Here is a 261,009-nt window from a genome sequence, read left to right on the forward strand (position 1 = left end):
TTTGGCTATGTGATAATGAAGACTTTCTTGCCCACAAACATATCTCTTGTGATTGTAAAATATTCAGGCAGACTTATCAGTCTAAGGGAGTGAGTCATGGTCTACTTGCCTTGTACCTTGTATACCACACAACCTCAGACCCAAGAAAGTTTTTTTTTAATTTATAGTTCTGAGTTAGCTGTTGTAAAACAGATATTTGTTGATTAGGGAATTGCTTAAACAAATTATAGTACATGAATGTACTATTAGCTTACAATGTAACAAGATAAGACAACTATGAAGAATTTAGAGGGGCAGCTAGGTGGCACAGTGGATAGAACACTGACCCTGAAGTCAGGAGTACCTGAGTTCAAGTTGGACCTCATATACTTAACAATTACCTAGCTGTGTGGCCTTGGGCAAGCCACTTAATCCCATTGCCTTAAAAATTAAAATTAAAAATTAAAAATTAAAGAATTTAGAGAACCTTGGGAGGAATATATCTGAATTGATGGGGAGTAATGGTAGTAGAATCAGGAAAAAATATACACAATGATTACAATAATGCCATACCAAAGTAAGCCAAAAATGCAAAGTTTGCAAAAATTAGTTATAATGACCAAGTAGAGATGAGAAAACATACTTCTTTTCCTTCTTTGCAAAGATGTGGAACTCTGGGTGAGAAATGCTGCATATAATCAGATTTTGCTAAACTTCACTTCTTTCCTTGAAAAGAAAATTTTTTTACAAGGGAAGCTCCCTGTGTAGGGGACAAATATGCTCCAAAATGAAAATGATATGAAAACAAAAGATATCAATAATGTTTTAGAAGAAAATAGTTCAAGAGTAGGAAAAATCAATTAAAACCAATCCTTTCATTTGAGAACTCTATAATTTTTTTGTTTCTGTTTTTTAAAGACAATACTGAGTATTCAGTATCTGATCCTAATGACTCCTAACTTAGCCCAACTGAAATGGTTTTCTGCTGTTACAAGATATAGTATTCTTTAATAAGGTTAAAAATGTGTTTGGTAGTGCAAAATCAGGGTCATTTCAGAAAGCAGACTAAACATTCAAAGCCATAGCTTCAGAAGAAAATTACCTGGACTTCTATGGGGATCATTTATGCTAGAAAGACCCCCTAGGACAAAAAACAGCTTCAAAATAATACCTACCAACATAGCAGTCTTATAACTTTTTTAATATTTTATTTTCTTCCAATTGCAAGTGATTTTAACATTCTTTTACCTAATTTTGAGTTTCAAATTCTCTCCTTCCCTCCTACATGTGTATTTGATTCATTCAGTGGTCTTATAAATTAACAATAGAGAACATTAATCCATAACATCTATTCAGCACCTTGCCCCATCAGCCTCCATGTCCTTATAAGAGGTCTAAACCTACCCAAAGGAGTTGGGACTTCAGATACTTTCCACCTGGTACAGAGCCTCTGCTGGCATATATCACCTTTGCCCTTCCCCCATTGTCCCAGTGCAGGAAGAAGTAGAAAATTGACTGTCTGTCATCTAAGGAAAAGGATGTAGAGAAGGGAGGAGTTGGGTTTTCTGTACCCAGGAAGGCCACTTGTGAAAAAGTCATTCCAGTTAGAGAAGTAAAGAATGGAGAGAACAACATTCATGATGGCACTGGTCAAAAGGAAATGGAATTGGAATCTACCTGAGTCCAAGCTTGTCCTCTCTATATTTACTTAAATCCTGGACCAAGGCTGGATAAAAAGTATATTCTGCAATGTAGAAGGCAACAAGATAGCACTGATGTCTGATCCTAAGGGTAAGCTCTGCATCCAATAAGGAGAAGGGAAAGAGAAAGGAAGCACTATAGGAGTGCATGAAGAAAAAAAGGCAAAAATATTTTCAGAGGTTTAAACAATTTCAAGAAGAAGAAAATTCAATTTAAAATGTAGAACAGATGCAAATAAGTCAATTTAAAGAATACTGAAGTTAGAAAGGTGGCTATGTATGTCAAAATTCTGCATAAAATTGGCATAATACCTGAAAGAGACATGCGGATACTATTCAACATCACTGAATCTAGTATAAATACTGATACTAAGTTTAATATGAGAAATCTGGGGTGGGGGTGGGGTGTCACTTGGTGGTGCAGTGAATACAGCACAGCCCTGGAGTCAGGAGGACCTGAGTTCAAATTTGGTCTCAAACACTTGATACTTACTAGTTGTGTGTGACCTTGGGCATGTTACTTAATTCCACTGCCTCACAAAAACCAAAAAAAGAAAAAGGAAAAGAATCACTGGATTGCTTATATTTAAATAGAGCTAAAGACTTGCCTTTTGTGAAAGTAAAATTCATTACAGTTTTGTAGGATGAGAATGCCTATGTCTAAATCTACATTTCTGATGGTGAGTTTGGCTTGCTCTCTGGATGTGGGATTTCCAGTGTTCTCTGGGTTAAGGAGGCTAGAGGAAATTGTTTGGGTCCCCATGGAGAGCATTAATCCTAGAAGGACCCCTAAAAATTCTGGTAGGCACTCTGTAGAGACACTTTTTGTTTTGGTGTACACACCTCAGTTGGATAGCCTTATTTGCTAAAGGAATCATTGGAAGACAGAAAAATTGGGTGCCAAGTTGCTCCTGAAGAGTTCCATGTAGTTTGGAAAGTTCATTATGGACTATGTTTCTGTTCAAGAAAGCTTCTGTCATACAACTCATAAACCCCAAGAGGAAGCATGGTAGTTATGCTCTAAGGACTCAGTCCACCAGTTTGAAGGAGAGTTAGAAAAGTAATTCCTGCTCTGAACAAGGGCTACATTGAAATCACCTAAATGGGATACAAATGTATACAACAACAGGAGCTGTGTTAGGGACTGTTGTGTATGGGAACATTGTAAACTATCATCACCTGGTGTCCTTGAGCACCAGAGTCTTATTTTACTAAGTGCCATGGGAGTGGGAGTGGATTAGAGACTGGGGGAATATTTAAGCACAAGTATTTGGTTCAATAAAGGGAACACTTGGAAATCTTGATGGAGTACTTGTCTGCCTTATCATCCTTGTCTCCTTCCCATTCAATGCTCGCCTGGGGAAGATTGAGGGAGTCCAGAAGCAGGACTCAACATATTGGCATCCAAACTAGGACAATAAAGGTGGAGTTATCTGAGTAAAGTCCAGAATAAGGACATAGCAGATACAAGCAAGAGAACCAGGTGACATCCCAGAGCAGAGAATTCTGGAGAAAGTAACAGGTTGGGGCGGCTAGGTGGCATAGTGGATAGAGCACGGGCCCTGGAGTCAGGAGGACCTGGTTCAAATCCGGTCTCAGACACTTAATAATTACCTAGCTGTGTGGCCTTGGGCAAGCCACTTAACCCCATTTGCCTTGCAAAAACCTAAAAAAAAAGTAATAGGTTGATTTGTTATTAGGGGCTGATTTTAAACAAAGAGGTGTAAAGTGAAAGTGAAAAGACAAATAAGCATTCAGAACTAAGGAACCAGTGAAAGTATGAAGACAAGTAGTATTTAGCATTGAGGAATCAGAGGGACTTAGAGCCTCTGAAGCAGTGCTTCAGGGATGGAGTTTCTTCCTCAGCAGGAGTCCAAACCAGCACTATGAATGGAAAGAGAACCTGCTTGCTATTCCTTTTGGCCACTGCTGCTGGCTTGATTGAGCTATGCATGTTAAGTGAGATCCAAACCCCTAAACCTAGGGCAACTTTAGAGACTTCTCATCCTTGCTGAAGACCCTGATACAGACCCTAATGTTGAGGCAGACTTTGATACAGACCCTGATCCTGACAGCTAGTTTCACTTTTCAGCCTACAGCTGGGGCATCAAGACTGATGCTATAGCAGCAGAGGCCTCTGAATTGCTTACTTCCTGTGTTGAGAGAGAAAGTGTCACATGCTTTTGGACAATTTGTTATGGTGATGGTTTCTGTTCACAAGGTATGGCAACTCCAGTTTGTACTAGCCTTAAACACTTAGGTGATTTCAAATGCTCTCTCTCATTCTGTGCCATTCCCACCCTCTGCAGAGGGAGGAGAGAGAGAGAGAGAGAGAGAGATCTTCCTTTTTGGAACTTTGAAACTCAAGCTTTATCTCAGATGGAATGCAGGCTTTGCTGCAAGGACAAGATCACTCCAAAAACTTATTCTAGAAATAAAGGGACCCCCATTCCTGGTTTGGGGAGGAGAGGGGGTGGGGATTGTGCAATGACTCTGTTTTCAATAGGTTATTGATTGGGAAGCTTTGTGGTTCAATTAGTTAAAGAGAGAAGGGAAGGAAGATTTTTTTCTGGGATTAGGAAATTTGGATTTTGTCTTTCAAATGAAGTCTGTGCCTATGGCTAATATTTTGGTGTATTATATGTGTATGTGTGTATTTGAACATCTATAAGGCATTTTACATCTCTCTACAGACCTGGAGAGGTGGGAAAACGTTTCTATATTCTGAGATCTGGTACTGGCCAGGTTATCAGTCTCAGCTTGTTAAATGTGATACAAGAGAGTTATTTCTGTGTTTGTGTTAATGTCTAAACTCCTGTGTGTATGTAATTCATATCTGAAATAGTTAAATGTTACCTGAGTTAAAAGTTACTTCTTTTAGTTTGAATGTTGAATTTGATTGCTTTGAAAGGTTTTTTGTTGGCAAAAGAAAAAATTTTTAATCTTTGTAAGTTGGGGATAAAATATATTTCAAGGAATTTAGGAATATTGGTTTTTACCATTGACATGTTCATTTTTGAACTTTTGTTTACAATTTATGTGGCATTCATTATGTAACAATTTTGTTTCAAGAAAAAAACAAGAAGGGGGATATGTTAGGGACTGTTGTGTATGGGAGCATTATAAACTATCATCACTAGAGTCTTGTTTTACTAAGTTACCGGAGAGTGGGAGTGGATTAGAGACTGGGGTGATATTTAAGCACTGGTATTTGGTTTAATAAAAGGAGCACTTGGAGATCCTTGTCTCCCTTGTCATCCTTGTCTCCAGCCCTTTCAATGCTCACCTGGGGAAGATTGAGGGAATTCCAGAAAGGGACCCAACAGAGCTGGGAATTAGTCCTACAGACCTTGTGGTGGGCTTTCCCCAAAGGCGATAAAGGATGAACTGTCAATAAGCGTTTCTATCCAAAACACAAACTGTATTCTATTTTTCTTGAACTTCAGTATTAGTTTACTCAAGGCAAAGGAATTTCCTTTTGCAATTAGTTGAGTGAATGAATATAAGATTACAGATAACCATCTGATTTGATTAGGTGTTAAGGAGAAGTCTAAATCAAATCAAAATAAAACCAAGAATGTCATTTAAAAATGGGGGGGGGGGGGCGCAACTAGATGGTGCAGTGGATAGAGCACTGGCCCTGGAGTCAGGACTACCTGAGTTCAAATCCGGCCTCAGACACTTCCTAATTACCTAGCTGTGTGGCTTTGGGCAAGCCACTTAACCCTATTGCCTTGCAAAAACAAAAGAATTATGGAGAAGTTTATTGTAGAGGATCCAGGAATTGCCCCTTGAATTTCTGGTACTGGGTAAAATTCAATCTGTGTCTTTTGATTTTTTCTTCTGGTATCTAGCCAGACCATTTTCTCACCCATAAAGATATTTCCTGTGATTCTAACTCATAACAATGTTCAGGCTTATTGCTCAGAAGACCAAGAAATAATGTTCTAACAACTCTATTCCAAAATTTCTAATTTCCCCTCCACATCTGTTCTCTATCCCTTGGTTATGAAAAGCCAGCTGATCCAATTTTTTCATCTGAGAACCCTGAAATTTCTTTGGGGTGCTATTAATTCCAGCCCATTCCCTGGCTGTTATATCTTTTCACTTGGAAATTTGAGATTCTTGTCCTGCTGTTTGAGGTATTAGAGGAGTCAGGCGTGAATATGGCAACTAGGAAAGAGATTTCTTGTCTAAGGTGTTGAATGTGGGTAGCAGGACAGATATATCAATAACATTCCATTTTCAATGACAAAGATGGAAAGGAGAAAAATAAAAAAAAACCCCTAAAATAATAGGAGCATATAACATATTAATAATTACAAAACTTGGGAATTTCTGGAGCTACATTCCTCATTTCTGACCTGGCTCTTGGGAATTCTTGGGAATTATCCTATTCTTGGATATGAGTTTTAAACAAGGACTTCAGAACCTATGCCTTGGCACTCGTGAGGTTTTAGTTTTGCAGGAACTCCAACAGTCCCAGTATAACTGCTAAAATATTCATAAATGAATATCCAATCTAAAGAATGTCACAAATTTGCTGATTTGCGGGAAATCTCACTTATCTGGAGATTACTGGAATTAGAAGAGGAAAAATTGACTTTACCTAATTTTAATAGAAATTGATAAGCAAGTTGGCGATCAATTAGAGGATTTTCTCTAAGATTCAATATCTTGGGTCGGCTAGGTGGTGTAGTGGATAAAGCACCGGCCCTGAAGTCAGGAGTACCTGGGTTCAAATCCGGTCTCAGACACTTAATAATTACCTAGCTGTGTGGCCTTGGGCAAGCCACTTAACCCTGTTTGCCTTGTAAAAATCTAAAAAAAAAAAAAAAGATTCAATATCTTTTCAGAAGGTTAGAATGTTAATAACAGATTTTAGGGAAAAAACATCCCATCCAGTATAGTTGCCATCCTAAAAGTCTTAGTTATAACATTTGGAATAAGGGCCCTCCTAGGTATGAATTTTTAATAGATTATTTCTTGATAACAGCTAATTTGTTGACCAATCTCTGCAGTTCTTTTCATTTCAGTTAAAATCCATTTCAACAGGAGCCTCCCAATTTTGTTACTATTCTAGTCAATAGCTCATTGAAATGGTTTTTGGGAGGAGGGATAGGCAGCTAAGTAGTACCATAACAGAGTTCCTGACTCATCTCCCCGAGTTCAAATAAGACCTCCGATACTATCAGATCCTGGATAAGTCATTTAACCCTAATTTACTCAGCTTCCTCATCTATAAAATAAACTTGAGAAGGAAATGGCAAAGCATTCCAGTGTCTTTGCCAAGAAAACTCAAATAGGGTCACAAAGAGTTGTTTGCAACTCAACAATATCTGTGTTTGTGTGTGTGTGTATGTGTTGTATAGCACATAAATAGCACATAACTTCTCTTTCCCCTGGCCCTCTTCAGCCAAGAAATTATCCAATTTTCAATATTCGCATTTTAGTTCAGGAAAAAGAATTTAGACAATATCCAAAGGTATACTTCTTGCTATAGTGGATAGAGCACTTTTCTTCCAAATTCTTTCAAATATACTACCATCTCCCCCATATAAAACTTCCACTTAGGCCCCAAAGAACTATCAATATCTCTCCCTCCTCTAAATACAGAAAAGCTGAAAGTCTAAAATGGGTGAGAACTGCCTACCCATTCTTAGATTCATAATTCCAATACAAATTCAGTAGATAATGGGGTTCAGCTGTGCTTTGATTTTTCTCTAAGTCCTAGAGATAGGGAACAAGGTTTTATTCGCCCCCCCCCCAAGGAACTCTGAGAATCAGCTAGCTGTCCTATCTAGCTTTCCTAACTTGGTCCTAGTGGTTCAAGATGAAAGTAAATGAATAGTGTGTAAGAGTAAAAGAAGCTTATGAGTCCATGGAAAGAGTACAAACTCTTCCCTAACTTGTATCATCAGTACTCATGTTGTGGATGAGTTTGGGGCTGCTAAATAGAGATTAAGAATTAGTGAAATGTGAATGAATTCACATACTTCTCTGGGATTTTAAAACTGCTCAGTATTTATTATAGAACGCTTACAAAGTATACAGATTAAAACCTCCTAGAAAAGCAATAAGCACTTTGAGGACAGGCTAGGAGAGAGAGAGCCTTGCAATGGTAATGTAGAATCAAGAAGAGGGTGGGAGGCCAGTGCATTTCTTCCTGACTTAAATGCACTTCTATAGTAGGTTCGACAAAGGGTGGCACTTGGAGTGGCCTAGCACCTAGCTCAGGTATTATCCAATAGGTGCATGACTCAGAAGTACAACATGTCATTTCCTGTCATGCCAATGTAAGCTTGACTCATCATTGGGTAAAGTCAGGTAGCTGGAAAACTGGGGGAAGGGGAAAACTGGATGAAAGGTGAACATCCCAAGATCACTCCCATCCTAGAATGGAGTCACTTTGAACAACAGAATTCCCCATATAGGTACAAATAATACTTTTCCTTCCACAAAATGTTTCCAATCACAACATCCCCGACATCCATAATTTCCTGCATCACTCCTAGGCCCCAATATCCTGGAAACTAACAACTGTATAAATCAGGTTACCTCTTCTGGTATATAAGAATCTCCATGTTTTCTACATAATCAGAGTTGATTCAGTATAGCAAAAAAGAGCCAGGAATGCATGATAGAGCAATATCTAGATAGCGAAAGGTATAATTGTATAATGGAAAATTGAGACCAGATCTTGGACCATTTAGAAATCTCAGATCTATGAGGCACAACTATTGTCAGAAAGTGCCTTAAGGTCTTTCATGCCCACCACCATAAGTATCCCTATCATACACTAAGTCTTGGTCACTTATCTTGCACTCAATAAGAACTCTAGGTAATGCCTAGAGAGAAAATATACCACTTATGTTCTGCCATAAAGAAAGAGTCCAAACCTAGGTCTACCTAAAAGAGGATTTTTTTTTAGGTTTTTTCAAGGCGAATGGGGTTAAATGGCTTGCCCAAGGCCACACAGCTAGGTAATTATTAAGTGTCTGAAATTATTTGAACCCAGGTACTCCTGACTCCAAGGCTGGCACTTTATCCACTATGCCATCTAGCTACCCCAAAAAGGAGTTTTCTAATGCTACAGGCATTGATGTAGACCTCTCCTGTTGTCTTCTGCAATACCACCCTGATAACACTCAAATAGCATAAAAGTCAGTAAATCAACTGGAACTGAGAAAGGTTTCTTCTCTCTCTCTCTCTCTCTCTCTCTCTCTCTCTCTCTCTCTCTCTCTCTCTCTCTCTCTCTCTGTATTTCTCCTTTAGTTTGACTAGCCTTTCTTTGTAGCTAGCTGAGTGATGAAACTAAAAATTATACAGTATTATCAGATTTGATGAAATGTTTAGGAAGGATTTGTGAAATGGAAATGAATACCAAGGAACCTTCATAATCTGTAAAGATGTGAATTATGGAGCACTCTAGCCAAGACCACCTAAATTCCTGAAACAAATGGAACTACAATTCCAAATTTAGCCTTTGGATTTTCTTTCTCTTCATCTGATGATTCCATTTTTGTAAAACACAGAGATCTTTCCTATGATTTTGACTGAAATCAATGGACAATCTTATGAACCCAAGAACCTGGAAGTCATATTCTAATCATCTTTGAAAGGAACGTCCAACAGCCCCACTACTTCAGTGAGACACTGAATAGAAACAAGGCACAGGCAGGTGGGCAAAGCAAGAGAGAAATCAATCCATTTATTGTCCGAAGACGATACCACAAGTATTTAAGCAAAAATGCAAGCTTGTGAGAACTGTACCCTTTGATCTGGTCACAGACCTTTGTGCACTATTTCCCCACATCCTGTGTACAGGATTTGTTTTGTCTAAGTCAGTACTGGTCTTTGCACCTGCATAACTGTGAATAATATTTTTGGGCACATTTTCTTCCGAAGTTGGAAAGTACCTCTGTTCTCAGGGTCCTTATCTAGCATTGCATTGTGGGTATACAGGCTATTCTAGCAGCCATGACACAAATCATTCCCAAGTAAACCGCCACCTGGACAGTCTCAGGAGCTGGCAAGCCGCCCTTGGAGATAAAGGTGTGCTGAGTCCTTGGGAGTTGGACATCCCACCCCATTGACCAAGGGCACTAAACACAGCTGTGCCTTATCATCTCCTCCCTAACATACCCCCCTATCCTGTAATGCAAGATGCTGCACGTACATAACAGTTGCACCTCCATTCCCTCATTATTCTTTGTTCTACTCTGGAAGACCTAACAGTATATATGTAATAGCTAAGCAGTAATAAAATTGAGCTGGAGGCATAAGGCAGTAGTGGCTTGACTCCTTATTCTCAGCTCCCCTCTGGGAGGGAGGTTGCTGCTGTGGGCCCCAAGGAAGCAAGCCACAACATTGCATAAACCTTCAGGGTTCATGGAGAACTGTAATGGAGCAATCTTTGAGCATGCTTCCCACCAAAAACAGGTACTAGCTAAGGTATGGCCTGGATCATGAATTCATACTCTGCTCTACTCCTCTGAAATTTTGTTCCAAAATATCTATTTTCACTCCAACTTTGCTTTTAGTTCTCAAAAAAAAATCTGTGATGAATTTATGATCATGAACATATTGTTTAAAATCTCAGAACCCTGAAAGTTCTATAGGTGCCATGGGTTCTAGGTCAACCACTGTATCTCTTCACATATCACAGCTCTGATTTTTTTCATGGATTGTTAGATATGGTAGATGCCAACTTCAAATAAGGAAACAGATTTCCTGACTAAGCTGTGAAATATGGGTAGTAGGACAAATATATCTTGGTTATTTCAATCAAGTTCTATTTTCAAAGGCAAAGATGAAAAGCAAACAAAACAACAATAACAATAGTAATAATCACTCCAAAATACAAGGATTTCTGGGAATATATCATCCTCCCCATCCCCCTTGGCATTTGGAGAGTTCACTGTTACTATATTTGAATTTATTCTAGACCCACAGAGTCTATGTCTAGGCTGGTACCAGAGGTCCTAGCTTTTTCAGGAGCTCCTGTGATCATAAAGCAGTTGCTCATGTGGAATGTTTTGACTTAAATTTGAGAGGTGGAAGTTGGTGAAAGGTAGGAAAAAAATTGGATGATTGGTAGGAAATATCACTGACTTGGAGATTACTGGAATTGTCAGAGGTAAACTGACTAATCTCAAGTGGTACAAATTTTAATATACTGTTAAATGGTTCCAGAGACCTTTTAGTGGACTTTGTCTAAGGCTCGCCATCTAATCAGAAGAATGAACTATCAACAATGGCCTTAAGATTAAGGGAAATTGATCCAGATGCCACCTTAGAATCTGCAGGTGCCACATTTGGAGGGACATGTTCCTTAGAGATGACTTTTGAAAGACCATTTCCAGTAAGAAAATTATTAATTCATTGAACAATCCATAGTCTCATCAATACAAATACCATCCTATTCCAACAGTAGTTTATAACAAAGCTATTTTTTCTATTCTGTTTGATGGCTCATTGTAAGGTTTCCCTATAAATAATGGTTTTTCTTTTTCCTGCTCCTCCTCCACAAAAAAAAAAAAATGCCCAGTTTTGTAGGAGTTGCAATTTAGTCTAAGACAAAGAGAGAATAAGACAAGTACACTTTTGACATCTTGGCTGTGTGATACAGGGTAAGATACTTAAACTTACAGTGCTCTAGGCACTTGTAGAATCTAAGTTGCAGAGAAGGGGGCAACCTGCATTGATAGAGGATATTTCCTTACCTTGAAGTTCTCTATGCAAAGAAATCTCAGACCCAATCCCTATATCTATCATCCTACCTCCCTACCCTAGTAGCTATTCAGTAGTGATAATCTCTCAAATCTCTTGATATCTGCAAGAAAACTTACAATCAGTTCCCAAAGAATTCCCAATATGACCCTCCCAATACAAGTGTAGCAATCCTGAAGTAGGTGACAATTGCTTAAAGTCATCTTTCAAACTTTCCATCCTATTAAGAATTCCTATCCTACTTGAGCAGAGGAAAACTGGGTTCATCTGTTGTGCTGAAACAGATGCAAGACTGAGACCAACAGAGTTTTAGGGTGGAATTTATTGCCGGCAACTGCATGGGGCTAAAGCAACCCAAATCGTGCAGCAGTGAACAAAGCAAGAATGGAATTTATAAAGGCTAAAACCACAGAGGGGAGGGGGGCTCTATAGCTTAGCAGGAGTTACAGAAGCAAGAAATACAGCAAAGGTTAGGTTACTCAGTATCTGGTGAAACAAAAGGTCTATGGTACATCTAGTGACTTCAGGGTCAGTTATTTTGAGTTAAGACATGCCTTCCTGTCAGGATGTTCCCCAGACTTAGGGGAAGATGGTACAAAACCACCAGGAAATTTTATTTTCATAATGATAATCTTCTGGGGACCCAGAAGTTTCAAGGACCCCCCCTTTTGCCACATTTACACAGGGATTATACAAAGTTCAGCACTTCATTCCCCACTTCTTTTTGGACTAATCAAATCCTTGATTCTAAATTTTCACAGGATGATGTGGTCTTCAGGGGGCCATAGTGGAGGAGGAGGAGTGTCCCAGAATTGATGTGGGATTGCACAAGGTGTACTAATTAGAAGAGTAGACATGGGCCTACAGCCAGGGCAAAGATTAGGAGTAAGAGAGGGCTGGCAAGAGTAGAGATCATAGTAGTTAGCCAGGGAGATGTTTGGAACAGGCTCTGGTACCAGTTTTCAGAGTTTTCCCTTTTCCTCTGCCTAGCTTCTAGGTTCTTTCTGAATAGGGAAAGGCTCTCCTTTATCACCCTGGAGTTGTTAGCAAAAAAGCAACAGGCTTCCCCAGCACACAAACCTCCCTGCTTGAGAAAGAGGAAATCCAGACCTCTTCAATTCTGGAGGACCATTTCTGCCAGAGAGTTAACCTGTCTCTCCTAGTGGGACACAGACTTTTCTAGGTGGCTAATATCCAAGTATACTTGTGCACTCAACTCCTGGTAGCTCAACTCACTATGGATAAGGCCAGAAGTTCCAACCACTGTGGAGCCTACCAGGTCCAGCCCCTGCTCGTTTGCAGAGACCTGACCAGTGGGAGGAAAAGAAGTACTCCCACCCATCAGTTTCAGGTAGCAGCTAGACCTGAGGGAGGACAGACACTAGGATGCAGTGGAGCTTATCTAGAGATAAGAAGACTTTGGTCGACATGCATTTGGTAAGGCCATCTAGACAGGAAAATCAGGTTCCTCCAGGAGCAATATAGTAATAGAGACTTTGTTCAGGAGTTGTGACTATTATAGAGGAGCTGCAGCTAGATGGGTATGAGCAGGATTCAGGAGTGGAGGTTGTCACTGAACATCCCCTAACATCAGCTGGGATTGTTCCCAAGAGCAAGTAGCAGCATCTGAAGTACTAGTAACCTGGTCAGATACAGCTAGGCCTATATGGTAGGGCGGCTGAGCCTCCGTGCATAACCAGCAACCTTTTCCTAGTTCAGGTCGAGACACATTAATAGCTTGATGGACTGCTGACAGCAAACTAAGGAGCAGTAGCCCTGGAGATCCAGGAGGGCTAGTTGTTTTATTGGAGGTACAAGAGGGAGTGAGGAACTCAATGGTGTGACATGGAAGGGCGAAGAACAGGAGACTTAGGTATACTAAGTGAATGTACTGGTGCCAGAATGGCTAAAACTCCCAAGGGCCCCATGGGGTGATAAGTTCTTTGTAATAGTGAGGATAAATCTGGAGTCTGGCCATAAGCTTCCCCCATTATCCGGACACATACCCCAGGTCTGTGGACCATGCCAAAAGGGGCTGGTGGGCTGAAGAATGGAGAGGAACATGATAGTGGAATGAGGCTCATAAGGTTTTCTGTATGGAGATGTGAGGATCTGACCCGGCTCGGTCCCCTGGACTCCTGCATGCTGCCACACATGTGCAGATTTGGGATAGAAATTTGATTATTTGATGGAAACCCTGGTCACATTCATACACCATAGTACCCAGGCCATGGTGAGTCATAACAAGGCAATGAACTTCCAATTGAGTGGGGAAAGATGGTACGCAAATCTAGTCTAAAAAACTGTCCATCACTGAGGCCTTGAGCCTTTGTCAAGAGTACTCCTCAGCCCAGAAGGTCCATAACACTTGGTCATCCTTCTTAATAGTCCATATGTTCCTTCTCTGGGGGTGTGGGGGTTAGAAAAGATGGTGGTACACCAGAACAACAGGAGGATGGCCGAGTGCATCGGTGTCAGGTTCCACCTCCCATTGGCTGATGTGTTTGGTTTCACCCAAGTGTGATGCAACCACATTGGAACAGAGTCTACCTTTACAGTGGTTGGGATGGTCAGGATGACACTGTAGGGTCCCTTCCAAGTAGGTTCAAGACCAGATGACATGAATTTCTTTTTTTTTTTTTTTTAGGTTTTTGCAAGGCAAACGGGGTTAAGTGGCTTGCCCAAGGCCACACAGCTAGGTAATTATTAAGTGTCTGAGACCAGATTTGAACCCAGGTACTCCTGACTCCAAGGCCGGTGCTTTATCCACTATGCACCTAGCCCCCCCCTGACATGAATTTCTTAACCAGGACTGAATCCCCTGGCTGAAAGGGATGTACGGGCTCAGGTGAAGATACAGGTAAAGCAGATCTCTGTAGCTCAGTCTGCATCTCCTGAGGCCCTGGCAAGGACTTAATTAAGGATGAATTAATAGCCTTAGCCCTCAATTCTTCTTGAAGGACAGGGAGGACAGGAGGTGGTCTCCCATACATGATTTTGAATGGGGAGAGTCTGATACGATTTAGAGTACATCTGATTCTTAAGAGGGTCAGCGGAAGGAGTGTGACCTAATTCTCTTTGGTTTCCATCACTAATTTGGTCAAATATTCCTTCAAGGTTCTATTAGTTCATTTAACCTAGTGAGAGTTCTGGGCCTATGTAATTTCCATTCACATCCCAGGGCCCTAGCTGTTCAATGAGAAATTTTGACTGTAAAAGCTGGACCATTGTCTGATCCAATTCCTACTAGGAGGCCAAACCAAGGAAGAAGTTCATTTTTAACCACTACCATGGCTGTTTCTTGTTTTGTTGGGAAATCTCCAACCTATCCTGAGAAAATGTCAATAAAACCAAGAGTTATCTGAACCCTGCTGCTGGTGGTTTTACTTCAGTGAAATCTACCTCCCATCTCTCCCCAGGTTGTTTTTCCCCTGAGTCTTATTCCCAGTGGAGCTGGCTTTCCCTATTTATCATTTACTTGGGCACATGTTACACACCTTGTAACCATGCTTGATAGGATGTTATCTAATTGTGGAATAAGGTATCTGTCCTTCAAAAGCAGGATCATCTTTTTTGTTTTCTAGATGGGTGGTTTGATATAGGTGTTTTATTATTTCTCTTCCTAATGCTTCTGGAATGAGGATTCTTCTATCTGGAAATGTCCACTACCCTCCCTGTACCTGTGTCCCCCCTTTTGATCTAGTGAAGGAATCTTCGGGGGGGAATAGACAGGATCTGGTAGCAGGAGTGGTGGGATGGGATTTGGGAATATAGGGGCTTAGCAGTCAGGGGTTGCTGCTGCCCTGGCCATAGCATCCACAGCACAGTTGCCAAGAGCCTCAGGGGAATTACCAGATTGATGCCCAAGACAGTATAAATGATAGCTAACTGAGAGGGGTGAAGATAGAATTAAGAAGAGCCAGGATTCCCTCCTTATTCTTTTTTTTTTTTTTTAGGTTTTTGCAAGGCAAATGGGGTTAAGTGGCTTGCCCAAGGCCACACAGCTAGGTAATTATTAAGTGTCTGAGACCAGATTTGAACCCAGGTCCTCCTGACTCCAGGGCTGGTGCTTTATCCACTATGCCACCTAGCTGCCCCCCCTTATTCTCAATATCTTTTCCAGCACAGGTAAGCAAGCCATGTTCTTGATAAAGCACAATGTGAACATGAGCAGTAGCAAAAGCATAGTGACTATCAGTAAAAATATTAGTAGGACAGTCTTTTGAAAGGCAAAGGGCCTGAGTCAGGGCCACTAGTTCAGCCTTATGAGCAGAGGACGCAGGGTGAAGAGTAGAGGACCAAAGAATCGAGAGGAAAGGAGATTCCATGACTGTCTCTCCTTCCCTGCAGACTCTATTCTCAACAAAACTACTGCCATCAGTGAAAAGGGTAACATCGGGATCAAGGAGTGGGTAGGCAGAGAGGTCAGGGTGGGTAGTTTGAATTTCATCCAAGAGTTGTAGGCAGTCATGAGCAGGAGAATTCATGGGGTCAGAGTCAGGGAGTAGAGTAGCAGGATTGAGAGAAGTAGTCTTGAAAAAGGTTAAGCAGGATTGATCCAGCAGGAAAGTCTGGTAGTGGGTAAGGTGAGAGTTAGACAATCAGTGATCAGGAGTGCTTCAGAGGAGCACTTCAACAGAGTGTGGGGCAGTAATAAAGAGAGATTGTCCAAGCGATAGTTTATCAGCTTTGGGGACAAGGAGAGCTGTAGCCACCACTGCCTGGAAGCAAGGGGGCCAGCCAGAAGCAATAGGGGCAAGTTGTTTAGACAGATAAGCTAAGAGATGGCATGGTGCCAGAGGCCCAGCGACTGAAGGGCTTAGTGATGTCTGGGTAAGGCTAGGGCCAGGGCAGAGACTAAGGGAGGCTTGAGTCATTCAAAAGCTTCTTGCTTGACAGAGGTCCAGAGCAATGGACCTGACCCAGCAGTAGCTGAATAAAGGGCTTTGGTGATTTCTGCCAAACTCAGAATCCATAATCTATAGTAGCCCACCATGCCCAGGAATTTCCGGACTTGTTTTTTCAGTGGCTGGGGCTGGGATAGCCAAGATTGCCTCAATCTGAGCAGGGGATAGAGAGCATTTTCCTTTATCCAAGAGACACCCCAGGTAAGTGACTTGTGGTTGCAAAGTTGAGCTTTCTTCCCAGAGACCTGACAGCCCAGAGACTGCAAGGGATGGGGGTGGGGGAAGTAGCCTTTAAGCAGAGGGGTGTTCTCAGCAACTAGCAAAAGATCATCCACATATTGGACAAAGGAACAAGTCTAGATTTGAGGCACAGAATGGTTGGAGATCTTTATGGAGTGCTTCATCAAAGAAGTTGGGAAAATTCCTAAAACCCTGAGGGAGATGGGTCTAGGTTAACTGGCTAGAGAAGCCATCCTCAGGGTCAACCCATTCAAAAGCTAACAGAGGTTGACTGGCAGGTGCCAAGGGAATGGAAAAGAAGGCATCTTTTAAATCTAACATGGTATAGACAGTATGACTAGAAGGGAGCAGGCTGAGGAGGGTGTAAGAATTAGGGACAGTGGGATGGATGGTGTCTACATGCTTTTTAACCTCACGGAGGTCCTAAACTGGACTATAGTCTGAGATGCCAGACTTGTGGACAGGGAGAAGGGGGAGTGTGCTCCAAGGGAAATGGCAGGAAATTAGAATACTAGCTTGGTGGTGACAGTGGACGTGGACCACCATCCCTTTTGGGGCCTTATCGGGCAAAAGATATTGGTGGACTGATGGGGGAAGCAGTAGCAAGAAGCTGGATGACTATTAGAGGATGGTGAGAAGCTAAACGAGGGGTGTTAGATTCAGCCTAGACTAAGGGAAAATCAGATAGAATTCAGGTAGGAGGGGCGATTCACAGAGAGCTGGGGAATTCTTTAAGTATTCAGAGGCAATATAATCAGAACTCCAGCAGGACCTGCTGTTGGGAAGGAGAGGGAGGCTCCCTCCCCATCGAAGGTGATAGTAGCCTGAAGCTTGAGGAGATTTCTTCCTAGCAGAGGATAGGGATAGTCTGGCATAACCAAGAAGGAGTGGATGATTGTCCCATGCCCAAGATTAACAGTTCTTTGAGAAGTCCAGGGGCAGGAAACAATCTGGCCTGTGGCCTCCTGTATAAGGGTGGTCTTAGAGGACAGGGTGCCAAGACGCTGAGTAAGAACAGAGTGAGTAGCACCAGTATCGACCAGAAATTCCATGGGTTGACCCTCTATCTTCATTTGTATACTTGATTCCTGGGGGTTGAGGGGAAACCAGGGCCACATCAGCCTTCCAAGGATAGGACCTTGGGAGTTGTCCTCCTTCGGTCTTTTTTGTTTGGGCACTCATTCTTCCAGTGCCCTGTTTCCTTGAAATAAGCACACTGGTCTTTGCCTAAAGGGGGGACATAACCTATGCAGTCCTTTCAGAGGGGCAGAGGAAGGGAAATCTTTGAGGACAGCCACTAAAACTTTGGCCAAACACTTTTCAGTCTATCAGTGGGGTTGTCACGGGTATTGAAGATCTTTTGGGCAGTTTCAACCAATTGGGACATATTCATGCCTTCAAAGCCCTCCTGCTTCTGGAGCTTCTTGTAGATATCAGGGGCAGATTGGGCTACAAAAGCAACATTCAAAGCTCTGGAGTTTTCAGGGGCCTCCGGATCAATAGGAGTGTATGTGAGGTATGCCTCATAAAGGTGTTCAAGAAATGCCCCAGGGGATTCTTGGGGACCCTGAAGAACTTCCAAGACTTTGGACAAGCTGGTGGGTTTATAGGCAGCAGCCTTCAGGCCCAGAAGGTGGTAACAGTGGTAAGTATCTGAAGCTGTTTGCCCCTGGTGGGAGTTAGGGTCCCACTGAGGGCAGGTAGGGGGGAACAAACTCTCAACCTGATTTCTATGGGCTTCCACTGAGCTTCCCCTGGACCAAGGACTGCCTTTTGTGCTTCCTGACGAATCCTGTCCCACTCCTCAGTTATGAAAAGAGTAGTGAGGAGTTTCTGGCAGTCATCCCATGTTGGACAGTGGGTATGGAAAACAGATTCAAGGAGGCTAATAAGTGCCTGAGGTTTTTCGGAAAAGGGTAGATTCTGGGTCTTCCAGTTATATATGTTACTGGTGGAGAATGGGACATAAGCTAGAAATGGGGTACCCTCCAGGTTGACTGTTTCTCATAGGGGCAGGATGGAAGAGGGTTCAGGTGGGGGAAGAGACTGCCAATGAAGTTGAGGGACCTGCCTGATATTCCACACCTCCCCCAGTCTATGAGGGGGACAAAGGAGTAGGAAAGGGCAGGAGACCAGAGGAGTCAGGAGACACAGGAGGGGGTAGTTCAGATGTTGGGCAGGAAGTGCTGCAGCTGATCCTGGAAGGTTGGGAGGTAGGCAATCATTCTCCTCAGGGGAAACCTGAAGGACTGGGAGCTTTTTAGCCAGGAGTTTATTCCCTACATTCTGGTTTTGTTTTGAACAACCAGGACATGAATGCCTTTTTGCAATGAGCAAGACTTCAACCATGGTGGAAGGTGTGTGACTAGGTTCAACCAAATATCTTTGTAAGGGAATTGGTCCTGATGACCCAGGTCTCCAGTCTTAACCCTCCATATCATGTTAATTTTCTTGTCAAAAGTTTCCTCCTTCAGCCATCCTACCCCAAAGATGGGCCATTCATTGGAACAAAAGAAGATCAGTTTATATTTCTTCAATCTGATCCCATAATCAGGACCATCTAGGAATGCCTTATGGAAATGAGAAGTAAGGCCTTTCAAGGGAGTGGTATTTGAGGTCTCATTTCCCATATCAAAGGAGGGCTGAGAGTCAGAAACTAGATCAGAAAGCTATACTGAAAAATGGTGTCAGGAGAAAACCCGTAGAAGCCCCTGGGAGCATCATCTCTGAAAGATCCACCCAGGAACTTCTCTGGGGTGGTGAAATACAGGTTTTTCTATTATCAGGAGGATAATAAGCTTTTGACAGAATCTCTCAAAAAAAAAGGAGTTCTTCTAAGACACCAGTCTCCAGTTTGATTGTACAAAATAACTCAGAAGTACAGACACAGAGGCAATTCACTGATGTCCCAGAAGTGCCTTTAAGAAGTATTTATTACTGCATCCAGTAGTCTTTTCCTCCCAGAAACAGGGATAGGAACAGAGGAACCAAAAGATTCCTTGCCTCCGGAGGTTTCTTCACCAAAGCTGAATAGGGATTGATCAGGGGCAAGTTGATAGTAAGACTAGTCTCCCTAATCCCTGGGGCTCTGGAACTTCCCAAGGGCTGGCTCCCCAGGAGGTAGGGAGAGCCAGTCTTTTGGATCCACATCTAAGGCTGGTCAGGTCTCAGCGACAACACAGATTGCTACATTCTTGCTGGGGCCTCCAAAATGTTGCACCGAAACAGATGCAAGACTGAGACCAACAGAGTTTTAGGGTGGAGTTTGTTGCTGGCAACTGCACAGGGCTGGAACAACACAAATCATGTAGCAGTGAACAAAAGGAGAGTGGAGTTTATAAAGGCTAAAACCACAGAGGGGAGGGGGCTCTATAGCATAAGTGGGAGTTACAGAAGCAGGAAATACAGCAAAGGTTAGGTTACTCAACATCTGGTGACACAAAAGATCTTTGGTCAGTTATTTTGAATAAGACATTCCTTCCCTGTCAGATGTTCCCTAGACTTAGGGAAGATGGTGCAAAACCACAGGAAGTTATATTTTTATAATGAGAAGTTTCTAGAACCCCCTTCTGCCACATTGCACAGGGGTTATACAAAGTTCAGCATTTCACATCTGGGTCCTGCTGTCCCATCTTCAGCCTCAGGTGAGGAGCCTAATGGTTCTCTCACACTATATCTTCTATCTCCTGCTAGGCAAAGCATTTCCACTAATGAAAGCAGCAATGGATCCAGTGGAGGCCTTCTTTTTGCCCCCAAACAATGACTTTCATTTGAGCCACCACAATGTTACTCCTGCATCCTTTTGCCAACCTGATCTCCCAACTAGGATGTGGAGAACTATGGTACAAAGAGGAATACCCTTCCCTTTGCCCTTAGGTCCTTCCATCTCTTGCTGGGCTTGTTCCTCAAGGGAAGAAGAGAAAAGTTAGTAGGGAACAGGACATTTTTCTCCTGCTCCACCTCCTTCTGTGTCCTTTCCTGTCTAATATTAACCATAATTTTCTTTTTCTAAAAATGAAATAAAGTAAATTTATAAAAAGTTTTATTTTCCAGGATCTTATCAAAAACAGATGAGTGGAAGGTATCCTTAGAAATGCCAACAGAGAAGTAAATAAGTAATCACTATTTATAGAATGTAAACAAAGAACCATAAAAATTTTGGCAGCTAACCAAGCAGGTTATATATCTTACATAGAGGTGTCACAAATGTTAACTTATAACTTCTGTATCCTATTTTACAAGACTGTTCCATTGTAGAAAACTGATAAGAATTAGGGCAGAGGGGGGCGGCTAGGTGGCGCAGTGGATAAAGCACTGGCCTTGCAGCCAGAAGTACCTGGGTTCAAATCCAGTCTCAGACACTTAATAATTACCTAGTCATGTGGCCTTGGGCAAGCCATTCAACCCCATTTGCCTTGCAAAAACCTAAAAAAAAAAAGAATTAGGACAGAAGGAAGAGGTGTCGAAGTGGATAAAGCACTGGCCCTAGAATCAGGAGGACCTAAATTCAAATCTGACCTCAAATCTGACCTCACTTAATAATTGCCTAGTTGTGTGACCTTAGGCAAGTCACTTAACCACCCCCCCATTACTTTGCAAAAACTAAATAAGAAAAAAAAGGGAAAAAAGGATAGAAGGGAGACTAGTTCTGGGAAAACAGTTCATATTTAGCATATTTAACATATCAAACTTAGCATATTTTTAGCTCATTGTCTTTCCACAGCAGTGACAACTCAAATTTACAAGTTTACTCATTAATCAGAGGAAATAGGTTGATGAGACAGAGAGGTAGTGTCCACCTTTAGGTCCCTATTGATAAGGACACAGTTCCTGTCAAGGGCAAAGGTCAGACCTACATTCTAGATTTACAGGAACTTATAGGGACTTATAGACCAATTTTTATCAGAAATATTAATTCCAAATTAAAGAATATCAAATTTTGACTCTAATTTCCGACCTTCAAAGGGACAAGGAGTGAAGCATAGCCTCCTATTTGATGCTATACCACCCATTTCATACTTCACTTGCCTCCAACTCATTATCTAAACTCTTTTGGGAAGAGTGGTGCCCTTTACTCAATGATGGACATTCGCATTCTGTGGCTAATTGTTTGATTATCTGCCTGTGAAGAATCACAATTGAGACCAGAAATGCAGGTGTGGAAAGAAAATAGTGATTTTATTAAAAGAAGTTACAATGCAAAAGAAAATAATAGGAAAGTTAAGTAGAAATTAAAGAAAAAGTCACCTGGCTGGAAAGCTAAGAGAGTGAACTCCTTCCCCAAATCTCCTTAAATTCTCTCTCAGGGTCCTTGGGAGGGGTGATGACCTGGGAATAACCCAAGACCCTCCCTCATTGGAGATTTTGCCTTTGGGGGAGGGGTCTCTTATAGGTGGTTTTAGCTTTTCCAATGCCTGCACACCCTAGCTCCTGGACCATAAAAGAATGCAATCCAAATCAGATTAAAGGTCAGGTCCTCAGGCCAGGGCCTGAATTAGAGATAAAGGAAGAAGGATGATTCCCTTAACAATGCAAACAAAGATTTACAAAATTTGTCTCCAACTGATCTCAACAATCCCTATGCCCATGGTTCCCTGCATCAATACCTTGTAATAGCCTTCAAATCCCTATAGGTCAGCATCCAAACCCTATTCACCACCTTTCACTACTGAATTCCTTATTTCCATCCCTCTCAATCTTCCCACCTCAAAGTTTCAAATACCATCCATCCCTTCCCCCATACTTTGTAGAATGACTGTTCCATAAGTACTAAACTTCCCTTCATCCTAAATCTTTTTTTTCAAATCTTCCTCCTACTAGTTATTACTGAAACCTAGTTTTCACTAGATAACACAGCTTATGTGGTCATGCTTTACATTTACTCATTCTCCTTGACTTTCTTTCATACATACACATCCTCTATTATTTAATCTCTTGCTAAGGCCTGTTGATTTCATCTTGTAACCCCTCTTGAACATACTCCCTTCTCTCCTCTAATACTGCTGCCACTCTGGTGCAAGTCTTCCTCATCTCATGCTTAATTTATTGTAACAGCCTATTGGTCAATCTGCCTGTCTCTTTCCACTCCAATCTTTCTTCCATTCAACCATTTTTTTAAATGTGTTGGCTTATTTTATATTTCTTTTAAAGTATTCTGAGTTTTACAATTTTCCCCCTATATTAATTATAAATTCCTTGAGGTCAAGGATAGTCTTTGCCTCTTTTTGTATCCTCAGTACTTAACACAATGCCTTATTATATGCTTAGTGACTAATTTATTGAGAATAAGGTTTTGACCCCAAAACCAGGGACCCTGAGGAAAGCAAAATGCAGGTCTTGAATACAAATGTTGGGACAGCAAAGTAAAAATGAATTAGGTATACATACTACAACAAGATCAGGGCAGTGAAAAGAATAGCCATATGATCAGGGCCCAAAGGAAGATTTTTGTCCCATTCAATAGAAGCTTTAGGCAAATATCTGGACCAGTGTCCTTTGGGAAATCCCAACAGTTCCCTCCTCCCCCAATAGCAGCATTATTACAATTAGCCAGTCTGCTAAGGAAGAACCCCTGGAAGGGTCCAAAAAAAAGAGAAAACATCCTTCCAGGACATCTCAGGAGGAGTAGAAGAGAGGGTGACCACTCTGCTGAACAGATTGTGAATCATCATAACCCAGAAATCCCAATAATTCTCCCCCTTGTATAAGGCAGATTTAAGAGAGATGGAGGTTTCCTATTTTTACTTTCTTTGGTGTGCAACAAGCGCCGTCTTCTGGAATATCACAGTTGGGAAAGAAGAGTAAAAATGAGTCAGGTGTACATACTACACCAAGGTCATTGCAATGTATAGAGTAGCTAACTAGCTACTGGAGTCCAAGGTAAAAATCCCATTACCTAGGACACTTATCAGTCCTGGGAGAAGCCCAAAAAAGAGAAAACATCCATCCAGGTGAAGGAGCAGAAGATAAAGGAAGCGACCCCCATCCACTTAACTGAGAGGATTCTGGACCCTCATTAATTACTTAGTATCCCTGTAACAGTTTGGTTCTATTCTACCCCGTGTAGAAGGAAAATCTGAGAGAAAAAGGAGAATTACTATTCTAACTCTCTTGAGGTGCAGTAAGACCCATTTTCTATCATACAAAGTTGTAAGAGTTGAAATAAGTCAGGTGTGCACATTGCAGGAAGGTCAGGGTAGTGTAAGGAATCACTAAGGGAATTCATAGTGAAATTTTGTCCCATTTAGGAGGTTTTGGACTGAAACCTATGGGGCAGACTTTTCAGGAGTATATATAGGTATCTACATATAAGGAAGATTTGAAAGGGTTCATTTTTGGTTTGTCCTTTGACGTTGTTGACTTCTACAAAGGTCACTGGGTTTGCTGACATCCTGGAAGGAAAATGCACATTTGTGGAGTTCCTGGAGAAACTGATAAGGCTCAGAAATCCAGGATTTGGAAGGATCTTTCCTTTTGGGAGGAGGCATCCTTCTTGGCATGTCCTCCTGGACAAGTTTCCTAGTGGGTGTGTCTGATATTCAGCCCCAGTCCTAGGCTGAATGCCACCCCTTCCTTTTAGTGACAAACTAGAGTTAGCTTTATAGATCCAGTCTTCTGATAGGAGAAGTTCTCTCCAGGAGCTGGAGGGAGGTGGGCGAAGGGAGTCAGACTCCCCCATGCTGTAAACTTCAAGAAATATTAATAAATGAACATGTTGACCAATTCTGATTTGTCGATTCTTACGAATTAAGTTTGTCACTTATTTGGACAAACTCAGGGTTGACACATATTTAAAGTAAATATCTATTTGTAAAGGCAAAACTCGGTGAATCTCCGATTTCCTATGTAACGAGATTTCCTCCCTTAGTTTCTGGAATACTAAAGTTTGGAATGAGGAGTAAAAATGAGTCATATGTAGATATTAGAGCAAGGTCAAGGCAAGGTAGGGAGCAGCTAACTCAATAAAGTCCAAAGCAAAGTGATATTCCATTCAAGGGAAGCTTCAGGCAGGGGGCAAAGCCTAGCAAGTGTGTTTCCCCCCAGGCAGCATCACTAACAGGAGCCGGGATGTGGAGGCTCAGTCTGCGGATGAGGCGGGAGGCAAGTCCGGCCCATCCCGGGATGGAGCCCGGCCCGTCACCCTCGGAGATGCCAATAACAGTCTGGTCCGCCTCCTCTCGGACGGGCAGGGTCGGCGCCCCCATCTTCTGTCCGGCGTGCGAGGCCGGGCCCAGCGGCGGTCGGCCTCTTCCTCCGGGCGGGGAGCCAGGATGCCGGCGGATTGGGGGCGCAAACACCGGCCTCGAGGAGCAGTAACCCCGGGGCGTCACCGAGGGCAGCGGCGGCGTGGCTGGGGGAGGGGAGCAGTCTCTAAGGAGCCGGGCCCTGGGACAGGAAGCGGAAGCGGCAGGCCCGGAAGAGGAAGTGGGAGAGTCTCCTCTCTGTAGGCCCCGCCCCCTTTCCCCTCAGACTGGGCCGCGCCCGAGGCGGGGAGGAGGGCTCCTGGGCGGGCGGGCGGAGCGGGGCCTGGAAGGGAAGGAAAGGCCGAGGGGGAGGGAGGCGGGAGCAGTCAGGGCCGGAGGGGCCGCGCCGGGCCGTCGGAGACCCCAGTGACCAGCGGGGCCGAGACGTTGGGGCGGCCGCGTGCCCAACGTTGACCCCAGCCCGGCCCACACAGGACCCGGGACCTGGGAGGCTCAGAAGCATGGCGGCTGGCCCCGCCCAGCCCCCCGGGCTGCTTTTGTTGGGGACTCAAGAACGGCAGTTCTGTGTTTTTCCAGGGAATCTTTGGGGCACTATATAGACTTTTGGCGGTTGGAAATTCCTCACGCCTATGAGGTTGGGACTCTCTAAAAGGGGGGTGAGAAGCAGCGAGACGGGGAAAGTAGGGAGTTATTTATCCCAACTGGGACCACAAACTAATAGTCTGGGACCCCTGTGGAAGGAAGTGGCACGATAAAGAAAGTGAGGAATGGAGATGGACTTTTTTAGTTGGGGGAGGCTAATTTCAGTATAAAAGAGTATGAGTAAAGTTATCCCACATTCTCCAGTAATCTACTATGCAGCAGAGTGAAAGGACACGAGAATCTTTAGGAGTCAGTTCTAGTAGAAACCCTATTATGGTAAAGCATAGGCAAGGTCACATATGGATGCAGTTAACCAATGAACACAGTGGTAGACACTACACTAAACTCTGGGCATACAAGAAAAAGACAGCCCTGTCCAGAAGGAACTTGGGCTATTGGGGGAGGACAACACGCAAACAAATAACAAGCTATATATAAAATAGGAAATAGTTAATAGAAGGAAAGTATGGAATTAATAGGGGTTGGAAAAATTTTACTCTATAGGAGGTGGGTTTTAAATGGGACTTAAAGGAAGCTGGGGAGGGCAGTAGGGGGAATTGAGGATAGAGAGCATGGGGAGAATTAGGTAAAGAATTCAGGAGCTGAGAGTTGGACTGTGATGTTCCAGAAACAGCCAGAAAGTATCTATGATCCTATGATGTAATTTTTTTTCTCTTCATTTAATTTTAACAGTCACTTTGAAAAACCTTGATTTCCAATTTCTCTCCCTCCCACAATAAATTCCCCTTTCTGAGAAAGCTATTTGAAACTTATTTGATATGTTAAAACTGTGGAATCAGAAAAACACTACCACAATATTCATGTAAAAGGAAATATAACCTCAAGAAAAATAAAGTTTAAAAAAAAAGTATCTGTATTCAGACACCATCAACTCTGTCTTTGGGATTTATCATAAGTCCTTCAGAGTTCTCTTGGATCACAGCACTGCTGAGAAAAGAAGACATTCACAGTAGATCATTCTACAACATCACTGTTCCTTTGCATATGGTACATTTCCCATTACATCTGTTGGTGAAAGTTTTCTTTTTTTAATTGAGAGTATCCTGTTCATCATTTCTTATAAGAGAATAGCACTTCATCTTAATCACATACCACAATTTGTTCAACCATTCCCCAACTGATGGGCATTCCCTCATTTTCCTATTTTTTTTTTAATCACCACAAAAGAGCTGCTATGAATATCCTTATACATATAGGTCCTTTTCTTTACTGTTTTTCAACTTCTCTGAAGGACCTAGCTAATGGCATTGCTAGGTCAAAGGGTAGGCATGGTTTTTATAGCCCTTTGAGCATAGTTCCAAATTGCTCTACAGAATTGTTGAATCCTTTCAAAACTCCTCCAACATTGCATTAATGTCTCATTTTTCCTAGATCCCCTTGAACATTTGTCATTTTCTTTCAATCCTATCAATTCAATAGGTATAAGGTAATACCTCAGAATTGTTTCAAACCACATTTCTCCTGTCAATGGAGAGTTAGGACTTTTTATAAAAAATGATTTAAATAGAAGAAAACCAAATTGCTAGTATTATAAATGAAAAAGGTGAACTCACCACCAATGAGGAGGAAATTAAAGTAATAATTTGAAATTATTTTGCCCAACTCTATGCCAATAAATTTGATAATCTAAGTGAAATGGATGAATATTTACAAAAATATAAGTTGCCCAGGTTAAATGAAGAAGAGATTAAATACCTAAACAACCCTATCTCAGAAAAAAGAAATTCAACAAGCCATTATTGAACTCTCTAAAAAAAAAATCTCCAGGGCCTGATGGATTCACAAGTGAATTCTACCAAACATTTAAGGAACAATTGGTTCCAATCCTCTATAAACGCTTTGGAAAAATATGGAAAGATGGAACTCTGCCTAACTCTTTCTATGAAACCAATATGGTGCTGTTACCTAAACCAGGAAGAGTTAAAACAGAGAAAGAAAATTATAGACCTATTTCCCTGATGAATATAGATGCAAAAATCCTAGATAAAATCTTAGAAAAATGACTGTAACAAGTCATCACAAGGATAATACATTATGATCAAGTAGGATTTATTCCAGGAATGCAGGGTTGGATCAATATTAGGAAAATTGTTAGTATACTCAATTATATCAACAACAAACCTATCAGAAATATGATCATATCAATAGATGCTGAAAAAGCTTTTGACAAAATACAGCATCCATTCCTATTAAAAACACTAGAGAGTGTAGGAATAAATGGACTGTTCCTTAAAATAATTAGCAGTATCTATCTGAAACCATCAATAAGCATTATATTCAATGGGGAGAGGCTAGAGGCATTCCCAATAAGATCGGGGTGAAACAAGGGTGCCTATTATCACCACTACTATTCCATATTGTATTAGAAATCTTAGCATCAGCAATTAGAGAAGAAAAAGAAATTGAAGGAATTAGAATTGGGAAGGAAGAGACAAAACACTCTTTGCAGATGACATGATGGTCTACCAAGAGAATCCCAAGAAATCATCCAAAAAACTACTGGAAACAATTAGCAATTGTAGCAAAGTTGCAGGTTATAAAATCCTCATAAATCCTCAACTTTTCTATATATGTCTAGCAAGATACAGCAGGAAGAGCTAGAAAGAGAAATCCCATTCAAAAGTAACCTCAGACAGTGTAAAATATTTGGGAGTCTTATTTGCCAAGACAGACTCACAATCTTTTTGAAAACAATTATACAACACTTCTCACACAAATTAAATCAGATTTAAATAACTGGGCAAATATCAACTGCTTATGGATAGGTAGAGCTAATATAATAAAAATGACAATTCTACCAAAACTAAACTATCTGTTTAATGCCCTACCAATCAAAATTCCAAAAAAATTACTTTAATGAGTTAGAAAAAAATGTAAGTAAATTCATATGGAGAAATAAAAAGTCAAGCCAGGAGCTTAATTAAAAAAAGTGCAAACGAAGGTGGCTTAGCACTACCCGATCTAAAATTATATTATAAAGCATCAGTCATCAAAACTGTTTGGTATTGGCTAAGAAATAGAGTGGTGGACCAGTGGAATAGACTAGGTGTAAAAGCAGGAGTGGATTATAGTAATCTGCTGTTTGATAAACTCAAAGAGTCCAGCCATTGGGATAAAAACTCTTTCTTTGATAAAAACTGCTGGGATAATTGGAAGTTAGTATGGAAGAAAGTTAGATTAGACTAACACCTCACACCCTTTACCAAGATAAGATCCAAATGGTTACAGGACATAGACATAAAAAACAATACTATAAGCAAATTAGAAGATCAAGGACTAGTCTACCTGTCAGATCTATGGAAAAGGGAACAGTTTATGACTATAAGGAAGAGTTGGAGAACATCACCAAAAACCAAGTAGATGATTTCGATTACATCAAATTAAAAAGCTTTTGCACAGATAAAACCAATGTAATCAAGATCAAAAGAAATGTAGTAAATTGGGAAACAATCTTTACAATTAATGATTCTGACAAAGGAGTCATTTCTAAAATATACAGAGAACTGAGTCATATTTTTAAAAAAAAAGCCATTCCCCAATTGACAAATGGTCAAAGGATATGCAAAGGCAATTTACAGATGAGGAGATCAAAGCAATCCATAGCCATATGAAAAAATGCTCTAAATCATTAATTATTGAGAAATGCAAATTAAAGCTTCTCTGCGGTACGACCTCACACCTCTCAGACTGGCCAGTATGACCATGAAGGATAATGATCATTGTTTGAAGGGATGTGGGAAATCTGGGACACTATTACACTATTGGTGGAGTTGTGAACTCATCCAACCCTTCTGGAGAGCTATTGAACTATGCCCAAAGGGCAACAAAAATGTGCATACCCTTTGACCCAGCAATACCACTACTGGGTTGGTACCCTGAAGAGATGAGGAAAAAGGGTAAAAACATTACTTGTACAAAAATATTTATAGCAGCCCTGTTTGTGGTGACAAAGAATTGGAAATCCAGTAAATGTCCTTCAGTTGGGGAATGGCTTAGCAAACTGTGCTATATGTATGTCATGGAACACTATTGTTCTATTAGAAACCAGGAGGGACAGGATTTCAGGGAAACCTGGAGGGATTTGCATGAACTGATGCTGAGTGAGATGAGCAGAACCAGAAAAACACTGTGAACCCTAACAGCAACATGGGAGTGATGTTCAACTTTGAAGGAGTTGTTCATTCCATCAGTGCAACAATTGGGAACAATTTTGGGCTGTCTGCAAAGGAGAGTACCATCTGTATTCAGATAAGGAGCTGTGGAGTTTGAACGAAGCACAAGGACTATTCCCTTTAATTTAGAAAAAAAAACAAATATCTTATTGTCTGATCTTGTTACCTCTGAGAATGCTGTTCTATTTAAGTATATGTTTTCTGTCTCATCACACCCAATTTGGATCAAGGTACAACATGGAAACAAAGTAAAGACTGACAGAGTGCTATCTGTGGGGTGGGGGTGGGGGGAGGGAAGCAAGATGGGGGAAAATTGTAAAACTCAAATAATATCTTTAATAAAAATAAATTAACATATAAAAAAGAGGAAAGAATGTCCATAGATAATATAGAATCATTCCTTTTAGATCTGGATTATATATGTTTCTTTGCTATGCTTTTCATTTAATTAAAATGACTGCCAATGTTGAGAATTTTAATGAAGATATCAATTGGTCAGCAATATAGTCATATAAACAGATCATTAAAATTTCTTTTTAAAATAAAAAAAATGATTTAAATCTATAGCATTGATAACCTCATCTAAAAACTGTTCATATCTTTTGATCATGTCAATTGGGAATGGGTCTTTTTTTTATAAATTTGATTCAGTTCTCTATGTTGAAGAAATGAGGTCTATCAGAGAAACGTGTTTCAATATTTCACCCCCCACAGTTCCTACTGCTAACTGTATTTCCCTCCATCCTATTCCCTCCACCCCATTTATCCTATTCACTCTATAATTTCACTCATCCCCTCCTCAAAGGTGTTCCTTATCTGACTACCCCCACTTATAATCTTCCCTCCCTTCTATTATCTACCCCTCACTCCTTTTCTCTCATTCCTTTCTTTTTCCACTTAAGAGTTAGAACTCTATACCCAATTGAGTGAATATATTATTCCCTCTCTGAGTCAATTCTAATGAGAGGTAAGAGTCATTCACTCCCCTTTATTTCTACCCCTTCTATTCCACTGAAAAAGCTTTTTCTTGCCTCTTTTATGTGGAAATAATTTACCCATTCTACTTCCCCCTTTCCCTTTCTCCCAGTACATTCTTCTCTCACCCATTAACTCCATCTTTTTAATATATTATCCTTTAAAATTCAACCCACACCTGTATCTTGTCTATATATGCTTCTTCTAACTGCCCTAATAAATGAAAAAGTTCATTTAAGTTATTAAAAGCTCATTTAAGTTATTGGTATCATCTTTTCCCATGCAGGAATATAAACAGTTCAGCATCATTAATTTTCTTATGATTTGCCTTTCCTGGTTTTATGCTTCAGCTGAGTCCTGTATTTGAAGATGAAATTTTCTGCTCAGCTCTGGTCATTTCATCAGGAAAGTGTGAAAGTTCTTTATTTCAATGAATGTCCATCTTTTTCCCTGAAAGAATATGTTCAGTTTTGCAGGATGCTTGATTCTTGGTTGTAATCCAAACTCTTTTGCCTTCTGGAATATCATATTCAAGCCCCTCAATCCCATAATGTAGAAGTTGCTAAATCTTGTGTTAGTCTGACTGTAGCTCCATGATCTTTGAATTATTGTTTCTTTCTGACTGCTTGCAATATTTTTCTCCTTGACTTGAGAGCTCTGAAATTTGGCTATGATCTTGGAAGTTTCCATTTTGGGATCTCTTTCAGGAGGTGATTGGTAGAGTCTTTCAATTTCTATTTTATCCTCTGCTTCTAGAATATTGGAACAGTTTTCTTTGATAATTTCTTAGAAAATTATGCCTAGACCCTTTTTTCAGATAGTCCCAATAATTTTAAAATTATTTCTTCTGGATCTGTTTTCTAGATCAGTTGTTTTCCAATGAGATCTCATATTTTCTTCTAGTTTTTCATTCTTTTGTATTTGTTTTATTGTTTCTTGATTTCTCACAAAGTCATCAACTTCCCTTTACTCCATATTATATTTTAAGGAATTATTTTCTTCAGTGAACTTTTGTATCTCCTTTTTCATTTGGCCATTTCTGAATTTTTATTTATTCATTGGTTTTTGCAAGGCAATGGGGTTCAGTGACTTACTCAGGGTCACACAGCTAGATAATTATTATGTGTCTGAGGCCAGATTTGAACTCAGGAACTCCTGACTCCAGGGCTGGTGCTCTATCCACTGCGCAACCTAGCCACCCCCATTTCTGCTTTTTAAGGCATTCTTTTCCTTTTTGACTTTTTGGACCACTTTTTCCATTGGCCTAGACTGATTTTGAGGATGTTATTTTATTCAGTATTTTTTTTTATTTCTCTTCACCAAGCCTTGACTTGGTTTTCCTGATTTCCCTGCATCCCTCTCTCTTCCAAACATTTCGTCTACTTTCTTTACTTGATTTTCAAAATCCTTTTTAAGCTCTTCCATAGCCTGAGCCCAATTCATATTTTCTTGAAGGCTTTGAATGTAGAAGCTTTGACCTTGTTATCTTCTTCTGGGTGTATTTTGGTCTATCATATAGTCATAGTAGTTGTCTATATAGTTGGATTTTTTTTCTTTTTGTTGCTTGCTCATTTCCCCAGCCTATGACTTTATTTTACTTCTATGGTTAAGGTGAAGCTCTGCTTCCAGGGTGGAGGACACACTGTTCCAAGTTTTTGAAGCTGTTTTCAAAGATACTTCTAGGGACCTACAACTTTTCAATTCTTCCATGGTCATATGATCTAAGGAGAGATTATGACTGCTCTCCTGGCCAGTGCTCTGGTCTGTGGGTGACCATAAGCACTCATTTCTTCCCTGGAACTATGAGAAGGGTCCCTGCTCTGCTGGAGGCAGTAAGTTCTGTTGTGCTTCTGCTCCTCTTCCAGGGACTGGGGCATGAGACAGTGATCCATAGCTGAGGATGAGCAAAGCAACAGACTATTGCCTCAATGACAGCAAAGAAATCCCCATAATCTCTTTCCAACCCCCATACTGTCCTGGACTGAGAGCTCTGAAGTAGCTATCACTGCTATTTCAGGCTCCCAAGCCCTGTTCCTGATATGTTGAGGTTGGTCTGAGCTCCTGTGGCCTACACTGGACTGCCCTCCACTTCCACCCCTGTGCAGCAGACCTTTCCTGCTGATATCTTCCAAGTTGTCCTTGGCAATCTCTGGGCTGAGAAGTCTGATAAATGCCACATCTGCCACCAACCCAGTCACCCCACAGACTGTTCCTGGATGGCTGGGGTCAATTTGCTCTGGCATGGGGTCAATTTGATCTGGTGTAGCCACACAGCTCTGTGTTCCTTGCTGTCCTAGAGCAGGACACCCTTCTGAAAAACTGTTTCACTGTCTTTTTGTGGATTCTGCCACTTTAGAATTTATTTAGTCATTATTTAAAAGTACTTGGAATGGTTTAGGGGAGAACTCTGGTGAGTCCTTACCTTTACTCTACCATCTTGGTTCCACTTCCTTTTGATGTAATTTTTATTTGTAATTTGTGGGACTCACAAAGGGAGAAACATGTTTTGTAACTGACAAAGTTATCTTGACCCTCACGAAGAAGTCTATATTTTATCACAGAAGGCAACATCTTCTTCTTACATCTACCCACAATATGGCTTCTCATGGTTTCCTAATTTTTTTTTCCCATTTTTGCCTTTATAAGTGCTTGGAAAATGCTTGGAAATCTTCAGTGTCATGAGTTTCTTCAACCTCTTTCCTACAGTAATGCACTTAGGCAGTTTTCTTCCCCATCTTAATTTTTTTTCTTTATGCCACTGAGTCTTCCTCCAGGTTCAGAGTCTTTGTAATTTTTTTTAATCAACTCTCATTTATACTTATTGACCTTAATCAACCTATACTCCAGATAATCAGGCATGTTCACAGGAATAGTTCCCATTGGAAGGTGACTTCTGTGCTGAGGCAATTAGAGGGTATTTACAAGTTCTGCATTTCAGAGGTAATTTTCCTATATTCAGATACCTGTCTGTGACAGTAGCTTTCATTTTATGAGTCCTCTATAGAACCAGACAAAGAAATAAGTGTAGTGATGAATCCTAAAGTCTCATTCCCCTCTCTCTTCTGTCTCACTGAGGCAGAAGAATCTAACTGTGTAGAAAGAAAACCTATTCTAAAGGACCCAGATAGTCAAGACAAACCAAACTTTAAAATAAGGGCAGAGTGATGTCTTTATTGTTTTCAAGCCTTCTTTAAAGTGAGGGGGATCATTCTCTTTTCACTCGGGTTATGATCACCAGGATTAGGGCCTGCACCCAACTGGAGACAAAAGGTTATACCAGGGGAAGGGCAAAACCACAACTACAATACAAAATCAAGGCCTTGCCATACCAAAGACTATGACCCTTTCCAGTTTGAATCAATATTGAAGTTCTTCTAAGGGAAGAGGATGGGATTGCTAAGAAGAAAGTAGGGCCTATAGAACAGGTTTTGTGTCTTTTATTATAATATAATGTAATATAGTATAATACAAAAAATTTATAATACAAATGTTATAATAAAATGTAAACTTTGAACTTTAAATGCTATCCACTATGAGAATTGAGCAGAAACACAATAGTTCCTGAAAGTGCAGAGGTCACAAGAAGGGTCAGCAATCTCCTCAAAAAGTATTGTGGTTTGGGGATGGTGAGTGGCAGGTACTAGTCAAGAATATTTATCCCACATTTGACCAGAGCACTCTTTCAAAGAGAAATTAAAGATCTACATTCTGGATAAAAAATAAACAAAGGAAAGTCTGATTACTTTGTCTTAAATGAGTGTCTAGGAAGCAAGAGAATAGATGTTTTAGGAGAGGCTACTCTGGAAATGGTCATGAGATGTCACAGTAGGAATACCCATATAGTTCATGGCCTCTCCATAGGGACATGTTGTTTTTGTTCAGTTGTGTTCAATTTTTCGTGACCATACTTGGAGTATTCTTGACAGGATACTGGAATGGTTTGCCATTTCTAGCTTTAACTCATTTTACAGATGAGGAAACTGAGGCAAACAGAGTGAATTGTCCATGGTGCTAACTTTAATTAATTTTAGGCTACAAATGAAAAAACGTGAAATTTTCTTTAAGATCTTACTGAGAACTCCATGAGTAGATGACACCTTTAAAGATATCAATGCTGATACAAAGCTTTGAGGGCATATTTATACAGAGAGGACAAAAAGGTCATAAAACCAAGTTATGCAACCAATGAGATTTCATATAGTCAACATGGTTCTAATTATGATTCTCTCATAAATTATAATATTTGCTTCAAATTCATATTGATAAGAATCCCACTTAAAGCTGGAGAGGGAATGTATATAAACACAAGATTTCTCTCTCCTCATCCAAGATGTCTCTTATCTTGGTGATTTATTGAGCTATGTAAGGGAATTTATTGGTATTATTACAAAGTAAACAGGTAGTACTGAAAGACCATAGACCAAGTTAACACTGAAATGGAGAAGAGTAAGCCTTGACATGGCAGATTGACATTTTTACACACATACACAACATTCATATTTATAAACCTTAATTAAAGACCAGTTTCTGATCAGAAATATAAATTTTTAAGATAATTAATTTTCATAAGGGTCACCACAGGGATGCATAGGAAGAAAAATTCAAGTTGCCCTAATATCTTGTTGGCAGTTCACAAATATGTGATGGGAATCCTAGTTGGGCAAGTCACTTAACTCCATCGCCTTGCAAAAACCAAAATATACATATATTTTATATAAATATATACATATATATGGTAAAGGAATTAATAAAATTTCAAATGCTTTTTGACAGTCTTTGACTCCATGAGTAATTAGTGATGTCAGGGGTATATTTCTGGAAGCAGAATGAAAAAAATATTCAGTGACTTGAATAGATTGGATGTTATCACCATCCTTTCCCTCTGTACTGCTGGGAAATATAATGAGTAGAAGTTTGATGAAATAAACTGGCTGGAATAGGACATAAATAAATATGAATTAAACACTTCAAAATAAAGCAAGTATCTACTGTGGCATTTTTTCTTTGAAAAATCATATGATATTTTTTCCTCATCAATTCTTTTGTTGTTTTTCTTTTGTCAGTATATATATATATATATATATATATATATATATGAAAACCAGCAACATTTTCAAATTAGATGTTTATGGTGAATTTTCTTAAAAACTTATACTTTTTTTAAAAGAACATAAATTTGTTCAAATAGACCACTAAGGATTAAGCATAGGCAACTGTTTGATAGAAAGCAGTTTGCATTTTTTAATTGTACCATTTGTGAATTTTAAGTTAATGAAAGTACAATTGACTTTCCAAGGGCAGCTGTATATATTAATAAGCTTGATTCCATTTTGAATAATGTTTTAAAACAAGAAACACATTAAATCAAGGGATCACTGCCTTGATTATGTGATTATACTAGAAAAATTCATGTCCTTTGAAAACTAAATGTACTTCATAGGGAAAAAACTAGAACTTTTTAAAAATTTATTTTCTCCTTTTTAAATATAGACTTGAGTTTTTGTTTCCTACTTCCCTTATCTTGTCATTCCCCTAAGATATCTATATCTATCCATACAGAAAGAGAAAGAGGTTGAGGTACTTTGTCTGCCTTTAAGAGTTTAGGATTTCTTTCAGTGTGAAACATTCTGACAAAAATATATGCTACATAATTTATTAGGAATAACCCTTTGATTTTATACATAGTTCATTTTAATTTCTTTTTATTTTTAATCCTAGTGCTTATTAATTGGTCATTATTAATGCTGGAGACAAAATAGAGGAGAAAAAATCCTGCAGTGTCCATAATGTTTCTTTTAAAAAAATTTTATTAAAATTTTTTATTAAAATTTTTTATTAAAATTTATTAAAATTAAAATTAAAATTTTTTATTAAAATTTTACTAAATTTGTTTTCATCCATATGCACATGTATAGTTTCCTTCCACCCTCCCTTCCCACTCCCCTCCCCTCAGCAATGAATAGTCAGATTAGCATTGTACATACATATTTTGATAAACATATTTACAGATTAATAATTTTTAGTATGAAGAATTAGGTTTAAAGGAAAGAGATATATAAGAGATAATTTTTATAAAATGTTTGTCAGATTCTGAAGGGTTGGTTCGTGTGTGTGTGTGTGTGTGTGTGTGTGTGTGTGTGTGTGTTTTGTTTTGTTTTTGTTTTGTTTTTCTTCCTCTGGATGGGGATAACATTGTTCATAGCCAGTCTAAAATGGTTGTCCTAGCTCTTTGAACTGCTGAGAGGAGCTGCTTCCATCAAGGTTGTTAATTTAACAATGTTGTTGTGAACATTGTTCTCTTGGTCCTACTCCCTTTGCTGAGCATCAAATTCCATAAGTCATTCCATGCTTCTTTGGAGTCTATTTATGGTTTCTTATAGAACAATAGTATTCTATAGTATTCATGTACCATAACTTGTTTAGCCATTCCCCAACTGATGGGCATCCCCTCAATTACCAATTCTTTGCCACTACAAAAAAGAACTGCTTTGGAACATGTAGGACTTTTTACTTTCTTTTATAATTTCTTCTGGACAGAGCTAGAATTGGAATTGCTGGGTCAAAGGGTATAAACAGTTTTTATTGCTCTTTGGGCATAATTCCATATTGCTTTCCAGAAACGCTGGATTTGTTCACAACTCTACAAGCAATGTATCAATTCCCAATCCTCCCACAACCTCTCCAGCATCGATCATTTTTCCTTTTTCTCATCTTGGTCAGTCTGATAGGTGTGAGATGATACCTTGCTGTTGTTTTAATTTGTATGTCTCTAATCGATAATGACTGGGAACATTTTTTCATATGATTATATATAGCTTTAATTTCTTTATTTGAAAACTGTTCATATTCTTTGATCATTTATCAATTGGGAAATAACTTGTGACCTTATACATTTGATGCAATTCTCTATGTATTTTAGAAGTTAGACCTTTATCAGAATTCCTAGATGTGAAGATTGTTTTCCAGCTTTCTGCTTTCCTTCTAATTTTGGCAGCATTGATTTTATTAGTGCAAAAACTTTTTAATTTAATATAGTCAAAATCATTCATTTTGCAGTTTATGATGTGTTCTAATTCTTTTTGATTTTAAATTTATGCCCTTTCCATAAATCTGATAGAGAATTTCTTGGTCTGTTTATCCATGGTGTCACTCTGTGTCTAAATCCTGTACCCTTTTTGACCTTATTTTGGTATAGGGTGTGAGTTGTGGATCTATGCCTAATTTTTGCCATACTATTTTCCAGTTTTCCCACCAATTTTTATGGTCAAATAGTGAGTTCTTATCCCAGAAGCTTATGTCTTTGTGTTTGTCAAATAGTAGATTGCTGTAATCATTTATTACAACTTCTCTTAAACCTAACCTAATCAATTGATCCATTACTCTATTTCTTAACCAGTACCAGGCAATTTTGACGATTGTCGCTTTATAGTATAGGTTTAGATCTGGTAAAGCTAGGCCACCTTCTTTATATTTTTTTCAACAGTTACCTTGCTATTTTTGCCCTTTTGTTGCTCCAGATGAACATAATGTTTCAAGAAATAAAAAAAAATCAGTAATTGGAAAGGGAATGGTTATTAGGGGAATAAATTCACTGTTTTCAAGTTTCAAAGAGTTGTTTTCTGCATCTTTCACATCTAACCTCCTTCATAGGTAAAGACTAAACCCTCTGCTCCAAATTCCCTAGTAGAATAAGTGGAAAGAACACTTGGTTAGGAGTTAAAAGGTGATGGTTTAGGTAGAAATTCTATTAATTAACCACAGTGAGACTTAGGGAGAACCACTTAACAATGGAGTTTCAATTTCCTTATCTGTATAATACTAACTTTACTAAGTTATTGTCAGTGCCAGTGAGGTAATATATGTTCAAGTGCTTTAAAAACCATCAAACACTAAAAATATAGGTACTACAGTTAAAGAAATTATTTGGAGACCTTTCTCTAGCTGTTGGCTTGATGCCCAGACTGTGCCTTTCATAGTAGCCATACATTTAATAGAATCACCTCAGGTCAAGGTCTAGTCGTCAAATTCAAATCTAGGTCAGACACTAGATAATATCAGTCACCTCCAAGACGTTCATCCTCTGGAGATATGATTTACACTAAACAAACCCAGAGAAGTCTGACTGATAGCTCATATATTTTATTAATTTATAATTAGTGAATTATCCTGCAAAAGAGATGTTATCAGCAGTTTACACCTAGTACTTCTAGGATGTAAAAGTCTGCTGAGGACCTTAGATTACAATGAATCAGAATAGTCCAGGATGACTTTTCAATTAGAACAAAGGGAAGAGAATTTTCTCCATAAATACCAGTTTGGATAGAGAGCTACTCTTTCTTTTTAAAGAACTTGTCCTAGATGGTTCAATTCTAGAAAAAGCACCAAGAAATGCTTACTCTTTGGACATTCTGATGAAAATTTTATGCAAATCACTACCTTCCTGTGTAGTAGATCTTTTTCTAATACAAATGAATGGAACACATCTTTTTATATAATTATATTTCAGATTAGCACCTTCCTGATGGAATTTTATAAGTATATAGCCAGGGTTTGGCTGTACATAAGAAATCAATGCCTAAAGGTTTTGTCCCACACACCCATCACACCCACACCCATACCCCATCCAACATACACTCACACACATTCCTCCCCACACTCTTTAAAATTTTGTGGATTCTTTCTAGTCCATATTTGGAAATGACTCTACCTCTATAGAGAGAAGAAGGAGAGACTTGAATGAGGACTTGTGAGCAAAAAGACCCAGCCCTGTCCTAGATAGAAAAAAAAATCTGATTCATTTTAGTCTAGGGTAAAAAGGATAAAAGAAAAGGCAATCCAGATCCAATTTAACCCCGCCTTTTAGAGAGTTTGTAAAAATATCATGTCAAAATCACTGAGATATTTTCTATTTTGCTCAGTCTCCGTTAGGAAAAATCTTTTTTTAGTTTCGATAATTCCCATATAGTCACTACCTTCTTTCACTGAAATTCCTCTACATACTAAGAACATGTACAAATCAAAATAAGTTTATATAGCTCATTTTCTCAGGACTGAGTTAGCTTCAAAAAGCACTACTTAGGGGGCAGAGCCAAGATGGCTGCATGCAGGCAACATTTCCTGGGTACTTCTTTCCCCCAAATGGCAAAAAAACAAAGGATGACTCTAGCCAAAGTTTAGAGGGGCAGAACCCACAGAAAGACTGAGTGATACATTTTTCCCAGTCCAAGATAACTGAGAAGTTCCGCAGAAAAGGTGTGCTCCACCAGGACCAGGGGCTGGGAAAAAAGCTAGGCCACAGTCCAGTCCAGTCCAGTCCAGTCCAGCCCAGCCCAGCCCAGCCCAGCCCAGAGATCACTCTGGCAACAGCTTTCAGGGGTGGGGAGAGAACTCTGCTGCACCTGGGTGTATGTGGAGTGAGGAGCACCTGCAGCAGAACCTGAAGCAAGGGAGAAAGCAGCCTGCACCCCCATAGATGGTAAGGGGAGTCTGCAGAGATTTCTCTGCTCTCCCTGGGGTAGGATTCTGCTGTTTGCCTACACTCACATATTGCAGTTTGGATTTCCATACTAAGATAGAAATAGCCCTAGGGCAGAAGTACCTACAGGGTTCCCACTACATATCAAAGCATAGGCAAGAAAGCATGAGACCTTGGAGGAATAAAGGTCCCAGTGGGGTGTCCCAAAAAGAACCCCAAAGCCTTGGAAGTGCTATAAATTAGTCTTGGGCTGAGGAAATGAGTAAACAATGGAAAAAGAAGAATCTGACCATAGAGAATGACTTTAGTCCCATGGAAGATCAAAACACATACTCTGATGATGACAAAATTGAAGCTTCCATATCCAAAACCTCCAAGAGAAATAGAAAATGGGCTCAGACATGGGTGAGCTAAAAAAATACTTTGAAAAGCAATTAAGGGAAGTGAAGGAAAAATTGGGAGGAGAAATTAAGAGCGAGGCAGAAAAATCATGAAAACCAAATCTGCAGCTTGGTGAAAGATATGCAAAAAAATACTGAAGAAAATATGTTAAAAACCAGTTTAGGCCTAATGGAAAAAAAAGCAAAACAAAAGGTAAATGAGGAGAAGAATGCCTTAAAAAGCAGAATTGGCCAGCTGGAAAAGGAGATAAAAAAAGCTTTCTGAAAAAAGTAACTCCTTCAAATGCAGAATGGAATTAAAGGAAGCAGATGACTTTGCAAGAAATCAGGAAGAAATAAAACTCTTCTAAAAAAGACAAAAATTAGAAGAAAATGTGAAATATTCCATTGGAAAAACAACTGACCTCGAAAACTGATCCAGAAGAAATAATTTAAAAATAATTGGGCTATCTGAAAGCCATGACCAGGAGAAGAGCCTAGACTTCATTTTTCAAGAAAATAATACAGCAAAACTGCCCTGAGATCCTAGAAGCAGAGGGTAAGATGAAATCAATAAAATTTACTGGTCACCTCCTGAAAGAGATCCCAAAAGAAAAACTTCCAGGAATACTATAGCCAAATTCCAAAACTCCCAAATCAAAGAGAAAATTCTAAAGGCTGCCAGAAATAAACAGTGCAACTACCAAGGCTCCATAGTCAGGATTACATAGGATCTGGCAGCATCTACATTAAGGGCTCATAGAGATTGGAATATGATATTCCAGAAGGCAAAAGATCTTGGTTTACAACCAAGAATCAACTACCCAGACAAAATGAGCATCCTCTTTCAGGGTAAAAGATGGACTTTCAATGAGACAGGGGACTTTCAAACTTTCCTATTGAAACAACCAGAGCTGCACAGAAAGTTTGATCTCCAAGTACATGACTCTAGTGAACCATAAAGGGGGTGGAAGAGGACTAACTATGAGGAACTTAATGATATTGAACTCTTTGTTTTCCTGCATGTGAAGAAGATATTGATAACTCATATGAACTTTCTCATTCATGAGAGCTGTTAGAAGGAGCATATATAGACAGGACATAGGAAGGAATAGAATATAATGGTATAATATGGTAAAAATTATGGAGTCAATGGGTAATAAAGGAAAGTACTAGAAGGAAGGAAAAGGAGATAAGAAGCTAAGAAATTTCATGAGTCAAGAAAAAGCTTTTACAATAGAGTGGAAAGAGGGAAGGCAAGGTGGAATGAGGGAGCCTTCATTCTCATCAGAAATGGCTCAGAGAGGAAATAACATAAACACTTAATAGGGTGAGGAAATCTATCTTATCCTAGAGAAAATTGAGAAAAAAAGGGAGGGGATAAGGGGGAATGGGGGGAGGGAATAGGTGATAGAGAGGGAAAATTGGGGAGAGGGTACTCAGATTCAACACACTTTTGGACAGGAACAGGATGAAAGGAGAGAGAATAGAATAAATGAGAGTGGGGAGAAATAGAGTGGAGGTACAGCTAGTAATAGCAACTGTGGGGAAAATATTGAAGCAACTTTTCTTGTGGACTTATGATAAACAACTCATCTTAGAGACAGAGTCACTGGAATCTGAACACAGACTGAAATACAATTTTTTTTCCTCTCTATTCTTGAGGTTTCTCATAGGGGGGTAGGGTGATTATGTTTACTCTTATAACATTCAATTTATGTCAGTGTATGGAATGGAAACAATGTAGAGATTATCAGACAGTCTTCTGTTGGGGGGAAGGGAGGGGGTAAAAATTGAAGAATTCAGAACCTCGCAAAAAATGATGAATACATATTACTATTGTATATAATTGGAAAATAAAATGTTAAAATGTTTTTTAAAAAAGCACTACTTAAATCAACTTAGGTAAACAACTTTAAGGAACAAAAATATTCTGTATTATAAATCAATTCTGTCAGCAAGTGAAAAGGAAGCAATGACTTTTTCAAGCTACCTGTACTTAGCCAGAGGAAATTTCACTAATTATCAGACACTTCTACTGTGGCCTCTACTGTTCCTTTACGAGGTGCATAATGACCCCAGTGCTCCTACTGCTTCATAGAACCTCTCTCCATAGTGTCTGTGCTACGGATACTTGTTCCTGAAGCAAATGGAGCTAAGTAACTCGCAGGGTCACACGGCTGGTAAATGTCTGAGGCTAGATTTGAACTCAGGAAGAGAGTCTTCTTGATTCCAAGGTGAGTCTATCCATTGAACTACCTTGGCTCACACACTGGCTTGCAGTTTGATTACACCTTGACTTAACAGTTCCCATAAATCCATGCAGCCACACTGTGGAGTCTGGCTACATTTGACACCTATGAGGGGTATCAACAACCCATTTATAACTAACTATTATTTCATAAGGACCTTTCCCCCCAACATAGTTAATTTTAGCCATTTTATTCTTATTAGCTCAGTGACACACACGTGTTTGTGTGTGTGTGTGTGTGTACTGGAGATGTACCTATTACAGAGTTTATAGTTCCATTTTAATTGACTTCATCAGAAAATGTTGATAGAAATTATAATGTCATTATGATAATTTTCTCCAAGTCCTCTTTTATACCAGAAAAAGGGGCTGGACCATATTGTGTGAATGAAGCCACTCCTAAGAACAGTGTCTTTAAAATTTTATCTATTTCTGTAGGTATCCTGGATATCTTTTTGCTTCTAAGAGATTTTCAAATGCAAGAGAAAAGAAGAGTTGTGAGATAAGAAAAAGCAATTCTAAGATGGGATAGGAAATCTAGTATTACATTACAGCATAAGAATAGACAATGTGGCAAATGTGGCAGATAGGTTTCTGGTGCTCTCTTTCTACAACTCTACACCCTATGTGGCTTGACCTTTCTCCCTTTTTATCCATTCCTTTGTTTTATCCTTTCCATTTTTCTTCCTTTTCTTTCTCCAAATCTGTCTTCTCTGCCTCTACTCTTATATTGCCATAGCATCTTTATTGTATTCAGGGTTCATGAGATTGTTGATTTCTGATATAAAAAGTGACACGAAAAGACAGTGAGTAAAAAATAAGAATCAGGAATAAGACCAAGGCATTTTCTACACCAAAGGCAGCAGATTCTAAACTGAATTTCTTAGATTGATAATCTATTTTCCTTGTTATACTTTCCAGCATCAGAGAGCACCTCCCTAGCATTTAAGTCTGCATGTAGCCTTTTATAAAGAAATGAAGAGAAAAATAAGCAAAATGCAAGTGCAATAAAAAGGGCTTAAAACATCTCAAGAGAAATAATATAAACAGAAGGTCTAAAAGGGGCCTGGCAATACAGATCTCAAAGTATATTATAAAACTGTATTAACAATAATTAACAGTATTTGGTACTAAGTTAAAAGAAAAGTCAGTCAGTTCAACAGATCAGAAAAGCAAGATATAAGTAACTTGTATTTCATAAAGCCAATAACATGAACTACTGGGAGAAGGATTCCTTATTCAATAAGGACTTCTGGTAGAACTTGAAATCAGTTTGACAGAAATTAGATTTAGGTTAGCATCTTATGCTATATACATAGTAAACTGAAAAAGATATACAATCTAAGGCAAAAGAAAGGGGAATTCACACAAAAATAGTAAAGGAAAATAGGACAAGCTACTTTTCATAATTTTTGCTACTGGGGAAGAAGGAAGGGATTCTTACCCAAACAAGGGATAGAGGAATAATAAAAAACAATAACCAGTTGTTTAATTTGTATAAAACAGCTCTGATATATAATTATATATATATATAATTTATGCACATATTTTCATAACTCAATAAGTTTTCTTCTTTTTCTATATACATTGATATCATTTATTAAAAGCATTTTAATTGTAATTTTTTAAAAGACTGGCAATTCACTTTTTATTATTCCCTCTATCATTTGTTTGGATGAGAATTCCTCCTTCCTATGCTAAACCCTGGAAGTACCTCCCCCCCAAAAAAAGACTCCTCCTTCCCTTAAGAAGCTTACAATCTAGTGGATTGCTGGGCAAGTGTTAAAAGTCCAAAAGATTTGAGTAGAAACATTTTATTACAGGAGAAAGCAGACACATTCATTCTGGGTCCCTCTAATACAGAGGAGGACAATGATTATTTAAGGGTTACAACTGAAAGGGGAGATTTCATGGTTGAAGAGAGACCAAATAGGAGTGACATGGGAGGAATAGCCAGTAAAGGAAGGGAGAGCCCCACGTTTTCCTCCTCAGGAAGTATCCTGAAAGGGTCCCAGGTGCACAATTTATCAGCCTAGACCAGACTGGTTGGATCCAGGTTTGTAGCTGCCTCAATTTCAGGGCACGCTGAGAGTTTGATAGGATTCAACTGCAAGATAATCACTTAGATGTTAGCTTTGGAGGGTTTCATCCCTAGAAAATAGGGCAACTCATGAAAACAAAATTCAGGGGGCCCACTGTCCTTCACATGAAGGAAGACAACTTGCAAAAGAAGGCTAAAAGTAGTGGGTAGGGAAGAAGGTATAGGGGCAGGATGGAGAAGTCCAAAAGGGGAGAGCCATATTGGAAATGAAAAAATAGGGACTTTGTAAAATAAGACTTACCAAGGGCTATTCCTAGTTTCAAAAGGTAATACTGAAAAAAAATGTAAAAATAAAATTCATAAATTTTAAAATGTAATATTTAAATGTAATAAATTGATAAGATTAATAAATTTTAATAAAAATTTCAAAAATGAATAAAAAATTAAGAAAATTTAATATATGACTAAATGCTACAAGTTCCAAATAATTAGAGAAAGGAAAATCAAAGCTATTTTGAGGCTTTACCTCAGATCTATGAAAGTAGCAAAGATGATAAATGACAAGTCAATTGAATACACAAAGTCATTGAATATACAAAGAATTCAAAGGACTATGGGAAGACAGGCACACTAATACACTTCTGGAGGAACTGTAAATTGCTCTTGCCATTTTGGAAAATAATTTGGAAATAAAAGAGAAAAATCCCTAAACTATTAATACCTTTGAGTGATCCTACATATAATTATATCATATCAAATATAGAAAGAGAAACCCATATATTATAGTATTCATAGCAGCACTTTTTGAGGTAGTCATTTGTTCAATAAATGGAAAATCCTTAATTCACAACAATGAAAGACAGAGATTAAAGGCTCCTTCAGGTGTTAAACTGAACCAATGGAAGAAGGCCATTGTTTAAAAATGCCTTGCTCTCTTCAGACATTGAAAACAAAGATATCAGGGTACCAGGGTGAAAGTTGTGACTATGTTATGAGATCTAAACTCAGAATCTAAACTCAATTAGAAAGCTTTGAAAGCAATAATTTCCACATAATGCTAGTGTTAATTTATGCTTTTAGAACTGTAAAAACGTATCATAACTAATTTGGAAAGTAGCCTAACACAAACCTGTTCAATATTAATGAAATGTAAGATACATCAACTTAAGGCAAATATGGAAAAATTTACATTTCCTGACCAAAAAGGAAGAAGCAGATTGAAAAGTTTTCTCAGAATATATGTGCTAAATAGTTTAAAAAAATCCTACAGAAATTTTTTTTTTGGTAAAGCAGGCATTTAACCAATAAAAAGTTACATTACATGCCAGTGGAAATATTTTAATGTAACCAAAACATCTAGGTTATCTCCATATGGAACCTGTGAAATATCCGAGTTTCAAGAGAGGAATTTAAAGGCCCTTCCTGGGTGATACCTACATAAACTCAACAACATGCCGTGATTGAGATTTGTTTATCGATATGGAAGAATTTATGATGGTAATTTGGGACCAGGTCATCACTACTACCCAAATTATAGAATGGAGTTTTACTAAGAAAGATTATATAATGAAATGATTAGAAAATATGCAATGTATACCTGCAGGTTGCAAAGATTTAGCACCTACTAAATACTTAGCAAAACATGATCTGATGATTAGAATTATACATCCAAGTAACAATCCTTTTAAGGACTAATAGAAGAAAATAAGCCACACCACAAATACAGGCCTGCATGCATTTAACTATTATAACTGGGACATTTTTCACAGACCAAATTTTTACTCATAATCTCCTAGACATGGCATGTTCCATAAAAACTTAAGATCAACATTTCAATAACATGTCTCCATAACAAATATACTCATCATCTCCAACTGACATGAAACCAAATCTTGAGAGAGAGAGAGAGAGAGAGAGAGAGAGAGAGAGAGAGAGAGAGAGAGAGATCTAGCAGAAGAAAACAAAATTATGTGGGAACAAGATGTAGTATAGCATATTATCTGCCTCATTTTGTCTACTATTCAAGTTGCAGCATAGATTCTTTCATTGAGAATAAAGACAATAAGTTTCCATCCTAATACTTTTTTTCAACTACAAAAAGGAGTTATCTTATCCACCTGTGCAATAGTCCACAGATCATTAAATATAAAGGAATAACAGCAGGATAATGACTTGTCCCAGGATTGTCTCTATCTGAACTCCACTGAACAAGAGGATGGTTTTTCTACAATGATGATAGCAGGCACTTAGATGGGACTTTCAGATTTATAAATTATCTTGTTAGAGCCTTACAACTACTCTAGGGGTTATTACTATTCTGTTCCTTTTACAAATAAGGAAATGGGTTCAGAGAAGTTAAAGCCATTGCTGTAGTCACAAAGCTACTAAATATAATTCTAATGTGTTATCTTTTTGGATGTTTTTCGCCTATAACCAATGACCATCAATATTAGCCTGAAAATTAAAAAATATTCTAGCATATGATTAATGCATCAATTACTAAGACCCTGTGCCTTCTCCAGGAGCTTTGTCTGCTCTTTACACAGTATGCCAGGAGTCACTTCAGGTTGATGAAAAAGATTGAGTATTCAGAGTGGGAGTCCTGAGTGGACTATGCGTCCTCCATCCATTTCTGGGTACTTCTGATTGAATGTCAAACCTGTGAATTGACCTTCCTATTTATACTTCCTCATCTCTACAAATACCATTGAATTGCATGTTGAAATCCTACCATACTCCTCTCTTACTAGATAGAACCGTCTCTCTTCTCCTCCCCCTCTTCTTCCTCCCCTAACACTTTGCTTTCCTCTCCTCTCTCACTCTCCAATTTAAGAATTCCAAGGGAAAGAAGGAAAAATAATCCTATTCTACATATATTTCTTCAGCTAAACACAGTATCCCTTCATAAGTTTCTAAAAACAATGACTTTAATTAGGTATTTTACCCATTCTAAGGCTTTTCTTCAAGAAAGGCAACTTTTATGGATTTGCCACATTTTCTTTAAAAGTTTCATTTCTTTAAAGATTCATTATAAACTTAATATTTAACATAAATTAAATTAATTAAACTTGCTAAATAGCTATATTTTAGTAAATTTGATGCATATAATTCTCATTCACTTTATTAAGATTTTTTGTTTATTCATTCTAAATTTTTTTTCCAATTATGTTTCTGATTGGTGTTTTCCTTCTGCTTTTTTAATCTTCAGAAAATTTCATAAGATTTATTCCATATTTCTTCATATTTATTAATGCCTGACAGTCTTTACTATATTATTGTATTCCATTACACAATATATTGTACCAAAATTTATTTAACTTTTCCCTTTCTGTTGGATAATTAGGTTGCTTACAGGTGGTTTTTAAAAATATTTGACAGCTCTTTATTTTTGTTGCTTTATAATAGTTTTAGTATATATTCCCAACAATGAAATTACTGATTGAAAAATATGATTATATCTGTAAGCTTTCCTGATGACTGATGAATTTAAGAACACAATCATTCCCTAAAAAATGAGGACTCTTTCCACATCAGACCCTGAAATGGAAAATAGTAGAAACTCTTGATATTAAAATGTTCCTAAACTGAAATTAACCTCCAATCATGTTTTGTGTTTTTGTCTGTTTTTTAAGATAGACTTGGTTGAGAGCATCTATATTATTCTGAACAATTGGTCATCTACCCTCTGATTGAAAATATTTCCCCCTTCCTTCAAAAGTAGCTCATTCATTCCACTTTGGACAGCTAATGTTAGGAAGCTTTTTTTTTGTATCCAGTTCAATCTTTCCTTCTAGACTCCCACCTCAATCCATAGTTCTGCTGCACCCAAGCTATACAAATCAGTCAACAAACACTCCTACCTACCATGTACTCATTTTTTTTTTAGGTTTTTGCAAGGTAAATGGGGTTAAGTGGCTTGCCCAAGACCACACCGCTAGGTAATTATTAAGTGTCTGAGACCAGATTTGAACCCAGGTACTCCTGACTCCAAGGCTGGTGCTTTATCCACTACGCCACCTAGCCTCCCTGCCATGTGCTCATTCTAATCCCTCTTCCATAGCAACAAACTGTCAAATACATGAAAGCCACATCAAGTCCCCTAAATTTTGTCTTCTTTGGACTGACTATTCCCAGTTTCTTTTCTCTGGTACTTTTCCCCATTCCCACAATTTTCCTCTGTATGTGCTCCAGATTCTCAAGTTATATCCAAAATATGGCAAAAAAAAAGATCTCAGATCAAGTCTGACAAGGGCAGAATTCCAAATGAGATCTTCAAAGGAAATTCAGCCTTGTCAGTTCTTAAAAGTTGGGACATTTGCTTTGTTTTGCAAATAAAAATGTAAGTCAAATGAATCCTGTCAAAACTTCTATGACTATGCCAAATGTATGTCCTTATCTAATTGAGGGGCAGGATGTTTCATACAAATCCCATCATTGTTGCTTTCTGGGTACTTACTGAGGAGGCTTTGGAGAGCTATATATGCTTTTTTATTGTACAGCCTTGGCAGTGGAAGGCAGCAGGGTCAAGTCCACACATTTATTTCAATAGTGATAGCCCGTTTGCTTATCAAATTCCTAAATTCCTAGTCTACTTCTCCTACTGTCCACTTGCTGTCTACCACTGCCCACTGCACTCTGCTCATCTCTGTTACTGTTTCTCCATTGCTTCAAACTCCTGTCTGCTATCCTCTAGCAGAATGACTGCTCCCAACACTTTGAGGGACCCAGAACAAAGCTGGCATCATGTCAAGTCTAAGACATGAGTATCATTGAGGACAACGGAGGTATTTAACTACTTCCATGCCGATAACCATAATCTCCTAATAGGGGTCTTTTCTGGTCAAGCTGGACCACTGGAATTAAGGGAGATTCATATCTAATTATAGCCAATTGGTTTACCTTACATGCTTATTTACAGTCCTGGGGTTATCTCTAGTGTTAGTGGACAGTTCTCAAAGATTACTAATAGTGACTTAATCAGGACTTTGCTGCCCTGGGTGAAGCACATCTGGGTCTGGTAACAAGAATTCACTGAAAACAGTTGGGTGCTTTCCATCTATCTGGGCTGGAAAGATAAGTACGTATCCAAAAAGCATTTATTAAGCTCTTATGTGCCAGGAATAGAAAAGGAAACAATCCCTGCTCTCACTTCTATTTCCTTATGTTCCAGGGAGTTATTGGTAGAAAAGGGAGTATCTGGGGAACCAAGGCAGAACCTGTACTACTCAACTCAGAAGAGTGTCCTTTCTTTCTACATTGTTGGCCCCTCTTCCTTCTTGATTTTTCAAGGTTTCTTTTTTCTCTTTCCTCCAAGTCTACTAGAATCACTTTAGCAATCTCTTGAAAAATGGGGTCAATATTCCCTCTTCCTGCAAGAATTTTTACAGGAATTAACCCTTTTCTATCTAGTTCCTTCCCTCTGTTAATTCATTCCTATTTTTATTGTTTGGTTGTTTCATGCCTCATATCTCACTCCCTGGAATTTTTTGGGCAAAGATATTGGAATAGTTTGTCATTTCCTTTCCCAGTTCATTTTATAGATGAGGAAACTGGGACAGTTCAGTGACTTGTCCAGGGTCACACAACTACTGTCTGAGGCCACATTTGAAACTCAGGAAGATGAGTTTCCTACGTCCTATCTCAGCACTTGGCCATCTAACAAGATAAATGGATATAGACAGACCTTGTGGCCCCCATTGGGAGTTTTCTTGGCAGAGACACTAATGGTTCATCATTTCCTTCTCCATTGGATTAAGGCAAACAGGGATTAAGTGATTTGCTCAGTCACACAGCTAGTGACAGTGTCTGAGGTCAAATCTAAATTCAGGTCCGGTGCTTTATCCACCAAGTCACCTAGCTGTCCTTTTTTATATATTTGCTCACTTTCCTCCCCCAGTAGACTGTAAACTCCTCGAGGACAGGGCTGGGCTGTCTTTTATCTCCTTTTCTACCCCAGCGGTGCTCAGCACATAGTAGGCATTTAATAAAAGTTAACTAACTGATGGATTGGGCAGGCCCGAGAGCAGTAAAAAGGGATTGTTCTGCTTTTGTTCTGATCCAGCTGTGGAAGCGCAGTGGACTTCCTTCCTCCTCAGCTGCCCCACGGTGCCATCCCAGGTGCCATCCCTCTCCCTCCACCTCCTCATTGGCTCCCTCTGCAGGCGCCCTGCCCGCTGCCCGCCAGGGGGCTCCTCCGCAGCTCCAGGGCAGGGGGCAAGGGCAGGCCAGTGGGAGGAGGCGGGCATAGGGGCGGGGTCTAGAGGGAAGTGGGTACTTCCTCTTCCGGGTCCGCGGGCCCTCTTGCTGTTTCCGCTTCCTGTCCCAGGGCTCACAGGTTCCCCACTTCTCAGAGAGAGTGTTGGAGACTCGTCCCCTCCCCGGGGGCAGATGGCCCGAAGGGCGCGGGGGATCAGAGGCTCCGGGCCCCCCAATCCGCTGGCCGCCCCGGGGTCCGGCCTGGCCGGACAGAAGGTGGGGGCGCTGACCCTGCCCATCCGAGAGGAGGGGGACCAGACTGTTATTGGGATCTCTGAGGATGATGGTCCAGGCTCCATCCCGGAATGGACCGGACTTGCCTCCTGCTTCTTCTGAGAAGGGCCAGGAAGGGTGTTTTCTCCTTCTCCTTCTGGCTGGAGTTGGCTTCACCCGACCTCTTCTGTAGTAGCACTACTGCTGTGGAACTTTCTCCTGTAAGCTCTGCCCCAGACACCTGCCTGAACCGATATGGATGGGGCAGAATCTCACTTTGAACTCACTAAATAAGCATCCCTTTACTTCCCCGTCCTTGCTGTAGTAGGTACAGCTGACTCATTTTTACTCTTCCAGTTTTGGTATTCCAGGGGCTGGTGGGCTTGCTGCTCATCAAGAGAGGACAAATAGCCTCCATCTCCCAAATCTGCCTCATACAAAAAGGAGGGAGGGACTAGACTGATCCAGAATCCATTCAATAATGGGGGCTCGCTTACTTTGTCTCCTGCTCCTTCTGAGAAGTGCTGGGAGAATGTTTTCCTACTTTAGGGGCTCCTTCCTCATAGGGACTCTTCAGTGGTCTGTGTCCCAGCTCACGTTAGTGATGCTGCTTCTGGAGAAAGAGACTTGATGTACTTTTCTCCTGATTGCTTTGCCCATGCACCTGCCTGAGGTTTCTCTTGAGTGGAAAACGACTTTGTTTCAGTCTTCATTTAGCTACCTACTCCCTACCTTGCCCTGACCTTGCTGTAGTGCATACACTTGACTCTTTTTTTTTTTCATTTTCAACTTTGGTATTCCAGAAGATAGGGAGGGACCTTGTTGCATACCAAAGGAGAATCAGAAAAAGAAAGGTCCCATCCTTTCTTAAAACTGTCTTCTCTAAGAGAGAGGCTGGGACTAGACTTTTATTGGGATCTCTGGTTAACAGTGATCCAAAATCCACTTAGTTAATGGGGGGGTGGCACTCTTTGTCATCTATACCTTCTGAGGGTCTTGGATGTATGTATTCTTTTTGACTCCTCCCAGGGCTCTTTCTGGTCATGATCCTGCATTTGGAGAAAGGGAGATTTTTCTCCTGAAAGCTCAGGAAATCACTTGGAACCTTCCTAAGTGGCTACACCTTACACTGCTCTGACTTTGGTGTAGTATGTACTGCTGACTCATTTTTACTCTTATAGCTTTGTTTTAAATGAAACAGAGTCATTTTGCACATCAAAAGAGTTAAGACAGGATGTCTCCACCTCTCACAGATCTACCTTCTACTAGGGGGAGAATAGAACCTAAGTGACTGGGATTTCTGAGTAATAATGGTCCAAAGTCTACTTGATTAAATAGGAAAGGGCGGAGCACCCTTAATTTGTCTTCTCCTTCTGAGAGTTCTGGATAGATGTTTTCTCTTTTGGGGGTTTCTCCCAGGGATCTTCCTCAGTAAACTGTCAAGTGTCTTAGTTAATGGTAGTGATACTACTGCTGGGAAAGGAGGAATTGGGTGAGATTTTCCCCTGAAAGCTTTGTCCAAAGACCTGCCTGAGGCAGCTGTACTCCATAGAGCTAACTACTCCCTCTACTGTCCTGACCTTGGTGTAGTACCTGACTCATTTTTACTTTTTTTTTTCCAACTGTGATATTTCAGAATAGAGGGGGCTTTTTGCACATCAAAAGAGAATTAAAACAAAAAACCACCATCTCCCAAATCTGCCTCAAACAAAAAGGAGAGGACTACTCTGTTTTGGGGGGTCTGTGGGTAAAAATAGTCTAGAAACCTCATTGTAATGGGTGCATAGTCTTGATTTGAATTTCTGCTCCTCCTGGGATATCCTAAGGGAATGTTTTCTTCTCTTTGATATACATTTTAAAAAAAAATGTGCTTCATTTAGGATTGAGGGAGATGCCAGATTTTTATTGGGATCTCTGGGTAAAGATGATTCAGACTCCACTCGGTAATGGGTATACACCTTTACTTTGCCTTTTTATGCCTGCTGGGATGTCATGGGGGAATGTTTTCTCCTCTTTCTCCTCCTAAGGTTCTTCAGCACTTTGGATGGTAATGCCTGACTTGTGTTGCTGAAGAGGAAGAGATACCTGATGAGAATTCATATGAAATCTCTGCCTAATAGAAAGCCTGAGATTTTGCCTGAATCAGCCAGGATTCCCCCCCCCTCCTGTCTCGTTATGATACATTTCTCTTATGCTAAGGCAATCTTTTTTTATTGAAGGAGTCTAAAAGAGGAAATCTCCTCATCCCAGCTCTACCAAATCTAGAAGTAAGTGAGGAGTCTTGACTTATTAAGCCAGATTTAGTTGAATCTCTTCCTAAGCCCCTGGTGAAGAATGAATGGACAACTGGAGTGACATGGCTGAATAGCGGTCAAGAAATCTTAGCTGCTCTTCTCTTTTATCCTATAACTTTTCTTCTTCATGTCAAATTCTAGTCCTCCAAGTTTGGGACTGTACTCCCTTGGTCCAACCAGAAGCTACAACCTCCTTTTCCCCTTATCCTTCTGTCTGAACTTCATGCCCTTTGAACAAGTCAGAACTTGACCACCTCTACAACCTGAAACTCAAAATGTCAAAGAGTTTCTAATAACAAACTTGCAAAACATATGTTTCATAAGGGCCCTCATATTGAAGAAAGCAGAAAGCCACACAGAAACAAATTGATGTATCATAAACATTCATTGACTGAAGAATATCCTTAATCCCTCTGATAGGGATGTTTTCTTTTTGGGCTCCTCACTGGGTTCTTGTTTAGAAGATTTGATAATGTTCTACCTCACAGTAGTTAAACTGCTGTGGGAGTGGAGGCCAGGGAAATGAGTTAGGAAGAAGGATTTGATTTGATTTGATTTTCCTCTAGAACCTCCTCCCCATAGAATTCCTAAATGAGCCAGGATCTTGTCTTATAAAGCTCTACTCTTTCCCTCTAATGATATAGTATGTATACCTAGTATAATTTTCTTTAACTAAGTCAGACTTTTCAATGCAAGAGACAGATGGCTTCTGGTACATCAAATAAGGAAGACTAGCAACAGAATGCTTCTATCCTTTCTCATCTCTTGGTTGAGTGAAGATAAGTGATGGACCAGATTGTTGTTGGGTTTTCTAAATAATGGTAGTCTAGATTGTTATTATGTTTTGTATTGTGGATGAATCTCCTTTGTTTCTAAGCTCTCTGGGACCCAAAGAAATGAATGGTCATCTGAGGTCAAAGAGAAATTTAGCAGCCATTTAGTAGCAACTTCCCTTCCTTCTCTACCTACTGGCCTAAATTTGTTCATGATGACCTAAAAACTAGTGATGCCTATCAAGAAATATATGTTACACAAAAACCTACTGGGAGGGGGAAAGCAAGCCAAGAAGCAGAAACCAATGCCCTGTCTGAGGCTTCTCCTGAATGTAAAAAACTTACCAAGAACTCAGAGTAATCATTAGTGAAGTAAAGAGGATCCTTTACTGTATCTTTTTTTTTATTTTTCAAGTCAATGGAATTAAGTGACTTGCCCAAGTTCTCAGGTAATTAAATGCCTTAGGTTGAATTTGAACTTGGGTCCTCCTGGCTCCAGGGCTAGTGTTCTAGCTGCCCCTATTGTATCATTCTTAAGAATGGGTGAACCCAAAGTGGGCACACCAACTTTGAGGAGCAAACTTTTTATCCCTATCTCTGGTGGCAAGGTCCTTCCCCCTTTTCCCATTGGATTGGTACTAAGGGATGTATAACTTCCAGACACACCTATTGTATGCTTCCCCCAGCTCTATCCTAGGGTGTGTTAGTTAATATTCATAACTCATTAATAAGTATGTGTGTTTACTTATTTACAGCTGTGTCTACTTCAGAACTTTATGTCTACTTCAGAACTGATCTTCACCATTTCTTATCAGTCTGCTAGACTCTTTCTTGACAGCAGTTTCTTTGGATTTATTCTTATCTCTTTTTATCTTTTTATTGACCTCCTCCAGGGTCATCACTCAAATTCTACTTATTATTTTGTGGAAATTAAAATCAACTTTCTCACACTGAATGTGTCAGAATTTTCTTTGACTCCCATTAAAGGTCTACTCCCTTTACTGCCCAGACCTTGGTATATGCCTGATTAATTATTTGCTCAACTGATTCAACATTTGCTTTATAAAAAGGGTTTGTTGTATATCAAAGGAGGAGAGTCAGACTAGAAAGCTTCAATCCCAGTTCTGCCTCATTTAGTAGGGATGGAGATGCCAGATTGTTGTCTGATCAAAGATTATGACCATGACCAATTCTCCTTCATTGCTAAGGAATTGTGGGGGCCAATAAAGTGAATAAAATTCTGATTTTTCACAGCAATTCACTGATTGAAAGACCTGAGCTTTACCTCTCTTGCCATAACTTTGTTTCTGCCTGACAAATTCAGAGCCTCTTTTGCTAAGGGTGTTCCTTCTGTTCAGTCAAAGTATGTAGTTTCTTATTGGCCAGGCCTGAACCTAACCATGCCCTTGATATGAAACCTGGAATATTTTGAAAGAGAATATTCCTCAAGGGCACTCAGGAGGAGGAAGACAGAAAGCCAGGCAGCAGAAACAGATGTCTTTTGTTACTATTCAGTAACAGGTGGTCACCCTTAGTTTCTCTCTCTGCTCCTTCTGGGATTTGTTCTCCATCCTGTGATAGTTTGCCTCTCTCTGCTTTGACATAATTTAGGAAACATGGAACCATATCATATAGTTGAGAGAAGGTGGCTGGGAGCATTGATGGTACATTGACTATGACTATTGAGCCACCTTCAATTCTAACATTTGCCATAGTTACATTCATGAATTTCATTTTGTAAGTGCCTTAGACCTCTTTTGGTGCTAGGAGCACAATGTTTGTATAATCTGCCACATCTGGTTCCAAAGGCTGTGCCATATCATCTGCAAACACTCTCTTTTCTAAGTAATTTAGGAGTTTGTTTCAGGTCAACATGGTTGTGTAAGCTCAAGCAGCCATCTAAGGATTTCTTCAACTGAGTTACTTGATTGTTGACAGATATGAAACAAGTCTTGGTCTGTGGCCCCAAATACTTTTAAGTGCTTCTCTGTCATCATAAGGCATGAGTTTCCACTTAAGCAGTGCCTTTGATACAACCTTGTCAACATCAGCTTTGGAAATCTTTGACAGGGTTTTCTTGGATCATTGGTAGTCTGGTTTCCATTGATAGGCATTAATGACTTCACAGAGGTTTGGGAATGTAGTGGGAGCCATTTTGTTGCTTTCTACTAGACGGAAGAACTTTTAGCTATGAAATTATTTTTCTGTGTTTTTCAAGAAGGTCCTTGCTCAAATGTATTTCCTTTCTAATATCTGGGAGTATCATGGCATGAGATAGCCCATATCAATAAATGATATTATTATCACATAGGGCATCATTTTGGAGAAAGTTGCAATCTGTTTGAATTGTGAGATAAACACATTTCCTTTTAAGCCTATGAATTTTTTTTTTTTTTTGTCATTGAGATCAAACATGGCCTGTATGATGGGTAAATCCAGGTTTGGGGGATGCTAGCAAACATCCAGTATCTTTAAAATTGATAACTGGATCCAAGTTTATATTAGGAGTATGAATGTTTATAAGCTGCTCCAGGTGTAGAACCTCTTTGTAATCTGAACTTGGGGGTTCCCACTAGGTTTCCTAATCATATAGTAAACCAATGCAAGAGCAGATTTAATAACTTTTTCTTTGAAATCTGCTGATAGTATCTTATTAATATTTTGGGATACTGTTTCTCGATGTGGTTTAATACAGTTTTTGAGCATCAGACTTGCAGAAATACTACCAATAATGTTGGTGATAACATTTGGAATTGAGCCAACTGGTGTTTTCATGTTTGTCACAGTAATATTAGCAGGGAAACCCTCAGCCTCCTTGGCAGACAGGAGTACAATGGCGATTTGTCTTGCAACATCCAATTTCTAAGGTGTGCAAATGTTCTCTTGATGAAAGGGGAAGATATGGGGGAGGGAGAAGGGGATATGAGGAAAGGGGGATCTCAAACAAATCAAGGCATCTATTTTCACACTCCTTTGACCCAGCCTTTGCATTATAGAAGACACAAAAGCTTCCTGTACAACAAAGACCGACCAGAATAGGAAACCTCCATTTCTCTCTGCTCTTCCTTATACAGAAGTGAGGGAGGGACCAGATCGTAATTTTCATCCCTAAGGACTTATAGTCCAAATTGTGGTTTGGTTTCTTCTATTAAGCACCCTAGGGTCCAGAGATAAATTCCACAAATGCCCCTGCAGGGAAGAAATCAATGTTGTGATTATGAAGTAATAGGTGGCCACTTTTAGTCTATCTTCCTACTCATTCTGGGAGGTCCTAGAGGAATACTTTTGTTTTCTTTGGGTTCTGCACAGGGCTCTTTCTTAGCAGATTAAATGTTATTGCCTTGGCTCATGTTTTAGGCGGAGGGGAATTTTTTACCTAAAAGTTTGGCCCATCCTCCAGAAGCTTATTCTGAGTAAGCCAAGATTTTGCTTTAGACTTCTATGGTTACTACTACTTTCACTTTCCAGACTTTGATGCAGTATGTACATCTGACTCATTTATGCCTACTGACCCTACCTGTGTTATGATCCTGGGATCTGGGGATGTTGGTGGTAAACCCAACAGTTGCAGACTCTGTCTCATGCTATGGAGTCCCCTATCTGAACCAAGGTAATTGAATTCCTGACATGGGGAAACAGTCCCAAATTTGGGGAAATAGGTTTAGTCCTAAATATGAGGAGTAGGAACCTAATAAGGAAATAGCATGATTATACATACTTTACTAAAAAACAGTTAAAATGGTTTAAAGCAGGGGTCAATAGGCAATTCAGCTGTAAGAGGTGGAATGGCAAAACCAAGAGGGAGAGAAGAGATAATAAAACTGCCAAGTGCTTATCTCCCTGATACAAGAGAGTCTTTTCTGAATAGGAGTTTCAGTTCTTCCATCCGTTCACAGCTATAGTTGGAGTTAACTGGAGGAGAGGCTGGGGAGAGACCAGGTTTAATCCTAGAGACATGTGTCCATTTAGAGAGACCCTCTAATTTCAGCTGAGGTAGTAAGAATAACCTTATATGGGCCCTTCCGTTTCATATCTAATTGGTCCCCTTTTTTGTTCTATCAGGATTTCAAGTACACAAAATCTCTTGGAACAGCAGGGGACTCAGTGTCTGGGTCCTCAGATGATTTGGGGAATTGTTGGTTGATATATTGTTGAGAGCCTTGTGAGTTTAGTCTAGTTGGAAAGCAAGTTGAGTAATCAAGTGGATCTCTGTATCTGTAAAATGGTCAGATGTTAGAAAGGGCTTCCCATACAGGAATTCAAAGGGTTTAAGTTTAATGTTACTCTGTGGGGTGATGTGCATATGTAATAGCCTTTTGGGGAGGAGTTTGATCCAATCTGTAATGTCAGAGTTTTGTAAAGATTAATTTGAGGGTGTGATTCATTTTCTCAGTCTTTCTGGATGATTGAGGATGTCAGGCTGAGTGTAAGTGGTACTTGCTAATAAGGATAGCAACATTCTGGGTAATTTGAGAGGTAGATGCCAGCCCAATATCACTCTGTAGAGAGTTAGGAAAGCCAAGCAGAGTATTATTTTCTTGAGGCTACTTTTTTGAGCTTTTTTTGGATCTGCATGGGAAGACCTCAATGTAAGCCTCTGCAAGGTGGCATATGAGTAAAATCTAGTTGCCAGTCCTCCCCAGGGTAGCTATCTCTCCACTGAAAATTTTTAAGGAGGGGTGGAGTAGGTGCCACCCCTTAAGGATTGGTTTGAACACAGATGGGGCAAGACCTGCATACCTGTTGGGGGTGTCAACCAATTTGTGTCTTTCAGACAGATTTTATGAGGCTAAGAAGGGCATTTTTGCCTATGTAGGTGGCTTGATGGAGGTCAGAGAAAAATAGTCACTGAATTTTTTAGGTCTAAATGTTGGTCACTGAGACTTTTGTAACACCCAGAGAATGTTCAAGAGTATAGCTTTGTTCTTAGGCAGTTGAGACTCAAGAGTCTATATAGTTAGGAGTCAGTGAGTCAAGAGAATGGGGTAGTAATGCCATGTTGGAAGCTTCAGCAACCAGCCAGTGGGCGACTGATTTTGCTGCTTGATTTGCTAGGGAATTCCTTCTAGATCGGGGGGAATCCATCATATTGGTACCCTTTATATTATATGACAGAGACCTCTAGGGTTTTTTGTATCCATTGAAGGAATAGTACAATTTCTTTGTTGTGTTTCTTGGGGTTATTACCAACTGTCAGGTATTCTCTGTCCTTCCAAATAGCTCCATGAGCATGTAAAATATAGAAGGCACATTTGGAGTCAGTGTAAATGTTGAGGTGTTTACCCTTTCCTATGTGTGGGATGTGTTTACCTGCTTAAATAAAACTCAGAGATTTCTCAAGGTATGAAGAGAAAAGTTTTCTTCAATTCTTGAGAATTGGATCCCCTTGATCCATCTTAAACATGGAGAGAGAGAGAGAGAGAGAGAGAGAGAGAGAGAGAGAGAGAGAGAGAGAGAGAGAGAGAAAAGGGGTAAAGAGCAGGAAATCCAAGGTCCATTTATCCTAGCAGGATTTCCCCACTGCCACCACTGACCCATCCTCGTTAGTGAGGAATGTGGTCTTCACAATCTATAGGCATAAATTACTCTAAAGAATAAGCATATAGGGACAGCTAGGTGGCATAATAGATAAAGCACTGGCCCTGGAGTCAGGAGTACCTGGGTTCAAATCCGGTCTCAGACACTTAATAATTACCTAGCTGTGTGGCCTTGGGCAAGCCACTTAACCCTGTTTGCCTTGAAAAAAGAAACCCTAAAAAAAAGAATAAGCATATAATTCAAACAGAGACAGGTTCTTCCCCTCCAGGACAAGGAATGTAGAACCATCTGGACTTCAGTCCAGAAAAGACAGGGTCAGTTTACTCTTTACATTCTGGTCAAGGTAAAATAAAATTGCTTGTCGGGGAGGAGGGATAGAAGAGACATATACACCGCTCAACTATTTCTAATCTATAGTATTCTACTGAAGAATTCTCAGACTTTATCCCATTCAATCCCTCCTCTTTATTTTGGTGAGATTTCTACATACTTCTGTAATATAGACTCACATTGCTGGTCCATCTGATTATCATCCTCATTTTCCTTGCAAGTCCACATTAACTCGTAGTCATCATTTCCCTTAACAAGTCCCCCCCCCCTTTTGTGTATTTTTACAAGGCATCCAGGTACCATCATTAATCTCATATGAGTCTGAGGTCACCTATCTCTAAGTTGTACAGTCCAGAATATATGTACCCTGCTTCTGAACATATCTAGATATTTGCTAGTCCCCAGCCAAATATCCTGACCAGTCAGTTAACAATAGTCATCCTGAACTGACTTAGCCACATGCCACTGGTGTTTCTCTTCTCTGGCTCAGAATTGGTTTTCTAAGTGAATTCTTTTGCTCAACCCCTTAAAACCTTTAGCAGGCCACATTTTCCAGAGTCAGGGGGAAGTTACAGATAAACAATGTGCTGATGAGCTGGTTCAGTGTCTCTCCTCTCTTCTCTCCTGGAAACATTCAATGTCCTTCTGCGTCTTCTGAATCTGTTCCGAAAAGTCCTCTCTAGCTCAGTGACTTGTTGAGACTTTGTCTTCTGGTAAAGGAACTGCTTAACATTTTACTCAGAACAAACATGTTTTCTTCACAAGACTATGAGATTTTGGAGCTTATTGCAATTTACATTTTGCCTTATTGCCATATTGATGCACATACTTCACTTTAACACAATAAACTTTCATTAGTGTTTTACTGTATGAGCAAACTCCCAATGAGAATGATCATACTGACTTAAGCTTGTAACATACTTTCAACAATCATCTTAGTTCAGAGTACCCAGCATATGGTTTAAAAATAAAACAATCTTAGCCTTTGCTCTTATTACAATAATGGCTCAAATGTCCTTAACCAAAATGAAATTTTTCAAAATATTCCCAAATATATCATTGATTTTCCTTTTCCTGATATACTTATCACATTCCTTTCCTTAAGCTAGGTCTTAAAACTTTAATTATCCTAAGAATTTCCCTTTCTTCTTCCCTAAATATACCTTCTAAATAAAATTAAAGAAACTTAATTCCTAGCTTAACATGTAGCTGTTAGCAGGTGTCAGAGCCACACACCTAATACACCTAACCTATCTATGAATCTCCAATTCACCTAAAATTTCTTTTTCTGTTTTGCTTAATAGTCATAAAGATCCAGGACATCAAAGGGAAATTCCCTTATAGGTACTGAATATCAGTGTCCAGGCAGAGGTCATGTGGGTAGTCAAATGTCTTAGGCCAGATTTATTCTTCCAGGTGAGACATTATCCAAATGTCATTTTTGGGAAATCAAGTCAAAGGGGTCCAACCTCAGTCATACTGAGAAGTCGCCCCTTTGGCTGCCCATCCCAGTCACCTGACATCTTGGCTTCCTTGTCAGCAAGAACATGACATTTACCCAGTAACATTTCCTTTTGCTGAACCTCCTGGTATCTGACATAAAAAAAAAATTGATTAAAAGTCCTGTGATCTAAAATAGTTGTTTTTAATCTAATTAGATCTCCAAGTGAATCCACTTCACAATTTAGATGGGGGGGGGTTACAATCAGCTCCCTTCCTTAAACATATATCACAAATATATACTCTGAGTGTCTCTGTCATCAGAATACATTAAATAGGTTTACTTTCTAAACATTCAAAAAGCAGTCAAGTTCTCCTGGAGTATTCCTTGAGAGATTTTACCTGGAAAGGCAGGGCCATTGTCTGACCTGATTCCTAACAGGAGGTCAAATCTGGAAGGGGCTCATTTATAATTTTTAAACTACTTCCAAGGCTGTTTTGTTAGTTTCTACCTATTCTGAAAATGTGTCAACAAAAACCAAGACATAATCAAAACCTGCTGCAGGCGTTTTTACTGTCTCTTCTATTGTTTTTGAGATGAGAATTTTTCTGCCAGTTCCTCATCATCCTCCTGCTACCTTCTTCTCCCCCTTTTTATTCAGTGAAAATATCTTCTAAGGGGGAACAGACAGCACCTGGTGACAGGGGTTGGGGATGGAGTTTGGGATTTCAGGGGCTGAGGTCTCTAAATTTAACAAAACAGTAATGTGTAACACATTAAGAACTAAATTTCACAAAATAATCTTTCCATTATTACATTTATACCTGGACCTATGGATCTAGAGCAAGGTCCAACACATCATTTAAAATTTCAGGGAACCCAGAGGGTCATGCTTTGATAATTTCCTTCATTAACAATCATTAATTCCAACTTTGATATCATTACAGGCAAATAGTTTATATTTCCAAAAGCAGATCACATGTTTGATAACACCCTTCGGTCTTATTTAAAATAAGTCAGCTAATTAGGGAAACAGAATTTTTAATTTCTGAATCATTTTCCAAAGCCCCTCAGGTTTATTCAATATCATTGGAAAGGGTATCTTGTAGTTGAGATAATGTAAACATTAAATTCTTAACCTACATGAAACATAACATGCTGACATCTCATTCTCTTAAAGCAACCTAAAACAACAGGTTCTCTTAAAGTTAACCTTATAATTAAGTATCTTTTACACACAAACTTCTTTTTAAATTTTTGCTTCACAACTTATTTTATCTCTTCTTCCAAATACACTTCTATTTTCAAAGAAAATAAGATCCTCTATCAATGTTAGTTTTATACAATAATTTCAAAAGTCCAATGTACACTTATTACCCATGACAGTGTTACAGTTATATATATAATTTCCTCTATTTAACAGATAATAAATAAGCTGCATTGATCTCACATAGCAATATTCCCTTTCATAAACATGAGGTGAAAGAAAAACAAAGCTTTTTAGAAATTTTCTGGGCCAAAAAGATGTTGAGAACCATAACCCATTGGCAAGGTATTCTCTAGTTTGTTTTTTTTAATAACAAAATCTTTACAAATGTGATAGATGAAACTTCAATTCATTCATAATTTATTACAAAACAATTTTGAAATCTCAAAAAGCATAGCTTAAATTGTTCTTATACTAAATTTACTAATTTTACACAGCATATTTCAATTACATGTATGTTTTCTTTACTCCCTAAAACTTTTAAATACAAAGAATTAAGACCAATTGTTGCTAAAAACAATCCCTTCTTATGACTACAAAATTTTCTTCATACTTCTCTTAAATTCCAAAAGTCATATTCAAATTAGCTTTAAATCATTTTCTTTTCAAAGCCTAACAAGTTTTCAAATTCTTATCTTTATCAGTACAATTCTAACTTCTCATTGCTCTCACTTATAATAGCTTTCTATCCTCACTGACCAACATTTCTTCATATTAGAACATTCTACGTTCTGGAATTGGAGATTCCCCACAATTTGAGATATCAAAGTAATATGTACTAATTCTTTACCTTTACTGTTTATCATTACTCACTCACTCTAGATTTTCCCCAAATACACGAACTACATTCCAATCAGTGCAAATATTACCTTCCCCTTGCTTAGTTATCCTAAAGCTAATTCACAAATCTGTCCTGACTCCCATGACCCTGGAGGGGCCATAAAACCTCAGAATCCAAACTCAAACAATTTTTTTTTACAAATCCCTTAATTCAGTTTCATGTATCTTTGGATTAGCACATTATAGAATCAATAATAACATAATAAAATTAACATTTACCTAGCAATTGTTTTCATATCAAACTTTTCACTTTGTGGGGTTTATTACTTCTCCAATCAATTCACTGCCAAAGTTGCAAAAAGTACCAGTTTAAATGCAATTTTTAAATCACCACAACCTCATCTAAACACACATCTCCCTATAGACTTATATAGTTCTATACTTTCTTCTTTTCTTACAATGATTTGTAAACCATTTTCCAAAGTTGATTCAACTTTTCACAATATATTTTCCATTCCAAGGTTGTAATATTTAACATTTCTTGATTATAACTGCTAAAATCCTGGAGAAGGCAAACAGTCATTCAAAAATCCCTTAACCTAATTAGAATATTCCCTGTCCCCCCCCCTTCTTCAAATACAGTAAACTGAATAACTTTTATAGAGAGACTGTCCTAGATTCTTTGGGGGGGGGGGGGTTGATCTTCTTCAATCCTTACATGTCCCATAATTTTCTGTATTAAGTAACAGTATCTGAATCTATATTGATAAACTCTTGAAACTCTAATGATGCCATATCTTTCTGGAAAAAGATTAACTATTTAGTTTCCCCTATACTGGCATATCTTGGTAACCACATTATATGTTTTAGGATTAACTTGACTCTCTTGTCATTCTGAATTTTATTTTCACCTAACTTTTTCAAATTAAAATAGCATTCCTTTCTATGATTTCTTTGTTTACATTTTTGTTAAATACTCTCTCTCTTTTCTGTTTCTTTAACTTCAAAATAATGTCCCATTTAACACTTATCTTACTAATTCTTCCTGAATTCTTCCCCCTGAAAGGAGGAGGGAGGGGGAAACACTCTGGCAGCACAGAATCAAGGAGAAAGGTAAAGAGAAGGGAACATAAACAAGGAATGGGGGGGGGGGGCTTCTCATAATAGTAAAATAACAGGGTGAGTAGTTTGACCTCAGTCAATTTAACACCAAAATCCATTCCTTTTTAAATAAAAATTTAAAAAATTCCTCTTGGAAGTGCTCAGGAGACAAGGCAGGGATAAGGAGGGAGGGATCATATTACCCATTGTAACACAGGCAGAGAGCAGGCTCAAGGGGAGAGCCAGTGAGGGCATTAGAAGAATACTACCTGAAAATAAAGAGCAGCAATTTAAATGAGGCAACTCAAGGAAATTTTTAGGGGAACTCACTGACTCCCCCTTTTCCCTCCTTTTAACAAATCAATGGAGGAACCAAACACACACGTAAATAGACCATCTAAACACATAAAGACAGACAAGGCACAAGCACAGGTCACACAAACACAACAGAATTTTTCAAACTGACAATTTCAACACATATCAACAAACACAGGCCAATGACAAATTCCTGACATCTCAGGAATGCTATGAGGGGATATTTTAGTGTCACATCCAACAGTCTCTCCCTCCCAAAGGCCCACCAAATGTGTTCCATCTCCTATATCCTTATTTTTCCATACAAGACAATACTTAATAATTTTCTTCTTACTTTTCCCTTTATATTTTGGTAAGTTATCCCAATCACTTAATCTTCTCCCTAATGGACTATTCACAGGTACCTCAATGTCCTTATCCCTATTTTCCTTATTTTCTGTGGGGGAAGGCCTGCACTGAACTCTTCCCATTTTAAATGTTGACAGAGACTTTTCAGGATCAAGTTCCCCTAGATCCAAGTCTCTTACACCCAATGCGGTGGGGTCACTCCCAACCCTCAGTCACCCTCAGTCCTGACCCTCCAGGAATCTAGCAGATTCCAAGGTCTTACCTTCAGGCTTGTGCACACAGTTACTGGCTGCTGCTGTCCCCACTGATCAATCAGGTTTGGTGGCGGATCTGCTTTTCTCTTCCTACCGAGTTTCTTCTCTTCGGGTCACTTGCACAAAGGGGAAACCAAGACTCTCAGAAAATGACAAACTGCCAAATCTGGTCAGTGGCGCCTTTTTGCCAAGTTCTGAGACAGCAATGGTCCGCAATGGGCATATAATCCTGAAACGAGCCCCCAGCTGTGTGGGATGTTTACCCACTTAAATAAAACTTGGAGTTTTCTTAAGGTATGAAGAGAGAAGTTTTATTCAGTTCTCGAGACTTGGACCCCATTGCTCCATCTTAAACATGGAGAGAGAGAAAAGGGGTAAAGAGCAGGAAATCCAAGATCCATTTATCCTAGTGGGATTCCCCCACCACCACCACTGACCCATCCTTGTTAGTGAGGAATGTGGTCTTCACAATCTATAGGCATAAATTACTCTAAAGAATAAGCATATAACAGAGACAGGTTCTCCCCTTCCAGGACAAGGAATGTAGAACCATCTGGACTTCAGTCCAGATAAGACAGGGTCAGTTTACTCTTTACATTCTGGTCAAGGTAACATAAAATTGCTTGTCAGGGGAGGAGGGATAGAAAAGACATATACACAACTCAACTATTTCTAATCTATAATATTCTACTGAAGAGATCTCAGACTTTATCCCATTCACCCACTTCTAGAGCAATTAGTTTAGTCTTCTGAACAGAGTTGTTGGAGGGAATGGGGTCTTGTCTCTATGACTCTATGGGAGAAATTATTGCTTAACCTGACTTCCTGACCCCATTATCAATGAAATGAGGAATTTCCTCAGCAGTGTTGTCTAGAGGGAATCTTTTAAGTCAATACTGCTGGAATGCACAGAGTCAGTGGTCTTGTTATAGATATGATCAGCCTCTCCAGTAGTAGAAGTAGAGTTGCTGGGTGAATGGTATGGCAAACTTGAGGGATAGCTAAGGGAAGCTAAGAGCAGGGCTTAGAATGTAGTGAGTTGGGCATTAGAAAGCCAGTGGTAGCCTTTGGACTCACGAATGCCCTGTAGACAATGAGGGATAAAAAGACTATCAATGGTTGATTTAGGGTCAGCTTAGAAGATTCTTTAATGTAGTGTTCATAATGGTCCTAAGGCAGAGAGGCCAGCTGGAGGCAATTGGGATCAAGTATCTTGGATAAGTAAGCAATGGGGGTAGGGGCAGAGGCAGGACCCTGAGGGCCTGCCCACAACCCTCATCAACATCTAGTGTGAAAGGCTTGTCCAGGTTAAAGAGAGCAACTTTGATCAACCTATAGACCTTTTCTTAGTCAGATTCCTATTCTAGAGGTAGGGAGTCTGGGTTTTAGGTGGAGTCACATTGGGAGGATGCTGAAGTTGGGAATCCAAAAGTGGCAAAAACCTGCCATTCCAAGGAAAGTTCATTTGTTTCTTTGTGATGGGATGGGTTGAAGAAGTGGGAATCAATAGATGGTCTAAATATTTGACAGACTGATAGGATAATTGGAACTTGGAGGTCTTTGGACCTTGGAGAATTTAACCCCACTCACCTAAAAAGTTGAGGGTCTGTTCAAAGGATGATTTTTGATGGGGACCACAATCAGAATAACATACATATTGGATCAAGGTGGCATTAAATTGAATTAAATCACATAAATCCTTACTGAAGACTTGACCAAAAGGTGGGGCTGTCCCTAAAGCCCTGTGAGAGAACTAAGTGAACAAAGAGGGGAGATCATTCAAATGCAAAAATAGACTGAATGTCAGGATGGAGGGGGATGCAAAAGAAAGCATTTTTCAGGACTACAACAAAGCATCATTAGTTTCTCCAGGGATTTGGACCACATTGGTAGAAGGATTGGGCATAACTGAGCTGAACTGTGGACCATACACCAATTACCTTCAGGCTTTCTCACAGGGAGAATAGGAAGATTGGCATGGAATTCTCTGTGCTCCAAGAACTTGTCAATAAGGGGTTGGAGACCAGAATGGACTTCAGGCTTAATCAAATATTGGCAGTGGTGGTGGGGGAAATCTTTGTAATATTTTTTCCCGAAAGTTTTTATTAAGTATTGATATCAGAGGATCCCAGGGATAGATGATTTAACTTTATCACATCAGGACTGGCATTCCAAGTAGATGCTCTGGCAGATGCAGCATGATTATGATGTTGAAGTCTAGATGCAGTAAATCTAATAGGGGTGATGTGTTTGGTCAGTTCTGTGGCTGCTCATCTTGGAAAGATATAGCTTCTAAGGGGGCCTGAGCCAATAATAAGATTTGACCTCAAATTTTTCAGTGAATATATGTTGACTGGCTTCAGGTGTAAAATGGATCTTTCCTTGGTGAAGATGCAATCCCAGTATAACTATGTTGGCTTTAGGGCTGAGTATGCTGCTTTACTAAACTTATAAAAATAATTCAGAGTAAGCATATAGGTGGACTCCAGGTCTATTGTAAGAAATGCAGTTTACTCAATTTATAAAATAATTCAGACTAAGCATGGATATGGGCTTGAGGTCTATTGTAAGAGATGCAGGAAGAAAAGGAAACCTGAATGACACAATTGTGCTTGCTAAGGCAAACTTCACAAACTACTTTTGAGTGGCAGAATTAAGGAGGAGTAGCTTGGCACAAGCGCCTTTTCAAGTCAACCTGGGGAGTTTTTGTATGGCATGAATTGAGGAGAAGTAGCCTGGCACAAGTACCTTTTCAAGTTATCCTGGGGAGTTTTTGTCTAACATGATGAGTCCAAACTTTGGCATCTATAAAGTGGACCTTGGCAGATCTGGCATGAGTACTACAATCAGGCCCAATGCCCCAAACTATGGGGTTGACACAAGCTTATAATGCTCAGGAGAATATTGATTGGGAGGGGTGTATAGTATAGCTGGTATAAAGGGTGTAAGGGTAAAACTAAAGTCTAATTTAAAATGAGGTCACACTCTAGCAGAGGAAGGGAAAAGAAAGGGAAGATGAGGAACTGATGGGTGAATAAATTGTCCTTATATTGGAAGGATAGGAGATATATCTCCCTACCTATTCTGGTATTGCTATCAAGGCCCTATAATGGCTCTTTGGAGGGTTGAATAGGACTGGAGTGCTGGACAAGGACAGAGTATCAGGATCAATAAGGAAATTAACAGGTTTATCTGCCATGTCAAAAGTCACCCTTGGTTTGACCAGGAAGATGGTGAAGGAAGCAGCCAGGCTATTCCCAGAGCCCTGTCACTCTGAACCTAGGGAACAGTGGAGGGCAAGATATTGGAAAAAAGGGCAGTCACATTTCCAATGACCATCCTGGTGACTACTGTAACAGGGATTCAGAGGCTTCTGCCTCTAGTTATTCCTCATGGGGCATTCCCAAGACCAGTGTCCACAGGTTTCTTCTACTTGAAGAAAAAACCCTTCTGGGGGCTACAATGGCACCTGCTAACATCTGAACCTTAGTCCAAGTCCTGTGATCTTTCTTTTCCACTTCTGTGTGATCTATGTTATTGAAAACCTTAAAGGTAGTTTTAAACTAGGCCATGAAGTGGGATTTGATAACCTTGTACTAGCTTTTGGATATTCATATGTTAGGGACTGACTGACTGATAAAGTGAATGCCTAGGATGGCAGCTCTGTCTGGGTCCAGGTCAGTGAATTTCCTTATTGTTTCTACTAAGCAATTATGAAAAAATGGTGGAATTTTCCTCTGCCCTTTACATAAATTCAGTAAGTTTGTTATAGTTGACTTATTTCTTCAGTATTCTTTTTTATGCTTTCCATTATGCAATTTAACATAGAGTTCTTATGTTCCTGTCCTTTTCTCTATGAAAGTCCCAATCAGAATCTGAAACAGGGACAGCTATTTGGACCGGGGTAATAGGAGAGGGGGATTCTGGGCAGTGGTGGATCTGGGACCAAATAATTCCCAAATTCTTGAGCTAAATCCCAGATCAAACTTTTCTCCATGATGGCGAAACAGAATGAGAGGATTATTCTAATATCTCCCTATGCTAGGTCAAATTGGAAGGGAATTTTTCTGGAACTCCTCTAGAAATTTGGTGGGGTCTTCTGAGTAATTTCCTAGTTGCTTTTGAAATTTGGAGATACTGAACATGGAGAAGGGGACATGGACCCTAGAGAGGCATTTAAGAGATTGAGGCTCTTCATGAAGGAGGTCTCAGATGGCCTGATGAGACCTGGGCTTAGATAGGCCTTATTTAAAGAGGGGATCATCTAGGATGTTGAATTTCTTGAGACCCTGAGAAGCTTTTTAGTTTGTGGAGGATCGGGGCAAAGAATGACTGTCAGGAGCATTTTACATGTTTCTTGGAGGTTTGGGTCCTGAGAGAGAGTGCCATAAGACCTTCATATATATATAGTACCTCAGTTCATTTCCCTGCTCTCGGACAATAAAACTCTCATTGTAAAATAGTATTGTAATTTAGTGATCAATTAACTGGTCATGTTTGTATTATGGCTGTATTATTGCAAAAGAAGACCACACTTTTTCTCTTTAATCTTCTTATCCAAATTTAGCTCACTTCTTTAAGAGACAACCCAAAGAGGAGTCTTTGGGGATAGAGGGTGCCTGACCCATGGTTAAGGGCTCTTTTTGGCCACTCACTCACCATACTGCATCAAGTTAGGACAGAAGGAAAGAGTGTTGCTCCACTGAGAGGCGTTCCTCACAGCAAGAGAAAACAGTCCCAGTTAGTTACCCAGAAGTTTACGGACCTGCAGTACCAGTACCCTTTGGGAAATCTGGGTTCCCAAAGGGACTCAGAGAAGTTAGGGATTTCCTTGGCTGGGAGAAAATCTGGTCTCCAGATGAAAATGTTGAAGCTCTGAGGAACCTGTGAAAGAATTCATAATACAAACTGACTTCCAGTCAAGGAATTGAAGTCCAGTGAACTAGGCTGGGAGGGGCACTAGCACTAAGGGGTTGTGAATGGGATAAAGTCTGATATTTCTTCAGTAGAATATTATAGATTAGAAATAGTTAAAGCTGTATGTTATGTCACTTCTTCCCCTCCTCCCCTGACAAGCAATTTTATGTTACCTTGACCAGAATGTAAAGAGTAAACTGACCCTGTCTTATCTGTTTTTTTTTTTTTAGTTTTTGCAAGACAATGGGGTTAAGTGGCTTGCCCAAGGTCACACAGCTAGGTAATTATTAAGTGTCTGAGGCCGGATTTGAACTCAAGAACTCCTGACTCCGGGGCCGGTGCTGTATCCACTGCACCACCTAGCCACCCCAACCCTGTCTTATCTGGACTGAAGTCCAGATAGTTTCTACATTCCTTGTCCTGGAAGGGGAGAACCTGTCTCTGTTTGAATTATATGCTTATTCTTTAGAGTAATTTATGCCTATAGATTGTGAAGACCACATTCCTCACTAACGAGGATGGGTCAGTGATGGTGGTGGGGGAATCCTGCTAGGATAAATGGATCTTGGATTTCCTGCTCTTTACCCCTTTTCTCTCTCCATGTTTAAGTTGGAGCACGGGGGTCCAATTCTTGTTGAATAAAACTTTTCTCTTCATACCTTGAGAAATCTCAGAGTTTTATTTAAGCAGGTAAACTCATTCCACACAGTTGGGATGGACTTTATAGAGAATAAAGCACAAAATGTTCTTAGCAGATAGGTGATCAGGGACAGTTGAACTCTGGATGCCAGAGGGGACCTCAGGCAGGATGGAAAGCATGTTTTCACAGAAAAAGTAGAACTTGTAAACACATTTTTCATAACTAAAGTTCTGGGTTCAACAAGGGGTCTCAGCAGAGACGGTTGTGGTCTCATCATTATTATGATGGTTCTTTATTGGTTGTTAATCATCTTTCTTCCTAAAACCTCTAGATCTCAGAGAGGTGTATATACATCTGAAATAGTCCAGTTATTTAATGGCTGGGGGACCTGGCCTTGCTTCATTTCTAATAAATATGATTCTATTTCTTCTGTTTGCTATTTTGGAACTTTGGGTTCATAGTTATCCTCGCTCCCTCTAAGCTGATGAAGCTACTTCTCCCTTGTTGACCTCTTTCTAGCATGTGAATTTGAAGCCTCTTTGCCTTGCTCTGCCATTTGTCCCAGTCTTGCTTTAGCTTCAGTAGGTATAGAGATACTTGGTGTTTAGGATATGGTCTTGAATTGAGTTGACAAGACTGGGTGTACACTGTCACTGAAGGGAACTTTTGTCACCTATTGCTCCTACTTGTTCTTTGGAAGAGTCAGACCATGGCAGTGTGATTTCTGATATTCTCTTACCTCTGAATTTGAATTTGAATTTGACAAAAGACTTCCAAGTTTAGACTGCTAGGTCCATCAGCAGAAGACCAGCCTGAGGACCTCAAGGCTATAACTGACAGTATTGGACCTGAGCTGAACTTTAAGCCAGTACTTGATGATTCTGGGCTTTCTACTCCTTTTCCTGGTGGTGTACCATATTCCACTTATATTCTTCAAATTTTCATCATCTGAAACTAGTGTTTTCAGTCAGATTCTCCAGAATCAGGAAAACACAGCAGCAAGCAATGCAGTTAGAGTCATCTCTTATTTGTTGAAGCTTGATAAAATCAGTCATTTCCTTTTTAGCCAAACTTTTTAAAGCCAAACTAATTTCAGTGATTCTTCATTTTCCTTAGGGCATATCCCAAGGGCAATTTTTCTCCTTTTGGGGCTGTACATAGAGGGCTTACTTAGTAAGATTAGCATGTCCATATCATGATGTGTGGTAGGATGTTGATATTGGTGAGTAGGATACAACAGATTGTACTTTTCCTTTATGGTCATGCTTCATAACACTGAGATTTCTAAAGTGGATTAAGATCTGCTATTACACTCTGCTATTTACTCATATACATTGACTGGAGTAGTTCATACTTCTAACCCATTTTTGCTATTCAACTTTGGCAGTTAGAAGATATAGGAATTCTTGTAAATAACATGAAGAAAACCTGAGGAGGAAGCTTCCATTTCCTTGGTCTCTGATTCATATTGCAGTATGAAAGTTGCCAGGATAATTAGGATGTTTCTGGTATAGGTTGAGCATAGAGACTTGCTCTTCCTGCTCATGTCAAAAGTCAAAACTAAACCAGAGAAGGTAGGGTAGCAGTGGGAACCATGGTTTTCAGAATTCCTGGCTTGCAACCAAAAGCTTATTCTTAGTGCATAAGACCTGGAAGTAGCTGAGCCTTATTTCTTTATAATCAGTATGGGAATTCTGAATCTAGGATGGGAAGGATAGAAGGACACTAATGTTGAGCAGCTTTCAAACATTTCAAGCTTGTAATTCCTGAATTGTAGAAGGCATGCCATATTGAGAAATATTTGAGGACTGATGGGGTTCTTGGAGATCTAAGGAGTTCTGAATGGTAATCATTACTTAAAGGCTAATGGAGAGGTGGGGACAAAGACTAGGAATGGACTTGTTATTTTATTAATATAGAGATCTCCAAGGGGAGACAGTGCCCTCTACTGAGAGAGACTGGCACTTTTTTGGTAATTTAGACTTAGCACTGAGAATTTAAATATTTTTCCCAGTATCAACCAGAATGTGTCATATATGGCTTTCAACTCATGTTTCAATTCTCTCTTTGTCCTGGACTGAGATATAAATGCTGCAGAAGAAGGTGGGAAAAGAGAAATCATTAGTTGTTAAGAAGCACTAGAATGAGCTATTGAATAGAATTAAAAAAAACTTTATTATATGCTCCTTTTGAAATAGGATCATGCTAATATTATGTAACAAGGGTTTGCTAACAAATTTGCTCTCATCTTGGGGAATAATCCATTGAAAACATCTAGCGATAGGGCTTCTGTCAAATAATGGAACCTGAGACTTAAATTTTTTCTCCTCTAAAGGCTTTTATTGCCATTTTGTCCTGGAATAATGGTGGATCTAGGAGACAGCTCACTGAAAATGTCTCTAAAGTCTTTTTGTAGCTTCAGTCAACATAGTAACTCTATGCCATTTGAGAAGTTGATTTTTTTTGCTGACAATTCCAGTAATTGTCAGATCAGTCAGATTTCCCATAAATCAGCAAATCTCTTCTTTCCCCCACCTTCCTTGGATCCACACAGTTACTATGGATATTTAAGCCACAACATCCTGAGGCAACAGCTAAGCTATGATCACTGGCCTTGCCCCAGTGTTCAGGACCTCTTCAGTGCAGAGCACAGTTTCTGAGAGTCAAGCAAACTCAAATATAGCAACAGTGGAATTCCTAAAAGCCAAGTGGGGAAAGGGATGTATAGTGAGAAAACCTAAAGCTGTAGAATGATTGATTTTGGGTTGCTTTTTTTATTGGTGTGATTAGAATTGAGTGTGATTAAAATAACCTGGATGCATTTGTCCTACTTCTACCTTCTACTCCACCATTTTTCTGCAGTGAATTTTCAACCCAGACAGCTAGAAACAGCAGGTATGTTTTTGGTTCCTGAAGCATCTAGCATTTATTTCATCAGTTTCATGGTATATCCTCTGAAGGAAGACTTTGGGTCAATTCAAACATTGCAATAATGGAATTCCAAATGAAACGTCAGGGAGGGGCCATGTACCTCCAAAGAGCTGAAGCCATGGAACTATTATTTTGAGCTCTTTTTGTTCTTTCTGGACACGATAGGTGCTCGGTAAATGTTTGATGATTGTTTGATTCCTAATATCATTTGGAGAGAAAATAATAAACTTATTAACTGTAGTGTTAAATAAATAAAGCAAATTACTTAAAAAATTACCTATGTTATAAAAGTGGATGAGAAAACTAGAAAGCAGTTTGACAAATATATATATATGACTATCTAACACCATATTTTATAATAAATTGAATATGATATGTGGCCTTAACATTAAAGATTATATCGTTGAAAATCAGATCATATATCATTTATAAGTGAGCGTAGGAAATAAGTTCTTAAGTAAATAAGCGAAAAAGGCAAAGGAAAGGTAAATTCTCATAACATGAACATTTCACTTCATGAAATTGAAAAACCCTTGCAGAAACAAAATTAAGGCATCTTGTATAAGAATGGAAATTATTAACTTAAAAAACTCATTGCATAATATTCTTTAAGCAAAGATTTGTCATTCAGGAGATAGATAACTAAAAGAATATATAAGCTCAAACTAGCAGAAAACCAAATACAGATCTTAAATAATTCAATCTCAAAAAAAAGAAGTAGAACTACTTGTTAAAGAAAAATAAAAGGGGAAAAAAAGACTGATCCTGATAGATACCCCAGGAAAATAATATCAAAAATTTTGAAAAATAATACTACACAAATTATTCTCAAATATTGAGAAAGAAAGCACTCTTATCTGTCTCCTTTTATGAGACAAATACAATCCTAATACCTCAACAAGGGAAGGATAAAACAGAACTACAGATTATTAATGAATAGTTATTCAAAAAATTTAAAAATAAAATCCTATCAGACTATAGTTATTTTAGAAAGAAATCATTTATTATGACCATGTTATATTTAATCCAAAGATCCAAGGATGGCTCAACATGGGAGAGGAGGAGAGAATCAGCATATTATTTAAATCAAAAGCATGTAAAACCACAAGTTGCAAAAATAGATGCTCAATGTATACATAAAAACCTTTAACAAAACAATACTAATTTATATTTTAAAAATTACAATTATAATCATAACTTAAAAAAGTATCTAGAATCAAAAACAAGAAAAATGCACTAGAAGCTTTCTGAATAAGTACTAAAATAAAATAATGATGCCTACTTTCCCCACTTTTTCTTCATATAATTCTAGAAAATGCTAATAACAATTAGACAAGAGAAAGAAATTAAAGGCATGAAGATAGGTGAAGGGGAGATAAGACTTATTTGTTGATGACATGGTTTATTCTGAAAACCATAAATAGTAAAAATATTGAGACACTAGCTTTCGCAAAGTTTTAGGCTATGAAATAAACCCTCTAAAACCAATAGTATTTCTTTATGGGAATAGCGAAATCCTAAGAGCAAATAATAGAAAAAACAAATTCTATTCCAAACAAAAACAAAATGTATAAAATATTGGCATCAAATTTACAAAAGCACACAAAATACTTGTATAGAATCAATTATAAAGTAATCTTTAAAGAAAGAACAACAAATAGTTGTAAGTATAGTCATTGCTGATCAACTGATGAAAAATGTAGGGAGGGAGCAGAACCAAAACAATTTATACAATAATATTAAGACAATACTTTGAAACTTTGAAAGACTTAAGCAGTCTGAATAACATTATGACCTATCACAATTCCAGAGGACTCATGTTGAAAGTGCTATCCACTTCCAAATACAGAGTTGAAGGACTTGGAGTACAGTTAGAGGGAGGGTGAATGCCCAGTGCATAAATTTGTTTTGTTTTATTATCTTGTTCAATCAGTCAGTGGTCAACTCTTTGTGACCCTGTGGATCATACTGTTGATGAATTTGTGTGGTCTGGGTTTTTTTGTTTTTGTTTTGGTAAAAATACTGGAGTATTCTGCAATGGTTATTCTCCAGTGGATTAAGGCAAACAAAGGTTAAGGGATTTGCCTCAGGTCACATAGCTAGAAAGCTTCTGGAATCTGGATTTGAACTCAGGTCTTCCTGACTAAAGAACTAGTGCTCTGTCCCTTAGCCACCTAGCTGCCTTTTGTTTGTCATGTAAAACCATGTGTTCATGATGTTTTCCCCTTGCTTTTTCAATGGTGGGGGAGGGGCAATGAGAAGAGAGATAAAGAATTGAAAAGAAATCAAAATTGAATTTTTAAAAAGAAGAAAAAACTGAATAATCTTAATGGGGAGGGGGAAATAAATAGTGCAATAAAGGACTTCTAAATATTTCTGTTGAAAAAACTAGAACTAAATAGAAACTTTGAAACTATGAGTCAAGAGAAAAACAGGTAAATGGAAGTGAGCAAGTGTAAGAGATTATTTTATAGAATTAGAAAAAAATGATATTCATCTGGTAGAACAAGATGGGAAGCTTTCCAAAGGAAATAATAAAAAAAGAAGGAAGAAAAGAGGCCTAGCAATACCCAATCTCAGACTATATATATATATATATATATATGTATATATATATGTATATATATAAACTATATGTTTATATAACATATATAAAAGCAATAATTATCAAAACTCATTAAGAAATAGATTGATTAATGAGATGGATTAGGCACACAATATACAGAAGAAAAAAGATATTTGTCTCTTACAAAGATTCTGATTACTAGGGTAAGAATTCACTATTCAACCCAAGTTTTTAGGAAAACTAAAAAGCTGTTTTGTAGAAATTAGGTCAAGAACATCTCACACCATATGCCGAAATAAGCTCCAAATTTATAAATGACTTAGTCATAAACAAATTAGAGGAACAAGACTGAGATTACTTTCTATATCTATAGAGGAAGAATTCATGACCAGATAAGGTGAAGATAAAATGAACCATTTTGGTTATATAAAAATAAAAGTTTTTGCATAAAACCAATATAGCTAAAATTAGAAGGGAAACAGATAAGGGAAATGAGGAATATTTGCAGCAAGTCTCTCTGATATTGTACCATTCGCAAGATATATGGGAAATGGATTAAAATAAAAGTCATTTTTTTCTCTTGAGAAATGGTCAAAGAATTTAAACAGGTAGCTCTTTAAGGAAGAAATTCATGTTATAGGTAGTCATATGAAAACATGCTTTAGATATCTAATTAGAGAAATTAAAATTAAAGAAACTTTGGAGTTCCACCTCATATCTATCATTACATTGGTAAAGATGACAAAAGAGGGAAATGATAAATGTTAAAGCGACTGCAGGAAAACAGGCACATCATTACATCATTAGTAGAACTGTGAACTGTTTCAGCTCTTCTATATACTAATTTGGAACTGGGTCCCAAAAGTTATTAAACTGTACACACCTTTTCCAAAAATTCCATCAGAAGACCTATATCCCAAAGAGATCAAAGAAAGAAAAACGACCCATTTACAAAATAAAAATTAAGCATCTTTTTGTACTGTCAAGTAGAAAATATGAATGATATTTTCATTAAATTTGTAATTATTGGTTTAATTTTAATCCCACTGCTTAGCACAATCCTTGTGCATGGTAAATACTCTATGAATGTATACTAATTATTATTGTCTGATAAAATTATATAGTACACAATTTAATATGGTCTTACCTGTGTAAAAACTAAAATATCATTAACATGATAAATACAAAGAACATGAAAAATCTGAGAACATTTATATGAAGTAGTACTTAATGAAAAAAAATCAGAACCAGAACTGTACATGCATTGTGTCACTACATAAAGGGAAAAGCATACACAAATAGAGATGAATGAACAAATATAGCATGGAAAAAGACACAGATGGAGTAAATAACAAGCTGTTATGGGCATATTGCATTCATTTTAAAGTGTAAATATATATTACATAGTTTTCATTTATTTAAAAGTTTTATTTTTTCCTTGATTACATATAAAACTATTTTCTAACATTCAGGTATTAAAAAAAAAGTTTGAGTTCCAAATTTTTTTTCTCTCCCTTCTCCTTCGATGGTAAGCAATCTAATATAGGCTATGTATATGTAATCCCATTAAACATTTCCATAGTATGCTTCAGTCTATATTCAGTTCTTTCTCTTGAGGCAAATAGCATTTTACTTCATGAATTGTTTAGGATTACCTGTTATTATTGTAATATTGAGAATTGCTAAGCATTCACAGTTCTTCATCTTAAAATATTGCTGTTGCTGTGAACATGTTCTCCTTGTTCTACTCACTTCATTTTGCCTTAGTTCATGTAAGTCTTTCCAGGTTTTTCTGAAATTATACAGCTTGTTATTTCTTATAACACAATAATATTCCATTACAATTATATACCAAAACTTGTTCAGTCATTCCCCAGTTGGTGGGAAATTTCCCATCTTAGGCAGCACAAAAAGAGACCTACCAGTGGTATTGCTGGATCAAAGGGTTTTTACAATTTCATTGCCCTTTAGGCATAGTTCCAAATTGCTCTCTAGAATTGTTGAATCAATGCATTAATATCCCAATTTTCCTGCATTTGAATTTCTCTTTCTGTCTCTTATTTCTGAATTTTGTTGGTAATACATAGAAATCTGATGATTTATGTAGGTATATTTTGTATCTTGTAACTTTGCTAAAGTTGTTATTTCAAGAAGCTTTTTAGCTGATTCTCTAGAATTTTCTAAGTATACCATCACCTGCAGTGATAGCTTTGTTTCCTCATTGCCGAGTCTAATTTCTTCAAATTCTTTTTTATTCTCTTATTGTTATAGTTAGTATTTCTAGTACAATATTGACTAATAGTAGGGATAGTAGGTACCCTTGCTTCACTTCTGATTTTATTGGGAAGTCTTCTAACTTATTCCTATTACAGATAATGCTTGCTTATGGTTTTTAGCTAAATATTATCATTTTAAGATAAGCTCCATTTATCCCTATCTTATTTAGTGTTTTTTAATAGGAATGGGCATTGTATTTTGTCAGACTTTCTGCATCTATTGAAATGATCATATGATTTCTATTGGTTTTGTGATTGATATTGTTAGTTATGCTAAATAGCTTTCCTATTATTGAACTAGTCCTACAAGCCTACTATTGAACTAGTCCTACCTCATATTAATGTAGGATACTTGTGACATATTACTGTAATCTTCCTGCTAGTGTTTTATTTAATTATTTTGCATCAGTGTTTGCTCTTCCTGGCTCAGGTATCAGCACCACATTTGTGTTACAAAATGAATTTGGCAGGACTCCAACAATTTTTCCTAATTAGTTTAAATAATATTGGGATTCATAGTTTTCTTAATATTTGGTTGAATTCACTTGTGAATACATCTTACCCTGTTTTTTTTTTTTTTGTTTTGGAGTTCACTGATGGTTTGTACAATTTCTTTTTCTAATACTTAAGTGTTCTATTTCTTCTTTTGCTAATGTGGGCAATTCATATTTTAATAGATATTAATCCATTTCATCCATACTGTCAGATTTATTAGCATATAAGTGGGCAAAAAAGCTCCTAATAATAGATTTAATTTCCTCTCCATTGATAGTGAATTCACCCTTTTCATTTTTGATAATAGTAATTTGATTTTCTTCTTTTTTTAAAACTCAAGTTAATTAGTGATTTATTATATTGGTTCCCCCCCACACACACAAAGTCAGTTTATTTATTAGTTCAATGGTACTCTTATTTTTCAGTTTTATTAATTTCTCCTTTGATTTCCTAGATTTCCAATTTGATGCTTGTTTTTCTAAGTTTTTTTTAAGATACCTGCCCAAATCATTGAGCTGTTCTTTCCCTTTTATTGATATGAGCATTTAGAGATATGAAATTTCCCCCTAAGTACTATTTTGATTGTATCCCCTAAATTTTAATGTTTTCTCATTTTTGTTATTCTCTTTAATGAAATTATTGATTACTTCTATGATTTATTATTTGACCCACTTTTTAGGATTAGATTTGTTTTCAATTAATTTTTAATTTCTTTCCTCTGCTCTTTATTGAATGTAATCTTCATTACATCACAGTTTTAAAAGTATGCATATTTTTTGCTTTTCTGCTTTTGATAGTGAGGTTTTTATGCCCTAATATGTGGTCATTTTATTTATGTAGGTGCCATGCACTGATGAAAAAAAAAGATAAATTTCTTTCTGTTTCTATTCAGTTTTCTCCACAGATCTAGCATATCTGATTCTTTTTAGAATTCTACTTACCTTTTCTAACTTACTTATTTTATGGTTAGATTTGTGTAGTTCTGAGAGGGAAAAGTTGAGGACCCCCCCCCACTAGTATCATTGTATTATCTATTTCCTCCTGTAACTCATTTTAATTCCCCTTTAAAATGTTAGATGCTATGCCATTTAGTGCATATGGATTTAATATTGTTATTACTCCATTGTCTATGGTATCTTTATAGCAAAATATAATTTCCTTCCTCATCTTTTTTAATTAGATGTTTTACTTTTGCTTTGTCTGAGATCCTGATTGCTATCACTACTTTTTTCTGTATCAGTTGAAGCATAATAGATTTTACTCCAGACCCTTACCTTTACTTTCTGTGTATTTCTATGCTTCAAATGTGTTTCTTATAAACAATATATTTTAGGATTCTGGTTTTTATCCCTTCCCATTGTTTTCTTCTGTTTTATGATTGAGTTCATCCCATTTATATTCACAATTCTGTTTCCTTCCATCCTATTTTTCACTTGTTTATACTTCTACCACAGCTTTCACCTTGTCCTTCCTCACAAGCGCTGTACTTCTAACCATTGCCTCCCCCAATCCACCCTCCCTTCTATTCAAGTTCCTTTACCCCCTTCTCTTATCCATCCCTTTTTATTTCCTATAGAATAAGATAGATTTCCTTATCCAGCTGAGTGTGCATGTTACACCCTTTTTGAGCCAATTTTTTTAATAAGGCAACAAAGTTAAGTGACTTGCCCAAGGTCAAACAGCTAGGTAATTAAGTGTTTGAGGTTGAATTTGAACTCCTGACTCCAGGGCCAGTGCTCTAACCACTACACCACCTAGTTGCCTCTTGAGCCAATTCTTATAAAAGAAATGTTCAGGTGTTGTTTATCATCCCACCCAATCTGTCCCTCTGATATAATAGCTTTTTCATGCCTCTTTTGTGTGAGATAACTTATCCCATTCTATCTCCCCCTTCTCTTAGTGCAACCTTCATGCTAAAGTTCTTAAGATTTACAAATATTATCTTGCCATGTAGGAATATAAATTTTAACTTTATTGAATATTTTATATTTTCTCTTATTTCTTTTTTAACCTTTTAATGTTTCACTGAAGTCTTGTAATTGAAAATAAAAGTTTTTCTTCAGCTCTAGGTTTTTAATTAAGAATGCTTGAAAGTCCTTTATTTCCTTAAATGTCCATTTTCCCCCTTGAAGAATTATGCTCAGTTTTTCTGGGTAGATAATTCTTGGTTGTAATCTTAACTCCTTTTGTCTTTTGGAATATTCTATTTCAAGCCCTCTGTTTCTTTAATGTAGAAGTTGCTAAATCCTATGTAATCCTAACTGTAGGTCCATGATTTAATTTTTCTTTCTGTCTGCTGCAGTATTTTCTCCTTGACCTGGGAGCTCTGGATTTTTACTATTATATTCCTGGAAATTTCCATTTTGAGATCTCTTCCAGGTGGTGATTGGTAGATTATTTCCATTTCTATTTTGCCCTCTGGTTTTAGGGTGTCAGAAAAATTTCCTTGATAATTTCTTGATGTTCAGGCTCTTTTTTTAATTCTGGCTTTTAATATTTTTATTTTCATATTTTTAAATTACATAATTTCCTTCCACCCTCCCTTCCTACCCCTTCTCCTTAACAGCAAACAGTCAGGTGAATATTATACATATATATTTGTGTTAAACATGTTTACACATTAGTCATTTTGGTATGAGAAATTAAGATTAAGGGAAAAGAAAGAAAACCATGATTTAGAAAAGAAATACATAAGAGTAATTTTTAAATAGTAAAAGTAGTGTTATGAAGGATTTTTTTTGGTTTTGTTTTGTTTTTGTTCCTGGGGTAGGGGGTGGAGAACGAAGATAGGATTGTCTACAGCTGGTCTCCTAGCATTGTCCTAGCTCTCTAAACTGCTGAGAGAAGCTGCATCCCAAGGCTGATCAACTCACAGTGTTGTTGTTAATATGTACATTGTTCTCTTGGTTCTGCTACTTTCCCTCAGCATCAGTTTCTTGTAATTCATTCCATGCTTCTCTAGAGTCTAACCATTCATGGTTTCTAATAGAACAATGGTACTCCATAAGAAACATAAACCATTGGTTTGTTCAACCATTCCCCAATTGATGAGATCCCTTCAATTTCCAATTTTTTGAAACTACAAAAAGAGCTGCTATGAATATTTTGAAACATAAGGGACTTTCCCCATTTTTATGATTATGTCTAGATATAGGCCTAGTATTGGCATTTCTGGGTCAAATGGTATGATCAGTTTTATTGCTCTTTGGGTATAGTTCCATATTGTTTTCCAGAATGGTTGGATTAGTTCACAACTCCACCAACAATGAATTAATGTCCCAATCCTCCCACAGCCTTTCCAACCCGGTTTTCTCTTTTTGTCATCTTAGTCAACTTCCTGGTTTAGGTATCAGCACCATATTGGTGTCACAAAAGGGACTTGACAGAAGTCCTATTTTTTAAAATAGTTTCTATAGAATACAAATTGATTATTCCTTAAATGCTTGGTAGAATTTCCTTGTAAATCCATCTGGACTTGGAGATTTTTTTGGGGGAAGTTCATTGATAGTTTCTTCAATTTTTTTTCTGAAATGGGTTGTGTATTTTATTTCCTCTTCTGTTAATATTGGCAGTTTGTATTTTTGTAAATATTTATCCATTTCACCCAGGTTATCAAATTTATTGGCATAAAGTCCAGCAAAATAGCTCTGAATTATCTCTTTAATTTCCTACTCATTGGTGGTTAGTTCACCCTTTTCATTTTTGATACTGGTAATTTGGTTATCTTCTTGCTTTTTTTAAAAAAAAGATTAACCAAAGATTTATCATTTATTGCTTTTTTTCATAAAACCAATTCTTAATTTTATTTATTAGATCAATGGTTTTCTTCCTTTCAATTTTATTAATTTCTTCCTTGATTTTCAGAATTTTTAATTTGGTATTTAATTGGGGAATCTTTAATTTGTTCTTTTTCTATCTTTTTAGTTGCATACCCAATTCATTGATCTACTCTTTTTCTATTTTATTCATATAAACATTTAGAGATATAAAATTTCCCCTAAAAACTGACTTGGCTGCATCCCATAAATTTTGATATACTATCTCATTGTTATCATTTTCTTGGATGTAATTACTGATTATTTCTATGATTTGCTCTTTGATCCACTCATTATTTAAAATTCAGTTATTTGTTTCCCAGTAATTTTTGGTTTATCTTTTCATGACCCTTTATTACATGTGAGTTTTTTTGCATCATGATCTAAAAAGTGTACATTTCTTATTTTTACCTTTCTGCATTTGATTATAAGGTTTTTGTGCCCTAGTACATGGTCAATTTTAGTACAGGTGCCATGTATTGCAGAGAAAAAGGTATATTCTTTTCTATTCACCTTCTTAACTTCCTTCTTGTTTATTTTGTGGTTATGTAGTTCTGAGAGAGAGAGACCCCCCATCGTTAAAGTTTTGCTGTTGTATGTTGCCTTGTAATTCACTCAACTTTTCCTCTAGGAATTTGAATTATTTGCTACTAGGTGCATACATGTTTAATAATGATATAGATTCATATATATATATATATATATATATATATGTAATGTATATCTGATTTTTTTTACTTCAACTGAAGCATAATGTATTTTTACTCCAGCCTTTTACTTTTTACCCTGTGTATATATCTCTGCTTCAAATGTGTTTCTTATAAACAATATATTTCAGGATTATGGTTTTTAATCTATTCTGCTATCTACTTCCATTTTTATGGGAAAGTTCATCCCAATTACCTCTACAGTTAAGATGACTAATTCTGTATTTCCCTCCATGCTATCTTTCCACATTTACATTTTTCTCTTTTATTTCCTCTTATTCCTCTTCACCAAAATTTTACTCTCTCTCTCTCTCCCCTTTAACTTTTCTTTTAAAATTTAACTTTCAATTTATTTTCACATATACCTTCACCTTCCCTTTTATCAGTCCCTTATTCCTTTTCTCCCCCCCCCCCCCAATTCTCTGTAGAGTAAGACTATCACCCTCAACAAATCTGGTTTGGTGTATGCATCTGAACATTGACAAGAGCTGAGTTGAAGGGATGCGACACAAACAAACAAATGTCATGAAGACTATCTCTTAACTTTATTGCTGAATATCCAGACTCATAACAAAACTTACCTTAGACATGAAAAATCAGATGAAACCCAGCTGCATAGTTTCCTTGTTAAATATATGATATTTATCCTTTGAACTCTGTGGACTTCCTTATCAGAAAGTCTCCCATATACTTCTAGCTCCGCAGATGTTTAGATCAGGGTTCATTGGTGAGCCAACCAATCTTTTTAATGAGCAAGAATCCAAGCTTATCCTGGTAACCTTCATCTCCAGAAAATACCTGTGTAATCACCCCTACAGGAGCTGGCCCTCTACGTAGGACAGAGTTTTTTAAATGGGAATGTATATTATTCCCTCTCTGGGCCAAATGTATTGAAAGAATTTCCTCAGTGTTCACACCTTCTCTTCTTTCCTCTAATATGATAGATGTTTGTGCCTCTTCCCTTATTGTTATTTATCAATAGAAGTACTATCAATCAACTACTATCAATTAAGTACTGTCAATCAAAGCTTGATTAATTGATTGATTGATAAGCTCAAAGCCTATCAAAGTATAACAACAGATTGATTGATTGATTATTTTATAAGCAACATTGCCTCAGAGTTACTAAGTACCCTCCCCTCTTCTATCTCATTAGAAATACATTTCTCAAGTCATGAATCACATCAAAATTTAACATTCTATACCTTAACTCATACTCTTTTCAAGTACCCTCCAACGATATTCAATCTTCTTGAGCCAAAGTATCATCCAAAGCCAAATCATTTCATGAATCATTGTACCACCCCCTCACCTCCACCCCAAGCATACTCTTTCCAAACCCCCCTTTTAGTTCCTTGGCCAGGGTACTTAAATGCTTGTAAATGAAGTATGGATTAAGTCTAACCCCTCTAAATAGGTTCCCACCCTCTGCCACTAAAGTCATTTCAGATTTAATTAACTGTAGAGACTCTAAGTGCTCTAAGTACTGGTACACGTTGAAGTTCTCTCTTAGGAACTTTACACTTGATTGTAAGTTGTGGGAGACACTGACTCCAGACCACCCAATATAGGATGCTCCCATCAGAGAAAGTACTAAGTTTTATGAGCAAAACAGAATTAATAATGATATAGATTTATATATATATATATATGTAATATATATCTGAGGAAACCCAGATAAGTTTAGAGTAAACACCCCTTTCATCTGGGGTTTTGTCTCAAACATAAGGATGTCATCTTGGTCCTTTCCAATAAAAAGACAAGAAGCAACCATACCCATATCCTCTAAATCCAATCTCTTAAATTCACACAGCTAAGTAATCATTAAGTATGAGGCCGGATTTGAATTGAGGTCCTCCTGATTCCAGGGCTGGTGCTTTATCCACTGCACCACCTAGCTGTCCTGGAATTCTGTATATTTTTCAATGGCTATTTTGTCTTCTTGGTCTAGCAGAACTGGACAGTTTCCCCCTGATAATTTCCTGTAAGATGTTTTCAGGGTACTTTTTTTTGATTTAGGATTTCTAGTAGTCTAATAATTCATAAATTATCTCTTCTGGATGTATTTTCCAGGTTTTTTTTCTCTAAAATGTACTTGACATTTTCTTCAATTTTTTCAGCCTTTTTACCTTTGTTTGATGGAATCTTATAGTATCATAGATTAATTCGTTTCTAATTGTCCAATTGTAAGTTTTAGGGTTTTATTTTCTTTAGTTAACTTTTTTGTTTCCTTTTCCAGTTGGTTAATTTTGCTCTTCACTGAGTTTTTTTCTTTTCCAATTAGTCTATTTTATTTTTTTGAAGAGTTACATTCTTTTTCCAGTTGGTTATTTTTACTTTTAAAGGAGTTGATTATTTTTGGTCAATTTTTTCATAATTTTCCTATATGATTCTCATTTCCTTTTCCCATTTTTCTTCTCTCTTCTTTGGTTTTTAAATTCTTTTTTAAAGCTCTTCTGTAAGCTTTTGGATTTGAGCAAAAATCATAGACTCTTTCTGAGATTTCCCCTGTGAATAATTTTTCACTGTTTTTATCTTCCAAGGTGGCATTGCTATCATGTTTATCTGCATGGCAGCTTTCTATAGTGAGCACTCCTTTAGCATTTTTGCTCATCTTGAAATGTCTGAGCTCTATCCTGGGGTATAGGGAGTATAGAAGCAAGCTTATTATGCTGGGGCTGGGATCTGATCCCTGGCTGGTTGTTGGTTAAGATGTTACCTGTGCAAATTTTGGGATATCTGTTATGGAGAATACCATCTATATCCAGAGAAAGAGTTGTAGAATTTGAACAAAGACTAAAGACTGTTACCCTTAATTTAAAAAAAAAAAATTTATCTTGTTATGTAATTTTGCTATCTCTTATACTTAATTTGCTAAATAATTCTCATTAAGAATATGATTTCTCTTCAAATCCAGCCTCAGACACTTAATAATTGCCTAGCTGTGTGGCCTTTGGCAAGCCACTTAACTCCATTGCCTTGCAAAAAAAAAACCCTAAAAAAAAAAAGAATATGATTTCTCTCTTACCACATTCAACTTAGATCAATGTATACCATGGAAACAATGTAAAGACTAACAGACTGCCTTCTGTGGGGGGCAAGATTAGGGGAAAAATCATAAAATTCAAAATAAATTAATTAAAATTAAAAAAGGTATTACCTGTGCAGTCCAGGCCTTGCTTTTGCAGAGGCTTGTTTTCTACTTTATGTCCAGGTTCTGCCTATGCAGTGGTTTGTTCCCAACTTAGTCCTGTCTTTTGTCCCAGTGTTCCCAAGGTTCAGTCTTTGTTTGGAAATGGACCCTCTCTTGGGCTTGCTATCTAGCTGCCCAGATCTTTGCTGTCAGTACAGGACTGCACTGTGGCTAAGAGCCTCCTGGCTTTCCCACTCTCCTGCCTCCTGGGCTTTACTCCCCCCCCACCAAAGAGACAGCTCTTCACTAAAGATCCTCCAGGATGTCTGCCTCTGAAAACTTCTTTGGATCTTATCTTTTTTTTTTTTTGGTGGAATCTGGAGCCTGAATGTCTGTGCAGGGCAAAGCTCTGGGGGGAGCATGCTAGCTTCAGGCTGCCATCTTGGCTCTACCCCAGATCTAATAATCAGCCATTTTTCTCAATAGAAAAGATTAGAACCTGCTTTCTTGTCATCAGCTGGAAGGGAAGAGAATGAGAAAAAGTGAAGGGGTCTGGAGGATTTGTCTAATGCCATGCCTGCAATTTTTTGTCAAACTAGGTCCTGTGATTCTAGTTACATGTAAGAATGATTATCAGTTCACTTGGGAGACAACTACCCTAGATGCCCAATGAGTTATTAAGCTATCTGTACCCCTTGACCCTGCAATACTACTACTTGACCTATTTTCAAAGATGATTAGGGGAAATAGAAAAGAATTTATATATTCTAAAATGTTTATAGCAGCTTTCTTTGTAGTGGCAAAGAACTGGAAATTGCAGATATATTTATCCATTGAGAAATGGCTGAACAAATTGTGGTAGATGATTTTCGTGGAATACTATTGTGGAATAAGAAATTACAAAGTCAATGATTTTAGAAAAAGATGAAAAGACTTGCATGAGATAATGAAGAGTTAAATGAGTAGAACCCAGAGAACATTTTTATATAACAACAATATTGTTTTAAGAATGACTTTAAGCATATAAATTATTTTGTGTATTGTAAATACCCAAATTAGCTCTAAAATATATATGAAGAAAAACTATCTGCATCCAGAGAAAGAACTGATAGAGGTGTGTATAGAATAATGTTTTATATGCCTACACACACACACACACACACACACACACACACACACACACACATATACACACCTATTTTTGTCTAATGGCAGTCATCTCTTGGATGGGGGGCAAGGAAGGAAAGAAAAAAAGAAATTTACATGACAATAGTTGTATATTTGAAATGAATAGCAAGTCACATATAGTAATTTGCAGTTTCATGTATAATCATCTTTTTTATTGTACTGTGTTATGTATTGTTTTATTCCATAAATAAAAAATAAAAAATAAACAAGTGATTGTTATCTTCACTGTATCCAGTTTCATCGTCAACTAAAAATCTGAGCTAAAATACTGCTATGACTTTTTTATAAAGATACAAAATCCTTATCCTAGGCCAAGCAGGAATCTTAGTTCTTGGGTCTGTCATCTTCTAAACAGGATCCTTGTTCCAGAAGCCAAACTCTAGAGTCTTCTTGCCAGTTGAATTGATTTGACTCCATTGAACATTGCTATGTGCTTTTACTTTAAGAAGACATTATTGTATTTTTATTTCATTTGCAAAATAATTCTCATTAACATTTTTATCTGATTCTGGCTGTATTCAGGCTTGGTAGAAGCCTGATAAATATTTCATATGGGGTGGGGGCTCAGAGCTACTGATTAATTAATGAGAAAGATTGTGCTTTTCTATTGATTTACATAGAAATATCAGAATATGTGTTCTAATTGCCTTAGAAACCAGGAAGAGATTTAATAAGAAAAATGAGCCAGTGGAGATTAAAGAGAGCATTGGCTTCTCACATAGCCTTTGCCCAAGTCCTCAAAACCTGATATGCAGATTAAATGGATTGACTGTTTTTGAGGAAGAAGAATATGGAAATCTGAATGACCTGAATTGACTGCTACTTTGATATGCAAATATACACATGTAATTTCTATACATAATATATGTATGAGTATGTATATTATATATGTTTAAGTATTATCTATTAATGCAGATTTGTTATTGTTTAATCATTTATAGTCTTTGAGAGTTCCTAGAAAACTGGGGGGTTAAGTCCTTGGTCTCAGCCAGGATTTCAGTGGGAATATTTGAACAGGTCTTCCTAACCCCACAGGTCAACTGATATACACATACATACACATATTAATACACACACACACACATACAGAGATATAGAGCTATAGATATAAAATCACAGCAGAAATCATACTCTTTTTTTTTTTTTTTCCTGGAAAGTGTTTTACTGCCAGTAGTACTATTCTGGGTCACAGACCTCAGGTATTTATGTAATCATCAAGTTAAATTCTACTTAAATTGAGTTCATGTAGGGGGTAGAGCCAAGATGGTGACTAGAGAGGATCCTCTCTTAGGTGCTCTCTCATAAAACTTCTAAACTAAGGACTCTAAATTTTCGAGAGACAGAATCCACAGAGGGACCCAGTGAGACAGTTCTCCTACTCCAGGTAACCTGGAAAAGAGCAGAAAGGTTCTGCTTCCCAGGGTTGGAGGGGTGGCCCACCAGAGGGGTGGCCCACCAGAGCAAAAGAATTTCAGCCTCCCAGAGGCAGCCCCAGGAAGCTGGGAGCTGTGGCTCACAGCAGCGAGGGAGTTTCCTGATCTATACCCCGGGGATCACCAGGCACAACTTGAGGGAACAGTGGAGGACCTCTACCAGAGTGAGCACATGATGCCCAGCCCTCAGGGAACACAGCGAGCAGCAGGCAGCATGGCCAAGGCAGTCCAGATCCAGGAAACAGAAGCAGGCGGAGCTGGTAAGCAGGAGCCCCCAGGGCATGAGCCCATAGAACCTAGGGAGGGAGCAGAGAGAGAGAGACTGCCCAGCTCTGCCCCTGGAACAGGACTCTGGGGTTCTGACCACATTCAGATCCTGATTGCAGTCTAGGCCCCCCCCATAGAACAGCAGGGCTCCCCCACCTCAGCCCCGTGGCAGGGGGGGGGGGGTGCTTATGGTCATTCACAGACCAGGAGGGAGGACAGAGCCTCACACACTGAGATCCTTGTGGGAGTGTCCCAAAAGCTCAGGAAGCACCCCCAAAACAGGCTTAGGCTGGGAAAATGAGCAAGCAGAGAAATAAGAGGAACACCATTGAGAAATATTTTGCCTGTGAGCCCAAGAAGGATCAATGTACTCAGTCTGAAAATGAGGAAGCACAAGCTCCTACATCTAAAGACTCTGAGAAAAACAGAAATCAGGTTCAGGCTATGACAGAGCTCAAAAAAGACTTTGAAAATCAAATGAGGGAGTTACAAGAAAAACTGGGAAAAGAAAGGAGAGAGATGCAGGAAAAAACATGAAAATGAAGTCATCAGCTTAGTCAAGGAGATCCAAAAAAATGATGAAGAAAATAGCATGTTTAAAACCAGCTTAGGTCAAATGGATAAAACAGTTCAAAAAGTTATTGAGGAGAAGAATGCTTTAAAAAGCAGAATTGGCCAGATGGAAAAAGAGATAAGAAAGCTCTCTGAGAAAAACAAATCCTTCAGACAAAGAATAGAGCTCAAGGAGACTGCTGAATTTACAAGAAATCAGGACTCAATACTTCAAAATCAAAAGAATGAAAAATTAGAAGAAAATATGAAACATCTCATAAAAAAAAAACAACTGATATGGAAAACAGACTTAGGAAAGATAATTTAAAAATTATTGGAATACCTGAAAGTCATGATCAGGAAAAGAACCTTGACATCATTTTCAAAGCATTACTGCAGGAAAATTGCCCTGATATCCTAGAAGCAGAAGGAAAAATAGAAATGGAGAGAACCCACAGATCCCCCTGAGAAAGAGATCCCAAAAAAATCCAATCCCCAGGAATATTATAGTCAAGTTCCAGAACTCCCAAGTCAAAGAGAAAATTTTACAAGCAGCCAGAAGGACACAATGTAAATACCATGGAGATGCAATCAGGATTTCACAGGACTTAGCAGCAACTACATTAAAAGCTCAAAGGGCTTGGAATATAATATACCGGAAGGCAAAAGAGCTTAGAATGCAACCGAGAATCAACCCAGCAAGGCTGAATGTTCTCTTCCAGGGAAAAAGATGGACTTTTCAATGAACCAGGGGAATTTCAAATGTTCCTGTTGGAATGGCCAGAGCTGAACAGAAGGTTTGATCTTCAAATACAGGACTCAGGTGAAGCATAGAGAGTGGAGGAGAAGGGGAAAATATGAGGGACTTAATGATGATGAACTGCATGTATTCCTGCATAGAAAAATGACACTGATAATACTCATATGAACCTTCTCAATTAACAGAGCAGGTAGAAGGATATTTTATTGATGAAGCACAGGAGAATGCTGAATTTGAAGATAAAATATGGTGTAAAAATGGAGTCAATAGAAAAAAAGGGAAATGTAATGGGGAGAAAGAAAAAGGAGAGGGGGAATGGGACAAGATATTTCATGTAGTGATATTTTCTTTATTGCAATGATATGAAAGGGGAAAGGTAAGGGGGAATGGGGGAGTCTTCACTCTCATCAGAGGTGGTTGGGAGAGAAAACAGCATATATATATATATATATATATATATATATATATATATATATATGCTCAGTGGAGTGTAGACATCTGAAGTGGGACGGGGGGGATGGGGTGGGGTGGGGATGTGAGGCAGGGAGGAGGGGATGGACCATGGGGGAGAGTGGTCAGATATGGCACATTTTCTTTTTTGCTTCTTGCAGGGGCTGGGATTGGATGACCTGTCTGGGACCATAGGGCCGAGTGGATGCTGGGCCTAAGGGGTGGTGTGGGGCCTTGGGGCCTCTTGGCCCCAGGACCAGGGATATGTCTACTGTGCCACTAAGCTACCCTGCAGCAGAGTCAGAGTGAAGGGAGAGAGAAAATGTAGTACATGGTAGTAGAGAAATATGAAAGGAGGGAACTACGATTGGCAATGGCAATGGTGGAAGGATATGGAGGTAACTTTTGTGATGGACTTATCATAAAAAATGTGATCCACCCACAACAGAGTTGGTGGTGTTGGAACACAGACTGAAGCACATTTTTCATTATTATTATTTGGGGGGGGGGTGCAAGGCAAATGGGACTGGGTGGCCTGCCTGGGGCTGCATAGCAGGGTGATCGGTGGGTGTCTGAGGCCAGATTTGGACCCAGGTGCTCCTGGCTCAAGGGCCAGTGCTCTGTCCGCCACCCAGCCACCCCTGCTGTTATTGCTGTTTTATTTTATTTTGGGTCTCTTTTTTTCTTTTCTTTTTTTTTTTTTGGTTTTTGTGGGGCGGTGGGGTTGGGGTGGCTTGCATGTCACGCAGCTGGGTGATTGTTGGGGATATGGGGCCGGATATGGGCTTGGGTGCTCCTGGCTCCAGGGCTGGTGCTCCATCCACTGTGCCACCTGGCCATACCTACAATTATTACTATTATTTTTTTAATTTTAATTTTAATTTTTTTTCTCTCCCCTTTATAGCTCAAGTGAGTCTATATTTTGGGGGGAGGGGCTATTTTGTTTACTCTTAAACAAGAATATTTTATTAATGTATAAACATTATTTGCACAAAATGAGAATAAATAAATATTTAAAAAATTGAGTTCATGTAAAAGGCTCCCTGCTACCTAGGTTCTTACAAAAAGGCCCCTATACCTCTCCTCTCTGCTGGTTTCACCTACCTGGAGCCCAAATCATTAGTGAGGATTTTCATCTCCTCTGAATTCCATGTACAACTATTGCTGAGACCCTTAATGATCACTGGATGCCCAGTGGACATTTTCCCCTCATTAGTTTTGAAAGACACTTCAGAGCTCCAAACCAGGGAGTCAGGGATTTGTTGTGCCTCCCCTATATTTGTATAATGGAGTTTGGGAAATGTCATTAGACTCAAAAGTGGTAGGAGGGGGGTATTAAGACTCCTGAAAAGGCAAGGGTTGGAGCAGAGGCTGGTGGGAGGATCCTTCACAAGTCGGTTTGTGCTGTGGAGACATCAGAAAGATTTGAGAAAGAAAATATCTACATATTATTTCATGACCCAAGAAGATCTGATTTTTTATAACGATTTTCTAGATGGTGCCCAATCAAAAGAAAAGGGTTTCCACCTAAAACATCAAGGGAAATCTGGGCACCTCAGAAAGGTGGTTGTCAGTATACTCAGGAAAAAGGGGTATTGTGGCCTAACAGAAGAAAAGGAACTCAGGGACAGTTGTGAGGCAGTTGTGGAAGGAACATTAATTGTGGAGTCAAAGGAATTTAGTTTATATTACCTCCTCTGACAGTCATTAACATGCAGAATCACTTTACAAGTCACCTAGTTTCTTCATCTTTAAGATGATAAAGTCTAGATATAAAGAATTTTTTTAACCTTTAAAAAATAGACAATTGAATTTCAAAATACTTGATTTTCTCTGAAATCTTATTTATTTTTACTTTAGGCATTAAAACACTATTCAGAGAAGGGATCCAAACTGCCCGAGGTATCCTTGGCATTAAAAGCTTAAGAACCCCTGGAGATGCTTCTGAGTTCTTTCAGGTTTTGTTAAGTGATTTTAACAAGGAAGTTTTGTACCCATGTAAAGGCACACAAAGTTTGCCTTCAATGGGTTATGGGACTATAGAAGAAAGTGGAGACACTGTCACCATGTGAGGGAGGGGACAAGCAGGGAGGGAGTTCACAGTAGTCAATATCTGGTAGCATCTTTCACAAAAAGGTAAAAAAACACATATTAATCATTACCATATTATTCTGTTTCTTTTTAAAACTATATCTATACACACACACACACAAAAAAACATCTAAATACCATCCTGTTTTGTTTCAAAATTGTTGAATTAGTTACATGTGTTGTCAGTACCTTCTGAATTCAGCAGTCTGAGGCAAAATCCTGGTTTCCCTGTCCTGGTTGCAGCCCTGAGAATAGAGGGAGAAGCCCTCTGAATGGTCCCACTGCTATAAGAAGCAACTGAAGTGATATTTCAAACCCACACACAGAATGTTTAGAATTAGAATGCCAAGTGATGATGAAATTTGACTTAAATTGAGTACATGTAAAAGGCTTCCTGCTACCTAGGTTCTTACACCTTTCCCCTCTGGGGTTTCACCTACCTGGAACCCAAATCATTAATGAGGATTTTCATCTTCATCTCTGAATTCCATGTGCTACTATTGCTAAGACCCTTAATGTTGCTTATTTGATTTGTACCAATTGAGCTTACTCTGAATTTCTTGTCCCTAGGAAAGGGTGTCAGCTGCAGGTGTCAAACTCTGACAGAATTTGAATAGGTGGTTAAGAGTTCTCCAGCCAAGGAAAGTTTGTAAAGGCTTTTGATGCAAAGTTCTGGAGCTACAAGTATACATATACATATATATATATATATATGTATATATATATATATGTATGTATGTATGTATATATATATATATGCCCAGAAGAATTTTCAACTAGAGATGTAAAGATTCAAGATAAATTGAAAATAAATGTTGCATGTGATTTAATGGTTATACTTTCCTCCAGTGCCTAGTACCTTTTTTGAGGTGGGTGATATAATGATAATGATGATGATAATAATAATAATAATAATAATAATAATAATAATATTTGCATAGTGCTTTCTATACATGAAGTACTATGTTAAGAACTTTACAGTTACTATTTCTTGAAACTTACAACACCCCTCGAAAGAAGATGCTATTATTATCCTCATTTTACAGATGAGCAAACTGAGACATGGCAGTTAAGTGATTTGCCTAGACTCACATGTACTAATTAATGTGTGAACCTGGATTTGAACTCAAGATCATCCTAACTTTTCACTGTACCACCTACCTGGCCCATTTCATTGGTGTTGAGAGCTCTTGGTGAAGAAACTCTAGTTGGAAATGTAGATTTGTTCTTGTTTCCCCATTTATAGTCTATAAGATTTTCTAGAGAACTGTGAAATTAAGAGATTTGCCCGAAGTCATAGATAGGATGTGCCCAAGGGAGCACTTGACTGCAGGTCTTCTGACCCATCAGATCAACTTACTGTTTACTATTCCATATAGCAAAAACTTAATAAATGTGAATTGAATGAACCCCTCAAGGCTAAAGTTGGAAATTAGACTGAAACTGAATCGATTTATGAGTTAAGTAATTCATAATAAGGCAAGGAATGTGGTATAGTAAATAAAATTGGGAGTCAGAAGACCTGGGGAGATTTTATTTTGACTTTGCCAGCAATCAGACCTGGGATGGGAGGTCTCAGCTTGACTTTGACAGCAATCAGCTGTATGAAGTGGGCATATATTTCTGAGTCTTACTGTAAAAATGAAAGATTAGACTATATAATTTCTAAGGTCCCTGCCAACTGCAACATTGTATTATGAAAGCATTAGTATTTTCTGCAAATATTTCTCTGTACATTCAATTTTGTTCAATATCATAATCTTCAAAGCCGGGAAGACAAGACTCAAGTCCCACCTTTGATCCATACTGACTGTGTGACCCTGAACAAATCATTTCATCTCTGGGTAGTTCTCTAAGCATTTCTCTAGAAACAACAGAGGTGTCTATTTGAATTTATACAGGGAGTTTCCTATTTCAGTTTCCTATTTCAAAGAGGTTAGCATCTTTCGAAGTCCTTTCTGGCTCTAAATCATGTGATACTCTATACAGTTTTTGCTCAGATATTTGAATAATTAAAATCCTTTTAATAGAAAAAGAACACAGCTAGGTAGAAAAATGTAGTGTGGATTTTTTTTTATTGTTGCTATCCTATGGAAAACTTAATTGTCTGAACCTGCCAGCCAACCCTGATAACAAATGATTAAAAACAGGAACAACTCTACAATTGCTGTTTACTCTAAAAAACAAAACAAAACAAAATCCAGAAAATTCATACAGGTTATCACAATCAAAGGTAACTTTTAAAAAATCAAATAAAAGGGATAACAATGGTCATGAGCAAATAGCTTTATTTCATTGGAGGAGGGAAACTAAACATATTTGCTGGGACCCCCTCGAGTACAAGATCTGCTTTAGTGTGGGAAAATTTCAGTTGCTCTAGTGGCTCCACAGTGAGCTGTAGCCTGGACAGTGAGAGTAATGGCAACAATGAGACAAGTGTGATTCACAGCAGGACTTCATGATCAGAACATGGGACTGCAGCTGATTGTCCAAGCTCAGAGACCACCTGGTGCTGGTGTGAAGCAGTTCTGGGATTTTTGCTGTGACTGAGATCAACCATAGGTTGAATGCAAAGATTGTTAAACCAAGCTGGACTTTAGCTCTAGATGTCAGGGTGTCTCTCATAGTACATAGAGGGGGTGTAAAATGAGAGGGGTGGTCTTGGCAAGGGCATCCTGCCAAACCCCAAAGAGCATAAGCAAAACATTTTATCATTTGGCATTGGTGTCATTTGACATTAAATATGGATCTAGGAGGAAATAATTTCATGAGTACTAGTCTTGAAAACTTTATGGCATACTCATCTCTCTCTCATTTACTTTTGTCTCCTTTTGTGTCTCTCACTTTCTCTGTCCTCTGTTTCTCTTACCTCAGTCTCCTTTTCTCTATCCCTTTTTCTCTCTTTGTGTTTCACTGTCACTGTCTCTTTGTGTCACTGTTTCCGTCTTTGTCTCTGTCTCTCCTGTCTATCCATTTTTCTTTCTCTGACTCTATGTGTGGCTCTCACTTTCTCAGTCTCTCTCTCTCTCTCTCTCTCTCTCTCTCTCTCTCTCATCTGTCTATCTGTCACTGTCTGACTCTGTCTCTTTACTTATCTCTGTTTCTAACTCTTTCACTTATGCTTTAGGGAAAAAGGCACATAACTAGGTCTGAACCATGGAAAATAGATATTTGACCAAGAAGTGAGCTCATCTCATAGATCTATTAGAACATTAAATACATTATTCCATTTCCTGCTACTTTTTCATTTTCTTTGAACAAGGTATTTCCTTTCTGTTGCTTTGATGCCTCTGTGAATTATTTTTCTTCTTTGACAGGGATGGTGTAGGCTATTTTTTTAAATTCTAAAGATGCATCGGAGGTTCTATTTCAGTTCAAATTACAATGAAATTCTTTCCCATGAATATCTAATGAAGTTACCTGTTAAATGGAAATGAATGTTCCATATAAAAGTTGTGAAATATTATTTTCTACATTATAAAAAATTGGTACTGAATAAATAATTTATAGAAGGGATAGAATAAGAAACAGATTACTAAATAACTCTCTGGATACATGAAATATATTAAGGGCCATGTAAAAAACTAGACTGTAGGGGCTTCACAGCATTTGGGACATTTTCCCCAAAATATGAACAATACTCTGACATCTGAATTCATCCTTCTAGACTTTGAATATCTCTCTGGCATAGTATGATCTAAAGAGTACTAGATTTAAGAACAACTAAATGGTTCAGTGGATTAGATAGCCCTGAAGTTGGGATTTTGAGTTCGAATCTGGTCTCAGATACTAAGTGAATGGTCCTGAACAAGTCACTTAACCCTGATTGTCTCTAATTTAAAAGAAAATTCTTGGTTGAGAATCCAAGGACCTGGATTCTAATTCTACCTTTATTGCTTTCATCCTGGGTAACTTTGTGCAAGCTGTGTGTTTTCTCTGGGCCTTTCTCATCCATTAAATGAGGAGGGTTGGACTAGTTGGCCCTGAAGGTCTCTTCCAGGTAGAAATTTATGATCTTATGAAAAGTTTGATTTATACAATCACAGATTTGGATCACCTAGGTAAAAGATAATTTTTTTTTTTAGTTTTTGCAAGGCAATGGGGTTAAGTGGTTTGCCCAAGGCCACAGGACTAGGTAGTTATTAAGTGTCTGAGGCTGGATTTGAACTCAGGTACTCCCTACTCCAAGGTCAGTACTCTATCCACAGTGTCACCTAGCTGCCCCAAAAGGTAAACTTTTAATGACAGTCTTCCCTCTATGACTGGGCAAGTCACTTAATCTCCAGTAATCTCAATTTTCTCCTGAAGGGATGGTTGGATGATAACAATCTACTCCAGGGCCATGAAAGTGACTGAATCAAGGGTTGTGAAGCCCTAAGACCTTGGTCAGACATCAAAGATGCCAAGATCACCCACTAGAACTCATTTGTTTTCTTGACTTTTGTCCTGCCACTGATTTTGCTAATTCTAAAAGATAGAGTGAGACTGATGACTTTGTCTGAACTGCCTCACCTAAATCCAATTCTCTCAGGAATCAAGACATCACTTCATTCGTTCTGGCCAATGTAGTGATTCTGGGTTTATTATACTTGAGAGACAGTCTACATGAAGGTAAAAACTTTTTTTTTGTTTTAAATACAGTTTGCCACTCCTCCCTTAAAAGTTTTTAGGGTTATGTTACCAAAAATAATGGGTAAACAACAACAACATCTAGATAAAACTTCATTTTATATAATTATATGAAATTATGCAATAATATATTAGTTATAATAATAATAATAATTTCATTTAAGAGCTTTACTTTAATGAGTTGGCTACCCAAAATCTAGTCTACCTGACTTCCAGAAAGAACTAAGGAGAGAGCTAGTGTGGGGGAAAAAAGATTAGCAAGTATTCCTCAAGGTGAAAGGGATTAAAGCAAAGGGAATTGAACAAAAGGGCAAAATTTTATGTTATTGCCAAATGCTACATTCAAATGATCTGATTGGCCAACACAAGTAGGGGATCAATGAAGTAATAGAGAAGGAATTGACACCTCCTCAGAATTTTTGCCAAAAAAAAAACCCCCTGCAAGAGTTATGAAAAGTCAAAAATTACTAAAAATGACTAAACAACAGCAACATAAGAGAAGACAAATGAAAAAAAAACAGCAAATATCCAAAAGAATGATTAAGCATGTCTTCTAGGACTGAGGCAGGGACTTGGATTAGGATGGGAGCAAAGATTCATAAAGTAGAGAGATAATCTCAGCTCATGTGGCAGGTATCTAGTTGGGGACAGCATTGCTCCTCAGCGATGTGGGTGGTGACAATGGGTGGGAATTGCCCACCCATTTATTCTGGCTGAGGGCTTATTATACTTGAAAGACAGTATACATGAAGATAATTTTTAAAAAAATACACTATGCCATTCCTCCTTAAAAATGTTTATGGGGGTTCTTTCACTAAAATTTCAATGTGGGGTAGCATGGCCCAGAATTGGGTAGAAGAGGGCAGAGGGGGCCCTCTCTTCCTTCTAGGAAAGAATATAAAAAACCAACTTCACCAACAACTTTTCCAGAATCATCTCTACCTACCTTGTTGGTATATGGTACTCAAGAACTTGGTAAAAACATCTGAGCCTTACTTTGTGCTCCCTCTGCTGGATGTGGAGTGGGAAAACATTTTTTGGCTAAACAAGTTGCCTGGTGGGAATTCTGGTTAGTTGATGAGGTGACTTAAGTGGCAGATAATTTAATATATTAATTGTTGATATTTCCATCACTAATAAGGAAAGACTGAAAGCCCTATTTTCATACAAATAGAAATGCAGATGCAAATGGTTTCCCTTGCTTTTGCAACACAAGAAAAGAATCATAGGAGTTCAGGGCTGTAAAGAATCTCATATATAATCTCAAAAATAAAATCATAGAATGCTATTAGACTTGGAAGGGCCTGGAGAAATTCTCAGGCCCAACCTCCCAAGGGACCATGTGACCTCTGCTCGATGACTTCTAGTGACAAAGAACCAAATGGCTCATAAGACAAGCAGCCCTCATTTGAACAGTTCTTATTTCAAACTTTTTCCTTATGTAATTTAACTGCAGTAGTCTCTCACGCTGCAGGTGCCTGGTGCTTTCCCATTCATTTTCCATTGGGTACCAAATAAATGGAATTTAAGGTTGGAAAGACTCAACAATTATAAAAGAAACAGGTTATGGGTGAGAGAGATCCTTATAAATATGATTTTCAAATACAGTCATGTACCACCTATATCTAGTTAAAGTCAGTTTCTCTATAACTTCTACCAATTGTCCCTAGTTTACCTGCTGAGTATGGGCAGGGCAATTTCTTCTTCAAACCAACAGAACTTCAAATATTAGAAATTAAAAATCATGTCCCTCCTAAGCAATGTCTGTAAAACATGTAATTTAATTAAGAGCACATTTATTATTACTGTACTAGGCCTGAAGTATTGTATCAGTAGGGAGCTTAGGAAAACAAAGTAAAACACAGAAACAGGCCCCACTTATAAGGCCCCATTCTACTTGTTGTGGCATACAAAATTGTACATATAAGTGAATGCAAAATAATTTTTGGAGTCATTGAAGACCACAACAAGGGAAAACACAAAAGGTTTGCCATAAAAAGTGGCACTTGAAAAAGCCTAGAAAATAAAAATAAAAATTCAGATGAAAGTTAAAAAAAAAAGGTGGAGACAGGTGATGAGAGGGTGACCTCTATGTATGAAGGTATAGGCAAGAGATAAAATATTGTGTTCAGAAAATAGCAATTGTCAGTTTGGTTGGAAAGCAGAATGAATGAGTAGAAACAATTTGAAATTAGGTAAATCTGGAGTCAGGCCCAAGCCTTACCCTATTTTTAACAAGACACATAAGGTGAAGCTGTGTGCAGATCAATGCCAATGTCACAGTGCACAAGACAGCTCCTTAGAACCATTACTGTCCTCATCCCTTCTTTTATTCTCAGAGAACACAAAAGGCCAAAGGGCCTTATTATATAGCCTAGCCTTACACAATACTTTTCAAGAAAAAGGAGACTGCTAAAGAAAGGCTATATTTTTAGAGATTTGGATTAAAACAGCTTTCTAGGAATTAAGTTTTTTAATAAATGATTCTTCATTAAATGAGAATGAAAATCTCAAAAAATAATGAGTTCACAAAACAGAAACCAGTTTCCTCCCCATCCTTTCTAAAGTGAAGATATTAAGGAAAAGGGGAGAGAGAGAGCACATTATTTTTATTTTTTGAGAAATTTGGACTGATTCAATCTTTTTTTTTGTTTGAAGGTTGATTTCAGAACTAGCATCCATTTCACTGTGTTAAGACCTTCTTAAAAAATATAAATAAAAGGCCTGGTCTGGAGTTGAATTGTGCTCTACAAAGGGAAATGTGAAATGGACAATAAAGAAAATAAACTTGATGATAAATCCCTTCAGGGTTATTGTGTGAATCACTGATAGTAGCTTCAATTCTCTCTTTACATACTCTTTTCAGAAGGGGATGAGTATTGCCAATAGCCTTAACAGGCTGCCAGAGGGGAAATTATGTACTAGGTGCAGTTTACCCAGAGTTCACTAGTGTGGAAGTAATATCCTTACTGCATTGCCCTTATTCCATTTATCATAGAGTACTCTTAAAAAAATAGTGAAATAAGTGAGTTCCTATTGCTTCTTACTCAAACATATGCACTTTAACAATCTTCTTTTTAGACTCTTGGGGAAATGGGAAATTTTTTTATTAGTGATTTGTTTGCCATAGAAGCTCTATTGAATGGAGTGATTCTAGATTTAACATCTGTCAATGAAGTGTTCATTCTTGACCATGCAAAATGAAAATTTGTTTTTTTTTAAAAAAAAAGCATTCTATGTGCCATTCCCTCCATTAATTATATCTTACTATAATCAAATATCTATAATTGTAATTTTTTATTTTATTTTTCAATCGGCAAATGTTTATTTTCCCCCTTTTCATTTAAAAAAGAGTTAATAGGCATAAGATTATTTTATAGTTTTCTGAAATACAAGACCACTTGACTTCATCAACAAAAGATGATCTTTTTTCAGTTTTTTTTTTCAAGGCAATGGGGTTGAGTGGATTGCCCAAGGCCACACAGCTAGGCAATTATTAAGTGTCTGAGGCTGGATTTGAACTCAGTACTCCTGACTCCAGGGCTAGTGCTCTATCCACTGCACCACCTAGCTGTTCCCCAAAAGATGAACTTTAAAGAATCATAGATTGAAGAAGTGGCTTCATATTTTAAATGGACAAGTGCCTTCCTGATTTAAAATTGAGGCCTCCAGATTGAGGAGGCAGTTTTCTTTTTTATTAATGAGGGAGGACCTTTCAACTGAAAAGGGATTCCTTCTTGTTAAAAAAGAGAAGCTACCATAATTGACCTTCAAAGATAGTAGAGCCTGGAATGTAGAAGACAAGATGTTGTCTCTCCCCTGGAGGAAGAACCAAGGAGTGAGGTGGATCATAAATTTGTTGGCAAATGTTTAACAACTGACTATCTGGGGGAAAATGTGTACATGATAAACTTAAATTTAATCTGCATTAATATTTGCTCCATAATTTTATCAGTTCTAGATAATCAACCAAACAATAAATAAAGCCTCAATTTAAAGAATCTGGCCATTTCTGAAGTGGAAATGCTCATAAAGAAAATTTAAGTTAGTTCTATCAAGTTGGTTCAAGATTGCTCTGGTCTACCCATACAAGATAGATTTGGATGGAAGAACCTACATTCTAATTACTACAAGAACCCCATCCTAATTAATTTTATCAGAGAAAGCCTATATGCCTCAATTAAAAAGTTAGTCAAAAGTGTACCGAAGAAGTGATTAAGTGCTTAGTCAGCACTTTAGTAATTTGAGGAAAAGCAACTTCATGGAACATCCCTCATATGGTGGAGTGAAACACTGCTCTCTTTAAATACTACAAACTGAACGCTCAGTCCAGTAGAGATCTCCATCTAAGGTGAAGACTCTAAAGGGTAAAAAGAACCACCAATAACCAGAAAGTTATATTTTCTACATTTATGACTCCATAATTTTATACTAAAAGTTTGTACCTATTCTCCCTACACATCAGACATTTGGCACTTACTAGCTGTGTAACCTTGGGCAAGTCACTTAAACATGATTGCCTTGACATATCTGGTCCCTAGATCCAGATGACTCTGGAGGAGAAATTGAGGCAGGTGACTCAGCAGAGCACCTCCTCACTCAGATCTAATTAATGTGCTTGTCAAGGCACAATCTAGTGTCACCATCTTCTTCAAGGAAGGATAAGGGGTGGCTAGGTGGCGCAGTAGATAGAGTACCGGCCCTGGAGTCAGAAGTACCTGAGTTCAAATCTAGCTTCAGACATTTAATAATTACCTTGCTGTATGGCCTTGGGAAAGCTACTTAACCCCATTGCCTTGCAAAAAAAAAAGAATGAAGGATAAACATCATCATCATCATCATCATCATATATTTGTGGGGAATGGAATATTTTTTACCTATTTTCTTTCTATGCTATCTTAAAAAAATTTTTTTGGGGGGTAAATAACTGCAAAGTAAGTGTTTCCTCTCTTCCTTTCTTTTTCTGCTAATTCAAGAAGCTTACCAAAGGTTTCCACAGCAGCTGTTGATTTAACCACATTCCTGAATAGCTCCTCCTCTGAAATGCCTCTTTAAGGGCTAATTTGACCTTCGAATCTACCATTCTCTTTTTCAAAGGAGGTTTTTTATACTTCTTCATCCACGTCACTATCAGGAATATTGGATAAGGACTCCTTCATCGTTTGGTAATTTTTAAGGTGTGGTCAACTTTCCATTTCCTTGCCCTGACAACTTTACAGAGTAAAGGACTGATGCCACTAACTTATGATCTTCAAGCTTCATAATTTTCATATATGGGAAATTATCTCTGTGTTCCAAATTAAGCCTCTTGTTCATTTTGAGGAATTTCCTTATGTCACATCTGACTCCAGTAAGCTTGAATGATTTTGATAATCCCTTATTGAGGAAAAATTTCCTTATAAGATATGGTGTCATCTCTGAGTAAATTGAAATAAGTTTTAATTGATCTAGGAAAGCATTCCCAGTTGGAAATGTCTTGATTATAGGACTATCTAATCCAGATCTTGTCAACAAGAGTACTGCTTTTTGGAAATATAGAAGGAAGTCCAACTCCAACATTTACTACAGGGGTTCGAGGTAAGACAGTTGATTGGAGAGCATTAAATCTTTTTATAATCTACATCATTGGGTTGTGACTTAGGTTTGTGGACCATATGATGTACAAGTGAGAGTGCTAATTTAACATTTCTCATGAGTAAGAGGTATTTGTTGAAGCATTCCTTCTGGTGCCCTGAGAACAGGTTTCTCCCTTAACTTGACTTCCTACCTCTGGTAGGTAGGTTCTCTGTAATTGTCATTTAATTGAGGGAACAACTGAGGCAAGAAGTGATGTGATTACCATATAACTTGCTCCCTCATTGTTCTTATTTGCAGCAATATTTATTACCACCCCGCCAAAGGCAAACAGACACATTTTCAGCTTCCATAGGTGGTGGGATTGCCATGACTACCTTCTTGGAAAACATGATCTCTACAGGATGCAACATTGTGTCCTTACTATGCCAAATTAGTATGAATAACAGCAAAGAGGCCAGTGTGATGGATTTGCAGAATACAGGGAGGAAGAAAGGTATAAGAAGAGACTTCTGGCCAAGATGGCAGAAAGAAGACAGGCACAGTTCTAAAGTCTCCTGATCTTTCCCCATCTATCACATGAAACAAACCTCTTAAAATAAATCCGACCCACAAAACCCAGAAAGAATAGCCAGAAGAAAGAACATCTACCTCAGGATTTGTCTCCAGCAGCAGCATTGGCCGAATTTGGATGGGTGAGTCTGGGCTCAGAGGGAGGATCAGTCCCAGATCAACCAGATTAACAGCTGAATTGGAGCTGGGAGTCTGAGGGCCCGAGAGCTGGACCTGCTGGATCAGCGGTGGGGCTAGACGGCAGGGGCTTGAGTCAATTAGGGAGCAGAGGCACTGGTGTTGGTGCTGTCCCCTGGGAGCTTGCGGACAGGGCTGGGGGGAGAGTTCCAGGGCAAGAGAGCTAGGGACACCATCCCTGGTCTCCTCTGGTCTGAGGAACTCAGAGTCCCATTGCATCCCAAACCTCTTCCCAGAGTAAACAAATGCAAATTACTTCTGCCTCAGGCCCAGGTGTGTGAGCAGAACCAGCCCAGCTAACAAATGACCTCAGGACAGTGTAAAGCCCACCATTGGTTGAAGGCAAAAGAATTCAATAGCTCCAACCCCTCCCTTCAAGCAAAGGGAGAAGGCCTCAATTAAGGTCACAGACACTCCAGAGAAAGCAACCAATACCTCCTACTGGCCAGCCAGAGAAACTGCACTCATTGAGTAAAGCCTTTAGCAATCCCAAGCTTTAGCGATCCCAAGCCCCTGTGAACCTGCCCCTCCCCAACTCAAGGTCTTAGCAAAATGAAGAAGGGTCAGCAGAAAGGTGGATCCATAGAAAAATTCTTGGAAGGAAAAGACCCTAACTCAGAAAGAACTGGAACCTCTGAGGAGAATACAATCTGGTCTTCAGCACAGAAAGATTTCCTTGAAGAAACAAGGAAGGAGTTTAAAAATCAACTGGAAAATTTGGGGGAGACAATTAATACCTTGCAACAAGAAAACAAAACCTTAGAAAGTACAATTGGACAAATACAAAAGGAGAATAAATCTCTCAGATCATCAATTGGACAATTACAAAATGAGAATAATTCTCTCAGATCCTCAATTGGGCAAATGCAAAAAGAAAATAATTCTTTCAAAACTTCAATTGGTCAAATGGAAAGCTCTTTCAAAAGTAGAATTGACCAATTGGAAAAGGAGTTTCAAAAGGTTAATGAAGAAAACTCCTCCCCCAAAAAAAGAATGGAGTCTACAGAAACTAATGACTCCATAAGACAGCAAGAGTCAGTTAAACAAAATCAAAAAATAGAAAAAAATAGAAGAAAATGTAAAAATGCCTCATCAACAAAACCACCGACCTCGAGAATAGATCGAGGAGGGGCAACCTGAAAATCATAGGACTTCCTGAAAACATTGAAGAGAAAAAAAGCCTGGACTTAATATTACAGGATCTAGTGATGGAAAACTGCCCTGATATCATGGATTGGAGGGCAAAGTAGTTATTGAAAGAGTACATCGATTGCCACCAGAAAAAGATCCTAAAAATGAAAACACCAAGGAATGTTGTGGCCAAATTGCAGAACTATCAGATAAAAGAGAAAATCCTGCAAGCAGCCAGAAAGAAACAATTTAAATATCAAGGAGCCACAGTAAGGATCACACAGGACCTGGCTGCATCAACATTAAGGGATTGAAGGACCTGGAATGAGATATTTCGAAGAGCAAGGGAGCTTGGAATGCAGCCAAGAATCTACTTCCCCACAAAGCTAAGCCTTCTCTTCCAGGGAAAAAGATGGATATTTAACGAAATTGAAGAATTCCAAAAATTTCTGATGAAAAGACCAGAGCTAAACAGAAAATTTGGACATCAAACAGGAGGTTCAAGAGACACATGAAAAGGTAAAAAAAAAAAAAAAACAAACCCCAACAACAACAAGGTGGCGGTAAAAGAAAAAAAATGCTATCCAGTAAGTTGAAACTGGCTATATCCCAGCATGGGGAAAGAGATTCTCATAAATCTTGAGAACTGTAACTCTAACAGAGAGAATATACCTAGCCAGAAATGAAGGACATTCATGACCTATCCATGAGACTGCTATCTAAAGAGATGTAACTGGATTTGACCATACTTGGGAGAAAGACTCTAAAAACACTCGGGAATTTTGACTCAATTCAATAGAATATACTGAACTAGAAGGGACAGACACTCAGAATTTTCTATGACTTAGAATGATCTAAAAAATGCCACCTCCTTAAAAAGGGGGACAGGAAAGAGTTGGGAGGAGGGAGGGGATTGAATGGGGTAAATCTCATTACAGTAAGAGGTAGAAAAAACCTATGGTAATAGAGGGGAAGAAGGGAGCAGATGAGAAGCACCTGAATCTTCTTCTCATCAGACTTGGCTTAAAGTCAACCTACACATACTCAATTAACTTATAAAACATCTAACCTTTCAAGTATTAAAAGGTGAAAAGGGGAGGGGGGATGGAGAAAGGGAAGGGGAGTGGGGGAAATAAAGGGAAATAACAAAAGGAAGGGAAGGGAAAAGGGAAAAGAGGAAAGGGGAAAGAAAGGGGAGGATGTGATATAGGAGGGCAAACACACTGAAAGGGGTGGTATTCAGAAACAAAATACTCAGGAATATGGATAAGGGGGGAAGGGGAAAAATACAAACAGAGGGAAGATAACATGGAGGGCAATAAAGAATTAGTAATCATAACTTTGAATGTGAATGGGATGAACTCTCCCTTAAAATGTAAGCAAATAGCAGAGTGTATTAAAAACCAGAATCCTACAATATGCTGCTTACAAGAAACTCATTTGAAGCAGAGAGATACATATAGAGTAAAGGTAAAAGGTTGGAGCAAAATATATTTTGCTTCAGCTGAAGTAAAAAAAGCAGGGGTAGCAATCCTTATCTCAGACAAAGCAGCAGTAAAAATAGATAGCATTAAAAGAGATAAGGAAGGAAACATTATCCTCCTAAAAGGTACCAGAGACAATAAAGTCATTTCAATACTGAATATATATGCACCCAGTAGGACAGCACCCAAATTCTTAGAAGAGAAGCTGAAAGAACTACAGGAAGACATAGACAGCAAAAGTCTACTAGTGGGAGACCTCAACCTCCCACTCTCAGATCTAGATAAATCGAATCATAAAATAAACAAGAAAGAAGTTAAGGAGGTAAATAGATTGTTAGAAAAATTAGATATGGTGGACTTATGGAGGAAACCAAATGGGGATAGAAAGGAATATACCTTTTTCTCTGCAGTATATGGAACTTATACAAAAATTGACCATGTATTAGGGCATAAAAACCTAATGATCAACTGCAGAAAGGCAGAAATAGTGAATACATCTTTCTCAGATCACAATGCAATAAAAGTTATATGCAATATTGGGCCAAGGAGATATAGACCCAGAACAAATTGGAAACTGAATAACCTCATTTTAAAAAATGAGTGGACCAAAAAATAAATTATAGAAAGAATTAACCATTTTATCCTAAATAATGATAATAATGAAACAACATACCAAAACTTATGGGATCCATTCAAAGCAACTCTCAGGGGATATATTATAGCTCTAAATGCTTACATGAATAAATTGGAGAAAGAGGAAATCAATGAACTAAATATGCAGCTAAAAAATTAGAGAAAGAACAAATCAAAAACCCTCAATTAAATACCAAATTAGAAATTCTAAAAATTAAAGGAGAAATCAATAAAATCAAAAGCAAAATAACTATTGAATTAATAAATAAAACCAAAAATTGGTATTATGAAAAAACCAATAAAATTGATAAACCTCTGGTCAGTTTGATTAAAAAAAAGAAAGAAAACCAAATTGCTAGTATCATAAATGAAAAAGGTGAACTCACCACCAATGAGGAGGAAATTAAAGCAATAATTCGAAATTATTTTGCCCAACTCTATGGCAATAAATTTAATAATCTAAGTGAAATGGATGAATATTTACAAAAATATAAGTTGCCCAGGTTAAATGAAGAAGAGATTAAATACCTAAACAACCCTATCTCAGAAAAAGAAATTCAATAAGCAATCACTGAACTCCATAAAAAAAAAATCTCCAGGGCCTGATAGATTCACAAGTGAATTCTACCAAACATTTAAGCAATTGGTTCCAATTCTATTTAAACTCTTTAGAAAAATAGGGAAAGATGGAATTCTGCCTAACTCTTTCTATGAAACCAATATGGTGCTGTTACCTAAACCAGGAAGAGTTAAAACACAGAAAGAAAATAATAGACCTATTCCCCTGATGAATATAGATGCAAAAATCTTAAATAAAATCTTAGTAAAATGATTACAACAAGTTATCACTAGGATAATACATTATGATCAAGTAGGATTTATTCCAGGAATGCAGGGTTGATTCAATATTAGGATAACTGTTAGTATACTCAATTATATCAACAACAAACCAAGCAGAAATCATATGATCATATCAATAGATGCTGAAAAAGCTTTTGACAAAATACAGCATCCATTCCTATTAAAAACACTAGAGAGTGTAGGACTGTTCCTTAAAATAATTAGCAGTATCTATCTGAAACCATCAACAAGCATTATATTCAATGGGGAGAAGCTAGAGGCATTCCCAATAAGATCAGGGGTGAAACAAGGATGCCCATTATCACCACTACTATTTAATATTGTATTAGAAATGTTAGCTTCAGCAATTAGAGAAGAAAAAGAAATTGAAGGAATTAGAATTGGGAAGGAAGAGACAAAACTCTCACTCTTTGCAGATGACATGATGGTCTAGCTAGAGAATCCCAAGAAATCATCCAAAAAACTACTGGAAACAATTAGCAATTTTAGCAAAGTTTCAGGTTATAAAATAAACCCTCATAAATCCTCAACTTTTCTTTGATATATATATATATATATATATTTATATTTATATTTATATACATATATACATATCTAGCAAGATACAGCAGGAAGAGCTAGAAAGAGAAATCCCATTCAAAGTAACCTCAGACAATATAAATACTTGGGAGTTTGTTTGCCAAGACAGACTCAGAATCTTTTTTTGAAAATAATTATAAAACACTTCTCAAACAAATTAAATCAGATTTAAATAACTGAGAAAATATCAACTGCTCATGGATAGGTAGAGCTAATATAATAAAAATGACAATTCTACCAAAACTAAACTATCTGTTTATTGCCTTACCAATCAAAATTCCAAAAAACTACTTTAATGAGTTAGAAAAAATTGTAAGTAAACTCATATGGAGAAATAAAAAGTCAAGAATTGCCAGGAGCTCAATGAAAAAAAAGTGCAAAAGAAGGTGGCTTATCCCTACCTGATCTAAAATTATATTATAAGGCATCAGTCATCAAAACTGTTTGGTATTGGCTAAGAAATAGAGTGGTGGACCAGTGGAATAGACTAGGTATAAAAGCAGGAGATGAGTATAGTAATCTGCTGTTTGATAAACCTAAAGAGTCCAGCCATTGGGATAAAACCTCACTGGGATATTTGGAAGTTAGTATGGAACAAACTTAGATTAGACCAACACCTAACACCCTTTATTAAGATAAGATCCAAATGGTTACAGGATTTAAACATAAAAAACAATACTATAAGCAAATGAGAAGATCAAGGACTAGTTTACCTGTCAGATCTATGGAAAGGGGAGCAGTTTATGACTAAGGAAGAGTTGGAGAACATCACCAAAAACCAATTAGATGATTTTGAAAACATTAAATTAAAAAGCTTTTGCACAGATAAAACCACTGTAACCAAGATCAAAAGAAATATAGTAAATTGGGAAACAATCTTTACAACTAATGATTCTGACAAAGAACTCATTTCTAAAATATACAGGGAACTGAGTCATATTTTTAAAACAAAAAGCCATTCCCCAATTGACAAATGGTCAAAGGATATGCAAAGGCAATTTACAGATGAGGAGATCAAAGCAATTCATTGCCATATGAAAAAATTCTCTAAATCATTGATTAGAGAAATGCAAATTAAAGCTTCTCTGAGGTACCACCTCACACCTCTCAGATTGGCCAGTATGACCAGAAAGGATAATGATCATTGTTTGAAGGGTTGTGGGAAATCTGGGACACTATTACATTTTTGGTGGAGCTGTGAACTCATCCAGCCCTTCTGGAGAGCTATTTGGACCTATGCCCAAAGGGCAACAAAAATGTACATACCCTTTGACCCAGCAATACCACTACTGGGACTATATCCTGAAGAGATGATGAAAAAAAGGGTAAAAACATTACTTGTACAAAAATATTTATAGCAGCCCTGTTTGTGGTGGCAAAGAATTGGAAATCAAGTAAATGTCCTTCAGTAGGGGAATGGCTTAGCAAACTGTGGTATATGTATGTCATGGAACACTATTGTTCTATTAGAAACCAGGAGGGAATGGGATTTCAGGGAAGCCTGGAGGGATTTGCATGAACTGATGCTAAATGAGATGAGCAGAACCAGAAAAACACTGTATAGCCTAACAGCAACATGGGGGTAATGATCAACCTTGAAGGACTCTCTCATTCCATCAGTGCAACAATCAGGAGCAATTTTGGGCTGTCTGCAAAGGAGAGTGCCATCTGTATCCAGATAAGGAGCTGTGGAGTTTGAATAAAGTTCAAGGACTATCCCATGCAATTTAGAAAAACACAGAAATCTTATTGTCTGATCTCTAAGGATTTGATTTCTCTCTCATCACACCCAGTTTGGATCAAGGTACAACATGGAAACAAAGTCAAGACTGACAGATTGCTTTCTGTGGGGGGGAGTGGGGGGAGGGAAGTAAGACTGGGGGAAAATTGTAAAACTCAAATAATTAATAAAATTTAATCAAAATAAAATAAAGGTATAGGAAGACTGGGCATTGTATTAAATGATTGTTATGATGAGCTTTGAAAGCCATACTATATCCTAGAGGTAATAGAGAGCAATTGGAGTTTGTTGAATAGGAGGGTGATATGGTCATATCAGTGCTTTAAGAAAATAGATTTTGGGGTGGCTAGGTGGAGCAGTGGATAAAGCACCAGCCGTGGAGTCAGGAGTACCTGGGTTCAAATCCGGTCTCAGAAATTTAATAATTACCTAGCTGTGTGGCCTTGGGCAAGCCACTTAACCCCATTGCCTTGCAAAAACTTAAAAAAAAAAGTTAAGACCAAGATCCCAGAAGGACCTGTTTCTTGAAATCTCCCCAGTCCTTTGAGGTCTTTGGATCCCATGTTCCCAGTGATATTCCTATTGACCTTATTCCTCAGCTCCTCCTCAAGGGTGGGTTGACTAGAGCACAGTGAAAGAGAGGGAGATTTTCTGTGCATATTCTCCCCAATATTTCCAAACAACTCAAAAAGTAGCTTGACATCACTTTTTAACTTTGATATATTCCAAGCATTACTGAGGAGGTGAGCAGCAGGATTCCATGGAAAAAGTGATGGATTTGGAGAAAATAGAGTTCAAATCCTGGCTTGGCTATAGCTTATTTCTTTTTCTTAAAATGAGAAGATTGAACTAAATGAACTCTTGTAGTCCCTTTCAGGGGTTGGTTTCTTTGTACAGTCTGAAGTTTTGCAAATATATACATTTTATACACACACACACACACACACACACACACACACACACACACACATATTTGTGCTAGCCCTTCTTCTTTCTTCAGCTTGCAATACAACAAGCAGTCCTGGTCTGACTGAAAACAAAAGAAAAATTTTTTATTCAACTTCTTTTTAAAATTTAGTATTTATTTTCCCTAGTTACATGTAAAAACAATTTTTAATATTCATCTTTATTATTTTGAATTCCAAATTTTCTCCCTTCCTTCCTTCCCACCCACCTACCCTCATTGAGAAGGCAAGTAATCTGATATAGGTTATACATGTGTAGTCATGCAAAACATTTCCATAATAGTGAAAGAAAAATATAGACCAAAAAAAGCCCTCAAGAAAAACAAAGTATGAATATACAAAATCTGTAGTTCTTTCTCTGGGGATAGATGGCATTTTTCATCATAAGTCCTTCAGAGTTGTCTTGGATCATTGTATTGCTGAGAGCAGATAAGCCATTCAAAATTGATCATTTTAGCTGTTTATACAGTAGACCTTCTTCAAAAATAATAACCTTGTCTATAGTCCATTCTTGTGGTAGGATTTCTCTTCTCTGTCATTCTCTTTCAGTTCTGAATTTAAGCAACTGTGATCACAATAACTTCAACTAACAATTTTGTCTTTGTTTCAGCCTTTTAGTGGGAATGCAAATTGACTGGAAAATGATAATAATAATAAAAATAATAGCTAACATTATACTTGCTATGTGCTAGGTATTATGTTAAACATTTTAAAAACAATTTCCTCCGGGTGGCTAGGTGGCGTAGTGGATAAAGCACTCGCCCTGGACTCAGGAGTACCTGGGTTCAATCTGGGTTCAAACCTAGCTGTGTGGCCTTGGGCAAGCCACTTAACCCCGTTTGCCTTGCAAAAACCTAAAAAAAAAATTTCCTTATCTGATTCTCATAACAACCCTGTAAGGTAGGTGCTATTATTATCTCCATTTTTCATATGAGGAAACTGAGGCAAACAGGTTCAAAAACTTTCCTGGTGTCCTTTAGATATTAAGTATCAGACTGATTTGAACTCAGGTTTTTCTGACTTCTTAAAGAGTCATTTCTTCATCTCAAAAACAAAGGAATTGGTTTGAATGAGCTCTAGGATCCCTCCTAATTCTAACATTTCATGATAATTCATCAGCAAAAGTTTATACAATAATCTGAAAATATCTATTTCCCTCCTTTTGTCCTTTAGTTAAGCTAGATGGTGCAGTGGATAGAACTCTGGACTTGGCAAGAGGAAGACCTTGAGTTCAAATACATTCTCACATACTTACTAGCTGGTGACCTTGAACAAGTCACTTAACCTCTGTTTGACTCCATTTCCTAATCAGTAAAATGGAGATAATAATAACACCCATCTTTCCAGACTGGTATGAAGATCAAATGAGATATTAAATGTAATAGTACTTATCACAGTATTCACCACAAAGTAGATGCTAAATAAAGGCTTCTTCTCTTCCCTATCTATAAACTCTTCTTTTTGTACCCAGCTCCAAATAATTATTTATCTGCTCAAATGCCTTTTGAAGTTCTACTTTCAGAGAGAGAGGTCAGAATTTAATTCTATGTGTGTTTGCAGAGACACTTGAGGGCTAATCTCTCATCTCCACATATTGCTACTGACAGTATTATTTATTTCTTTAGATACAAATCCTCATTTGAGAACTGACACTAAACATTTCTTTGATGCTTAAAGGCATCTTCTAGATTGTTTGAGTTTTCACTCATTTCCTCTAATCTTTCTAAGTTATTTATAGAAAAACCTTCGGGAATTCTATGAGCTTAGACCCTTAGTATATAGTCCAAGGTCTGTTTTGACCTATATATAATACTTTAAAAGAATTACAGGATTATATTGTCTCAAATCCTATATAATTAGAAATTTTAATTCCAATTCCATGATGTCATCCTTTGCAAACTTTCACCTACCTTTTTATTAAAAGATAGACAAAATCAATTAATTTTTATCAGATTTTTTAAATAACAAAAGTATATACTGAGTTGGAAGAAATTGAATCCTTTTGAGTATCTCTACTCTCATTTCCACCAAGCTCTCACTTTTCTCATCTGGCTTTCCTACAGCTGCCAAAATAATCTTCCTAGTTTATAGACCTGACCATATTTCAAAACCTGTTGTTGGGGCAGATAGGTGGTGCAGGAGTGGCTTGGTGGCACAGTGGGTAGAGCACTGGCCCTGGAGTCAGGAGTACCTGAGTTCAATTCTGGCCTCAGACACTTAATAATTACCTAGCTGTGTGGCCTTGGGCAAGACACTTAACCCCATTGCCTTGCAAAAACCTTTTTAAAAAAAAACCTTCAGACCCTGTCTCCTATTTGCCATTCTAGTCTTACATATTTCTTCCTTGGTGTACTTAGCAGTTCAGCCAGATTGTCCTTATTTTTGTACCTTGTACGTGATCCTCCATCTTATCTTTCAAATGTATGTCTTTGTATGCAATTCACTTTACCTTGTCTCTGGCACTGAGACTCCCTTGTTGACTTCAATACTAAGTCAATCATCACTACCTATATGATCTTCCCAGTCAGAAATGTCTGCTCCTCTTCTGCAATTATATTACATTTATTTTGCTTAAATATATATGTATATGGGTACATATAAATATAAACATAACATATACATTTGTATGTAAATGTTGCATAAATATAAACATAACATACATTTGTATATAAATGTTGCATAAATATAAACATAACATATACATTTGTATGTAAATGTTGCATAAATATAAACATAACATATACATTTGTATGTAAATGCTGCCTCCCCAGTTAGAATACTAAGATCTTTGAGTACAGTGGCTATTTGTTGTTGTATTTCTATCCCTGGTACCTAACACAAGCTGACTTAAAGTAGATGCTTAATAAATGTTGATTTTCTATGATACATAGATCTTAGATTTTCATCCTGAAACTAAATTTTTATCACTTTTGAAACAAAGTATATCTTTGACCAATAATTCATTTTTCTGTTTAAACTTAATAACAGCCCATAAACTTATTTTCTTTTAAGGGTTTTTTAAAATTCATTTTTACATTTATTTAAAATATTTCCCTCTCACTGGTCTCCTCAATTCAAGAATAACTAATAGATTCTAAAATAGAATCATAAGCATAAGCATATATATAGTTCAACAAAATAAATTTCTGTAATTGCCATATACCTCATCTCTTCTCTGGCATGAGTTGAGTGTCTTTTTCATCTTCAGTTCTTCTGGATTTGTGGTTTATTCTAGCATTGATTAGGATCCTCAAGCTCTTTAAAGTTGTTTTTTGCTATAATGATAGTCATTATATAAATTGTTCTCTACTTTTGCTCAATTCTGCCCCCCCCAAGATGGCAAGCAAACTGATATAGGCTATATATGTGCAATCATGTAAACATATTTCCACATTGGTCACATTGTAAAAGAAGAAACAAAACAAAAGGAAAAACTGATAAAAAAAAACCCCAAAACAGTGAGACTATTATTTGATCTGCATTCAGACTCCATCAATTCTGATGGATAGTATTTTCTATAATGAATCTTTTGAAATTGTCTTATTTCATTGTATTACTGAGAAGGACCAAGTCAGTCACAGTTGATCATACAATGTTTGTTTCATGTACAATGTTCTTCTGGTTCTGCTCATTTGACTCAATATCAGTTCGTATAATTCTTTCCTGGTTTTTCTGAAATCATCCAGCTTGTCATTTCTTATAGCCCAATAGTATTCCATTATATTCATATATCACAACTTGTTTACTCTCTTCAATTCTTTGCCTCAACAAAAAGAGCTGCCATAAATATTTCTATATATGTGGATCTTTCTTTCTTTTTATGATCTTTTTGGAATACATACCTATGAGGTACAGCTGGATCAGAGGGTATGCACAATTTGGCCATAGTTCCAAATTGCTTTTCATGGTGATTAGATCTGTTCACAAATCTACCAACAATGCATTACTGTTCCAATTTTCTCACACCTTTTCCAACATTTATCATTTTCCTTTTCTGATATATCAGTCAATTAGAATGGTCTGCATTGATACCTCAGAGTAATTTTAATTTGCATTTCTCTATTCAATAGTGATTTAGAGCATTTTTTCATAGAACTATAGGTATTTTTAATTTCTTCATCTGAAAACTTTATTTCCTTTGACCATTTTATTTGAGAAATGAGGCTGTTACCAGAAACACTTTCTGTAAAAATCATTTCCCATCTTTCTGCTCTCCTCCTAATCTTGTTTTTGTTGGTTTTGTTTGTATAAAACCTTTTAAATCAAAGTTACCCATTTTGTATTTCATAATGTTCTCTGTTTGGTCATAAATTCTTTCCTTTTCCATAGATCTGACAGATGAACTATTCCTGGTTCTCCTAATTTGCTTATGATATCACCCTTTATGTCTAAATCATATATCTATTTTGACCTTATCTTGATGTGTGTGTGTGTGAGATGTTGGCGAATATTTAATTTCTCCCATACTATTTCCCAGTTTTCTCAGTAGTTTTTATCAAATAGTGAGTTTTTATTCCAGAAGCTAGAGTCTTTGGGTTCATCAAACAGTAGCTTACAATACAGTGGCACCTCCATATTTGTCAACTTTCTAACTTGTCAAACTTGTTACCAGTTGCATTTTGACAGGAAAAAATGCTTTAACACTCCATGCTTGCTTGAAACTTGTTGCACTTGTTAGAATTTGTATGAATCATGATGCTACCCCAGAAAGAGAAAATGCCACTGGGTGCCCCTCTCTCTTGATGAAATAGAGGCCAGTTAGTATCTTGGTAGCTCAGGAACAGTGCAGAACCCCAGGCCAACCCAACTTGCTCATTGTTTAGGCCTTGATTAGACAGAGTGAATGTAAATAACAATTGTTTCTGTTTTGTCCAGAAACTCTGAAGGTCTCCACTCTGCCAGATTGATTTTTTTTGACTATGAAAAAAAAAAAGCTATTCTTTACTTCATTTCTTATTTCTCTGCTTTAATCACTGAGAAGCCCTGGGATCTTGCCTTCTTTTTCCTTGATAATTTCTTCAAATATGATATTAAGGCTCTTTTTTTGATCATGACTTTAGATATTCTAATAGTTCTTAAATTATCTTTCCTTAATCTATTTTCCAGTTCAATTGTTTTTTAATGAGAAATTTTACATTTTCTTCTATTTTGATTTTTTGATCATTTCTTCATGTTTCATGGAGAAATTAACTTCTACTCCCCAATACTAATTTCCAAGATATTATTTTTAGTGAGTTTTTGTACCGTTTCCCCCCATTTGTTTTGTTCTTCTTTTTTAAGGAATTATTTTCTTTAGTGAATTTTTGTGCCTCCTTTTCCATTTTTTCCAATTTTACTTTTTTCTTTTTTTAAGAAAGATTTTATTTATTTTGAGTTTTATAATTTTTCCCCTATTCTTGCTTCCCTCCCCCCACCCCTGACAGAAGGCAGTCTGTTAGTCTTTACATTGTTTCCATGGTATACACTGATCTAAGTTGAATGTGATGAGAGCGAAATCATATCCTTTAAGGAAGAAAACTAAAGTATAAGAGATAGCAAAATTACATAATAAGATAACAGGCTTTTCCCCCCTAAATTGAAGGTAATAGTCTTTGGTCTTTGTTCAAACTCCACAATTCTTTCTCTGGATACACATGGTACTCTCCTTCACAGATAGCCTGAAATTATCCCTGATTGTTGCACTGATGGAATGAGCAAGTCCATCAAAGTTGATCATCACCCCCATATTGCTGATAGGGTGTACAACGTTTTTCTGGTTCTGCTCATCTCACTCAACATCAATTCATGCAAATTCCTCCAGGCTTCCCTGAATTCCCATCCCTCCTGGTTTCTAATAAAACAATAGTGTTCCTCACATACATGTACCACAGTTTGTTAAGCCATTCCCCAACTGAAGGACATTCACTTGATTTCCAATTCTTTTCCACCACAAACAAGGCTGCTGTGAATATTTTTGTACAAGTGATGCTTTTACCCTTTTTCATCATCTCTTCAGGGTATAGACCCAGTAGTAGTATTGCTGGATCAAAGGGTATGCGCATTTTTGTTATCCTTTGGGCGTAATTCCAAATTGCTCTCCAGAAAGGGTAGATGAGTTCACAGTTCCACCAACAACGTATTACTGTCCCAGATTTCCCACATCCCTTCCAATATTGATCATTGTCCTTTCTAGTCATATTGGCCCATCTGAGAGCTATGAGATGGTACCTCAGAAATGCTTTAATTTGCATTTCTCTAATAAGTAACAATTTAGAGCAATTTTTTCATAGGACTATGGATCGCTTTGATTTCCTGAACTGTAAATTGCCTTTGCATATCCTTTGACTATTTGTCAACTGGGGAATGACTTGTGTTTTTGAAAATTTGACTCAGTTCCCTGTATATTTTAGAAATGAGTCCTTTGTCAGAAATACTAGTTGTAAAAATTTTTTCCCAATTTCCCAATTTTTTCCAAATGTAGTAACATTTCTTTTGATCTTAGTTATAGTGCTCTTTTCTGCGCAAAAGCTTTTTAATTTAATGTAATCAAAACTATCTAGTTTGTTTTTAATGATGTTCTCCATCTCTTCCTTGGTAATAAACTGCTTCCCTTTCCATAGATCTGACAGGTAAACTACACCTTGATCTTCTAGTTTGCTTATAATATTTTTTTATGTCTAAATCCTGTATCCATTTTGATCTTATGGTATAGGGTGTGAGGTATTGGTCTAATCTAAATTTCTTCCATACTAACTTCCAATTTTCTCAACAGTTTTTTTTATTAAAGAAAGAGTTTTTATCTCAATAGCCTGACTCTTTGGATTTATCAATAGATTATTATAATCTATAATCTAATCCACTGATCTACCACTCTATTTCTTAGCCAATACCAGACAATTTTTATGACTGATGCTTTATAATATAATTTTAGATCTGGTAAGGCTAAGCCACCTTCTTTTGTACTTTTTTTCTTTTGAATCCCTGGAAATTCTTGACTTTTTATTTCTCCATATGAGTTTACTTACAACTTTTTCTAACTCATTAAAGTAATTTTTTGGTCAATTTTACTTTTTAAGGAATTTTTTTCAGTGTTTTTTTTTATATATGTTTTTCCATGGGTTTTTTTGTTCATCCTTTACCAAACTCTTGATTTTTTTCATGATTCTCATGAAATACTCTCATTTCTTTTCCCAGTTTTTCTTCTAGGAGTTCTTTTTTGGGGGCTTGAGACAAATTCACATTTTTCTTTGATGCTTTGCATGTAGTCATTTTAACATTGTCCTCTTGCAAGTTTTGTGACTTGCTCCTTTTCCTTATCATCATAGTACCTTTCCAATTATTTTTGCTCATTTTTCCAACCTCTTTTATGACTTTTCACTTTATGTTAATGTTGGGCTCTGTTCCTGTAGTACAGAGGGTACTGCCCCAATTTCTTGTGCTGGGGCTTGAAGCCTAGCTGCTGGCCTACACTGTGGGTGGGACTATGCTCTTGGCTTATATTGGGGTGGGTGGGAACTTGTTGCTAGCTTGTACCAGGGTAGGGCCTTGCTTGAACTAGGGGCAGGGTCTCAGTAGTGACTTGCAGTAGGGGTGATGCCTACCTGGTGCTTGCCCATGGTTGCAGTCTTGCTGCTGAAGTCTCACTACTGGGGTGAGGTCTAGCTGCTGGTTTGCACCTGGTTAGGGCCTCACTTTTGGCTTGCCCTGGGGTACAGGGCATTGCTGCTCTCTTACTCAGGCACCATCTATGAGAAACCAAGCTCTCCTCCCACTGCAGTGATACTTTCCTGCTAGCCCTCCTGGTTAACTTGCTCCTTGGGTTTTTGCTGTCCTGGGCTAAAAATTTGTTTCACTGCTAAAATCGATTTTGATGCATTTTTTTCAAAGGTATTTAGAGGGTAATTTGGGAGGGCTCAGGCAAGTTCCTGCCTCACTCTACCATCTTGGCTCCTGTTTCATTATTCTTAGAATTAGGGGAAGCATTCATTTATAATGTCTTAAAATATGATAGCCAGTTTTAGGGGGTTCATGAATTTCAGATAACCCAATATTTCTTAGCTGCTCTTCCTTGTTCTGTTTTCCAGGTCAGTATTCCTTGGATTGTCTTCTTTTTCCCAATTTTCATTTTAATACTTCTTCGTGTTTCACTGTCATGTTCTGTCTGGCCCATTTTAATTTTCAGGGCATTTAGTTTTTGAGAGAGAAGGAAAGGCCTATCATACATTCTAATATATTGATCTCCTTGCCATTCTTTCGTTTAGGGCTATTCAATTTAGGTACTCTTATAGTACTTGTGGCCCTTCTCTTCTCTGAAACTTTACCTGGAGTTGTAGTTTCACTATTCTTTTCAGATTTTATTCCCTTGTTTTCTGTCAAATCAAGCTATTTCCTAATGGTATTCAGATTTTGCCTTGGCTTACTAAATCTCCCCAGGCTCAGTCTCTAGGTTAGTGGGTCTATTCTTGGCTCAGTCTGTAATTGAATGGTATGGGCAGGGTCTGCTTGGTGACTGTCTCTTGCCATAGGGCTCCAAGACCCTCTCTCCTCTTGAAGCTCTCTACCTGAGGTCCTTTTCTGCTGCTGCTGGGTTAAGTGACTATACCAACAGACCTAGGGTTGCTGCAAGCTCCAGAGATACTCAAGTTGGTCCTTGCATAATGGCCTTTCCTCTGCCAGAGAAGGTAATACTTGTAACCCCCAATGGTTAATCTGCTCCTTGGGATCTTGCTGTCTTGACTTTTGAGTATCTAGACTGAACTTTGCCTGGGCTTTTTTCCTGCTGCTGGGCTCATGTCACCCTTTGTGTTTTGTCCTCCACCTATCCAGAGTCTATCTCAAGATCTTGTCTGGGGACCTTTTGGGGATTCCTGGGTAGAGAAGTCAACATATGATTTATTTTTTTGATAAATATTTCTGCAACTTATTGGGGATATTTATATGTGGATCTGGGCTATCTTCTCATTATCCTGCCCTAATAAACTGATTGACATGACTTCTAAGTCTCAGTTACTTTATAAAATGATCCAAATGATATTTAGCTAACTGAATTATTGTGAGGATCAAATGAGATAGAGGGAGAATGCTTTGTAAACATTATTTACTTCACTTGTTTATATTGCTGTTTTAATACTCCTAAATCTTGATCTGGGTAACTCCAGTCTCTTCTATGAAAACTCTATCTACTGCTGTCTGTTGGATATCCCCACCTGATTTTTGCGTAGCCTTCAAACCCAGCATGTCCAATGATGAATTCAATTTCTCCCCAAAAGTTTGTTCCCACCAACTTTTTTTTTTGATGTGATATTTTTTCATTCTTGAAGACCACATCATCAGGGAGATGATGCCATGAGAAGCACATGAATTGGATTTGAGTGAGGCGCTGCTGTGCTAAGTCATCAGACCTACTTTCTTTTCCAGAGTCATCTGGGTCCAGGGGTCCAGAATATGAATCAGGATGACTGGAGATGGCACTGGATATAAGGCAATCAGGCTTAAGTGACTTGCTCAAGGTCATATAGCTAGTAAATATCAAGTGTCTGAGGCTGAATTTGGATTCCTCTCTACTGAGGTGCAATGGATAGATCACTGACCCTGGAATCAGGAGGATCTGAGTTCAAATCTGGTATCAGACACTTTAATTACCTGTGTGACCATGGGAAAATCACTTAACCCCATTCCCTTGTAAAAACACATACAAAAATGTCATCTTAGACATTTCCATGATAAATCAGCTTTTTTCTTGGGCCGATGTTCCCCCACTTCTTTAAGTTTTAATCTGTTAAAGCTACCAAATTTGCATATCTTGGGTTTATTCCACATCTCCTTATCAGAGAGATGATATAGTCTAGTGTATATGTAGAGATGGCCTTGAAGTTGAAAGACCAGGTCCAAGTCCTACAACTGCTAAACATTGACTTTGTGGCCCTGGTCACTAAAGTTGTGTGTCCCATGGGAAACTCAGCATAACTATAAATTTATTGCTGACTTCTATGAATAGAGTATTTTCTATACAATTAAAATCACAAATCCCAATCCCTTATCTCCTATACTTGGGTCTTGGTCTCTTTAAAATGTAAACTTCATGAGAGTAGGGATTGCTTCATCAGCATTGGAACAGGGGCTTGGAACAAAGTAGATACTTAATGTTTATTATAAATTCTTGATTGAACATTGGATTCCAACAATCTCTTCAGGTGTGCTTCAGATTTCTTGTGGACTTGTCTGAATCTCTTCATTATTGCTTTCTTTCCCAATGTTTATGAGGTTCCTAAGATTTTGAGAATCCCCATTTTAAGTGGGGTCATATAAAGATGAATCTGAAAGGGTTGGGATATTATGTGGTGGAGTGGAAAGATTATTGTAACTGACTGAGAAGAACCAAATTTTTTTCCCTGCCATTTTCTCTGTATCTTTGTTATCATTGTTCAGTTGTGTTCAAATTGTGACCTCATTTGGGATTTTCTTGGTAAAGAAATTGGAGTAGTTTGCCATTTTCTTCACTAAGCTCATTTTACAGATGAGGAAACTGAGGCAAACATGGTTAGGTGATTTGCCCAGGGTCACACAGATATTAAGGATCTGAGGCCAGATTTGAAATCAGGATGCTGAGTTTTCCTGACTCCAGGCCTGGAGTCTGTGCAAACCATTTAAATTTGCTAAACTTCAGGTTCCTCATTTGTAAAATGGGAGGTTGACTTTAAAAGAGATGCCTTATTTAAAATAAATTAAGGGAAAGAATAGGGAGCTGGGATTATTTTGCCAGAAGACTGAAGGGAGCCCTGAGAGCAAGTCTTCACATATTTGAAGAGTTCTTGTGAGAGCCTGGTGACCATCCCACTATAGCAGACTACTAGGAAATGAGCACCAAAAAGGATTTAGAAGGGATTTTAGCAACTGTCCTTGGTAAGGATCACATTGAAACTTGACTTGAAAGTAGTGAAATCACAGCAGCAGGTCTACCATTCTCTTTTCTCTTTTTCTTGCATTAAAGATTTTATTTATTTTAAGTTTTACAATTTTTCCCTTAATCTTACTTCCCTCCCCCCACCCCCACAGAAGGCAATTTGTCAGTCTTTACATTGTTTCCATGTTATACACTGATCCAAATTGAGTGTGATGAGAGAAAAATCATATCCTTAAGGAAGAAACATAAAGTATAAGAGATAATAAGATCAAACTATAAGATATCAGGTTTTTTCCCCTAAATTAAAGGAAATAGTCCTTGGACTTTGTTCAAACTCCATGGTTCTTTATCTGGATACAGATGGTATTCTCCATTGCAGACATTCCCAAAATTGTCCCTGATTGTTGCACTGATGAAATGAGTGAGTCCATCAAGGTTGATCATCGCCCCCATGTTGCTGTTAGGGTGTACAGTGTTTTTCTGGTTCTGCTCATCTCACTCAGCATCAGTACATGCAAATCCCTCCAGGCTTCCCTGAATTCCCATCACTCCTGGTTTCTAATAGAACATGTTCTATGTTCCATGACATACATATACCACAGTTTGCTAAGCCATTCCCCAATTGAAAGAGATTTACTTGATTTCCAATTTTTTGCCACCACAAACAGAGCTGCTATACCATTCTCTTTTCTGGGAGTCTGAAAAGAGGGCAGATTCTCTTATGCCTTAAAGAACTGATTTGTTAATCTAATAAGAGAGTAGTAGATAGAGAGCTAGGGAAAACAGATTCATTTCCATTTAAGACACTAATTGTATGCCTCTGAGGATATTACTTCAACTTTTCTCTCTGACCCTCAAATCTTTATCTGTAAAACTGGAAGTTTTGAACTTCACCATCTAGAACCTACCTTTATGATCTTATGATATCTCTTAGTGACTCCCATTCCGAGGATTAAGAAACTTGCTATTTTGGCCAAAGCAGTAAAATGATCATAAATAACAAACTCTCTGAGTTGGAAAGAACTTCTGAAATCAACTAGTCCAATACCTGAAGAAGAATTCCTTCTTTAATATTTTTCACAAATCCAGTCTTTGTTGAAAGACCTTAAATAAAGGGGAACCCATTAATCATGAAAGTAACCTATTCCTCTTTTGAACCTTTTATTATTAAAGTTTTTCTTACATAAAGCAAAATCTTCCTGAACATATCATCTCTTATTCCATTGGCAAAACAAGACCTCCAGGCCATTTCCCCAATACTTGAATACTGCTTCCTCCTTGAATGCATATATTCCTTTCTCCAGACTATATGTCCTCATTCCTTCAATCAGTTTCCATGTTTCAGGATTTTCAGGGGTCTTATTCTCTTTGGAATATTGTACAGTTTCCCATTCTTTTATTAAAATGTGGTACTCAGAATATATACTTTAGAATCTGATTACAGCAAAGCATAATGAAACTATCACTTCCCATGGTTTGGATTCTGTGCATCTCAATATAGTATAGGATCTTGGTAGTTTTTTCACCTGCCACTTCACATGAATGATTGTCAGGTCAACTTCCCCTTAGACATGTGCAGTTAGAGAGTTAGGCATTTGAATCAAAGTTAGGAATTTATATTTATCATTGTTAAATTTAATCTCATTAGAGTTAGTAGTCTAGTGGTCTGCTCTATCTAAAATGTAAAAAAGCACAAAAAGACTACAATATGCCAAGTAGTTCTTGGCTGATGGTTGGCAAATATCTTAGAACTAAAGGATTTAGAGAAAGTGAAATATTATGCATCTTGAAGATCCTGTTACATTTTAGGCAAAATAATCAATTCTTGTCCTCTAAAGAGGTATCAGACAAGTGAATACTGGGCTGCAAAATTCCCTGAACTACTTTAAAATGCATTTGAGAAATGTTTAACCAAAATAAATAAAAACATAATAAAACATAGATGATATCAATATGTGGGGTTTATAAAGACAGTAGATGGTCTGTAGGAATTCATATTCTATTTAAAGGGAATTAATCCAATTATCAAATATTTCTGCTTTCAAAAAATTTTGTTTGGATCTCCAAAATTTATGCAGCCCCCATGATAATATCAATGTCATGATCTTCTTTCTTAGGTAAAAAATCACCACTTCTTTTTTTCTATATTAAGTGGTATGCAAAACAAACTAGTTATCAAATATTTACAAGACAAAAATGCAAATTATTGGTACATCTAGGTGGACAGAGCACCGACCCTGGAATCAGGGGGACCTGAGTTCAAATCCAACCTTAGACACTTAATAATTGCCTAGCTGTGTGAACTTGGGCAAGTCACTTAAAAACGCCCATTGTCTTAAATAAACAAAAAATAAAAATAAAAAAACAAAAAAAAAATAAAGAGGTCAATGCATTACATTTAGCCATCTTGAAAAGCAGATCAGGAATGACCAAATAATCCATTCCACAATATAGCTGCTGATTGCTCAGTTGGCTTATTAAAATCCAGTGGCTCTGGGTGGATAATACCCTAGAGTTCCCTCAACAGATACAGACTTTCATAGGAAGCCAATACATTGGAAGTAGAAAAGAGAGGTGGAAGATAGTAATTTTTTGCAGCAAATCAAAGTCTTGATTCCTATTCAGTCCTCCTCTGATTTATTAAAGACATGGAGGCATGTCCAGTGCTTTTTTTATGTCTGATCTAAAGGACCATGAACATATTTTATATTTTCTTTTGAAAGTCATTTTCAGTTGTTTTTGGGTTTTTTTTTTCCAAAACCATTTTTAGGATGCATGACTCACCACTGAGTACATTATAACAGCAGAGTTGACAAGTGGCTAGAACCTTAATTAAGTACATAAGCTTCCAGTCACAAATAAGTTAACTAAGACAGCTGTACATTTTTGAATATACACCTTGGTACTCAGAAAATAATATTTGGGATCATACAATAAAAGGCCATGGTGCTTGATGGCACTAAATGAAAATATTTCTTTATAGATAATGCAATTGGGATAAAAGCAGCTGAGCATGTCAGTAATCAAGTGTCCTACGGCAAAGGACTAACATCATAAGGATGAAAGCAAAAGCGAAGGGGCAAAATTCTGCTCTGTTGAGAAGATTCCATCTTAAGTACTATTCTAGAGGAATAACCAACCTGCAGAGTCAAAGGTTTCAGCCTTCATCTCAATTTCTTGCTTAATTTTACAGCTTTTCAGTAGATGATCTATTCCCTGGGACCCAATACAAATGAGTGAATTCTTTCCTAGTTTTCAGTCTTACAACTTCATCAATTTTGTACTTTTAGTTGATAAACACAGTTATAGACCCCTGGTTGCATTCAATTGCATGGGACATGTTATTACATTATCACACTCAGTTCGTTTTTCTCCCCTATTTGTTCTGGTTTTGAATGGTGGATTTCAATGCCATAGATATAGATGAAGCCTCCTATGGCGCCACCAAGCAAAGGCCCCACAACTGGGATCCACCAGAAATAGCTTCCAGCCCTGAAATACAAATAAGAAATTCATATTACAATTTATGTTTAGTTTGGATGACTCATTTTTCTCTGACTTTCTACCCATCTTTTTAGATTTTCTACCCATCAAAAGTTGAATTATGGACCTCTACTGTGTATGCATTCAATTCTTTTTTTTTTTTTCATTTCTTCATTTGGGGTAGAGAATAGGTAATAGGAGATAAGCCCTAAAGGAAATAATGAAGCAGGGATTTCCCAGACTGTCAGGACCCTGCTGACTTGACTTCTAATCAATCTAACTCACATGATTTATTGTATGAACAGCAAACAAACAATAGGACCCATAAGAACTAAGCTCATACCTATAGTTAATGCTGAGGAGCCTTATTCATTCAGGGGAACCAACCAAACCTGAAACAGCAGAAGCTGAAAGGGAACACTGCCAGGATCCTTGGAAGATCCATGGGTTTCTTAACATCAAATTAGAAATATGTGAAGTGCAAGCTTTTTGAGGACTGTACTACTACTGTTAAGTTTGGGGTATGTAAATCAAATTAATGAATTAAAAAAATTTAAATATAATTAATATATTTTTATATAATATAAACTATTATTAAGCACTCGTTAGGTACAAAGTACATAGTAAATCACTGTTTAATTTTGAGATAGCCAACTTTCTGATACAATTTTCCCTGTGTGTATCTTTCATACCAGTATTCCTAAGAGTTTACAGATAATTTGGGATATTACAATATGCTTGATTACATTTTAAGGCAGCTGAATTTGGTAGTGATTTCTCACCACATTCACTAGAGCTAGGAAGCCAGATCAAATATTTATTAAGCTCTAACAAAGTGCTAGGTAGTGTTTAACCATCAGGAATACATATATAATAACAATAATAGTAATAATGACTAGCCCCTGTTCTGAAGCAGTGTATTTCCTGATTGTGGAAGGGAACTCATAAAAGGGGACTGAAAAGAGGAGTAAGATGGATAAGAGCTTTGTATTGGAAATTAGGACAAACTAGATTCTAGTACCCAACTCCTTTACTAATTAGCTAAATGATCTGGGGTAAATGGAATAGAATCTTTGTGTGCTCCACATAGGCAAAGTTGAAAAATTACTCCCTAACCCATTACATTGGAAAATCATGTCCCATGCATATATATTTCTGTCTAATGGAGACTTGAGCCCAGAATATACAGAAACTTAATTTAGCACCATATAAATATATACTACAGAGAGTGGAATTTTTCTGATTAAATATATGTATTCTATTATAATCTAGATAATTAGTAGATAATAAAACTCCTTAGATTATGATCTATTCTTTTTTTATTTCAATAACCTATCATTAACCTTGGTGTCTTATATCTACTTATTGATTTAAATCATACTTGTTGAATTGAATCATACAACAATCAACAACCATATTGTTTCTGTTGATATCAACAAAAATTAATAATAAAAATATTAATGGCAAATGTTAATTTGAATTTTTTTGTAAAAAAACCTCAAACTTTATGTTGTGTACTGAGTGATTTCCTACCTAATTTACTCTTTCCCCCTAGTCTTGGCTCCATGGTTGGGTTGTCTAACCTCTCTGGGCCTCTTTTTTGTTTTTAAAATGAATTGAAGTAGATCAAGATTCTATCAGAGTCTAAATCCTAGATTTAGGTTTTTTGGAAGGGATCCTGATATTAGATGCAGTAACCACCAGATGTCACTATTATTGCACAGTAAAGTTAAAAAAAATTTTCTTCAAATTTGCTGTGCTCTCTGAGGCAGGCGAAGATCTCATTGTATCATCCATCTCTCTTCGACCCAAAGCCTGAGGCTTATTTTGGGCCTGAGGAAATAAGTTATAGTTATGAATGAAGGAATAATTGGAAAATCACAAGGGCATAGCCGCTCCAAACTGGGGGAACAAGAAAGATATGACTGAATGGAAGTTGCCAGGATGGTAAAGGATCCAAACTGGTCCCTGGAACAAGTTTATGGCCTTATGAAAATCATTGCCTTCTACCAAACTTACTGCCAATTAGTGCCTCAGAAGGGAGAGATTACCCCATGTAAGAGAGGAAAAGGTTCAATGAAAGCTTAACTCTACACAAATGCATCTGGAGAAATCTACATCCTTCAAGCTTCCAGTTCAAAATGACCAGTCAGGGAGTATGGAACTTTGATAAGCTACTCTCTGCCCTGTGATAAGTGGTCACTGTGCTTCATGCATTGTTCCTATTCATTCTCTTGTTCCTTCTTGTCACATGGAGAGTGTTTTGTTGAAGGCCTTCTGATTGATCCTTGTTCTGGGTACAAACTTTGATCAGAGGCCAACCTAGCTCATACTGCTTAGAAAGATTAAATCAATAATATGTACAATAATATCTGCATGTGTATGCCCATGTAAGAATTTAGGAAGTCAAGTTCTTTCGTTTCCACAGAAAACATGAAGCCAGAGCTTGCCTTGGTGCTTTTTTGACCATCCCTCAATCTCAGAACAAGAGTTTGTTGGGTGAATAAGGTACTCTCTTGAAACTAGTTGTGTTTGGCTAAAGAGAAAGGCTGGGGGTAGGGGTGGGGGGAGATGGTTTGGAACTTGGGAAGTAGATGAGACATAGCCTCATGGGAAGTGAGGGAGCCTGTAGTGAATTGACAAACAGCTCAATATCCCCTTGGGTCCTTCTGAGAAGAGGATGAAGAACATTATTAACTAACATTTCTATAATTCTTTAAAGATTGCAAAGAAGTCCTGTGAAGACTTATCTTATTTTGAGTTGTCACAAATATTCTCTTATGGTAATGTCATCCTCAATTTACTTAGGAGGGAATTGAATCAACTTTCCCATGTCCACCCAACTGATGGAGGTGAAGTTCAGCATTGTGGGGAAGGACTACCAAATCTCTGAATTTTGCCCATTAGGGGAGGGGATAAAGAGGGAGAATAAACATTTATAGCACCTATGTTTGCCAAACGTAATAATAATAATAGCTAACATTTTTATAATGCATACTTTATGCTAGAAATTGAGTTAATAATAATGATAATAATAAATATTTAGTCATTTATCATAGGAAGTTCTATTTCAAATTTAGTATAAGTGTAAGGGATTATCTCTGTGTGGGATACACCATTCTCTACTTATTTCTCAGCAACAGATTTTTTTTCTCAACTTAAAAATCAATCTTGTGAGAGGGAGTATGGTATAGAAGATAAAGAACTGATTTCAGAGTGAGGAAGACCTGGGTTCAAATCCTCCTTTTGATATACTGTGTGACCCAGGGCAAGTACTTAACCTTTCAGGTTACTGGGCATCTAAGATTTTAAGTAGCAGAACAATTACTAAGCTAGGAGGTTTCTTCATTGGATGTTGTCTACCAATACCAAAAAACAAAACAACATACCCTTTCTGTGAGATGATAAACACACACACACACACACACACACACACACACATGTATAGTTCTTCCTAAATGCTATTTCCCTTAATATTCCCTTATCACCAGTCAAGGGAATTCCATCAAACTCACTTACCTGAAAACTTCAAACCCCCAACCTGCCAGAGCTGTGAAAAGTCGGGGACTCAGATCTCTTGCAGGGTTCATAGCACAACCACTGTTCATTCCCATCGAGCAGGTAAGGAGGAGGATCAGCAGGCCAACGACGATGGGTTCTAGACCCTTGGGGACCCTCCAGTTTTTTTTCATCAAAAATGGCAAAGATAACCATGAGAAGGAATGAGGTAGACATCACCTGGAAAGGGAAAAGCAAGCATCAGTGAGCTAAATCTATGTCCTTCCCAGTGAACTCAAGGCTAAGAAATTGTGAACTACTAAGAGTGGAAAATGCTTCCTCTCTAAGAGGTTCCATTGGTCTAAAGACTGGGATTTTCAATCCCCAAAGATAGGGATTGTTTATGTGTCTCTAATGATTGTTCTTCCTTACTCCCAAACTAGAGAAGCTCAGTGGACCTCTCACAGTCATCTCAATAATCACTGACCTCTGCAACTGGGCCTTGAAAAAACAATTTCTGAATGAGGGAAAAGAACTTAGTATGATCTTTTTTTGGACACTGGGGGATGAATTTCACTAGAAGGACTAAAATCAACTTAATTTGATCAGAAAGCCAGAAAAATACCCTGAATGCCAAGCCCTCTGGTTAGCCTTCTTTGATATCAGAAATCAATGACATCCTAAATGATTTCTGAAGATAAAAATTGGGAGTCAAAGAATCAACTCCCTGAAAGAGACAATTAATGAATTCTTATTAAGTTCACCTTCTATGTTTTAGGCACTGGTAATCAGTGCTATCTAATTGTGTCCCGGTTCTAGGCACTAAGAATATAAAGACAGGGTGGCTAGGTGGCACAGTGGATAGAGCACAGGCCCAGAGTCAGTAGTACCTGGGTTCAAATCTGGCCTCAGACACAATAATTACCTAGCCGTGTGGCCTTGGGAAAGCCACTTAACCCCATTTACCTTGAAAAAATCTAAAAAACAAACAAAAAAAGAATATAAAGACAAAAATTAAGTGGTCCCTGTCCTTAAAGAGTTTACATTCTTATTAGGGAAAATGTGCACATGTAAGATCAAGACTACAACTTGGCTTTTTTTTTTGGCTAAAATACCAAGTATGCCTGAGGTCTCTGTACAAACATTTTTTGGGTTAGCCATTTAATGTTACCTTCAATACTTCCTGTCATTGGGAAAGGTCAAAGAATCGAAATTTCTGAGGCCAAATATAAAACAAGAAAGGACCATAGTGTGCTTCTATGTCATATCCCTGGAGGGTATTGTTTTCTGTTGAGGAGAGGAAATAATCCCAAACCATATGGAAGGATTCAGAAATGAATAGATTCTTTCCCTTTTTGTGATGTCCCAATGACTCTGGCTAACACAACGGTGGTTGTTGGGTCAAATCCTGAGAAAGAAAAATGAAATCCTGGCCAACTTGGTAAATGAAAATAGACCTTATCATCTTCTACCTTAGATGAAAACATATCAGATAGGTTTCCTATTTCCTTTAAAGGGAAAATCCTTATAAGAAGATTTATAAAGAAGCAACCAATCATCCTCTGATCCCTTCTTGTGAAGAAGTGAAGGGGTGGAGTCCTTTGGCAAATAGAACCATTCTTCAAGGATTATTGTATCTTTAACTTTTCCCCAGTACCAATATATGCTCCTATTCCTTAATGACTACAATCTTTCCTTTTAATCCTAGAAGCAAAACATTTCTTGTACAGAAAGCTACTAGTTTATACAGGCCCATAGACAGATTTATCTCTGGCTGAAGATGACAAAGTTTTCTGCTGACTGACTCCATGTTACCAAAAATTCTATCTCCCATTGTGCACCCTCAACTTTCCTTTGAATATATGAAATCATTGCTCTCCTAATCACCTTGAAGTATCTTTTCCCTATCTTAGATCAGCTTAAAGTCCATCTTTTCCCAGGGGACTCTCCTCCATCTTGTCCTACTCTATCCTCCAATATACTTTGGTAATGTATTATACTTGTATGCAAATATTTCTGTTAAATGTTTGCTTTGTTCCTCTATGATAGTCTGAAATCCTTAAGAACAGGTACCATAAATTATCCAATATACTATAGTCTGCCAAAGAACTGATTATGAAATTAATAACATAGCTTAGCAAATATTGAGTGGTTGAGTTTTTTTGTATTTACTGGTTCTTGAGGAGGAAAACAATTAACAACTTTATTGAAAAATGCTGTGTTATCCCTACCTAAATATGGCCATCAATTCAATTATACTTTGAAACTAATATAAAATAGGAGGAATTTAAGGGAAATTTCTTGACTAGGAGGATCATGGGAAACCAGAATAGAAGTTAGAGGATCTCTTACTCTAGGGATCTTTAAAGTAGGATAATCATTGAACTTTCTTGGGACGACTTGTGAACTAGCCTAGAGCCTAGAGAAAGGGATATTTTTTTAAACTTCTGCTATTTATACCTAATAGCTTGGGGTTCCTTCCTATGGAAGTGACCTCAGGAATATGGCTATATACCTTTCTATCTATTCATAATTAATATTCAGTATCAATTTTTCTTAAGCTTCATAAGCTATTTTATTAATGATTTTTAAAAAATTCTAATTTTAATAATAAAATGTATTTTTCTCAATCCCCCCCCTTAATAATATGGTGGGGAGAGAGAAAAAAAATCACTTGTAACAAATATGCATAGTCAGAGCAGAAATTTATGCATTTGGCCATGGTCCAAAAATATTTTACTCATTCTTCACCCTGAGTTCTTAAAGTGTAGTGATTTCTATAAACTATATACAAGCAGCTCATTAAGAGCATATAAAATAATAGAATCTAGTATGGGAGATGTTTAAAATTTTAGGTGGTTTTAAGAACCATTGTCTTTCCATTTAAGTCATATTCCTGGCTATGCTTTTTCCTTCCTTCATTACAGAGAAATCAACCATTTCTTTCTAGTTCCATCAGTTTCTACTTATTTCCCAGATCTTTTCTTCCCTGGCAACTCTTTAAAAACTAGCTTTGACTATTGAATTATTCCTATTATCATTTTGTAATTATCAGTTAATTATTATAATTCATAATAATAATTATTAGGCAACACTTATATATCTCTTTAAGGTTTGTAAGTAGTTTATACATCATCTTATTTGAATGTTTTTCCTAACCCTATATTGTGAATTCTCTCTGTAGCTATCCCAGAGACAAGATAGGGAATAATTTTGCTCTTCATGAAGATTAAAAAAAATCAGAAAATTCCCCTTGTATGCTAATATAAAAGTAATTTTATCCCTCAAGATGTCAGTATAAGTCTTTGCACTTCTAGAAAGTGAATAGTAGTGCTTTTTTGGTCAGTTGCCTATTTGGTCAAGATGCTGACAACTGATTTAAAGTGACAAAATAAGGAACATATTTATTTTCTTTTTATTTTCAGTTCCAAATTCTCTCCTTCTCTCTACCCCTTCTTTCATCGATAGTGAAGAAAAGAAACACAATAAATTTTGAAGCATAGTTTGAATGTCTGTATTGCTTGGTAATGTAAATGTGTGTGTGTGTGTGTGTGTGTGTGTGTGTGTGTGTGTGTGTGAGAGAGAGAGAGAGAGAGAGAGAGAGAGAGAGAGAGAGAGAGAGAGAGAGTAGTGTGTGGGCTTTCTTAGAGATTTATATCTAAATTGAATATCGTTAAAAAATTAATATATGCATTTCATAAAATATGTTGAACCATGTCCATTAATCCTTCACTTGAAAGATTCAGCTTCCATTTTCTGACTAATGCTGTTTCATGAGCATTCTACTACCACATCCACTTCCCTTGCCTCTGAACTTACTTGGTCTGCAAAATCATTTGCTACAGTCAGGTATTTAGCTGGATATGTTGCAAAAATCTGTGCTGTTGCATTTTCTCCGGTGACAATCAGTTTTCCCTCAGCAAATGACATAATTGCATCTATAAAAAAAAAAGTCCTTGTTTATTAGTGTCTTTTGGGGAGCATCATTAAAAGGAAAAAACCAGGACATAGAACAACATATTGCTTAAACATTGAAAAGAGACTTGTTGCTGCCTTAGATTTTTCCCAGTTTTGGAAGATGATGGTTATCAAAATGACAAATCACAGAGTGGTTCTGGAGCTATCCAGGATCATCACCAAGATTTTGGTTAGCAACAGGGAGGGGCACAGAAAGCCCATATCTACTTCAGATGGACTATTCTGAACCTGAGGCAAGGGGGATCTTGGAACCAAACAAATTTTCCTCTGGAATTTCAAAAATTGTCTTCTAAGCAAGATATGGATTTCTGTGTATAGTTAGTGGTAAACCAGAAGTTATGTCTCCTCTAATTTCAAATCCAATGGGTAGTTTTTTTTCCCTATTCTACCATGTTACCTCTTCACGGAGTAAGAAAAGTAGTGAATGTTTTTGGCTAGTAGCAGAGCCTAGCCCACATTTCAGATCTGGCTTATTTTTCAGTTCTCCTGTTGAAGATTATACCTTTGAGTGGTGAGACTGAATTTTAAATTCCAGTATTTTCCCATTCCAAAATCCCATTTTCATCAGGGAAATGCATGCTGGGTTTGAATTTAGAAGATTTGAGTTCAAATCCCAACTCTGTCATTAAGTGAGTGACCCCAATCAACTCATTTTGCCAGTATTTTTTAGCCCTAAATTTATGATATAGGAAACCTTTTCCCAAAACCTCCCCATCCCCTTAATTCTAGTGCCTTCCCTCTGTTAATTATCTCCAATTTAGCATATATATATATATATATATATATATATATATATGTATGTAACTTTTTTGTAGAAAAATTATTTTTATGTTATCTTCTCTTAGATTATAAACTTCTTGCAAGGAAAGACTGCTTCTACTTTTATGTGTATCTTAAGGGCTTACTATAGTATAATGTGAATAAATATTGACTGATCCCATGAACTATGTCCTATGATTAGTTGCTACCATCTCCTAAACAGGGAAGTAAGGGAAGGCAGAGGAAAGGCAGTCAGGACATCTACCTCACTTAAGGAGGCATGTGTGTGTTACCTTTATTAGGCTCATACAGTACAAATCCTAACTTGATATTGTTCCTACCTTCCTTGTCATGGATGCTACCACAGGTCAATACTTTCATTGGGGACACTGAGATATATAACTGATTCTCACATTGGAATGAATTTGAAGACTGTCTTAGGATCCAATTTCATTTACTCAAAATATTAGTACTTGAAGGTTCTTTAGAAGTTATTGTCAGCAATACTAACAAATCTTATGGAGAGAACTGAGGGTCTGTGCCAGAGAAGGGGGAAGCTTTTCATTCCTTCATTGTTCTGCTGTCTTTCTCTTTTCCTTCTGAGTCTTCTTCCCAAAAGCCATTTAAATTACTGGGTTCCACAGGCTCACTTTCTCTTCCCCAACCAAATGAGAGAAAACAATGGAAATAGAAACTCCTGAAAAATGTCACTGCTCTATTGACATTTTCCCCCCTCACATATTGCTTCTTTTACTATCATTCTTCTTCTTTATCTTTAATACAGCATTAAGTTCTTTTAGGGACTTAATAAATTTGGTCTAATAATGATAGTGTTCCATTCTTCTTGGACTCTCCTATCTTCAGAGGAGTGAAACAGACTGCTATGTTATGTGAGTTCTCCCACTAGCTATCTCCTTATTCTTGCTGCAATCTTCAAAATAATTTAAATTCAAAGTTTAGTCACTTTCCCTCATCTTCCCAACCCAAGTGGCCAACTCACCATGGTAAATTCCAAAGAGGGCTGCAGCCCCTAGAAAAGCTCCCAGGAACTGTGCCCCCACATAGAAAGGTAATTTGAACCATTTCATCCGTCCATAGAGACACATAGTAAAGGACACTGCTGGATTAATGTGACCACCTGTATGGAATATCAAATAAAGGAGTGTGAGTCATGAGAGGGAGGGTCAGAATAATAAGAAAAATGATCAAAAATTAACTAACTAGGTAGTAGAAATAAAAATAGTACCAAACTTTAAACTTTCCTAATGTAATTCTCAAAGTGGGTAATCCATTAGATTTAGTCTACAGAACAAAAACCCCAGAGTGAGAAAATGCCACTTTTAGGTCATCAGAAATTATCATGATGGGGGGGTGAGGGGGAAGAAAGGTCAGTGTATATATTAGATTGAAACCAAAATCCAGCAATTTCCAAACCATTACAAGCATAATCAAAGTCTTTACCTTGAGATGGTGAAGAGAGGACACTTGCAGTGAATTATTCCTTAAAAACAATATCATGTATGCTATGGCATATTTCCTGTAGCATATGAAAAATTTGTCCTCTACTCTACCCAGATATGTTTTCCTTACAGTAAAAAAAAAAATCATCAAGACTTTATTTTGACCTCTGACTAGTTCCTGTCTTATAGTGATCTTATCATTAGAACCCTCTATTTTCTTAACTGTACAGAAAAAATAGCAAGAATCATCTTTGCGGGGCAGCTAGGTGGCACAGTGGATAGAGCACTGGCCCTGGAGTCAGGAGCACCTGAGTTCAAATCTGGCCTCAGACACTTAATAATTACCTAGCTGTGTGGCCTTGGTCAAGTCACTTAACCCCATTGCCTTGCAAAAACTAAAAAAAAAATTATCTTTGTGCTTATGGGACTCATTTTTCTTTTGAAGACTCATTTTCCCTGGGGAACATAATCCATATTTAGAAGTTATTTCAGTTTGGAGAATTTTGCTAAGTATTCATTCAGCATATAGGAGAAAACCAAAAAGAAAAAAAATTAAAGACCATAGGAAGATGAGAAAGTAGGAACTATATACTCAAAAGAATGATTGTTAAATTACTGGGTTTAAATGTGATCCATTGTACATGTGGACAAAGTTAAAAATAGAAAGTAATTAAAGATGGAATAATTTCATATATATATATATGAGATCTCACAACTAGAATTAAAAGGTATCTTGTGAAATTTAAATGAGGGGCAAATAAAAAGAAGCACACTTTAAACAAAGAGTGGCAAATGTATTCTCTGAAGAGTCAGAAATATGAACTAAGTTAAAGAATACTTTATTTTTTAATTAAAATTTTTTTGTATTTTACAATTTTTCCCCAATCTTGCTTCCCTCCCCACCCCCATAGAAGGTAGTCTGATATTATATGTTTTATATTGTTTCCATGTTATACATTGATCAAAATTGAATGTGTTGAGAGAAAAATCATATCCATAAGAAAAAAATAAAATATAAAAGATAGCAAAATTACATAATACATAATATAACTTTTTTTTCAAAGTGAAGGTAATAGTCTTTGGTCTTTGTTTAAACTCCACAATTCTTTTGTTGGATACAGATGGTATTCTCCATTGTAGAGACCCTAAAATTGTTCCTGATTATTACACTGATGAACTGAGCAGATCCATTAAGGTTGATCACCAACCCTATGTTGCTGTTAGGGTGTATAATGTTCTTATGGTTCTGCTCATCTCACTTAGCATCAGTTCATGCAAGTCTTTCCAGGTTTCTCTGAATTCCTATCCATTCTGGTTTCTAACAATAGTGTTCCATTACATACATATACCACAATTTGTTCAGTCATTCCCCAATTGATGGACATTCCCTCGATTTCCAATTCTTTGCCCTCACAAACAGGGTTGCTGAATATTTTTGTACAAGTGATGTTTTTACCCTTTTTGATGATCTCTTCAGGGTATATATCTAGTTTGTTTTTAATGATGTTCTCCATCTCTTCCTTGGGCATAAACTGCTTCCCTTTCCATAGATCTGACAGGTAGGTTATTCCTCAATCTCCTATCACTTATAATATTATCTTTTATGTCTAAATCCTGTACCTGTTTTGATCTTATCTTGGTATAGAGTATGAGATGTTGGTTTGATCCAAATTTCTGCCATACTAACTTCCAATTTCCCAAAAGTTTTTATCGAACAGAGAGTTTTTATCCCAGAAGCTGAACTCTTTGGGTATATCAAACAGCAGATTACTACAATTTCCTCTTATCTCTTCTGCACCTAGTCTATTCCACTAATCCACCACTCTATTTCTTAGCCAGTATCAGACAATTTTAATGACTGATGCTTTATACTATAATTTTAGATCTGGTAAGGTTAAACCACCTTCCTTTGCACTTTTTTTTCATTAACTCCCTAGATATTCTTGACTTTTTGTTTCTTACAATTTTTTCTAGCTCATTAAAGTAATTTTTTGGAAGTTTGATTGGTAAGGTACTAAATACATAGAATAATTTAGGTAGAATTGTCATTTTTATTATATTAGCTTGGCCTATCTGTGAGCAGTTCACATTTGCCCAGTTATTTAAATCTGATTTTTATTTGTGTGCGAAGTGTTTTGTAGTTGTTTTCATAGAGTTTCTGAGACTATCTTGGCAGGTAGACTCCCAAATATTTTATATTGTCTGAAGTTACTTTAAATGGAATTTCTCTTTCTAGTTCTTGCTGCTGTAGTTTGCTATATAGAAATGCTGAGGATATGAGTATTTGTTTTATATCCTGTGATTTTGCTTAAGTTGATAATTGTTTCCTAAAGATTTTTAGATTATTTTTTATGATTCTCTAGATTTACCATCTTGTTATCTGCAAAGAGTGAGAGTTTTGTCTCTTCCTTCCCAATTCTAATTCCTTCAATTTCTTTTTCTTCTCTTATTGCTGAAGCTAACATTTCTAACACAATATTGAATGACCCTGGCTTATCCCCATTGCATATAATGTTTGTTGATGGTTTCAGATAGATACCACTTATTATTCTAAGGAACAATCCATTTATTCCTATGTTCTCTAGTGGTTTTTTTTTTAGGTTTTTTGCAAGGCAAATGGAGCCAAGTGGCTTGCCCCAAGGCCACACAGCTAGGCAATTATTAAGTGTCTGAGACTGGATTTGAACCCAGGTACTCCTGACTCCAGAGCCTGTGCCTTATCCACTGTGCCACCTAGCTGCCCCTCTCTAGTGTTTTTAATAGGAATGGGTGCTACATTTTGTCAAAGGCTTTTTCAGCACCTATTAAGATAATCATATGAACAGTTTTCCTCATATTGAGCCAACCCTGCATTCCTGGGATAATCCTGCTTGGTCTTAGTGTATATTATCCTAGTGATAACTTGCTCTTAAAAAATAGTTTAGATAAATTCATTAGTGACATTCATAATGGGGTATTCAGGGAAGCTAAGGTTATTTCATCTCTTGAAGATTACATTGAAGGTTCTTGCTAATACCTAGATACTATAATTCTAAGATCTAGAGAATGAAGGGAACTTTGAGAGCATTGAACCCAAACCCTTTATTTTTTCCAGATGAAGAAATTGGGCTTTGGAGAGATAATGTTGATCATATAATGAGTAGCAAAGCCCTGATCCAAACTCCTCTGACTCTGAATCCAGTTCTTTTTCCCATTACTAGACTAACACCATACACTTTAGTGGGAAAGTCCATTGGATTTGAAGTCAGAGGATTGAGACCAAGTTTCAACTCTTCTACTTTCTATCTTTGTAATCTTGGGTAAGTCATATAAAATCTCTATGTCTTAGTTACCTATCAGCAGAATGAAAGAAGATGGACTCAAAGTTCCCTTCCAATTCAAAATTCATGATTTTATGTATCTGTCCATTGGTATCACCTTCACAGATTGACTTTTTTAGCTGTTTGGATTCAGGATCTAATCTAGTATTATTTCTCTATTCTATGTTATTAATCTCACACTGGAAACTTGGAAATGCTTAACATTGGTAAATTGGCTACACAGTAATTAATAATTAAAGGAATATCTCTAGTTACTTTGGGAAAGGGATGCCACCCCAGAGGATTACAAAAGGACAAGAAAACATTACATACTTCCTGCTTTTCTACAAAATACTGATCAAAAGCAGCTCACTTTCACCTGCCAATGATTTTGGAAATGGACTTTGTATATTTTTACATATTTACTGGCATTACATTATCCCCTTGTGTCCCCAAACACTTAGAAGACCTCAGGAATAGAAAAACAAATAGTGGAATCATCTGTGTCTTCCTCTTCCAGGTATTATTATTACCTCCAAACCCTAAGCTCATGTTATCTCTTTTTTTCCATTTCTGGATCTGTTCATCAATCAAGAAGAGAAGATGGATTATAATTGGGTCAGAAAGATTGTTGCTCATTGCCATCTGAGTTGTTGGCACCTTTCCTTTCACAGAAGATCTGGGTGAAGAGCCAAGAAAACCACAGGATGAAAGGACTTGAGCATTATGTTGGTGGCCATCCTTTCTTCCTAAACCAAGACCAGAGAAAGGGGAATGATGTCTCCTTTTTCCTGACCTAGATTGGGTATTGGGAGAGAGATCTGCCTTGGAGAGTTGACCATTTTCATTTGGACAACTAGAAGAAATAACAAGTGGATTCTTGAATAACTCTAGGGTATGTCTCCCTGGAATTACCACAAAGGTTCAAATTCTAATATTTTGTATCAACTAAAAGCAGTAATTTAATATACATTATTCTCAAACACAAATTTCTGAAACCTTGTAAATACAATTGAACTCCATTTATAGTGAGAAAAATGCCTTGGATAAAGAATAAGGGGTTGGGGCAGCTAGGTGATGCAGTAGATAGAGCTTCAGTCCTGGAGTCAGGAGGATCTGAGTTCAAATCTAACCTCAAAAACTTAAAACCTAGCTGTGTGACTTTGGGCAAATCACTTAACCCCATTGCCTTGCCAATAAAAAACAAAAACCAAAACAAAGAAAAAGTAGTGCCAGGAGGTAGAAGAGTGGTTCAGAAAGGGAGGTGGAAACTCATAAACTAGAAGGCCCCAACTATTCATTCTTATCATTCTCTTTTATTCTGCTTAGTAGAAACTCTAGAGAACAATAGCTAACAATATATTTATTTTAAAGTTTGCAAAGCAATTTGCATGTGTTATCTCATTTGACCCTCACAACAACCCTATGAAGTAGGTTGCTATCATTATCCTCATTTTACTCATAAAGAACATGAGGTGGATAGAAATTAAGGGACTTGCTCATTCATGGTCACATAGCTAGTAGGTGTCTAAGTCAGGATTCAAACTCAGTAATCCTGTCTTCAAGTCCAAAACTTCATTTGTAATACCACCCAGCTGTCCTGGTTACCCTTTGCTGCTGCTATTAATAAGGGTCAGGTGATCAGAGGCCCAGAGTGGCCAAAGGGCATTAAAAATGCTTTTCAATTCAAAATCTCTTTTCAAAACATCTTTTAAATTTTTTTTAAAAGTCTACTAATTGGAATTCTTATGGATTTAAAAAAAGATATAGTTTTTAAAAACAAATATCCCTCCCAGAGTTCATTCTTTTTGTCATTTTATACCAAATTTTTTAATCAAATTACCAAAATACATGAGAATTGTAGAAAGTAAGTTTGCTAAAGATGTGATGGAGATAGGGAATAGACATGAGAAAAGTCTTATGGGGAGGAGGAAAGAGAATTGGCAGTTATGGACCAGGAATTTCTTTTATAGGAAGGTTAGAGAGTTTTAAAAAATCAAAAAGTAGAATTAGAATACTGAATGTCTGGTAGGGAAAGAAAAACCATGCCATGAAAGATGGAGATAAAAAGATGAGAAGGAACCAATTCCCCTAATTTTTCAATTTTTTTCTAGAATCCTGATGGTCACTGAAAATTATCCACAACGTCTTTATCATCTTGCCCCATGAATCATGTTTGAAGGAAATGTGTGAGTTAAAGTACTGATCACACTCTTTAGTGTAATTCTATCCCAGAAAATTTACCATGGACTTCTAGTGTCCCAGGATTGAAGAGTTCCAAGGATCTGAGAGATGTAGTTCCATGTCTAGTGAATTACTTTACTAGCTTGCCCAGACCCAAGAGACCCTCAGGGAATTACAATCAATCCCTCTTTAGCATCCACACAGCAAAACTCATTACTAGACAAGATGCTTTACTAGTGCTGATCCTCTGGGATAAGTGAATCTGTCCTTAAACCCCTCTTACAGTGGGGAGAGTTTATTCAACATGATCCAGTAGTCATAGAAAACAATTTACAGCTCATAAACAGAGCCAAAGTTAGAGGGCCTTTTCTGCATTGCTCTATCTAGTTGAGCCATCCTTTTACAAACTCCAACAAAGAGAGGAAAATTCTTTCTTTATAGAAGTAAAGAGTAAGAAAAAGTTTGGAATATCAGGGAGCCTCTAGTAAGTACTGAAATAGCTCCATGTTTGCAGGACTTTGAGACCAACCTGATTGGATATAAAAATATATATATATATATGTGTGTGTGTATGGTTACACAGACACACACACACATACATGCATACATATATATGCACCATTTTAATTCAGATTGGCAATCAGGAACCCTGGAAGTTATGTCAAGAATCTAGTCAGTCAACAAGCCCTTATTAAGTGCTTGCTATGTGGCAGACACTGAACAATAGCTCTAGGTGTCCTAGAGGGTCAAGTTCAAATTCAGTCAGATGGGCTTTGAATTCAGTTTAGCTCAACATTTGTGAACACCAGTTATATGCAGTATACTATGCTTGATGGTAAGGAAATAAAGATGAAACAACATATAATCCTAATAATCGAGAAGTATAATATCTAGTAGGGAGATATAATAATATAAAATACAATAATCAACTAGAGAACACTGGACCTAGAATCAGAGATCTGAGTACAAATTCAGTCTCAGATACTAACTTTCCCCTTCTGTAAAATGGAAATAATAATAACATATAGATGGTGCAGTGGATAGATCTTCCTGAATTCAAATATGTCCTCAGACACTTACTAGCTCTGTGACCCTGAGCAAGTCATGTCATCCTGTTTGCCTCAGTACCTTATTTGTTAAATAAAGTAGAAAAGAACATGGCGAACCACTGCAGTATCTTTGCCAAGAAAACCCAAAATGGGTTCACAAAGAGCTGGACATGACTAAAATGACTACATAACAAATAACATCTATCTTCCAGCTTGTTGTAAGGATCAAATGAGATGATTGTTGAGCACAGAACCTGGTTCATGGGGAAACATGTTAACTGTTATTATGCTAAAATATTCTTGTTTTTCCATAGCCATGTGGAGGAGATAGCAGCAGTTGGAGATGAATAACATGAGAAAAGGTGCTACTTACCAGAGATGCCTCCTGCCACATAAACGGCCATTGAAACAGCTAATGAAAAGCCGACATTTATAGTTACAACTCCACCTGCAGCCCCTCGGCTGAGAACAGTTTGGGCTACAGAACCACATCCAAGTACCTGGAGAGAAAAAGAAAATAAGTAAACTAGATTGGTTGTGTTAGAGTAAAAGGCAAATGAAATATTCACTGAAAATACTTACAGGAACATCTTTTGTAATAGCAATGTACCCTAAACAAAGTATGATGCCAATTGATTGGGGGAAAAGTAAGAAATTTTGGAAAATAAATGTAATGAACCATTACTATGTTATAAGAAATAAAAAACTGGAAATATCTTTAGAAGACTTGTATGAGGGAGGCTAGGTGGCAGTGGATAGAGCACTGGTCCTGGAGTCAGGAGTACCTGAGTTCAAATTCGGCCTCACACACTTAATTACCTAGCTGTGTGGCCTTGGGCAAGCCACTTAACCCCATTGCCATGCAAAAAAAGAAAAAGAAAGAAAGAAAACCCTAAAAAAAAAGGACTTGCATGCATTGATGCAAATTGTAAGCAGAAAAGTAAGCAGAAGCAGAAAAATAGTATACATGATAACTGTAATAATGTAAATGAAAAGAACCACATAAAATAAAATAAAAACCAAACACAATATAATTACAATGAGCAACTTGGCTGCAGAGGACTTTGAGAATTGTCTCTCTCTTCTTTGCAGTGAGACCCTAGCTATGGGATATTGCATATACTCTTGGACTTGGTTGATATGTTCCTTAGTTTTGTCAAACTGCTTTTTTTATGCATTTTTAAATCTTTGTTCAAATAAATGGTATGGTCAAGAGAATAGAGGGGGAATATAGTGGCAAAGACAAAGAACTGATAAACAGATGTATAGAATGACTTTACATACATTATATATGCATATACACATATATGTGTCTAATGACAGCCATCTCTAGGGTGGGGGAAAAAGGAAAGAAAAAAGAAAAAGAAATTACATGATAACTTTATTATATACTTGAAAAGAATAGCACATTAGACATAATAGATCTGCAATTTCATGTGCAATCATTTTTCTATCCTATTATGTTATGAAAATGTCTGTTTTATTTAAGTTCATATTTTAAAAATTTCAAAATTTAAATAATTTAAATTTGCAATAATTAATATAAATTATAAAAAAAAGAAAATGAAGGTGATATAAAAAATGATTTAAGTAATTTTTTTAAAGACTCAGGCCCTACCTTCTAGGTGCTTCACAAATTGTTGTTCAGTGTCTGACTCTTCATGATCCCATTTGGGGTTTTCTTGGCAAAGATACTAGAGTGGTTTTTCATTTCTTTCTCTATCTCATTTTACAGATAAAGAAATTGGGGTAAACAGGGTTAAATGACTTGCCAGGGTCACACAGCTAGGAAGTGTCTAAGGCCAGATTGGACCTCCAAGAAGATGAGTTTTCTTGACTCCAGACCTGGTGTTCTTTTCCTGCACCACCGAGCTTTCCATGATCACCAAATAAACCAGCAAGCTTTTATTAAGTACTTAATGATCAGCCAAACACTGTACTAAGTGCCGAGATACAAAAACAGCAGTAACTTTCTGTCCTGGCCTTTTAGAAGAACACAGTGTAATATGGATACAATAGATAAATAGCAGTGGACCCATACAACATATGAAGGGTACATTGATCCAGAGATCAGTCTGACAAGAAAAAAGATCACACAGACACCAATACAACTGTGTAAAGAAGGGTCCAGAAAACAATTCATGGAGAAGAATGACAAGTTATTGTCCAACAAATGTGATCAGAAAGAAATTAACTTGATATCACCAAATGGATTTTGAGAATTGTTTGGAAGAAAGAAGAGAAGCAGTGGAGGATGGCAGAAGGAAAAAGAGTTCACATGGAAGTTTTGGCTTGAGAGACACTAATTAGAAGCTGGTGTATAATGGAAATGAATGTGAGTCAATCTGTCCTGGTAGGTGAGAGAAATGAGGGAGTATGGAGACAGCCTAAATTAAGTATTCAAAATGAGGTGGAGCTCTGCCCCAAGATTTCCTTCTAATTGATGAAGGTCCAAAATTTTGATTTTGTAATATGTGATTCATTTCTTACAAAGGGACTCCTCCTAGAAATGTCTTTCATTCTGAGTTGGAGAAGTTTCCTAATTTAAGGGACAATAGGAAGGAGGACCAATCTCCCTACAAAATGAGTCATTTCCTTTTCTTCTTTTTAAACCAAATTTGTGTTTTTACTAGTAGAACTCCTAGGGAGGACCTTTATTCATGCCACTGGTGACCTGCACCCTCTGGTCTTACAGAGTTACCCCCAGACATTGAGATGTTAAGTGACTTGTTTTAGGACACATAGGTAGTATATATGTCAGACAATCCAAACCTGAGTTCAAGCCAGGGACAGAGAATATTGTTAGACCTTGAGAAATTCAGTAGAAATAATTCTCCCATCCTATTCCTTGATAAGACTTTATCACATCCCTGAGGAAGGAAAGAAATTGCAGCACAGGGAATTTTAAGTAAATTTTGCATCTCTATTTGTCCAGGAGTTTAATGACCATGATAAGTATTCCTGTTTATTCCATTCTCCTTGAAATAAATTATATACTTTTTGCTCTGGAGCTTTTACTATGTGTGTGCACTGTCTCCCCCAATAAATCTATAAACTCTGCACACAACAGTTCAATAAATATCTGTTCCGTGAATGTCTAATATAATAATCAGTGTACAGTAATCTAAACTTGACAATGATTATTTTGGAAGGTAGACTCAAGATTGAAAATGACTTAGAAAGATTGAAAAAATTAGAAATTTCCAAAACACTCATTAAAGAAGAAAATTTATAGTATTTAAAAATACCACACAAATTCAAGACTAGAAATAACAACTCAAACTCATACAATGTAAGATCTGAAATAAGAAATTATAGTTCCTCACTGCTACCATAATGACTACAGAAATCTAAACAAAATGAATTCCAAAATGTATTCAATACTGTGTAATTATTCTGACAAATCTTGGCCTCAGAAAAAGAGTACCTTACTCTTTTCATCAGAGAAAAGGGGTACTATTTGTAAGGAATGTTGCATACACTATCAGAGCCACTGGACCTTTGGCTTTGCTTCTTTGTTTTTGTTTATTATTAGAGAATGCTCATTTTTTAGGAGGAAAGGAGTCAGAGTGGGGAGTATCCAGAAATGACTACAAGATAAAAACAGAAGACATGAATAAAACCTGGAAAAGTATCTTTAAAAGACTCATAGTCATGGGACATCCTCCATTTCTTTCAAGAATCAACCACAAATACATTTAAATTGTAGTAAGAAAAATGAGGTAAAAAGAAATTTCTGACAATGGTGATTACTAATCACCATTAGTCAGTGAGGGACTTTGCAGAAGAGTTTTCTTTAAATATTTTAGAGTCATTATATTTGGAGCAGTTAGGAATCTTAGAAATAATTTAATCTATACCTCTCATGTGACAGCCCAGAGAGGTTCACTAATTTGTTCAAGATCACACAACATAAATGGAAATCAAATCCAAGTCCTTGGAATCCAAATAAATCTCGTTCTGTACCATACTGCTTTCTCTCTCTAAAGATCTTTAAATATTAGAATAGATTCTTATCTATATGGGATGGTTTAGGGGCACTACCTAAAATCAGAGGAATGGATTGTGAAAGCCTTCTAGCCCAAGATTCTAAGATGTATTGACTTTTCAGAATACTGGTTTTTAGAGAGAAGTAGGAAGACTAGTTATCTCTGGAGAAGGCATACTGTTTGTCCATCATTTTCACATGCCTAGATTCAAATTCAACTGCCTACCATCTAATGAATTTAAAATAAAACAACACCCTTTTCACTTTTCTGGTAAGCCATTGTGATCATTTCATATCTTCTTACTTTTTGGAAGATTTGCCCTTATTTGTGTATGGGCCCCCCTATCTATTGCAATAATTCAAAACTAAGTTCATGCTTTTGGTTAAATCTAATTCTAAACTCAATGGCAATTTGGCAGTGTTTCCTTGAAAGAGCAGACATGAAAAGGTTATTAGTAAGAGGAATGGAGAAGAAGTATGGCTGTATTATGAAAATCACAGAACACGAAGGGTCCTCAGAGACCATCAAGTCCTATTCTCGATTTTACTGGTGAAGAAACTAAGACCCAGTCAAGATCATTTGGGATTTGAACCCATGTCTTTTGACTTCAGATACTATCCCTGCCCAGTAAGAGGTTATATTCCTTTAAAGATGATATTGACTCGGACAAACCACTGTCGGGTCACTAAATAATGATAATACACAAAAGATATGATGTCATTAGTGCAGAAGTCCCATGGGGGGGGGGCATTCTGGCTTTTATCATTTCTAATGCTCATGTACTAGAGAGTTTTAAATCATCTTATTAGTTGAACAAGGTCTTTTCCCAGTCAAATTCCATTGTGATTAATGCTGCCCTCCCAAGTTCTAGATGCTAAAATGCCTTTTGTCCTTTACTAGGAAGGACAAACCATATGGTGAGCAACTGAGAAGAAACAAGAAGAGAGCTAAATTCTGTTCTAATTGAACACTACTACTTTGCAAGACAGGTGAGATTTTCCAAAGCTCTATTAAATTTAAAATTTTTAATTACAGCCCTGAAATTAGTTATATTCCCCTAAAAGCTGATTCCACTTATTTCTTTCCTTATCTGATTTTCTCCCATCCTATCCACATATATCTTACCAGGAAGTCAGACCTTGAGCATGTTCATTGATGATGTTATTTTCAGCGATTTAATTTCAGCCTTTTCTTCCCCAACTAGAGAAGCATAGGATTGGCTCTTAGGTCATGCCTGGGCTACTCGAAAGTCTAGAGAGTTTGGAGTCAGAAGTTATCTAAATTTGAATCTTAGTTCCAAACTAAATAAGCCATGGAACTGTTGACCAATTCTCATTTTGCTCATCTATACAATAGTATATACAAGGTTTTTATGAAGTCCAAATGAAGTAATTCATGTAAGAAGTGTTTTTTTGGGGTTTTTTTGCAAGGCAGTGGGGTTAAGTGACTTGTCCAGAGTTATAGAGCTAAATTAAGTATTAAGTGTCTGAAGTCGAATTTGAACTCAGGTCCTCCTGACTCCAATTTACCATCATTGTTATTTATCATTTATCATTGTTGGGTTGCTTTTTTTTTTTTTTTACAAAACCTTGAACACAACTCCTCACTTCTAATCTTACTTTTAGGCAGTTTGGTGTGGCGAAAAAAGTATTATGATTGAAGTCAATGTACATGAGTTAAAATTCTAGCTTTGCTAATGACTGACTTCCAGTGTGACACTGTACTTCCCCAAGCCTCAGTTTCCTCATATAATCTTTCAGCTCTAGGTTATGATTTTTTTACCTGTTTGGAAATGTAAAAAGGGACTCCTTGCTTCAAGGGACATAGAGTTTTAGTTCCTTGGGGTTTATGTTGTGTCCCATGGAAACTAGGTGGCACAGTGGATAGGGCATTGGTCTTGGAATCAGGAGGACTAGAGTTCAAATGTGGCCTCAAACACTTGACACTTACTAGCTATGTGACCTTGGGGATTGCCTCTCATCCAGGGCAAATTCATATCTGACTGCTGGACACAGATGGCTCTGGAGGAGAATGTGAGACTGGTGACTTAGCACAGCCCCCCCCCACACTCAGATCCAGTTCACATGTTTGACATGGCATCACCTCCCTTTTGTCATCACATTCTTCGAGAATAAAGGACAAACATCATCACATCTTCAAGTTTTGTAAAAGCCCAATTTAAGGGCTTCTTCCTCCATCAAACTTTGAATATTTTGGCTCTCATTGGTCTTTCACTTCTCTCAGCTCTTCTCACACTGTATGCTCCCTTCTCATCCCTGCCAAGGGGTATTAAGTTAAATGAAAATGAATATTTCTTAACAGTGATTATTTCATATGGTTCAGATATTTTGTTGTCATTCAGTCATTTTCCAGCTGTATCTTTGTGACCTTATTTGGGGTTTTCTTGCCAGAGGTACTGGAATGGTTTAATATTTCCTTTTCCAGTTTATTTTACAGATGAGGAAGCTGAGGCAAACAGGGTTAAATGACTTGCCCAAGGTTATACAGCTAGTAAGTATCTGAGGCTGGATCTTAATGCTATCTAAAATATTTTCCAATTATACAAATCTCAGTTTCCCCAAATGTAAAATGATGATTATTGAATTGAATGATTTCTAATTTGCCTTCTAATCTTAACGCTCCATCCTATTCTGCCCTATCCCATCCCATCTCATCCCAATCTATTGTATTTCTAAATTAATTTTGTAATCCTAATTATATTAATATAAAGGCAGAGGCAGATTCATCTTTCTGAGTTCAAATCTGACCTCTAATACTTACTAGCTGTGTTTCCCTGGGCAAGCTACTTCACTCTGTTGCCTCAGTGTCCTCATCTATAATGTGAGCTGGAGAAGGAAATGACAAAACAATCCAGTACCATTGCCAAGAAAACCCCAAATGGAATCACAAAGAATCAGAGACAACTGAAAAACAATTATATTGTGACTCTTTAAGGTCAAGGCCAGTTCTCATACTGTTTTTAAGCCCCTACAACTATTCACTCCTGACCCCTAAATAAACACATCTGTGAGCCTCTATTAAGGGTCAACATGTGTTGGATCTATATTCAGGAAGACCCAAGTTCAACTCCTGACTTGGACACTTTAATTATAACAGGTCATGGGACCTTTCTGAGCCTTACTTTCTCATTTCCTAAATAAGGGGGTTGGACCAGATGATCTTAGGTCCCTTCTAGCTATATGTCTATGATATAGAGATGCCATAGAGAATTCTTATGAGAACTAAATCAGGGCAGCCTGGTGGTGTAGTGGATAAAACTTGGGAAACTTGGTCAGGACAACTCATCTCCCTGACTTCAAATCTGGCCTCAGACATTTCCTAGCTGTGAGATCCTGGGCAAGTCACATCCCTATTTGCCTCAGTTTACCCTTCTATAAAATGAGTTGGAGAAGGAAATGGCAAACCATTTCAGTATCTCTGCCCAGAAAACCCCAAAGGGGTTATGAAGAGTCAGACATGACTGAGCAACAACAAAATGTATTTACCAAGACCCTTTCAAAGCATTCAAAATAGGAACTATTATTACTGTTTTTGACATTCCCCAGGTCTACAACATTCCTTCTTGTTCCCCCCTCCCAATATCTAATCCTTATCTATTAAAAACCACTTCAATGCTCCACTGCCAGCTCCTTTATGGAACTTTGCTAGTTCCCTTGTTTAGAAGTGTTTCCTTCCTCCTTTAAATTCAGTATTCCTCCTGTATGAACTTAGCATATTCTATTTTGTGCTGCTGTGACTTTCACCAGTTAAGCAGAGAGGAGGGGGAATAACTTGCTGGTGGTTACTCATCATCACCCAATTCCCTGATCTTGAAGTAGAATAGTCTGTGGGAAAAACTTCCAAGGAGGAAGCTACCAAGCCTGAGGTATAGTGGAATATCTCCATTATCTTTTTCAGATCCAGGAACTTAGGGAAGCCTTAAGACTGGTTCCTTTCCTCATCATACTTTTGGATTCAGTTCCCTGTGACCTAGGCCAAAGTGGGATTAAATTCTTCTTTATTTGTGAACTCTTCAGGCATCCTGATGGTTCAGTGTAAAGGAAGAAAATTTATCTGGATACAGATTGTTCTAATGGTAACTGATGGGTGGGTACATACACTTTAAGATTTGCAAGCACTTTAGAAAATGACTTCTTAACCTCTTGTTTGTGAATATTTTAAAAAATAATTTTATAACAGTTATTTCTATTTTTTGCATATTAAAACATTGTTCTGAGGTGTCTGTGGGCTTCACCAGATTGCCAAAGGGGTCCATGATGGAAAAAAAATTAAAAACCTCTGTTACAGGAGGAGTTGCTCTGTAACACTCCCCTGTCAATGATATATTTGGAGTAGGCTGAATACAATGCCAATATTTCCTCTAAATCTTACTTGTACAAAACTTGGATTAAGCCTAAAATAGGTATTATTTTGCCTTTCAAAGAGATATCATTTTGGGGATGTGAACTATGTCAAATTAGTTGATTGATGGGTAAGCAGTATGTTATCATTTTCCTATTTCTTATTCACAACAGCAGGTAGAACTTTTCTATTTATCTTAACTTCACCTGGCTTCAGACGTTTGTCCTCTCTAACCAACTGAATTAGCAAATAAACCCAAGAGGAGAAAGGTAAATCCATCCTGTTCAGAAGACTTCTCTAAGACTTTTTCAAACCTTCAGGTACTAGCTGCTCTCTTAAATTGACTATGGATAAATCATATCAAGGGAGTGCCAGAATGCTGTTTTTAAAAGCCTCTGCATTGATAAGATAAATGTCAAAATATCCCTGTGTCACTTAAGAAGACTAGGTTGTAAACTCTTCAAAGACAAGGAATGTGTTTACTTTGCTGTTGCTTAAAATGCCCATTTAGTAAAGTTCTAGGCACATAGAAAGAGAGTAAGAAATATTTAGCATAATTGAAGGCAGGATGGTTTACTCTATACTTTATTGAGCACAAAGTCAGTAGAGACCTAAGTCTGAATACCAGTTTAAATATATAATTATGTGAAATTCTGTGACCTCAGAGGCGGCTATTGAGTCCAATTAGCACCTGTAAAGGAATTCTTTCTATAACATCTCAAACAAGATTATTATCTACTTTTTTCTTTAATGGAAGGAGAATGGATTTTCTTCCTAAGGTAGCCAAGTTTCCCTTTTGATTAGCTCTGTTTTTCTTCCTATGGAATGTCAATCTTCCTCTCATTATTTTTAGTTCTGTCCTTTGCAATCGAAGAGGACAAATCTAATGCCCTTTCCAAGTGAAAAGACCCTGCTCATAAAACACCAGCCCTGGAGTCAGGAGTACCTGGGTTAATTACCTAGATGTGTGGTCTTGGGCAAGCCACTTAACCCCATTTGCCTTGCAAAACAAAAAAAACTAAAAAGAAAAGACCCTGCTCAAATGCCTTTACTTTAATGTGATTTACCAGACTGTTCAAGTCTACTGGCATCTTGCCTTCTTCTGAACCAACTGCACAGGCTGTCCATAATACTTATTTTGCAATTGATCATCTGTCTTAAGGTAACTTTGGGATTGTTTATCTTGTAGATTCAGATAATTTCCAGATTATGATGCCTTGTCTCCCCTGTAAGATTATTAGTTTCTTGAGAGCATTATATATATATATATATATATATATATATGTATATATGCACTGTAGCTTTTGATAGTGCTAGTTTGATTTGATAAATGAGAGGTTGCTTTTTCACTTTATGAAGGAATGTCTTTGAAATAAAAAAAAATCCTTTATATTAATCCCTTAGAGCTGGGTCAGCAAACTACAGTTAGTGGATCAAATACAACCCCAAAAAGAATGTATTTACATTTTTAAACAAAATTTTATTGTATTTAAAAATGTAAAAAAAACAGTCTTAGCTCAAGGCCTACACAAAAGTAGATTTGTGGATTCCAAGTGCCTCCCATCCAATCCAATCACAGCCTAATCCATTCCAATTCGATCTAATCAACATTTATTGTTGCTTATCCTTCCTTTTGGAAGAGAACCAAAGACATCACTAGATAATGTCTTGATTTACAAATGAATTGTATTTGAGTGAGGCAGAGTAGCACAAAGTCATCAATCAGCTTCCCTGTTTCTTCTAGAGTCAATGAAGTCAAAAATCAAGACAACTGGCAATGACCTCAGATGCAGTGGATGACCTTGGCATATTTGATACCTGACCAAGCTCTAAACTCTCCACAGAACCTGCTTCAATTGTCTTCATGGACGTCAGAATAAATTATCTGTTCATTCCACTGGGGAAATTCTTCAGGTTCTGGGAGTAGACATCCCCCTAGGTCACCAATGAGTTTGAGGACTGTCTATTACTTCCAGCATGCTTCAGCCTATCTGCCCAGGTATTTTTACTGGTTTGTGGCTCCTAGACATGCCACAGTTTCTTAGAGTCATGAGTGACAGGTGGATACCAAGGGTAGACAAACAGTCCTGAAAAAGGTCTTGTTAAGCCTTCACACTCAGCCCTGTACCTAGCCCTCCTTGAACTCCATGCCAGACATTGTGCTACCTGGAGAGACAATAAAACAGCCCCTGTTCTCAAGTTGCTTATAATCTAAAGGGGGTAGGGAGGGAGACACACAAAAGGAGGCAGGAAAGAGGCTGGAAGAAGACCAGGGAGTATCTTGTGCTGTGAAATTGAAAGCAGTCAAAACAGCAGATGCAGTGTGGAATGAGATGTTTGCCTAGAAAAGTCTTATTCCAGAGATGTGCCAAGCAGCATAAGGAAGCAGAGGTCCAAGAGACAAAAGCATGAGGTCTCTAGACTAGTGGGAAAAACCATGCCTCCAGGCTGTCAGTCCCCTTAAAGTACTTTACAGTTGTCAAATATTGTTGGTGAAGTTTTTCTTTTTAGTTTTCTGGATAGTAAATAAAATCTATTAAAATGAATTAAATTTTTTCATTTTTTTTACCATTATTCTACCTCTTCTGGATGTTTCATCAAAAGACAACTGCTATCCTAATGGCAATTAAAATCTCTTCTTCAGTTGGAATTTAGCTATGGATTGATTGATTGACTTCAATCTGAAGTAAATGATCAATGGACTCAATGCAGCCTCTGAAGCTGAGATGCAACAAAGTAGGATTGATTTGCTACTGCTTGTGTTCATTTTGATCTAACAATTAACACCAATAAAACACAGGTGCTCCATTAGCCAGCATTATACCTTCCTTATGTGGACCCATGGACTATAGCAAGAAGTTTTGAATACTGTTGGACAAGTTCCCTTACCTTGGCAGTGTCCTTTCTAAGGAGGTACACATTGACAATGAGGTTGACACTTGCATTGCCAGAGCTAGCTCAGTATTTGGGAGACTTCTAAAGAAAATGTGGGGGAGAGAAGAGGTTCTAGACTGACTACTAAACTGAAGTTCCACAGAGCCGTTGTGCTGACCTCATTGCTGTAAGGCTGTGAAACCTGGACAGTCTACCAGTGCCACGTCAGGAAACTGAATTGCTTCCATTTAAATTGTCTTAGGAAGATTCTGAAGATCACCTGGTGGGAGAAGATCCCAGATATTGAGGTCTTTTCTGAAGCTAAACTGCCTAGCTTTCCAACATTACTACAAAATAATGACAAACTACACTTGCCCAAAATCTATTTTATGGAGAACTCATACAGGGCAAGCGCTCACAAGAGGGTCAGAAGAAGTGATATCGGGACACCTGCAGGTCTCAAAGAAGAATTTTAGAATTTATTTTACAGCACAGGAGACACTGGCTCAGGACTGCTCAGTACAGCATGCCTTCATTAGTGAGGCTGCTGCACTCTATGAGGAAGGCAAAAATTGAAGCAGCTCAAAGGAAATGTGACATCTATAAGTTCAGAGTACCCATCCAGGTGTTCACATGAACTATTTGTGCTCAATCCACGGTAGAGGTTTCTGAGCTCATATTGGCCTGATAGGATGGTGGGACACACTGTGATTTGTCTCAGAGTGATGTCATTTTGGTCTTCTTCGATAATAAAGGACAACAACCAACCAACCAATTACTATCCACAGATTGAGGTATTCTGTGAATCTGCACCACTAAAATTAAAACTAAAATCTCCAATCTTGAGTAGTATCTTAACATTCATCTAGTAGACACAATTAGATCAAAGAAATCTACTATGCTATTTATTAAGAAGGCAGAGTCAGAATAACAACTATAAAACATTCCTTCCATAAACCTCGGACCCACTCTTGCACAAATAGATGTGAGAGAGTGCACTCAAATTTATAGAACAGTAATAGTGGTATGCATGTAAGGAACAGATATTGCCAAGACAATGCCTCTAAGGACTTTGGGGCCTTAAGGTTCTTTGTCTCTTCAAAGGGTCATCATGCTGCTCTTAACTAGGCTAAGCTCAATTTAACTCATATCTCAGGATCGCCTTCTCTCCAAGTTCAACTCTCAATTGTTAGGGTTAGTTCTTCCTTGAATAAATGGGATTAACTCTCTCCTCTGCTTCCAAATTATGATCTCGTTTTGTTTGGCGAGTGTATCCTCAGCTGTCTTCTGGATGCAATATCTCCTATTGGATGAATAGCCTGGCTTCAAAATGTTTTCCCCTTCCCTTTGCTCTTGTTATAAACAAGGGAAATGGAAGAAGAGTCACCCTCCACCAAGCCGCTCCTTTTCTGTATTCTTTACAGAGCTGGTGAGTTTATTCTCTTAAGGGATGTTAAGTGGTTAAGGTCATTAGTCAATGGAGTTGACCATGTCCATTCAGTTAATCTAATTAGGAAGAAACTTTTTCATTGTTCACAAAGGGCACAGGGAAAGGAAATATCTTTATGATTATACCTACAGGGAAAGGATACATCTTTATGATTATACCTACATCTTAATACTTCATTACCTACTCTTCACTTTCTATGACCACATTATTGACAGGTGGGGGGCCATGAGAATCAGTTGAGAATATTCTTCCACCCTACTCACATGCAGACACACACACACACACACACAGACAGACATTCTCACAAACCTATCCCTATTTTATGGAAAACTCACACAGGACAAGTGCCCACAAGGGGTTCAGAAGAAGTGATACTGAGACACCCTGAAGGTTTTATTGAAGAACTTTAGAATTGATTGTACACCATGGGAGACACTGGCATGTGATGAGACAGTAGGAAGGAATCTTGGAAAAGAAGATCAATGGATGAAGACGGAATAACTTCCAAATGATTTAATGTGTGGATAATTATGAGAGTAATGTGAAAATTATGATTTCAGACATCCTCAGCTACCTAGACTTGACATGTCAGTCATCTAATATTTTTTCTCCCTTATTCTCCTTAACTAGTAATTTACCAAGTCCCATTGATTTTTCCTATTTTTTGTATGTCCCTTCCTTAATAAGCCTATCACTTCTACCTTTATCCATATAGTCAGTCCTTCACATTAGAACTATATCAACCTCCTAGCTAATTTCCCTATCAATTTTTCCCTCAGTCTGCACACCACTTCCAAATTAATCTTCCTAAAATAAAATTTTCATCATGTCATTCCCTTACTCCAAAAAATATAATGGCTCCCTATTTTCTGGAGGATAAAATCTTTATATATACATATGCATATTTTCTCTATTAGAATTTAAGCCCTTTCAATTTTATTTTATCCCTAATTCCTAGTACAATAGATTTCATATAAAAGATTTTTAATAAATACTTGATTGAATGCTATTATGTTTGCTTCCTTCCTTCTTTATGTTTTCCCAATTCCTATCTATTCTTCACTGAGTAGCCCAAATACTATCTCTTTCATGAACCCTTTCCTACTCACTTCCTCCTCAGACCTCCTGAGTCGCTTATTATCTGTATTACTCATATTTGTCATCACATTCTATTAGTGGTTCCACATGAAGTTTCTACTCCAATGCTCCACTGAGGCATGGAGGTGCTCTTAGATTCTTAAAGACTATAATAATGGAACACAAATTCTATAGAGCTGGAAAGTGAATACAGACCCCTTGATGAACTGTCTATTATCTGAGCAAAGTTCAGGCCAACCTGGCTACAAGGTAGTGACTTTTTTGACCTGATCAACTTTCTTACTCCACCTAGCAATTCTTCAAGGGTTTGGAATCTGCAATAATAAAGGGAGATGACACTGTAGATGACTGAAGTATTAAATCTTCTTAATTAACTTTTCTTTGTGGGTGGTAGCCTTTCTTCCCAACCATAGTGATTGTAAACTCCACAAGAACAACTACAAAGAACTCTGTGTGTGTATGTGTTTTTTAACTCTATATCCTTCACTACAACCTTGTATTTTAAGTTGGAAAGTCAAAGGAACATATACAATGCCATCTTAAGAGAAAAGATTAGTCACAAAATGTGTGGGAGATAATGAGACTGATAAAAGAAATTTCAAAACAATATGGATGTTAGGATTTACCAGTTGAGGCAGAACAAAGATAAGCTGTGATAAGCAAAATGTGTAACTTGAAAGGATGAAGTAATGATCATGCTCCACTGAGAAATAATACAATCATTTATTTTATAATATGCTGTATATTTAAAAGCATATTAACTCAGGTGAGATGAATAACAACTCATCGGATTTAAAAGGCAAGAATTTGAGAGAGGTGGGGCAGGTTCTCAATCTGCAATTTCATCATTGTAGGGAACTTCATTGTACAAATTGCAATTGTTCTGCAACTTGTAGGAAGACAGATGCCTGAGAACTGAAAGATTAAAGATTTGCAGAAAGTACAAGTAGAAGGAAGAAAGGCTGGCTTTCATAATCTTGTTCTTCGATGCTACAAGAATCATTCTATCTATTTTACAGATGAGGTTAAGTTTATCTTTAATGAGGTCTGGAAAGAAAGGCCTTGTCAATATATTTGTCAATGATGTTCAAATCATCATGATGTGATGGAAAGGATTCTGAGTAGAAGTCAAAAAATGTGGCTTGGAATGTTGGGTCTGCAGCCTATGAATACAGTAACTAAGGGTTAGATACTTAACTTTGCTGGACCTCAGTTTTCTCATCTGTGAAGAGGGGAGGAAAGTTGCTTTTAAAACTATGTAGTAAAGAAAAGTGTTGGATTTTGTGTAACAAGACCTAAGTTTGTATGATGACTTTGTTACTATCACCTTTGTAAACTAGAATTAGTCATGATCATTCTGGTCCTTCAATTCCTCTTCTATAAAATTACAGTGAACTGAATGACCCGTAAAGACCCCTTCTTGCTCTTAAGGAAAATGTTAAATATGTAAATAACTCTACTGGAGCTCCCTCATCCCTAGAGAGGTCTGTAACTTCTTTTATGGTTTTGGGCTAATCCTGTGAATTCCTATTTTCCTAATCCTAGATCTTAAGCCTCCACCAATGTGCTTTGCCTTTAATAATCAGTCAATAAACTCATTTAATAAAGGTATTTTCTCAATATTATATTATAGCAAGAACAGTATCTATAAAGCAATGTTTTCCCTCTATCCCCAATACCAGGAGCCTATTCTATCTGTGATGGGAAATGGTGAACCCAAACTTCCAGTACAACTGCTATAAGGCACCCATAGGTGCCTAAAGTATACCCATAGGTGGACAAGGCAACCCTTAACCCTAGAACTACTAGGTTTCCATATCCTTTCTTTCCCTTAAAGATCCTCTTGATTTTCACTGTGGGCTGTGGTTGATGATGAATAAGTTCATTTGCTGCTTTAGTTGTTCAGTGGGTTTGCTCTTTGTGTCCAATGAATGGTTGAAAAAACTAATCTGCTCTGAGCAGTTTGAACAGCTCATTCAAGTGCTAGGTGTTTGTGGGGCTTGAGTACTTTGGATTAGGGCAAAAAGGTTTGGTTACTGGTTTGCCCTGTTACTAGGCTGAACCAGGTGTGTGTGTGTGTGTGTGTGTGTACATGGCATGTCTGCTGGCCTGGTCAAACCATTGAACTTGCTGGGTTCATTCTTCAGTGGATGGTGTAGTCTTTTCTAAAGCTGCATGGTTCTGCATTTTCTTTAGCATTCTTTCACCTAGTGCCAGAGCACTTAACTTAGGCTAGTAGAAATTACTTCCCTTTGACTCCCTCAGAGCCTCCACTCTGACATTGTTGTCTTCTCCAAGTAATGTGTTGGAAGATGTCTTACCTCACTAATTTCATACTTTGTTTGGGCTTAAAAATTCACAGTAAAGAACTCCACCTTACAATAAGGTAATCAATTTAAATTCTCACCTCAACCTGCCCATTACTTTGGTAATCTTCTGTAAATAAGTGACTAGAGATTTTTTAAAAATGAATTCAGTTTGTGTCCTTGAGGCAAGTACAGTTTCACTGGTCACATTCTTTTTTTTAGGGTAAGAATATCTATTTTGCATATATTTCAATTTCTTTTTTTCTTTGAGCCCCTTCATATTTTCAGCTTTGGCTGAATAAAGCATCCTTTCTTACATATAAATATATTATTATTATCAACATTATGTATGCATTAATGGCATAGTTACATTTTTTAAAAACTGAGTCTATAACTACATACTTGCCCAGAAAACATTTTCTCTGGCTGACATTTTCCATGTCTGGAATGTTCTTCCTTCCCATCTCTACCTACTGACTTACTTAGTTCCCTTCAAATCCCAGCTAAAATCTCATCTCCTACTGAAAACCTTTCCCCAACACCTCTTCCCTCTTTTATTCATTTCCTATCTATCCAGTACATGTCTTGTTTGTTATACCTAGTTGTTTGTTATCTCCAATTATGAATTCTTCCAGGACAGTGACTGCCTTTTTTTGCAGTCCTCCTCCCTAATGCTCATCACAGGGTCTCACATATAATTTGTGATTAATAAATGCTTCAACTGACTAATCAATTCATAAACATCACAGGAAGTAACATTTGATATATTGCACCCTGAATCCATTGGTTCTGAGTCAACAAGCACTTAGGGTTAGGTCTAATTAAATGGGAAGGTTTTACCTGTGACTTCTCATGATGTGACTTCTGGCCTTCCTTGGTCCCTAACACGCTCTTACAATCCCTTGTACAGAGAATTTTCACACAACAACAACAAGCACTGATCCAAGGGAGTATTCTAGGTGCAGTGAAGGAAACAAAGATGGAGAAGACAGGGTCTTCTTAAGAAAGAACCCTATTGGGAAGATAAGACTACCACACAAATAACTCTAATATGAGGCAAGATGTACTAAGTTCAGTGAGAGAGCAACAGAATGTCATGGACATTTAAAAGAAAAGATTAGATCTTTAGAGGGTTAGAATATGAATTGACCTTAAAGGACAGGCAGAGTTACCATAGGTAGAGATGGGTGGTGAGGTTATTATGAGCAAAAAAGTGGAGGTAGGCAAAGACAGGGGTGGTGTTTAGAAAACAATGAATATTTCAGCTTCCCTGAATCACAGGATAAATGTATAGGAGTTTGTGAGACGCTGCTAGAAAGATGCATAACATAGAGAGGATCCCAAATCCAAACAGATGAGTTTGAATTTAACTACAAATGCAATGGAGAGCCCCTAAAAATTTTGAGGGGGATGATGCTACCATTCCTAAATATTGGAAGGATAATTAATATTTATTTATTTGATGTTGTAGTATTTTAAACTTTGCTAAGCACTTTTCTCTAAAGGTTGCAAATTAGATCTTCTGATTATTATTATTATTATTATTATTATTATTATTATTATTATTTATTGTTATCATCCTTATTTTTAAAAATGAAGAAACTGAGTTTCAGAGAAGTTAAGTGACTAGCCTGACTACTAAGTATAAAATCTGGGGTTCAAACCCAGGTCTTCTGATTATAGGGTCAGAATTCTTTCTACTACAACTTTTCAAGATCTCATTGGGGTTGGAGGGGGAGGGAAGAATATGACAAATTTTAAAACAGAATCCAAGGCAGAGGTTTTTATAGACTCCTTTGGCTAATCTGCTACAGCTTATGAACCCCTCCTCAGAATAATGTTTTAAAATTCATAAGGAATAAAGTCAGGAGTAAAACCCATAAAAACTAGCAAATGGAAAATTAATCTCATCAGAATCAAAAGCCAAGGTTACAAGTAAGCTCAAGGCAAGACTGGAGCAAAAAACAGAACCAGGTAAACCATTAATACAATGATGACAACAATGGAAATGAAATGACAATAACAATAAAACCAAAATCACAGGCTGTAAAATTTTGATGACTAAGCTCAGTCTCAAATAAAATAGGAGAATTTCCCTTACAAAGGCGAGGGACCAAGATGAGGGACCCCAGTTGGGAAGATAAGACCATTACACTATTAACTCTAATTTGAGGTAGGATGTATTATGTTCAATGAAAGAGTCAAAGAATATCATAGATACTTAAAAGACAAGATTAGATCCAGTTTTCAGGGAAGGTTTCAGGAAGAGAGAATATGAATTGATTTTGAAGGATAAACAGAGTTACAAAAGGCAGAACTGGGTGGTGAGGTGTCATTATAAGTGAAGATGTATATTATATTGGGAAATATAAAAACAATTTCTTAAAAAAAAGTGGGGGCATGTGCATAACATGAAGCAAGAATTCTTGTGTGATGAACTCCTTGACATTCAAATTCCCAATGGTCCACCAATCCAGCTTCCTGTGTACCTGTGTGTGCCCTTAGGCTTCCCATTCCTCAACAGAGAAGAGAGTTGGCTTAGCTCCTGTCAGCACACATCTACTACATTTATCATTCACCAAGTTAAAAAGCTTGCAGCCACTTCAAATTACATCAACAAGGCTTACATTATACAACATCTATAAGTCACATGCAAAATATACCAAGTACATAGGTCTAATGCAGTTAGAAATTATACATATTATAGGAGTTTCACACAATAGGACATAATGACCACTGTCATCTTGGTGTCATCATTTCTGTAAGCAACTTGGGGCAATAAGAACAAGATCTTCACTCATCACCCCCTGGATTGTCACATATTGATCCAGTCAGTAGAAAGTTAATTTTTTCACTTCTACTCTGACCAACTGTTAGTTCTGAGACTTGAGTCACCTCAGTCTCTGTGGGAGAAGAGGTAACTTTAGACTTTCTAATTCTGGACTGGGTTATAGCCTCAGCTGAATAAAGCTGTTTCTAGTTCCTAAGGAATTGAACTTTATAGGAAACCTCTGTTCCCTTGGAATAGTAGAGAGAAAAAGGTCAACTTTTGGATAGCCTCTACCCTTGTTGAGGCCTTGTTTCACCTGATATTTATCTTGGCAACATTCATCACCTATCCCTTATTTTTCATGAAGCATCTATTGAAGACACTCTAATTAGTTCCAGTCAATGTTGAAAACATGGAAAGATTGGCTGAGGCTGAGCATACCATGATCACAGTATATATATCCTCCTTTTTCATGGTCAACATAGCCTGTCAAATTCTATATTATCATCATAGAAAACTGAAATATAATATAACCTGGCATCCCAATGTCAAGGAAGCTTTCATGCTCTACAGACTTCTTAATCATCTGGGTCAGTTTAGTGTGACTCATGTATTCCACTGACACTAGGAGCTAGGTTGTATAGGTAGAGTGTTTGTCCTGTGGTCAGGAAGACCTGAATTTAAATCTTTCTTCAGGCACTACTTACTAGTTTTGTGATGTTGAGCAAGTCACTTAACCTGTGTCTTTTGTAAAATGAGAATAAAAATTGAAGCTAACTCCTAGAGTTGTAATAATTAAATGAGATAATATTTGTAAAGTGCTTAGCACAAGTCTGACACATAGTAGATACTTAAATAATTGTTTCCTTTCTTCCCTCCCTTCTTTCTCTTTTTTTCTTTCTTTCATTCTTTCCCTCCTTTCCTTTCTTCTTTTTTAGGGTTTTTTTTGCAAGGCAATGGGATTAAGTGGCTTGCCCAAGGCCACACAGCTAGGTAATTATTAAGTGTCTGAGGTCATATTTGAACTCAGGTACTCCTGACTCCAGGGCCGGTGCTCTATCCACCTAGCCGCCCCTTTTCCTTTCATTTTTTTCTTTCAATTTTTCTCCCTCCCTTCCTTCCTTGCCTTCTCTTTCACTCTTTCTCCCTCTCTTCCTTTCTTCCTTTTTTTCCTCTCTTCCCTCCTTCCTCCTCCTCTGCAGAAGTCTTCAACCTTTGCACAAATTGGAAATCCTCTAGTTCTTTTTTTCCCTTTGGAAAACTGGCCACCCAGCTCTCACAAACATTCAGATACTGGGGCACCCTATCTTCAAGGTGCATACAGTGTCCAAGGCAGACCTCTGGATATTCTCAAGAAATCACCTTTGTTTCTCTACCAGTTTCCAGCCTCTCCTAATCCTATTTATGCCATACTCTAGCTAGGGTTCAGAAACCTTCTCTACAGGTAAATGGATAAGCCTCACTAAAGTTATAACTATCTATAGGTGGTCCTCTCTGACTGTGCTGTTTCCATGGTGACATATCGTAATAAATCCCATCACCTACCCACATAAATGCCCTTGACTTCCATGTGTAGTCAACAGAGGCCTCTTTGGCAGACTATAGATATTATACCTCAGGCTTATACAGCCTATTCTTTGGATCAGGTTCATGATTGTTGGAATTAGACCAAAGAGGACAATATATCACTCTTCAGTAATACTCTTAATACATTCCATAGCAAATCCTTCCTGTTTTGTGAGGGACTTCATCTTGTTTGGCATGTTGTGGCCAGAAGGAAAGGGCTTAGTAACAAATTTCCAGGTACCTCTTTTCTGGGTATTTCTCTGGGGACTTGGAAAGTCTCATTCAAGAAAGCAGCTGTAGGATGTTTCTTAAAAAGCTTCCCTTATATTTTATGGCCTACCAAAGAGTCCTCCAAAGTGTACAAAATCCTTTCAATGATATCCTTGTCAAAATCCAGAAGCACTTCTCTAATCAACAACTCTTGGTGAGGGTCCAAAACCTTTTGTTGTGTATCAGTCTCTCTCCCCACATTGGGCAGCCAGGCTGGCCATCAGTATCCCAACACAAACATCATCTTCTCTACTCTTGTATCTGACTTTATGACTTCACATCTTTCTATCCTCCAACAATAAACTAATTATCTGTTACCTCAGAATCAAATTTTAAGACCTCTTTTGGTTTTTAAAGCTCTTCACAATCTGGCTCTTTCCTACCTTTTTAGTCTTTCATCTTTTTCCCTTCAAGTGCCATATGGTCCAACAACACTGGACTCTGCTATTCCTCAACTACAACACTCCATCTTTCCACTTGGTGCCTTTATAGTGACTGTCCCTACTCCTAGGATACTCTTCTTCCTCATCCGCACCTCTTAGCTTCCTTGTTTTCTTCAAGACTCAGCTCAAATCTTACCTTTAGCAGATCTTTCAAGGTCCCTCTTGCTGTTAGTACCTTCCCCCTCAGATTATCCCTCCCCCATATCTTAAATGTACTTAGTTATTGTACATATTGCTTCCCCTTCCCTGCATTCTAAGAATTTCAATACCATTCAATACCAGGAACTGTTTTTGCCTTTCTTTGAATTTCTAATACTTAGAAAAGTATTTGGTACATAGTAATAGAAAATACTTCTTGACTGACTTTGTACTTGCAAGTCCAATTTGTGAACTTCTGGTGCAAGGGAACTGAGGCTTCTTCCCACTAGAAGGTCTTGGACAAGCTCCCAAAATGTAATCTTTGTGTCAGAGCATCGTAAAAGGACAGAATCCTTTGAGGAATACAAGTCAGATTCTAATATTCCTAGGGAGACCCTTAGTGTGGTTGTGAACCATTTAGATGATGATTACATTGCTTCTCTCTCTCTCTCTCTCTCTCTCTCTCTCTCTCTCTCTCACACACACACACACACACACACACACACACACACACACACACACACATACACACACACACACACACACAAACACACATAGCCTTTGCTTCTGTAGAGTAAAATATACACATTATGCTTCCTCTGCAACAGGGTTTCCATTCCACAAGTATCTTAATACTGTGCAAGTATCCTTGATAGATTCAACCACAAAGAAAACTTTGTTCAACAATAAATGATTGTCATTTATCAATGACATAAATTAGGAAGACATATGCTCATTGCAAGTTTTTGTCTGTGTCATAGAAGATATCTTGTACAAAATCCAAATGCAGATTTCCTGCAGAGTGAAATACTTGCTATAGATGCTGGAGAAGGGTGTGGAAATATTTCATTGAGCTGATTGCATAGAATTCTAGAATTCTAAGGTTTCCTCAACAAGATTCACAGAAATTCAAGGGTTTTCAGAAATTAAATTTAGCCCATATTTCTCAGAAATTGAGTTTGGACCAACATATTATAACAAATAACCTTAAAATAGAAAAATGACTTAAATTTAAAAGATCATATAATTTTTTTTAATGGAGGGTAAACAGGAGGAAGTATCTTTCACAAATCTGGTTAGGGGAAGAATGTTTAACCAAACAAAAGAGGAAGTTCTACAACTGGACAATTTTTATTTAAAATTAAGTTATTTTTCTGAAACAAAATCAATGAACTTAGAATAAGAAGAGCAACTATTTAGTATGAAAAATATTCATGAAATTGAAATCTGACAACCAAAGCACAAAGGAAATTACCACAGATATATAATACCAAATACCATTCCCCAGGAGATATAGTCAAAGAATATAAACAGTTGGGGCAGCTAGGCAACACAGTGGATAGAGAACAGTGCCTGGAAATAGTAGGACCTGAGTTCAGAAGTGATCCTAGATACTTAGTACTTAACTATATGATCTTGGGCAAGTCACTTAACCCCGTTGCCTGCAAAAATCCAAAACAAAGGAGTATAAACAGTTTTCAAAAGAATTGCAAACTATAAATGCTCACGTGACAATATTAAAATTAAATCATTACTAACAAGAGAAATGCAAATTTAAACAACTCTGAACCTTCACATAACCCACAAATTGGCAAAGATAATAAAAATGGAAAGTATGGAAAGACTTTAGGAAGACAAGAACATAAATACATAGTTGGTGGAAACATGACATCCTCCAACCATTCTGGAAAAGAATTCAGAATTTTACCACCAAAAAATCATTAAAATGTACATTACCTTTTGATGTAATGATACCACTACTAGGCAATCCCAAAGGGAATTGAAGATAGTGGGAAAGTTTCATAAAAATATAAATATTTACATGTACCTTTTAAAGTTTCAAAAGTCTTGAAAGAAAGTGGTTGCTCACTGATTAAAGATTGACTGAATAAATTGTGGTATATTTATTGTAATGAAATATTACTGTATCATAAGAAATAATGAGAATGAAAAATTCAGAGAAACTTGTGAAGATTTGTACAGAGACAGCAACTAAATAATGATCACAATGATATAAAAGAAAACAACAGTGAAAGGCTTCATTACCCTGATCAAAGGAACAAGGACTAACAGTAAATCATGCTGCCTACCTTCTGGCAGAGAAGTGGTCAACTACAGGTTTGGAGTAATGCATACATTTCTAGACATGGCTAATGTGTTGATTAATTTTGTTTGACTTCACTTATTCCTTATAAAAAAAGTTTTGATTTGAAGTTGGCAGGAAGGGGAGGAGGAGGAGGAGGAGGGAGGGGATGTGGAGGGGTCAGTGTCAGCATCAATAAAGATTTTTAAAAGAAAAAGAATGTGTTTTCTCTTGAGGTCTTTCAAGCAAAGATCAAATAACCATATGCTGGGTATAGGATTGAGGTTTTTTTAATAGAGGTATAGTTTACCCTAGATTTTCTCTGAGGTCCCTTACAGTTCTGAGATTCTGTGATTTAGCAAATGTGTTTGGATTAAATTAATGCTGGGGGGTAGGTAGGTGGCATAGTGGATAGGATGTGGACCTGGAATCAGGAAGACTCATGTTCCTGAGTTCAAATCTGGCCTTATACAATTATAGCTGTGACATCCCAAGCCAACTTACTTTACCCAGTTTCCTCATCTGTAGTAAAATGAACTGGAGAAGAAAATGGCAAACTATTCCAGTATTTTTGCCAAGAAAATTCCAAATGGGATCATGAAGGGTCAGACATGACTGAACAAGTGACTTAATACTAACCTCTTCCTTTTGCTTCTACTCCTGATCCAAAACTGGAAAGATGTTTTGATAGGATAAAGGTGGATATTTGTTTCACTGTATATGTAAAGGATTATACATTGTTTGCCTATTAGTTGTACCAAAGATAAACAAGCTTAGTCTTCTTTGACAGTGAGGAAGACAACAGAACTCTTTATGTAAGAGATGTCTAAAAAGTATTTTTTTTTGTCAAAAAACAAGCAAACCAAGAAATAAAAACAAAACCCAAATCCAGAGGAATTGGGGAGGATTCAGGTAACTTCCTATCTTTCCTCCACCATCTTGACTGCACCCATGAATAGCATCAATAACACCTTGCTTGCCAGGATGTGGATCAATTATTCAAGTCTTTTCTAGAGATGGACTAGTTTAAGTGGGATTCTATCATTGCAATCAGATTTAAAATTCACACTGGCAAAAGAACTTTACATGTAATATATCAATTGAGACAAAAATCCCTGTAAGGTAGATAACTATTAATATTCCCTGGAAACAACTTATCCTGAAAATGAAGATGAGAAGAGTTATTTGGGAGATTATTCTTAACAATTGTAGGATGGAAGACTTATCATTCCCTTATGAAGTTAATTAATTCTCTTAAAATGTAATGGTCTAGCCAAATCCCATGTAGAAATACAGAAAACTAATAGGAGTGACTAGGTGGCGCAGTGGATAGAGCACTGGCCCTGGAGTGAGGAGTACAAATCCGGCCTCAGACACTTAATATTTACCTAGCTGTGTGGCCTTGGGCAAGTCACTTAACCTCATTGCCTAGCAAAAACCTAAAAAAAAAAAGAAATACAGAAAATCTGAATGAACTCCATAAGCTTAGAAGTCTTACAACCCATCCCAACAAACCAATTGGCCATTAGCTTTCTTGGACATTAGAAGCTGGTTAAAAGAAACCTTGTATATCTTTTTATGGTCAAACAGTAGGCTATCCAGGATATATCAAAAATCTGACCCATTTAGAGGGCCTCTATTTTTACTCCTATCATCAAAGATCCAATTGAATTCAATCCATCATTTCACTCAACAAACATTTTTATTAATCTCATTATGTGCAAGACACTGTGTCAGACTACCAGATAGATGGATGAAAAAGACACAACTTGACTCTTAAAAATCTAGCAGGGTACATAAATAATATACAAGGTTGGATATGATGACACTATTCAACAAAGGATGTAGGAAAAAACCTCAGACTCATGTCTTAAAGCAATTTCATCATCTTCTCTGATAAACCTACCTCTTCCCCAACTTCTCTATTTCTATTATTGACAGTCATTCTTCCAGTAACCTTCAGTTAGAAATCTTGAGTCACCCTTAATACCTCTTTCCCTCCCCATCTCCAATCTTTGATAAGTTGCTGAATCTCTGTTACCATTCATTAAATATCTTTTATAGTCAGTCTTTCTTCCTATTCTAATAGCTTCCTACTTGGCATCCTTGGTTTCATTTCCCCTCTAAAACCCATGCTTCATTCAGTTGTCAAGGAAATCCTAATGAGAGAGCTTTTATCATGTCATTCCCTTACTAAGAAAAATAACAACTAATTTCTACTGTTTTCCAGTTGTGACCAACTGTTTGTGACCCCATTTGGGATTTTTTTGTTTTGGAGGGCAAACATATTGTAGCATTCGCCATTTCTTTCTTCAGCTCATTTTATAGTTAAGGAAACTAAGGCAAACAGGATTAAGTGACTTGTCCAGTTTATACAATAGTATCTGAAAGTGGATTTGAACTCAGGTCCTCCTGACTCCAGTTCCTGCATACTATCAACTGCACCATCTTGATGTCCTATTAAATGTAGCCTTTTTGGTCAAAGAGGCTGATGGGAAGTATAGTTTTAGCAGATTGGAAGGAGAGATTAGAGAGTCCTGGAGGTGGTAACTTTTGTTCTTGACAGGGAGAAGGGAAAGCCAAGGGCAGATGTTGACTTGTAGTGTTATAATGGCAAGACAGGATACTGCTACCAGAAATTGAATTTAATTATGAGAAGCTGGAGTTTTATCTAGCTTATTGACCCACTTAGGGAGTATTTTCCTACACAGAATTTACTATTTGTCTGGATGTACCTGCTTGCCTAACTGTGGGACATGGTGAAATTATTCCCTCCCTTTCTTTCCTTTGCCTCATCACTGATCAGCCAGCTGGTGTCACAAGCACCTGGAGAGTTTCCTGCTCTTTCTATTTGTTTCTATAATTTTGTAAGTTAGCTGGATATATAGACAACTGATTTTTATTGTATTTTGAGAGCGTTTGCTATAAAAGAGTAGACCATGCAAGGGAAAGAAAGTGAAAAGGGAACCTGAGACTGATTAATTTAATTGAGTTCATATTAAGCTCCCTCACTAACTTCACAGAAAGGAGACTCACAAAATAAAATTTGAACTCTTTAGCTAACACATATTGGCTGTGCTCTGGGAAGGTTCTTTAACTTAAGCATTCTAGGCATGTTTCTAAGACAATTATATTGTCTCTAAGACAATAAGTTACAGAACGACTGTGTTATTCCATTCAGAAGGAATTTCCTTATCTGGGAGTTCTAAGGATGAAATCCTACATTAGCTGGCAGCCAGCACCCTAACAATCTGGTTCTAACCTACCTGTACAGCCTTATTTCCATGTTACTCCTTTTTGTTTATCCTACGCCTAGAATCAGTGAATGGGGAGAATGAGACATTTAGAGTCTCTTTTTTTAGGGGCATGAGCTAGATGCCTCTCCGTATTGCCACTTTACTTCCCATGAAAGTAAAGACAATTTGAAAAGAAATAAAAGTCTAATTCATACAGTCCAAAAAAGTTGTGACTTTGTCGCCCCATTCAGTTTGTTCTACAACTGAGAATAATGGCTTAACAAGTCCATAGTAGTAGAAGACAACAAATTATTTTGGCTAATGAATGTTCTGAAGCATCTTGTAGGACTAATACTGTCTTGAAGGACATTCTATATAACATGACAGTGTAAAAGACCTGGAACCAACAACTTGGGGCAGAGTTTTCATGAATCTATGCTAAAGACTATCACTTCTCCTAGAAAGAGAAACAAACAGGGTTAGACAAGGTCCCAATATGACAAGTTGTGACAGATTTTCCAGGTATGGAGCACCTTTCTTTCCCTTGCCTATGATCATGAGATCATACATTTAGATGGTCCTAAAAAGGTCCTAAAAAGGACCTTCAAGTTTATTGACTTCAAACTCTTCATTTTGTAGAAGAGAAAACAGGCCAAATGACCCAGGGTTAAGCTATTTGCCTGAAGACACATGCTAATAAAGGTCTAAGTTGGAATTTGAACCCAAGTCTTCCTGTACAAGATTACTATTTCCATTTCCATAATTCAGGACCTTATTAAAGTATTGTAATAGCTTAGACTAGACTATAATAATAACTTTCTACCTGCTCTCCTTGTCTCTTACTTCTCTAAAATCTATCCTTCATTCAAAATAATCTTAATGCAATAGGCTTTTACTATGTCTTACTCAGGCTAAAACAGAAACAAAATATTTGCATTGGTTCCCCCTTGACTAGTCATTGTAGCCCTTTATTGGCAAAAGAGCTGCTGGGAAGCCCCAAACTCTATCCACACTATGGAGCTTCCCATTCATTATACCAGCTGAACTAAAGAACTCCCTCCTTCCCACAATCTGCCTTGATCAGCAAAATACATATGCTCCTCGATTCTTGCCCGTGTGTAATTTTGAGGAGTTCACAGAAAACTGAATGGTCATTTTACAGAAATTCTCTGACCAGGATTAAGAACTCTGCCGTGATACCACAGTGCTGATTCATCAAGCAAAAAAAAAAAGAGTATTTCTTGTCCAGCCAGTGGAGTATGTCTAGTGAGTGTATATCGACATTTTAAAATTGCTGAGAGAGTCCTATCCCTTGGATATAAAACACCTAAAGTAAACTGACTGGTAATAAGCAAAGTGCCACTGGTTCACTCAGCCTTTTAGCTCATACCTGAGCACATTTTTGAGGTTTTATTAAATTTCAGAAATAACTGGAAGGTCTGATGTCATTCATACCATCCAATTGGACATTTTACCAAAAAACAGGAATCTAACAGATTGCTCTTCTTGTCATCTAATTAGACTACTCTTAAACTATGAACTTTTTTTTTTTTAGGTTTTTGCAAGGCAAATGGGGTTAAGTGGCTTGCCCAAGGCCACACAGCTAGGTAATTATTAAGTATATGAGACCGGATTTGAACCCAGGTAATCCTGACTCCAGGGCCAGTGCTTTATCTACTGCACCACCTAGCCGCCCTAAACTATGAACTCTTAAAAAAAAAATTTAAAAACCACTTAAGGGAAACCCGATTCAATGTATCACTTTTATTGGGATCTGTGATTTGAGCATTGTCCAATGTAGCTAGTAGGCAGTCAGGTGGCTCAGAGGAGAGAGCCCTAGCCTTGGAGTCAGAAAGATCTGAGCTTAAATGTGGTCTCAGATTTATTAATTGTGTGAACCTGAGCAGGTCATTTAACTCTTTGCCTCAGTTTCCTCATCTGTAAAATGAAGATAACAACATGACCTACTTTTCATCATTGTTGTAGGGATCAAATGAAAATGTTTTTAAAGGGCTGTTCCTGGAACACAATAGGAGTTATATAATTGTGTAATAGTAGTAGTAGTAGTAGTAGTAGTAGTAGTAGTAGTAGTAGTAGTAATTGTTGTTAATGCAGTACATGTCATCATCATCATCACTAATGACTTAATTTGCCTTAATTAGGTCACTCCTGGTAGAATGCAACTCATACCATGTGTCAGCTCTTTCACCTAATTTCTGGTACTTGAGTTTGAGTTCAAATGGTTATTGCTACTCCAGATTCCATGGTATATAAAGAATATAGTATATCTTCAGAGAGTTCCAGTATGCTCCTCTAAACAAATTATCTGGACTTTTATATTAGTTTCTTATAGAGTTTAATTTAAATATGACTAAAACATATTGTTTTGGAAGCTGATGTCATCACTGCAATTTCAGGAAAAAGTATTAGTTCATTCCAGGCACTGGTAGACATATTCAAATGCAAAAAAGATGAGAAAGAGAGGGACAGGATCAGGGAGGATTCCCCTTTTAGTTAAGTTAGGTGACCCTGAATCAAACAGACTCTTAGGAGTGAGAAATCATGGACTTGGAGAGAAGACCCAAGTTCAAATTCTATTTCTGACAGTACTAGCTATCCAGTCCTTTTGTAAATCACTTAATCTTACTGAGCCTCAGTTTCCTCATCTGTCAAATGAGGACAATTATAATAGCACCTTAAGAAATCCATTTTTCTATTCTTTCTGTATGTCTTACTTTACCTTGACCATCTCATACTAGTGAATGTTATAGCACCTTACTGTGAATGATCTTCAGAGAAAGGGATTAGACAAGGTTCATCAGAGGTTTATCTAGTGTCCTTTCAGGTAATAATCCTTCCAGTCAGAAACTTGTTTCAGTCTTTAGAAACCTTATTACTGTAAAATTTTAAGCTTTTCAAACATATTATTAAGTGTGATAGTGACTGATAATTATAGGCACTTAATAACTATTCGATGACTGACTGGCTAAACAACAATCTTTGCCAAATATGTCACTTATTATGGTATAACCATGGACAATTTGACTTTCCCAAGGCCCTGTTTTTATTTATAAAATGAGGGAATAAGCTTAAATCAGTGGTTCTCAAAGGATATATCACAGTTCACCAGTGTTCCTCAAGTTTTGCTAAATATATCACAAAATTTTAGATGTTATAGATAAGAAAATATAGGTAATTTTGTTTTATTAACAACTTGCTAGCATGGAAAGAATTATGTTCGCAAAATAAAGCTTTACTATGTCACATATATGCAAAAAAATAGAATGTATTAGATGTTAAATATTATATAAATATAAAATATAAATGCATATATGTGAATATATAATATGTGAGAGTATGTATAGATTTACGCACACCTTTATACATACATATATACATATATATGTATATATATATATATATACATATATATATATATGTATATATATATATATATACCTTAAAGTATGTCAGACTTTATATTTTGGGGGGTAAGGTTTTGAACTCATAGAAATCAATAAAGATAAATTGGTTTTATTAAAGGAAAATTGCAAAGAGTCTTTTTAGCATAAAAAGTTCATAACCCCAATTCCACATGGCAAAAAAAAAAAGCTGTTCCATGAGCAAAAAAAGCCCAAGGTGGGGGGGGGGGGGATAGATGATTTGCCCTTTGTCTCTTGGAATCTTTTTTTTTTTGTTGTTTGATCATTTCAGTCATGTCCAACTCTTCATGACTCCATTTGGGATTTTCTTGGCAAGGATACTTGAGTGGTTTGCTGTTTCCTTTCATCTTCTTTTACAGATGAGGAATCTTAGGCAAAACAGGGTTAGGTGATTTGCCTAGGGTTACACGTAAAATAAGTGTCTGAGGTTCGATTTGAACTCAGGAAGATGAGTTCATATAGGTAGCCATCTAGCTGCTTTTAAGCTTCCTTGAAATCTCCACTAAGGTGCCCCCTTCTATGGAAAGCTTTTTTCCGGTCTTCTCTAATAACCTTTATTTTTCTATGTAGATAAGCAGTATATATATATCAGCAGAATGTAAGCAGGCTAATTGAGATCAGGCACCATTTTTCATTTTATCTTAATATCTCCAGTTATTAACATAGTCCCTTGTATATTGTAGGTATTTGTATATTGTAGGTATATATCCCTCCTGCTGTATTCCTACTGGTTGACCATCTTCATGCCATATCAACATGATCTACCATCTGCTTTTGCACATCTACCATTCAACCTCAGCTCCAACTTCTGTCCTAGGGACCCTGGCTCCTCAATGGTAAGAGTCACATTACCAGTCACTCCTGGTTATCTAGGTGTCATCTTAGTACCTTCTGTTTCCCTTTATACCTCTTCCTCTGGTAAAAGTATCCAAGTCAATACTACCATTCTGGAAAAGGTCAGGACAATAAACTGTCCTTTTCTTCCATATGCCATCCCCTCCTAGATGTCCTAGACCAAAACAGGCTTTCCAGACCACCACTACTCTAGATGTGGTCTTCCTCAGTTAGAATGAAAGCTCTTTGAAGGTAGGGCCTATCTTTGTTGAATTCACACCCCCAGGGGATTAGTACTAGTAAACACTAGTACTGTAGTTATCCCTTCTATATCACTGCAGTTAGGGGTGTGGTACTCCCATGATCTGAAAAATTTTTTGGCCCTCCTTCATACCAGAGAAATAATATGACTTATTATGGTATTAAAAGCAAAAAAAAATATGTTGATATTCTAATCTATTATACATTTATTTTATGCATTTCTGAGTTTCTAGACTTTTTCTGTACCATCTTTGTTCTTTGTATGTCCTCTGAGGTTTCTTCAAAACTCCCCTAAAATTCTTACTTAATTTCTTATGCTTGCCTATTATATATTGAAACCATGACAGGCAAAGTTGATATGGAAGGGATAACTGTATATGTTTGTTTAATTGAATAAGTATATTCCTGATTTTAAAAAAGGAATAATATATTTATATATGTATGCATACATGCATACTTAAATGTGGGTGTGTCAAAACAACAAATTTGCTTTTCTACTCTAAAAAGTGACTGTCCAGCCACTATGGGTTAGACAGAGGAAGGCTTTGATTGCTGGCTTCATATCTACCTCATCCATCTACCTTTCTGTAAACATATTAATTATGCCATAAAGTCTAAAATTGTAAAATTACAGCTGATCCAAGGTTTGAGGGCTGTATTAGAGGAGGCAGTGTGTTAATGTGGAAAGAATATTTGGATTAGAAATCAGAAAGTCTGATATGGCTCTTGTGTTTTTATCTTATCTGTTAAACAGGAGTAATAATCTTTGAAATGCCTTTATCAGAAGGTTGGTGTATAGGAAAGCAATGCTACAGTGTGGAGGACTTGGAGTTAGGAGACCTTTGTTTAAGCTTTAGTCCTAACACTAACTATGTGACTATGAACAGGTCACTTGATTTTGCTGAGCTGGTTTCATCTTCTATCAAATGATGAAGCTGGATAGGATAAGTCTAACATTCATGGATTATTTTAGCTGTTAAAGGCATAATTTTTACTTTTTTCAGAGTGAAGTACCCTCAAGACCCAAAGCAAATAATTTCTAAGGGTTGACTTTCAGGCAGACAAGGATATTTGGGGCAGGAGTTAATTCCAATGTTCCAGTCTTTTTTTTTCTTTGTTTCTTCTTTTTCTTTTTTTGAGAGTATAAAAAACTAGTTTTGTCCAGTAGAACAACCAGTCTCTCCTAATTGGGATGTGTGATTTCACAGAGAGGAACAGAAACTGTAAGAGCAAAAGGAAGTATCAGGAAAACAGAACAAACCATGAGGACTGAGTTACAGAAGGAACAAGTGAAGGCCTTTGAAGGGCTAACACTGGGGGTATGAGCAACTAGAATATTTTTATTCCATTAATTTTTTATATTTTAGGGCATGGGGTACATATGCTTAACTTTATGAATCAAATCTTATATTGATGCCTAGGGGAAAGAAAGTATAAAAAAGACTCTCCTCACTGATTCTCTCTTGTAAACTGCTTTACTATTATAGAGTCTGTTCACTCACAGAACTAGAACTAGCTTTTATATATTTACTACCTAAATATATAAATATATATTTACACATCTATATGGAGAGATAATACATATGTATATACAATAAATATATAACACATATGCTTATATATATATACATATATATATATATATATATATATATACATACACACATATATACACATTTATAGATATATGTAATCTCTGGGGATTTTTTGGTGATATTCAAGTAAATTCAGTTAATTCCCATCATATGGCTCAATGCCAGGCATATTTAAGTCTTTTTACCAATTTTTTTGTCTTAACTCTAATGTGCAATGGAAGCCAAATAATCTCTTTATGATACAATAATCTCAGTTTCTCCATCTGCAAAATAGAATTGATCACCTTTTTAATCTCTAGATTTCTATGAAATCACAGAAGTTACAAGTACTTTTAGCTCTTTGAAGCAAGGAAATGACATTTATACCAGGTCCTATGCTCTTATTCAATCCTCAGATCCTCCCTGAGAGGTAAGTGTTATTATCATCTCCATTTTATAGTTGAGAGAACCAAGGCAGGCAGAGGTTGAAATCCAGGGTCATCCAGTTACTAACCACATTTGAACTTGAGTCTTCTGGATTCTAGGCCTGGCATTTTGTGCATTTTTGGTACCACCCATTTACTTCTCTGGTGGGGGGGGGGAAGAGAATAGAAAGACTAGGAATTATAAGTAAAATGGGAAAGCAGTACACTTTTATGTGTAGGAAGGATGTCAGATCTTTTATTCACTGCTTCTATAACTTGAACTACAGTTCAAGGTCTCCAGTTTCCTAGTCTATGAATTGAATCAGCTCTATTACTGACTCAGCAGACATGTGATTTTATCTTCTAATACTTCATTTTTTTTATAAAGAGCAAAAGCTCCTAATGTTTATAGTTTTCCTAACTTGTAAGGCTTATGGGCTCCCTATTAAGACTCTAGCCTGAAAGTAGTCTTAAGTAATTTCCTATTAAATCTGTTTCTTTTTAAATTCAATCCATGGCTAGGGTCTTTTCTATTTAAATCTCAATTCTGAGAAATATAATTTGATTTCCAAGTGATAAGACTTTGAATTAGAATTCCTTTTGTCCCCCAGCCCATGTAGCTCCCCCCCCTCCAAAGTAGATTTGAACATATATTCTGATAATAATATAAAAATCTGAAGATGTCCTGGGACCAGACACAACTGACCAGTCCATGACAAAGAATTCTCCTCCCCACCAAGGGGAGATTAGTGGCTCAGTGGAGGGATGCCTAACTAGCCCCAGGAAAAATTACTATGGGTACAATTTGTCTTGGGCAAGCTCCCACTTTCTAGTGCAGGTGTTTCTTTCCTTCTCCTATGGGACTCCTATTTAAACCAATTTCTGTCTCATTGCCCCAGGAACCTGTTCTCTCTGAGAACAAATTGTCCTGGTTAAAAAGCTATCCCAAAGGCCTACCCTACAGCATGTCAATAACTGATAGGGGCTTAAGGTAGTACCCATACCTAGGAGTATTTGATTTTAATAAAGAAATATTAAAGATCCAAATCTACAAATAGACCATCACCCATCAAAGATTGCTTGTAAAGTTTGCCATGGCAGAATGCCATCTTGCTTATGTTTTATAAGTATGTATATAGGTGATCCTTCTTCTGGTTCTTATAGTATGTGGGTTTGGGGAATGGGGTATAACTTCAGATAAGACCATTGCATTTGGGAGCAAGAACTGAGAATGTAAGTGTGGAAGATTGAGAAAGGCTAGGAGGGTGAAGGGTCTTGAAATAAGCTCATTTGAAATTGGAGAAAGGGGAAAAAAGGGAGACATGACAGGTTTTCTCAATGTTTGAAAGGTTTTCATGTAGAAAAAAGAGCAAACTGTATATCTCTAGAGGGCAAAACCAGGATCAGTTAATGAAGTTACAGGGAGGTAGATATAGAGTCATATATGAGGATGTCCTTCATAATAGGGTGGTCAATGATAGGATATACTGCCTCATGTGATAGAGTTCCCCATCATTGAAAATTACTATTAAACCTGGTTGAGTCTATCAAAGATTGTATAGGAAGAGTTTTAATGTTGTCAGGGTAAGTTAGACTTGTTGTTCAATCATTTTCAACTCATGCAACCCTATTTGGGGTTTTCTTGGCAAAGATACTGAAGTGAATTGACATTTCATTCTCTAGCTCCTTTTATGGATGAGGAACTGAGGCAAACCAGGTTAAATGAATTGGCCAGGGTCATACAGCTATTAGGTGTATGAAGCTGGATTTGAACTCAGGACAATGTCCATCACTCTAGACTACTTCACCTAGCAGCCCCTGACATTGGTCTAGATAACTAATACCCTTTCCTAAGAATCTGTGATTCTAAATATCTTCTCTGTGGAAGTGAGTGCATAATGGAAATCAAAGCTTCCCTTCTGGACTGATCTTGTGCAGGAGTAGAATAAACACTGTAAGGTGTGATTTTTTGAATGACTTTTGTCCAAAAGTACTTCTGTTGGGTTCTTTGATATCTGAAATCTCAAAATTAGAGAATCATTTTCCTTTGATGTTGTTAAAAATCATCTTCATCAGCATCTGAGAACACATTAAATCTCAACTATTTTTACCTAATTGTGAATAACTTTTATCAGTTTTTTTTGGTCAGAGTAGGATCTAAATAAACCACCAAGAGGAAGAGATGAATTATGAAAAAAGGGGGGAAATAGAAGGATAAACATCCCAGTGGGTGACAATCCACTTCACTACTTTACTTTATGGTCAGTTATGCTTCCCCTCCCTTCTTTTAATCTTCTATGTAGAAGATTTATGGAATCCTGACCAATTCCTTCTATCTCTCAATGCTCTCTGAAAGATGACAATTTGCACTGACAGAGGAATCAACTCCTCTAGGCATTCCCACTATCAGTGAAATCACAGGTCCAATCCCTAAGTCTGCCCCTTAAGAGTACATTTAAGAAAAAAACATTCATGCAAGAAATTTTTTTCATCAATAACAAATTGACATGATTTTGGCGACCTTAACAAAGAAGTTTCTGTGCAAAAACTTCTAAATTTACGCTCAAATTTCTGTCTTTCCTTTTAAGAGATACTCAGAGTCTTGTTTTGGAAACTATGGAGCAATATAAAGAGAAATCAAGATATTGGTCTTAAGATAAAGATGTGGGTCTGAAGATAAAGATGTGAATCAAATCAGTGATGTTTAGGTCCCTCCCTACCTTCTTTACAATTTAAAATTCTTAGATAGTTGCCAGGGGTCATGGAATAATTATGTGACTTGCTCAGGATTTCAAAGTCAATATGAATCAGGTAGCAAGACCTGAATCCAAGTCTTCCTGGCTCTGCTTCTCTCTACCACCTTGTCTTTAACCACTAAGACACATTTTATTTATTACCATATACTGCTAAGTAAATAAGCAAAAGACCAGTGATGGTTTGAACATCTATTATGTTTGGTTAGGAATAGAACAGTGATGATGAGCAAAACCCTAAAGTGGTCAGGCTTATGAAATAAGTTCCCATTGAGAAATGGAGAGGTTTTGTCTTGCTTTTCTCCACATTCATTTCCCTTTCTTGTTTTCCTTTTCAGCAGAACAATCTGTATACTTAAATCACTTTGTTTCAATTTTCTGCCCTTCCAATTTTCCCTGTTCCTAGACTAGCTTCCAAAAATGCTGTTTTGTGCTCTGGTCCCCCAAAGACCTAGAAAATAAAACAGCATAACCATTCCATCTTACATGTACTTACAATGTTCTATTCTTCAGGAAATACCAATTCTTGATACCAAGAATCTGGGGAACCCTTACCAGTTCTTCTCCCCACCACTTCAAGAGAGGATTTTCATAGCTGCTGAAGACAATGCTTTAGGTATAACCTAGGAGATGAGGACCAAAGTTCCATTTTGGGGCCAATTTAGCAAAAAAAGAATAATGGAATATTTTGGAAATCAGAAGGAGCTCTGAAGATCTCCCCACCTTAGATAAGTCCCTTCCCGTCTCTAGACCCACTTTGTAACTATGGAGTTAGACAGGATAATCTTTAAAGATTCCTTCCAGCTCTAAATCATTGATCTTATTACTTTGTTAATTTATTTTTCTCCAGTTCAACATTTTCATGACTGATCTAGCTGCCATTCTACCTTTAAAAAAAGATTCCAGTGTGCTGCACTGGAATAGGCACTCAATGGAATCAAAATAGAATAAATAGAATAGAAATAGAATAAATTGAAATAGAATAAAATGGAGTTGATATCAAAGGATAATGTATAGATCTCATAGAAGGCTCTTTCAGAATCTGAAAAATGTTAAATGTTAAATATGTTAAAAATGTTAAATGAAAAATGTTAAATATCTTCAATATTTGAAATAGAACTAGAAATTGTTTTTACTTGTTAAAAATCTTACAATGAGCTTTATTTTTTCTTTAAATATCAAGGTTTTAATTTAGAAATGTATGCTCAATTTGTTATTGAAATTGAACGCTCAAATATTATCTTGCTCTGCCTATGAATAGATTGGATTTATCAAGAATCTGGAAAGTATGAGATTTTTTTTTATAGGAATAAACAGTGATGAAGGAAACCCAAAAGCAAGAGTCACTTAAGTGGTGGATTTTCAGAATATTCCTCCAATATTCACTCAAGTCCTCTAAGGTTAAGAAATTAATCTTATGAATTCTTAGAAATTGCTCTCAGTTATGGTTAGAAAACATAATGAGTTGTTGAATTAATAATTCTTGGATAAGAGAACTTGAGTCCAAAAAGTAAATAAAATGGACTTTGACAATGGAAAGGAAAATAATTATCTGGGTACAATTATTTAGTATCCTATTCAATTTCTACTTAATGCACTGTATCTTTTTCATTACCCAGCTACTAATCTGTCAAATACAATCACTGCCAAGGTCTTGCTTAACTGTGACAGGATATTGCAGCCATCCCTTTTTATTGATTATCTGTAACTATTTCACGTAAGTTCCCTTTTTACTACAGAAGCCAGTCTATATCATCCAAAATAAATCATTCATGAGAATATCAAATTTAATAGCATGTTTAAAGATCTGGGCAAACATTGAAGTGATATAGAAAAGATTATTATTCTTTCATTATCAATTAACCAGGCATTAAAACTTTCCCATTAGGTTGTGTTGAGATAACACAGTACTTAGAAAATGTAGCTTAATAATAATTGCATAGCTGTAATCTGATATTTTCTTTTAGCAATATGAAAGAGACCCTTGCATTATGGTTATGATCTAGCCAAAGGCGAGGAGAGAAAAAAAAACCTTACAGATCAGAAGCATTCTTGGATTAGAAAATACAGGGAAATCAAATTACACTTACAATCAACATGAATGTCCCCACAAATTCTGCGATCATTTCTTTGGCCAAGGTGTTCTTCAAGATTAATTTGTCTTTGAAGGTTTTTTTCTCCTTTCTGTTCATATTCTGCTTCTTATAGTTACAGGCTGTAGAAAAAGTGGGTCAGGCTTTTCAGTCAGAGTTCAGTTGACACTGGCCAGTTCAGGTAATTCTCCTCAGTTAAGGTTAGAAAGATGATCCTTGCAGCCTCTGGAGTTCTATGACTTCACAGACACTTGGAATCTTGAGATTTTGACATCTGCTTACAGATCCATGAAGATAGCCCACAAAATTCTCTGACTATACAAACCTGGACTCAGAGACTCAAAGTGACCTCCTACTTCATCTGGTGAGGTTTTCCATCACCTGTTTTCAACTCTTTGTTTATATTCGCAAGTTGGAACCTCAATTCTCAAAGTTGATTCCTTTTGAGCCCAATGGATTAATCATTACCTTTATTTTCAAGGTACTTTTTTGCTGTCTTTTTTTTTCAGGAGATGAGAAGAGATGTTATCCGGGATGTCTTGCCAAACCACAGCCTACGGGCTTGAGTCCAGAGGAGATTTACATATTACACAATTACTGCCTTCTAAATTTTTCCTGTTCTGAAGTAAGTGACTGGGGTGTGGTTTGGAATTGTAAAATCCAAAGTGTGTATACATATATATATATATATATATATATATATATATATATATATATATATATATCAAACATACTTTTTTGATCAAACCTAGAAAACATACATTGGAAAAACATGGATTCACACTTCTAGAAGTTTATAGTCCTTTTTTTTTGGTCTTCTTCCAATATTGATTCAGTCACTTTAACTTTACTGAGATTATCTAGGATCATCTAAACCTGTTTGTAGATGGAGAAATTCAGAAAGGAATGAAATAAAATTAAAAAAATAAATAAAATCCTGAAAGATTTACCTTGTCCAGGTTCAGGTAATGAAGCCACAGGAACTGATATACTAGACAGATATCTGAGATAATTTGGATAGGTAATATCTTGTTATCTCTTCAAATTGTTGGATCAATTAAATGTTCTTTCCAGTAAACTTCCCAGTTAAAAATGTAAGTTTTTTTTCAGACTGCCTTCCTATTTACAAAGGAGCCTTTGGATCCAATAAGAAGGGACTATATTGTTATAGCCATTTCTATAGTGATGGTTGCTTACTGAATCTGAAGAATTATATTTAAATGAAAAAAATAGAGGGAAGAAAACAAAAGACAAATGTGGTCTATGTGGTAACAATTCAGAAAAGTTTTTGTTAAGAATGAATTCTAATTATTCTTGGACACAACAAAATTAACTGGCAGACCATTATTTAGAGCTCACTCCTAGTCTTATCAAGTACTAAAGGTTTTGTTTCCAAACTCAATATGTATTGCAGTGGTTCATGAAGTTGAAGAAATAGAATCCACTCATATCTAAGAACCTGAGCTGTATCTAAGACTTTATATAAAGGCACAGAACCTAGTATTGAAATTGTGTTAGGCCTCTCAACCCTCCCAAGCTGTTACTGGCTTTTTTCCATCCCTGTCTTAGCTCTGCAGGGGGTCATCAGTCATTAGCTTCCAGGGAGGGGGGGCAAGTTGGAAGGAAGGCCTTTCTAATGGAGGGGAGAAAATTAATGAATAGTCTATAGAAACAATGGACTTATTCTGCTTACAAGAAGTCTTCAGAACTGTGAAGTGCAACAAATACCTCCTAGGTCTGTTCTATATGTGATAGTTTAGTGAGCCAGAGTACCACTAGACTTGAATCACAAAAATGAATTAGAAATGTTTTACCACAGGCAAGTTTTTGTGCTTTAGTTTCCTCATTTTTGAGATAGGAAAAAGTAATGTTTATACTACTTGTTTCTTATAATTGTTTATGGAACTCAAATGTTATTATATATATATAATATATATATATACACACACACACACACACATATATATATAATATGTGCCTTGCAAACTTTAAAGCCCTACATATTTTCTAGTTATAATTATTAGTTATTTAATATTGTGAGTATGAATAAAGAGGTCAGCTAGATTGTAATGGAGATATTTACTTTTTTTCCCTATCAACAAGAAAAAAGTTTCCTTTCAATTTCCTTCACTAGGCAGTAGTTCATAGTGAAAAGAGATGTGGACCTGGAATCAGGTAGATAAATGAAGCCTCATTAGCTGAATAATCTGGGCAAGTCACTTAACCTCTCTTGACTATTTTCTTAACTTTAAAATGAGTATAACAACATTTACCTCACAGTGTTGTTTGTGAGGATCAAATTATAATGTATTTTTTTAAAAAGCATATAGCAAAGTTAGTATAGAGTTGATCCTATAAAAATGCTTATTTCTTCTCTCCCTTCTTGTTTTCACCATCCTAACACCTAAACAAATACACTTAAACTTCGAAATCAATCACAAAAATCTAAGAGTTCATGAGAGAATAAGGATGATGGGGATGTCTATAGATAACAAAATTCCTTCCCCCCCCCACTGACTTTTTACTTGCTAATTCATGATTGAAAGGTTAGTAGTTAGATCTCTTTCAACTCCTAGTCTTCTATTTTTGTATTTATACATGTATTCGACATACAAAAGGAACCTACTACATGTAGATTCACTGCACAAGATGCTGTCTATGAGATGAAGTAGATGAATTACAAAGGCATATTTGTCAGAGTGGGCAGGTAGGTGGTGAAGTGAATAGAATACTGGATCTGAAGCCAAAAAGACTCCTTTCCTTAGTTCAAATCTGTTCTCCGATACTTTCTAGATTGGATAAGTTACTGGATAAGTTATTTAACCTCATTTCCTCAATTTCCTTATCTGTAAAATGAACTAGAAAAGGAAATGGCAAACCATTCCAGCATCTTTGCTAAAAAAAATAACCTCCAAGTGGGGTCAGATACTAGCTGTGTGGGCATGTCACTAAACCCTATTTGCCTCAATTTCCTCATCTGTAAAATGGAAAGAAAATGGAAAAACACTCTAGTATCCTTCCCAAGAAAACCCCCAAATTGGGTCAACACAAGTTGAAAACAAGTGAACACTTATTCTTTTATTTATTGATATCTCAGGACAGTACTTTTGTCAGAGAACAGTTTTTTTGTGACCCCCTAAATAGGATCATGAAGAGTTGTATCTAACTGAAAAAAGACTGAACAATAACATTGGACAATCTCTTAAAGGCAGCTATAGAATAATGGAAGAATATATATGTGTGTGTGTGTTTGTGTGTGTGTGTGTGTGTGTGTGTGTGTGTGTGTGTGTGTGTCTATAATACAGTGCAGAAATTGGAGAACTATAAAAAAGAGACAACAGGAGTAAATAGAGGGATAGGTTACTTCTAGCAACTAGAAATCTGGGCAATTTTCATAAAAGATGTTAGTATTGAATCTAACCATAAAGGATGGACAAGATTTCAAGTAGTATTCTTTGCTTAAAGGGCTAAGCAAAAAAACCCCCAAAACTGTGCATACCCTCTGACCCAGCAATTCCACACTAGGCCTGTATCCTAAAGAGATCAAATTAAAAGGAACAGTACCCATTTGTACAAAAATATTTATAGCAGCTCTTTGTATGTGGTGGTAAAAGAATTGGAAACTGAAGGGATGTCCATTTATCGAGGAATGTCTGAACAAGTCATGATTGTGATGTAATACTATTGTCCTTTAAGAAAGGAGAAAGGAGATGGTTTTAGAAAAACCTGGGAAGACAGATGAGCTAGCATAAAGTGAAATGAGCAGAACTGGAAGAACATTGTGTCCAATAACAACATAGTAAAGATAATCAACTATGAAAAACTTAGCTACAAAGAACTAAGATCAATCGATACAAAAGAAGCATGACAGTTTTAAAGGATTCAAAATGAAAAAAATGCTATTCACTTCCAGAATTTTTCCACTTTATTTTATTTTTTTACTTTTTGTTGCTTTTCTTACTGCAATCCTATGAGGCAGATATTATTTAACTGGTTTTACAGTTGAAGAGACTGAGGCAAAAAGATTTCAAAAGATTTGAAGAGAGTCACAAATCTAGGAAGCACCAGAGACAATATGAACATTAAAAGTATAAATACAATGTATAAAAGATTAATATTAAATTGCCTGGAGGCAGTTAGATGGCATAATGGAGAGAGCAGTAGTTCTGGAGGCAGAAGACCTGAATTCAAACACAGCTTCATATACTTAGTGTCTGACAAGTCACTTGACCTCTTTATTGTCTCAATTTGTTCATTTGTAAAATGATAATAAAAACAGTACTTCTCAGGATTATTGTATCAAATGAGACATTTTCAAAGTGCTTAGCATAATGCCTAGCAGATTGTAGGTGCTATATGTATTAATTATTTTCATAATTAGTGTTATTATCATTGTATGTATTAGTAGCAGGTTTCATTTGGGGAATCTTAAGTATTCTGGTTTGGATATATCAAAGGGTCAGAGAATTGTGAATTTAGAGATGGAAGAAGGCTCATCTAGTTCAATCACCTTCTTTCATAGATGAGGAAGCTGAAACTCTAGGAGGTAAAGATCTCAAAGGTAGTAAGTGGCAGAACCAGGAGTCTGATTCTCTGAATTAGACCTGGATGTACAATATAAAAGTTATCTTTCCATTGTACAGAAGGAAATAAGATTAAAAAGGTAAATTAATATTAGCTCATGGAAAACCTTGTATATTCTTGTATGAAAAGTTTATACTTTAATGAGGCAACATACCAGTTTTGAAATAGGGGAAAGGCATGATTAGGGTTGTGATTTAGGGAGATTGTTTTGTCAGTAGTGTATAAAATGAACTGAATAGGAGAAGATATTGAAAATGTGGAGATCAATTAATAAGTTATTGAACCAGACAGACAGAAGGTAATAAGGTAGTGAGGTAGGATAATATGTAGATAATTTGATCCCATAAAGCCACAGAAATAGAGTTTATGAAAATGTGAATAGCTGATAGAGAAACCCTTAGTTCCTCAGTATGGTTGAATTCCTGGAATGAAGGCTTGCACTACAATGGTAACCATGGGGATGGAAAAGCTGGATAAATAGAATGTAAGCTCCTTGAAGGCAGGGACTATTTAACTTTTGTCTTTTATTCCTGCAGATAATAGATACCTGATAAAAGCTTGTTGATGAATGGATGATTGAATGAATGAACAATGGATGAATGACTCAATTCTGTCTTCCAGAATCCCCAGATTCTTTCAAAGCACTGCTTAGGAGCCACTTCCACTGTGAAGACTTTGCTGATTCCCCCTATTTGCACTTTATCCCTCTTGAATTTCCTTATCATAGTATATATGCCCCCCCGCCCCCAGAACAGACTGAACTCTTAGGAAAAAAAAGGAAATGTTCCGTCAACTAGCATAGGACTTAGAGCACTGCAAGTATTTAATATTTGTTGGATCTAACTACCCAAAGCCCCAGAGGTGGTGCCAATGTCAGTTGCCACTGCCAGATTTTTGAATACAGTTCCCTTTATTCTAAATCATGGAATCTTTCCACCACGCTGTCTTGAATTGGTCACTGAGAACAGTGTTCTATTAATGCCCACAGCAACCATGGCAATATTGGATATATCATGAGTACTTCATGAATACTTTTAAATTGGGTGTATCCCTACCTAGTAAATGCTACAGTATATATTCTCACTATGCCTCAAATATTTCAGGAGATCTTTGGAAATAATAATAATCTCTGATTTAATTGATGTGACTACCCTTACTTTGCAAATTATAGCTCTTCCATACCCTTAACAGATGGTGTCCTAAATTGCCGAGGTCACAAAAGGCATATATCCTCTTGTTCAGCCTTTCAGCAATGGGCCTCTGCTGCTTCTCAGATCCCAGCTCTTTTTTGTTGGTTAGCACTTGCCATAATTTCCACATTGCTGTCCTAGCTTTGAAGAAATCAGTCACTACTAGGTATCATAGGAAATATGAAGAGCGAGCACTTGAAGTCAGAGAACCCAGGTTCAAATCCTCACTTCTATCTGCTGCCTCTCTGATTTTAATCAAGTCACTTAACTTTTGTGGGCCTCAGCTGCTGCTTGTGCAAAGTGAGGGGGCTGGACTGCATGAGGTCTAAGGTCCATTTCAGCTCTAAAATTGGGATATTGTTCTTAATATAACTGCAGAAGTATCATGTTCTTCCCCAACAATTTCTCCTGATGGTAGAAATTATCTCTCTTTATATTGGTCTCAAAACCATCCTTTCTTTTTATTCCCTTTGTTGAAACAGAGATTTATCACTTCACATCCTGCATCTTTACCGTCTTACAATCAGTTGACTGAAAGCACCTCATAATTGATAACCTTGCCTCTTGTGTGGTTCTCTAATTAATTCTACACATGTTAAATAATTAATCAATAAAATTAAGCACCTACTATGTTTAGGTACTATGCTAAGAGCTGAGGATACAAAGAAAGACAAAAGACAATTCCTGCACTCAATTAACATGCAATACAATGAAGATGATGCAAACAAATAAATTCAAAATAAAATGTCTTAAAATACTACTTTCATCCTATCATTAATTCATACTTGAAAATGACCAAAAAGACATCACCATGTTGGGGTCAAGGTACAGTGTGTCCAATTGTGACTGAATAGACCAATAAGAATTCTATCTTAGATTGGGTACAAGGAGTCCATAAGAACACTTGGAATGGGGATGTCTCTAAATTTGCACTTTTTACATTTCTTTTGAGCTATTGCATTTCTGCTTTTTTTCAAAGAGCACAGTAATTTCTTTTATGTGGGCACGTCATATTGACTCCCATATTTCACAATTCCAAAGTTTTTCATGGAGACCTTGAGAATGTCCTTATACTGCATCTTCTGCCCTCCATGTGAGCAAAAGCCTTGTGTGAGTTCTCTGTAAATTAGTCTTTTAGACAAAAAGTACTTTTGTCACTTGAGCTATGAGACCTGTACATTAGAGTTACACTCTCTACAAAAGAGGTTGAAAGCTAAACAGTGAGTCAAACAAAAGACCTCAGTGTCCATTACTTTATTTCACCAGGTGCTCTTCAGAGTCTTCCCAAGGCAATTCAAATGGTACTGTCCAGGTTTCACAGACATAAATATTGAGGTCAGCATAACAGCTCTGAAGAGTCAGTTTTGTAGGCAGTTTAATACTTCTTTTCTTTCACACTTATTTTGGAGCCTCCCCAAAATTGAACTAACTCTCTGACAATGTGTACATCACTTTTATCATCTATGTGTATAACCCTGAAAAGTAAACTGCCAACATAGATGAACTTATTCACAGTATTCAAAATTTCTCCATTTGCATGAACTAGTGATTCCATATATGGATGGCGTAGTGCTGGCTGGTGGTGAACTTCTCTTAGTAATAATTGTCATGTCCAAATTAACATAAGGGACAGAGAATCAAACCATAGCATTACATCTCAGACTCAGAGGCTGAATTGAGTACACAGACTTCTGCAAACAAAGTCAGGCAGAAACTCTTCCTCTACTTGAGTCTTGACTTGTAGACTTTTCAAGTTAAATAAGTCACTATCAGTGCAGTAACTGACCTTGATACTGTTCTCATCCTTAAGGAATATATCTGACAACATGGATGAAATGTATGAGAACAAGCATACAACCCTGCTGTAGTCCATGGTGACTGAGAAAAGTCTGGAAAGGGTGAGAGTATTGTCCATTTATCTAGAACCTGTGTAAGCATGCCATCATGAGACAGGTGTGCAATAGTAATGTACTTCTCTGAGCAACCAAATTTAACCATGAACTTCCACAAGCCCTCCCAACTGACAGTCTTAGAGGTCTTAGTCAGATCTACAAGTGTTATATACTCTGTTCTGCTCCTGGTATTTCTCCTGAAGTTGTTGGGCAACAAACACCATATCAACCGTTCAACTCTTACTGAAGCCACACCAACTCTCAGGTAGATGACCATCTTCCAGGTGAAGGATTAGCCTATTAAGGAGGACTCTGGCAAGAATCTTGGCCAGTAGCGTCTGAATAGATCCTGCCTCTCTAACTGTGATTGTCACAGGACATCTATTTCCTTTACCTTTATAGAGATAGACAATAGAGGTATCCTTTTCTGGAGGGTGACCTCCTCTTGCCATATAACCTGAAGGATTTTTGTTATGCTTTTGTATGAGCAGTAAACCCTCTGTCTTATAAATCTCATCTGGAATAGAATTAGCACCAGGTGCTTTGCCACACAAGTGGAGCCTAATGGCATTCAAAACCTTTTCTTAAGTTACAAGTTTGACTAGTGAGGGATTGACTTCAATCTGAGTTAAGCGGTCACTGTTTTTATTACTGATTGATGATGGTCTGTTGAGAGCTCTATGGATGTGTTCAGCACATCTCTCAAAGATCCTGTCCTTATCATTAATCAATGTAGCTCCATCAGCACTGAATAACTGAGGGTAGGTCCCTACTTACTGAAGTAAGCAGATCAAGGTTAGATTAGGTGAAGCAGACAATTTTTAGGGCACACTTTTTGCCCCTTTCTAATGGCAGTGGGTGAGCCATACAGTTTTTTTTAAAGACTGCTCAAATATTTCTGAATTCCCTTACTGCTTCAATCCAGTGAGAAGCTGATCCTGTGGTCTTTGGCCCTTAAATAGCTTTCAGGATATCATAAAAGTACTTTGAATTGTTACTTTCAGCATAAAAACAAATTTTATCTGCCTTCTTACTGATCCAGGAATTCTGCATCTTTAAATTTTGCTTGTACTCTCTTTTACCACCTTCTTGGAGATGGATGAGCTATCCTGTATTTTTTACTTAGCAGCTTCTGAATTTCCCCATTTTTGTCAAAACAGTTTTGATATTTATGAATGTTCTGTCTCAGGAGAAGTAAAAGCTGTGCTATACACTAAATCTTTGAAAGCTGTCCACTCCTTTTCTGTTCCACAATTGCAAACTCTGCATTGGTTTAGCTTTCCCTACATGTTAGCAACAAACTGTTCCCTCTTGGAGAAGCACTCTAATTCATTGATATTAATTCTTTAGATAGTTTTCTTGCCTTGGGGATACTGTTTTTTGTTGAATGTAAATATTTAGCTTCAAGAGGATAAGTCTCTGATCAGTACAACACTCTGAACCACATGTCACCTTCATGCCTCTCCCATCCTGATGTCTCTTCATTTTACAGTGACATAGTCTATTAAATGCCAATATTTGTTTCAGGAGTGCATCCATGAAATTTTATTGCACTTAGGTAAATGGAGATGAGAAGGTCATGAGACCCAAGAGTATTCAGTGGTAAATGACCATTGCTGTTGCTGTTTCCAACACTGTTCCTCTCAAAAACTCTGCTATGTCTGATTGTTTGTGCCTATTCTATTTGGGCACTGAAGTCACCCAGAATTATGAGCTTGTCCTCTGTTGACACCTTGTTGATGAGGATCTTTGCATCACAAAACTTTTCTTTAACCATATCAAGATTTATGGTGGTGGGAGCATACACACTGATAACAGTGGTGTGGTACTTTCCTGCATTGCCTTGAGTCTGTTGTTCCTTTTGGGAAGTATAGGAGCTTGTTGACTAGATTATATTTGATTGTGAAATCTAAGTCAACTTCATAGTATTCCTCATCACAGCTATCACTCCAGAAAAAGTTGTATCCAGCTCTGACTTTGATATTTTGGATCTTCATTTGCCAGACTTGTTTCACTCAAGGTTGGCATTTGAATGTGATATCTGCTGAATTCTCAAGCATTGAGAGCTATTTGTCTTTCAGGTCTTTTGGATTTCATGTTGTTCATAATTGTGCACACAGTCCAAGAATCAATAGAGTGGAATAATTTTCCCCAAAATTTTTGTCCCTTTTTGTGTGTATTTTGATAGTAGGGTAGGGTCCCTGCCTACTGAAGTAAGCAGATCAAGGTTAGATTAGGTAAAGCTGATAATTTTTAGGGCACGTTTTTTGTCCCTTTCTAATGGCAGTAGGTGAGCCATACAGTCTTTTAAAAATGATGCTCAAACATTGAATTCCCTTACTGCTTCAATCCAGTGAGAAGATGACCCATGGTCTTGGGCTGTCTGTATGCTAGATTGTGACTCTGCAGCTCCCAGTATATCTGTACCTGCTTCTTTGTCACTTGCCCATTGCCACAGGACTTCAAGGTAGGCAAAAATGGTAAAATGGCATGGGGATGTCTTTTGACATTGGAGTTAAGTTAGGAAAAATTGCTCAAAGCTATCAGCCTCACTTTCCCTTACAGAGTTAAAATAAAGGTCTGATGGCAAGATGAAAGTCAAGATTACTGATGTTAATTTGGGATTCAGTCATTGACATTGTTGTCTTTAATGTCTGACCAAGCTATAATTACTCCACAGTACTGGTTTCCATTGCCTTAGAGTCTATTGAAACAAACTGGTTGTATCTGCCTAGCTACCAGGCAAGTTTTCACATGCTTGGGGTAGACATCCCCACTAACTCATTGTTGAGTTTGAAGTCTTTGGATACCCTCAATTTGGTTTAGCCCATACTGAAATGTTTTTTTACTAAGGTGTGGCTGCTGCACATGCTATAGCTTCTAGGAGTCACAGATGAGAATTGGATGGCAGATGGATACCAAAGGTAGAGATACCACTGAAAAAGGGTTCAGCAATCCTCTCACCAGAGGTGATAGTCTTCCCTTAAAACTCCATGCACCCCTACCTCTCATCAGTTTTCAAAGAGCCTTCAAGGTCTTCCTATTGCTTTCTTTTTTTTGCCTTTTAAATTTTGTAGAAGTTCTATTTGTTTATATCTTTACTTCTCCAATGAATCACCCTTCTCTAGTAGAACCTCCTTAATAATAAATTTGTATTATTAAGCAAAAAATATGAAAGCAACACTTTGGATATTTAAAAACAATACTTAATGCAGGAGGCAGGGACCTTGCCCTACTACTAAATACTTGGAAAAAAAGAGACAAAACTTTTGGAAAGATAATTTCCCTCACCATTGCATGTGTCATCTCACACCTACTGTCTAACACTTTTAAACAAGAGTTAGAAGGTTTCCTTTATCATCAAGTCCTCTAAAGTTATATTTGCATTTGATTAGATTGCATTGATTAGAGTCTCAGTCAATGTCATTTTCCTTTATATTACTGTGATCTTTGTAGAAATTTTTCTTTGTGTTTTAACTTGCTGACATCACCTCATATAAGTCTTCATATAAATATGCTAGGTTTCTCTGAATCCATTCCTTTCTTTCTTTCTTATGGTACAATAATATTCCATTACATGCATATACCACAGTCAGTTTGATCATTTCCTGATTGAAAGTGCTGCTTACAAATATTTTCTCTATTTTAATATAATTTCAAAGGATTTTTCAGAATAGTTCCACCACTATTAATGTGCTTATATTCTTTTATTTAGCATTTTTTGCCCTTATAACAACAACTTCTTTACCAATCAGTTAAGTAAACTCAAGAAACATTTTTTAAACACCTGGCATTATATGTTCAGACACTGTGCTAAGTGCTGGAGAATACAAAAAAAAAAAAAAAGAAAACAAAAAGGTCAAGGACAGTGCCTGACTTCCAGAAGCTCATGCTCTAATGGCAGAGCTCATTTTTGTTGTTGTTGTTTACTTTTGTCTGACTCCTTATAATCCCACTTAGAGTTTTCTTGGCAAAGATTCTGGTGTGCTTTTCCACATCCTTCTCCAACTTGTTTTACAGATGAGGAAACTGAGACAAACAAGATTAAGTGACTTGTCCAGGATCATACAGCCAGTGTCTGAGGGCAGATTTAAACACTCAAAAGATGAGTCTTCCCAACTCCAAGTCCAGGTTCTATCCATTGCACTTCCTAACTGCTCTAAAACTCATTTACATTGTCTTTTATACTCCTTAGCCTGTCATCTGAGACCTTGAAGAGTCTGGTCCCTTTTACTTCCTGAATATCATTCAGTTCAATTCAACATTTATTAACTTTTACTATGCTAGGCTCTGACTCATCTGTTTCCTCAACAAAAATTCTTTGCAACAACCAGACTGATCCATTTTCTCCAAATCTTGGCTTCAGTCATTCACTCATCTCTCATGCTGCCTTTCCCCTCCAAATCAAACACACACTTACAATATCTCCTTTTGATCTATCCAAATTCTACTGGTCCTCTGAGACCCTTTATCATTCTAGGAGGCAGTGTGGTTCAGAGGAAAGCATGTTGGATCTGGAGTTGGGGGACTGGGAAGTTCTGACTTTGGTTATGGAGATGTGCACATTAGACATTGTCCTTAAAGTAACCTGGAAAACAGTTTGGATAATAAATTAAGTTGCCAATGATCTGTCATTTTAATCTATTTTATAAAATGTATTTTCCTATCAAGATTTCTTAATGGTATTTCTGCTTCTTCTTAAAAAGCCCTATCCCTTGGGGCTGAGAAGAAAACAAGTCTTAACCTGTAGCAGTCAGTCATTTAGCAAGTATTTAATAAACTTTGAAAATACAAAAATATGCCAAAAAGACAGTCCCTGCCCTCAAGGAGCTTACTTTCTCCTGGGGAAAACATATAAAAGCTGAAGGGGAAGGGAGGGAAGAGAAGGTTCAATAAGTTCAAAAAAGATGATCCAGAAACAAAGAAGGCATTTTGGCTTACTAGCTATTTGATTTTATTGCAATACAATTTCTCCTCTACTTTAGTTACTTACTCATTTGTTTTAGGTTATATGTAGATTTCATGACAGTATGCCAGTCTTTAAAAGATTTATTGTTGCACCTGTTTGTAGCTAGATTAGAGCCTGGGAGTGCTACCAAAAGGTATATCGACTCAGGAGACACTGAGGACACACCACCATTCATTGCTGCCATTTATGATCAAAGTCAACCTTGACTCCATAGTTTCTCTCATCCCACATATTTTCTCACCTGTTAAGCTTTGTCACTTCTACCTACACAGAATCTCTTGTATTCATTCCTGTCTCTTCTTTCAGACATCTGCACAGTTCTGGACATCAATCCTGCTTGGCTAGATTATTGAAATAGTCAACTAATTGGTTTCCATGTTTTAAGTCTCTCCCCTATTCAATCTAATCACACAATTGGCAAAGCGATGTCCTAAAACACAGACCTGGCCATGGTACTCCCCCTATTCAATCAACTTTAGTAGTTCCTGATTACTATCTCTAAGATCAGAAGGAGTGAAGACTAGGAATTTGTAGGTATGCAGGGATTCGTATCAGAGTAGGCACCCAGGTAGGAAGAGAGGTAGATTACTATGCTGTAAATTCTGTTGTCCTTCCCCTTAAGTTATGCCAGTTTTTCAGGGAAGGGAATGCTTTGATCCTATATTAGGATGGCAATTTTCTTTGAGCTCTCCCTGGTTTTTGGAGGGGAAAAGAAAGTTGTTGTGGAGTATAAGATAATCTAAAAAATTAGACCTAAGAAATAGCTGTATCACTGTGAATGGTAAGTCTTTAGCAAAAAACATTTAACTTAACTAGTCATAGTCTTGTATTAATAAAGACAAGGTCATGGATTCGATTCTGTGTCATTTAGCTTGGTTCCATTCTATGACCATGGACAACGTCTTTAACCCTACACAATGTTAGTTACACAGTATAGAGGTTTATTCCAAATTCATAATCATCAATGGGGAAAAATCATATACTTTATTAATTATGGATTAGATAGCTGCATTAATGTTGTAAGTCTTATATCATAATCAGAGACAGACTTGTATTGGCAATGTCCTTGTTTTTGTTTTTGTTGTTGTTGATAGGCAGTTGCCCTTGGAGGAAGAAAGACCTAGGTTAGGGCCCATCTCTGACAAATTGATTATATGACTCCATGCAAGTTGCTTGATATCTCAGAACTCTATAAATTGCAAAGGATGTGCCAAACTACCTTGGTTGAATGATTTTCATCATTTAGGAATTTTCTTTGGGTCTACCTACTATCCTCTTTGAGAATTCTCTCCCCTTTGAGAACAAAAGATGAATGTCAAGAATTACTGTTCCCTGTGGCTCCAGAAAGTGATAGTAAGCACAATGGCCACACCCAGCTAAAACTGTTTCAGCAGAGATGCTAAAATAGTTGAGGGTAACTGATCTGGCCTCACATCTGTTGGTGAGTTGGGGGGGGATGTCTACCCTAAGCATGTGAAGACCTCTCCAGCAAATCAGCAGATGAGAACAATTTTTTTTTTCCAAGGACCATGAAGGCAGTTGTAGAGGGTGCTGCAGAGCACTTGGTGAGGAATCACACAAACTTTCCAGGATTGGGGAAAAGACACCACCAGTCATCTTGACTTTGGCCCTGTACTGGTCTTTGAAGAGAGTAAGGCTGATGATTTTGTGCAACTCTGCTTCACTTAAATCCAGTTTATGGGGTGGCTAGGTGGTGCAGTGGATAGAGCACCGGCCCTGGAGTCAAGAGTACCTGAGTTCAATTCTGACCTCAGACACTTAATCATTACTAACTGTGTGGAGTTGGGCAAGCCACTTAATCCCATTTGCCTTGCAAAAAAAACCCCTTAAAAAATGTAAATCCAGTTTACACTTAAGTCAACACATTATTCTATATCTTCAAAATGAAGGATGAACAACAATAACCTAACACTTTAAAGTTTGCTAAGCATTTTATTATCACTGTCTCTTGTCAAAATAGACCTGAGAAATGAGGGCTATTTATTTTTGTTTGTTTTTCACTCTGTTAAATAAAAGCTTCTTGAAACTCATTCTTTGTATTTATATTCCTAGCACCTATGATAAAGTCCAGTACTTAAAAAGCAGTTATTGAGTTAAGTTGAAAAGTACTAGGTAAAAAAAAGTATTTTCTCTCCCAAAGGATTCTTCACTAAAGTTCTGTCATATCTTTAAGAGAAGGATCCACCACACTTAAAACAGAGAGGAAGAATTTACTTCTCTCAGGATTTCATTGGGAATGTAATCCTTCTATTCCTCTAAAGGGGGAGTATCCTCTTCCAGTGGCTCCCACTATACATGTACAGAGCTATCTGGATCACTTTTTTTAAAAAGGTTTTTGCAAGGCAATGGGGTTAAGCCGCTTGCTCAAGGACACACAGCTAGGTAATTATTAAGTGTCTGAGATCGGATTTGAACTCAGGTACTCTTGACTCCAGGGCAGGTGCTCTATCCACTGCGCCACCTAGCTGCCCCTCTGGATCATTCTTAATAGTGGATAATTTTTTTTCAGTGTGGCACAAGGAAATTGTACAATTGAATGAAAACTAACAAATAATAATTTTATATTAGCTTTAGATTTATAAAACAAAGTTACTGGTTAGATATATGTTAAAATGCATTCTGGATTTGGAAAAAAGCCCTTTATAACCCAGATCCCTCCTTCCTTTTCAGACTTCTACCTTACTCCCAACAGATACTCTTTTTTTTTAAGAAAAATTATTTTTTCAAATATTAGTTTTTAACATTCATTTTTTGTAGTTTTGAATTCCACATTTTTCTCTCTCCCTCCCTTGACAGCAAGTACTCTAAAGTTGATTATACATGTATAATTATGCTAAACATATTTCCATATTAATCATATTGTAAAAGAAAAATCAGAACAAAAAGGGGGAAAATAGGGAAAAAACATAAAACAACTATCAGCTCAGACACTATTAGTTAAGTGACTCTGGGCAAGTCACTTAATCCTGTTTGCCAAAATTTCCTCATCTGTAAAATGAGCTAGGCAAAGAAATGACAGAAAAGTCCATTATCTCTACCAAGAAAACCCCAAATGGGATTATGAAGAGTTAGATATGATTAGAATGACTCAACAACAACAGCAGCAAGTTAGGGAGGTCAGTAGTTGAAGTAGATGACAAAGAGATTTACAGGTATGAGGGACATCTAGAGAATATGCTCGGACAAGAGAGTTGAGAGATGCAGTGCTGTATTGTGGAACTGCCAAGAAGCCAGTCATCCATGGATCTAAGAGGATCTGTTCATCTAAAAATTGCCTGTTCACATCCTTTGACCATCTATAGTCATATAAAAAAATGCTCTAAATCATTATTGAGTTATCAAATTGACCAAAATGACAGAAAAGAAAAATGAGTGAGGTTTTACTTGATACAGATATAATAATGGTATTGCTGGATCAAAGGGAATGCACAATTTGGTTGCCCTCTGGATTTAGTTCCAAATTACTTTCCAGAAAGGTAGAATCAGTTCACAACTCCACTAGCAATGCATCAGTGCCCCAGTTTTCCCACATTGCCTCTAATATTGATAATTTTTCTTTTCTGTCATTTTGGTCAATCTGATAAGTATGAGATGATACTTCAGAGTTTTTTTAATTTGCACTTCTCTATTCAATAATAGAACTTGGCAGTTCCACAATACAGCACTGCATCTCTCAACTCTCTCTTGTCCGAGCATATTCTCTAGATGTCCCTCATACCTGTAAATCTCTTTGTCATCTACTTCAACTACTGACCTCCCTAACTTGCTGCTGTTGTTGTTGAGTCATTCTAATCATATCTTACTCTTCATAATCAAATTTGGGGTTTTCTTGGTAGAGATAATGGAGTTTTCTGCCATTTCTTTCCCTAGCTCATTTTACAGATGAGGAAATTGTGGCAAACAGGATTAAGTGACTTGAACCAGAGTCACTTAACTAATAGTGTCTGAGATCATAGTTGAATCCATGAAGAGGAATCTTCCTGACTTCAAACTCAGTGCTCTATCCATGACATCATTTAACTGTCCCATGGCTTCCTTTAAGTTTCAAGTAAAACCTCACCTCCTAGAAGCTTTCCCTAGCCCTTCTTAATTCCAATGCTTTGTATAAATTTGTTTACATGTTGTCTCCTTCATTAAACTAAGTTTTTAAGGGCAAAAGCTATCTCTTGCCTCTTTGTCTATTTCCCAGCACTTAGTACAGTCACTGGGACATTGTAGGTATTTAATGAATGTTTATTGAAAGAATGAAATAAGACTTTATTGTCCTAAAATGGTATATGTAAAGAAGTTGCTGCTCAAATTTCCACCAATGCTCCCACCCTTTGCCCTTTATATTAATGTAAAAGACATTTGTATTTTAAAAACAGCATCTGTAGGTGTGTCCGACTATGGCTGATCAGACCAATAGGAGTTCAGACTACTATATCATATGTAGGACACAAATCAACCAGGAGAACACCTGGAGTGGTTTACTCTAAACTTTCCTTTGAGCTACTTTAATTCTACCTTGCTTTCTTTCTCTGATGAGTACACCCTATGCTGGGAGGTCATGTGCCAGTGTCTCCCAGGCCTTAAACTCAATTCTAAAGTTCTTAAGAGAGACCTTAGAGTACTTAGAAATTCCATACATAATTAAATCAGAAGCAACTTTACTAGATACTTTAGTTAAGAAGGGTTGAGGTACAATAGGGCCTAGGGTGGGAGCATACTTGGAAGGGTTGGACATAAATAGAGGAGATCTTGCCTTAATCCATACTTTAAAAGAGGGGACAGAGGGAGAGAGTGTATCTAATACTTTGGTTGAGGAGGGTTATCGGTCTATGGTTGGAGTACTATAGAGGATGGAGAAAGTATACTTAGAGGGATGACATGTAATATCATGAAGAGATTTTTGCTTTGCTTGATGCTCTGATTACAATTAGAGGGAGTGTGCTTATTGGAGTATAAATGGTTCACGAAAAGATTTAGCATCGCATGATACTTTGGTATCATTTGAAAAGGGGATAAAGTGTGACATAATTATAATTTGATTTGGAAAAAGTAATATCTGTAGGTGATAATGAATTCTCAATAGGCCTCTGAACCCATAATAGCCTTAGAGATGGTAGAGACATTGGAAATCATTTAGTTCAATGTCCTGATTTTAAAATGACGAAGCTGTGGTCCACATGGGTCAAATCACTTGCCTAAGGTCACAGAAGTAATAAAAGTAATATGTGATAGAAGCAGAATTCAAATTCAGATTCCTATGACTAAGAATTATGTCTTCTTTCCACTGCTCAATGAAAATGTGAAAATTATAACTATGCTGGTAAAATAGAATATCCAAGGTTGGTCTGAGAAAATAACAACAGTTCTCATATTGCTGGCATGATCTGACAGCAAAATGGACAAAAATTATCAAGACCTTAAGCAGAATTTGGTCACTTCTGACAATAATTCTAGGGAAGAATTGTAGAATCTCCTGAAAAGGAATTGGGGGACTTTAAGGTCTCTTCTTTCTCTGCATCTGTGGTTCTTCACTGGGAAATAATTAAAAATCCTATAAATTTTATTTTGGTTGAATTGAATAGACTATTACAATCCCTGATGTCCTTTGTAATTTGGGCTTATTGATTTTATGGGTACAAAGAGAAAGACAAGCTGTTTATCCAAGCATTTGTCCCGGGAGAATTTACTTAAGAGAATATGTGTTGACCAAAGGAAGCAAAGTCTCTGTTTTAAATGGACCGCTTAGGATTCTGTATTTGTCTTTTTGTTTGTTTATTCAAGGATAACTTCAAAGAAAGGCTGATTTTGCCTCTGACCAAAGCAACACAGAAAAGCATATATATATCAAAACATGTACAGATTATGACTTATTTGGGATTTGTTCTACCATCTTGAAACAAAATGGAAGCCTGTATAAGTTTCCATTTTTTTTGTCTGTCAAAAAAATTAGTAGAATTTGTCATATGGGAAGGAAATGAATTTATTGAAGATCTATTATATGCCAGGAACTTTATAAATATTATCACATTTGATCCTGATTGAGAAGTGCTATTATTATCCACATTTTATAGTTGAGGAAACCAAGGCATATATTTAAGTATTTTGCCCAGAGTTTCATAACAATATATATTGGAGGTCAAAATTGAACTCAGGTCTTCCTGATTCCAGGCCCAGTACTCTTATCCGCTGCACCATCTTGCTGCAACATGTAAGAAATTACATAAAGTAGGAGTCTTTATAAGGGTTAATTATTAAGTCACTTATCTTAATGGACAAATTCTCTGATACATTAACACTAAATAAAATTTCCCTTTACTCTCATTAGCTGATTGAAAAGGGGATGATAAATGAATAACTTTTAGACAATTTCATAAATATGAATATTTCATCATTCACTCTCTATACACTAATTCATTAGACCATAGAATTCTAGAGCTGGATGAATCCTTGGAATTGAATCTTCTTTTGATTCTACTGTTGAGAAAACTGAGGCCTAGAGAGGTGAAGCCATTTGTCTGAGGACACAGTTTGCAGTATAGCAGAGAGACTATAATCAGGTTTTCAGACTCTGAATTCAGGGCTCATTTGATTTACTATATAATGCTTCTACTTTGTCCAACTGTTATAAATTTTATTTATGTCCTTAAGGAACTTGCATTCCTTTGAAGTGCTCAGGATACATACAGATAAAATTAGAAACCTAATTCTAGGAGAAAGAGAATTTTAACAAATGTTGGGGATGGGAGCAAGAGGCAGTGTCAAGGCAAGAGGTCAAGGCAAACTTCAGAGATTTAATTATCCATAATTAAAGGGACTGGATGTGTAGTTTCTTCTGAGACAGTCTTGAGTTTTACCTTTTTATAGCTTCATCAGAGATCAAGCTATACTATTATTTTTTTCAGTCCTCAATCAGAACTTCTGACTCCTTTATAGGAGCCCATTTTATTTTTAAATTTTCTATTATTTTCATTTTTATTTTCCAATTATATGTAAAGATAATTTTCAACATTTATTTCATTTATTTCTGTAATGTTTTCTCCCTCTTACTCTTCCCTCCCCCCATCCCAAGATATCAAGTAATCTAATATAGGTCATATTAAATAAGTAAAATCATGTTAAACATTTTTTTCGTATCAGTCATGCTATAAAAGAAGAATCAAAACAAAAGGAAAACCAAGAGAAGGAAAAAAAATTTTTAAAGTGAAAATAGTATGCTTTGATCTTCACTCATTCTTCATTGTTCTTTCTCTGAACATGGATGATATTTTCTATCACAAATCCTTTAGAATTGTCATTGTTCATTGTATTGCTGAGATGAGATAAGCCTATCACAGATGATCATCACAATATTTCTGTTAAAGTATATAGTGTTCTCCTGGTTCTGCTCACTTTACTCAGCTTGAGTTCATGTAAGCCCATGTTTTTTTCTGAAATCTTGCTCATCATTTCTTATAGAACAATAATACTTCATTACATTCAAATACCACAATTTGTTCATCCATTCCCCAATTGATGGACATCCCCTCAATCTCATTTTTTGCTGTCACCAAAAGAACTGCTATGAATATTCTTATCCATGTGGGGAGTCCATTAATTTTAGTACTAAAAGTTTTGTTCCCTCTCAGAAAAAGCAAGGGATTATATAATGCAAGACTGGAAGGAACCAAATCTGCTTTCATTCAGTAGGATGCTAATGTAATAAATTGAATATTTCCTTCAGGTGTCCCTGGATATAGAAATAGCCCCACAAAGTAGGGGCCTAACAGGTACTATGACCAGCCAGGCCCAGACATACTGGTTCTTCTGTTCCATCTTTGAGAACAAATTCACCAACTCAGAAACCAAGTGTCATGATCTAGGCTGAAAGTTACTTCCTACCTTTAAGCTATTCTCCACACCAGTGCCACATACAATTTCCCCAAAGTGTAAATTCTATCATTCCATTCCATTATGTGATGTCATAGGATGTTTTTTTATATTGCCTATCTATCAGATAAAGCCTAGATACTCATAGTCTTGGCTTTATCTGATCTCTTCAAGAAAAGGCCCCAATTTTGACTGGAACACCCTACATCAATCTCCTCATTTACCTGCTCACAGCACAGTTTTTCCCATCTTCTACATTCTTGGTCATTCAGCTGATAGAGTATTGGACCTAGAATCACAAAGACCAGTTTTGAATCTAGCTGGGTAGGAGATCAAATTAGAATTATGAGGGATCTTTTTTTTGGGGGGGGGGTTGCAAGGCAAATGGGGTTAAGTGGCTTGCCCAAGGCCACACAGCTAGGTAATTATTACGTGTCTGAGACTGAATTTGAACCCAGGTACTCCTGACTCCAGGACCGGTGCTTTATCCACTGCGCCACCTAGCTGCCCCCTGAGGGATCTTAGAGATCATTGTCTAACCCTCTCATTTGACAGATGAGGAAAAGTGGTTAAATGACTTGCCTAGGGTAACACAGGTAATAAGTGGCAGCATTTGAACACAGGTCTTCATGATATAGTATCCAATATTTGTGAAGTCAAATGATATGATACATTAAAAGTTCTTTGTAAATCCCAAAAAATTATATAGAGTGTCTGCTCCTATTGTTTCTGTCCTTTCTCTTTGTCTTGTCCAAATTTTTACTTCTTTTAGGGCATAAAGTTTTTTCATGAATAAACTCAACAATTCCTTTTTTCTTCACTGAATTCCAATGGCATTTATGTTCAGTGTTATATAATATGGCACCTTATGAGAGATTATCACCTTATATCCTTCTCTGGCTATTTGATGTACACATCATGTCTCTTAAGTGAAACTCTTTAAGAACAGAGGCCCCTTTTGTATCTGCTGCAGCAATTATCACAGGTGCAGAATAAAGAAGTAGCGATTGTACCCCTTCATCTTTCATCCCAACTTCTCTGATGCTCTCCTTGACCTTGTCACTTCCCTGGGTCCTATTGATCTGAAATATGGTGACCTTTTCTATTTTGTTTTACCTAATAAGATGCATTTGAGAGGGGAGCAGGGTTTTAAAAGGCAGAAGATATATTTTGTAAAGCTATTTCCCCCTTAAAGTTATCAAATATGTGAATATGGTGAGGAAGAGAGGGCATAAGTAAGATTATATCATCTGAGAAATAAATTTGGAAGAGTAGCTTAATGATGGTATCTGTACAGGGGATCATTGCGGCATAAGTTGTATTGTCCCTACTTTCTGAGTTAATGAAACCTCTCTCTGGTGTAAAATACAACAAATATTTAATAATTGCATGTGAACTACACTTATAAATACTTCATAAATATGACAGTAATTTGTTAATTAAAGACTAATAAGATTCAATATATTTGTGCATGTTTGTATATATTTGCATATAGTTAATATGACTGAGTTGTCCTGGCAAAAGAATTCATTACCTAGTGATCAGTCTCTTGGTGATGACCCTCTAGGTCATCTAGGCTGGTCCTTGGATAGGAAACATTCTGGCATGTATTCTCTGCTTAAAACCTATTCTGCATATTAGATCCTGCCAACACTTGTACTATGCAAACATAATGTTACAAAATCCAAGGTCACAACCTCAGTATGAGAAGAGAACTTTGGTATCTGAAAGTGGAGAACACAGTGAACGATTGGAAGTATGGCTTATGGTAGAGCTATCAAACATATAGCAGGGGTATGTTTAAATGTAAAGAAAAACTGAACCAAATTAACAAATAAATAAAAATATAAAACATAGATATTGGCAATTGGTGGGGTTTTTTTAAGTCAGCATGTTACTACAGATATTCTTATGTATGGTTTAGCAGCTAGTTTCTATTTGAGTTTGACACCACTAGTTTGCTAAACTTGGGAATCATGACGACCTGGTTTAAATCCCATTATAGACTCTTCATTAGACATTAGAATGAGGGGAAATAACTTCACCTCTTGGAACCTTAGTTCTTATAATGAAGGAATTGGACTTGATGGTCTTTAAGATCCCTTCTGATTCAAAATCAGAGATCCTAAGTTAATACCACCAAAACATAGGTGATTGAAAGAGTATCAATAGTCCATGCATTGTTCTAGATATTGTGCTGTACTAGAAAAATAGGCAGACCTGGAGAAAGGTACGGTGCAGAAGTTCCAGATTGCAACCAGGTAGAAAAGAATGGATGAATGACCTGGAGTTTAAATGGAGATTTTGAGAGGAGGGACAACAGGGACAACAATTGAATTTCTGAAGTTCACAAATCTGGAAGGTGATCTTCCCAAAAGAGGGAATTTATTTCTGAGGCATGATCAAAAGGTCCTGAGTGCCTGGGGGAGAAATGAATGACCAACTCCTAAACCTAATTTCTGCTCTGTAAACAATCTTTAAAAAAAATTTACAAATATATTGAGGTTATCATTGGTGGAAATGTAAGAAGGGAATAAGCAAACTTTAATAAATAATGATCTCCACCAGAGAGTAACATAATTGATCAAAGTATATCTAGAATAGAAGTTGCAATTGTCCCTGTTATTTGTTAATTTTAGAAAAAGTGCTTGATTTGGTAGAGCAAAGAAAAACTTTGAAACTTCATGCAATAAGGTTTCTCCCATGGGTGTGTTGAGATTGCTGTTGAGTTTCTTTGATAAAAGCAACAACAAGGGGGGCTAGGTGTGCAGTGGATAGAGCACCTGCCCTGGAGTCAGGAGAACCTGAGTTCAAATGTGACCTCAGACACTTAATAATTACCTAGCTGTGTGGCCTTGGGCAAGCCACTTAACCCCCTTTGCCTTGCAAAAAAAACTAAAAAAAAATCAACAACAAATGATTTCATTTGATAACCCTCTTACTAATAAAATGCCAAATGAGGCTTAAGTAGGGAGCAGCAAAGATGGTTGATATGATCAGAGACTATATAAAATTAAGAGTCCTAATAAAAGATATTTCTGATAGTGACACTTTCTCTATAGTATCATTTGTGAATGACATTATGCTGATTGTGGAAAACTGAAAATTGCAGAGCCTCCTAAATAACAGCTATAAGATCACTCAGAAGAATTCTACTAACTTGATGTAGGGAAAAAACCAAATAACTGAAGGATAACATTATCCAGATTGTGATGGATTTATATATTCTCATGTAGAAAGAATGGGGATGACAACAAACAAACCAAGAGAACTTAGGTCCCACCATAGCAGACAGTTTGATTTATTTATGCTAACAAAATGTCAAGAAACCTAAAAGGATGACTCCAATACATTGGATAGTTCACTATGGAGGATGTTGACAAAGGTAACCCAGGATGAGAAGTTATTTGATGGGTCACAATCTATACCATTGCTAACTGTATCCACAGAAATGAAATCATAGTTCAATTCAAGGAGTGCAATATTGAATATCATCAATTGTAGAAGGAAGTCTTGTTTTATGTAACACCTGCACTATATCAATCAATAAAGATTTGTAAGTGTCTACTGTGTGCCAGACACTATGTTAAACACTAAGGATACAAAAAGGGGGCAAAAGACAGTCTTTGTCCTTAAGGGGAATGATATCTGAAGTCACTTCTAAGGATTTCCACATTTCAAGATTCTGCTTTTTAATTCTCATAGAGATGAAAGAATAGTCATCACTCTGGAAGGACCCAACTTTACTGATTCTTTTTTTTTGCAAAGCAGATTGGAGGGTTCTAACATAAGGAAGAAGAGAGAGAATCAAGAAGTTTCTTCCATTTCAACTAACACATTTTTACTGCACCACAACTTCTGGTTAAATCATCTTGATACATAAAGCATTCCATCAGTATAATTATGAATTTTTCATTTCTCATGATGCTGACTAAGATACAGAGTACAAAGATACTTTGTCTAGGTTTTTAATATGTTTTGCCTGGGGCCCAATAACAGTGTTCAAATTCCTGGGGAGTTTTTTCACATCCTAAAATTTGGATCCCCCAAGAGATCCAAATTTGGTGATACTAGTGTTTTTTGCTCTGTTCAAGTCTATCTGCCTATACCTGGTTACAGATTATTCTCTATCAAGAACTACTCACTTATAGGAGATAAAACAATGAGTCCAAGAATCACTGTGCTTAAAAAGTAAACTTGATTTAAGGTATTTTTTAAAATAAAATTGCCAGAACTAATATAAATTGGTCAACATACATGTGTATCAAACTATCTGATAAATTAGAAATTTAATACATTTTAATTAAATCAGAAAGTGTGTGTGTGTATATTTTGTAATATATTTGTAATGTTTTTCAGTTGTTCAGTTGTATCTGACTCTTCATGACCCTGTGGTCACTAGAGACCCTTCTATCTTCCACTATCTGCTTGAAGTCTGTCCAATTGTGTTTGTTGTTTCCATGACTCTAAATCCACCTCATCCTCTGCTGGCCCTTTTCCCTTTAATTTTTCCTAGCATTAGTGTCTTTTCCAATGAATTCTATCTTCTCATTCTATGGCCAAAGTATTTAAGCTCTAGCTGTTGTATTTGATCTTCCAGTGAGTAATGAATTTCTTTAAGTATTGACTGTTTTCATCTCCTTGTTGTCCAAGGGACTCTCAAATGTTTTATCCAGCATAACAATTGAAAATATTAATTTTGTGGTGCTAACTTTTCCTTATTGTCTAACTCTCATAGACATACATTGCTACAGGAAAAACCATAGTTTTGACTATACAGATTTTTGTTGGCAAGGTGATGATTTTTTAGTATGCTGAGCATATTTGCCATAGCTTTCCTTCCAAGGAGAAAATGTCTTTTAATTTCATGGCTGCAGTCACCATCTACAGTGATCTTTGAGCCCAAGAATATGAAATTTGATATTCTCTTATTTGCCAGGGATCCAAGTTTTTAGATATTAAATTTCAAGTAAACTTTTACACTCTTTTCTTTCACCACCACCATCAGGTTTCTTTATTCTTATTCACTTTATGCCATCAGAGAGGTATATCTGCAAATCTGAGAATACTGATATTTCTCTTGGCAATCTTAATTCTGGCTTTATTAATCATCCAGCCAGGTGTCTCTCATGATGTACTCTGCATATATGTTAAATAAATGGTTAGTTGCTTGGTTGGTTCTTGTCCTTTGTTATCAAAGAAGACCAAAATCACATCACTACGTTTGAGACAAATTACAGTATGTCCTATTGTGGCTGATTAGACGAACTTGGAATTGTCTACCACAAATTGGGCACAAATAGACCATGTGAACACCTGGGGTGGGTACTCTAAATTTATGTATGTCACATTTTCTTTGAGCTGCTTCAATTCTGCCTTCCTCATAGAGTGCAGCCCCCTCACTGAAGAGGGCATGCCATGCTGAGTGGTCCTGTGTCTCCCAAGCTGTACAATCAATTCTAAAGTTCTTCAATGAGGACTTAAGGGTGTCTGGGTCTCAGGACAATATATAGTCTTGTCATACTCCTAATCTTAAACCAGTTGTTCCCTCTTTGGTTCTAACAATTGCTTCTCAGTCCTCATACAGGCAAGTACAATGATCTGATGCACCACAACTTCTGGTGGACACAATCAAGGCTTTAGTGTAAGCAATGAAGCAGTGTACACACACACACACACACACACACACACACACACACACACACACACACAAACACACACACACACAGAAATAGCATTTATATAACTCCTTAAGATTTGCCCCCAAACATATTAACATTTTAACTCATTTGATCCTCACAACAAACCTGTGAAATAGGTACTATTATCCAAATTTTATGGATCAGTAAATCTAGATACAAAGAAGTTAAATGGCTTGCTCAAGAACCCCCAGGTAGGGAGTGTCTGATGCTGAATTTGAAATCAGATCATCTTGATCTCAAGTGCTGCATTCTGGTCATACTACCTCCTGACTATGTCTTCTGTATATATGTATAGATACTTACATTTTTGAGTTTTCTAATATGGCTAATTCTTGGTGGGGGGAGGAGCAGAGAGAAGGGGAGACTGGACAAAAGGTGGAAGAAATAGAATGAATGACCTGAACCTTTCAAACAAAGAAAACAAAAGGAAAAAAAATCTATAGAAAGAAAGAAGGGAAACAGCATAACACAATTTTTTTGGGATTGGAAAGACATAGTCAGAGATGGGAACCAATGAGGAGTGAAAGATGGGGGAGAAAAGGAGAAAGTGATAGATATAAGCTGAGAGTAAAAGAAAAAGGGAAGAAGAAAGATGGGACAAAGGAAAAAGGAATGTGTAAAAATAAGAGGAACAGAGAAAGGAAAGAGGGAGACAGAGAGGAAGAAGCAGGGGAGGGAGGGAGAGAGACTCAGAGAAATAGGGAAAGAAATGACCTGAGGAAAAGAATGTTTATTTTTGTTACACTAAACCCTCCATTTGGATTGCAAACTAAGGTCTCTATTATCAATGTCTTTTTAGATATTTATTGGTTCGTAAATTTGAACAAATCCTTTCTGTCCTGGGAACTAACTTCTCTATTACTGTTTTCAACTTTAAATTTCAAGTTTCAAAGTTTATTTGCTAAGCCAAAATTTATTTTCCCCATGGGATTGTAAATTCTTACATCAGTACAAGATAAAATTTAGGTTTTAAATTTTTCCTTTGGATCCTTAGCTATCCTTCCATTTGCTTTCTGTTATATGAAATTCAATTTGATGTCAAAAATTGTCATATGATTTCTTTCTTTTTGAGTTATTAGTATATTTGAAGGTTATTTTTAGACTCAGCATTCATTTCATTATTCTGACCTTTTTGAATAAAAAAACTCAAATCTAGTTTTCTTTGGTTACTTAGAAAATTTCTGTTAAGAACCACCAAAAACAAAAGAAAACCTTCAGAGAAGAAAATAAAAGGGATTTATAAGAAACAAATGGATTTAATGTAATTTACTTTATTAACTGTTTTTTATTGTCACTGTCCTTCATTCCCTATAGAGAATCTCATCAAATTCTGCAGATAATTCCTTTAAGAAAAGAATTAGTAAAAATTGAACCACCAGGGTTCTCTGGAGTTCCACACCTTGGCTCCCACCCCTACTCCAGATCACTCCTAATTTGGGATTTCAAATTTGATTTATGAAAATTGTATCTCCTATCCCCTGAAATATTACTTGCTGCTTGTTATATAAAGAACCTAGAGTGACTCCCAGCCATCTAACAGATCAAGTTGCAAGTCTATCATACTAGGATTGCAGGATCTATACAATCTATAGAGATCTCTTTAAATTTCCTGCTATTGCCCATCATGAACTGTCTTTCTGGCATGCTAGTCTCCTCACTTGTACCAAATAATCATTCATGTCTGTGCTTCCTCCCTCCCTCCCTCCCTCCCTTCCTCCCTTCCTTCCTTCCTTCCTTCCTTCCTTCCTTCCTTCCTTCCTTCCTTCCTTCCTTCTTTCCTTCCTTCCTTTCTCTCCTTCCTTCCTTTCTCTCCTTCCTTCCTTTCTCTCCTTCCTTCCTTTCTCTCCTTCCTTCCTTCCTTCCTTCCTTCCTTCCTTCCTTCCTTCCTTCCTTCCTTCCTCTCCTTCCTTCCTTCCTCTCCTTCCTTCCTTCCTTCCTTCCTTCCTTCCTTCCTCTCCTTCCTCTCCTTCCTTCCTTCTCTTCTTTCTTTATTCATGCATTCCTTTCTTCCTTTTCCTTCCTTTCTTTCTTTTGTTTGTTTGTTTCTTTTTCATTCTCTCCCTTTCTCTCTTCCTCCTTTCCTCTCTCCCTTTTCCCCTTCCTTCTTCCCTTCCTTTCTCCCTCCTGCCTCTCTTCCTTTTTCTCTTTCTTTCTCTCTCTCTCTCTCTCTTTCTTTCTTTCTTTCTTTCTTTCTTCCTTTCTTCCTTTCTTCCTTTCTTCCTTTCTTCCTTTCTTCTTTTCTTCCTTTCTTTCTTTCTCCCATTCAGGAACAAAATTGAGTCCCTTTCATCCTTTCTCATCAGTTTTTACTAATACTTTTCTTAAAAATTTTTATTTATTTTGTTAAATATTTCCCAACTACATGTAAAAAAACTTTTCCAAATTTTCTCCTTCCTTTCTTTTAAAGAAGAAAAGCAATTTGATAACAATTATTCTTGCGGAGCCACATAATATTTCCATACTTACTGGTTGCAAAAGAAAACATTAACATAATAAAATAAAAATAAAGAAAAACATGTATACTTCAATCTGTATTCTGAGTTCATCAGTTCTCTCTGGAGGTGGATAGCATTTTTCATCATGGGCCTTTTGCAATTGTTTTGAATCATTGTCTCAAAAGTTGTTAACTTTTTACAGTTGATCATCCTTACAATATTTCTTTTACTATCTACAACACTCTCCTGGTTCTGTTCACTTCACATTGCATCAATTCATATAAATCTTCCAAGGTATATCTGAAATCCTGATTATCATTTCTTATAGCAAAATAGTGTTCAATCATATGCCACAGTTTGTTTACCAATCCCTAAACTGATAGGCATTTCCTCAATTTCTAATTCTTTGATGCCACAATAAGAGGCTCTATAAGTTTTCTTTTTTCTTTTTGTACACATAGGCTTTTATTCCCCTTTTCTTTGATCTCTCTGGAATATAGATCTACCAATGGTATTGTTTGGTCAAAGGAAATGCACATTTTTATGGCCCTTTGGCCATAATTCCCATTGCATTTCAGAACAATTGGGTAGTACAATTCACAACTCCACTAATAGCATATAGTGTCTCAAGTTTTACAATCTCTTCCAGCATTTGTTATATTTCTTTTCTGTCATATTAGTCAATATGATAGGTATCAGTTGGTATCTCAGTTATTTTAATTTTCGTTTCTCTATTCAGTAGTTATTTAGAGCATTTTTTCATGTAACTATTAATGGCTCTCATTTTTGTGATAAATGCTTGTTCCTATCCTTTGACCATTTAGTAGAGAATGGTTTTTGTTTTTACAAATTTTACTTGGTTTCCAATGTATTTCAGAAATGAAACCTTTGTCAGAAAAAATTGCTATAAATCCCCTGCACCATTTGCTTTATTCCTAGTGTTGGCTGTACTAGTTTTGTTCGTACAAAAGTTTTTTTTTAATTTTATGTTATCAAAATTATATACTTTATTTCCCCAAAACCTTTTCATCTTTTGTTTGGTCCCAAACTTTCCCCTTAGTCATAGATCTGACAGATGTAGTTGAGTTCTTATCCCAAAAGTTTGGATCTTTGGATTTATCAAATACTAAATTACTATGGTAAAATTAATCGAATACTCTGTTTCTTAGCCAGAACCAGAATTTTGATGATTAGTGCTTGTAAGATAGTTTAAAATCTATAACTGCTGGTTCTCTATCTTGTACATATTTTTATTTCATTCCCTTGATATTCTTGAATTTTTGTTTTTTCCAGATGAATTATATTTCTTTCTAACTTCATAAAATAATTTTTCAGTAGTTTGATTGGTATGGCACTAAGTAAAATAGTTTAAAAGAAACTGCCATTTCTATTATATTGGCTATGAGCCAATTAATATGAGCAATTAATATTTCCCAATTATTTAGAATTGTCTTTATTAATGTGAAGTGTTTTATAATTGTGGATTCATACTGTCAGGTAAGCTCCCAGTATTTTATCTTGTCTGCATGCAGTTATTTTGACTTCTTTTTCTATTTTTTCCTGCTGAGTTTTTTTGGTAGTATATGGAAATGCTGATTTATATAGAGAAAAAAGAAAGATTTATATATTATATTTTGCTGAAGTTGAGTGTTTTTGCTGAAGATGAGTGTTTAAGCTAGGTTTTTAAATCTTTCTAGGATTTATGTCTATCATCCTTTAAGTATACCATCATATCATCAGCAAAGTGATTGTTTTGTTTTCTTATTGCTTATTTTTATTCCTTCAATTTTATTTCCCCCTTATTGTTATAGTTCACATTTCTAGTACAATATTGAATAATTGTGGGAATAATGGATATCCTTGCTGCATTCTTTTTTCTTCTTGAAAAATCTACCAAGTTTATTATAGATAATGCTTGCTCTTTATTTTAGATTGTTATTTAGTCGCTCTTATGACTCTCTGTCCTCCATTACCTCCTGAAGTCTGTCCAAATTTATATTCATTGTTTCCACAGCATTTTCTATTGGATCATCTTCTGTTGTCCAGTTATCCCTTTGCCTTCAATCTTTCCCAGCATCAGAGTTTGTTCCCCAATGAGTCCTATCTTCTTATTATGTGGTCAAAGAATTTAAACTTCAGATTCAGTATTTGTTTTTCCAATGAATAGACAAAATTTATTTCTTTAATTATTGATTTGATCTCCTTACTATTCAAAGAACTCTCAAAAGTGTTCTCTAGTACTAAAATTTGAAAGTGCTGATTCTTTAGCTTTCAATTTTCCTTATAGCTCAACTCTCACATACATTATTGGTAGAAAAACTATAGCTTTGCCTATGCAGACCTTTGTTGACTAAGTGATATCCTTGTTTTTTAATGGGCTTTCCAGATTTGCCATAACTTTGACTCTAGGAATTTAATTTCATTGCTGTGGTAACTATCTGTAGTGATCTTTGAGTCCAAGAATATAAATGAATTGAAAATGTAGAACCTTGTTGTACTCCTTCCCAATCTTAAATGAATTAGTTGTTCCATCTTCGATTTTACTATAGCTTCTTACTTATGTATAGGTTCCTCAGAGGAAAAATAAGTTGATCTGGTACTCCCTTCTCTTTGAAGATTTGTTATTATTTGTTGTGATCCACATAATAAAAGCTTTGAATGTAGTCAATGAATGTTGGCAATTTGGTCTCTAGTTACTTTGCTTCTTTGAAAACCATTATTGTTTTTGGTCACAGACTTTTTTTGCAATGGTTGACATAGTCATATAATTTTTGTTGTATTTGTTATTGACAGTTTTTCTAATTTTGAATCAGGCTGCATTCCTGGTATCAGTCTCATCCATTCATAGTATATTATCATATGGATATATTTCCATATCTCCTTGTTAGTGTTTTATTAAATTTTTTTGCATTTATTAGGAGAATTGCTCTATAACCCCCTCATTTTTGCTTTTTCTGGTTCAAGTATCAAAAGCATATTTATGTCATAAAAGGAATTTGGTAAGACTCTTCTTTTTGCCTATTTTTCTAAATAGTTTTGTTCTTCAAATGTTTGGTAGTATTCACGTGTAAATCCATCTGGTCCTGAGGATAATTTCTTATGGAGATCATATATAGTTTGCTTAATTTCTTTTTCTAGGATAGGGATATTAAGTATTCTATTTTGACTTAATGCCTGACCTATACTTTCCGAACTTCTGAATTTAGGAATACTTACAGACTGGGTTTTGTTTTGTAGGGGTTTCTTTTGGCTTTTTGAGACTAGATCTTTTAAGCCCACACTTGAAGTGTATGGCTACTCACTGTCATGATGCCACTATTGATTAGTAAGGAATGTTTGACTCAATCCTTTTTTGATCTTGGGTCAGTTCATATCTTCTTAAGTAACCTCCCCCAATTCCTCACTCTGAAGGGCTCACCATATTCTTGGACTTAATAGAAAAACCCAACCAGCTTTCAATCTCTCAGAAATCTGGAGCAAGGGTTATAGTCCTGCACCTCTCTATTTGAAGTTGCTTCTAATTTTACTTACTGTGTCTAGGAGGGGATGTGGGACAATGGCTCTTAAAAATTAAGGTAAATACTATTCCTTCTGTTTAATTGACCATAAATAAAGAAATACACTTGGCTCTTTAAGTGGCCATAGGTGAAGAAATACTTGTGTGATTGAAGCAATTATGCCCCACTCAAATGATTTGATTGGAATCCATTGAAATGCAGATGAGAAAAGAAGATTCAATTGGGGTGGAAACTGAACCAAGAGACCAGTTGGATAAATTCACACAGACACTAACTTAGATTAATAAAATGAGTACTGTCACTCATAAAATGGAATACCTAAAGGTCACAAATAATCTCTGAGAACCATCAAAAGAGATTTGTGTTTTCCTTGAAAGTGGTTGGGTATAATTTTGCATAGGATTGCCAGTTCTTGGATCTTAATGCTTAATGAGATCAGGTGAATGACCAGGAATGTCCCCTAGTGTTTAAATGTGCACTTCCAGCTCTGAAAAGATTTTATGATTCTAATTCTTTACAAGCCTGTTTTATTTGATTACTTCTGTTTACACTAAGCTCTTCCTTTATGAATTTGTTGTTTGGTCATTTTCAGTTGTATCTGACTCTTTGTGACCCCTTTGGAGGTTTCTGTGACAATGATATTGGAGTAATTTGCCATTTTCTTCTCCAGTTTATTTTACAGATAAGGTACAGTTAAGTGGCTTGCTCAGGGTCACATAAGTATCTGAGGCTGAATTTGAATTCAGATCTTCCTGACTCCAGGCCTGGCACTCTATCCACTATGCCACTTAACTCCCTTTTATGAATGTGTGACTCTATTCACAAAGTTTAAGCCATGGCTATATTTGATTTTGAATTGTTTTCTAAATGTTTTATGCTTGTCACCACAAGTAGGAATTTTGTGTCACATACTTTTTAAATTCCAGACACTTCATCATAATTTTGTGTTGGTTATTCTAGGACTCATGTATTTTGATAGTCTGTCTCATTTCCATAATAAACAAAAATAGAGACCAGGCTTCAAACCAGTAGATGAGTTAAAGGGATGTCTATCCTAAGCATTTGAAGATTTCCCCAGAAGAATGGGCAAATGAGAACAATTTGTTTCAATGATCATGAAGGTAGCTGAAGCAAGTACTGTGGAACACTTAGAGCTCAGTCAGGTATTGAAGACACCAAGGCCATCCTGGGCCACTGCCAGGTGTCCTGAATTTTGCCCTCCTGTTGGATTTTAATGACTCAGGGAGAGAAAGTAAGACTGACAACTTTGTGCTCTTAAATCCAATTCACACACAAGTCAAGGCATCACCCACGATATCAGAAGATCATTTTTAAAATGAAGGTCAAACAACAATATTATTAGTTATGATATCACAAAGATCATCAGTGCAGAACACCCTATAACAATAGTATATTTGGATTCAAATCTCACTTTTGCCCCAGATTGTCTGTGTGATCCTGGGTAAGTTACTTAACTTCTCAGTGCTTTAATTAATTCTCTAAGATTACATCTTGATGAGAAGGTGCCATTCTCTGGGAGATGTGAGTGAAATTAGCTCCAGCCTTATTTTTGCCTATTCAGTGCCTAGCACAAGGCTTTCCTTAATAAGAATTGTTTTAAAGTTGAATATGAATGGTACTGAAAGTGTAAATAAATATCTCATGAAGGTAGAGCCAGGATTATGGGGGTAGAAGGAGTATTCCAGTCAAACTGTCCCAACCTTTTTCTCCAAATATCTTTAAAAACCTATCAAATAAATTCTGCAGTGGTATAGCCAACAAAAGAGGTGGAGTTTTCCAGTCTAGGACAAGTTAAGTGTGGTCAGAAGGAGAGATCTGTGACAATGGGGGGAAGCTAGTCTAGAGCATAGCATGGTACAAGATCAACTATGAGACTTGGAGGCTGAAGTGGTATAGAAATAATAGTTCTCAGAGCTTTCACCACCCAGAAAGAGTGTGGGGAAATTTCTTTCTATCTATCTATCTATCTATCTATCTATCTATCTATCTATCTATCTATCTATCTATTGCTTGGAAAAACTTAATTTTGTTTGCACCTAGTCTCATTTTGTCTAATCTAAAAATTGACTGTATGTAGAGGTTAGAGACCTCCCAGGGAAGCTGAAAGACTCTTGGGAATGCCTAAGATTACCATCAAAGTCTTATCTTGAATCTACCCAATGATTGTGTTTTAGATTCCCCAAATCTGAATGTTCATGTTTACATCTCAAAGGACCTTGCCTGGGAATTGCCCTCATTACAAAATTACTGCATGCTGTTCAGACTAGTACACTTTTTTGAAACCCTATGCAAGACTAAGGAGGGAACTTTCTCTGACCTTTCCTTCCCTACCAAACAACCTAATTAATTTCTTTTAAAGCTATTTCTGATTCAGATTTTTTATGAATGACAATGGTAAGGAAATTGGATAACTGATCAGAAAGAAATCATAAGAGACTTCTTTGTAGGCACAGGACTAGGTATTGCTTGGTAACTCCATTGCTCATTACCCTGTTTCAAGGTCAGAGTTCCAGGATGGAGAGGAATGCTTTTAGACACAAGGGAACAAGAGCCTTGGTTGCAATTCCAGGACAGAGAGAATAATGTTATTGATGGTAATGGTAATAAATCAAGGGTGCACACCAGGGAAGTAAATACCACATCTCTCCTTGCTGATGCTGAAAATTTACAGATTCTCTGAAGTAGCTATGAAAACAGCAGAGTGAAAAAAGCTTGCAGCTTGGGACAGTGACAATCCTTCCACCAAGATGAGCAAAGCCCACACTAACATAAAGTTCAGCGTCAAGATAGATGATGGAAAAATGAACAAACAACAACAAAAAAGAACCTAAACACATAAATCCACCATGTTGTCATGGAAGCTCAAGACACTATCTCAGAAGAAGAAAATGATGTGAAAACTATAAGCAAAGTCTCAAAGTAAAATACAGATTGAACACAATTCCAAAATGAATTCCTAGAAGAGCTAAAGAGATTTAAAAAGAGCCTAAAATTTTAGAAATCAAACAAAAAAAAACTAGAGGTAATATTGGGAAAAGAAATGAGAGGAATGCAAGAAAATTTTAAAGAAATGTAAAAGCTTAGTAAAAATAATACAAAAAAATACTGAAAGCCCCTTAATAAAGTAAAATTGGTCAAATGGAAAAAGAAGTACAAAGCCTGACTCATGAAATTAATTTCTTAAAAATTAGAATTGGACAAATGGAATGACTCCATGAGATATCAGGACACAGTAAGATAAACTCAAAAAATGGAAATATAGAAAATAATATGAAATAATTCATTGGAAAAAATGTCTTTGAAAATAGACTTAAATATAATATTCTGTGAGGTAAAGGAGCTAGGATTTCAATCAAGAATAATACTCCATAAAAAAACTGATATTTACCAAAATAGAGGGCTTTCAAGAATTTCTGATAAAAAAGTCTAGAGCCAAATAGAAAATTTGACATTCAAACAAGATACAAGAGAGAAGTACAAAAAAGTAAACATGAGAAATCATAAAGCATTTAATAATCTTAGATTATTTACATTCCTAAATGGGAAGATAACACCTAAGAACTTCATCATTATTAGGGCATCTAGAAACAGTCTATATAAGCAGAAGGCACAAGTCTGAGTGAGAAAAAGAACAGAAGGGTTACAAAGGGAATGCACAAATGGGAAGAGGGGAGATGAAGAATTAGAAAAATTATCATCCATAAAAGAGGTATGCAAGGAAGCATATTTATAATGGAAAGAGAAACAAAGAGTGGACAGTTCTTGACCCTCACTCTCACCTGACAGGTTCAAAGGGGAAAAAAATCCATACATTCAATTAGGTATAGAAATTAGTTATAGAAACCCAACAAGGGAGTAAGACAGAAGGGATTAAGAAAAATGGGGAGGTAATAAGAGGGAGGGTAGACTAAGGGAGACAGTGATCAGAAGCAAAACAGACTTTTAAGGAGGGACACATGGGGTCGGGGAAGAGAGAGAGAGAGAGAGAGAGAGAGAGAATAGAGGAAAATATATAGTAATCATAACTGTGAATTTGAAAATAATGAACTCAACCAAGTTTTAGAATGGATTAAGAATCAGAATCCAACAATATGTTGCTTACAGAACATTACTTTAAAGAGAAAGATAAACACAGAGTTAAATGTATTGAGTAGAATCTGTTATACTTCAGGTGATGTAAAAGAGGTAGGGATAGCAATCATGATCTCAAACAAAGCAAAAGCATAAAAGATCTAAAAGAGCTAGACAGGTAAACTACATTTTGTTAAAAAATATCTTGGACAATAAAGTATCATTAATGCTAAACATATATGCATCAAATGTCATAATATTCACATTTTAAAGAAAAAGTTAAATGAATAACAGGAAGAAAAATAGTAAAATTATACTAGAAGAGAATCTCAGTTTACCCCTCTCAGAATTAGATACATCTGACCATAAAAAGTATGAGTTTAAAAAGAGAAATAGAATTTTGGAAAATTAAATATCATAGAACTCTGGCAAAAATGGAATAGGAATAGAAAGTAATTTACATTTTTCTCAAAACAAAAATTGCCAATATTAGAGCAAAAAAAGCATTACAACAAAATTTATAAAAGCAGAGTCTTAAATACATCCTTTCTGGTCCATAATGCAATAAAATTTATCTTCAATAAAAGATCTTGCAGATCTACATTAAAAATTAATTGGAAATTAAATAAACAAATCCTAAAAATGAGCAAGTCAAAGACCAAATCATAGAAATATTTAACACTTTCATTAAAGATAATGGCAACAGTGAAACAACATAGTTATTTCTGTAGTCAATGCAGTTCTTTAGGGAAAATTTATAAATCTAAATGATACATCAATAAGAGAGAAAGATTATGCAATGAACTGGGCATGCAATTAAAAAAAACTAGAAAAAGATCAAATTATAAATACCTAATTAAATTCCAAAATAAAAATCCAAAACTCAAATTGGAAAAATTGAAAATTAAAAACTATTAGGCTAACAAATAAAACTATAAAAATGTTCAATAAAATAGATAAACCACTGATTAGTTTAAGAAAGAAGTTAAATTATCAATATTAAAAATGAAAAAGGTCAGTGCATCACAAATGAAAATGAAATTAAAGTAGATGCCACTTTGCCCAGTTACATGGCAATAAAGCTGACAGTCTAAATAATAAATACAAAAATAGGAAGAGGAAATAGAATATTTGAATAACCCTATCTTAGAAAAAGAAATTGAACAAACCATATAAAAGCTTTCAAAGAAAAAATTTCTAGCAGCAGATGATTTTACAAATTAATTTTATCAAATATTTATAAAACAATTCCAGTACTATAAACTATTTGAAAATTCTTTCTATGACACTAATATAGTTTTGATACCTAACCAGGAAGAGCATAAATGGAGAAAGTAAACTATAGTGGCATTTCCCTAATGAATATGGATGCAAAAATTTTAAATAAAATACCATCAAGGAGACTAAAGCAATATTTTACAAGGATCATACCTCATAACCAAATAGAATATATACCAGATATGGAAGACTGATTTAAAATTAGGAAAATTAAAAGTATAATTAACATTATCAATAAAAAAATCAACAAAAACCATTTGTTTATCTCAATAGACAAAATTTTTTTTCAACAAACTAGGACCACCATTTCTGTTAAAATCACTAGGAAGCATAGGAATCAATGTAATCCTTAATGGGTTAAATATCTTAAAGTCAAGAACAAGTACTATGAATAATAATAATAATAATAATAATAATAATAATAATAATAAAACAAGAAGCATTTCCAGTAAGATCAGCTCTCCATTGGTTACATGGCTTCATAGCATCAAAGAATATGGAATATTGGAGTAAGCAGGGAATATTTTTTTCATTTGATTCAACAATCTTGGGAGGAAGATGCTATATTATTCCCATTTTACATTTGAGGAAACTAAGGCAAACAGGTTAAGTGACTTGCTCAGGGATACACAGCTAGGAAGTGTCTGAGGCCAGAATCAGACTCAACCTTTCCTGACTCTCCAGGCACAGTGCACTGTTGTTCAGTATGGTGCCACCTAACTGAAGTGGCTTGTCTTTGGACCTACAACTAACATCTAGTTTCCATATTCTCATTCCAATGCCTTTTCCACTATATGAAGATTTCTGATCAAGAATATTTTCTCATAACTGTAGCAAGTGGTGCAGAGAATTCTATAGGTTTCAGGGTATAGGTTATAGCTAGAAGTTTTAGCAAATAAATCTTTTTTTTATTTGTGGACATAAAACTTAAAAACCAATGAATCACAAGTTTTCCCACTGACTGCACATTGTATTACCAACTGTCACAAGAGCAAGTCATTGCCAAATTATTACTTCCACCTATGTGCTTTGATAAAATGTCCATTGTCAAAGGAGAATATACCAGAAGTATTTCAGTTCTTAGCAGCAGATGCTTGAATTTTCTCTATGAGGGTAAATCATTCCCTGAATTGGCTCAGATCTTGTATTTCTAGATCTTGCCTTTGTAGCCTGCACCTGAGAAATATGAACATGCCAACACAACAAATTTAGGAAAGGATTAAGAGAAACTATTCCTGTAATTTAGACTGGAAAAAAAAACCTACTTAAAATTCTAAGCCAAATAGAGCAGACCTGTTCCACTGCTAAATATTTCAAACAAACATATTTGAAATCCCTTATTTCCTGTTCCATGTTGGTTTTTACAGGCCCTTGGTTTTGTTAATGCTGTGGTTACCATCCTGACCCAAGAAACCATATGAGTTACCAACTAGTTTGAATTAAGCTCTCAAATAATATCTTAAATAGAACAAATCTCACAAAAAATATTCTGGTTCTCTACTGACTCACCCAGCTATCCCCCTCCCCACCCTTTTCTCAGAAATAAGTAAATGGCTAATTAACTAATATTCTTTAACAATTAGCTTGTCTTAAGTCACCACTAGTCAATTGTTGACTATTGAGTGTAAGACTGATTTCATCAATCACTAATGTTTTATAAATCATCTACTAGGTGCTAAGGGCTAGAACATTTAAAAGGAAGCAATAGATTGTCTCTTCCTTCAAGAAGTTTGCAGTCTAATGGGGAAGGCAATTCACAAATGAATATATGCAAAGGAAGCTACATATAAGGTAAATAGGAAATAATTAATGGAAGGAAGACACTGTTAATTAAGAGGGATTGGAAAAAGCTTCCAGTAAATGATGAGATTTTATTTGGGATTTAAAAAAAAAGTCAAGGAGGTCAGTAAACTTACTCTGCAGGCTTAAATAAGGTTGAAGGGTGCTTAATTGCTTAATTTACATAACAATATATAATAACCAATATAAACAAAAGAGAGTCTTATTATCTTTTTGTGACATGGTCTCTCTTGGCAATCTGGTAAAATCTTTGAACTTCTTAAAATAATGTTTTAAATGCATAAAACAGGGTTTAAAAGGAAATCAATGATCAATTATAAAAGGAAATATAGTTATGAAAATGTTCCTAAAAGTAAGTTCACAGACTCCCAGTTAAGAACCCTGCTGTTAAAAAGGAGGAGGAAGATGAGGGGAATGAACTGAATTTAATTGCTCTGAAACACTAAGAATTCAACTGGTAGAAAGGATTCCTCTCAGCTAAAAGTTCTTTCCCTTCTCATAAATTTTGAATACAGTTTTGGTTTTTTGGATTTATTCTTTCACCACCCCCCTCCCATTATTCCTTTTATTTAGGCACATGTCACATTCCATTCTATACTTGCACCCCAAGGAATATTGTCCTTGTGGTAAAGGAGGGTTTGTTTTTTTAACTTTACATCTGAGGTACTAGCATAGTGACTTGTACTTTGTAAGAGCTTACTATAAATGCTTTCACTTGCCACAGGAATCTATAAAATTTGTTTTATAAAAAAATTAGAATGACATACAAAGATATAGTTACAACTATTTGAAGGACTGTTATCTGAAAGAGACCAGATTTAATCTGCGATACTTTAGAAGGTAGACCAAAGGGAGAGATTGATTTTATCTTTTCAAAGCTAAGCCTCTGCTCCTCTAAAAATGATGAGACTAGACTAGTTGACAGTAAAGATGACTTTTCAGCTGTAGATCCCAAGTTTCTACAACTGATAAGCTCTAGTGAGGTAAACTCCTATATTAAGAAATGTTTCCAATCAGAGCACTCTAGCAATAGAGTAGACCATTTGGTGAAGAAGCAGTGCATTCTACATCACTTCATATGTTCAAGGAGAAATTGGATCTACAACCTCCAGGGATACTATAAAAGGCAATTTCTATCATGTGAGCAGTTGGACTGGAAGATGCCTATAATCACCTCCAATTCTCTATGATTCTCTGACCAAAAAAACTATAGAGAGCAAAAGATTCTTATTTATCTTGGGAATGCTTGATGGGATATGGTGTGAGTAAAATAGAAACTGGTATCAATCTTGAGGGTTTAGTATTTTCTGATGTCTCTTAGTAAACAAATCCATTTGATTAACTCTTCCATACCTAAACAAATGATTTTTATTGTCAATTAGATTTAGTGCAAAATTTTAGCTCTCTCAAAATACAGAACATGATGTCAAAATATTCTTTTTCTCTTTTTTTTTGTCAATAAACATTAAGTATCCATTATGAACTAGGCACTGTGCTAAATGATAGGGATATGAAGAAAGGCTAAGGAAAATCCCCTGTCCTCAAGGAGCACACAGTATAAAGGGGTAGATGACATGTAAACAACCATGTACAAACAAGGCATATACAGGATAGACTGTAGAGAATCAATGGAGGGAAGGTACTAGAAAGACAGGGAACAGTTTTATGTAAGTGGGTAGTTAGCTAGGATTTGAAGCCAGAAGGTAGAGATGAGCAAGGAGAGAATTCCAGGCAGGGAGAAACCAAAAAAATGCCTCCTGAGGAGATGGAATGTCTGGTTTGAGGAAGAACAAAAAAACTGAGCTGATAGTAGAGTACCTGGGGTAGAGAGTGGGGAGTGACTTTGTCCTAAGGTATAGTAAGTCTATTTTAGGGGCAGTTAGGTGGCACAGTGGATAGAGCACTAGCCTTGGAGTCAGGAGGATGGGAGTTTGAATCTGGTCTCAGACACTTGACTCTTATTAGCTGTGTGACCTTGGGTACTTAACACCGATTGCCTTGCATCCAGGACATCTCCAGTCATCCTGATTCATATCTGGCCACTGGACCCAGATAACTCTGGAGGAGTAAGTGAGGCTGGTGACTTAGCACAACCCCCCTCACTCAAATTCAATTCATGTGCTTGTCATGACATCACTTCCCTGATGTGGTCTTCTTTGAAATTGAAGGATAAACATAAGTAAGTCAATTATGTCATTAACACTTATAAATGACTAGGACTCACACATATGAAGATAGAGATAATTGTCATTCTCAAAAGTTTATTTTTTTAGTTTTATATAATTTTCATATCACCTTTTATTTCCCAGTGTTCCTCCTTTCTTTGGCCTCCCAGAGAACCTTCTCTTATAATTATAATAGGACTCCAATAAGGGCTGAAGTTAATTGCCCCTTTGTTGAACCTGTTTCTCAGCAAAAGAGGATTGAAGGGGACTGTTCTATTAATCACTGTACCCTGGCATTTTATGCCTGAGTATTCTATTTGAAGAAAATGACTAAAAATCCAATAAAACAATTCAAAAAATAGAATGTAAAAGAATTTTTCCATTTATTTATTTATTCTTATTTTGTACAAATAATGGTTTTTTATACATTACTGAAATATTCTTGTTTAAGAGTAAACATAATACCCTCTTCCCCCAAAATATAGACCCTTATGAGTGATAAAGGGGAGAGAAAAAATTAAAATTAAAATAATAATAATAATAATAATTGTAGGTATGCCAGGTGGCACAGTGGATGGAGTACTGGCCCTGGAGCCAGGAGCACCTGAGCCAAAATCCGGCCCTAGACACCAAACAATCACCCAGCTGTGTGACCCCGTGCAAGCCACCCCAACCCCATTGCCCTGCAACCCCCCCCAAACAGACCCAAAATAAAATAAAATAGTAATAATAATAATAGTAGGGGTGGCTGGGTGGCAGACAGAACACTGGCCCTTGAGCCAGGAGCACCCGCGTCAAAATCTGGCCTCAGACACCCAACAGTCACCCAGCTGTGCAGCCCCAGGCAAGCCACCCAGCCCCATTTGCTCTGCAACCTCCCCCCCCAAAAATAATAACAAAAAATGTGCTTCAGTCTGTGTTCCAACACAACAGCTCTGTCACAGGTGGATCACATTCTTTATGATAAGTCCTTCACAAAAGTTACTTCCATATTTTTCCACCGTTGCCATTGCTGATCACAACTCCCTCCATTCATACTTCTCCACTATCATGTACTATAGTCTCTCCTTTCACTGTCTCTGCTGTAGGGTAGCTGAGTGGCACAGCAGATATATCCCTGGCCCTGGAGCCAAGAGGCCCCGAGCCCACATACCACCCATCTACCTGGCCCTATGGTCCCAGACAGGCCATCCAATCCCAGCCCCTTCCAAGAAGTAAAAAAGAAAATGAGTTATATCTGACCACTCTCCCCCCCTTGGTCCATCCATGTTGTTTCCTCTCCTAGCCATCTCTGATGAGAACAAAGATTCCCTCTTTCTCCCTTGCTTTCCCCCTTCTATATCATTGCAATAGCTCATTGTAATAAAGAAAAATCTTATTACATGAAATATCTTAACCTATTCCTCCTTTCCTTTTTCTTTCTCCCATTACATTTCCCTTTTATCTATTGACTCCATGTTTATATCACAATATATCTTCAAATTCAGTTTTCTCCTGTGCTTCATCTATAAAACTCCTCCTACCTGCTGTATTAAATGAGAAGGTTCATGTGAGTATTATCAGTATCATTTTTCTATACAGGAATACATGTAGTTCATCATCATTAAGTCCCTCATACTTTCCCCTCCTCCTCCACTTTCTATGCTTCACCTGAGTCCTGTATTTGAAGATCAGACCTTCTGTTCAGCTCTGGCCATTCCAACAGGAACATTTGAAATTCCCCTGGTTCATTGAAAGTCCATCTTTTTCCCTGGAAGAGGACATTCAGCCTTGCTGGGTAGTTGATTCTCGGTTGCATTCTAAGCTCTTTTGCCTTCTGGTATATTATATTCCAAGCCCTATGAGCTTTTAATGTAGTTGCTGCTAAGTCCTGTGTGATCCTGATTGCAGCTCCACGGTATTTGAATTGTGTTCTTCTGGCTGCTTGTAATATTTTCTCTTTGACTTTGGAGTTCTGGAACTTGGCTATAATATTCCTGGGGTTAATTTTTTTGGATCTCTTCCTCGGGGGGATCGGTGCATTCTCTCAATTTCTATTTTGCCCTCTGCTTCTAGGATATCAGGGCAATTTTCCTGTAGTAATTCTTTGAAAATGCTGTCAAGGCTCTTTTCCTGGTCATGACTTTCAGGCATTCCAATAATTTTTAAATTATCTTTCCTAAATCTGTTTTCCATCAGGTGTTTTTTCAGTGAGATGTTTCACATTTTCTTCTAATTTTTCATTCTTTTGGTTTTGAAGTATTGTATCTTGACTTCTCATAAAGTCATCAGCTTCCTTTAGTTCCATTCTACATCTGAAGGATTTGTTTTCATCAGATAGCTTTCTTATCTCCTTTTCCATCTGGCCAGTTCTGCTTTTCTAAAGCATTCTTCTCCTCAATAACTTTTTGAACTGTTTTATCCATTTGATCTAAGATGGTTGTTAACATGTTATTTTCTTCCGCATTTTTTGGTTCTCTTTGACTTAAGCTGCTGACTTCAATTTCATGTTTTTCCTGCATCTCTCTCATTTCTTTCCCCAATTTTTCTTTTATCTCCCTCATTTGATTTTCAAAGTCTTTTTTGAGCTCTGTCATAGCCTGAGCCCAATTTCTGTTTTTCTTGGAGTCTTTAGATGTAGGAGCTTTTACTTCTTCATCTTCAGATTGAGTGTTTTGATCCTTCTTGGGATCACAGGCAAAGTATTTCTCAATGGCATTCCTCTTTTTCCTCTGCTTACTCATTTCTCCAGCCTGTGCCTGGTTTTGGGGTGCTTCCTGAGCTTTTGAGTATTAGTGGGCCCCCCCCCCCCGCAAGGATCTCTGTGTGTGAGGCTCTGTCTTCCCTCCTGGTCTGTGAATGACTACAAGCACACCCCTCTGCCACAGGACTGAGGTGGGGGGGCTCTTCTGTTCTATGGGGGGCCTAGACTGCTATCAGGATCTGAATGTGGTCAGAACCCCAGAGTCCTGTTCCAGGGACAGAGGATAGAGCTCGGCAGTCTCTCTCCACTACCCTACCTAGGCTCAGCACTCATGCCCTAGGGGCTCCTGCTTACCAGCTCTGCCTACTTCCAGTTTCTGAATCTGGGCTGCTTCGGCCATGCTGCTTGCTGTGTGCCTTGGGGGCTGGGCTTCACATGCTCGCTCTGGCAGAGGTACCCCTGCTGATCCCCCAAGTTGTGCCTGGTGCTCCCCCAGGGGTGGAGGTCAGGAAACTACCCTTGCTGCTGTGAGCTGCAGCTCCCAGTGCCCTGGGGCTGCCTCTGGGAGGCTGAAGTTCCTTCACTCTGGCATGGCTACCCCTCCAACCCCATGGAGCAGAGCCTTTCTGCTCTTCCAGGTTACCTTGGGTTGGAGAATTACCTTACTAGGTCCCTCTGTGGATTGTCTCTTGAAAATGTAGTTAGAGTCCTTAGTTTATAAGATTTGAGAGAGGGCACCTAAGAGATGGCCCTCTCCTGTCAACATTTGCCCCCAAGAATTTTTTTTTTTAAAAAAGGATTTCTTCCAATGTCTTTCTTCTATTCTCCTTTTTAAAGACCAGGGTATCATAAATGTATGAATGAATAAAGGAAGGAATAAGAATTTATTAAGGACTTACGATGTACAAAACATTGTGCTAAACATTGAGGAATAAAATAGAAAAGTAAGTCCTTGTTCTCAACGAGCTCACATGGTAAATGGGAAAGACAACAGATAGGGAAGATTTCAGTCTTAAGTCAGATGGAAAGGTCCCATAGTAGCTAAGCAGATGGTAATGCCTCTTCTTTGTTGTCATTCCAATGTATAAAATAGCAATTTCTGATATTGAAACATTTTTCCCTGCACTATCCCCAGTAGGGTCTGAGAGATGACAGTTAAGATGTTGATTTAACTCATCAAAGCAGTTTGCCTAATATCTTTCATTGTGCCCTTTCCTTCCCTGTGGGTGATAATTGGAAGTTAGTAGGAATGACTGGCCCTTTGTTCACAGGAGTTGCCTCATTTAGACATAGTCTGTGAAGGCTGGGCTGGAAGCAAGACCAAAGGTGAAGTGGGATGATGCTGTCCCTCCTACCAGAATGTCTACATTTACCTAGCCATATGTATTTTATTCTAAGCTCCCTAGTAGACTGTAAACTCCAGGAGAGCAGGGACAGGTTATTAGTTTTCCATTACTATTGCCTAGCAGGATGCCTAGCATAGTATATCCTTAATAAGCATTTATTGAGATGAATAATCCCATAGTGCTCATCATTCTTTTGGGGTTGTGTTGAGGGTACAATTGAGTCATATGGAGGTAGTGGCAGGAATCTGTGATTTCATTGATATAGAGACCTCCTATAGCAGGTTCCTCTACTGAAGGTTCTACTGAACCTTAGTTATAACTGGACATACTGAGAGGTCCAGGTTTTCAAAGTTAGTAAATATATAACAGAGTTAGAATTTGAATCCAAGGTCAGCTCTGTCCAATAAACCATGCTGTATCTCCTGTCTTGTCTTGCTCCCTGAAACTGAAGAGGAAAATGGATGAGGCCTTTAGTATCATAATCATCAGTATAATATCAGATGTGACACAGGGAGGGCTTGTGTGGAGTTTGTGATTCAGAGTTAGAGTAAAGAGTCTCTAGTTTCTTCTTCCACTTGAAGATATCTGTCCTTCATTCTTTTTTTTTTTAGGTTTTTACAAGGCAAATGGGGTTAAGTGGCTTGCCCAAGGCCACACAGCTAGGCAATTATTAAGTGTCTGTCCTTCATTCTTGAAGAAGACTATGACATCAGGGAGGTGATGCCATGACAAGCACATGAATTGGATTTGAGTGAGGGGAGGCTGTGCTAAGATACCAGCCTCACTTTCTCCTCCAGAGTCATCTGGGTCCAGTGGTCAGATATGAATCAGGACAGATGGAGATGGTCTTGAATGCAAGGCAATCAGGTTAAGTGACTTACCCGAGCTAATAATAATAATAATAATAATAATAATAATAACATAGTTAATTAGTGTCAATTGTCTGAGGCATGGATTCAAGCTCCCATCCTCCTGATTTCAAGGTCAGTGCACTATCCACTGTTCCACTTAGCTGCCCTCTTTTTCTACCTATGAAAGACCTAGAGTCAGTGTCTTAATCTCCTACTCCAGACATCCTGACCTCACCATTCCTTAACTTATGAGAAATGCCTCATATAAAAAGGAATGACTTGCTAAGGTGATTTTCTTTATTTGAGATGAACTGGAAAATTCATCACTTCTCCGGTGTTGTATTTGTGATAGTTAGTCTTTTTTTTTCTTCCATTTCCTTCTTTTTTTTCTTTTTTGTCTGTTCCTTTAGAAGAACTAAATTTCTTTTTACTAATAGAAGGTCAGAGCTTGTGTCCAGATGTTTGTTTCTTGTAACCTGACTTGGATGAACAAATAGACATTTGGATATAGGATAGACTATTTTGATAGGAAGAAAATGGTAAGCCAAACTTGTGATCTGTTTGAACTGCCTAAATATTTGAGGGAAAAGTACTGAATTATTGTGGCATTTGATGAGATTTTCATCTCTTTTTCTTTGTTTTGTTTTTTGTTTTGTTTGCAAGGCAATGGGGTTAAGTGACTTACCCAAGGTTACTCAGCTAGGTAAGTATTAATTGTCTGAGGCCGAATTTGAACTCAGGTCCTCCTGGGCAGGTACTCCATCCACTGCACCACCTAGCTGCCCCCTTCATCTCTCTTTCATCAGTGAAGGTCTGACCACAGAGTGGTTGGCTATTACGAATTCACAAACAACTCATCAATTTGCTGATGGGTGATGACTATTTCCTCTAAACATTTAATGACTCATCCGTGTCAACACAATATGAAACTAATGAATAGAAACACAAAGGCTGTTTTACTGTGTCACATTTACTTCAAAATTTTACTTAATGGAAGACTTCAGTCTATTGTAAACTTGGTATTTATTGACCAGAAAGACTGAGTTGATTAGAGATTATTTAAAAAAAAATCTGATTTATTGTTGGTAGTTGTGCCATCATGAAAACCTGTTGGCTTTTGTTACACAAATGACTGATGCATAAGGCTCTTCTATTCCCATGGCTTTAATGATCAGATTTATGTAGATGATTCCCAAAGCATATGTTTTTAATTCAATTTTATTTTATTTTCAATTCCAAATTCTCTCCCTCCCATATACCCCAATGGAGAAAGCAAGGAAAACAAAACATATTACAAAAATATTGCTGTCAAACAAAAATATTTTCTCTCTCTCTCTCTCTCTCTCTCTCTCTCTCACACACACACACACACACACACACACACATACACACACACAGACACTGCCTTTATTTGTCCAGTCATCCCTCAACTGATAGGCATCTAGTTTCCAATTCTTAGCTGTCAAAAAAGAGCAGCTTTAACTATTTTCACACATATAGATACTTTCTTTGTCTCTTTGGAGTATAGAACTAGTGGTGCTATAATTGGGTCAAAAGATATGCATAATTTAATAGCATTTTGGGCATAGTTACAAATTGCTTTTCAGAATGGCTGAACCAATAACCAATTCCTCCAATAGGGCCTGGATTATAATGTATTTTTCTAGAATCTACTTTGTCTTTCATTTTCAATCCAACTTCACATAACAAAGAGTGACCCTTCAAATATGCCACTCTAAATCATGTTATTTATTCATCTACTCAAAAATTGTTAGTGAGTCCCCTCACTCTGAGTAATGTACAAACTTCTGATTCAGCTCACTTTTAAACTTTTCTTCATACTATTCCTCTTTAAATAGTCTTATGTTCCAGATAGATCAAATTTCTTGCCTTTCATTTTCTTTCTCCTTTCCAATATCTGTGCTTTTGTTTATACCTTTTTCCCATTCCTGGAATGAATTCTTCACATTTTCATTTCTTTCTGTCAAGTTCTCTTCCACAATGCTGTCTTTGACTTCCCCTAGATTAACAGTGGTCTTTTCCTAAACACATTTTTCAGAGAATTTTTTCCTAGATCTCTCTTTTGCATTTAACTGTCTCAGTATTCCTTGTAACATTTTTTTTCTGGTTGCTATTTGTTCTACCTCCTTTGTGAGTTCCATGACCATATGGTCATAATATGATGTAAACCATATCAATTTTTATAGTTCCTCTTCAAAACATGGTACCTCACACATAGTAGATACTTGTTAATTCCCAAATTGAATTATTTGAATTTGACTAGTTTTAAAATTTTAATTGACTTGAACAGCTTGAACAAATAGGGCTGAATCTGACTTGTCTAGAAAATTAGAGGGTTGGACTAGATGACCCCGAGTACTAGATCTAAGATCTCCCACTTCATGATCTCACATAGGCCATCTCCTATGCCTGGAATGCAGCTCCTATGTGATATCATGCTATTTATTAATATTCTCTCCCTCCTCAAATTACAGGGCATACACTACATTGTATGTATACTGAGTATTGTTCCAGCAGGATATACAATTACAGAGAACAGGGACTATTTTGAGTTTTTTCTCCATGTACTCAAATATGAGAGGAGTATAGTGTAATGGATTGCAAGGTAGTCTCGGAGTAGACTTGAGATCAAGTCCAGCTTATAAGACCCATAAGAGCTATGTAGTCATGGGAAAGTAAATTAACCTTTCAATTTCTAAGCAATTTCCCAAAACTATAAGGTCCAGAGCAGGTGCTGATTTGCAGTGGTAGAGAAAGTTTCCTCATCAGAAATTCTCTAAACCAATAAAATCATAGATTTGATATTTAAAAAAAATTCCCTGTGTTTATGGTTGTCAGTTGCTAAATGTTTGATGATTTTTATTTTTGAATTGAATTGCTCAGGAAACATGGCTTCAATAATGTTCACAACCTCTGATGATGAAAAATCTGCCAATGAATAATAGGACATAATTGAAAGACTAATATAAGAAAAAGGTAAGTGAAAAATTAAATCCATAATTTGATTATTTATACATGGATTACTGTCTTTCTAAATGACCTTTGCTATTTTTTCTTTCTGTCATAGTTTTGCAAAGTGAGTAGTTGTTAAATCAGGAATTATAGAATGGCAAATGAAATTAAAATATTGTTGCTCCTCAGGATGTGAAGTTCCTTCTGGATGAAGTGGCAACTATGCTAGCTATCAGCATAATATAATAATCATGCTTACCTTTCTGTTCTTTTAAAAGAGACTGTTTCTATGTATTAGGCAATTATAGTTCTTGTAGAAGAATATATTTAAATGAGTACTTTGAATTTATGATAATAGATAAGCCTTTTATGGAGGTATTGGAGCACAATATATCTGGCATTAGAAGACCTAGGTCTGAATTCTGGCTCAATTACTACCTGTGTGACCTCAGGCAAACCTAGGCTTTCATTTCCTCATCCAGGAAATGAAAGAGTTGAACTAAATGATCTCTAAATTCTAGGAACCAACCCTAGATACTGTGAGTCAGGAAGCTAGGAAGGCTAAGTTCAGAGAAATTTACCATAATGTTAACTATCATTGGTACTTTAAAAAATTTTAAACACAAAAAGATCAACTAATTCTAAAAAGGAATGGTGGAGATAATACCCTCTCAGGTACTCAAATGGGCATTTGATCTCATCAGTTCAAAAATTCCCTCAAATGATACAGATGGCAGCTTGTCATACCTACCCCATTATGTGCAGCTCTTTTCCATGTTCTCCCATAAGTTGATGGGCTCTAAGCTGTCCACCCAATTTGCCAAAAGTTGTTCTTCATTTCTAAGGCATTGAGAGAGTTTCAGTGAAGTATTCTCCCTGCCTACCTGTCAGCCCTTTTCTTCACCAAGTTCTATAGAGTATCCACCCCAAGGCATGCTATAATCTGGCTAATGGATACTCATCATTCATTTGTTTTTTCCTGTGTAAATGGTCAGGTCAAATTCCTTTAAGTAATTACAAATGTTTTCTAGGAGCCTCCTTAATATTCTGGAGTTATGATGCAATCAGCATAATGCTATCCACATACAGGACCATCCAGAGAATGTAACCAGGTAATTCCTTAACTTTTATATTTCCACTGGATTATTTCTAATACAATATACTGAATACCTTTGGTGAACATAAATTTTCCTCCTTTATACGTCAGCTAATAGTATCAGAAAATCATCAAACAGGATTATTTGTTTTATTTTCCAAGGAATCTTGAGTGATTTTTGACACAGCAATGAGAGATGGCTTATTGTAAATGAATCTATAGGTTTTTTTTTCTGTTTCATGCAATAAAATGTTTTATTCATAATCAATATATAATAAACATAATTGGGAAATGATAAAGAAATGGCCCATTATTGAATATTGATCTTATTAGAGATGCTTTCAATTTATGTATAGATGCATCTCATAAGATTCTGAACTAATGGGAGAATAAGCATATTGGTCTGTAGGAAGTGATGTTAATTTGGACATCTTGTCTTGGTAGAGTAGCTTGGTGATAGCAGTAGATAGAGTACTGAACTTGGAATCAAGGAGATCTGAATTCAAATTTGGCCTCAAACTCTTCCTAGCTTTTTAATGTTGCACAAATCACTTAATCTCTCTCTGTTTCAATTTCTTCATTTGAGGATAATAATAACAACAACACCTACCTCACAGGGTTGTTGTGAATATCAAATGAGTTAATATTTGTAAAGCTGCTTAGCATAGTGCCTGGTAAGTAGTAGGCATTTAGTAAATGCTTATTCCCTTCATTAATCCTTGAAGTACAAAAATCTAGTCCTTATTTTCCAAAGTGAAAAAGAAATCTTTATAGATATATAATGTGGCAATACCTACATATATTCCTTCATGGAGCTACCAGTACTCCCTTCCCCCTCAGGTCCTCTTCTAGCCTCCCATGTCCTCTCAAAAGTAGTTGTGAATAGATGAACAGGTAACATGAGCAATAAAACTAAGAAACATAAAGATGCAAGCTGTTCATATGATAATCAAATAAAATTTAAGACAAATTTAATTCAACCCATTTAATGATATCCACATTGTTATACTATATGATAATTAGGCATCCAAATCTAATTAGAAAAGTAAGAAGTTTCCATCAATTATCACTATTATTATTATTTTTATGTATTCGAATTACAATTGTGGTTTGTTTTATCTTCTCATGATTAGTTATTTAATCACCTGATTCAGACTGTCTAATATCACATACCATTTAGTTATCACAATCATCATCATCACTACATCTTGGTGCTCAGCCATCTAAAGACAAAGTATTCTAGGGGCGAGGAGTCTGAAGGGAAGACATAAGGTGGCCTGTGTCAAGAATGGTGGCACAGGGAAAGGGAGAGGTCACAGAGGGTATGGAGCAGAACCAGAACTACAAATCCTGGCACCTGGGGTAAATTCAATTGGGAAAGTAGAGGATGCTCTACCCTAGCCCACTCTAGTTTCTATCTAGTCTGATCGAGTTGCATCCTGGGTAATACCCAGAAGAAGAATGAAGGACTAGAGAATATGGTTGTCGGGGAGCCCAAAGGATCCCTGCGGCAGAAAGCAGGATTCCCTCTAAGAAAATGGCAATAATCACGCAACTTTAAGGAAGTCATTTAACTTCCCTAGATCTGTTTTCTCATCTGTAAAATGGAAAGAGTTGGATTAAATTATCTTTGAAATCTCTTCAACTCTAGGTATATGCTCTTATCTGGGAGAGGATTGCAACTGTGATACAGAGGAACTGTCAAGCAGAGGAGTGGGATATATGTGAACAACTAAGGAGGGGGCTGGTGCAAATCGCACTCTAGTTTTGGCTCTGAAATGGGGTCTGAATCCTTTGCAGCTTAGAAGCCTTGGGGCACACGAGAGGAGCCTGGGAAGGAAAGATTTCCTTCCTAAGTACCCTATTATCCTTTCTAATATACTTTTCTTTCTCTTAGACTTCTAAGCTGAAGAAGGCTTATTTCCAGAATCAGCCTTAGACATAATACGATTTCAAGAACACCAAAAAGACCTATATAAACAACTCTTCTTCATCTCCTTCAAATAATCATCACCTGATCCATTGATACCTAAAGAAGAGGTACGAAAGGAAACAGAAAGATAGAAGGTTAAAGACAAACTTTTACCATGGGCTAATTTAGCTTATATTATTTTGTCTATGAGGGAACAAATGAAGACTATGGCCAAAAGGACTTCATGTTCTGTTTGCTCAGGCAGTTGAATACCTGAGTGAAAACCTCTTCCCACCCTCCCCCATCTCCCAAGTTACTATTATTATGGTGTAGTATGGGAGAGGAGGAGGAGGGGAGGAGAAAGTAAAAAAGGTGCTCTCTTCAAATTATAGGTTTTTCAAGATACCTTTCAGAAGTAGTCTTCACAAAGAATTAGTAATAAAGGGGATTCTAGAGGAATAATGGAGTAGTGAATAGAGTTGGTCTCAGAGTCATCATGACATGGGTTATAGTCCTGATTTTAGTACATATTAGTTATATGATCCCAGAAAAGTCATTTGCCCTGCATGCACTAGGATACTGTTGAACAAAGTTAGTACTTACGTTGTTATCATTTTCAAGGAATTTTACAAAATTTTGAAGCATGTATAGGAAACACCATACTGGAAGGAAGATATTTTACTTAATCAAATGTGCTTTTATAGTGATCTTTCCAGTCATTTGTGTGCTAGCTAAAATGTGGTCTAAATGCCTGCCTATTTCTACAAGGTGGGTTGATTATTCCCATAAATTTTTGTATAGATGGAAAGGTGCATATAATTCAATAGTTGTTAATATTTTTTGCATCAAAGTTAAAAGATTTTATTTTACCCCTTGAATATCTTCTTTACTTTCAGATGCATTTTGAACAACATCCTACTACTCTCATAATTGTGTTACTTCCGGTACAGATCTTCTCCACATAAGTTTCTTTATGTTTGCACAGTCTGATTGAGGTGCTCTTCCCATCTTTTGCTAATTAATAACATTTCTGACTCCTCTCTAAGTGCATCTAACACTGTCAAGAGTGGTGGCTCTACTGTTCTTAATGGTGATCCATAAGTCTTTATAAATATTGTCTCTTTAAAGCTATAGGAGTTGCTTATATACTGATAATATTTCTGTATTGGAAGTTTCCTATACTAGTTTGTGATCCCATAAATTAGGAATTGGTATTTTAAGAGACACTGGACTAGGTTAAGAGGAGATCTCTACTGGAAGTAATATGGCTTTGAGGGTGTTGAAGGATTATCAAAACACCTAAAAGGGAAAGATTCTGAATAATGAGAAAAATCAGGTACTATTATTACTGCAAAAAGTCATAAAGAAACTATAAATAACTACTGATCTTTATGTTTATTTTCTTATCTCTATAAAAATTTTAGAAAAATAACCCCCACATACTTTTTCACAACAATACTCTATTTGACAGATCGAACCTTACAGTCTCACAATCAACTAAAAGATACAAAGGATACAAGAACCTACTGGGTGTATCATTTGATTGATATTTTTTAAAAAAGAATTTGGATGAGAATGCCTCTTTTAAGACTTTCCTCCAACAAAACATCTCATATGTATATGTTACATTCATGTGAGATTCTTTGATAAATATAATGGCAGAGGTTATGGACAGATCTCTATTTATTAGCATCCATTTATGCATAAAATAAGGAGAAGAAAAAAGCAAAGTACTTCAGCATTTTTGCCAAGAAAAGTTCAAAGACAAAGTCTCTGGATCATGTGGAGTCAGACATGACTGAATGACTAAACAACAACACTAATGCATAAAACAAGGAAAGTTAGATTTACCATAAATGTTTACTGCTAACATGGAAGGTCCAATAAAGAGAGCAAATGAAGAGGGATTTTATATTTGAAGTGAGGTCCACTAGATAATTTTACTTATTGATGATGTCATTTGAATACATCAAGCCTCAGAATGTTAAAGAATATCTTAAATAAATTCTAGAATCACTCAAAAGAGTTTGACCTCATTATACACACAGGAAAAAACCAAGCACATTAAGAATACTTGTGGGGGCGGCTAGGTGATGCAGTGGATAAAGCACTGGCACTGGAGTCAGGAGTACCTGGGTTCAAATCTGGTCTCAGACACTTAATAATTACCTAGCTGTGTGGCCTTGGGCAAGCCACTTAACCCCATTTGCCTTGCAAAAAAAAAAAAAAAAGAATACTTGTGGTGCAGGTTATGTTTTGCAAGTTGGTGAACAATCCATAGGGCTGTTTCATCAGGTCTTGGGCAAACATTACAGTGGGTAGTGACCTGAACCTAGCCTTGAATCAGAATGGGAGAGAAGACTGGATTGTCTTTGGAAAGTTGCATAGAGCTTTTAATGACTACATGCTTCTCTCTCAAACAAAGGCCCATCTGTTTCATATATCAGTCTTTTTCTATTGATATTTTGAGTCTTTGAGATATGAAATGGTATAATCTGAAACTTTTTTGGAATTACTAAACCATCTGTTCAAACACTTTCATTTTTATAAAAGAGGAAACTGAGACTTATAAGAGTAAAATGACTTATCCAAATTTTCAAAGATAGTAAGTAGCAGGATTCTAGCCTAGGTTGAAGATCCATTGATCTGCACATAAAACTTCCAAGATCTCACATACAGAGGTACTAGTAAAATATCATTAATAGTCTTTCAAGGTTACTAGATGAACTAAAAATAAACAAAGTTGGCATCTTAATCTGCCACATAGCTTCTTTAATAGGATTGGTACATAAAGAAGAAAAATATTTCATGGATCATCAGAGTAGCCCACATGCTATAATTGTTACATGGTGGTACTTTCTTTTCATTACCCATTGTGCCAGGGTTATCAGTCCACTGGTATTTTGATAAAGAAGACAGTGTACACAGTGTACATTTTTAATATTATATCTTCATTTTTCTTCTAGAACATTACTACATATGAAAAAGTCTGTTTTTCCATTATTCCTGGATTGGGGGGTAGTTTTTCCAATTGTTTATTCACAAATAAGCAGGAAAAAATAAATCAATTTTCTTTTATTCCATGGATTTTTTAATATCTAAATCAATCTTGAGAATAACATCATTCTATTTGGATTTAGAATTAGAACTGCTCCTCCAGAGAAATCTAGTACAATTTTCTCATTTTACAGATAAGGAAATAGGGTCAGAAAGGTTAAAGTGATATGGGCAAGGTCATACAAGCAACAAGCATCAGAAGTATAATTTCAATAAATGTTCTCTAACTTTCACTATAATATATACAAATATATAGAAAGTACTAAAATATTTAGATTCTAAATGAAATTGAATGTACTTTTATATATGTAACAGGGATAAATGAGGTGAACTCATTCAATGGGGGATTATTGTCTATATCACCTGTGACTACCCTCTCTTTCTAGGTTTGATCTTGTTCCTCCTACCTGTTCTTATACTAGGAGGTCTAAATTCCCGGAAATAGGTCATAAGACAATTACATTAAAATCTCTGAGTACAAAGTGGGTAATCCTGTCAGAGTGAATTTACTTCTCACTCTCACCATTCTAGCACTTGAGCCTCTATCCAATATTTTCTCTCTACACAATATTATAATAATCACACATGTGTATGCTAAATGCATCAAGTTTCATAGCAGTAAGGTAACATGAATAAGATTATAAATTTTTTGTTGTTCAGTCATTTCTGACCTCTTTGTGACCCCATTTGGGGTTTTCTTGGCAAAGATATAGTAGAGTGGTTGCCATCTCCTTCTCCAGGTCATTTGACAGTTGAGGAGAAAAACAGAGTTAAGTGACTTGGCCAGAGTCAATCAGCTAGTAAGTATCTGAGACTTGATTTGAACTTAGAAGATGAGTCTTCCTGACTCCAGCCCCATTACCCTACTCACTGTGGAACCTGCCCACAATTTTATACATACTGATATCTTAAAGCAAATACATTAAAAATCCATAAAAATACACACACACACACACACACACACACACACACACATATATAAACTCAGAACATGCTCTTCCATCAATGCACTTAATAGCTGTGATTAGCAGTATTTTAGAGAATGAAAAAAGCCTGAGTGCTTAGGGATAACTCAGAGCTCTGGACTGCAGGATTCAATGTTATTGATCCATTCCAGAATGTGCACCACATGAAACTGCTTTTCAGCTAACTCTTGATTCTCATCACTCGTCTCTACTCAAATATAGCTTTTACACACTCTTTTCAATTAACCATCACTCTTCAAAGGACATTTAGAAAATATTAGTTCTTATTGTGATTAGCAGTCCTCTTTAATTCTGACAGCTAATCTTCAGGCTATACAGACCAGTGTAGCTAGCTATTCACTCATCAGGATTCTGAGCTGTCCAATGAGCTCACAGATTCACAGTTCAATTTCATTAAGACCCCTTGCTAGGAGCGGCTAGGTGGCTCAGTGGATAGAGCACCGGTCCTGGAGTAAGGAGTAACTGAGTTCAAATCCGGTCTCAGACACTTAATAATTACCTAGCTGTGTGGCCTTAGGCAAGTCACTTAACCCCATTGCCTTGAAAAAAACTTAAAAAAAAGATCCCTTGTTCATGGTGCACATTCTGCAAGTGCACACCCCACTCTGTTCTTCCTTCCCACATCAGAGCCAGCAGCCGAGAAAACCAGCATATGAAACTTTCATCCTTATTTCTATTCACGGTGGTGCTGAAAGGCAATAGATCTCTTGGGAACTCTGGGTCAATGAAATTAATTCTCCTTCATTAAATTCATTAATCTTGATTACCTCCCATCCACAGCTTCTCATCCTCTGTGATTCATGTCCATGTTCTCCCATAAATCCTCATCAGGTGACCCACCCAATGGACCTGGATTTCTTTTAGTTTTCCTGGCACTAGTGGAGCATGTGGGTTTTCTAAAGGTTATTCATTACTCTTAATACTTGACTGGGAAAACTTTTTTTTCCCACTTTCACATTTCCTTGGTGATACCTTTCACACTGCTTTGCGAGAGCAATTAACTCTTCATTGCTAATACATTATGGCTTATTACCCACACCAAGGCATCTCACCATTGTACTTTCAAATGATCTATAATCTTGATTCTTTAAAGATGGTTATATTTCATGGTGACACAGCATCACTGGAAGAATATTTATATCAAAATATCTGTTATTTCTACAGCAACAGAAAGTCTTCAATGTATTTTTCCATACCTGGTATCTATACCTGCACTCTAGTGCAAGCTCTCATTACCTTCTGCCTGGATTATTACAATAGCTAGAAGCTTGGGTTCCTCAAGTTTCTCCTCACACCTAACTATCTTCCATTTGTAAAGTGATCCAATCACTAAAATGATCTTTTCTAGGTTTCAAGTCTGATCATATGTAAACTGCAGTGGCTTCCTATTAACTCCAGGATCAAATACAGGTTTCTCTATTTGGTAGGGACTTGATGGTAGGGAATATCTTGCTTTTTTGTATTCCCAATGCTTTAATAAAAGTTTGATTAATCAGTTTTATTTTATCCTCACAAAAACCTTAGGAGACAGGTACTCCTGTTAACCTCATTTTACAGGTGGGAAACTTGAGGCCAAGAAAGGTTAAAATGACATGCCCAGGTTAAAGCTCACACTTAATTTTCTAAAGCAGAATTAAAGCTCAGGTCCTCCTAAGTTCAAGACCAGCCTTTTATCCACTATGATGATGACGATGATTATGAAATGCAGCATGGTATTGTGGATAAAGAGTTGTTCATGGATACAGAAAGACTTGGATTCAATACTAGTCACTGATTGCCTGTGTGACCCTGGATAACTTTACTTCTCAGTGTCCTAGGCAAAATTCTAATACTATACATTGTAAAGGAAACTGCTACCCTGAATTGGTAGAATTTTCCTTGAGAGTTCCTAATATTAGTGAAATCACTTGTCCAAACCCTATTCTGATGATGATGATGATGATGATGATGATATTGGTAAATGGCATTTATAGAACCTGGTACATATTAACCACTATGCATGTTGATAAGTTGACATGGGGCTTTAAAGTTTGCAAGTCATTTTACATTTATCATCTCATTAAGCTTCATAACTTTTTGAGGTTGATACTACAGGTACTATCATCTCCATTTAAAAATGAGGAAATTTAGGCTAAGATGGGCTAAATGAATTCTCAGTGGATAGACAACAAATAAGTATAAGACAAGATTTTAAGATTTTAATATAGATCCTTCTAAGACTAGAACACTACATATGCAGCTACATTCTCCAGAAATGGGACATTTAATTGAGGAATGGCTAAATTACAGTTTATGAAATAAAATATTGTAACATGATCTTTTAATCATCAATAATCTCTTGTTAATAATGAATGTCTTTTTCTCAATTCTCTTCTTGACATTTCTGTTGCCTTTGACACTGGAGCTAACGTTCTTCATCTTAATATAGTCTCTTTTCTCTAGGTTACTGTGACACTTATCTCTTCTGGATCTCCTCCTACCTCTCTGACTACTCCTTCTCAGTCCCCTCTAGTAATGCCTACTAAGTACAGATGTCCTTATTTCATCTATTTGCCTAGCCTTGATCTCCCTCTTGACTTCCAGCCCAGCTGTCTAATAGATATCTCAAACTTGATGTTTGGTAGACATCTCAAACTCAACCTATCCAACACTGAACACATTATTATCTCCCTCCAAATCTTCCCTTTAAAAAATCCTCTCACTCTCAAGAGTACCATCATCCTCCCAGTTACTCAGGCTTGCATCCTAGCTATCACTCTAAACTTCTCATCTGCTCTCCTATATCCAGTTATCAAATCCTGTCATTTCTACCATTCTTACATCTTCTCTTCTTTCCTCTGACACTGCCACCACTCTGGCATCGATCTTTATCACTTTATGCCTAGACTATTGCAATAGGTTGATCTCTCCACCTCATGTCTCTCCCATTTCCATCCATCTTCCACATTGTTATCAACTTGATCTTCTTTTCTCTTTTAATCACCTTCAGTTTAATTGATCCATTTTGTTTTTGTTACATATATTTATATTACTGCCATTTGTGAGAGATCTCTTGTAACAAGGTAAAACATTTAAGTAAAACTAATAATTCAAAGACCATATCTGAAAGTGTATGTAGCATTTTATAGCTGCAGTACTATCTCTACCTCTATTTTTTTTTTAATTTACAAAATCTCTTTTCTTTCTTGTAACAAATATGCAGAGTGGAGAACGTTTTTGGAAACGTGTGGCATCTGGACCCATCCTAGGGGACTGAACTGATAATGGAAACAGAAATTGGCAATCAAGACAAATCAATGGAAGAAGAAAGCACTGAACAAAAAAAAGATGAAGACAAAAAGAAACGGACAAGAGACAAGCAGCTGCTTTCAGAAATTGTTAAGCTAGTAGATTTCTGGTTTGGGGACACCAATCTGCACAAGGATAGATTTCTTCGAGAGCAAATAGATAGGTCTCCAGATGGATATGTCGATATAGCACTTCTTCTAACATTTAATGAAATGAAAAAATTGACAACTGATGTAAAATTAGTAGCCAAAGCCTTGAAAAATTCATCCGTTGTAGAATTGGATGGGGACGGTATTAGAGTAAGGAAGCGTCAGCCAAAAGATGTGGATGACCGGACTGTATATGTGGAATTGCTTCCCAAGAATGTCAATCCCAGATGGTTTGAAAGAGTATTTGGAGAATGTGGGAGTATTATTTATATCATCATCCCTCATTACCAATGCATTGGAGATCTAAGAGGATTTGCATCTGTAGAATTTGAAACAAAAGAACAAGCTGATGAAGCTGTAGAGTTTTTAAATAATCCACCAGAGGAAGCAACAAGAGAACCTGAAATGGCTTCAAAGCCAGAACCCTCCGAGGAAAAGAAGAAAAAAAGAAAAAAGAAATCACAAATAAAAGAGGAAGGTGTTCAGGCAACAGTGGAGACCAAGGAAACAGATACAGATACCCCTGAAGACTATTTAATAGAACATTTAAACAAGCTTAAAAAGCAGGGGACAATATCTGAGGGCTCAGAAATGGGTACTCCAGATAACCAAAAGTTACCATATAAGAAGGAAAAGGAGGAGAAGAAGGAGGAGAAGAAGGAGGAGAAGAAGGAGAAGGAGAAGGAGAAGGAGAAAGAGAAGGAGAAGGAGAAGGAAAAGGAAAAGGAGAAGGAGAAGGAGAAGGAGAAGGAGAAGGAGAAGGAAAAGGAGAAGGAGAAGGAGAAGGAGAAGGAGAAGGAGAAGGAAAAAAAGGAGCGATCTGAAAGTTCACCTGAAGAAACCAAACCTGGGGTTAGGAAGAGAAATAGTTCTGGAGATGTGGATACATTCATAATAAGTTCAAAAGTCAAGATAAGTTCTTATAAGGATGATGATCATACAAGAATTGAAATACCAAAGGATTATAGAGACCTAGACATCTCTACTGAAGATGAGAAAGAAATTAGAGATGGATGCATTATAAAAACAAAAAGGAAACATAAGAAAAAACATAAAGAAAGACACAAAATGAGAGAAGAGGTCATACCACTGAGAGTACTTACCAAGCGTGAATGGTTGGACTTGAAAAAAGAGTATTTAGCTTTGCAGAGAGCCAGTCTGGCTTCTTTTAAAAAAATGCTATCCCAAATAAAGAATGAAAGTTTAGGGCAGGTGGATACAGACCCTGGAATAAAAAGTGGCTATTTGAACAGTGAAGATTCTCAGCCCCTTGACAAAATTACCACAATGGGACCCCAGTTTGTAAGTGGAGTAATTGTGAAGATCTTTAGTACTGAGCCCTTGCCAAGCAGGAAACACCTCTGGAAAACCTTGGCAGTGATATCTGAAGTTGTTTATGTCGATTTGCTAGAAGGAGATACAGAGTGCCATGTTAGATTTAAAACTCCAGAGGATGCTCTAGCAGTAATCAAAGCACATGCAGAAATTAAAAAGAAATATAATTGGAAATTTGAGATCCTTTCAGGTGACCATGAACAGAGATACTGGCAGAAGATTTTAGTAGATAGGCAAGCTAAACTTAATCAACCCCGTGAAAAGAAAAAAGTAACAGAGAAGTTGGTCAACAAAATCGAAAAAAATTAGATTGGTCAAGAGTCAACAAGTATGACAATACATTAGGTTTTCAGAATATGATTTAAAAAATTGAATTTTGCTTACCTTGAGGACTTATAAATTCACTGAATACTTTTACCATTCTTAAGAAATCCATTTCTTTGTTTTCTTTTCATCATAGTACTGCACAATGTTTTAGAAGCCTACTTTTAATTGAATTAAATTGAACTACTTTGAGCATGTAGATATGTTTTTTTTCTTTTTAAGAGCTTTTTTTAATTAGCATTTTTGAATCATTACATAAATCAACTGAACAAATGGAAAACTAACAATAAAATGTGATTTGGGGACTTTTAAAAAGTAACAAAAATATTCATACTCAAACCCAAATTTTTTCAATGTCCATACACTGTATACACACATATATAGATAATATGTATACCTAAAAATGACATGTTAACCTCTCTGTAATAGATAACATATTTCATCGGTCCTCTGGAATCATAAATAGTCAATATATTCATCTTAGTTCTTATATCTTTCAATTAAGAAATAAGATAAATTTTCAAATAAGATATTTTAAATTAAATAACTTTATAAGTTTTTTCTTTTTACAGTTACTGTATAAATTGTTCTCAGTTCTCATTTTGTTTAGTTTAAAAAGGTCTTCAAAATTGTTCATCTTTACAATATTCATGTTACAGTAAGATTTTTCTGGTACTGTGCACTATACTCTGTACTGGTTCACATAAGTCTTGCCATGACTTTTTTGAAATTATCTATTTCCTCATCCAATGAAAACTTTTTTGCAGATGATATGATTGTGTACTTAAAGGACACTAAAAATAATTGAAACAATTATTTTGACAAATGTCCCAAATATAAAGGAAATATACAAAATCACCAGCATTTTATATAATGCCCATAAAACACAGCAAGAAGTGATAGAGAAATTTCATTTACAATTGGCATAGAATATATAAAGTACTTGGGAATCTACCTTCCAAGCTATGCATAAGAACATACAAGTTATAACTACAAATGATAAATTGTTTACAGAAATAAAGACAGACCTAAGTAATTGGAAAAGTGATTTTTTTTTTTGTGGCTTAATAAATTTTCTTTTTTTGGCTTTTAAAGCCCTCTATTACCGGCCTTCCCCTTTAAACTTTCCAGTCTTTTTATACCTTTTTACCTTCCAAGTACTATACAAACCTTGCAGTTCCTTAAACAAGACACTCCAACTTTACACTTCCAGCACTTTTCTCTGGCTGGAGTTCTCTCATCTTCATCTCCTGTCTTCCTTGGTTTTTTCCAAGTTTCAGCTAAGGTCCTTCTCTTCCCCACATTCTACCAGAAACCTTTCTCAATCCTCCTTAATGTTAATGCCTTTCTTCTGAGATTATCTCCACTTTGTGTTGCCATTTGCTGCTGTTTTATATCTTCAGTGGGCAAAGACATCAAGTGTTTAATGACTTGTGTTTCTAGGCCTTTTTAACTTCTTTGTTGTAGTCATTGCTTGATGGTGTTAAGTTCTCTTGAGAAACTTATTATATATCATTTCTAATATTAATTTCCCAAATTTTCATCATCAAAACTTGTTCAATCAGGGAAAGCTAGAACTTTTAATCATAGAATATATTTCCTTAGTTTTAGTGCTGATAATTATCTTTAAAAAGTTGATTAGACAGCTAATTTGAAGGAGACTCCAACATAGCAATCAGTTATTTCCTGTCTGTTAAGATAATATAATTTGGGGGATGCAAGGTGTAATGGGTAGAGGGCTGGCTTTGAAATCAGAAAAACTGGAATTCAAGTGCCATCTCTGAACAATACTGTTGTATGATTGAGAACAATTTAACTAATATCTCAGGACTCTAGATAGTTGTCTAAGTCTACAAGGTTCTTTCATTGTAGGGGAATATTCCTTACCTGACAGATCCCTGTATGATGAATCACAGGTCTAGCTCCTATCATTTTCAGTGCTTATCCTGTCCATATCATCCAGTTCTTTATTGAAGAAAGCCTGATGATTTTGCACAGCTCTCCCTGACTTAAATCCAATCACTTGCCTTTCATGGCATCAGATCCCTAAGATCATGGTCCACTCTGAGAACAAAGGACAAGCAACAACAATTATTGACTTACAGTCTGTGTATGTGTGTGTACTCTAAAAGACTTTTTCTTTTCTTGAAACATATTTTCCAAATTCCCTGATCTCATCTATTAACTGTTTTGCCTTAAGGTTGTCAAATATTAAAGTAATATGTTAATGTGGGGATTTTGATGTTCTTGAATAAAATTTATCTATCTCTTTATCCTCTACAAAGTAAATTGATATACATGCTCTTATCTTTATGGTGGACTTTGTTTTTTAAAACAAATGTGCACATGCTAATGAATTCTGCAATCTTATTTGAGCAAATGTCCCAAGAAATGTTTCTTGTTGCCTTTTTCAAAGAGATTCCTTTTTAAAGCTTATAACCCCAGATAAACAAAAAATTAAGAATTTTCCCAAGATATTTTACTGCAAACTAATGATGATGTTGCATTTTTAAAAATAATACATTCTCTTTACTTTTATTGCCTCAAGTCACGTTACAAAAGCAACCAAACAAACAAAAATTGGGTTAGAAAACTGCCACAAGTCTAGTTTGTTTTTTATTTTGATCAGCGACTTTTAGAATATGCTTTTCTTTTTAAAAGTTTTTCATTTTTATACAACAGGAATCTTTCTCTAGAAAAATTTTTCTTTCACATGGTTTGTATCTCAGACTTCTTGAGAAGAAACAGAGATATTACATATAGAGATATTACAATATAGTCAAGGTGCTTTAAATGATATTCACATGCTTTCCTGTAGAAATTGTAAGGTGATGGCCTATTCATTTCAATCTTTGAGGGATCTCAGCCAGCAATCAGACAAGCCTAAGCCCTGTCACAATATTAATTAAGCCATAATGAATCTATTAATTGAATCTGTAAGTTTGGCTAATTAGATGTAAGACATTTCTTCAGTTTTAAAGGGTAATAATAAAAAATTTAAGCTATAACACCAGAACCAGCATTTAGAAAATGATGAATAGGACTTGGAAAGTGCACAATTCCAATATGAATTAGTTAATTGCCTCTGTTAATTTAGGTGGTGTACATTAGCAGAAAGGTCAATCCATTTGAGAGTTGATGTGTTTTTTGAATAATAAATCAAAAAATAGCAAATAGAAATTCAAAGGGAGAAGATATGGAATCCTATTCAATTCAAAGATGATGATGATTGTCTTTCATTCTTGAAGACCATGATGACATCAGGGAGGTGATGCCATGACAAGCAAGTGAATTGGATTTGAGTGAGGAGGTTCTGTAAGTCACCAGCCTCACTTTCTCCTCCTGAGCCATCTGGATCTAGCAGACCAATAAGGATCAGAAAAACTAGAGATGGCCTTGGATGCACAGTCAACCAGGGTTAAGTGACTTGTCCAAGGTCACACAGCTAGTGAGTGTACAAAGCTGAATTTGAACTCAGGTCCTACTGATTCCAGGACTGATGATTTATCTACTGTACCAACTAGCCATCAAAAAAATAATGATTCTAGAGCCAACATTCTATATATTGTGCAACCTAGGATTCTCTTTTTGATAGTTCAGCTGGTAGAAGGGAGGATTGTAAAAGTTAAATCTGCTTATCTTTAGGTCTCTGGTTCAATTTGTTTATAGTAGTGGTATGAACCTTTTTAGACTTTCATTCCTAAACAATCCCAAAATCATCAGGCCTCTTTTAGAAGCAGGTGAGAGAGTAATTTATTGATTGGACCAGTAATTGATTGTACTAGCTTCCCAGAGATTAGAAGAGCTCAAAGAGAGTGAAACCACCCGGTAGTTACAGAACAAGTTAATCCCAAACCTAACTACCTCACCTGCTCTCCCCCTCCCACCAATTTCTGTAATTCTTGGAGTGTATGGGGCACTGAGAAGGTTTGAAGCAAGTCAGATATATCAGAATATTGAATGATTATAGTATATACAGGCAGATCTATGGAGAGTTTAACACTGTTGATTGACCTGAAGAACGTCTTTTTTTTCCTACAGTGCATTAGTAGCAGTCCTGAATATATTTCCTCCTATCCAGGTTTATGCACAGCCATGGATGTGGTTGGTAAGTACTACCCCCTGAGATTTTTCAGATCATTTTCCAGAAATCATTTTTTTAGAATGATTTTGTACCTAGATATAAACAATACTTTTACTTGAGAAGGAAATAAATCGGATGGGAACAAAAGATGCTTTTCCCTTCCCTTTGCATTTTTGCCAAGACATTCTACAGTATTTAAGGGAGAACTGGAGGATTCAGTTTTAAAATGCATACTGTAGGTCTAAGTGTGCCATATATCAGAACAAGATATAAAGTGTTGGGTTTAATTCTTCTTTTATGGAGAATGAACAAGAAGGGAGAATAACTTCTCTTTGTCTCCATTTTTTCTTTAAGCTAGTCCTGATCATGATCTAGATAATACCTAGCATGTAGTAGGTATACAAGAAGCACAAAATAATACTTAGAAAATGGGGGTGGCTAGGTGGCACAGTGGATAAAGCACCAGCCCTGGAATCAGGAGTACCTGGGTTCAAATCCAATCTCAGACACTTAATAATTACCTAGCTGTGTGCCTTGGGCAAGCCACTTAACCCCACTGGCCTTGCAAAAACCTAAAACAATATTTACAAATTAATAGTAAGAATTGATACATGCATATATTATTTCATTTGATTCTTCTAAACCTTTGAATAATCCTTTGAACTTTTTGAATAGATATTACAATCCCTGTTTTAAAGATAAGGAAAATGAATCTCACAAAGGTTAATTAAATAGCTTGCACAATATTACACAACTACTAACAATTTGGGTCTTCCTGGCTCTGGGACAGTCAGCATGACTTTAATAAATGCCTACTTTGTCACAGGCACAGTGCTGTTAGCAAAACAAAGTATAAAATGTGGCAATTCCTACTCTCTAGGAACTCATTTTTTTTTTTCTAGTGGTAACAAATGTACATTTGTAAGAATATACAAAATATGTTAAAAATAACTACAAGGTAATTAATTAGTTGAAATTAGCAACCAGTGGAGGTGGGACAGAAAAGACTTTAGTACTTGAGTTTAGATTGTGCAATTAATTGCAATATAATTACTTAGCTTGGACTTTGTATAGTAGACAGCAAATAGTTAAAATTCTGAGTCTTTCTGAAGTAAACTGTTAAACTTGGTGCCCTAATCATGCTGACCTTGTGAAGAATAGACTCTAGAAAAAGTATGTTATTCCCATGAGAAGAGCTTGTCGATCACCCCTGTGTAAACTGTCTCCCTGAAACAGATAACTAACATCTGGGCACCTTGTGTCCTGGAGACTGGACCTAGAGGTGGATAAATGACAGGGTTAGCTTTGATAGCAAAAGAACTTGTCTTGGACCAGAAGAGGAAAGGGGTACTTCAGGGAGAATATAACATAGACATGACACATACTGACCTCAGTCTGGGAAACCAACAGGGCACATCCTCCTTCCTGACCCCCCCCATGTAACCTTCAACACCTGGTGTATACTCCTTAGCCTAAGAAACAGAGATTCTCTTTGTCCTTACTGCCCCACCTTGCCTATGAGAACTTATCAGAAGTCCCTCGGCTGACTACAAAATTCTCATGTATAATCTTTCTCCCTTAACTCCAATAGTCAATCCATTAATTTGATCCACTAATTGACTCTACTTTGGCTTTTTTCATCAATAAAAGTCTGACTAGAACAGGACTTTGTCTCCTATCTTCTCTGATGAAGTCTACACTGAACTAGGGTAACCAAAGACCCTTGTGGGGAGCTTCCCAAGAGCCCCTCTGGGCCTTCATTCCAGAGTTTTCCCCTGGGATTTTCCCAACATAAGATGCTGAAATTTGGGACCCTTTGTGAATTCAAGGATCCTCTTCCATCCAGATAGAGGTATGTTTTACCTTTCTCCTCTCCCTCTCCTACCTCTGATCCCTTTTCCACATGATTAAGGCCCCATAGGGAGCTCCTATTTGCTAGAGTGACGGAGTCCCCTGGAAAAATACCATATTTCCCCACATATAAGACACTCCTATATATGACACATCTTATTTGGGGGACTCAAAATTTGAAAAAAAATTACATAAGTTATTGAACTCAAGTTTTATTAAGTCCATATAACTCATCACTGTCAAAACTCCCATCCATTAGTCTGTCCTCATCTGTCTCAGGAGAGGCTCTGCTTGTTCTCCTGCCTGTGCTCTGGTCTGTGGTTGACCACATGCACTCCCTGGCCAAATCTGGTGCCTGGACATGTACACTTAGTCCATTCTATTTCATGAACCTGAAGCACCCATTGTATCCTCCCTTGAAATCAGTCACTTCTTTTTCTTCAAGCAGTTCTTCTTGCCTCCTGCTGAACCCTCTTTGTGGACACAGGAATTCCAACTGCCCTTTGCTCTTCAATCCATATCTTCAATTCCCTCTTTTAACTCAGGCCATTTGGCTGACTTGCCATTTGTGGCCTTCTTCTGCTGTGGTGTTTTCAATGGGGGTTTCTTCTTTCCATAGCCAGTCTAGGATTGTTTTCTCAGTTGGTGGAGGACCAAACTGATATTCAGCAACACGATTTCCATTTCACAAACTGGATCACTTTGAACTTGAATTCAACACTGTAAGAAAATGTTTTCTGAGCCATTTCTGGGTAGAATGTGGCAAAACATAACCTAACATACCAGTAAAATACAAAACGGTGAGTGCAAAGACAACAATCATGAAAAAGCAGGAAATGAAATTAAAAAAAATCTACAACCACTGTATAAGAAGCTCCCAGATTTTCGACCCCAAATGTTTTGAAAACAGGTGTCTCATATATGGAGAAATAGTAATCTTTTGTTTTCCAGCTTGCACAGCAGTTTTCAGTTTGGTGGGTGGGTGGGGGATGATTACTGTGTGAAACCCCACTACAAAACAGCCTCTATATAAAGGGGGGATGGACCCCAAAACTTGAAAGGAAGCTGTGAGAGAATGGGACAAGGATACTCAGTACCTAAAGATTCATCTTTGGGATACTTTTTGTGCAACTTGGCTAAATTAGGAACAGATAAGCTCAAATGGAAACTCATTTATCTTCCATTTATAACATCACCTGACCTAAAAATCCCCTGTAATCCCAGAGAAAATGACCAAAAGAATGGATCTCTAAATTACAATACAATTTAACAACTTTTTTCCTTGCCTCTCAATGACTTCCTTATCAGGAAACTCAACCTCCCTGCCCAACATGCTCCTTCATTGGACCTGGGGTATACTAGGCAGAAGCAAAACTTAACCTGAGGGGGTGGCTAGGTGGCACAGTGGATAGAGCACTGGCCTTGGAGTCAGGAGTACCTGAGTTCAAATCCGGCCTCAGACACTTAATAATTACCTAGCCATGTGGCCCTGGGCAAGCCACTTAACCCCATTGCCTTGCAAAAAACTAAAAAACAAACAAAAAAAAACCTTGACCTGAATTTAACATCCTCCAGCACCCACACGTTAGTCTGTCCAAGATCTTGCAATTTGAAAACTCTCAGTAAAATATAAACATTCTTATTTCCATTTGTAGATTTTGGACTCTAGTCCAGAAGTTTGTAGATACTATGGCTGAGTCAATTCTTAGATACTCTTGAGGGTATTAGTCCAACTTTTGAATTCTTTTTGCTTAGCCATAGCACTACCTAGAGGACCAGGAGACAATATTAAACCTGCAAGTGTGTGTGTGTGTGTGTGTGTGTGAGTGAGAGAGAGAGAGATATGTTTCTCTGTATTATGGATGATCATCCTAGCTCTTCCTCTCTTCCCTATCAAGGGGAGCATTTTCTTCTGCTCCCTCTTCCAAGACAAACAAGTGGCATAGCACAAAAAGGTAGTGATTCATTTGAAAGCCACTTTCCTGAAAGGGAATATTCCATCTTCTTATTCCTTGATTTACCTTAAATACTGTTGGGGATTCTGCCCTCCATCATCCCTTTTTTCTTCTCATGACTTTTTCTCAGAGGAAAGGTGCTATCAAAATGCAGTTCAGCTGCTGTGTAATTTAAGTCCTACCCATTCATTACACTGACAGAAATCTTCCCTATCTCTTAAGAAATAGGAAAAGGTTAAAAAAAATAATTTGAGTTTGTTATTTTAAAACCATGTAAGCTAATATCAAACACTGATCACTGCAAATGTATCTTGCTATAAGTTATATAAGGCTTCTATTAATTTTCTTAAGAAATATTTGCTACTTATCATACAATTGAGGAAAATTTGCTATTTTTGTAAATTTTGTATTTGTAAGCTGCTAACAGATTTTTGTAAAGGGTTAAAAGCATGGTTAAAGGATTTTTGGTGTGTCTATAAAAATATTTGAATTGTGAGAACTTAACAAAAGAATTATGGCATGATAGTTAAAGTCATGTATTAATATGGTCACTAAAAATAGCTATATTATATAGATGGAAAAATAAGGATTTATGTAAGTCATTGGATCTGTTTAAGAACAATATGTACTAAATATTGTTAAGATAAATATTCAGTGGGATGAATATAGTCTGAAATAGCCTGTACGATCTGAGTAATAGGTTTGAGAAAATAATCAAAAAATTATAAGATAGGGGCGGCTAGGTGGCATAGTGGATAAAGCACCAGCCTTGGAGTCAGGAGTACCTGGGTTCAAATCTGGTCTCAGACACTTAATAATTACCTAGCTGTGTGACCTTGGGCAAGACACTTAACCCCATTTGCCTTGCAAAAACCAAAAAAAAATTATAAGATAAAATGAAAATATATGAAAAGATTAGATTTTTTGGAGCCATAAGTGAGGAATATAAAATTTGTGGAATATTGACTAAAGCATGTTGAAGGAATATGAGCAGATTTGATTTTAGGTAAGTAAAAGAATTAATTGTAGAAGTTTTGAAAAGTTATTTGAATATTAAAATAAAAGAGAAAAGGTATACATAGTTATGAGTCAATAGATAAGCTATGGAATTTCTTCTGGGATTTCAACCCCCAAATTTGCACTAAATTGAGATGTGCTCTTAAATATGCTTGGGGGAAATTAAAAAATTTAACATTGCACTGCCACTTTTGCAAACTCTGGCAATGAATTGGCTAGGAATGATAAATCCTACAATATGAAATGCTTGGGATAGATCACTTTTGTGTAAAATATTATAATATTTAAACTATAGTATTAAATCAAAAATTGGAATATTGTATAATATCAATTGGAATATAGATTCAAGTGTAATTGAATTCAGTTTTGGTCACATTTTAAGTGAAATATATCTCTTTTAATTTGATGTTTAAGATGAGTCAAAATTTATTGTACTATTTTAGCATTAAAAATTAAAAAAACTAAGAATAGAAAGTTTCCTCTATTTTAGTTCTTTTCTGTAAACTACTCTGAGAATATATTTAACTAAATCATGGAATTTTCAAGTTTTTAACAGTTATGATTAATAGTATGGACAAATGCTTTCATAAATAAGAACACTGGGAGATGAGAATTGCACTGTTGAGATAAAAAAGTCTAATTTTTCACGCTTTTAACTTTAAAGGCAACACTTTATCAGTGATGAGTTTTATTTCAAATTACAAATGCAAATTTTCTTAGTTATAATGTACAACTTGTACAAGTTATGTTTTAATAACAGATATTATAGAGTATGGGCTGAAAGAAACTATAAGAAAAATCAATGGAAAAATGTTATCAGCCCTTGTTTTAAAACTGGATTTTTTTTCCACCTTTGTCTAAAGTTAAGAAGTATTATATCTACAATTATTTGTTATCTCTTATGTAAATGTAAATTATTTGAAGTTATTGTCATAATGTTGAAGCCTAAAGTTAAAGGGTATGGCTCACCTTGGGAAAAGTAGGCAGGAAGGAACAATAAACCCAGTTCCCTTTTCTATGGTTCCTATCGATTCAGAAAAGTCAACCAGCCCTGGAAAGTAAATCAACTCTAAGTCATGGAATTTTTTTTTAGGTTTTTGCAAGGCAATGATGTTAAGTGGCTTGCCCAAGGCCACACGGCTAGGTAATTATTAAGTGTCTGAGGTCAGATTTGAACTCAGGTCCTCCTGACTCCAGTGCTGGTGTTCTATCTACTATACCACCTAACTGCTCCAGTCATGGAATTTCTTTTATTTATTCTTTATTTTTTATATTTATTTTGTTAATATTTATTCTCATTTTGTACAAATAATTTTTATACATTAATAAAATATTCTTATTTAAGAGTAAATAAAATATCCCCTCCCCCCAAAAAATATAGACTCACTTGAACAATAAAATAAAGGAGAGAAAAAAATTAAAATTAAAATAAAAAATAATATTAATAATTGTAGGTATAGCCATGTGGCACAGTGGACAGAGCACCAGCCCTGGAGCCAGGAACACCGAGCCCATATCTGGCCCCGTACACCCAACAATCACCCAGCTGTGACATGAAAGCCACCCCAACCCTACTGCCCTGCAACCCCCCCCCCCCAAAAGACCCAAAATAAAATAAAATAGTAATAATATTAGGGGCATCTGGGTGGTGGACAGAGCACTGGCCCTTGAGCCAGGAGCACCCAGGTCCAAATCCAGCCTCAGACACCCAAAGATCACCCCGTTATGTGCCCCAGGCAGGCACTCAGCCCCATTTGCCCTGCATCCCCCCCAAAATAATGATAAAAAATGTGCTTCAGTCTGTGTTCCAACACCTCCAGCTCTGTTGCAGATGGATCACATTCTTTAGGATAAGTCCATCACAAAAGTTACTTCCATATTTTTCCACGTTGCCATTGCTGATTGCAACTCCTTCCTTTCGTATTTTCTCCACTACCATGTACTATATTTTCTCTCTCCTTTCATGCTGACTCTGCTGTAGGGTAGCTGAGTGGCACAGCAGACAGATCCCTGGCCCTGGGGCCAAGAGGTCCCAAGCCTCTATACCACCCCTTAGGCCCAGCTTCTACCTGGCCCTATGGTCCGGGACAGGCCATCCAATCCCAGACCCTTCCAAGAAGTAAAAAATAAAATGAGTTATATCTGACCACTCTCCCACCATGGTCCATCCTCTTCTCCTTCATTCACATCTCCCCCTTCCCCCATCCCCCCTTCTTACTCCAGATGTCTATACCCCGTTGAGTATATATGCTGTTTCCTCTCCTAGCCACCTCTGATGAGAGCAAAGATTCCCTCATTCCTCCTTGCCTTTCCCTCTTCCATATCATTGCAATAGCTCATTGTAATAAAGAAAAATCTTATTATATGAAATATCTTAGCATATCCCCCCTCTCCTTTTTCTTTCTCCCATTACATTTCACTTTTTTCTATTGACTCCATTTTTTACAACATATTTTATCTTCAAATTCAGCTTTCTCCTGTGCTTCATCTATAAAAATCTCCTTCTACCTGCTCTGTTAATTGAGAAGGTTCATATGAGTATTATCAGCATCATTTTTCTATACAGGAATACATGCAGTTCATCATCATTAAGTCCCTTATATTATCCCCTTCTCCTCCACTCTCTATGCTTCACCTGAGTCCTGTATTTGAAGATCAAACCTTCTGCTCAGCTCTGGCCATTCCAACAGGAACATTTGAAATTCCCCTGGTTCATTGAAAGTCCATCTTTTTCCCTGGAAGAGCACATTCAGCCTTGCTGGGTAGTTGATTCTCGGTTGCATTCTAAGCTCTATTGCCTTCCGGTATATTATATTCCAAGCCCTATGAGCTTTTAATGTAGTTGCTGCTGAGTCCTGTGTGATCCTGACTGCAGCTGCATGGTATTTGAATTGTGTTCTTTGGGCTGCTTGTAATATTTTCTCTTTGACTTGGGAGTTCTGGAACTTGGCTATAATATTCCTAGGGTTTGGTTTTTTGGGATCTCTTTCTTGGGGGGATCGGTGGATTCTCTCCATTTCTATTTTGCCCACTGCTTCTAAGATATAAGGGCAATTTTCCTGTAGTAATTCTTTGAAAATGATGTCAAGGCTCTTTTCCTGATCATGACTTTCGGGTATTCCAATAATTTTTAAATTATCTTTCCTAAATCTGTTTTCCGTATCAGTTGTTTTTTCAATGAGATGTTTCACATTTTCTTCTAATTTTTCATTGTTTTGGTTTTGAAGTATTGAGTCCTGATTTCTCGTAAATTCAGCAATCTCCCTGAGTTCTATTCTTTGTCTTTAGGATTTATTTTCCTCAGAGAGCTTTCTTATCTCCTTTTCCATCTGGCCAATTCTGATTTATAAAGCATTCTTCTCCTCAATAACTTTTTGAGCTGTTTTAGCCATTTGACCTAAGCTGGTTTTTAGCATGCCATTTTCTTCAGCATTTTTTTGGATCTCCTTGACTAAGCTGCTGACTTCATTTTCAATTTTTTCCTGCATCTCTCTCTCCTTTCTTTCCCCAGTTTTTCTTCTAACTCCCTCATTTGATTTTCAAAGTCTTTTTTGAGCTCTGTCATAGCCTGAGCCTGATTTCTGTTTTTCTTGGAGTCTTTAGATGCAGGAGCTTGTGCTTCCTCATCTTCAGACTGAGTATTTTGATCCTTCTTAGGTTCATAGGCAAAATATTTCTCTATGGTTCCTCTTTTTTCTCTGCTTGCTCATTTTCCCAGCCTAAGCCTGTTTTTGTGGTACTTCCTGAGCTTTTGGGACACTCCCACAAGGATCTCTGTGTGTGAGGCTCTGCCCTCCCTCCTGGTCTGTGAATGACCATAAGTATCCCCCTCTGCCATGGGGCCGAGGTGCAGGGGGGCCCCTGCCATTCTATGGGGGGGGGCCTAGACTGCAATCAGGATCTGCATGTGGTCAGAACCCTAAAGTCCTGTTCCAGGGGCAGAGCTGGGCAGTCTCTCTCTTCCCTCCTTAAGATCAATGTTCTCATGCCCTGGGGGCTCCTGCTTATGGGTTCCACCTCCTTCTTTTTCCTGGATCTGGACTGCTCACTGTGTGCCCTGAGAGCTGGGCTTCACATGCTCGCTCTGGCAGAGGTCCCCTGCTGTTCTCCCAAGTTGTGCCTGGTGTTTCATGGAGGGTAGGGCAGAAAACTCCCCCGCTGCTGTGAGCTGTGGCTCCCAGCACCCTGAGACTGTCTCCAGGAGGCTGAAGTTCTTTCTCTCTGGTGGGCCACACCTCCAACCCCAGGGAGCAGAGCCTTTCTGCTCTTTTCCAGGTTACCTTGAGTAGGAGAACTGATTCACTGGTTCCCTCTGTGGGCTCTGTCCCTCTCAAAAATTTTGTTAGAGTCCTTAATTTATAAGTTTTATGAGAGCGCACCTAAGACAGGATCCTCTCTTGTTGCCATCTTGGCTCCACCCATGGAATTTCTTAACAGCAAACATTGGTTGCTGTAGATCTGTGAGTTTCTGTTTAGTACAGAAATGAATTCTTTTTTAATTGTTATTTTATTTTTCTAAATACATGTTATCAAAGTTTTTCAACATTCATCCATATGTATATGTATATGTATATGTACATTTTTAAGGTATAAAATTTTCTTCCACTCTCCCTTCCCAACTCCCTCCACACAGTGGCAAACAGTTTGCTTAAGACTGAATATACACATTTATGTTAAACATGTTTACAGATTAGTCATTTTCAGTATGAGGAATTGGGATTAAGGGAAAGAAATACATAAAAGATATATTTTAAAATGTGAATGTAGTGTTCAGATTCTGAAGGAATTTTTTGTTTCTTTTCTTTTCTCTTGGATGGGGGATAGCATTATCTGTAGACTGTCTAATAGGGTTGTCATAGCTCCCTGAACTGCTGAGAGTAGCTGCATCCATCAGGGTTGATCATCTCACAATGTTGCTGTTAATGTACATTGGTCTTTTGGTTCAGAAGTGATCATTAATGATTTGGTCTTTATAAGAAGACAAATCTAAACTTAAGAAGGAGAAAAGAAAAAAACAAGTGAAGAATGTTAAGTGAATTCATATATATATATATATATATATATATATATGAACACTGGTAAATTTGTATTGCTTATTGCAAAAGAGGAAAAACAACTGCATCAAGCTTTAAGCTATGATTGATGAAAGATTGTTATTTACGGTAAAAAAAAACCTTTGGGACTATGATTAATTTTGTTTTAAAGTTTGACTTTAGGCCTTGTCTGATGGATCTTTAAGTCAGTAATCTACCATTCAGGAGATATGTCATATGCTAATGCCACAGGTAAAATACTCAGAGGGAACAGAGGTAGAAGTTAAGCCTGGGAAAAGGCCAGAGGGATGATCTTTGGTCTCGGTCTAAGATGAATTTCTTCTGGTTCATTTTCCCCTATTGTGCTCCTTGAAAATGAATGTTTTCCCTTCTGATTATTCCTGAGTTTGGCTATGAGATGAAATGTATTGTTCCTGCATGACTGATTGTCAACTGTGACACATTTTCCAGAACAAACCTCTGAAGATTGTCCCTCGTTTACTGAACTACTGAGAAAATTTACTTCCATTATGTTGATCATATCACAATGTTGTTATTGTTGTGTACAATGTTCTCTTGGTTTTGTTCTCTTCCTCTGGCATTAACTCATGCAAATCTTTCCTTTTTTTGAAGTTGGCTGCTTAAGATTTCTTACAGAGAGACAGTATGCCATAACATTCATATACCATAATTTATTCAGACATTCCCCAACTGATGGACAATATAAGATGTAGTATACAAAGTTTCATAAATATATTGGTTAACCTTAGTTTTACAATTTCTTTGTCCTTTTTATGATTTAGTTAGATCTATTTTTGCTTTTGCTTTTGTCTGAGATCAGGATTGTTACCTCTTTTTTTTTTTTAAATTCAGCAGAAGCATAATATATTCTCCAGGCTTCTACTTTAACCCTGTGTGTATCTCTCTGCATCAAATGTGTTTCTTGTAAACAACATACTGTAGTATTCTAGTTTTTAATCCACTCTACACTCTGCTTCTGTTTTATGGGAGAGTTCATCCCATTCACATTCACATTTAAGATTACTAAGTCTATATTTCCTTTCATCCCATCTTTTCTTTTTTTCTTTTTTTTTTCCGGTTTTTGCAAGGCAGATGGGGTTAAGTGGCTTGCCCAAAGCCACACAGCTAGGTAATTATTAAGTGTCTGAGACTGAATTTGAACCCAGGTACTCCTGACTTCAGGGCGGGTGCTTTATCCACTGCGCCACCTAGTCGCCCCTCTCCCAACTCTTTGTATTTTCTCTCTCCTTTCCCATTATCCCTTCTTACCAATGTTTTGCTTCTAACTACTGTATCTCTCAATCTATTCTCCCTTCTACCTGTTCTCTTCCTTTTTCTTCTCCCTTTCCCCTTTTAGTTTATTTCTTTTAACTTTAACTTTACCCTTATTGTTACTTATTTTTTCCCTTTTATCAGCCTCACCTTAGCCTTTCCTTCCCCCTTTCTTCCTACTTCCCTGTAGGGTAGGATAAATTTCTAACCAATGTGGAAGTGTGTGTTATTCCTTCTTTGAGTCTAATATGTTTTCAGTAAGATTTATTCAGTTTTCACACCCTCCCTTCTTTCTCTTTACTATAATAGGTCCTATGCATCTCATAATGTGTTATTTATCCTGTAATGCCTTTTTCTCCTTCTATAGTCCTGTTTTTCATGTCTTAATTTTTATACTATCTTGAACCCATACCCTCTGTCATAGTATATGCCTTTCAACTGTCCTAATAGAAGTACAATTCTCAAGAGCCATAATCATCCTCATATCATAATCAATTTAAACTCATTTCCTCTTTTCAAGAACAATCCTTCTAACTGTCCCAATATAAATACAACCCTCAAGAGCTTAGAATTTGATCATATCACATTCAATTTATACCCACACACCCTTTTCAAATACCCTTCTTTCCACTGGCCCAATAGGAGCACAACCCTCAAGAACTAAAGGTTTGATCACATTATAGTCAACTTATATCCATATCCTGTGACTAAATATATTCTTTTCAATAGTCCCAAAAGGAAATACAGCTCTCAAGAATTAACTAAAAATTTTCCCCTTCTGTTTATGCATCTCTTGAGTCTTGTATTTGAAGATCAATTTTTCTGTTCAGTTCTCTGTGTAGTTGAAAATTCATCTTTACCCCCTGAAAGAATATGCTGAAATTTGTAGGTTAGCTGATTCTTGGTTGTAATCTGAACTCCTTTGCCCTCTGTAATATCATATTCCAGGCCCTCTGATCCTTTAATATTGAAACCGATAAATCCTGTGTAATCCTGACTGTTCCCTGGTATTTGGCTGAGAATTTTGAAATTTGGCTACAATATGCATTGGAGTTTTTATTTTGAGATATGTATAGGTATGTTCAATGAATTCTTTCAAGGACTATTTTATCTTCTTGTTCTAGAACAGGGCTGTCCAACCTTAAGTTATCTTAGGGCCACATTAAAATAAAATTATTATTTGAGGACTGCACCCAGAATAAATAATACAAGACACTAATATAATAGTATAAAGGTTACCTCATAACTTCTAGGAAAATGGGAGAACATACATCATCAATACAATAGGTGAAGGTGCAAAGTGTGAAAGCAAACACAAAGCAACAAAGCAACAACACAACAATATAAAGGTAGGTGCATACTGACTAATCTGCATAGTACAGTTGGAACTATTCCACAGATTGATTGAAAATTCCAATGCGCTATGTTCCATCTATAATACTGCTTAAAAACACCAAACAGAATTAACAGCAATGAGATTATTTATTAGTGATGGAATTAAAAAAATCTAATATGCATTCCATGCAAATTATTATTTTATTATTTTGCTCATGAAAATTAAAACCCACAGATGGGCCACATAAAATCACACTGTGGTCATCCCTGTTCTAGGATATTAGGTCACTTTTCTATGAAAATTTCCTGCATAATATTGTCCAAACTGTTCTGATTGTGGCTTTCAAGTAGACCAATAATTCATAAATTATCTCTCCTGGATCAGTTTTTCCAGCTTTTTCATTTTTCTTAAGAAATACCTTACATTTTTATTATATTTTTTTCAGCCTTTTAGTTTTCTTTGATGGAATCTTGGTGTCTCACAGTCACTCATTTCCATTTGTCCAATTCTAGTTTTTAATGTATTATTTTCTTCAGTTAGCTTTTTTGTTTCTTTTTCTAGTTGATTAATTTTATTTTCCAGTTGGTCAATTTTACTTTTAAAATTATTGTTTTCTTCAGTTAATTTTTCATTATTTTCTTGCATGACTCTCATTTCTTTTCTCTATTTTTCTTCTTTGGTTTTTAAAATTCTTTTTTGAGTTCTTCCAAGAGATCTCTTTGGAATTCAGATCAGTTCATCAGCTCCTTAGAAACTTCACCTGTAGGCCTTTTGTCACTGCTTTCCTCTTCTAAAATGATGTTTTTAATTACCCCTATTAGAATAACAATTGTCAATGATTAGAACTTTTTTTTTTTGGTCATTTTGTCAATTGGGTTCTGTTCCTGTGGCATAGAATGTATAGTCCCAAAAGTTTTTGCTGGGGCTGAGGTTCTGGTTCCATGTTTTCTGCTCCAGCATTTCTGGTATTCCCAGTTTGCTCCCTGTGCTACAGTAGCCAAACACTACACCAGCTTCCAAACGTCATGAAGCCTTGCTCCCTGAATTGGCTCCCTCATGGCTGGCTGAGCAATGCTGGGACCTTAGCTTTGATGTGGCTAAAAGACTCCCATTGGTTTCCTAGCTCATCCACCTACACTGAGCTATACTCCCCTTTTACCCAAGAGACAGACCTTTTCCCTTAAAAAAATTTTTTTTAATTTTCAACCATTTGTACATGCATATTTCCAAGTTACAAAATTTCCCTCCACCCTTCCTTCCTACCTACCTACCCGTCTTCCCCTCAGTAGGGAACAGCCAGGTTAGCATTTTACATATATATTTTGTTAAATATATTTACAAATTAGTAATTTTGGGCATGAGGAATTAGGATTAAAAGAAAGAGATACATAAGAGATACATTTTATAAAGTGTTCATCAGATTCAATAAAGGTGTTTTTTTTTCTCCTGTGTGTTATGTTTTGTTTTGTTTTTCTTCCTCTGCTTGGGGATAATATAGTCCATAACCAGTCTAATACAGTTGTCCTAGCTCTCTGGATTGTTGAGAGAAGTTGCTTTCCATCAAGGTTGTTCATGTCATAATGTTGTTCATGTGTATATTGCTCTGTTGACTCTACTCCCTTCACTCAGCATCAGATGCTGTAAGTCATTTCATGCTTCTCTACAGTCCAGCCATTTATGATTTCTTATAGGACAAATATTCCATAGTATTCATGTACCATGTACTTGTTTAGCCATTCCCCGATTGATGGGCATCCCCTCAATTTCCAATTCTTTGTCACTAGAAAAAAGCTGCTATGAATATTTTGGAACATGCATGACTCTCCATGTTTTCCAATTTCTTCTGGATATAGTCCTAGAATTGGAATTGCTGGGTCAAAGGGTATGAACAGTTTTATTGCTCTTTGGACATAGTTCCATGTTGCTCTCCAGAAAGGTTGGATCCAAACTTTATATTCATTCACAGCTCCACCAGCAATGCAATAATGCCCCAATCCTCCCACCACCTCTCCAACATTTATGATCTTCTCTTTTTCTCATCTGGGCTAATCTAATAGGTGTGAAATGATACCTCATTGTTGTTTTAATTTGCATTTCTCTAATTAATAGTGATTTGGAGCATTTTTTTCATATGATTATATATAGCTTTAATTTCATCTCTCTCCCCCTCACCCCCCCCCC

At 36.9% G+C, this 261,009-nt stretch overlaps 1 protein-coding gene and 1 pseudogene across 1 annotated transcript; one reads left to right on the forward strand and one right to left on the reverse strand.

The window, feature by feature from the left end:
- Positions 1–126,233: 126,233 nt before the first annotated feature.
- On the reverse strand, positions 126,234–181,269 carry LOC141521728 (aquaporin-9-like). Its single transcript, XM_074234575.1, is given in 7 exon segments — positions 126,234–126,570; positions 130,081–130,247; positions 130,249–130,299; positions 133,879–133,997; positions 135,797–135,934; positions 143,162–143,288; positions 180,754–181,269. Coding segments are annotated over 7 exon segments (852 nt in total). The 5' UTR covers positions 180,856–181,269; the 3' UTR covers positions 126,234–126,422.
- On the forward strand, positions 181,015–242,451 carry LOC141521727 (la-related protein 7 pseudogene; annotated as a pseudogene).
- The last annotated feature ends 18,558 nt before the right edge of the window (positions 242,452–261,009 follow it).

The sequence above is a fragment of the Macrotis lagotis genome, chromosome 4 (assembly GCF_037893015.1).
Source record: "Macrotis lagotis isolate mMagLag1 chromosome 4, bilby.v1.9.chrom.fasta, whole genome shotgun sequence".
Classification (NCBI taxonomy): Eukaryota; Metazoa; Chordata; class Mammalia; order Peramelemorphia; family Peramelidae; genus Macrotis; species Macrotis lagotis.